General features: G+C 40.5%; 4 protein-coding genes across 8 annotated transcripts; 3 read left to right on the top strand and 1 right to left on the bottom strand.

Annotated features, from left to right (window-relative positions):
* Window positions 1-3,474: 3,474 nt before the first annotated feature.
* C1AH12orf40 (chromosome 1A C12orf40 homolog) lies at window positions 3,475-18,791 on the bottom strand. Its single transcript, XM_030960997.1, has 14 exons — window positions 18,769-18,791; window positions 16,914-16,953; window positions 14,878-15,013; window positions 13,439-13,571; window positions 12,875-12,941; window positions 12,182-12,385; window positions 10,147-10,253; window positions 7,124-7,647; window positions 6,812-6,884; window positions 6,092-6,152; window positions 5,472-5,532; window positions 5,101-5,106; window positions 4,664-4,746; window positions 3,475-4,089 (listed from the first exon to the last, which is right to left on the bottom strand). The coding sequence occupies exons 1-14, from the start codon at window positions 18,789-18,791 to the stop codon at window positions 3,475-3,477; spliced, it is 2,133 nt and encodes a 710-aa protein (XP_030816857.1).
* Window positions 18,792-28,643: 9,852 nt separating this feature from the next.
* On the top strand, window positions 28,644-71,038 carry ABCD2 (ATP binding cassette subfamily D member 2). Its single transcript, XM_030960513.1, has 10 exons — window positions 28,644-29,567; window positions 30,938-31,118; window positions 35,582-35,703; window positions 38,450-38,618; window positions 41,674-41,768; window positions 43,184-43,329; window positions 57,060-57,205; window positions 64,475-64,559; window positions 65,280-65,405; window positions 66,797-71,038. Exons 1-10 carry the CDS (start codon window positions 28,644-28,646, stop codon window positions 67,005-67,007), a joined length of 2,205 nt encoding a protein of 734 aa, XP_030816373.1. The 3' UTR covers window positions 67,008-71,038.
* A 24,606-nt stretch (window positions 71,039-95,644) lies between these two features.
* KIF21A (kinesin family member 21A) lies at window positions 95,645-181,876 on the top strand. 5 transcript variants are annotated; one of them, XM_030961128.1, is made up of 37 exons: window positions 95,645-95,862; window positions 125,188-125,410; window positions 126,691-126,873; window positions 129,598-129,747; window positions 130,386-130,520; window positions 133,658-133,825; window positions 135,233-135,348; window positions 139,314-139,509; window positions 140,289-140,478; window positions 141,087-141,150; window positions 141,848-142,051; window positions 145,285-145,323; window positions 147,574-147,658; window positions 147,829-147,946; window positions 148,284-148,472; window positions 149,391-149,590; window positions 149,986-150,093; window positions 150,606-150,674; window positions 150,784-150,995; window positions 151,659-151,812; window positions 152,186-152,386; window positions 152,717-152,818; window positions 154,561-154,726; window positions 155,217-155,237; window positions 159,029-159,089; window positions 159,302-159,356; window positions 160,743-160,960; window positions 165,109-165,219; window positions 165,753-165,881; window positions 167,445-167,483; window positions 169,442-169,578; window positions 171,376-171,556; window positions 171,908-172,072; window positions 172,760-172,877; window positions 175,708-175,878; window positions 178,671-178,870; window positions 180,624-181,876. In XM_030961128.1, exons 1-37 carry the CDS (start codon window positions 95,819-95,821, stop codon window positions 180,715-180,717), a joined length of 5,016 nt encoding a protein of 1,671 aa, XP_030816988.1. In that variant the 5' UTR covers window positions 95,645-95,818; the 3' UTR covers window positions 180,718-181,876. The 5 variants fall into 5 exon arrangements, with proteins under 5 accessions (XP_030816988.1, XP_030816986.1, XP_030816983.1 ...); XM_030961126.1 differs by lacking the exons at window positions 145,285-145,323; window positions 165,753-165,881; XM_030961123.1 differs by lacking the exons at window positions 145,285-145,323; window positions 167,445-167,483.
* A 1,566-nt stretch (window positions 181,877-183,442) lies between these two features.
* On the top strand, window positions 183,443-243,266 carry LOC115910587 (maltase-glucoamylase, intestinal-like). Its single transcript, XM_030960837.1, has 23 exons — window positions 183,443-183,488; window positions 186,252-186,486; window positions 186,940-187,042; window positions 187,130-187,275; window positions 196,908-197,076; window positions 197,678-197,774; window positions 198,796-198,908; window positions 207,373-207,498; window positions 208,525-208,656; window positions 214,280-214,393; window positions 214,504-214,620; window positions 214,702-214,786; window positions 219,065-219,182; window positions 222,057-222,225; window positions 222,771-222,887; window positions 225,469-225,617; window positions 229,611-229,695; window positions 232,196-232,252; window positions 233,909-234,039; window positions 234,847-234,935; window positions 235,962-236,011; window positions 240,291-240,449; window positions 243,207-243,266. The coding sequence occupies exons 1-23, from the start codon at window positions 183,443-183,445 to the stop codon at window positions 243,264-243,266; spliced, it is 2,667 nt and encodes an 888-aa protein (XP_030816697.1).
* Window positions 243,267-266,003: the final 22,737 nt, after the last annotated feature.

Genomic DNA, 266,003 nt, shown 5'->3' with positions numbered 1-266,003 from the left:
CACTGAATGCAGAGTTAAATATTTTTTCCAGGAAACCTCATCCTCCCTCAGTCTGCTATCTGTTAAAACCCTCAAAAAGCCAATTCACAGTTTCTACCAGAGAAATAATTACTTGTATGAAGACTTAAGCCTCTCATTTCCTATAATGATAATCCTTCATGAAAATGAAATAAGAATTACTATGTTTGTGGAGGCTCTTGGCAGAACATCCAGCAACAAACTGGTCCATTAATGACCAAACTTCTCTTGGTGCTTGCCCAGAAAATCTTACCTTACAGGTTACGGTAATTAGAGCTGACTTTGGAGGGAAATTAAATTATGAGCTGTATATTAAAACTGATTCTGACAGAGGCTTACGGTAGTATTTTCAGTGAGAGTCCTTCAATCTGTGTTTAGAAGTATTTTCCACCAATAAGCTCCTCTTTTTCTGCTTAATTACAGAATTCTGTCCTTTTCCCCAACAAAATTCTACTTACAGTTGATGCTTACCAAACAGTTAAAAACATGTGTATTTCCAGGCCTCCCTGGAGGCTCAGCATGCTGCCAGGAAGAACGGCATGGATGAAAAAGGGGTGCCTCTGCCTAAGCTATTGCCTCAGAGAAAGCTGGTGGTGCCTGAATGCATTTAGAGAGATGACAATCATTATATTTAGTGACATGACAATCATTACTGCTGCTGAATTATCAGCTGAAGAAAGTACAGTTTGAGGTTACTACTTGCTATTAAACCAAACTCAGCTCTTCCCTGAAGTCACAAAAAAATCAAGGGAAAGAAAGTACCCTAACAGAGGGGCAGACTGGTGCTGAGGTAAGGAGAAAGCACAAGTCTCTTTAATTGCCATAATAGTAATGCAACTGCTTTAAAATACTTCTCTAGTGGCTATAAAGAGCATGCACACATTGTTATCATTGCCTGCACACAAACCACTACAAAGATAGTTTTCTTTCTTCTGATTGCTTTGCAATTACAGGTAAAAATGGGAATGTAATTTGAATTTATATACTCTCATCCAAAGGCTTTGAAACATGATTACCTACAGTGATTGATATCCCAAGTGGTGAATTATTGCATTAGAGACATACATGCAGCTCTTATGTACAGTCAGTCAGAGGCTGAGTTTCTGGCACTGAGCAGTGGAATTTCAGTGCAGTCCAGGCTGAAACCTGAGATTGGACAGATTGTGAGATCTTCTATATCAGTGGCTGGAGTGAAAATAAATGATACCCACTGAGAGGCTTTTAACGATGATAAATATGAGCAATAACTTAATAAAGAGCATTTAAAACGCCCCCCACATACATCCATATGGTGCAACTGTCCCTCTTTTCCCACCTAAGTTCCAACATGCATTCTTTGTCCCTTAGGTTCACAGGCACAGGCTGGGAATATGTTGGCTAAGGGGCCAGCTCTGCAGATCTGGAGTATCTGCCTGAACGTGGGTAGCTCACTTCAGTGTAAAACTAACCATGCTTTAAGAGTCCCAGCAACAATGCCAGCATCAGAGAAACCAGGAGCAGAACTTCCACTGCAAGTTAATGGCAGTTCATCTCTGTCTGGGTCACCAGCACCTCTCTAACCCAGACACCAAGGAACTCTTTGGCCAATTTTACATCTGCTGCGGTAATAAAACCCCTCTAAATCATACAGTGTTGGAGCTTTTAGCTATTATGTGCCACAGTGTATTACAGGCTGGCAGGCCAAGTGCCTTGGGGACACAAGTGCCTTGTGGGGGAGGCTGGGAAGCTGGACAAACACCACTGGAAGGACTGGCAGGTATGTACCAGGTGTGAGGGACTTTGGGAAAGCAACATTCAGGCCAGCATGGGCCGCTGCTGGTGTGGCACGATCTGAATTGACTTTGTCATACTGAGTGAAAATCTATGCTTTAGAAACCATGGCTAACAGCTGAGCCTTCAGAAAATCATAGTGTTATTCAAATAAATTATATCTCCTGTGAAGAAGATGAATATTGCAGCTTAAAAAAAATTACTAGGGAGTTTGCTTTGACAACAAATTGAGGCAACCTAAAAAAGAAAATCTGCTTGTGTCAAGCCTTAGGAAGCAGGCAGTGAATTGGCTAAGTGACAGTTACATGGTTTAGAACTCTGGCTGTGCAAACCACTTCCTATGTATGCAATTCATACATATAAAAGATAGTGCTATTTTCTTCCAAGTACAGAACAGTCCACTGAAATTTCTGAGCTGCTATTTTAAAAAACAGCACAGCCATAAACCTGCAAACTGTTGAGCAATGTAGACCTTCTTTTAAAAATGAGACTTAGCTTCAAAAAAACAAAAAAGCAGCAGCAAAACCAGCCACTTGTTTGATGATGAGAACAAAGAATGGTGACAAGTCTCATCCAGGCTGGGTAACACTCACCCCTTCTACAAAGCATAGAAAAACCCCTGACCTGGTGGGAATAAGGGCAGGGAATCTTTTCACAGCAGACTCTAAGGGGAAAACACAGCATAATAACCTTATAGAGGCAAATCTCTTGTTGTTTAAGGAAGTCTCCAGCATAAATTTTGCCCAAGCCCGGTTTGTGAAGAAGAGGAACCCTGCATGCAGCCAGCTGGCCAATGCCAGCACAGGCATTTCTATATATACATAGGTGTATGTATATATATGGACACACACATACACACACAGAGTTAAGATAGAGAGATATCTACATAGAAGTGAAGGTGTATGGATCTGTAGGATGTGTAAGGAGATGTTAGTAACAGACACCTGTACCAGGAACTTTTTAGAAGCCAAGAATAGAATCTAGAAACAATATTATCAGAAACTTTTATTTGCTGTGATTTGTAGCTTCACACAAATACTGAAATGAAGATGCAAGTAGTTCAGATTTTCAGTTTGCAGACAGAAGACAGAAACACATGACAGATTTTTTTAGATTAACAGCCAGAAAATGAATGACTGGATCTTCTGTGGAAAAAGAAAGAGCATTTAAAAGAATTTAATAAATTAGATATTTTTAAATTACATTCTATTCTATGTGTACAGATGTAAATTTTCTGTTGTTTCCTATTTTTGTGTTTAGTATGAACATATGACAAAGGCAAGTTTTTCTGTTAAAATGGGTGAGAATCAGAAAATGGCTCTGAACTCAGAGCCACACTAAATATTTTTTGAAGTAGAACAATATCTTCCTTAAAAGAAACATAGTCAATCAATTCTAAACTACAGAATCCTACAGATATATGGTGGGGAAAACAATATAATTCCCGATGTTGTTATTTACTGGGCTATTGTAAAATCCTTTGTTAATAGTTGGATATCTATAGAAACCCATACTTTGAGATAGCAGTAGGTAGACAGAAACACATAATTACTGATAGTTAAAGCAAACAAACAGTAAAAGTATCTTTTGCCTAACCATGCTAGAAAAATCAGAGTATGCCAACTGAATGAAATACACTGAGAGCAGGACAAAACTACTGTGATCCTAACGTGCTATTATAGTTGATCACTGCTTCTCTCTCTCCTTCATTTTATCAATGTAGTTCAGCACCTCTAGAGTCCTGCCAGCCAAACTCAGGTACTCGGCCTCGGCAAAGAAGGCGTCTGTCCCGGCCGCGCTGCCGCTGCCCGCGGGCAGCTGTCCCTCCCGCGCTGGCCATTCCTGCTCTCCTGCCGTGCCGGCAGTGCCGGGAGGGGGGACCCCGCCTGGGCTGCGGGCAGCGGGGAGCGATCCCCCACAGCTGCACACCCTCAGGGTGCCGCACTGGGTGCCCACATCCACCTTCTCTACGGCCACAGGGCCCTCGGTCTGCGACCAAACATCGCACCTGGTGCTGCTACCGACATGCTCCCTCTTAAAGGCATGGTGTGATGGGCCCTGAGACAGAGCTGTGTGGGTTTTATTTTCCTCATCTGTGGCACAAAAATTAGAGTCTTTCTCCTGAAGATTGTTTGCTTCTTTTCTAGCCAAAGTACTGCTGGGCTTCATACCCACACTTCGGGTGTGAGAGCTCTTGGGGGCCTCTCTGCTCACTGAGGCTGAGAATAGGTTGGCACCATGTGCCTTCAAGGACTGTTCATTCAGATATTCCTTCTTTTTGGCTGTGTCTTCATCTTCAGACTGTTTGAACAGAATTGTACAATTGTAACTGTTCAAATAGTTCAGTAACTAAGGACTAAAGTAATGACTTCCTAATAGCTAAGTGAAATAAACAGAAAGGCCAGAACTGTCTGCTTTTGGTTGTTTACAGGCTTTTTTTTTGTTCCTTCTCCAAGGATGGCTCTTGGTGAAGAGAATGTGGCCAATGCAGACCTTCACTCTCATATGCAATTTATACTCTCACACATGGCATTTTTGTGTTCAAGAATGACTGAAAACACGGTGTGTCAAATCATTCTGCTTTACAGGCATGTAATGTAAGGCAGCTATACATACAGGAAGAGCATAGAACATTGCTTAGCATCTTCCCACAGTCATGCTATGTAATTCCACAAGGCCAGTCATTATCAAGAGAACAGACCACATATCTGTCAAACTAAGGAAAATTTACAGCTGATAACTTCTTGTCCTCATCACACATGAAGTTATCTCATACAAAACAAAACAAGATTCCAGCTACATCCACCCTTAGGTGCACTCGGGCATAGATATATGATTCAAATAAAGCCCTGTCAGCCCACAAGGATTTACTTACTGTGTCAGGACTAGAGCTCAAATAGCTCTCAGACTGCCTAGGAGAGTAACTGTAAGACTGGCTGCTGAGAGGTGAGTCCACATCTTGAAAAATTAGATGAAAAGAAAGAAAAGGTTACTCATGGAACAATCCCCAAAGATCCAGCTCTCAAGTACAGCATGTAGAATTAAACATTACTATTTCTGATGCAGGTTTAAGATACTGTTTAAAGAACAAAATGCTAGCAAGGTCAATCTAGCTCTTAGCAATAGCCAGTTCTTCTCTTCTCAGGTCAACACATCTTTACAGAGGTTGTGAGATGGGGCCCCCAAAGCCTCAGCTGTGCTGTTAATCAGCAACAGAACTGGGCTACCCAAAAGGAGGAGGGACTCTGGAGAGCACAGTCTGCAAGAGAGCACAGCAGACTCCATGTGCACACTGGCTGCCATACAAGTTACACATTTCTTTCTTGGACATCCCTGAGAGACCTTCTTCTCTGAAATGCAGCCAGCACACTGACCCTACAGCTACGAGGGAGCACCAAGGATGTAGGATTGCCTCACTTACTTCCCTCCCTCTGTCCACATGTGGAGTGACAGCATATAGTCTAGTGGAAGAGAATAACTCTTCAAGGAAAAGCAAGCACAGCTAATTCTTAGTTACCTGGTAATGCTAGTTGTCTTTTTACAGTGCTGTATGAATCAGAAATACAAGCCCTTATCAAAGTTAACATTCTAAAAAGATCATTCTCCCTGGCTTTAAAAGTAACTGTTTCAGTTCCACATGTAGAGAAAACATTTTTAAGTGATAGTGTATAAATAGTACTAACCCATCTCATGAAGATATGAACTCAGTCCAAACTTATACCCTTTCTCTTGTGCTGTTGTAAACTGTTAAAAATAATAAGGTGTTAAAAATAATAGTGAGTGTTCAGCTGGATCAGTGTCTCCGGTTAAGAGAGGAACATTCAGTTTCTGTATTACCTAAAGGAATCACTGCACTGTACCACAAATTATTTTAAGAGGTATTTTTACCCCTGAGTAGTACTATATGTGGCTTTTACAGGCAAGACATCTGAAACACTTTTTATATGTATACTGGCACAAAGCTCCTTTATAATACTGAAGCATCCTGTATACAATGTCTGGGCATTGCCTGCAGAACCTGACCTTAAGTGTTGATGGGTAACTTACCCAATGTCTTTCAGGCATCAGCCAAAGTGTGGATGAAACCATGTGAACTGTGGACCTGTCTATCTGAACCATGTCACCAGCAGCAGCTCTTTCTGAATTCCTCACATAAACCATGATGGAAAAGAAGCTTCCATGGCAGTTAATTCAGTGAAGCCACATTAGTTTCTAACTGTTGTGGACAATCCTTCTCCACCTCAAATGAATCATGCAAACAGAGGGCTTCACAAAAAAAAAAAGACATATTTTTAAAAGTTACCTCTTCAAACACAAAGACATGGTTCTGATTCCAGGCTGTTTCTTTCACAGACTTGTCGTCACTGTGGAATGCAAACACAAGTTCTCTGGTAAGTGATTTTTCCCCAGCATTTTTATTTCCTTTCTGAGTTAAATTCCTCACTGGTGACTTTTCAATTTTTACTTTGTCTTCAGTAACCATTAAATGCTTCCCACTACTGAGATCACTGGACTTATCTCTGAACCTGAGATTTAACACCAAGAATATGTTTTCATAAACTTAATTTCTGTTGGAATGCAAAATGGAATTGAAGCAATAACAGAAGATAGTGCTGTTTTGTAAAATGAAAGGTACTATGTATCAGTCTCTGAAAAACAAGTCTTTAGTAAAACACAGAGCACTCACATAGTTCAGAGGAGACACTTGCTCTCTAGCCAGTGGAAGGAGACAGAGTATTTTAGAGGACAAGCCAGATCAACAGCTTAATTCAGGATCTCCAAACTGCCCCATGAAGCAGTATTTCTGTGTGCTTATTATGGGCAGATACACAGAGGCATAATGGGCTTTCCTGTGTATAGATTTATTCACAATGTACAGTACTATTTTCACTAAGAAAACCTAAGTCCTCAGCAATACTGTTTAAAATTTGGCCTTCTTGTGCACTTAGCAGGATTTCTCCAATTCAGCAAAGTCTCTGCAGTTATCACTGGTTAATAGATTGGTAATTTCCATGACACTCACCTTTTTTTTCTTGAATAATTCTGCACATTATCCTTTAAGATATTCTGCTGATCATGGTAATAAGCAAATGTCTCTAAAATAAAAGAAAAAGTAAACCTTGATTTTGAAATGCAATAGAATAAATACAATTTATATAAAAGTTTCTGTCAAATTTTTAAAATAATTTAAATAGTGGGTTTTAAAATTATGTGACTGCATTCTGAAGGTCCATGATGTTTTCAGTTGGGGCAGATACATCTCTGGTTACAAGAACATATATCTTTAAAAGGAGAATAAAACCCAAAATACATGTCCTTAAAATATGACACGCACCAATTTTTTCAAGGTTTGCTCTTTTTTCTTTCTGTTCACAGGGCATGAAGTAATGCTGTCCCTCATGACAGTTCTGTCGGTGTGTTTTATGAAGTGCACTTGTTTCCTTGTAGCTTGTATTTGACACATTATTACTTTTAAGGAAAACCTGTTCTGGAGCTGTGAAAATGCCTTCAAGGTGTCTGTCTACAGAATCTTCTTTTGCATTGATTGCAGGATAAACTCTTCTAGTGTCACAAGAATAATTTGTGTTGGTAATTTGATTTCGAACATCAGGAACAGTGAAAAAAATGTCATTATTGCTTTGGTTAGGAAAAGGATTAAAATGCTTTGTGGAAGGATTATTATGGATTGGTTGACTCTCTTCTTCAAATAGTGCCAGAAAGGAACAACCACTTCCATCTTTCAATCCTGTAGTTTCTTTCACAACATCAAATATTGGCTCTTTTATTCCTTCACAGTTTTCTGATTCATTACTGGCTATTATCACTGGATTTTTCCTGGCAGAATTCATGTAGTCTGGCCTGGGGGTAGGCAATGAGGTATAACAGGGGTAGAAGAGAAAAAAAACATTTTGCTGAGTACACAGACAAGCAAAATACTGTTAACACAACATTTTATGATAATTTGATGATAAAAATATTAAAAACTTCACTGCTCATTACACTTGATTTTGTCCTAAATACACAGTATTTCAACTGAAAAGTGTGTATTTTATTATGTATTATATCTACTTTATGGTAATGTTGATTTAAAAGGGGTCCTATTTCTTAATGTCTCCAAATATACAAAGCCATGGAGTACATCCTCCTGGACAGAGAATTGTGATTTATAAAATCAGCCACAGTATGTCACTGCTGCTCCACCAGCTGACCAAAGGCGGCCACGTCGGGGAGAAAAAGAAAGAGGAAAAGAGTTTCTTCCATTCATAAAAGCAGGTTGCTTAAGACTGTATTTCTCTTCCATACTGAAAGCACATAACAAGTGACTTTCATTTGTACTTGAAATCAGTAATTCTGATTCAGCACAGAATTTTTCTGTTCCACTGTCAGGAGGCCAGTCAGACATTTTGTTATGCCTCTACTTCCCTACCCCACTTCTGAAAGTAGTGGTTTTGAAGATTTTATCATGTGAGCATCATGGATATGAAAGCCATCATGCTTTCACTTACTTGGCTCTTAATCTAACATTTTCGCTGTGTTTTTTTCCAGGCTGGATCTGCTGACTGACCTTTCAGAAACTCTGAGCAAAAAGTTGAGATTCTTCTGAAGGACAGAGATCTGGCAAAAAAGACCATTCAAAAAAAAAACCCCTTTCTTTAAAACATTCTAAGCAAGGCTATCAATAGAACTTGAAACTGAAATGTAGTACAGAAAACTCTTACTGGAGAAAATACCTGTGGTGTTTTGATCAGCAAATACTTGGAGCTGAATAAAGATTCTATGGAATTTAAATGAGAAACTAGTTTTCTCTAGTTACAGAAACCTCACCAGGACAGTTTTAGAAGGCTAAACACACTAGAGTTTATTTCAGAGGATACTTGGATAGATCTACATGAATAAGGTAAAACCATTTTGTGAAGCAATTCAGAGCCTTTCTCAACTCCAGCTGAATATTTTGTTATGCAAAATAAAATTTAAGAGTAGATGAGGAAATATGACCCTAAAACTTTTAATTAATATTTAATAACCTTGAGGTGCCACAAGTCTCAGAATTACGCACATTGATTACATCATCAGTATGTTACATTAAACAACTGTATAAACTGACACCCTACTTTTCACATACAGTGAAAGAAACTCCCTTCGCAGAAGAATTTTCGTGATCTCTTGAGGTATAAGAATTTATGGCTATAATGGATGAAAACAAAATGAGGACAATACAAAGAAATGGATCTGAAGAGCAGTTGGAAAGGAAATGGTGTTAGTGACCCATGAATGGGTAGAAGATGAGAGGATAAGCAGATGAGTGCAGGCCTGATAGCTGGTGGAGAAAGAAGAGATGTAGGTGAGATAAGGTTATACAGGGCTCAGTGTAAATGTATGAATTAGGAATTCACTCAGATGTGCAGCAAGGTGAATACTGTGCTAATTTTAGGTTTTGCTGGAGAAAGCCAGGAGAAGCCACAAGAAGAGTGGAAGTTAAAGGGGCTGATGTGTTTACTTATTATTTGGCCAGTGATTTTATGGGTCACTTGACTCCCCAAGCAAACAGCCTGCAGGCCCTTCAGGAACAGCAAAATGCTGTATGGCCTTTTTATGTCTCTATCCAGCCTACGCTAGAGATGGACAGGAACTTTCAACCAAATGACAGACTGATGGAATAGAAGGAATAAAGTAAGATTAGCTATGTAAGACCTCTAGGTCCAAGGGAGAGCTGCTGGAAAGAAAATTAAATGAAATCTTCAGTACAAATGAGTCTGGCCCTAAATCATCTGTGATTTGAAAGATTTTTAATCAGCACATACAAAAAGAAATATATTCTCAATTTCTATCCATTCTTTTAAAACCAAAGTGTATATTCTCATAGAAGTATTATTGAATCAATTATAGGGAAAAAGAAAGCTATAGTAGGATCACATATGAAAGAGAAGGAAAGAAAATGCTTTTTTCCTGGAACCCCTAGCATAAATAATGCAGGTGCAGATGCTCAATTGCTACTGCATCAAGATTGTCAGAAAAGCACTTGCAACACTGCCCAGAACTAATAACACCTGGGGCAGCTTGCCCCTCCTCATGACCTCTTAGTAAATCTGTGCTATCATTCAAGGTGAATTCAGCAACACTATCATGTCTGTGACATTGCAAAAAATAGATAATGGTTCCAAGTGCCTCCCAAAATTCAGATTTTGTTGCCTTTCAGCAAATTTAAATAGCTTTGTTTAGTATTTCTGTTTGATTTCAATTTTTATTTGAAAAACAGTCAGTGAAAAAAACAAGTAGCAATAATGTTCTGATTATTTTAGTATTATTCTTATTAAAATTGACTGTTATTTTCCTCATTAATGTAAAATCACTGCCTACCTATCAAATGGCTTGAACAGCTCCTGAGACACTGTATCAGACTTCCTGAAAATAGACTGCCTTGGAGGGTTTGTATTCCAAGGGTCTTCATCAAAGCTGTTACCTGGCTGAGAAAACAGTAGAAGCTGTCAAATTGTGAATATACATAATTGTCTTTAAAACTTTCACATTGGGTTTGCAAACAATATACATCTTTTCCCACTATTTTTATTTCTTTATATCTTTACAGCAGAAGCCCAAACCTCCTTGCAGCCCAACTGTTGCCAAACAAACTTTAGCCAACAGATAACTACTTTGAGCACGACAGTAACAGACAGTTTTTTCTCATCCTATTTTTCATTCATCTGGTTCATAGCCGCCCATTTTGGCTACTAGAATCCCGTGGGAAACTTTGTCAAAAGCCTTCCTCAAGTCAAGGTAAATAATGCCTGCTCTTCTCTCTAATTCCCAGAGCTACTAATTCCATCACAGAAAGCAATTGGGTCCACCAGGCAGAGTAAGACCTTGCAAAATCTGATGGCTGTTTGCAGACACCTTCTTGTTCCTCATGTACCTTGGAATTGCCTCTGGGAGCTTAGCTCCTTAATCCTTAATCCAGAGACAGAGGTGAGATGATGCTTCCCCAGATCATGCATACATTTTTGCAGGTGGACATAACATTTGTGTACTTCTTCTCACTGGAAAGCTTCTCTGCTCACCACAGCCCTACAAGGGTGATAAATATCTGCCTTGCAGTGATGTCATCCAACACCCTGAATATACTAGGTTGGACTCTGTCCAGTCTCATATGTTTCTTTATGTCCAAGTTACAATGGATTCTCCAACCTGTTCCTTCCAGACTGGTTCATTCAACTCCCCCAACTCCTGACTGCATTTTAAGATGAGCCAGAGAGCAGATTTTGTCTGAAAATTTTGAAGCAAAGTAGTCTTTGAGTACCTCAGGCTTTTCCATAGGTAATTTTTCACTAGGTCTCAACTCTATTTAGCAGTGGACAGCATTTTCCTTGGTTTCCTTTCTTTGATGACACACCCACAGAAGTCCTCCTTGCTGTTCTTCTCACCCATTGTGATTCTCAGCTCTGGCCATCCTAATGCCACTCCTCCCAGCTGAGGGGATCCTTCAGTCTTCTTCCTGCCTTGCCCATCCCTCCTTGCACTCTTCCTTTTTGCATTCGACCTCAGTCAGGGGTTCCCTGATTCTGCCAAACTGGTCTCCAGAATCGAATCATTCTCTTGCACATAGGAGTGGACAAAACATAGTAGTGTTTTGAAAACATATTTCTCAGGCTTCTTTGTTTTTCAGGTCAGCTTTCTGTGAATTTTGGCCTGCTCATTCGCTGAACAACCCATCATCTCCCCTTCTGAAACTCCTTGAGCATTTCTTCCTCACTTACCTCAAAACTTCAGAATACCGTTGGTGAAACATAATTTTTTTATTATTTTCAATGACTAATATATTTGCTAAAAATAAAGCATATTATATTTGCTATCACTTTTCTAAGGATGATTCTTTTAAGAATCACAAAGTTAACAAAAAGAAAAAATAGTAGTATGCATCAGAACAAATAACTTTCAACTGTTTCTTAAAAGTAAAAAGTTTCAGAGCACTGAAAATACTGTAAGAACTATGTTAATCACTGAGACATTAAAAGATAAAAAATTAGGTCATTAGATCACCTGGGATCATGCGACACCCAGTTACATTAACTGTATGTTTAAGAAAGCTGTATTTCTAACTATAATATATTTCAGGTTTCTTTAACCAAATTTAGAAGCCAGAAGCAAAAGAAAAAAGTATGTGACTAATTCTCTCTCTGCAGATATCTGCAACACTGAGAGTGCAGTGAGCAAAAGCTCAAGTTGAGCTTATTTCAGAATAAAATAAATATATTTGTATATACAGAATATTCATTGCCACCCGCCTACAAAAAATGTTGATCAATCATAATTACCATCACCATTACACTAGTTTTACACACCAAATAAATGCAAGTTAGTTTAAAGTAATTCCATAGAAGTAAAATATTAACCAAACCTGATTTTGCAGCTTTTTTTTATAGATCTGTTCCCAAAAGTTGCCCGTTAGTTTTGTGTTGAAATTTTCTTCTGAAAGCTGTGTACAGTTAGAGAACTGAAAGCCAGAGGAGGGCAATGGACAAGCACTAAAAACTCTTGCCGTGTTGTCTTCATTTTCCATACTAGAATCAACATAGCCTAATTCTATTACTTGTGGAATGAGCTAGACAAAACATAACAAAGACATATTTTATTTAACTAAAACTGTTTTGATTTAAGCATACAATTTAAAGTAATCAAGCCATTCTGCATCTTTTACATCTCTGCACATAAACCACAAAGAGGAGAAAATTTTCTATATTCTGATACAGAATTAGGATTCTGATATAGAATATAGAATTTCTATATTCTGACTTTTCACTAATAACTTAAGGCAATAAGGGCTTGTTTCAGGGAAACATGTTAATAACTACTTAATCTGAAGCATGCACACAAATGCTATCCTGAAGAGAGATGGATATAAATACATTTTTAGTTTTTTTCAAGAAATATATAAGCAGCATGAAAATAATTTATCCATATAGTCTTAAAGAGAAAGAAGACTTCATGTGTTTCAGTATCCATGAGATTTGTCCACTCTTTGAAAAATTTCTTAAAAATACACTAATTACTGCAAATTTTTAGAATTATATCATTAGAACAATAAACTTACCTTATGCTGGTATTTTACCTTTTCTGAGAGATGTTGTCTTCTGCTTTCCAAAACTTGCTTTTGTAACCTTGTAAAATGAATAAAAACAGCCTATGAAATACAAGATCAAAATTATTAAAATATTCTGAGTATTAATTTCAGAATAACTTGACATATTTTTCCACACATCTTAAAGCAGCCTGATTGTTAGGCAGTTGTGAGCAGCCTGTCTGTGAATTGGTCACTTCAGGGTGTCCAAAGCTGGATGGGAAAACAGTGTAAGTGCATAATGCTGTTTGAATAACCTGCTCCTTGAGATAAACTTAGTATAAGTACCTGACATGAGTACAGACACTTAAGCATTTTTTTAAAATCTCCCAGCTTCATGTGCAGTTTTTTATTCAGAATTTATTAATTATCCTCTCACAGTAAGAGTATCACTGGAATGACAGGAGTGGTTGTGAAACTTCCCTCTTTACAATGATATGTTTGTGTTTTCTTAATACCCCAAATGTTAAGACTTTAATGAAATACCTCTCCCAGAACCTCACAATTGCATAACTATTGCCTATTTTATACAAGTACCTGCTCTGGAGATCATCTAAGTTTGACTTATGTTGTGTACGTAGGGGTGATGTGGGAAGCTCTAAGTTATGTCTCCTGATGGGTTTTTTTTCTTCTTCAGTGATATCAATGTGGACTGGTCTCCTCACGTTCTCTGCAATGAATGTATTTGTTATGTCAGTGCTGGGCTTGGAGAAAGTTTTTAAATTCCTGAATTTTCATTAGAGTACAAAAGCTGTTGTTTTATATTTCTTAATCCATTTAAAGCCATATTTGTTTCTTTCTTTGCTACTAATAATACAAAAACACTATTCTAAATGGCACAATAGTATGAAATTATTGAGTCAGCCACTGCATGTGTACAGGCTCTGTTGCTTTCCTCAGTCACCTTCTACTCCTCTGAGCACAGGACAAAAAATGTTCCATAATCTGGTCTATGAATATGTCACAGATGACAAGAATCATAGAATTACAGAATCATTTAGGTTGAAGAAGACCTTTAAGATCATCTAATTCAGCCATTAAACCAGCACTGCCAAGTCCACCATTAAACCATATCCTTAAGTCCCACATCTACATTTAAAGAGCTAGGACTCAAGTTTTAGTGAAGTTTCTCAAGAAGTTTCATAACGGATTTTAAGAAAGAGAATCTGGGTAGAACTGACAAGACTATTCCAAATGCCTCCAAAGTTATGAAAAAGGAAATGGATGGGAAATGGGCCCACTCAACAGTAAAGAGGAAAAGTAATGAATCTGGGGTAAAATTAATTAATAGAATGGGGAAGGTAATAAGTGCATGTAGCAGTTTAGGAACAGTATTCTCCAATTTAGCGTTCCCACAGAAACACTTCAAACCGTGTGTTACCCTCTCCCGTCTCCATCCTTTCCATCTCCCTCTCCCTTTCCTTCTCCCTCTCCCCATCACTCTGCAGAGGATGGAGAGGAGAATTGGAGGCGCAAAAGGTAAAGATCATGGGTTGAGATAAGAACAATTTACTGGAAGCAGCAATGAAACAAGAAATTATATTCATAACAGAGTGATGATTCACAGGCAGGTGCTCACTACAGGGAGCACAACATTCCCTGGCCACTCACTTCCCACTGCCCACTGAAGGATGGGACTCCTTCCCCTGTGCATGATGTGAGGGAGTGGAGTCACCTCAGGGTCCTGGCCAGGCCTGTCCTGGCTACTGCAAATATTTACCCTGGCCTGGCCTGGAACAAGGACACTGCACAAGGCTATAAAGGTGAAGTAGGCAGGAGCCAAGGCTGTTTGATTCCTCTTATGCCCAGACATTTTATTCAGTCATAATTTTTGTATTAACATAAAATTTTTTACTTTAAAAATAAAACAACATTTACTTGAGTGTTAAGTTGTAAATGGAAGAACAAGACCTAAAATAACAGCAGTAATAGTTAAGAATAACTAATTCTGATGTGTCAGAATACACAAAACTCACCAGTGTTTTCTTTTTTGGTTGATATCTGGTTAACCACATATAGATTAAGAAGATCCAAACTGACTGCTGAACTTTTAGGAGACGATACTTCCAGGAGCTTCATTTTTGACTTCAGTTTCTTTCTTTCAAAGTATTCCTTAATTTTTTAAAGGACAGAGTAACTTTTTGACAGAAGCTTCAACCATGCATTACCAGTATAGGTAATTCTTTTGAAACTAGCAAGCAAGAGCAAACTATTCCTAATATAAAAGCACATGGTTAAGTATCTCTGAATTCTCATGCCCTGTTTGCTCTTACTTTATTTTTATTGCCTTGAAAAAGAATACAAATATAATTTGGTCATATTCAAAATAAATCATTGTTATCTTGATGCCAAAAATTTAGTCCTTAAATGCTCATTTCTCAAACTTTGTGTACAACCACTAAAAATATTTCTTAAAATAAAAGATACCAAATGTGGCAAGGACTAAGTCCTAAAAAAATTTAAACGGTCTTTTCAGGAAGCATGTAAGATAAGCAAATAAATCAGCAAGATTAAGTACACCAGATGTGCCATGTATAATGACACAAAGAGTTTATTGTTCTATTGTTCTCCAAATTTCTCTCTCGACAAAGAAAATAGTTTTCTGACAAAAAAAAAAAGTAAGATTAGGAATTCAGAAAGAATTTTTATTACAAGGAACAAAAAGAGATATGACGGACACTTTGAATTTATCAGGACAATAATAAACCCAGTAAGATTTTTTTCTAAACAAAATACAGATATTGAAAACTGAAGGCTATGCCAAAACAAAAAATAGCATTGGCTTTTCTTCTGAAATGTAATCCCTGTCATGACTGCAGGTTACATGTAACTAATATACCTAACATGCTTGTTGGTAACTAATTTTTAGTATCATTTATTATTATCTTTAGCTTACCACGATAATATTATCTATGGAAAATATCTGTTCTTCAGTTAAGACAAATATCTTCAGTAAGGTAAAATCATCCTGTGTACAAATCAACACTTCAAAATTCATTTTACTTCAGGGCCCACACCCCAAAATGTAACCACTTCCCTTCATTGTCCCAGATGTATTTTCCCCATCACCTCTAAATTACTAAATTATTAATAATTACATAACAGCAATTAGAAAATTACCACTGTGTCTAGTAATTTAGTACTACATTAGTAAAAACAATCCTGTCTTTTCCTGTTTTCCCTCTCCACTGAAACAAATTACATGGTCGTAATATAAATTATGTGGCTTAGACCAGTAATCCCTGAGAAAACAGAGAGCTCACAGGGCTCCAGGAAACTGGGAAAGTGATGGGGACAAGCTGCTGATTGGTCCCAGATTCCCATATGTAAATGTTTTGAATTTGAGTAATTGTCTCTATACAATCAGCCTGTTTTTACTCAACCTATATATTCCTGTGCCCATGCTCTGGGTATTAGGGGTATCTGTTTCAGTGGTGGAGCTTCCCTATACTGCCTCTTTCTTCCTGCTGCTGAGGAGGAAACTGACTCCACTTATTATGGTTATAGCCAATTTCTCTTGTTGTTTTCTTTCCTGTTTGAAATGTCTCCTGCTATGCCAGGGATAAGTTTGATTCCCTTATTTCACTTTCAGATTCAAAATACAAATAAACCATCCTCCTTTTGCAAATGCCAGAAGAAGGATTTTAATTTACAGGGCCCAGAAGGATGGCTGTGTAGGTGTGTGTTGGGCCAGCTGACCACATGGTTATCACCTGAGGCTTCAAGCAATCCCTTGTGCTCCCATATACCAACACAAAATGGTAACAGAAGTAATCCAGGAAAGCCAAAACTGGGCACAGGCCAATTCATTCATTCACACCTTCTCTTCTTGTTGTAATTCAGTTTAGTAAATCTAGAACAAGACTTTTACCCTAAAAGTCAGGGAAACGCATTGTAACTGTTTAGCTATTGTTTTGAATCTCACTCCAAAGGCTTTGAAAGTTTTACCTAAGTGAACCCACTAAAGCTTTTATATAACAATATAAAATCCAATAGGGCTGAAACTGTTTACCTTTTGTTTTCTCCTTTCTTGCTTTAATATGATTCTGCTTCTGTAAAATGCAAATAATTATTATTTTAATTGCAAAAGTATAATCTTGAGTCATGGCTTGAATTTCTCATCAGCGGTTCTCAGTTTTAGGACACAAATATGTTAATATGTTATGTGTTTGTTATGTTGTGTTATGCTATGTTATAATGGATCAAACCTTCAGGTAGTAAAGTCAACATATCTCTGTTGAGGTAATTTTGAGTGTTCCCAGTTTACTCCTGTAAGGATAGGACCACATTTGATATTAGGCTACCAAACACATTTAACATGAAAAAACAAAACAGAAAAAGCTTTTAATCATTTGACTTGTACGCACATTTCACTAATTTGTAATTTCTTAAAACTTAAGAAATCTTTGTCAATTATTATTTCCTCCTAATTTTCTTTGTCATGCTGCAATATAGCTACAAAACTATATTAGCAAAACAAAAGCAGCACTATATGAGTTTTTGCCTTTTGGGACTTTCCAGAATACTGGGGACCTTTTGTAAAACAGGAAAGCAAAATAGATTGACACTACAAGTTGCTGTTGTTTGCTCAATATAGGAGACAGGTATACCTCCAACTACTTGTCTCACCTGTCAAACACAGCCTTATGTGAAATGCTTGTAGGACTTGGTGCATAAAATTGGAAGTCAGGGTCACTGTTCCATGGGCAGAGTCAGTGTGGCTGCAGTCCTTAGGTCAGTAAGATTAGGACTTTTTGTGAGGGTTAGAAATTTAGAGTATTCCCTTGGAATTACCTTTTGCTTAAAAGTAGAGCAAACTTTCCAAACATATGCATATAACATTCACCCTTGCAGTGGGGAGAACCCAGTGATGTGTAGTTTTCTAACACCTAAAATGTAAACCCCAGATTTACCCAAGGAGCCCTGACAGATCTACCACCAGCAGCAAGCAGCAGGTTGATTTGTATTTGCTGAATATGTGCAGTACACCTACACACCAGGTTTTCTTACAGAGGGTCTGGGAGGCAGGTAATTAGAACAAAGCTTGGGTTGGTATTTTGGGGTTTTTTCCACGTGAAACTCTCCCTTCCTCCTGTTTCACAGAGGCAACATTCAGAAAACTCAAAGGGAAGACTGGGAAGACTTTTAGATGGGTAGGGTGTTGTTTCAGTTTGATTCTGCATTGAGCCCAGACAATTACAAAGCTGTGTTCAGCAATGCTGCTTCCCAATGGCTGACAAAATCTGTGGGGTTTACATTTCTAGTAGAATGGCAGAGGGCACAGCACCCAAAGAAACAGAATATTATCTTTCTTCTTTCTTTATCATTACAACTCAGTTTGTGATGCTTTACTATTTCAGTGAATCTCAGTACCTGTACATCCTTTTCCCCAAATGGTAAGCACTGCTTTTTGTGAGGGCATGAGAAATGCCTCACCCAGCCCCTGTCTGTGGAGAGACACAGAGCCCAAACGTGACTCCCTGCCTGGGGTGGAGGGCACCTGCACCTTCCACAGTCTGGCTCTGGAGGGGACTCCGGGGCTGTCACACACCACGGCCTGCTGGTCTGTGAGGGGACACCAGGCCTGAACCATACACACTGTGGCACTACTGTTCTGTGGAGAGACACTCGTTTGGTCACAAACACCATGGCTATGCCCACTTTGTGGGGGGAAATGAGGCCTGAAGCACACATCATGGCTGTGCTCTGTTTGTGAGGGGACCCCATGGCTGCCACACACAACACGGCAGTGCCTGGTTTGTGAGGGGGCATCAGGGTTGTTAAACACACCATGGCGGTGCCCAGTCTGTGAGGGACACTGACACAGCATGGAGCTGTTTCTGTTGGCTTTGAAGAGTTTCACTTACCGACTGCCACCCACCCAGTTCATTTTCTGCTGCTGAGGAGGCTGGGAGGGAGGGAGGGCTGCCCTGGGTGCTGCTGGCTCTGTGGGCAGAGGCAATGGCTACCCCGGGATGGTTTGCAGCCTCCCTGCAGGGCCACAGGACCCTTCTGAGGGGCCTTCTCCGCCCTGCGAGCACCAGGGCAGCTGCTCCCCATGCCCCCAGGCTGGCAGAGGAGGAGGAATGGTAGTACAGGGATTGACAGACAAAGGGGAAGGATGCAGACAGCCAAGCGAGGCACTGATGGGGAAAAGGCGATGCTCTGGTTGCTGCTGCCCTTCTTCTACCCCTGGTGTTTCCATACAGGCTGCTGCCAAAGCCATCGCCCTTTCCCAAGGGAGTCATGAGCATCTTGTCCCAAGTGAATTGATTTATCTTTCAAGTCCAGCTTGTCTCTGCTACAACCACTGTGATTTTTAGGACAAGAGAGCATTTTCCATCCTGCTCTTCCTCAGGTATTTCAGGGGCAACAGGGGAAGCAATGAGCAACAGGTAGATGTTGCTGCCCTTGGTCCTGCCTGATGAGCTGTTGTGTGTAAATGTGACTAACCCTCGAGGAGAGCCCCCTCAGGGATTCTTGGCAGCAGCACAGCTCCACTTGCTCCCTTCCCCATAACTCACTTCCATCGCCTCAGCAAGTGAAGGCACCCATTTACAAAACAATCATCAAAATTCTACATGAATCTTTTCCTGTGCTGTTTCTTTCCTGAGTTATCTTTAGCCTAACATTTTTCAGAGTACTAAAGTTTGATTAGCATTAGTACAACAATGTGAAGAGTGTTCAGAGTAGATATTAGAAGTCTAAAATTAAAAATCAGGCAAGATGTTTTTCTTTCTAATACTTCTAATTTGGCTAGGCTGTTTATAGAATCTGATAAGTATACGTAATTGTTTCTTGTAACAACACTAGATTAAAATCTTAATGATAAATTATATCCATATTTTAAGTCTATGCGTCTCTACAGCTAATATGACAGATGACAGACTGAACATTTATTTAATTTCTTCACTTCAAATAATAATTTTTATTTTCAATTCTAATCTAGTGTAAATGTTGAACTTGCTTATACTATGTCTAAGATGTAGTTTCATGTATAACATAATCAAATACCTTTTACATTTGTTTTTAATATACGATATTTTCTATATCACCCTTACTCTTACTTTTTCACAGTACAGTCTAGATTTAAATTAAAAAAGTGTGATTTTCTTTATTTTTGACTTATTTTATCTGGTAGTTATCCAGGAGAAGTTACATGGCAGATTCAATTCTTTATTTTTCAACATAATAAATCTCCTCCTCCTCAAATTATTTCTTGCAAATAAAGCTAATGACTTTTCAAACAGTCATAAAATAAAACATCAGTTCTTTTTTGAGGAGGGCAAAGTAAAAAATGATATAATACCTGAGATGAATATGATTATATTTCCAATGTTTGCATATTTTGCCTTGACTGTCAACATTTTAAAATTTTGAAATAATTCATTTGAATTTCTGAATTATGGCATAATTTCAAAGAGTTGTATGATATCATTAATTTTTAAAAGCTCATGAGAGTGAGTTTCATAGAGCTTAGCTGATTCTCTGGGAAGTGAAATAAGAACAGAACAAAGAGGCTTCCTCTATTTGTCAAAGACTTAAGTTTAAAGATTTCCCTTTTTTCTAACATTTATAGCTACTCTTCAGAATAACTATATCTCATGTTCCTTCGTTAAGAAAGTATTATACAGGATCTTTTTCAGAACAGCTTTCCAAACTTCAGCACCTGAATTTTCCTTTCTGACATGCTTCTTCATTATCAGATCAGTTCTAGATAGAAGAGACATATCAAAGCATCCTAAAGCAGTCTAAGAAAGCATTTCTCCAGGGAGGCTCGTGTTGAAATGTTGTGCAACTTTTGGCACCCAGCTTTGAGTAGGTCCTTACAGAACTCCTGAATAATAAAATAAGAGAGAGGGAGGTCTTCTGATGGGTGACTCAAGCATTTAAGTTAGGGCCCTACTCTATGTCCCAACACACTCAGAGAGGAAGCAGCCAATTTAGACAATGAAACTGTGAATTCAAAGTGTGTGCCAACTCTGTCTGCAGCATTATTGTACTCTGAGGGTTTGAAGATGTTTCTCTCCCTAAACACGTTCCCTTGAGTGAACAGACACTGCTTATGTAAAATCATACCCCCCAGAGGCATCGAGAGAGAAACAGAGACAAGATATGTTTCCAAGAAATTTCTCAGAACTGCAAATAGTTCTCATGTTTCTTAACGAACCTTCCCCTTTCCAGAAAGTGTCCTACTCTAATGCTCATTATAAAGGAAGGAATTTTTAAAGAGATGAATGTTAAGTAAAAAATCCAAAACAAACCCAAACTGGTGACTTTTACAGTTACATTTAAATATTTTACATCATTACTGATTTTTTTTAATGTTAATTTAACGTACTTTGATTTTTTGTTTGATCTTGATATCCAGCATTAGGTAACTAAATCCATCTGTAGAAAACTGCATAAAAGATGTAGGGAAACTAAAATGCTTTCCTATCTCTATCCAGGGTGAGAATTTCTGGCACTTTTAAATACCAGGATACACTTATTCAGATCCCAAAGTACTGACCTAATTATCTACTGCTAGGAATGCATGACTTAAAAAAGCCTGACTCTGTTCCAAGTGGAAGATTTTCTTTGGCAAATGCAGTGCTTAAACTTTGTTTACAGAGTTGCATGGCCTTCTTCCAGGCCTTCCATGGCCTTCTTCCATACTCGATGCCATTCCCTTCTTTGAGAGATCAGCTTATGGAGAAACAAAGCAACACTGACCTTGTGGTGTTTTATAGTAACCCGGTTGATGGTTTTGCCCTAAAGAGTACTTTTTAAAAGATGGCTGTGATATTGCAAAATCATGACAGAGTCTGAGGAAGTTCAAAACAGAAGACAAAGCTTTTTTTTAAAAACAAAGTTTCCCCTTTTAAAAGTTCCTCTTGAAAGATAGATCTCTCTTTCAATTAATTTAATGAAAAGTAATTTCCCTATTCACCTTTAAAGGGTGGAGAGATAGAAGATTGTAGAGAGGCTAAATAGTTTCCAAACACAGCAAACTGGCCAGCTCAGAGAGAAGCACCTAATCTACCTAGGTCAAAATTCAATGCCCAGCTTGGAAGAACATGGGATTGGATCCACGTGGCAAACCACCAGCCAGGACAGTACTACTGACAACAGTAGGTTGACAAATTGTTATATGAAGCAGGTGCCATTCTTAGGTGGTATTATTTGGATGGAGTAGTAATTTTTTACAGAATGAACTCTCAAGACAAAGTGCCATCCTTGGCTTGATGGAGAACGGGGCATGAGGTCTATTACAGAGTCTCGTGCTGATAAACCTCACTTTACAAAAACAGTATTTCTATAGATATTAACCAAAGAATCCTCTCTAGATGTGCCAAACTCCAGTTAGGGAACAGTGTCAAAAGCAAATTAGGAGAGGGAGCTGAGAGAATTAAATCCTTACAAGGGGTTAGGAAAAAGCTGAAGGATACCAGACTTGACTTAGAGAGACAGTCTGAACCACAGCAAAAAGAAGATAACAGAGGGGAACACAAACTCAGAGAACGATACAAATACAATTACAACAGGCCAGAAAAATGGGAAACAACTAGGCAAAGTAACCAAACTACTAAATATTTTTTCTTCACATAAACTAGGAGCAAAATCTTTCTAGAAAGCCTAAAGGGACAATTAATTGCCAAGAAATAGCACGAGTGCTCAGAAGAGACTTGGATGTTACGGAAAAGAAATGTCAGGCTTTTTTCATCAGTATTCATTGATGAGGAAATGGGGGACAATTTTATGCAGGAATCTTTCCTGGGGAAACAGGAACAGTGAGGATCTGTCCAAAGTGAAAATAACAGCAGACAAGGTCATGATCTTATCAAGGCAGAATGAAGACCAGCAAAGTACCAGGACTAAATGGTATTCAATGAAGAATTCTGTAATGCAGCATTGTGGAATGGACCACTTGAATCTGGAGTCATCTTGGAGACCAGAGGCTAGCAAATGTGACACAATTTAAAAAATAAGAATTTTGTGGCAATCTGGAAAGCTCACTTCTGCACAAAAAAATAGCAGGAATTATCTCCAATACTACAGCATGTAGAAAGCCAGTGGAGCTTCTATTGATGGAAGTTTCTGTAGAACACATGTAGAAAAGAGTGATTGCTGCTGTCTTGATAGATTTAATTAAGGCTGTTGACAACATCTGTTACTGAAGGTTTTAAGAAAATAAAGAAGTTGTGAAATAATAGGGAAGGTCCTGCTATTGAATAAAATGCAAAGGGGAGGGAAGAGACTATTTAGTTCTTGTTTTCATGCACTCAAGCACTGAGGACTGATATGGAATAGAGGCTGACAAACTCCTGAGTGGTATGGGAAAGGTGAGGGGGGAGAGGAGAAGGGTAGAGAGTGAGCAAGAGTAAGCTGTGTTGTTGAATGCCTCTTCCAGAACAGGCATAGGTGGACATAAAGTGGAATTTGTGGGAGCCAGGGTCAAATTAAACAGAAAGAAGTGTTTCTTCACATATGAAATGTCAAATCTGAGGAATGGCTTGTCAGATGTTCATATTTATCTAAGAGTTTAGAAGACTTTAAGAGAGACTGAACAAGTAATTTTAAGAGTCATTGTAAGGAATGTTTAATAGCAAAACCTCCCAGTCTCACAAAATTCTCACAGCTTAAAATGGCCAGAGGTTGGGTGAAGCTGCAGCATCACATTAAATTGCAATTTTTTTCTCTCTTGGTATCTGCTTAGAGCGATTGCTAGAGACAGAATACTGTGCTGGGTGAAGCACTGGTCTATTTGCTTATTTTTAATATTTAGAAGTCTCCCAAATAAGAGTTAATAAGCAAACTGCAGTAGATGATCTTTTTGTTGACATACCAGCTGCAAACCCTCAAATAAATTCTTGAGGCATGACAGAAGGATGGCAGCAGATCCCGTGTTTGGGGTGCAGAAGTAAAAGAATGGTTTTTCTTTTATTCCTGCCTTCACTTTTACAGAGTAGAACACTGACCTGCTGTGGGCAGTGCCAGTATCACCATTGTTAACTGACACCAGCTACATGATTTTACCATTTATGCCTGTATTCTTGCACCTGGCATGCAGCTTGTTTAAAGAGTTTACAATGCACTTGAGAAAAGGTTTAATAAGGCAGCATTAGAATTTTCTTCAGATGATCTGAGAACAAAAACATTTAAGATTTAAAGTAAAATCTGAAAAACATATGTAATGTATTTGAGACTTCTGAAGGCATATAAGAGATACATCCTGGTTCAGCTGAATTATCTGTATGGAATAAGTTTAACAAGAAAGAAAAATCTAGATATTAAAGGCTTAGGTATTAAAGCCTAAATATTAAAAGTGAAATTCCTTTTCTGAGAATATCACTCGACAGTTTACCATGCCTGGAGCAGCTGACATTGACCTCTACCCTTGCTTATTTCCCTCTCCCTCTCACTCTGTAAAGGGAAAACAGCTTGTTTATATTTCTTTCTAGAGCTGTATTCTCTCTAGAATACCACTGTTCTCAGAAGTCAGAACTGTTGGTGATCAGTCTGCTATTGACTGTCCTGTCAGAGAGATCACCTGAATCCCTTATGGGTAAATTATTAGAACCCACAAGTCATGCAGGCTTCAAATTGACAGCAGCAAACGTGTATCTCCCAAAAGACAGAGTAAGGGAAAAAGGACTTCTGGTGCAGGAATGCTCCGCATTTACACCATCCCTGTGATGCTTACACTCGGGAGCTAAGCAACAGAATAGCATCTTCCTGTTTCCTCTCTCTTCTCTTGTGATAACACAGCTCTGCCTAGTCTGGGTACCCCTACAGCCTCATTAGAACCAAAAGAGTTGGAATCAACTGCTTGGTAGGATCAGGCCACAAGGGTCACCACACTGACACTTCAACAAGCTTCCACATCCGTGCCATTAAAACTGTAGCTCTTGCTTGTCTTAGATCTAAGGATTTACACTTAAAGGATTTACAGTGTCTGGATATTCTACTGAGGTATATGAATATAGCCAATAGCTTCTCTAAATCAGACTAAATAAACAGATAATTTCTGGTGACACAAATTTGAAATCAAAGGTCGGGGTATCTTATCACCCTTTTCTGATAAAAACATCAAATTTGCCATTGGTATGCCCTGACGTTGCAAACTAATTCTGTGGGTGTATTTCTGTACTTAAATAAGTGATGACATTAAAGCAAATAGAAAGTTTGGAAGTACTTCAGAGAAAGGTATTTACTTGAATAACGGCTTCTTGTTCATACTCTGTTGAATCTGACTCAAATGAAATCCTACTATTCCCACACCACTATGCAAACCTACAGCTCAAAATTAAAGAAAAAACCAGATGTTCCTAGCTTACCATATAGCAGTACATCATATTTTGGACATTATTTACAGTTCATTACTAGTAATTGAAAACAAGCACTGTGTGGATTCATATTACAAGTTTCACATACACTGGTCCACACAGAAATTGCTATGTACTGAATGCATGACTACATGCATCTAAGTCTTAAAGATCCTAAATGGCAATGATTCAAAACACAGAATTTATATCTATTTTTCACAGAATTTATATTTTTTACATAAAATTTATATCTATTATTATATTCTATTTTTCTCTCTATTTTTCTATTTCTACTTTTTTTTTTTTTTGTATGTCCTTATGGCACAGTGGATAACTCCATAAGCAGCAAGGAAATGTCAGTTTACTGCAGATGATGTTACAGCTATTGGACCCTCTGTTAGGATCATACAAGACATCAGATAAATGGTCTTTTGCTTAAAAAATTGCATATCATTTTTTCAAACACTAAATCAAATGGTAGAAAAAATGATCATTGAGTAATGATTGATTATGATTATCTCTTGCATAATAGCCTGCATGTTCCAATTCCACTACCTTCATCACAACCACAAAGTTGTGCAAGGATGAAGTGCTGGTGTGGGCACAAAACAGAAGATAGAAAAGAGGCATCAGCTATCATGATTACACTCTAGTTCCTGAATATACAAGCATTCATGGACTTTACTCACCCTGATACTTATTGCTGCCATATATTCTTCCTCCTCAGTTATTGGTTCCTCTACTTAAAAAATGCACACAACTTATTTTAATGCATTTGATGAAAACTAACCTTATGTTTAAAAACCAATCACTTGACACTAAGAAATGAGTTTCCCCTTAAGAAAGGATAAGCCCCAAATAGTCTGGATCTAATATCAACATCCCTTCAATTCCACAGCTTCAGTTACTCAAACTTACTTGATTACACATATCTCCAGAAGTTTATAAAAAAGTCAGTAGAAAATGTGGAGACTACAGAGCATGGAACACTGCACCAATATTACTGCAGTTTTGGCAGTTATTTTTCCAGTACTATTGGGGAGTGTTATTATGACTAAATGCAGTAAAATTCCTGCTTTCAGCAGTAAAAAGAAAAAACATCTAACACCTAAGGCCATGCTCCACAAAGAGGAGTTTGTGCATGGATTACTGAGCAGGATTGTGGCAGAGCAAAACTCTTGAGACAGCAAGAACAGAAGAAAGGGGGTATTTAAAACAACAGTTCAGTCTTTTCTTCATCCTTTCAAAAGAAGGAAATACATTCCTTTTATTGACTGAAACACAGTGTGGTTAGACTTGCTTCACTTAAATGTTCCCACAGATCTGAATGTGGGGTGTACGTCTGCACTAACCACCAAATCACCAGAAGTTTCAGTCATCCAGGATCCTGTGAAGTGAAAGGTCAGCAGATACACAGAACTGAAAGAGATCTGTGAACTTTCCCCTTGGTAAGAAAATGCTAGAGTAATGGAATATTGCAAATAGCTGTGGTTTGGCAAAATCTAAGAGTATGCTGTGCTACACACAAGCCAGTAAGGGAAGTATCCAGTGGAGAGCATGATTAAAAAAATAAGAAGCCATAAGCAAAGCAAGTTCTTAGCCAGTGTATCTTGTATCTCTGTGCAGTGAAAAATCTATTTTACTGACAAAATAATCTGCAGTTAAATCAGGCTTACCTACTAACTGAATGTCTCCTGTACCAGACTAGGTCAGATTTTGACATTTTTCTAGCTTTATCTTGAGTTGTGTGTTTAGGAAAAAAAAAAAAAAAAAAGGCTAGAAGGGCCTGTATCCAGATCTCTGGCCCGAGCTCACTGGCAAAAATAGAATACACTTGAAGATTACCCCATATCCTCTCTACCTAACTGTCCAGACTACTATGGGCTGAATTTTTGCAACCTCCTAGGAAGAAATGAGAAATAGATCTTCCTTGCTTCCTTCTTGTCCTGGTGGTCCTGGCTTACTGGACTTCTTAGAAGGCACCTGGTTGTTTTGATAAGTGGTGTCTCATTTTTAAAAGCAAACCTCACTTGCTCTCAAATCAATTTTATCATTCGTTCATCCTGAAGCTTGTGTTGCTATCTAAACATCATCACTGCACTCTGTTCAACGGGGGGTTGTTTCTAACAGTAATGTGAATTATTTAACACAGTATTTGCTGAGTTACTGTGAGGCAGGTAGCCTCACTCTTCATTTTTAGGGGAAAAGCGGGCTCTTCACTACTGCCATAAACACCTAGTATCACATTTTAAAAACACACTTTGATATACACACTCTAAACTAATGTTTTATCATATACTATCTTACACAGTTACCTTAGTACTATAGTTTCAAAGTGTAAAAGTACCAGAGTGAGTACTCTGATCCTCGCCCTGCAATTTCAGTATCTTTTCCAAACAAGTGAAGCAGTAGAAATAAGTAATTAAGAAAACAGAAAAATAAAGCAGCAAGACAACTGCCTTTACTGTGGCTTTCTTTGTGTGAAATTGGCCGGGTTTCACCGCAGGGGCCGTGCGACTCGGTCGGGGTTATTTTGGGCTAATAACGCCGCCAGTGCACAATGCCGGTTTCCTCTCGGCGAGAGGACAGGAAATCAATTACGCGCACCGTGCAGGCGCTGCCCCGGAGACGCCGCGCTGCCCGGCTCCCTCCCGCGGCCGCCCGGCCGATTTCCGACCCGGGGCTGCCCGAGGCCACCGGCCCGGCTGCGCCGCCCTCTGCCGCGGCGCTCCGGCACCGGCCGCCCCCAGCCCCGGGCCGGCGGTACAGCCCCCCGTCCCGGGCAGGCTCGGGAGTGCCGGGGCTGACGCGCTGCCCATCCTGCCGCGGCTGCCGCGGGACCCGGGCTCTCCGGCGCTACCGCCCCGCGTTCCGCTCCCCCCGCGCCGCTGGCGAGGCCGTGGCCGGAGGCGGAGCCTGCTCGGCGGGGCAGGCGGAAGGAAAGGGCCGGCCGCAGCCTGGGGCGAGCCGGCGCGCTGCAGGGCCGAGCTCCGCGGACCCGCCGAGCGCCGGGGAATCAGCGGTGCGGCCGGAGCCCAGCGCCGGGGGACCCGCGGTGAACCCGGAGCCGAGCGCCGAGGGACCGGTGCCGCTGCTGCCGCCGCTGCGGCCGCGCCCCGAGCGATAGCGGTTGTGGCCGGGGCGGCGGCGCTGAGCGGCCGGGCCGCTGCCGGTGCCGGTGCCGCCCCGCGCGGCGCAGCCAATGGTGGTCGGCGGGGCGGGCTGCGCCGCGCGGGGCTGCGTTGTGCAACGCGCCGCGCTTTGAAGGCACCATCACCCCTGGGAGGCAGCGCTCACTCGGCATCTGTCACGGCTCGGCGGCCGGCGGCGGGCCGGGCCCAGCGCCCCGATGAAGACCCGGCGGGACCGGCCTTCCCGGCGAGCATGAGCCAGCCGCGCTAGGAGCGGCACGTAGCGGTGCCGAGGCGGGCAGGATGGCCCACATGCTGCATGCGGCAGCCCGGCGGGTGCAGTGGAGCAGGGCGGGCGCCGCGAAGAAGGCTGCGTGCCTGCTGGCCGCGGCGTACGGGCTCAGAATCCTCTACCCCATCATCCGCGGGCGTGTGAAGCGGGCGAGCGGCAGAGGCGGCGCGCACGATGAGACGGGCCGGGCGGTCTCGCACCGCGCCGGCAGCCGGGGCAGAGCCGCTCCGGCCGTGGACGCGGAATTCTTCAAGCAGCTGCTGGAACTCCGCAGACTGTTCTTCCCGAAGCTGGTGAGTGCCGAGCTGGGCTTGCTCTGTCTCCACTCGTTTGCTCTGGTATCCAGGACTTTCCTCTCCATCTATGTGGCCGCCCTCGATGGAAAAATTGTGAAGAGCATTGTGGAGAAAAAGCCCAGGAGCTTTATCTTCAAGTTAATCAAGTGGCTGATGATCGCAATCCCAGCAACTTTCGTGAACAGCACCATCCGGTACCTGGAGTGCAAGCTGGCCCTCGCCTTCCGCACGCGCCTGGTGGATCACGCCTACGAGACCTACTTTGCCAACCAAACCTACTACAAAGTGATCAGCATGGACGGGCGGCTGGCTAACCCCGACCAGTCCCTCACCGAGGACATTATGATGTTCTCACAGTCCGTGGCGCATCTCTACTCCAACCTCACCAAGCCCATCCTGGATGTTGTGCTCACCTCCTACACCCTCATCCGCACAGCACGGTCCCGGGGGGCCAACCCCATCGGGCCCACAGTCCTGGCCGGTCTCGTCGTCTATGCCACGGCCCGAGTGCTCAAAGCCTGCTCGCCCAAGTTCGGCAAACTGGTGGCTGAGGAGGCTCACAAGAAGGGCTATCTGCGCTTCATACATTCGCGCATCATCGCCAACGTGGAAGAGATTGCCTTTTACCGAGGGCACAAGGTAAGGAGGAGAGGAATTGGGAGCACTGGGGTAGATCCTGCAGTGCTGGAGTGGACCCATGCTTCCCCTGATGCCCTTCTTGAGTACGCAAGAAGTACTCAAGTACTTCTTGAGCATTTTGGGTCCCTCTGACATTTAAACTTGTTTACAGCTTGGCACTTCCCATTTCTTAGGAAGTGCCGTCTCAGGAGCAGTGTCTGGGGGGAGCAGATCACAGTTCCCTTGAACTCTGACAGCGTTCTGGTTTTGCAGATGGATCTTATGCTTATCTCGAAAACTAATCTACCTTGCTGTGTTTTCCCCACCTAGTCCGTTCTGATTAACTTTTCCAGACTTCTTTTTTCCAACCATGGGTATGAACCACCATATTTAATTGAGCAGAAATAGCAACCATGGCACACCAGAAGGTCTAGGGGGAACTCTGTGATGGCTCAGAGCATGCTACAACCTTTGACACTCTTTCACATAGCCAAGCAAAGATGTAGTCACCAGTCTTAAAATAGCATAAGTACAGTACTTCTGCAATCACAGTTACATAAACTAGTAGCTTGTTTTAAAGCCACCTTATAAAGGGACTCCTCATATTTTTTTAGAAGTAAAGTTTGGCTGTAATACCTTTCAAACACAACTGGGGGAAAAAGTTGTTTCATGCAAGTGAAAATGAAAGCTGGAAACCAGCCTGAAGTATTACTCTTTCAGTTCAGGCAATGATTATATAACACTAATGGTTTATTTTTGTAGACACAATCGTTCTCAAAAGCTGCCTGTAATAGTGTTTTAAGTGCAGCTAAATTATAAATTTTCTCAATCCCCACATATATGGGCTTGAACTGAATACATATTGACTTGCAACTGTCTTTGACTTGTTAAACCTCCTGGGATAATTCTCTCTTTCCCCAGACTGCTTGCAAAAACAAGCAGCATTTCAGGAATCAACCCTGCAACTTTAAGTCACTGAAGATAATTGATTCCCAAATGCTTTCCAACATAATTTTCAGTTGCTGTGAAACTCTACAGCTGCAACTTTATTAAAAGGACATTAAATCAATCTTATTTTGGTTGTTAGAATGAACTGTTGTGACTGCTGTGGTGTTCCTGTATGAATTAGAGATCTTAAAAGAGTTGAAAACCTGCCAGTGTTCTGTCGAGGGACAGTGGTGTAAATAAGAACCAGGTCCACTGACTTCCATAAAGCTGTGCACTTTCGTTGTGATACTGCAGCACAGTGAGTGTGAAGTACCACATGGCAGTTGTGATTCAGAAGTGACAACTCTGAGTACTGATTATTTCTTCTACACATGAGAGCGTATCTTGTACTACAAGTCCATCTTTGTTTCATGGTATAAATTATTTTATTATTTTAACCGTAGGTAGAATTGAAACAACTGCAAAAAAGCTACAAGGATTTGACAGATCAAATGAATCTCATTTTGTCCAAACGTTTATGGTACATCATGATAGAGCAGTTCCTGATGAAGTATGTCTGGAGTAGCTGTGGTATGATCATGGTCGCTGTGCCCATCATCACCGCAACGGGATTTGCAGATGGTGGTAATAACATCTTTTTTAACATCGAATTTCTAAATGTTTCTTTAAAGTTATGTCCTCAAAAGACTGTAGTTCCCTTGAGTGCTGTTCACATTGGTTTATTTTTCACAGACTTTCTTACAACATCTGTGTCTTATGTATAACTTGCAAGCATAGCAAGTCAGCTGAGCAAATGATCCAACTTGGAATGTGTGATAAATAGTATGAAGTCAGGACTTAGAGGATCCTGGTATCACACAAGATTGTAATGATTATTGCAGTCTCCCTTTCCATTAGTCACTGTTGGAATGGCAAGCTGATTTTTACAGTATCTCCTTTTGCAAAATGATACTATGAACTTTTAATAGAGTGCTTGTCTTCTCCTTCCATAAACCACGGTGTAATTAGAGATAATTATAGGTAATTTTTCTCTTACTGTTGACCTCTTGGAAACCGTTGATTTTCCCTGACTCCCTGGGAGAAGAGAAGGTAATATTCAGATTCCAGGCTAGGATGGTATCATTTTTGACATCCTATCACAATTTTCCTGGAAGTGAAATGAGATCAAGTAGTGTTGTTGCTGCAGACGCTATTTAAAAAAAAAAAAAGAGAGAGCAAAAAGAAATGTATTAAGGAGGGCTGTTGGTTAATTTAGTTTAACAGGCTTCCTCATGCACAGTTAGAACTTAATATATTACAAATTTCATAGGATTCCTATAACATGAATCCTACAAAGTCTTCAGAAGGATCAGTTCTAAATTGTGTACTTTGAATTAGGAATGAGTGAATTCTTTTCTGTGCAGTAGTTCTCTTTCTTTCATGGAAGTTGTATTCCAAGTCAGGACTGTCCAAGTGGACAAGCTTGGTGTGAGCTGTGGGATGGCTTTGTGCAGTGCCCACGTGGTTTAGCTGTCTCACTAAAAAGTTGTGCCAGAGCAGGGCTGGGTGTTCAGCTCCCTGAGCTGCTGCCCATCACGTGCCTTAGGAGGGCACTACATCAGCACCCTGGCTGGCATCCTGGGAACAGCTTCAAAAATATCAGGATGTCTTGTTCCAAACTGAAGAGGCCATACAAAGGCATTTCACCTCACAGGGAAGGTTATCAGCACAACAGAAAAAGTGATAAGGGTCTTTCTGCTAAGATGGGAGTGAGTGCAATCAAGAAAAGGAGCATTTAACCACATGTTGTAAATATCTCCTTGGTATTAGAGCATGAATAAAAAAGGACTTGTACTCATGCTAAACTAAATAACATTCCTGTTACTCATGTTTGTTCTTTTGTTAAATACATTTCAAATGTAGGAGAGAGCAAAGATGCAGCAGTGGCTCACATTTTCACATTTTAAAGCAGACTTATATTTGCTACCAGCATCCTAAACTATTAAAACATCAGGTTTATTATTGAGTTCTGGGGCTTACCATAATGGTGGTTCACAAACATAATACTGGCAGCACTGTCAAGACCAGTGTGAGGTATTACAGCTATTCAGAGAATCAAGCACACCTGATTATGCTGAAATTACCATTGACCTGCTTGGGAAAACAGTGCTTTTTGCAGATCACACAAAAGTTTGTTCACATCTGAAGCAAGCTGATTTTTTGTGTTAGGATAAATCAGAAGAGTCAGGGAAATGTATAAAACTGGTACCATGGTGAGACTTGAGACTACTGGTGTAAAGCCATAAATTTTGTACACTTCTTCAGGGAAGAGAAAGAAAAAGTAAAACAATAATTCTTCAGTAATAAGAAAAAAGAACAGTGACAGTATCTTTGAACAGTAAGAAGAAAAGTATCTTTGACAGTGATATTTCTGACTGAAATTTTAAAATTGTGTTATATTTTTCAGTGAAGAATTTAGGTGACAAAGACAAGATTTCTCTTTGATAACATTTCTTATTCTTTTTGTATTAAACAATTCACATTCCCAATGTGTCTCAGTTTATGGAGAGTAACTATTTTTTGAAGCAAGACTTTGATTTCTCTAGACACAGTGAACATTTATTTTTGTTTATAAAATAAGTGTGACTATCAACTAAATAAAGGAAAAGAAAAATGGAAATGTTAGATTCTGTATGAAACATAGACAGTCTGTGTGTTAAAATGTGACACTTTCAAACACAGGAGGCCAGCCATATGAAAAATGTTTTGGACAAAAAGTTCAAGAAAAATTATATTGCTGGGTTATATAATAGAAGAGTTTGTCTTTTGGGCCTGTCAAGTGCTCATAAATTCTGTATAATTTCAATTTTTTAAATATCCCTACTCTGACTGATGCAGTGGCTTGTAGAGATCCTTAAACTCTTGCTAGATGAGCTGGCCTGGGTGCTGGAAGCAGCCCTCAGTAAATACTGCATTTACATGAAGGAGGAATGATGTTAATCAGTGCAGTTAAACCATACCTGATTCCTAGATAATTTAATTGTGGTGGTTCCAGATAGCATGGGCTGCATGTGCTATAATTCCAACAAGATCAACAAAAATTGGTTGTGTCAGAAGTAAACAAATTTTAAATCCTCTTTTACTAATGAATTTCCTGAATTCTCCCTATTCACTAAATGTATTCTTCTTGGAGTGGAAATAACTTTTTGAAGTGAAAGCCACATCAGTAAGAATTTTGTAATCTCTTCTTTGCAAGAGCTTTTCTATATTTTTTTAAAAACCTTTCTCTCATTGTGTCTCAGCAAGATTGCATACAACTAGTTGACAGTGTGCTGATGTAGAACTGAAGTGAGAAAACATCATAATTAAACCCAGGAAAAATAACATAGATGTTCTCTGTGTGTGTGTATATATATATACACACACACACATATATATGAAAAGTTATGATGTAGCAATTTTTTAAAGTTTTTCATTAATTATTTCAGTGAAATACAGTGAAATAATTAATTCTGTTTATTATTTTTATATTAAATAATTATTCCAGTGTATATAACAGTAATAATAATTAAATTATAAATAATTGCTATATAATTAATAATGTATTATTATATAATTAATTATATATTGAATAATTATTCCATTGTATTTCACTGTAATACAGTGTATTTCAGTGATCTAGTTGTGTAGGAATCCTTTATGGATGTGTAAATGAAAACAGAATAACATTTAGATTTAACTAATAAAGACAGAGAGATGCATCTGGCTTTGGTACTCCCTGTAGATTCTCAGACACCAGATTTCTAGAATCTGATTTGTCAGGGAAGTGAGAGTAAGAAAATGCTGTTTACTCTACTCTTGCATTGCTTCACTTAGCCCATGAAATTTATGGTCGCATTACACCTGCAAGGAATTCCTCCTAGATTTTCTTGATCGTGAGCACTGTGGAAACATGGGTGTTGGTAACAGTTGCTAGAACAGGAGCCACAGTGCATCCACCTGTTTCCCTGCCTAGCACGATTCCTAGCATCAGCTTAGTTTAAAAAAGAAACTTAAAAAGAACTTTACAAACTTTTGAAAAAAATAATATCCTGATCCCATTCTGCAAAAGATTTAAGCAGTTTATGGAGATGCATCTATAGTTATGTGATGCAGAAAACCTTTTAGATCTTTCATTGTAAATCTCTTATGTGGAAAATTTTTAAAAGTGGTTTGCTATACCACTGGTTTACTACATCAGTGATTGGTAGTTGCAATTATAAGCACTGAAACAACATTTAGCCTCAAAATAGTCAGGCACTTCTTTTTAAATCTTGTTTCCTTCAGGAAACGAACCTTGCAACTTGAATCTGTGGGACCCATTGTAGCAATATGGTGTACGTAGATATGTTAAATATACTTACTTTTCACATATCTTGTATATACAAGTTCTGCTGCTGTTTTCTCCTTGCCTAATGCTGCTGACATTCTTATGAGACAAGTCCTTTCTTTGGAGCAAGAATATTCTTGTTAACAGGGTGCATTGTCATAAATAAAGCCTCACACCTGTGTTCTGAGGTCAGATGAAAAGAGAAACTTCATTGTGAGGGAGAGTTATCCTATTGAAACCATGCCTTTGATACCAAGAGAGTTTATTGCTTTCTTACAGAAATATAATAGTGTTGCCAGATTTACACAAATGTGAATGGCTCCTTCTACATGAAGTCGGTAATAAGTAAGGTTGAAAATTAATAATCACAAAAATGTTAAAAATTATGTTCAAAATCTGTTTCAGATCATTGCTTAGGTTTCACTTTTTTTGAATATTTTGAAAAATTTATGTTGTAGGATGACATATTAAAAGGACAATGATCCATGTAGATAAATAGATAAAATAACAGGATGTTTTGCCTAACAAGATGAATTCCATATGCTCCCAAACTCTTTTTGACCAAGATATGGTAGTTACATTCCCTAGTTCTTTTTGAAAGGTTGTCTTCATAGAGTAAACTTTTTCTTAAAAAAAGAAAAAGCCTGCTCTATAATAGCTCACATTGCAATAATAATTTAGTTTGTAGAGATAATTATCAGCAGAATATTTTAACAAAACTTTTTTTTTTTACATTCAGAATTGGAAGATGGGCAGAAGCAGGCAATGGTTAGTGAAAGAACAGAAGCTTTTACTACATCACGAAACTTGCTGATCTCTGGAGCAGATGCTATTGAAAGGATTATGTCTTCATACAAAGAGGTATGTACATCCTGAATGCATGAAACAGAAGAGGAAAAAAAGAAAAACAATTTACATTTAATATAAAATATTTTTTAAATGTAGTGCAGTTTTTAAAGGCAAATTGTATTGCAACTAAATCCATGGAGATATTTGAACTGGTAGTTAATCTTTAGGGTTAAGTTGACATAGAGTCTAAAGTGCACAGTTGCGTGTATGGTGCAATGTGTAGATGTCATTTTTAATACTTGTGATCAGGTGTCATCAGAGAGTAATAGAAGTTCTTGGAATGTCAGTGATAAAGGTTCAAATTCCTCTTCTGTTTGGAGCACAGACCTGAATTTGGGCTGCCTTCAGTGTACTGGGATTCTTCTGTTGGAACTGTCACAAAAGCATATAATAGTTTAATTATAAGAGTCTTTAAAGGTCTTCTAGTCCAACCCTCTCCCCATACCATGAACAGGAACATCTTCAGCTATTTTTGGGTTACTCAGAGTCCCATCCAGCCTGACCTTGAATGTTTCCAGAGATGGGGTATCTCTACCTCACTGGGCAACCAACGTGTTTCTGTATGAAAAACAAGGAGAATTGAATGCTTATTTATGGGCCGCTTGAACTGTAAGGCTGTTTTCAGTATCTTGTGAACGTGTTAAATTGTAAGTAATTTTTCAAAATAGAGAAATTTTAGTAGGAAAAAGTTCACTTTGGGAGTACAAGTATTCTAGAAGTACAGAATGTTAATCCAGAAGATCAGAGATGTTGTTTCAGGTCCTTACCCAAATTCCAGTAGAGCTATGCTTTAATCTATTGTCTCTCCTGTGGATTTCTTTAAATGCCGGCTGTTAAGCCAAAGAAAAGTGAGTCAGTGCTATTAATCTCAACATTTCCTTCTGAATGTTTGTTCTTCATATTTGAATTGGTGTTTGCTCATCCCTTTGGTGGGAACCCCTTTTCCCAGTGCAGTGTGAGGAGGAATGCATTAGCTGGGCAGCTAATCAAAGACTATGGATTCTGTTATTTGGAATCCAGCCATAACAGCTACAGCTTTGTAAATTGTCAGAGGAGGGGTGGTTTGGCACCTTCAGATACAGACTTTGACAAAGCCAGTGTCTGTGCTGTTTTCAGAAGTCTGAATGGGCTGTGATTTTTAACCTATTCTCTTCTAGCTGTTCCCCTCCTTGATCTCTGTTGTCAAGATACTGACAACCCATTATACACTGATGTAATATGTGTTTTGTTTTCAGCATTTAAGTCATTTATATAATGTACATGAGTTTATTTTTTTGTCAAAAAAAGTAGCCAAAAATAGTAGAGGAAGCACTGAACAAACTGATTTTGTCTATAACATGGTAAGATACTAATTGAGACAGCATGAGACCAAAGAGCCATTCCATGAATTTCCATCTTAATTTTACATTTATGTTTCTCTTCAAAAGACCCTGCAGTACTTCAACCACATTGTCATTCCCTTTTTGTGATTCAGGCAGTTTCTGAAGCACAGTGTACTTGTACTTCAACCCATGTCAAGTGGTAGTGCAGTTCCAGGTCTTGCCCACCTCCTCCACCAAGGCAGCCTCCTTCAAGTCAGTGTAATTCACTGTGCAAATGAGGTGGGCTCAACTTTTCTTTGCAGTCAGTAGTTTAGGTGGTGGTATTTAGTGTTTGGACGAAGTGAGTTTCTACAGTCATGGTATAGAAGCTTACTACATGTTATGGTTCTCCTGGGGCACAGCTGGTAGGAGTTTCATTTATCACATGCAGGATTCTCTCCATCATCCTGGTGGAGTGATGGTCATGTGGCCAGAGCTGGCACTCATTTCTGAGTCTAGCACAAACAGTGAAACCTACAGGAGAATTATGGAACTGTTTCCAGTTATTTCAAATAATCTTGCAATTATATACACCATAGTGAGTGAACTCAGTCATGGGGTGTATGTATTTAATCACAGCAAGCCAAGGATTTTATAATCTTGATCTGATTTTCTTGTCCTCTCTGCATTTTGTATAAAAATATATCCTTTTAATAATACATTTAAAATAAAAGGCCTTGGCATAATTCTTTACTACCAGCAGATGGAGGTAGTTCTTTGGGACCTCTTAAATAGCCCATGAATATGGAGTTACAGGGTCCAGAGATCTGTTGTTTCTGTCTTCACCAGGTGAAAATTGTGGCAAATGGACCAAAAAAAAACCCAAAAAAGGAGAAAGCCTTTTAAGAGACCTCACCATCTTAAAAATGCCCAGTTCTAGTCTAAGGTGTCAGAAGACTCATTTCTGGTTTGTACTGTATTTTAGGTTAGGGTGCCCTGATGCTGCCTCTTTTACACAGAAAAGCACGCTTCTCCCACAGGAGGTTTCAGGAATACAAGCAAGTAAACATTAGTAATTATAGATGCCTTTTTTCCTGACTTCTGTGGACTTCTATTTTTGCTGGAAAATGCAGAGATTTTGGTTTTTTCTTGTGTACCAGCCTCTTTGTTTTCAGATATGTTAGTGGCTGTTCTCTGTTCATTGAAGACTACAGAAATGAACAGTCTCTGCAACCTCTTCATTTATTGGAGTTATCACAGCTTACATGGGCTTAGCTCAGCTGTCCTGTCTGCTGCTTGGTAGAAGCTACAGGTGGCACATGGGTTAGCACAGCATTTCAAGGAATGGAAGTCGATGGGTGATGATCAGCATTGTTATTCATGTTGATCTTTGGCCAAACATTTAATTTGTAGAATTTGTGAAGCATAACTGAAATGAGGTGTTTGTTGTTTCTCAGGTCACTGAGCTTGCAGGCTACACCGCCCGTGTCCACAACATGTTTGCAGTCTTTGACGAGGTGAAGAGAGGCATCTACAAAAGAACTGCTGTTATTCAAGGGTCTGTAAACAACAGCAGGAGTGAAGATAAGGCAGAGTTACACATTGATGGGCCCTTAGAAATCAAAGGTAATTAATTCATATTTGTATGAATTTCCCAGGGGTGGTGGAGGAGGCATGGAACAGTGGGACAGGAGGTGAACAGAGGTTTTTTTCTGTAGCTAATCAGCCTCTCAGCCTTAATGCCCCAGAGATCATGTTGCCTTTCATTTTAACCCCCTGCTTCCTTCTAACTCTATCCTTGTGGTGTGCTTTTCTAATACACAAAATGGCTCAAATGTTTTCTGTAAAAACTTTCAATGAAAAGGCATTTCAACTATACTATTATATATGATGGTGATATTAGTATTCTTACATTGACGGTGCCTGTTTTCCTCAGACCATTCATTTTTTTCAGAAAGCTGAGACTGTAACATTTTCATCTTCAGCCATCACATTATTTTGTTTGAGGTTGGAGGAAAAAAGACAGATTGGTTCTGTAGTTTTTCCCAAAAATACTGCATTTTCCATGATTAAAGATCAACCTGTGCTCATTTTTTCGTAATTTAGTGGGAATCTTCAACTGAAAATGATAACTTCACCCTTCTCCTCACCTCCCAAATGATCTGATCAATATATACTTTTTCCCTCCTGACCCCATCCTCTGTCTTTCTGGTGCCTCTGTCTTTCTGCTCCACCCTCCCTGGAGCATTTTCTGTGTACATCCATTCCTTGTTGTGCCACCTCTCTCTGCCTCTTGCATCCAGCTTCTCTCTGAGGTACTCAAAGGCAGCTATTGCAATGGGTTTTTCCTCATATTCCCAACATAGCATTTCTGCTGCTGCCCTCTGTGGTGTTGAAAAGCCTTGTTCTCTTCCTTTAGCTTTTGAAAAGTTAAGCCTCAGTAGAGTTATAGGCCCCAAAGGGCTCTTTGTGAAATAACTTCTTGCAGCAATTTCAACAGTGCTGCCCTTCAGCTCATATTTCTCAAAGGTCCTCTGACAAGGTTCATTATAACAAAGTATGATGCAGCATGGTGGATAGGTATGGAAATAGCTGATGTCTTAATCTTATAGATCTTAGTAGTGCTTGGCTGATGTTTAAAGAAATGGATTTTTATAACTGTTACATGTTGTTATGTGCATGAGAAAAGGTTTGTAGTTCATGGAGCAATGAAGTAATCTGGGTCTCTTTTTAGATAACTGTGTTTAAAACCAAAACCAAATACACTTCATGTATGCAAGTGTGCTCTTCATGTTCCCTTTAGGTCTATTATATCTAAACCCCACTCCTCTTTTCTCTGCAACCTTTTCCCAGGATTTCATTCCCCTACAGACACTTTTCATCCAGTCTGAATTCCTCCTAAGCCATGGTGACAAGCATTTGCTCTTGTGTAGTTGTAGCTCTCAGAGGCAGCTAGCCAAGACCAAGCATTGTGCACAAGGATTTAGGAAGAATTTAGGCCAGATGAATCTAGGCCACAGGCTCCACATTTTTTATGACAAGTGCTATTGTAATACTGGTTTTCCTCCTTTCTTTTGGTTGCAATGCTTCAGAAATCCCTGAAGAATGGATTGTGTGTGGATAAAAGTGCACATGCTCACATGCTTGTGTGTGCCTGCATTGTTAGAGAAGAAAAATCTTAATATTCTGCTTCCCTAATGGCTCTTTGAACACATAATACTGATTTTCTTTTCAATCATCCTGTATAAGTCTTTGTAATTAAGCAGTGTCTGTTTTGTGCCTTGCATTTACTGTTGTCAGCAAATGTGAAAATAATAATATTGCCTTCTAGCATATTTAATAATTCAGAATTTTAAAAATTAAACAGAATTTTGTACATCTTGTACAAATACTGTCAAATTTTGTTTCTGATTACACATAAATATACTTTAAAAGTGTGCTAAAGTTGCAATCAAATGCTGTGAAATTAGGATTAGGAAATGAGAATTAAGTTCACTTAATTCTTACTAGCTGACTATATTTTATCATAGATTTATTTTAACTACAGTGTCTCCACTATATCAAAGTAATTTATTTTTAACAGAAAAACACTTTTCCCCCATAATCTCATGCTGTTTTAAGTAAAATTTATTTTACGAAAAAAGAACGCTTGGACTGATACATGGCATAAAAATTTCTGCCCAGGTTGTTATGGTTTGGCAAAGTTAAAATCAATTGAACAAAGAGCCTCTAAAGGAAGAATGTAAGACTAAGCTTAAGTGAAGAAAATGCTATCGGAATGTTCTATAATTAACTAACTAACTTGGTCTTTGTTGCATTTTTCTTTGTTCAGATTAGTTTAAGTAAACAGCTTTCTAATAGAAAGAGAAATATCTTCCCTTTGCATCTTGTCTATAAAGGTAATTTCTAATATTTTTCTAGGAATCCAGCTGTTTGGGTTCTGTTGGATAAGACCATTAACAGATGTCTGAGAAGTTAGTTTCATTCTTTTACTCTTTCCAGGGCAGTTAATATCAAGGTCCTTGTATTACGGAGTATCCGGATGTCCAGTAGAGATTGTATATTTAATTTGCCAGAAATCCAAATGCCAAGTGTATCTACCTGACTGAAATATTTTATGAGTTTCTGCAAATACTTACAAGACACGTTTACAGTGTCTGTGGCATCAAAAAGAGATGGAAGCAAGCCATTAAATGTTTTCTCCTTTGCTCTCGTTGCTGGAGGAGACTGAAAGGTGCTTCAGCTTTCATAGCTGGTAGTGATTCCTAATTAAATCCTCAAAGAAAGTTAACTGGTTTGCCTGTGGCTAAGGCTGTCCTTGAACTTTTTTACTGCTTGATATTAAACAGCTATTTAAAGCAGAATACAGAAACTACAAGTAGAATTTGAATGAACACATCTTTATAGTGCATCACATATTTATGATGCCTACTGTGCATTGTGTTTAGGATCAAATTTGGGTTTCATTGCACATTCTTGGCTACTGTTGACAGTGTCTTTTGGACTAGCTAAGATTTATTATCCAGGTTTTCCAATAGGGGAACCTGGAGCACATAAAAGAGCTGTCTCAAACACCAGTCCTTACTTGAAAATATACTCAGTTGTGCACAGAGGCTGTCACAAGTCGTTGCTTAATGGAGGGTTTCACAAACTCTAATTTTTGGCTTTTTTTTCTTTCTAGGGAAAGTAATTGATGTTGATCAAGGAATTATTTGTGAAAATGTTCCTATAATTACTCCAAATGGCGATGTGGTGGTTTCCAGACTAAACTTCAAAGTAAGATGATATGCAAGAATCTTCTGATTGTTGCCATCACATTAACATAAACAGCACAGAATTCATATATCTTATATTAAGTACTTGGAGGAGCATATGGATAAAAGGGGAAGTCCAGAAAGGTAGGCATAGTAGCTCAATAGAGGCAGACATGTGGAGTTTTTCCTGCTCAGAGAAAGAAAAGGGAGGATTTCTGTTGCTGTTTCCAGGTGAAAAACTAACCTGAGATTTTCAAAGGTGTACATGAGAGTGTGCATCCACCTTTAGTTAAATTCAGTCAAATTGGGGTGCTTTACTCACACAGGCTCCTTTAAAAGTCTGAGGCCACAGCAACAGTGAAAAAATCAAACCTGTAGTTTTTCCTGATCACCACAAAGAGCAGTACTGACTGATAGCTGACAGCATAGTTCACCAGTCCAGTTGGGGAGCATTAACTCAGCAGAAGCTTGTATTGTTTTTAAAAACCTATTCCAGACACCTCTTGGTACCTGCTCACAATTTTAACCAGTGACCTTTACTGAATTATTCCCAGATGTATCCTGATCTGATGTTCCAGTGTAGGTGTTGTTCTTTTTAAAAAGAGTTGAAGTTACCAGAAATAAATTTAACAATTCCAGCGCATCTTTTAATTTAGCTAAAGCAGGATTTTCCTTTTCCTCTGAATTAGAAACTAGGAGGAAATGGTCCTAGCTATGGCAAAACTTGCAACAACTTCAGTGCAGGAATTTCAGAATTGTAAAATTACAACCTTATGATCAAGCAGGCATTTCGATTTATTCATCTCAAGAGACAGAAACAAAGAAAATACAGAAGTCAGTATATTTCTGTAAAACATAGATAATGACATTGTGATTAGGCATAAATATACACTCATATGTACACAGGGTAATAGTCAAATGAGTAAAAAAAATCACTTGTCATCACAGCCAAGTTAACATAGGTAATTAAGTGAGAAATGGCAATGTGAAATAAATTTTCCAAATCACTTGATTGACCTCCCATACCTGTAGTTAATATCACAGATAGGCACAATACTGTTTGAAACACTGTTAACACCTTTGGACCTAATCTGCATTAGAACAATTGATTCTGACTGTGATGTATTGATGCTGTAGTGTAATTATATCACATATTACATTAACGTGTATATAATAATATATTACTATAAATATTACTACCATATACTACTGTAAACATTATTTATAGAAATAGTCAGATATAAAGGAGATTATTTGCATTATCTCAGCCCACATATTTTATCTAATGCCACTGCTTCCAGAATACATGCAGCTAATCAATGAAATTGGTTGATAATTTTGTATAAATGCTTATGTAACCCCCTCTTAGGGGTCTTGGAATCTCTTGTGCCACATACACTGTGTAGTAATATCTTTGCATTTTCATCCCCTTTGCAGGTCGAGGAGGGGATGAATCTTTTAATCACTGGACCCAATGGCTGTGGAAAGAGTTCTCTCTTCAGAATTTTAAGTGGTTTATGGCCTGTGTATGAAGGAGTTCTCTACAAGCCCCCTCCACAACACATGTTTTATATACCACAAAGGTATGTGTCTTGCTGAAGGTGGTGCCTCTTACCTGTTTACATGAATTTTGGCCCTTCTTCTCATATTTCTAATCTGTGATGTATACATCCAAGTGTAAAGGTGGTAAGCACAGCCTCAGGTGTGTGAAGTGTATTTATAAGAGCTCTTTTCTCATTGGTGATGCAGCATCATTAGTCATTGGAAAGGGCTCACAGACACTTATGTTGGAGCCTGTGTTCCTCAGATGGCTGAAGTCCTGGATAGTTGGGATTGTGGGAACAAACTGGTGTCTGAAAGAAATTTGAAATAGACCTCGTGTATCTCAAATCTGATTTCTTTTAAAACCAAGATTCGAAACAAGTGAGAGTGGCTTGATTCTTAAGTGTCAAAGTAACCAAAACTTAACTTTCACCCTGCAAGACCACAATCGAATCCAACAGTAACTGCAGATTGCCTTCTTAATAATATGCGCTCATTTCACTAATGGAAACTTGGCTTTGTTGTCCTTTCTTTGTACTCTGACATGCTGTTGGACTCTCAGTATATACTCTTATGCAATTGGTTCTAGAATATCTCCTTAGAGACCTCTAACTATGTTGTTTTGCAAAAGCAAAGTCAAACACTGAATCTTTACTTCCTGTAGTTCATTTCTTCCCATGGGCAAAAGAAGTATTTGTGATAACAGTTTGTAGACTTGTTTAAAAAGTACAAGATATTGAGATGAATGGAATATACTGAACTGATCAGTAGATTTTCCTTGCTGCAGGTGAAGCTAGCAAAGAACACTGGTCTATGATTTTTTCAAATATCTACATAATTTATTGCTAGGCATTGTCATTTTTCTGGTTCACTCAAGACTTTTATTCAGGAGTTTGGAGCAAAATACTTTATTAAACGTTTTTCAAAACATTATTTCAGAACACCCATTGTGCGGGGCAGTCTTAAAAATGGTTTACTCAGAAAAAAAGCTAATCTAGGTTTTTTTCTTGAAGAAAATGTTGAGTTTCAGACACCTCCTTCCTCTGTGTGATCCCAGCCCCTATTCAGATCAACATCTGGCTGGCTTGCTTACAGCCCTTTCCCTTTACTTACATTCCCTTTATCCTGTGAAAGCAAACAGACTCCTGTTGCATTCAGGCAAATTTGCCAAGGTGCTGGTTTGAGGTGATTGCATCACATCTGCTGGGATTTCATTCCATAATCATGGTTCTTTGTTAGCTGCTTCCCCTAACTTTGCAGTACTGGAAGAGTTTGTCCAGCAGACGTCTTTTGTGAAACATTTCAAAAAGTTTTAGTCAGAATTCACCTAACGTCTTTGTATCCCTCGGTGACCAAAGCTGTAGGACTGGGGATGTGCAGTGTAGGGACTGGCATACACAGTCCATCCTAGTAGGATCCCCAACAGGAGGGCTCTCCTTGCAGCATCCAAGGGACACTGCCTTAGCTCAGCCCTGTGGCTCTTCATGAGCTCTGTGCTTCCCTTCCCAAGGGACAGAGCCGTGTCTGGGTAAATGGGCCAACAAGGAGTGACAGAGCTCTTCTGCAAAAGTGCTACACCTTGACTGTGGCTGAGGATTCTGAAGTGTACTCTGGAGGACAATTCAGCTGTGTCAGAGCGTGTTTTGTACAATCAGAAATGTGGCTTGTCACTCATAAGTGTCTTGTATTTGGACAGGGACTGAGACTGAATCTTGTAGGGATTTCTCTTGTAGGGTGAATGTGGCTGAAGGGGTTGCTAAAGGACAGCAGTTTGGCTGTCCTTGAGGATCTCAAGTTGGTTTTTTGCCCAATGTATTTGTTCTTTGGGCATACAGAGTCTTCGATGAATATCTGAGATACTAAGAACTTTTTATATTGAAGTTTGTACATTTTGGGACAAGATTTGCAGCAGATCTGCTGGAGTTTTAGGGCTTTTGTGTGGATTGCCTTACATGGTCCAGGTTTTTCTCTTTTTTTGCCCTAATCTATCTGTGAGTTCTTTTATTTGTGGCCTAAATACGTCATACATTCCCTTGGGGTTTTTTGTCTGTCCCTGGCTCTAGTATACATTTAGAATTTGTGTAATGGTTTTTAAACTGTCCCCAAATTAAAGAGGTTTGTTTTGTAAGGTCCTGCTGGTGCAACCATTTTACTTATTAATCCTGTGCAAATTGCTGCTTTATCAGGATTACCTTTTGTTTATCTTTGTTAGGCACAATTCTATGAATTCTAGGTTGAAGAATAGAGTGCCCTGCCTACATTTCATCATGTTTGTATTTCATCATAACCTTAGGGAAGATTGTTCCTGTCAATCTGGAAAGTGTTCCGGAAAATGTTTCCGGCTGACAGGATCTGGGAGATGGTAGGATAGGATCAGCCTGCCATCAGCCTACCTCACTGTTTGGTTTGCTGGGTAGGTGAAACTGTGGTACAGCAGAAAGCTCTTGAGTTGGTGGATGTCCATCAGAGCAGCAAGTTAGGATGACATCCCCGTGTTTGTGTTTATACATTACATCTCTGATCTAAGAGCTTTCCATTAGTGGACACAGTTACCATTGAAGCATTGGCGTTCCTGTGGCTGAGTTTAGTTCTGCATCAGCCCATTCTAAGTCAGGTGTGTGAATCCTCATCTGTACACATGAATGGTGGAGAATACAGTGACTGCTGAGTAATAGAATACTCCACAGTAAATAGGAGCTCACTGAAAAGATTATTTTTTCCATTTCTGTTTTTTAATGTTTCAGCATAGTATTCCAGAAATGTGTGGGAAATCATGTATCTTTTTCGAGTACAAAAGCTACATACAAAGCTATGATTTATTAAAATATGAGTTAGCTCATTGTATACTCTAAATTTCATCCACACTGCAGACACTTTGTAGTTAGCATTACTTAGTGGTTTGTAAGCTTTAAAACAGAGCCTTAAGAATTCCTGTCTTTTTGGGTTTTTAGATTACTTAATATAATTATACTGCTGTTTTATCTTTTGCTGTAAAACATTGTGAGGGTTTTTTTCCTCCCCTTATATAAGACTAGGCCTTGCAGAATTGATCTGTAATCAGTCACAGTTCTGGTGGATGCTGATGGGACAAACTGGGGGCAGAGTGAGAAAAGCCCAGAAACTTCAAGGCTCTGCCACTGTCCCTGACAGGCCTGTCCAAGAAGAGAGTGGGCAGAAGGGAGGGCAGGCAGAAGAGGTGGAGGCTTGAAGAGCCTTCAAGCATCATTTGGTGCCTGAAACAGCTTGTTGTTTCAGTGCTAGGAGCTGGTCACACCTCAACAAGTTGTCAGATCACATAGGAGACTCACTAACTGGCAGTGTGGATGTTCTTACCCCTTCTTCTGCTTCACTCTGTCCCTCTTTTGCAAGTAAAATTTGTTTGTGTTAACCACCTCTTTGCATTCTTCTTTGAATCCTGGCCAAGAATGTAGCATGAATGAAAAAATAAACACGTGTCACTCTAGCTGGTAAGGAACCATGGTTCAAATCAGAATCCAGAAACATCATTTAAAATAATAAATAATGAACAAAGTATGTAGTGGGTAACATGAGTACTGATGCTGAAGATATGCCACACACAGAATCACACAGAATCACTAGGTTGAAGAGACTTTTAAGATTGAGTCCAACCCATGCCATAACCTCAGCTAAACCATGGCACCAAGTGCCACATCCAGTCTTCTTTTAAACACATTTAGGGATGGTGGCTCCACCGCCTCGCCATGCAGACAATTCCAGTACTTTATCACTCTTCCCATAAAAAACCTTTTCCTAATATCCAGCCTATATTTATTTCCCTTGGCGCAGCTTAAGACTGTGTCATCTTGTTCTCTCAAGTGCTGCCTGGAGAATCCCCATCTGACTGCAACCACCTTTCAGGAAGTTGTAGAGAGTGACGCAAGATGTACCTGAAGCACTTGGGAATTAGCCTTTCACAACCTGTCTGAAAGTAGCCTATTTCTTCAGAATGTGCCCTGCTTCTACTCTGTTGGTCTTATTCTTGGGAGGAGACTCTTCATGGTCTTATACTTGGGAACAGACTCTTCACTCCATCTTCATGGAATTAGAGAGCTCTAGCAGGCAATTCCTCCTAGCATTTACTCCAGCCTTTCTTGCTCTCCAACTAAAAGTCTCAGCTTTTTCAGTTGTAAAGAAACAGATTCTGCGCATGTTGGCTCCCATTTTCTTAGTTAGATTTAAATGCCAGCAGAATTACACAGCTACATACTTGCAGGTTACATTGACAACAGCACAGGAATATTCCTCAATATCTCTGCACCATAAGTTGCAGTAAAGTTCTAATCACCACTGAGTTATTGATATAAATTGTTAATAATTTTCTGCCTGCTGTGTCATATTGTCTTATTTGTGTGGAAGAATGTCTCATGCAGTCCCTGTTAGTTCCATAACCTTTGATCATGACTCTCGAGTCTTCCTAGCACAGCACGTATCTAAAATGTCCATCAGCATTTTCTCTTTCTTGAGGACTGATTCCCATAGAGCCTGGAGTAATACATTGTACTTCTTTCTCCTCATCCATGGCCATTGTTCTTTCTCTCCAGCTTGTTTTTACTCTAATTTGGTTATTTTTGTGTGTTTGTCCAGTAGCATGCATGGTTTCTTTGTTATTCTGTGTGCCGTTCTAGTAGAAGACCTACCCACTTTCTCAGCAGTCACAGCAATGGTCCAATTCTGTATTCTCTCTCTCTTGCTATTGCTCATTCAAGTAGATCTCTAACATTTCTTTCTTTCGACGCCAGGGTCATCAAATGCTAAAAGGGTGGCAACTGAAGATAAACTAGTGTCAAATGTTGTTTGTTCTTTGTCATTTAAAATTTATATACCCTATGTCTTGCTGCCTTCTTAAAAATGCTAGGACAGTCTGGAATGGAACAGTTTAAAGGTTTATCTGGCCCTCCTAAGCTGTTTGGTTTTACATACATTGGCTCTATTTCTGGTATTTTATTTGGGGTTTGTTTACAAGTCTTTTCCTGTCTGGCATTTTTCCTTCTATATTCTAAAAATATCTTCGGATACAAAACAAAATTACATCAGCCACAGAGATATTTTTCCTCTCCTTACCTCTATTAAGTAATCCAAATGTCTAATGTGATTTGCCTCAGGTAGTCCAAGGATATTTATCATATGGATGCATGAAGCAAGAATGTTTCAGTTCTAAGTGATGTAAATAATAATAAAGTGATAAAATAAATTTTACATTATAAGCACATGAAAATTCAAAGATTATAGTGTAACTCAAATGTTGTTTTAAGCACAAAGTAGTTAGTAGTGGCCACTCATCCTGAAACAGTTCTTGATTGTGTGAACAATTTAATCTTGCAAAATTGCTGTGTTTCACTTTCAGATACCCTATGTGACATACAGAAGTTTGTGCAAATGGAGTATGTATCTATATGGTTCTTCTGTATCAGACTGCTTTCTTGTTAGTGTGTGGTCTGATGGAGAAGCAGCCTGAATGAAGTGCTGTGCAAATACACCTCTATGAGTTCTGTGGCCTCATCTCATTTAGATTGGCTCAGATGTCTCTGTCCTGTGTTGTATTCTGCACATCCTAATTTGTTTTCAGCTGATACTGCTCTGTCTTTAACTATGATCTTTTTAGTTGAGTCAGGTGGAGTTAAGCTGTACTCTGCACATGCCAACACTGCACCAGTGATTGTCATTGCCCTTCAGCATTTTGCTGATAGTGCATCACCACATCGACTTGTTCCTTTGGTCCTTTGCCATCAGTTCATGGCATGCTGTACAGATACCTGCTCCCTGGTACACTGCATCTGTCTGTCTGTGGACTTGCTGTTGTCAAGTTCATGATGGTCCTTTTCAATGTGTTTATTTCCAAAGTTCACCATTTATCTGACAGAGGAGAAAAAGGTCTTTGATACATAAGCATTAACAAAAAACATAACACACTTCACACTATGTGCAATAGTTCGTATACTATATTGATATAGATATGGTTTAAAGATTGCCTGCTATTTTGTATCTTATATTTCCTCTATTGGGATTAATCAGTTCCAGACAGTTCTGCCATTTGTTAGAAACTGTTGGCTGGCATCTGAGAGGGCTGTCAGGCTCTCTCCTTGGCCAGGGTACAGCTTCTTCTGTTTCATCTTTTTGTCATTCCTATAGAAATGGTTGCACTTATTCTTTCTGATTTATGAAAGTTCCATCTTGCCTCATCTAGAACAGAAAAGTTCTTGCCTGGCTGCCCTGTAGGTTGGTGGAAGCTTTGCCTGCCAGGATCTCTGTGAAACCTCTCAATTTCCACTGAAAGCTCACTCAGAGCTGGAAAGTTTGAATGTTTATTATTAGGTCTATGTGCTGATTGCTCACAAGTAATGGCACTACCTCTTGGTAGGACACTGCATACAAAATTCACCAACACTGATAGGCAGAGGTGGGAAATGGTTTTGTGGATTAGCTGCAACTCCTCCTCAAGCCATGCCAGGTGTCTTCTCTACTGCCCAGACACAAGACTCAGCTGATTAAAGCACAGTTTTCAGGTATTTTCTGTTATTAAGGAAAGTCTTGCATAAATTCCAGACTGAAGTATATAGTCAACTTGCTGCTTTGGGACTTACCTTAGGTTTAAAATGTATTTACATAAATCCAACATTTAAGGGCTGCTGCTAAACTGATCTTTGTGAAGGACTTCAGCCTTCTCCAGGGTTTTGATCCCTCAGTGCCTTCAGACTGGAGCGTGTCTGGAGCAAGCTGTGACTATGGGAGATACCAAGAGGACCAAATGTAGGTGAGGAATTGAGATGCGTTGATACATACTCAACTTCTACTCCAGTCATCCATCTATGTGCCAGACTGTTTATGAAACTGCATTTAAAAGCTAGGAAAAATAAGCATTGGACTTTTTTTAAGTACATAGGTTAAGCTTGACAAACATTTTATAATTACAAAGCCATTAATAGATTGTAAGGACTGAATACATGGCTGGTTTTTATAGGATCTATCCTGCCAGTTTGTTGAATCTGTGTTAGTTTCATTTTGCTGATATGAGCAGCTCATAGAATCATAGCATGCCTTGGGTTAAAAAGGGCCTTTTAAGACCATCCAGTTCCAACCCCCTGCCATGGGCAGGGACACCTTTCACTAGACCAGGTGCAAAGGCCTGTCCAGCCTGGCCTTGAGCATTTAGAGGAATGGGGTATCCACAACTTCTTTTGCCTTCAAAATTTAGTTTTGACAGCAGTGCCAAGGGAAGAAATTCACCTAGAGGTTAACTGAGAACTCTGTGTAGCTTAGCTGTGGTACAGACAAAGTTGCATGTTAGGGAGTAATATGGTGGTTGCGTTTACATGACCTAGTTTCTGCCCTGAGCTCCCATTACTCAGTCCAGCTTGAGCAGTTTCCTCCAGCTTAATGCACCTGCCCTGAAACTGTGCAACCAAGGATCTGTGACAGATGAACAGAATGGCAACTGTTTACTGTTTCAGTAATATTTTACCTAGGAGCATCATAAAGCACGCTTCAGATGCCTTATGCATATCAAGTAATGAGAATCAATTTGGTTACATAACAACGGGAAGCACTGGGAAGCATAAACTATGAAATCTGCCTGACATAAAAAGCTGGATATGAAAAGACTAAAAGGATGCTGGCTTTTTGTAAGGGAAGGACACCTGAAAGCTCTAATAACAACTGGTATCGACTTCCCTGGGAATAAGTCCTTTCTTCTCCTTCCTACTGTAGTTTTCAATCAGAAACTCCATTACAGTGCCCTATGCTTTTAAAAATCCAGGTAGGAGACATAGCCAACACCTCCTTCTTGAAGTGAAAGTAGTAATTCTTCCCATGCCCCTTAGGCTTTGCCATTTGCCTGCCCCTGTGTCTTGGGCTCCAAAACTTCAGAACTGCAACCCAGCTCCAAGATCATTCGGCCTTCTCCCAGTTTCTCCATGGTCTGCTCACTCAGACACATTTTTTAGGTTCTAGTTCTGTGTTTGATTGCCTGCAGGCTAAACCTGTTTGCCCAAGATCATGTCCAGATGGCTTTTGAATATCTCCAAGGGTGAAGATCCCCAGCCTGTCTGGGAAACTTGCTTCAGTGCTTGATCACCCTCACAGTGAAAAAATTGTTTCTAGATGCTCATTTGGCATCTCCTGTTTCAGTTTGTGCCCATTAGCTCTGATCCTGTCACTTGACACCAGCGAGAAGAGCCCAGCTCTGTCCTCTTTGCACCTTCCCTTCAGGTATTCATATGAGTTGATAAGATCTCCTTGAGACTTCTCCCAGGTCTCTTTCCTCGCAGGAGAGATGCTCCTGTCCCATCACCAGTTCTGTGAGCTTGAATCCCATCAGATGCCAGGAGCCCAGCACTGTGCAGCATCAGGCAGACCTCTGGTCACAGCACAGCATGTGCTGCCCTTGGGCCCATCTGTGCTAAGGTTCTTTGGCACTATGGTCTTGAGCACTCTGGCAGGATTTTCTTAGGAGTGAACAATGCCATTTGTCACTTCCATTGTCAGACCAAAGGATGTTACCATGAGAACATTCTGCTTCACTTCAAGATAAAGACAAGGACAAGCCCGAGGTGTTACTGCTGGTGCCAGGGGGGAGCTGCTTGCAGGCTCCTCTGTGAAGATTAGCTGACAAAGCTTATCCTGCAGCCAGGAGTGCAGTGCAGCAGAAGCATGAAGGCCAAGCTGTATGTGCAGCACAACCCAGCACAGGGCAGCAAAGTGTAGCACAGGCCCATGGCCACTCAAGGCAGCTGTTCCATGGATCACCAGCTCCATAGTGCACAACAGTCTTCCATCTGGCCTCACTGCAGCTGCTTGGTCTGTGTCCTAGGACCAGTTCACTAGAGGACACCAATGACTGCAAAGAGGGCCAGGGGTAACTAACTCAGACTTGCATCAGTAACTTCTAGGTGAGATGAGTCTTTTCTGCTGACAATGCAGAGTAGTCCTCACAACACCGGGTTTTCACTTCATTGTTCTTTAGTCATTAATTATGTCATGGTCTCATGGGATAATGTAGCAGGTGGGATTTCTTTTCTTCAGTTCATCATGTGTGCATCTGCATAGCTTAGTTGGGAGTGTGGCTTTCCCAAGAGGGAAGACTTTTCCAGGCTTGGTTATTTGCATAATATCTTGTATTAATTATACCCTATCAATCTCAGTTTCTGCTTATTACTACAGCTGCCTTGAAGAGCCACGTCACATATCAATAATGCTTATAAAATGTCTATAATAATGTTCCATGTATCCATATACATGGTGTGACTCTATTCTGTCTTGTTCTATCCTGTGTAATGCAGTGTTTCCCAGCAGATAAGAGAAGGAAATCAGTGCAGTGTGTGGCTTCTCACTTGTTGGCAGGTGTTTCGCTTGCGTATTGATATCACAGTGCATGGAAGAAGTTATGCCATGGGCAACTAAACACAGTAGAGACCCAGAGCAAAACCAGCCTTTGCTCTAGAGGCTTTGCTGTCTGCACTTCCTCTTCACTGTGAAATAAGGTGTCACTTCTTATCTACAAAATTGTGAATAGTTTGGGATCATTCTAGAAGAGGGAAACTGCCTTGCTCATTGTGTTACACTGCTGTGATAAAACTCAGAAACACCTCTTAGTCTGGAGTATGCCTGGTGGGACTGGCAGGCTAGAACCTTGTCCAGAGTAGCTCATTGTTCTTCAGTTCATTGATCTTCATGATCGTCCATCCATATAATCCTTTTATCATCAGTACTGCCAGAGGTAGTTTAAGAAAAGGAGAGTATTTCCTCTTCACTTGATTGATTCCTTGCAGGTGGTATAATTATTTCAGAAAGCATTATCTGCTAAAATTTTGTAGAAATTGTTTATGGTTTGATTTTAATTATATGTGTGTTTTTGTGTGTTCTCTGCCTATCACAAGATACAAACAGACTGAACTGAATAATTATGTGAGTTGCTCACCTTAAACATTTTTTGCCATCTGACCAGTTCTAGTAATATTCTGTCTATGTTCTAGGTAATAGTAAAAAATCATGAGATGAGATGAGATGATACCTGAGTATGAATAGCACTTTGCTCCTAGATTGTTTTCTTGTAGAAATGTGCACAGCCTTGTTGCAAAAAAAAAAAAAGCCACAGAGTGATTAATGTGATTTTTTTCAGCCTTTGATATCAGATTCCAATTATATGCATTGAGAATTCTGCCTTTCATACTGTGCATTTCATTTCCTGTTATATTCCTTGGCATTATGGTCTTTAGCACTCTGGTAGAATTTTCCAATAGGTAACTGATCTATCTGAAATATTTAGAGGATGTTTGTGGCCAGTTCTGTATGAGGGGAGAGCAAAGTTCAGGGTAGGGTCGTTTAAAGACAGATAAATTATTTATATATGTAGAACAGTTACTGAAACTTTAGCTGGCCCTAAAATTCCTTGAACTCGACACAGTGTGATAAGCAAACAGACTGTTGTGGTTTTTAAATTTTGATAAGTATTATTTATTATTTTTTAACTCTTTGATGATAGCACCTTCTGTTCAAGAGAGTGGCTACAGCACTACTTAAAAAGAACTTAATTCATGTTCATTCAAGACCTTTTACTTTCTCAAATTTGTAGTGGTGGTGTCATCTTTTTTTTTCTGTTTATTTTATTAATGCCATTGAAGAGTTAAGAATTCAGTTACTTTAATTAGTGGAGGCTTTTGTTTCTTGTTGACTGCTCTTGATCAAGATTTGCTGTTGGTGAAAACTGGAATTTTTACTATTAATCTAAACCAGGAGCATTGCAATAACTGGAGTTTTGCTGAGGTGATTCCAGACAAAGTATAACAGCTTGTAAAATTATGATCTTAACAAGCAAGATGATAGAAAATTCAAATATGGGGGGAACCCCCAGATATTTGAGCTTTTGGAAAATGGTCCATAATATCTATGTAGCAGGTGAAGGGAGCCACCTAGAGTTAACCTATAGGAATATCTGTGTATAAATGTATGTCTGATCTTCTGCCACTTCCTGCAGCTTAGGTGGCAAATGGAGAGCTAGATGTTAAACCCATGTGTCTCTCCTGAGAGCAGGCACCTCAATAAGATTAGAACCTCCTTTAAATGTTTTTACAATGCTACTGAAGGGTTAGGGTAGTTACTGGATTTTATCTTAGAGAGCATTGGGGAAAAAAAGACCGGTACTAAAGTCTCCCTCCTTCCAGTTGAGGACTCTGACTGCTATAGTATATAATTAGGCTTTTTCCAGTAGCTCTCTCTTTGGACACATAATTCCCGTCTCGTAACAGTAGTTTCCTTGTAAGCTATTCTTATTTTCTGCTAGTTAGTAATTGATGGGGTTTGTTACTCCACTGCAAGCTGGGCTTTTCTGTAATTTTTACAAACTAGGTGGGGAGAGGCATGCTTGGTAGTACCAGTGTGTTTAGCTGTGAGGCCAGAAGGAAAAGGAAGGCCGGGAAGCAGTGCTGGTGACCCAATGAACAGCATGGCACCCAGTGTCCTGGCACAGTGCATGTCACCCAGGGTCCTGGCGCTGTATGTTTGGGCATCACTTTCCCTGTTTTGCCGTAGGTTAAATCTCAGAGCTGCTGGTCATTACAGGATCATACTTCACAAGAGTGAGGCATTAAACCCCAGGCAAATTATATGATAGATACTCTGTCCTCCTTGTCCTTACTTGCAGCTTCACCTAAATTACACAGTTTACCAGCTGATTTAAACCTTTCTGAGCCCAGGTGGAGTTGCTCTTCTGTCCCAGAGGTGGCAGCAGTCTGGAGCAAGTGAAGTGATTTCTACACATACAAGAAGTCGAGCCCTTTGGGATTTTAGATGGAGACCATTTTGGATATGTAATAGCTCATTACTTCATGAAGTTACTTAATGTTTAGAGTTGAGATTTTGCAATATCACAATTAATGTAAGTGGTTCACTGCACTTGGTGCTGGTGTTCGTGCAGCGGCCCAGAGCAGTGCTATTGCCACAATAAGCAGAGAGTAGAACAATGAGCAAAGAGGAGCAAGCAGTGCTTAGATTTGACTTGTGGTTCTGGTTTTGCTCCATCTGGGTGCTTGCCACAACATAGAGCTGACCAAATATTTGCAGAGTTCAGATCCCCTGCCCTTCCCATCCTCACCCAGTTGGTGGTGAAAGTAGTTTAACCACAGGCGGGTACAGACAGTTCACCCTGGATGTTTGCAGCACTAAAACCAATGCAGCTGATGCCAGCTTGCATGTGAATTTTAGTTTATATGGCAGCTTTAGTTCTCTAATCCTTCATTTGTTGCACTGTGAGTTCCTTCACATTACTCTATAGTGCATTTTAGAGACTCAGATTAATGATGGATAGATCCACCCTTCTGCAGACACCTCCAAGAGAAGGGAAGAAATCTGCTGAGGTGTTACACATCTCTGCCAGGCAAAGCCTCTGCATGGCTGAGACCTTCCCACCATGTGGGGCCAGAGCTTTTTAGGGAAGAAAACTGACTGCTTTTCAACACACTGTGAAGTCGTTGGAAGCAGTTCTTGGTGACAAGAGCAAGCTGCCTGGAAGCCTCCTCGTTGCTGGCCCAGTTTTGACTGCTCCTCTCTATCATCATCCCCTGGCACTACAGCTTTAATAAGACTAGTATTGTTTTAGCAGATGAACCCAGAGGGAGTTGTGGAACACTTGGCACAGAAAGCAGGACAGAGTCTGGAGCCTGACTGTTCTTTGGCTCTGACTTTCCCTTTCAAACTCAAAATCCCACAGACTGTTCCTGTGGTGTTTCCAGTTTCCAAGAGCTATCAGCAGTGTCTGTGAGACAGGATGAATATTTGTCCTTCACAAGAAATCCTTAGACCAGCAAAGGAAATGGTCAAGTAGATGTGTCTTAGGTTGCCTTTGCTGTCTTAACCTGAATGGTCTGATATCTTTTAGAGAGCTGTGATACTGTTCTTTCAGTTTTCTTGTTTTGAGACTAGGAGGATTTTGGGGTCCTGGGCTGTACCAGAGGCTGGGCACAGCTCATGACATTGTGGCAATTGGCCATAGCCATTCCCCAACCATGATTGGGGACTCTGGCTTCGAATTAGAGACAGCTTGTTTGAGTAAGACAGATGGTATTACCTGGTCTGGAAATATGGTGATTAAGAAGCTGCTTCACATACAGCACAGCCTTGTACTTGGCAAAGGGAGGCTGGTGCTGGGAGGTTTAAGGTGACCAGCGCCTTTAATGTGTGCTACTTTGCAATTCAGAGGTGGTACACTGGCTTTTAGAGCCAGCTAAGTTATGCCCAGTTCAAATTCTGCACTCCAGAATAATAGAGAAAGAAGGGTTTCAGTGCAAAGAATGTTTTCAGTGCTCTCTTGTCTGATTTGTGTGTCTCCTGCTGCACCATGGAATTCTTTACCAGTTTGAGCTGCAATGTTTTTGTTACAACTTGATTTTAACATGTGTGTGTTTAAATCAATTTCTAAATCGCTTTAAGAGTACCAAATCTTGAATACAGGATAGTTCTGCTGATTCCAAGTGAAAGCATTCAAAGTGGGTTCTGAAGTGGATATTTATTCTGCCTAATCTATCATTGTGTTTCCATGCTAACACTACCCTTGTTGTTACTCTGTAATCAACTGTTATGGAAACAATACATTGTCCCTAAGGTAAGTTTAGAAAAATGTTCACCCACAATGCACCCACTGGATAAATCCAGTTTCAGCTACATTGTGTTTAAAGCCTTATACCCTGGTCATAGAGCATCAGCAAGATGTGCTCACCTGAAGCCATCCTCAGATTACCAGTTTCCCTGTATTGTTCCTCAGGCCCTACATGTCCATTGGAACACTACGGGATCAAGTCATCTATCCAGACTCAGTGGAAGACATGCATGAGAAAGGCTACCAAGATCAAGATCTGGAGTCTATTCTGCATATGGTTCATCTGTACCACATAGTTCAAAGAGAAGGAGGTAAATTGCATATTTTTGCTAAAAACTTGACAAAATCCATTCCTTGTGTGTGTGTCTTAGTGTGACTGACCTTTACTAACTGAACTGGCAAAACTGGATTCAGACCTTTGTGGTTGTGGGAGCTACACAGACACAGGGTTGTTGTTCCTGATGCTAACAGAGGGGGAGGAGCTGAGTGCTCCTCCCCATCCCAGTAAATCCATGTCCAGGCTGAAGATCCTCACTGTCTTGTGATGGCCAGTCTTTTCCTGGTATTGTGGGATGACTTACTTTCCTTGATTTTCATAAAAACTGCCTTAAAACATTGTAATGTCGCTGACTACATCAACTTGAAAGCATGTGAATGAGAGAGTCAGGTCTGCTTTCACCTCCCTAGTTTGTGGGATCAGCAGAACTATCTGCATTGAAAAGGGGTGTCTGAGACCATCCCACCAGACTGAGCAAGTTAAAAATAACCAAGCAACATTGGCTGGCAGTAGAACGTTGCCATCTACTGCTTGCTGTTTCATTTGCCATGTGTTCTCAGCATTGTTTGTTCTCAGAGTTGAGGACAGCGTGTATAGATATATTGGCACTATAAATGTCAAGATGCTAAAGACTTCTTTTATATCTAAGGAACTGGAGAATTTCATGGCTTTTTTTCCCCCAAGCACAGCAATAATTTTTATCCTTTTGTTCCTGTCAGACACTAATCTTTAATTTCAATTTCCCCCCCATCATTATGCTTTTCAAACAGACATAGGACCAAGCTGGTAACATTTAGAGAGAAGAAAAAGGATCTTCAGACCCCTTTAAGGGGGTGAGCTAAATGGACTCTGCCTTTCTCTGCCAGCTGTCAGTGCTGGTTTTAATCAGGTACTTTGCCTTCTGTGTGCTTGGCAAGTCTCAGGATCGTTCTGACAACACAGAGTAGTTCATCAACCACTGGGAATCCCAAGACAATGTCTAAATTCCCATTCCTGGATGGCAGCCTGTTGTTCTGTAAAGAGGCAGAAGCTGTCTTTTTTTTCTAAAGTATATGTAGAGACTTCAGAGTCTTTTCTGCACATTTTAGAGTGGGAAGCAGTAATAATTTACAACAGCAATTGTATACCTAAAGGTACTTCTCCACCGTGGGTTAATGCTTCTTTGTTAAGAACGTAATAATGACTGTTGCAATAGAAAATAAGAATCTGCTATTATTCTGATTCATGTTATTCAAATCTGATCCTATAACACAAGAAAAAGTAGGCAGAGCTAAGCTCAGTGACCAGAACAATTTCAGAGAAGGCCTCTCCTTCCTACACTGACACTACAACTATTCCTGTTTGTATTCCTGAGTCACTTACTTCACTGAGGTGCTCAGATTGCAGAAGAACAAGGAGGAATGTTGGAATGGGCAGCTGGAAAAGGAGGGGCAGTTAAATTGTCAGTGGTAAGAAGTCACTGTGGAACGTGTGCATTCACTGTGTGCTGGTACTTGTGGTTGGACTGCACAACATGTGACCCTTGGCCAAAGCCACCCCCCAGCAGTCTCAGAGTGCACGTGGTTGTGGTTTCTGACCCTGAGCTGGAGTGTGTAACTGCTGATGGGGCAGTCACTGTGCCCCATGTCCAAGATGGCTACAGTCACTGGAACCCCAGGTTTGGATCAGCCTCCTGCTGCTTTCCGTGTTAATGAAAGTATTTATTGCTGACCCTGTTCTTGCTCTTTTGTCTGTCTGACTGCCCACGCACAACACACACAATCTATTAACAAGGGCTAGAGGACACTGGTAATGTTCACTGGTTCTATACTGAAGCTCAGGATAAGGGCACACTGTGCAAAAGTTTGCACAAACAAATGTTGGGAAAAAACGTGTCTTAGGTGCTTTGTGATCTAAAGCGATAGAAGTGGGCAAAGCCGGAAAACAGGGAGAGAGATTAGCACATACCAGGAAGTTTTTAGGACCATAATATACTTGTTCCCTTTTCTTCTTGGGCATTTACAGGACTCAAGTGCCAAGGTAGGAGCAGTGAGGAAATCTGTGACATGTGATTTGACATGTTACATGGATTTGATATGCTTAGATATTCTTTAAAGCTGCCCTGGTCTGGGATAAACACTTGTGTTCTGGGGTTTTTTGAACCAGCAAGACAGAAATACTTGCTGAAAGTGAGCAGTTGAAAGGTTTTGTTTATACATAGACTAATATTTTTAACTCAAATTTTTATTTTATCCTTTTGCTTAAAATCATATTTTTAAACTAAAAATTGAACATTTTTCCTTATGAAATAATGAAAAATCTCATATAAACCTCTTGTGCTTTGCTTTCACTGATCACAAATGTCATATGTGTATAATCTGATACTTGGCAGTTTTGTGTTCTGCTCCTTATGGACAGTTATAAAAAAGCCAGATGAAGCCAGAGGTGCACAATTTTGACTCAAATTATTTGTTCAGGCATAATGTTACTGTTTTTAGCTGAATTACTTCCACATTGCAACAGTACAAGGATCACTGCATTCCAAGTATTGTGTCTGATGTTTCTGTTGCTGCCAATGACAGAAATTCCTCTCTTTTTCTAGCATTAAGGTTTGACCCAGTGTCTTGGTTTCGAAAGACAGGTGTCTGCTAAGGAAGGCAGGAGCCTCCTCTGAAATGGAAAATGTAAACCCCCTCCCTCCTAATTGCTATAAATTTTAAATTAAGTGGCTCTCAGGCAAAAAATATGGGAGCAGGAATAACAGTTCTTTATTAGGGAAGAAAATAAAAAGATAAAATAAACCATGCAGTAAACCAAAACAACACTGACAAAGTCAGAATACAGCCTGACACCCTACTGGTCAGGGTGTTGGTAGCAGTCCAATTGGAATTGTGGCTGCAGCCCTCCTGGAGTGTCAGGTGTGGTTCTGTTGGACCAGGGATCCTGTAGAAAGGGTGTAGTATTCCTCTGAAGATCCAGTGGAAGAGGCAGCTGTTCCTCTGGGAACAGTGGAAAAGCTGTGCTGGTGTTTCAGAACCTCAAGATTATATCCAGGTAGGAATGCTTGACTCCTCCCTCTGGGTGGAGCATCACACAATGGGATGCTGTTGTTCTTATCAGTCATGCAGTGACATTCAATAGCCTGTTATCAGCAGATGTCTCCCCAGAGGGAGGAGTGGTTGTGAAAGAGATAAGGAAAACTGCCCACTTAACAGAAGACAACTGCCATACAAATAGAATACATCTTGCCTTGCAATCTGGGATACCCAGTTAGAAGGAAGTAAAATAAATAGCCCAATTTGGCATTTAGCTTCTGTGTTACCCTCATGAAACATTTTTCAGTTGGCATCAACAGAATACATCAAATCCACCAAAACAACAGTCCCCCTCCTCAGCACCACTGTTCTGGATGCTCCTGAGCCCAAGCCCTCAAAGAACCCAGTGCAGTGGCTGTTGGCAGTAGCCCCCTTGCTGCTGGAGGCAGAGCTCCCTTTCCACACTGATGTTTTTCTCACCACTGGGATATTAGACGAATGCTGTTTTGTTGGTTACCTTTTTATTACCTGTAAGGTGCCCCCATCAACACCTATGAAGTTGTTAGCTCTACCAGAGCCATAATTTCATACAAATGAAAGTTGTAGTCAGCATGTATGAAAAAGCATGTCCAGAAATGGGGGCTAAAAGCATGCAGAAATGGAGTACATACACATAAAGTAGTTCCTTCTGACCTGCTTTGAAAATCTGTGAATATTTAACAAGTGTCAGTGGGGAGGCAGCCCTGGGCTGCTGACAGCCTGTCACACCAGAGGAGCCATGAGGCCGTGAGCTGCGCCGTGCGCGCGTGACTGGGCCTGTCCGGCTGGGGCTGATGGCATTACTGAGCAAGTTCAACCTGTTTATGGTTTCTCAGCACCCCAGATTATAATTATTCCTCATTATTTTGCACATTTGTCATATCTTTGGGTGTTGTCCAGGGAGCTTTTGTGCTAGGCTGTGTATAAACAGACGGACAAGCCCATTTCCTCTCTCTGAGATTATTTTACCTGATCTCTTTAGCCCTGGATTTGCTTTTGTTGCTGGTACCAGCAGGAACTCTGGAGAGTTCTGCCAGCTTTTCCAGTGGCTCTGAAATCCAGAGACACAAATCCCTGCAGTGTCCTACTGAGCTGGGGCTCATGGAATCCATGGTCTCTTTGTTCCTTGCTCAGCTCTGGGTTGTCCTTGCATATTCATCCTGCACAGCACTGGGCTCTCTTTACATACACAGTGAAAAAGGCTTCCAGCCCAAAAGCTCAGCAGGGGTGGGCTCTCTGGCTGTGATCTGCTGTGCTAGCCTTTCTTCTGTCCTTCAGTCCATGTCTGATAAGGTGCTTTGGAATGTAGATCTGAAAAAGGAACTTTTAAGCTTATCTTTTCATGGCAGCTGAATGATCGTTCTTGCATGAAAATGCAAGGATTCATAAGGATGAAGGATGCTGAGAACTGTGGATCCCAGAAGTAACCCATTTGGGTTTTGCCAAATACAGCTTGCATTTTCCTTCAGAAAATTGAGATTAAAGGAATTAAGGATGAAGGATGCAGAGGGCTGAGGATCCCAGGAGTAACCCATTTCGGTTTTACCAAATACAGCTTGCATTTTCCTTCAGAAAACTGAGATTAAAAATAAAAGAAGCCATGCAAGAAAATGAAATGCTGCTATCCTGAGGCTATTACTAGTTTTTGCAGGCAGCTGTATGTATTTCTGCTGCTGTTACTGTGCTCCAGCACATTAAACATGCTCTTTGTCTTACTGGCTGCAAAAGCCATAACCAGAAGGTGGGCTAGGAATTTGGACTCTGAAAGCCAGGATTGTGCTTGCACTTACTGAGAGGTTTGTGCTGCATTCATGGGCGAGCCATTTCATATCTTCATTTCTGAAGTAGATGTAGTTATGGGTGACCTAAGCCACTGACTTGGCTGTTATTTCCAGAATACTTAAGTACCTTCACTGACCTGTGCCATGTCAGCAGGAAGAAACAGGAGACAAGTAGGTGCACTATTGTTCACAGACAGGAGGGAGTCAGTTTAGCGTGAGTTACAATGCTTAAGTGTTCAGATGAAATTGTTTAGACTTTAGAAAAGAGTTTTTTAAACGGATAATATAAAATTGCACACTTCCTTATCCATTGTTTGAGGCATTCCAAGTGGAAAATAGGAGAGTTCGGGGAGGGTGCTGGGCAGGAAGAGACAAGATGCACGTCATACTCAGTTATGATGTAAGTTGAAGTAACCACAGAGATGACCATTGTATCCTGGTAAATTAAAAGGTTAAATCCTACACCTTTAGAGTAAATAATAGAATTATTTTGCTGACAAGAGGATGCTTCTTTTTGAACTTCATTCCCTTTTTTGTCTTTTAATAAGTCTTTATAAACCAGCTGATCAGGAAGAAACTGTATGAACACAGGCACTGCTCCCCCAGGCACATGTGCACACATGTACCCACACCCCAGCTCACATCCAGGTCCTGAAGCTCATCTGTATTCTCAGCTTAAAAATAACAGAACATAAGCAGCACCTTGAATGTTGTCTTTAGAAGCACAGTTGTTTCTATGGCTTTTGTGAAGAACCATTCCCATCCCTTGACAGAACCCTTTGCCAAAAGGGAGTGCTCCAGGTGTTTTAGAGTGCTTTTTGGAAGCTCAGGGTGTTGGTGGAAGAGCACTCCAGCTCTCTGTGAGGTCCCAGCACTGGGACTGCTCAGCAATAGCAGCCTGTATCTGTTCCCTTTACCAGAGGACATCCAAATGGTGATTCAGTTAATCACTACACAGCTCCATCTTTGTTGGGAGCCTGCTGAGAGAAAGCACTTTATGTGCTCCTGGGAGGGTACCCACTGGCATCCTCAAACAGGAATGGAAGGAAACCAGGGAAAAACTATAGGATCACTAAAGGTGATGTCTTTCTTGCATATGCCTGGTTTCTGAATCTAACTTTATAAATATTTCTTTAAAAATCATTACATTATATTTTCTGATTTTATGTAGAGCAAAATCTTGAAATTTAGTGTCTCTCATTATCAGTTACTGGTTTTGGTCACACAGCCCCCCATCAGATGTTTCACTGATGTTTTGTTCAGTCCTGCCAAGGCCTGGTACAGCACCAAGCACAGGCAGAGCAGTACCAAGCCTCCTGCACCTTCACAAGCCCCATTGTCTCATATTTGTTCAGGTATCAGAAATAACAGAGCCCACTCTCCTTGCTTTACCCTATTTTGTCTTTTCTGGCAAATATTTATTTTAAGTTTGGCAGTGGCAGAAAAGGGGTTTTGACTGTGTTATTAACTTTTTAGTTACAGTATTTCTGGGGCTGATCTGAAAAAATGTTGTCTTTCTCTCAGCCCTGCTTCAGCTGCTTGCCTCATGAATAGATGATCTATTAAGAAAAATGTCTTATAAGATCTTTTGCTACATCCACGCTGTTCTTTTTTAAAACTTATATCTTTTGCTACTCTATCCATCTGGATTGTTTGACTGAAAACTTATTTTCAGTAAGGCAATTTGTTACTTCATTTTTTTTCTGTAGGAGGAATTAATCATGCCCAAGTACAGAACACAGGTCTGCTGTAAGATCACAGATAAAATGCTTCATGCTTCTGTTGCATGTACCTGAAAGTGATAAAGAAATAAGTCAGTTAAAGGCCATGGAGAATATTAAATAAGGATACCCCATGTTATAGCAGTTGTGGCTTATTTTTAAATACAAGATACTAGGAAACTTTTACAGAAGATTCTCCTGCCTGACTGCAGTTTTCCTGTCTGTCTGTGCTCACAGATACATCCCTTTGTCTGCAGCTGTGTTTCTGTTGGGTTTTCTGACAGTTTTCTTTGCCTACAGTAGTCAGTGCAGTCTGACATTGCTCTTTATTTTTTACACTTAATTTATTTTACTTTGCTTTTAAATTTCCACTCATACCTTTCAAGAAAAAACAGAGTGTTGTTCCATGAAACAAATATGGCAGAATAAAATTACTAGTTACATACAAGTCAAAGAGTTTTTCAAAGAGGTGGTAAGTAAAGTTTTTTGAAAATATCTATATGACCAAAAAGTCTAAATTTCACTTTCAAATTTGTCATGATATAAGGGATATTTTTCCAGTTGATTGCCAGTGGATAGGCATTGAGGTATTTCAGAAGATGTGATTCAGTAGCTTGAGCTGTCTCTTCTGCACTTGAAATGCTCTTTATGATTCTGGTTACAGATTGCAGAGGTGCTGCAAGTGAAGCTGCATTTCCTACATAAGCTTATGTTGTCCTGACTCATTTTGTTTGCATTTTTTTAAAAGGCTGGGATGCTATCATGGATTGGAAAGATGTCTTATCAGGAGGAGAAAAACAAAGGATGGGCATGGCCCGGATGTTTTACCACAAGTAAGTGTTATGGTTCATTCCTTAAGAAGCATTTGAAAATGAGAAGGAGCTTTGCAGATCCTGTTACAGTTTGAGCAGTAGTAGACTATAATCTGCATGCAGTATGTAACACTGTCTAGCATAGGACCTGCATAAATCTTGCTGTTTATTCATTCAAGCTCTGTCTTTGGTTTGGATAATGCTTCTTAAGCTTTGCTTTTGGCAACATAGCATTTCCTTTTTCAGATATTTCTTTCTGTAACATCTCAGGCACAAGCATCTTCCCTCCTACAAGTGTTCCCAAAGTGTGATGGACTGTTGCAAGAAGCTCTTGGAGTTTGAAAGCCAAGCTCCTGAAACTTTTTTGATTTTGGAGACTGAAAGTACATAAAGGCAGCCCAGTCCTTACATAGCAATGGATAGGAAGCTTCAAGTTGGCTTTAGCTACTGCATGACTTGATGAGTACAAAATAATACTAGGTCAGACTAGGACATAGCAGTTAGGTCACTGTGTACTCAAATGGGACAGGAAATAAACCCCATTTTTCCTGGAAGTTGTCTTTTCACCTGAATAATGCATGGAAACTTCATGTTGTTTCTAGCCAGCTTCCAGCTGCAAATAAGAGACAGCTGTCTGGCAAAAATAGCTCTCTACTTCCTGTTGTTCTTTCAATTAAACCTTGTACATGGGAGTACTGTCCAAAACCTAGAAGATTAATGTTCTTTATCTGCTTCTAAAAGGCCAAAATATGCATTGCTGGATGAATGTACGAGTGCTGTAAGCATTGATGTCGAAGGAAAGATATTCCAAGCTGCAAAAGCTGCTGGGATATCCCTGCTTTCCATAACACACAGGCCTTCTCTTTGGTAAGTATATTCAGGGCTTTATCATGGTCCGTGCTTTTAGCTCTCTGACAAGCAGTGGATTGGCCTTTATTCTTTGTACTGGGGCAGTTTTTTCAGTTATTAATATGCAGATGTCTAAGAGGTAATTAATTAGTCTATGCCACAGCCACAACAGGTATCACCAGATTATTCTGTAAAGGTGACTAGATACATGAGGTGTCCAGGGGGAGTTTACCAGGGCAGGGAGAAGATGGGAAATGTGGCAAGTGGTTAAACTATTCTTCATTCTTCCATTGGGAGTTTGGTGGTAGAAAAATAGAAGGATGGGTTAAGTATTTTATATCACAAAGGATAATATGCAAAAACTGGTGAATATTAGTCTGGAGATGAGTCTCTTTTCAGTCCCATGTCATAAGCCATTGAGTTCACTAAAGTTCTCACATTCCCTGGATGAGATTTACAGTCAGTGTTTTATGATGCATTTTACCTCCTATAATTTATAGTGATAAATTACACAGTCATACTGGCAGCTCTGAGGGAACTCTGTGCCCTTCCTCTGGCACTTCCTGAAAAATGTTTTGTCAGGTCCTGACAAACTCCACATGTACACCTTTGAATATTTTCAGTGCACACATCCTGATACTCACTGAAAGATCTGTTACTCCTATACAGACTTTTTTATTTTGGCCCCTTGCAAATTGAACCATGTTTTAGGATTAAAGTTACCTTTAGCCAGCCTTATAAGACACAGAGGAACAAACTGAGGTGTAATTTGAGCAAACTTGAGTTTTATCAGTTGGATCATGTGCATTATGCCTGCTACACTGTATTTGCTGCTAAGGAGGTAAGATATCTATCAGAAAGGGAGGTAAATAAAAAAAAACTGGGACTAGAATTCCTGAGGGAGAAATGAACCTTGTCTGATGCTGCTGTTGTAGCTCCTGGGGAAAAGGCATCGGATAAAGTTGTAGTGAAGGCAGCTGTAGACACAATGTTTCTAAGAAGGAGGCAGTAAGAGGGACAGCAGGTGACGAGTGGACCTTCCATGGCCCTGCTGCCCACTCCTGCCAGCATCCCTGCAGGGGAGGGGCTCAGAGCCTGGGCTGCAGGGGCAATGATTGCCCCTGCTGGGAGCTCACACCAGTGTTGCTGCTTCCAGCTGGCACCCGCTGAATTTCACTATTGGCCTGGGGCAGTCCTGGTGACAGGCTTTGAAATACCCAAATCCCTTGTGAAAGAGTGTCCTGGGATGACAAGTCATTGAATAAAAAAGTCTTACCCAGTGATCCAGAACTGGACAGCTCAAATTCCTTAGAGGCACCTTTGAAAAGAGACACATACATCCAAATTTGCATGCAAGAAGGAAGCATCTGTTCCCTGAGCCATTACTAATGTTTCAATTTCTGCTGCAGGAAGTACCACACTCACTTGCTGCAGTTTGATGGACAAGGTGGCTGGCGTTTCGAGCAGCTGGACACCGCTATCCGTTTGACACTGAGTGAGGAAAAACAGAGACTGGAATCCCAGCTTGCAGGAATTCCTAAAATGCAGCAGAGACTCAATGAACTGTGTAAAATCCTGGGAGAAGATTCAGTGCTTAAAACAATGGACAAAGAAGAATAAATAATTTATGGTTTATGTTTTTAAAAGTATTTTTTTAGTTAAAAGCATTACAAATTCAGCCATTATCCTTTGCATGCATTGTGACAGAGGCTTAGAGCATAGCAAAACACAGCCAGCAGAAAATAATGCTCTGAATGCTATGTAAGACTTCAGTGTTTTAGTATTAGGGAGGAAAGTGGTTGAACTGTGAAAAGAAAATAAGCAAGTGCACAGAGTATAAGATTAGTCATTAAAGCTTATGTTAATTCCTAGTGAAAGCCCAATTCACTGCAAGAAACGACCAACACTCTTAGGTTTTATAGATGAATTTTTGCCTGAGACTTGGCCTGCAGAATGTGCTCTTGTACCGGTCACTGTGTGCGTATGACGTGCCTGCTACGCAGAGCAGCCGGGCATGACACTCAGGCATGGAGCACAGCAGGGGCACTGTCTGGGTGAGTGTGCAGATGCATGCAAAAATCTCATTTGGGTATAAGAAACATTCTCTCAGCCCATGTAAAACAAGATTTCTGTTCTACTACTGAATAGTATACATGCCTTTACCTGCATTTCCATAGGAAATAATGTAATAGGCTGACCAGAAGACAACTGTCTGAGCAAGCCACTGCCCTCATGACAGAGAAGCAGGGACAGAGCTAAACATGTAATATACTTGTGCTTTATGCCATTACATAGCTTCAGAGGCTCTCTGCCCTTCATGATACATCAGTTCCTCCAGGGGATTATTTATGTCCCTTACTCAGTAACCTCTGGTGGTGTGGATGGAGCACTGGGCCTGGCATCAAGTGACTTAGTTTTGGCTTGACTAAATCATTCATCTTCTCTATGGGTCCAATCCAGCTGGCATCCATGTCTGACCCAGTTCCTCCATTGGCATAGTCACAGTATAGACACTTGTTTGTTCCATGAGACACTTTGTGGTGGGAAGGGCTGTAGGAGAAGGAAATGGCAGTTTCTAACAATATGCTGAATTCTCAAGCATGGCTGTCCTGCCAAATGAAATGCTCAGCACTTACAAAGGTCTGTGATAAGTTAGAGTATTTGGTAACCACTAATGAATATACCTGCCATATTTTGGTGGAATTGCTGAACATTGCCCTCCCTGTGAGCAAATGCACTGGGTAACAGCCTGCTTTCAGATGCACTCACTGATTGTCCCATCAGCTTTTCAGTTCAGGTCCCCAGTCAGTCAGAAGCTGCTTTAACAGAGCTGCCTGAGACAGTGCTGGCCTGAGTGCCTTGCTGAATGCAAAAGCTGGAGAATTAGGAATAAAGATATGAATGTATTTAGGAGGTCCTGTTCTCTCTGAGTCCAAGTGCACAGCAAAGGGGCAGCTCAGGAGTGAAGATCAGAGGGGGAAGAACCTTTGCAGATGGGCAAATGAGCCTTAGCCAAGATGTAGCAATCCTGAAGTTTGTTGGGTTTTTTTTTTTCCCTAGAAATGTGTGATTCCTTAGAAGATTTCTGTCTGTTGTTCTTAATCTGAGAGAGGCAGTTCATAAACTGCTAAGAGCTGTTTGGAGAGGGGAAATATTTTAGCAGATTTGCTGAGTATTCCTTCTCAGTGTGCTCAGCTCACTGCTTGGTATGGCATTTGCACCAGAAAATGGAGCAGGTCTGCTCCCTTCAGTGTCTGTAGCTTGAATGTAACCCTGTAATTTACCCTGGTGACAAAAGTTGGTTCCTTTCATTAGTTTTTTTCTGTAGAGCCCCCTGAGACATCTCACTGATATAGAAAGGAATGCTCCTAGGAACTTTTGAAAAGGCTGAAAAATTAAGGTTCAAGATAATAAGAAGTTGTATCGTAAAGCACAGATGGAGGTCACTGCAGGGGTGGCTGATACATGTATGCATTTTAACTTGCAAATGTCTGTGCTTGTCCCTCTCCCTCAAGGTGAGCTTTCCCCTTTCTCATCTTCAAAGCAAAATTCATAACTGCTAAGGAAAAAAAGAAGTCAGCCAAGAATCTGTTCTCAGTGAGCATAACCGAGATGAGTGATGAGTGTAAAAGCTTGCAGGTTTCTGATTGATGTTTCTCTAAGATGAGATGAATCAGGGCACACCATGCACACCATTCCCCTTGTCCCACCTGCAGTGCATCCTGCTAGCACAAGGCAGCCCCAAAGCCACCTTTCCACAAGCCTTTCCCAAGCCAGGACCTGAGGTGGAGGAAGGGGCATTGCTGTTCCCCACCTCTCCATTAAGCACTTTAACATGTGGCTGGGAGCTAAACCAGGGTTATCCACTCCCTGAATGAGTGGGATACTGAAAGTTGCTGAAGAATTGGCCCAGTTTGGCACAGCTCCAGATATCCCACCAAAGCTCTGCCCCTGTGTTTGACTTGCTGGGAGCCATTAAAGGCAGTACCTGAAATCTGCTGTATGCCTTAGAGATCGAAGCTGGATATCCCTCATAGCACAAAACAAATCTCTTCTGAGGAAACCATGTTTAGTAGAAGAAAGTTTGTTTGCTGTTTTTTTTAAATGAGATCATACATAAAACATATGAAATTTATATATGTTACTGAAATTCTGATGTTATGAACTTTAATGTTACGAAATTTTGATGAAAACTGAAATCAGACCTGGATCAGTCTAATAATATTTTCTTTGAAGTTCAACATTTATTTCTTGGATCCAGTAATAGACAACCATTCTCATTCAGCTGTATGGTGTAAAATACTCCAGCATCTCACTCAGCTATTTGTGCTCCAGTAGGCATGGCAAGAACATTAGAGGCCACTATGAGAAGAAACACTTCTCTAAACAGGAACTTCCTGAGTGATACCTAGCTGGTTTTAGAAGGAATTTCTCTACTAGGGCCTCGTTATATTTCAAGTTAGTTTTGTGGCAGGAAGAGAAGCTGCCCTGGAGGTATTTTCTGCAAACTTTCTGTGTTGTTCCAAGGGCTAGTTGAGACTGGAGTCTCCGTTTCTGTTTCTGGAGAGTTTTACATGGCATAGTCCAGCTCATTTTGTGCTGCTTTGGGCCCAGCCTAGCAGAGGTGCATGTTCCCTGCTCAGGAATGGCTCATGGAGAACTGTTCTGGAGCCAGGGCATGGGGGACACATGGCCCTGGCCATGCAAGAGGGTCAGAGTGGGACAGGATACCTTGGTGGAAGCTTTCTTGTGGTGCAATGAGAGCTGCTTATGAATGTTCATTCCCTTTTTGGTGTTGAGGAGCTGTGGCTCTCCAGGAGGCTGAGGCCATGACTTTTTAGCCTCCTTTCTGCCTGTCATACCTATCTGAAGCTAGCCAGACCCTGTCATGGTGTCTGTGCATTCAGGGCTGGGTGCTGCCCAGTGCTGAGCGCACCCAGCCCTGTGAGCACCCTCTCACTCCCCTGGGCTCAGGGCACACTGGATTGCCTGGGGCTGTTTGCACCTAGAAGTCTGTTTGCACAGGTGATGGGCAAAATTATTACCTGCTTCAGGCAGGTAGTATCTGTACTACAAAAATATGAGTTCTTCAGTGGAGTGTGTGTAGATAATGCAGAGTGTTTTTGCAAGAATGTTCAGAATGAAAGGACACAACTTCTGTGCATGGAATTTCACTATTTTAACCTGGGAGGACTTTGTTTTTACTTAGTTTTGGGGTCAGACTCATTCCTGGTTTGGACTTGGAAGTCCTCCTTCTGCAGGGACAGAAAACCTCCCATGTATGTTTAAAGGAATTTTTCAAAAGCAGTGGCATTTGTGTTTGAGTAGGGAATGAAGGACTGGGTATTAAATGGGATATTTTAGAGAAAATTATATCTTAAAGCAAATGAACACATCTACAGTCCACTCAAACTTATGAATGGTGATAATGCATGTCAAAGTCAAATTTCTGAGCCAATCATATAAAGAAATCCCCCTACTGAGCTGTTCATGAAGCTTAGGAGAACTGAACTGTTAATCAAATGTGTCTTTGTTTTGTTTATGTTTGATATTAATGCCTTTTAAGAGCAGACAATTTATAAAGCAATAAAATATGCTTTACAGTTGTAATTTATTCCAATCTGAAATAAAACATGTTGCATTTACTTTCAGTTTACAGTGTTCCTTATGAGTCATTCACAAAGCAGTCAGGACCTGCCTGCATGTGCTCTGGGAGTCCTTTCCCAACCCTTGTTTCTGTGATGGAGCAGGAAAGCTGGGGTGGATGCTGTGCATTTTCAAGTTAAAACAAGTATTTCATTCCTAGGTCAGGCTGGCATCAAAGGCTGCTGTGAGGTTTCTCATTTTTTGTGCCATCCACTTCGGTGTGTACCTGATTGATGACAGGAAGGTGACAAGAGCTGCCACCCCTTGCTGGGGCTTTTACACCAAGCAGTGAGCCAGAGGACCCTGTCAGCAGTGCAGCATCAGCAGCAGCATCACTCCCAAAGGTTGTTAGGGTTTTTGTAAGACACAGTTCTGCACAGAGCATCAGCCACAAATAATCAACAAGCAAGAGCTCACAATGGCCTAGCAGAAGAGGCAGTTTTTCCTTAGGGAGTGTGAGGGCAATGGTTGGCTCCTTAGCAGCCTTGACCCAGAGCTGGTTTGTGTCCAGCCCCTTTCCAGCTGTGAGGTACTCTGTGGTACAGGACCTGGATTGTGCAGTGGAAGAGCCAGTGGAGATGGTGGTCACTTGAGAATTAGATTCTTAAGGATGACTGGAGTCAGTCCCCTGTGCCTCCCTTGCAGCCACTGCACCCATTCAGAGGGAGAGCGCTGGCACAGTGAAGTCCAGGACATGAGCAATGAGAAATTCATTTCTGGGGGTCTCTGGGCAGGCTGTAGGGCCAGGCTGGGGCTGATGCATCAAACTGTGGTAGTGGAAAAGGTGAGCTGAAAGCTGAGGTTGCACTTCAGTTTCACCTTTTTTGACAAGAAATGCTTTGGTGCCCGCTCCTTGGAGAGCAGTCCTGCTTTCTGATCAGAAGCACTGGTGCCATGGGTTTGATGTGAAGTGTCAAAGTCCTGAGCCTCTGCCCAAGGGTTAGGTATCCCCAGAAGAGAGGGAACAGCAAGGCTTGCATCATGGGAGCTAAAAGGACTCAGGAAATATTCAGGGCAAAGGTGTTCAAAGACTTCCCACAGGTGAAATTTTCTATTAGGTGGGGAATATCTGGAAGAACTTCTTAACACTGTCTCTGTATTATTTCTGATTATAGCACATTCTGCTGCACCTGCTTTGTATTTTTTAAATTAGTGTCTTTAACCTAATGTGATACCATCTCTGAGAGCATAACAGTGACTTTTAAAAAATACTGCACTGACTCAGTGCAAGTCTGATGTGTCTGAACAATCTGGTTTTAACCAGGTAATTAAAAAAGGGAGAAAGAGATTGTGATGGTGGCTGATGCAGGGCTGAGGAGCCAGCTGGGTCCTGGGGCTGGGCTCCCAGTAAACACCAGGCTGGGATGAGCTCTGGGAAAAAAAACAGTCCAGAAGAGTCAATGGGAGGAGCCAGATGTTAGAAAAAGAGAATAATGAAACCTGTCTTGGAAATAAAGCAATTGTGAAATAGTACATTAATTTTCTTTTGTTGTCATCAAACATACAAAGGTGTCTCTGACAGAGCATTTCTAGGATAACACAAAAATCCAAACCCACTCATTTATTGATCAACTCTAGCCTGAAAAAAAATTGTTATAAAAGTAATTTAGATTGAAATGTCTTTGAAAGAGAGTTCATATTTGTTGGATTTTAGAGTTTCATTTCAAATAGATCAGATTCATAATGGTTTTTATAAAAACTTGAGTCTTTGGGAATTAGGATTCTTACCTAAATAATATGATATTGAAGCAAACTCAATCTATTTAATATTTACAGCAACAAAAAAAAATGCATTCAGTAATTCCAATATTCTTGTTCTCAGTTAAAATGTTCTCTTCAATTGTAGCCACAGTGTGCTATGAATACATCAAGTTTATGAGATACTTCTTTATCAGTTGGTGTTTGCTGTGCTGGTGTGTTTGGGGATCTCTATCTTTATTACATGTGTTGTACTGAGTCTTCCTTCCCACCCTTTTGTCCCATTTTCTGTCCCTGCTGGGATGGATGCAGCACTGAGACATCCGGGGCGGTGCCTCTGATGGCAAGTGCTGGAAGAGAGGCAGTGAGGGGGGTCCTGTCTAATACATCTGCTTTTTTTATAGATCCAAACATTTGAGGAAAAGTCTCAAGGAGTAGTGTCTGCACAACTAAAATGCAGCAGCTGGCAAGGTCCTAAAGCAAGGTACTGAGGTGCAGCAGCTGGTAGTGGTAAAGCTGGGTTCTGCTGGATGTACACTCGCAGGAACAGGGCACTCCTGCACTGAGCAAACTCTTCCCAGCATCCCTTTATGCCTGAAAAGCCAGGTTGATTTAAAACTTACACAGCTCATTCTTGTGAAAAACAAATAATACTCTTTTAATCCTAGCCCTCAGTTTTCATCAGAAACACACAATTGCCTTTTTATAGTGTCCTTTGGAGTATTTCTAGGAAACCCGTACATATAATCTGTTCTTAAATAACAGCATGCCTTGTCTGAGCTCTGCTATTCAACCAAAATCCCTTTATAAGCAGTATAAAATGGCAGCCACAGAAGGAAAATTCTGAAAATTGCCATATCCTTTCTGGTGCAAAATGAGCATACAAGGAGGTGCTGTTGCAGTCTCTTGCTGGCCTATTTTTGTGCTGTAATCATGTTACAGAGAATTCAACTCCTGTCTAATTGCCAATGTTCCCTTATGTATGTGCCATGTGGCTCATTGCTGAGCATCAGAGGATGAGGACTCTGTTTATTAGAGTCTGGCTTAAATTATTATGGGTGAAAAAAAGAGTGAATAATGTATTTCACACCAAGATGAAAGTGGAGGCAAGGTAATCCAGCCTGGGAGAATGACTGCACTTCCTTTGAAAGGACTTCTTTCCAGGGATTTCTGAAAGTAGGTTCAATTCCTCTTTCAAGTCATGGGCTGAAAACTGCTTCTGTCTGGCAGAGGATTTAATTAACAACCAGGAAAAAAAACAAACCAAAAAACCAACCAGTGCCAACATCAGTTTTAAAGGTATTAAAAAGTATTTGTTTCTAAAAAATGAGCCTGGTAGATCTTCCTGTAATTGATCTGATGTGGTACTGTCAATTTCCTGAGACCCTCTCCCCTGCTCTGACACTGGGCAAGGATGGAGCTGTTCTGGTGAGAGCTGGGACACCACCAAGGTGCTCCTCTGCTTCTCTGAGTACCTCTGGGAAAACAGAGCTTACTGCACTGGCATGGGCCCCAAACTTTCCAACCTCTTCCCCTCCAAAAAAGGATTATTCCCAAAAAAATCTTCGCACTCTCTAGACTTTCACTCCTATTTTGCCTGTCCAAATTTCCAGGGCAGTTTGGAGTTCTCAAGGGCATCTTAGAGACAAACCAGATGGGCCCAAATAATGTTCTTACCTAGGACATAGCTTAAGGCTGTATCACTAAATACCTGCCTAGTCTGCTGTGAGTGTAAGGCCATGTTCAAAGCGTTTTGGTTCAGTTTGTTTAAAGCTGTGCTTCAAGATGTGTGTTTACTTTGCTAATTCAGAGCCTTATGCTGCTGCAAGAGACATAAATGAGATGCAGAAGCTGGAAGAATTCAGACTCTAATGAAGCCAGGACAGGTTTTACTCCAATGGGTGCTGGGGTGCTCCAGCAGAAGGTCCCTGTTTGGCACAGGGTGCTGTTTGATGGCATCTATGGCTTGTGTTGAGTGGTGCCAAATCCATCCCTCCTGGCCAGCAGGAAAGTGGGAACTCCTGTGCTGCTGGAGTCAGGAGACTGCAGCACCCTAGGCTGTCATGGACAACACAGCCACCCTGCTGAGCTCTGCTGCTCAGAGAGCTTGGGAGGAAAGCACTGAAGACCTGGAGCCATGAAGGACGAGTCTCTCCTGCTCTTTTCCTGCACTTGTTGGGAGCAAGTACAGACAGACCTGAGCTGCCCCTCCCCAGCACCCATGAAAGCACATTTCAGTCAGCATTGCCCACCCTGAAAGGCACTCACTCCTTCCCTCAGGAAAGGAGCTGCCCTGCCTCACCCAGTGCCAGGCAGAACACCATGCTGGGCTGCCTGCAGCCCAGAGCACGGCCAGCAGACCTCTGCTGTCTGCACCCACCTGCCCAAACAGGTCTCAGACTGGCTACAATCTATTTGGGCTTGTGCCTTAATCCTATCTGACTGTCACAATCTTTTCAAGGCTTTTTTGATTCCTTGTGGGTAGAGGGAGAAGAGGCACAGCTACACGCTCTCCTGAAGAATGAGGCGTGTGTGAGCAGAAACTATTTGCTTTGTTGCCCTTGAAGATGAGTCCTCACCCACAGTGGCTCAGGTGAGAACTCTGCTGCGTGCCATGGAGAGTTTCAGGCTGAGAGTTTCGCCAGAAATGCACTCTGTGAGCATTCAAGAATACTCCAGACCTGGGAGAGTTCTTCATCTTCTGTCTTACTTCTTTAGCTCAACCAGATGGTGTTGCAGCTGACTGAGCACCAGATTCAGACACAAATAACCAAGCTCTTGTGTATTGTCTCTTTTTCATGTTTCCTGTTCCACATGTAATGCTAAGGCCCAGGAAAGCTGTTTGGAAAGTGCTGCTAGAGCTCCAGTCTTGTGGGCTTCTGGCAGGAATGAAATGTGATGCTGAGTTGAACACCACGTTGAGCAGTGGAGCCAAATTTGTTGCTGGTGAACACAGAGCATGTCAGGGAAACTAAACAAAGCAAATGTTTGAACCTTGAAGCTCAGAGTCACCAGTCAGCAGGCACTCAGCTGTTCTAAAAAGGTTTCCTTAATGACCCTGATTAGATTATTAGAGAGGAACTTGAAAGAGGCCACGTTGCTGCTGAGTTTGCAGACTCCTATCAGCACAGCATTGCCAATCCAGGCTTGCTTCCTTTGCAGTAATTTCCTGTAAAGAAATTACTATCACTATTGATAGTGAGTTCCAGTGATGACATGTGCAACCCCCTTTGCCATTAGTGGGCTAAGAAATTGTCATTACTTTCAGGCAGAATACATAAAATAGGGACTGGATTCATGGCCCTTAACATTGTGAAGGCACTTAACAGTTTTGATTGTGAATATAATTTTCAGATGCTTAGTTGCTCTTAGAAGTGACTGACTATGCAATACACTGCATATTTGATTGGTGAGATTTTAAGTCAAAATTATTCACAAATCCTAAATTCCTTCCCAAATTCTTTTCCCCACAGTTTGCACACTACATTACTTCATTGCAGCAGCACTGCTGTGGGCAAGGCTCAGTAACCACGACATTTCCCAAGAGTTTCATGACTTTATCTCTTCCAGGCTGACATTTTCCTAGCTGAATACTCATCTGCCACACTTAGGAAGCCTGCAGTGAGGATGATGTAAGATTTGCAGGTGCAAATCAAAGATGAATTGAATTTGGACTTTAGTTACTCCTTGTTGAGTAGGACTGACATGACTGATAAGCTGAGGGGGGAAAAAAAATGGTAAAAGAATGAAACACATCGAAGTTTCCTTCCAGTCAATTCCAGCACTCAAACTGGTGCCGTCTGCCTGTACAGAAACCAGCTGTAGTAGGCTGGGAAGAATTCTCATGTTGCCTAGGGCAGAGCTTTGATCAAACAACCTCAGCTTGTCTCTCACAAAGCTTTCCTAATGCACCTGATATGGGATCCTGCCTGAGATAATGAATCATGGTGCATTTAAAAGAAAGTAAAGGATTAATGTTGTCTCTGCCTCTAATCCACACCAGCACCTTGCTCATTCCTCCAGTCTGCAGAGTGGTGGGACAGCAACCAGTCCTGGGCTGAGCACCCATGAATGTAGGTCACTGCCATCTGAGAGGCAGAATCAATACTTCGGGGTACATTGCTCCCTCCAACTTATGAGTCTAATGGAAGAGGCAGGAGAACTAAAATTAAATTTTTAAACAGCCTGACTGGAGGGCAAAATCATCTTAATTAAATCTCATGCACTCTTCCTCTGATCCAGCAGGCAGATGGTGTGTCCCTCCTGCACTTTGAAGAGGTTAGCCCAGAAGAGCTTCCAGGGAGAGCAGATCTGAGGCTGTCAGAGCTCCCTTTCAGACAGGTTTCTGCTGCAGAGATCGCTGACACTGGCTGTCTGTTGACAGACCACAGAGTTTGAAGACAAGAGACAGAGGGACATGCTCCCAACTCTGGGCTTCCAAGGTGAAATAAGGGGAGGTCATGTGTTTTGGAAATTGGAAATTTTGGAATTTTAGTTTTTTCCTCTTGTGCTTCTGTTTATTCATGGAGTTTTGAGTACAACTGTTTACACCCTGGTACATCTTTCTCAAGAGGAGGTGCTGATGAAGGTCCCAGAACAGGGAGCTGCCACACAGCACAGGCAGTACCTACCCAGCACACATCCACAGCATTGCTTTGCATTTGGCCTTACCTGTGGTTCATATTTCTGGGCTTTATTCTCTGGCTGTGAAACCAAAAATAAGTTCCTTTTTTTAAAAAAAAAGATGTATATGTGTCCTTTATTTACCTCCACAGAACTGGAATTCCCAGGGCAGGGTGAAGCCCAGCTCTTAGGAGATCTGTGATAAAAAGGGTGAGAATTTGCTTTGCTGAGAAAACAGGTGAGTTCCTCTGATCTGTTCTTAAGCATTTGTGCTGTTCTGGAAGCAGAGCTGCCAGCCTGGCTTCCCCAAACACCATGTCCTTCTGGCCCCAGTGAAGGTGTGGGGCTGAGGCCAGCAGCATCCCGGGGTGTCCTGCAGGGCTCCTGGATTGAGGGCACTTCCAGTGCACCCTGCTGCTCTGCCCAGGCCCTGCATGGGGGAAGTGACTGGGGAAGGAGGAAACACCACTCCTATCTCACACTGATGGGCTGAGGTTAAAGGCTCAGCAAGGGCAGCTGCTCTTCAGTGGAGCAAAAAGCCAGCAGTGGGATGGAGGAAAGGGAAAGCTGGGCAAGAGGGAAGCCAGGGAATGCTTCCCCTCTGGGGCAGTAGAACTTTCTTTTGAAGACTAGAAGCAACTCATCTTTGAAGTCTGTTTCAAACTGAGTACATAAGAGCTCTGAGGGTGTTCACATAACAGAGATGCCTGGCAGTAGTTCCAGGGATTGTGCAAGGGCTGCCATGAAGTCAACCAAGAAAGAGATGAAGGAGCCACTCCCCAGCCAGAGCAGTGGGGTGGAACTGCCAGCCAGGGACCCATCCCTCACCAGCTGACAGGGTTAGGTGGAGCAGCTGGAAAACCACTCTTTCCACAGCAGAGAGCCCTCATTCCCACTCCAGAAGAGCCTGCCCACAGCCAGGGGAGCTGCTGCCCACCTTCAGTGAATTATTAGAGCCAGGCACCCTTCAACCCCTTCAGCCAGTATTGTATAGGCCAAAGAAAATTTTAATGCTTCTTTTTTAACCCATTTGTATAACTTTGAACCCCTGGTCCTTACGGGACCCCCAGATGCCTTTGGGAACCTCTGGCCACATCCAGCCATGACCACAGCAATGCCTTTCTGGCATGCTATGGTTTCTCTGACTGAACACCAGCACGTCCAGCATCCTCCTGCTGTGCTGGAAGACACTTGTCCCAGGCCACCCACTGGGGCCAGTGATAAACATGATGAGTGTGTGGGGCACAGGGACAGACTGTAAGGGCCACCTAGTGCTTTGTGTGTGGCATGAGCTGGCACGAGTACCCACAGCAGGGGACTCCAGAGGAGGAGAGCAGCTGAACTGGTGACTGTTGTGTGGGTGGGACAGAAAACAGCGCATGAAGGCTGTTGGTGGATTGCCAGCCAGCCCACATGGATGTGAAATTACTCTTTATTTCCACTGTAATCAAGATTTATGAGAGCTTTATGTTGATGTGCCTTGTGGAGATGCACACATTGAGCACCACTCCATGTTGCCAGCACAGACTTACACCCATGCATACCTTTAGGTGTGTTTCCTGATGATTATCAATTGTGTCCTGAACACGGTGGCAAGATTGGAATGTTTCTAATCTGCTGCAGCCTGGGAAACATGTGGGCAAAGTTCTATGGTGCTTTTGTCTTTTCTGCATAGTTCTTCCTCTGCATCCAGTAGATGCTGCCTGGATATGACTCTCCTGGCCTGCCACATGTATTGTGTAAATGAAAGTTGGAAATAGGTTTCCTTATGAGCGCTGCTGCACGTGCCACAAACAGCTGGACCCACGAGTTACAGAACATGATGAAATGTTTCCCTGCCTGTTCCTACCTAGAGATATTTCAGTACCATTTCCCTGCTGATTCCAAACCTGTTTCTTCATGCTTCAAAACTAGGTTCTACGTGCTGGGGATGGCTTGCACAATCTGTTTCCAATGCAGAGTTCAAACACTTCTGATACTTTCATGAAGAAAACATGGAGCAAGGTTTCATGTTTGCTAATGCCACACCTCAAGCAGTTTTTCTTAAAAATAGTGATATTTTTAGAAAACAACAAATCTTGGTTTGTTGTTATCTTAATATTTCTAACTTGCAAGCCTTCAATATGTGGCTAATCTGAGTTTTCATATTTTCTTTGTGAATATGAGTGCTGGATACTTTCCTATTAATCTGGAAAGATTTTACTCTTGCATAACTATGGGTGTGCAGGAGTTTGGCCTTTACAAAAAACATTACATCTTTGAAACTCTTAATGACAAGATAACATGGCAAGATATAGTCCAACTAAAAGTTTAAAAGATAGCATTGTCTTTATGCCATATAACAAAACAAGATTATTTTATTTTTTATTTTATGTGTATACCTTTAAACTGAGTCAAGCTGGGAAAATTTCAGTCTTTCCAGAAAAGATTTCATAAGATTTTATGTGTAACTAAATAGAGGGTTGTATTGTAGTACATAAATCACAGTATTTTCAACACAAAAACTTGTTGGGTAATAGAAGATAGCTTAGCAGGTGGCTGACGACGGTAAGAGGTTAAAGTTCAGATTCATTTCAAAGAACATGACCCACAGGTTAAAAAGAAATACTGTAAGTAACAGTTGAATTAGAAAATATACAGGAAAGCCTGTATAATTAAGGATGTTTTATTGAGCATTCTGGAGAAATACATGCAGTTACGCTGAAGACTGAATGGCAAATTAGAAGCGACGAATATTGAGTTGTATTATTATGTAGAAGGATTCTGGGCTTACAGGCCTTAACACAACTCATTGATTATTCTTGCTGCCTCCTAACTTAGGATTTAGAGGAAAAAGGCAGCACAAGGCTTTAATGACAAATTCTATCTTTCTAATGATATGGCTGCACACATCGCTGCCTAGACAAGGGGAGGCAGGAATTGTCTCTTAAAAGTAGCATTACATTAGTTCCTTTGGTTTTAACTCAAATTCTGACCAAGCTTTCTGTGGGTCTTGAGAGGCTTTGCCAAGTGAATGAGCTGCCACATGTCTGAGTGGTTTAGCTTAATTTGAAAGACAGTTTGGAAGCTGTGTGAACATGTACTCATAGTGGACAATTATATAAAAATTTGCCCATAGGGGTAGCTTACTGTAACCCCAGTTATTCACAATGTGGCTTGGACTTTGCTATGTGAAGGGGTTATTTATTGGTTATTATCATTGGTAATCACATGGCAAAGTACAGGCCACCACCACCACTCATCTGCTGTATGACCAAGGAGCACCTCACCAAGGACACAGGAGCACTTTGGTCTCTTCTGAGAGTCACTGGGAGTCTTGGACTGAGGTTATGTTGTGACAGGGATGTCATGAACACGTGTCACAGGCCTGCATTTACATAATGCACTTTATGCTTGAGCAAAAAGAAGTGAGGTAGAACTCTGTCCCACAGTTTGTCAAGCAGCAAAATGTGGTCACTGTTTTACCAGGTAAATAGAGAAATTCAGAGCACAAAGACTGTCTTTGGGTCTTCAGTCTAAGAACCTTAACTCTGTGAAAGTAGTGTTGAAATACTCTGTAACACTCTGGGGGTTTCTTTGTGTCCTGTCCCCATCTAGCACCTGAGCTGACCATCACTCAGATACCAGGTTGGGTTTATTGCATTTTACCTTGTCAATGAGGAGCATGGAAGGTACCCGTAACAAGTTCCCAGAAAAAAATCTGAATTGCTGCTGTATCAACACAACTGAGGAATTAGACTGAGCAGATCTACACAGAAAAAAGTGAACAGGAAGAATGAATGTCAACAAATATTTCCTGTGTATTTGTCCTGTGCCTATAAATGATAATCATTTACCTCTTCTTTTGACTGGAGCAGCAGCACTGATTTTCAGGCAGGGGAGCTCCTTCTATCTGTGTGCTTGTCTGACAATGATTTGCTCTTCTCTTTAGTTTTTGATAGTTTTTAAAATCACCTTGCATGTTGAAGCCTTCAGGATGCCTTCATGAAAGGCTTCTGTAACAGACTGAGTACAGGGGCATCAAGTTAATGCTGTAACAAGAGGTATCAAGAAGGACTTCAGAGCAGGGAGACCGAGGGGCTCTGGGGAGCAGTTATTTTTTCATCAGTTCTCCTGGTCAAAGGGAAGGGGTTTGAAAGGGCCAGCTGAACCTGGTGACTCAACAAATACTCACAGAACTGGGGCCACAGCCAGGGGCTGGCTGCTTGTACCATGGGTCCCGCTTTGAGAACCTGGACTACTGATGGGGTCCATCTGGCAGAGAAAGGGAAGAACATCTTTGGTCAGGGGCTTGCCCAGCTGGTGAAGAAAGCTTTTAAGTAAGGGTGCCAGGGGAGGAAAATCTCAGTCCTTTCCAGTCCTACCAGTTCGATTCCAGGGACAGCAAGAGATGCCCAGACACTGAAGTGGAATCACAGGTCAGCAGGAGAGCACCTGAAGGGCAGCACAAAGGAATTCCAGACACTCCAGCCAGAGTTGGTTTCATTGGGCCCCAGCTTCACTGCCCTGTGCAGGCACACACAGCACAGGGGATCAGCAGGAGGAGGCAGAGATGTGCACATCCCTGCAGGGCTGTGATCTTGTGTCCTGGGATGGCTGCTGTGCCTGGAGTGCTGGAATGGAAGGACAGGGCTCTTTAGGAAGGACAGACAGGAGACATGAGGGGAGGGTGCTGCCCTCATGGCAGTGACCAGCTGGAGGGCATGGAGCAAAGTCTGGGGGAAAGAGGAGAGAGCCTGTGGGTCAGGATTAAAGGGAGGGCAGGGACAGGGGACATTGCACTGGGGTCTGCTACAGCTGCCAGGCCAGGAAGCACAGGAGGTCCTCTATGGGTGTTCTCACATTCAGAACATGGGGAACTTCATCCCCCCCAGCATCTGCTGGAAGGACAGCACAGTAGAGCATAAGCGATTCCAGGAGATGCCGGGAATGCCTTGGTGGTAACTCCTCCAAGGGACAGGGGAGCCAGCAAGGAGAGGTTCTGTGCTGGACTTTGTTCTCACCAGCAGTAGGATCTGGAGGGGAATGTGACTCTCCAGTGCAGCCTGGGCTGCAGTGACCATGAAGTGGTGGAGTTTGAGATCCTCAGGGTGGTGATCAGGGTGCACAGCAAGCTCAATACCCTGGACTTCAGCAGAGCAGATTTGGGCCTGTTTGGGGATTTGCTTGATAGAGTGCCATGGGAGAAAGTCCTGGAGGGAAGAGAAGCCTGAGACAGGTGGTTAATATTCAAAGGTCACTTCCTCCAAAGTCAGGAATGATGCAAAGAGGAAGTCAGCAGGACTGGGAGAATGAAGAGCTGCCCACTGTTGGAGAAGATCAGGTTTCAGACCCTCCAAGGAACCTGAAGGTGTACAAGTCCATGGAACCTGATGGGAACCATCTGTGGATCCTGAGGTGGAGGGAGTGGGTAAGCCAATACACATCATATTTGATAAGTTGTGGTGGTCCAGTGAAGTTACCACTGACTAAAAAGGGGGAAACATAACCCTCATTTTTAGAAAAGGAAAAAAGAAAGATATCAGGAACTACAGATTAGTCAGTCTCATCTTGGTGCCCTGGAAGTGTTCAAGGCCAGGTTGGATGGGACTCTGAGAAACCTGATCTAGTGAAAGGTGTCCCTGGCCATAGCAGGAGGGTTGGAATGAGATGATCTATAAGCTCCATTCAAAACCAAACCATTCTATGAATGATCTTAGGACTAAACTGAAATATGGTGATGAAATCTGCAAGATGGTTACTTTATCCTGCCCAAACATAAAAAGAAGGATTTATTAGACGTCTGCTAAAAATGATTGACAGTCAGTATCTGTATCTGCTTTAATATAATTTTAGTCTGTGATCTTTATTGTTTCTATGTTTGCTATAAGGAGAGGCTATGGTTGGTTAATCCAGCAGCTACAGCTTGCCCTGTCATAGCAGGAGATATGATATGTCGCTTTTCAAAGTTTTAAAACAAAACAGTTTTCAGCAGAAGCCTCCCAGACCGTGGGTTTGCAAGCTGTGCTTGGGAAACAACACCTCTCAAGCCATTGCTCAAGCCAATGAGAACCTGCTTGTTCAAGGTGTGCCTTATACACACCCTGTTCTGCTATATAATTCATGGTAATTATATGCTCGCTGAAAACACAGAACAAAACCAGAACTGGGAACAAATAGGCAGTCTGGGAAAAAAAAAAATCTTTGGTCTGTAACAATTTTTAAATAGATGCCATCAGATTGCTCCTGCAAAAGTTATCATCACAGCAGAGCAGGACTCTGGCTTCTTGCTTGTAACTAGCCTCACCCTTGCCAAACTTTCCTGACAGTGGGCATGCTGTGTGAGAAAATAAAGAAGTCACTAGGGAATAACTAACTCTCCCAAACTGGCATTAACACAGGTATACTTTTTTCCTTCCCTAGACCCTGTGGAACAAACACGGGAAGGAGGCTTGAACAGCTTCCAGGTAGAGTGGAGCAGGGCTTGCCCTCTCCTTGTACTGGTGTAAAGGGAGTCCAGCCCCACTCAGTTTCAAGGGTAGGATTGGTGACCTCTGCCTCCTCTAAAAGAAAAAGCCAAGGTGCCAGACTGGGGAGGGCAGAGCAGCAGGCCCTTGGTGACAGCAGGGACCTTAACTGCTGCTGCCCATCATTAATGTAGGGCTGCACACTCTCCATGCATGGGGCCATAAACCTGAACTTTATGCAGTTGCCAGTCTCTTACTGCTCTTGGTTTACTCACAGCAAAGTATAATTTTGCTTTGGTTTCATTTCTCAGGAGTTTGTTAGTTTCCTGAGGAGAAAAAGTATGAACTCATAACTCTCCTAGTTAGAAGTGCACAGGTTATTTAATTCACTGTAGCTGTATTTTATCAATTAGTACCTGCTAATTAGTTAATTACTATGCCAGTAGTGTAACTATGAATAGATGTTCTGTTGCTGAGTGTGGTGACAGAATTAAACCCACATGCAATGAGATACTCCCCACAGACTCTCCCATGCTCCCCACAGTTGTTACTATAGAAAAGATGCAAAATCCCAGCCCTTTCTAAACTATTTTTATATATATGCATACACACATACACACACACACATATACTCACACAGACAAATTCTACTGTTTTCTCTTGGTAAAGGACAAAAATATGTAAGAATAAACCAAGATCCTATAAACTACAAAAAAACTCACAAAACAAGAAAACATTCCTATAAAGAAAAACATCCAAACCAATCACCTGATATTTTAGAAATTAAACTAAGAAATGATCATTAGTGGGTGGCAGTATTTGCAACAGTGAGACTATAGACACAATATGGCAGAAAGAGCTCTGGGTGTCACAGAGCATTTCTTTTCAGATGAAGACTGCACTTGGAGAAGTTTTTCAGATAGGATAAAAATGTAGGACTACAAAGGACAGAAATAAAAAGCTCTATAGGCTAAACTATGCTTTGCAAATCAGAGGATGTGGAAGGAATTTGAATAGCTGAGTTTCATTGTCTTCCTGTTAATATGATGGTGAATGCTGAATAATTTCAAGGGAAGAAGAAATACTGCATTCTCAGAGAAATTTAATCTGGCCATAGGTGTCAGCGAAGATAATGAATTTTAATGGAATAAGACGTTTAAATTACATTTTTCTATAGATACTTATATGTAAATTAACTCATATAACCAATGCTACATGTGTCTTCAAGTCTGGAGCTATTTAAATAATACATAACGATAGCTGATGCAGAATCATTCTAAGTTGATTTACCTGCTTTTGGTCTTCTTTTGAAATTTTAATTACATTACGACAGAAAACTCAGTGCTGTGATACAAAGTGGAAGGCTTTGAAGACCAAAAATAAGAACACTAACATAATGTGGATTGATAATCAGAAGAAAACAAACAATAACATAACTATAAATGCTTAAAAAATAATTAAGGTTGCATATGATCTATCATCATGATAATGAAGGCAACTCTCACGTAAAACAATGGTTTTTCTGAAGATCTCCTGGATATTTTAAAAACAAACAAATAACCCCCAATCAAACAGGAAAACCTCAACAGGCAAACAAACAAACAAAAGTACAACTTTCACACATCCAAGAAAAGCTAGAAAAATTTGATGTGAGTGTAAGATCAGACTGTAAATGCAATGAATCCTTGTCTTTATAAGTGCAAGCATTAGAAGATTGGTCTTCTGGTATCTTAAGCCTGTCCCATAAGTGTTGATTAATTTTCACTAGAGTGAAAGCAGAGAGACTTATCTGTGGAGCACAAAACTCCATTGGGTGAGCAAGGGCAGTAGAATCCAGCCTGAATGAATCAGACAAATAACCACAATTATGTTAACTAGGTGCCTAGGGCATTACCTTAGTGTGCACAAAACTGTGAGATGTTGAGCTCTTGATGAACCAGCTGCTCTTATCAGGAGCCTGGATACTCATTGATGCCAAGGATTACATCCTCTCAGGATGGGTAAACTGCAGGAAAACACTAAAATCAAGACATCCAGAAGATGAGAGTGTATGGAGACACCCCAGCATCAAGAAACAGCACTTAGCACTAGGTGGTGCTCTTTTCTCTACTATATTACTATTCAATGGTTGTGAGGGACTTTTTTTCCTTACACTGTCACATTTGTTACAGTAGGACTTCACTCAAAGAACAGAAAACGCAGAAGAAAAAGTATAAAGAAACCAGAATTCTTTCTTGTGTTGATTAGCCATTGTCCATGGGCCTAGAGATACAAATAAGGTCACAGTAATTTCTGAGTGGACACTGCTGCTGCTCCTGGTTCTTTTCTGCCAGTGGTATTTACAGCGTCCCAGCAGTGAGGGATTTCTTACTTTCCCAGAGATTTTCTGGGATATGAACATAGACCACTGTCATGAACTTCATTCCTGAGATCCTCCTTCTGTATTCTCAATCACAGTTTGTTCCTCTGTAAGTCTTCTTCGTTCATTCCCTCCAGGTATTTCTGTTCTTTAGTTATGTGCTCTGTGGCTATTATGTAACCAGGGATACACACACACACACACACACACACACACACACACACACACACACAGAGCTAGTTTAAGTATTTTCCCTTGTACCAGCCTATCATACATTACAGGTCCTCCTTATTCCTCGTATTTTTCTAAAACAGCCCTAATTTCTTCAATGCTTTAATTACCTCAGCCTCAGAAGAATATTTGCTAAGATCTACATTTTCCATGGAAAGCCAGAGAATGAGATAATAACTTCAGTAGTTATGACAATGTCTAGTAGAATCTCCTAATACAGAATGACTCAGTGATGAAAAGTGGTAAATGAAATTCAGAGCATAAAGACAGAGGAGAAAATGGTCTTTCATTTTACAGGGAAAACAAAGTAGAAAAAGATTTCACTATTACCATACAGGAAGAAGATATTAGATGGTGAATAACAAATGCCAGCTCAGTGCTGGTCAATCAGACAAACATAGCCTCAGGACCTGCAAACAAAATGGGAAAAACAGAGAACATCCTTGTGCTAGGGTAAGAATCCATGGTGCAGCCTAACATGGAGTTAGTTTCAGTACAGCCTCCTGATTTCAGGCAGGAGGTAACAGAATTGGAAGAATCCAGAAATGGGCAGTAGAAGTACTCAGTAATGGTATGAGCAGAATCAAGTGGATTCAGAGCATTCAGCTGGAAAAAAGAGACAGCTGAAAAGTCATGTCTAGTTTGATGTTCACTCTTCTTTCTAGTGGGTCCCCTGAAATAAAGGAATACTTGTTTTTATTCACTTTTTGGAGAGCGAGTTCCTTTAGTGCTATCCCAAACATCTATCAGACTTGTACTGTATTAACAGAATTTTCTGTCTCCCTCCATCTATATTTTCCTGATCCTCAGTGAATGGTTTGTTAAAGCCAGTTCCTTTTTGTTCTTTATAACTCCTTTTCAACTCCACCACGCTGGTTTCTGGCCCTCTTTGAGAGCAGCAGCACTTAGGGCTTAACCCATCAGAGCATTAAGAAATGTTCTGCAGGTGCTGTTGCTGCCCAGTGATGGCCCTGGGGTATCTGCAGGGGTGCTGGCCATCTGCCCTGGCTGAGCCACAGGTTTTGAAGGCCCCAGCAGAGCCTGGGAAGTGCCCCACACTCCCAACACAACATTAACAGAGATGGCCAAGGCAGATCCAGATAGCATAGCCTGAGAACATAGGAGATGCTTTTCAAGGAGAGCATGTGTACCTGGCCTCTTCCTCTGGTCCAGTCTCCTAAGCCCACAGACATTGGGGCTGCCTGTTCCTTTTATTATCTGTTAATAGAGGCATTGTTCACAAATCTTGTCTAATCCCTTTTTATGCCTGCTAATAGCCTGCTTTCCCAAACTCCTGTGGCAATGAATTCCAGAAGTTCATTACCCACTGTGCAAAGAAGTGCTCTTTCATTTCAAGAGCAACTATATCTATACTCCCAGTCCACAAATATAAATTTAAATAAAATTCAGTCTGTCACTGTTGTATCATCTTTTGGCCTAAGTGTTTCCAAGTGATAGACACACAGTAAGTGGTATAAAAATAAATTAAAATAAATATTAAGGCAAACAAGACTCAGTTTCTTGCATTTTTCCAGGGGAAGGTGAGGAGTTGTTTGACCATTGCTACTACCTGGATAAGTGCATGCCTCTCCTCCACCCAAGTGTAAGCCCAGCCCTGAGATGGAAGCACATCCTTCCTCACAGAGAGGGGAGGTGAGGTTTGGTGCTGCAGCTGCCATGGTACAGCACGTGGTGCTTCTGCAAACCTGGCTTGGGAACTTCTGCTTCTCGCATCTCCCAGCTTGTTATATCACCATTTCAACCAGCTTTTTTCTGTGTGACAGTGCCAAGCCAGGCTGCACACACAGAGAGAGTAAAGCAACCTGTGCCATGCTTAATCTACAGCTGTCATCCCTTAATTTATAAATTCCATGATGCTATCAAAATAAAAACTCTCCGCTTTGTCTTGCAATATCTGCTCTTTACCTGCCCAACCCTCTGTTGTTCAGGTAACTCTCCACCCACTTGCTCTTCCCCAAGCTCCTATGTTTTCTGTGGCTTGTGGTCCAAGTATTGTTTAGGTAATTAGTCATGTCTTCACCCACCTTCCATCCTTCTTTTTTTGTTATTACTATTTATTGGTTTTATTGTGGTAATGCCTAAGGATGACAATTAGGAAATGGGATTTTGTAGAAAATTGTACAAGTTCTAAACTGAAGAAATCACCATCTGCATCTTAGGCACTCCATAAGCAGTGAATAGAGAACTGGGAGGGAGTCTGGGAACACAGAAGGATAAGATGTTTGCACAGTGTAATAATAGAATTGGCCAGCGAGGAACCTCTGCTAGTAGTCATCTGCAGGTTCTGCAGGGAAACAGAAAATTTCCCAGTCTCATTGGAACTACTTTCATCTGGATATTTTATCAGAGATGGGTAACTTAACACTGATTCCATTTGGAATGTGCTAGGGTTTGATGCTTTTCATTTAAATGCATAAAGTAATTTTTTTCCTGTCTTATCCAGGGCAGATTGGCAAGGCTGCACAAGGGATGCTGCCCAGAGGAGTCCGCCCTGGGACTGCTAATGCTGTGCTCACCATACAAATACAGGACTCCCATAATTCAGTACCTTTCAGAAGGCTGAACCAAAAATTGATACCACGATGATGAAGAGGGAAATGGGAAGGGCAGAGGAAGGATGAGGATACTATTAGGAAGGACATAATGAAAAATCCATCATGTTGGGTAACTGTATCCTTAAGCCAAAATGTATGTTGTGCAACTGTGACACATTCAAGTCTGAACAGCTGGTTTTGGTGAGAGGCAGCAGAAATTAATTTCCCGTGCAGCTTTTGTATTAATAATTAATCTCGTTAAGGTGTGGTCTAATAGTGTTTGCACAGGCACAGGAATCAGCTCTAATATTGTTTTTGACAAGCATCTCTTCTACAGGCATCTGCAATACATGTGTCCTTCTTGCCTCAGTTCCTCTCTACAAGAAGGAAAGAGTTGTACAGACTTCGGTTAAGATCTGTAAAGCAGCTGGCTACTTTATTTACTACTTTACACAGTTACTACTCTGTATTCTTTTGCAGTGACACGAAGGCAGCATAACATTCAGCTATCCTGACCATGTTGGGTTTATTTCAAAGCACTGGTGAGTCAGGCCCAAGGACCAGGTTTAGAAGCACAAGATTCTGACCCACAGGATTAAGTCCCTTGCAAAAAACACAGGACCTGGCTAACCTTGGGAGATATTTAACAATCCAAAGACCCAGTAAGGTCTTGTCCTGCTAAGACTTACTTTATTCTTCATACTGTGCTACATTTTAATAGTGTTATCATAAATGATTGAACTAAATTACATTACTATAAAGACTACTTTTTTGGTATTTTTCCCACTCAGCTCCATTATTTAGATTCGTCCTTTACTACCTGAAGGGACTTCCAGTTGCCAGGGTGAACTTGGAAGATTTTACTGCAAAACAGGTGATCCCAACTTTCAGTTAACCAACAAATCCTCAAAACACAGTGACATAAAAGGCATATTCATTCTTAGTGATATCCACTGATTTGAATCATGAATCTGTTTAAGATCACAGAGTGGAGGTTTGCTCCAGAGATATGTTTTAGCTCTGTTTTTTTTTTCATGTATTTTCTTCTAGTATGGCAGTACTGGTTCAATGGGGATCTAATGTGTATTTGTGCTACATGGGATATAATACAATATGCGTGTTTATATCAAAATATATATGAACCTTATATGACCATCTTAATATAGACAGTAGTTATAGTAGTACAAATTACAGCATTCCCTAGGCCCAGATGAAAGATAAGTGTATGGGCAAAAGCCCATTTTTTTATATAACAGAACCACTCTGGCTAGCCAGGGGCCAAGGAAATGATACTGCTCTGTTAACAATAATGTAGTTAACACAATAAATTTTTTATGAGTAAAAAGCATTAGTAAACAATTAAATACTTTCTTTCTTCATCAAGTGTAGTGGTTCTATTCCTACTGAATCCTCTGCTCAGCTCCAGATATGATCCTTTAATCATATGTTTCTTTTCATTGTATTTTCTCCTGTACAGTTCATTCATTTTCTGGAAGGTAGATGGAAAACACCAACCTCCTTTCTTCTCACTTCAGAGGTGCCTCATGCTGCTTTTCCTCTTATGCTGATCAGCTCCAGAAATAACCCTGCAGAGCCATTGCTTGGCTTTGATTCCAGAAATCCCTCTTCCTTCTCCACCCTGTCCTTTCTGGTTTCTCTACCTTCTTCTCTCCACAGACATCTGTACTAAACCAGTTTGTTTCCTTTCCTTATCTGCTGTTATTCTGATTACATAAACATCACATTGCACTCCTTTTTTCCTTCTCAACTTTGAGATTACTTCCCCCCATCCTGTCATGAGCCAAGTTTGCAGCCTGCTTTGTTCTCCACAGTTATTAGAAGCAAATGCTCCCCTGTTGCATATTTTAGCCTGCCAGTTAAGAGTGGCTTAACACTTTTCTTTACTCATTGTTATTTAACCAAAAGTCTTAGTGAGTGATGGGAAGAAAATGGTAGATATTTAAAATGTCTTTTATAGGCTTGACTGCTTTCCAAGACCTGCAGTTTAAAATGAGAAGCCAGTCAGAGAAGAAAAACCTACTTTCAGAAAGTTCTTAAAAATCAAATTGTAACAGTTTTTAGAAGTTTAGTTTTGTTCATAGTGGAGATCTTCCAAAAGCTGATTATGGAAAAGCCTAAGGCTCATGTAAGCCCAAGGCATCAAGCAGAAAATAAAAAGAGAAGTTTCACTTTGCCAAGTAGAAAGCTGGAAGCACTGTATACATTAATGTTGAAGAGTTTAGTGTTTATGAGAGAAAATGGAGTGATTATTGCTGATGCGTGAATGTTGCTCACATAATTTCCATCAGCAACAGCTCATGAAACCCAGTTGCATAGGAGTTCAGTTACCTTTCCTGCATCAAAAGATACTGGAATACAAGGAATTGTTGGGTCACAGTTCATGGACAGACATGGACAAGCAAAAAGGAGAGAGAAAATCTGTGGACACTTATATGAGCCCAAATATTCCCATTTTTCAAATTATTGTATGAATGAATATGATATAAATTTTGCTCATTTTAATTTATAGATTATATTCTATTTGCCTAATGTTTAGGCTTCATGGTGTGTTAAAAATCATGGAATAAATTGTGGCTTCTTTGTGGCAAAGGAGTTTTTTTAGTATATACATTCAAGAAAACAATAGTCACTAATGAGATTATATACTAGCTGATTATTTTGTGTGTGTGAATTTGATAAAACAGCATGAACTACGCAGATGATGAGATGCAATGTCCTTCAATATTGCTAATTTATAGCACTTGGATATTTAGTGTTTCACTGTCTGCATCTGAAAGAATCTCTGCCTTCCATAGTAGTGGGGAGATGCCCAGGTCAGGTGCTTAACTTGACAAAACCTAATATTTGACTTGACAAAACCTAAGGATTTTTCTTGAAGCCTTCTACCAGTCATGGTGAAATTAATCTATTTGACACAGATTAATCAGAAATCAATGATTTATATATTATTGCCTGTCTCAAAGAAACCAAGTCACCTCTGTTGCTTAACAGAATTTCCTCTTCAAAGTAATGTTCAACAGGTCAAAGAAATAAACAACTAACAAGCCAAATCTTTGATTAAATTGACTTATTTAGCACTGCTAAGTTATCAGTTAAAAAAATTGAAGTGGTCTATTTCAATTAGATAATTTCAAACCCAGCTGGCACAGCATAGACACAGCTGATACAACTTGTCTGCAAACATCCACAGGTCAAAGCACAGGGCTCTGACCCCTAAGTGGGGTCTGCTTGGCTCATTCAGGTTGTGTGCAGCTCAGTGATTTTAGGCAGCTTCTGAGGCTTACAGGAATTCTGTGGGCAGCCTGACCATCTGTGCAGGGTGTGCTGTGTGTGTGTCAGGCAGAGCATTCACCCTTCCAAGCACAGGTTTTTGTTTGGTTGCCCAGTGAATGAAGCTCATGGTGCTGAGTCATGTGGCAGGAGAATGGAGGCAGTGAAAGTGCGGCAGGAGAATGGAGGCAGGCAGTGAAAGGGTGGCAGGAGAATGGAGGCAGTGAAAGTGTGGCACTGTCACCGGGATGGCTGCCAGGGAGGGATGAGGGGTGTTCCCAGCAGTCCTTCTCTAAGCACCGAGCAGGGACCAGAACTGTAAACTCCCCCCACTCCCTAGCCCCGAAGTTTGTCCCCCCTCTGTCTGCAGCTGCTCAGGGAGCGACCAGAGGTGTTTGGTACGTGTGTGTGGTGCTGTAGCCATGAGGACAGGGGACCTTTAGGCAAGCTTCATTCATTAGCTGTGAGATTGGACAAATCTGTAAATGTTACCATCTAGCCTATACAGCTTTCTATAAAGATAAACTAGACACTGGCAATTTAGCTACATACTTAGACAATAGAAAAAGGGAGATTTTGTGCCCTTAATATTATTCAAGTTACTCCTTCAAGGAGATGAATAGGATGCGGGAGGGCGCAGGTCATTCACATTATAAGAAATGAAAAGCAGATTTGATTCAAGTTTCCTGGTGCAGCCAAGTTAACAGTATAGCATGCTGCTTGTTTACATTGGACAAGTTGGGAAAAAAATAAAATAAAAGCTCATTTTGACAGAAGGGTTGTATGTTTTCTGGAATGGGGAACACAGAGAAAAATCCTGCATAGAAACAGGGCCTATGTCTTCCTGCTTTATTACTGAATGGACACATACCAGGCAATTTGCATGAAACATGGTAAGAAGCTAAATGTCACTTGCTAGATCAATTTCAGAACAGTCTGGAATTGGAGTGAAATATACAAGACAGAAAATATGTGGGCAATACTGTAGGATTGAAATAAACACAACTTCAAATAGAAAAATTTTACTATAGCACCAACATTTTTTAATACCAATGGGGATAAAAAAACCTTTGTCATTAAGGTCTGAAATTTGTGCATACTAACCCATTTATATATGTGACATTAAGCTCAGGAGAACTTCTGCCAGACTTTGATCTGCTAACTTCTTTTTCAGTATGGAAGAGAGAGGGCTGGATGAAGTCAAGCTGTAGCAAATGTCTAATAGTCACACAACAGCCAGAAAAGAAATGGCCCTGGAAAGGTCTAGAGTATGATTTTGAGTCTGAGCATCCTGCAGCTGCTACTCCCTGCTCGGTTTTCAGCACAGCTCACATAGCACACCAGAGACACTGACTCAGCAGGATTTTACAGGCATGGGCAATATGATGTGGATGAGCTTTGCTGGACAGCAAAAGATGCTATGTGAAATAAATGCTGGGCCCAGGTATACATTTGGCTTGAGTATGCTTATTACATTAACCTTGTAACTGTGCCAGCTGAAAAAAATGCATTGGATACTTCTGGATAAGATTTGGATTTGTAAATCTAGTGCACATAAATTGTGAGAACCTAATTAGGCCATAGGATTCCACTGACTGTGGGTGAGCTGCAGGTATTTTCAAAGAGCTCAGTACAATATCCACAGATGCATGACACAGCCAGAGTCTTCAGTCCCCTCTAGATGGAAACACCCTGAACTATGAAACTCCTATCACTCTCATTTTCAGCCTGTTTGATATGAATGCAAACACAATTCACCTGTAGGAACTTTATCGGCTATCTTGCCCATCCCATAAAATATCGTGGCAAAAGGAGAAACAAGGCATCTGACCTATGGCATCAAATACAGAATAATGAGCTGAGAAGCCTAGGAAGATCTAGTCTTTGTTCTGCCTGTACCAGACTCCCTCAATGATTTCATACTGAACTGTCTGCCTTTTGCATTTTTCTGCCTTTTGGATAAATATTATCTCAGTTTACCTCAGCAATATGGTATGTTGCTTAAGTTTCCCCTATTTTCAAATGCTGTCAGGGATTTGAATGCTGGTGCTGTGCAATTCAGAAGAAAGGAGACCATAATTTTGTATAGCAACTTCCAGGCTGGCCATTTTCTAGAAACAATCTAATTTCTAGGTAAGTAAAGAAAAATAGAAAAGTTAGAGAAAATAACTATGAGAAACGTGCAGAGCAACCATAACACAGTGGGTTCCTGCTGAGAAGGAGAGACTTTTGAAAGATTCAGGGCTGTGGCTAGAGGCCCCATCCAGATGGGAGAACTCACCTGCACATCTTTGACAGAGGCTGGGGCCTGGGCGTGATCAACCTTCACTATCAAAAGCAAAACAACTAGAACTGCAAGGTTTTTAGCATATCATTAAGAATTCAAACCCGGGCCTATTCTGATGGAAAATCTTCCTTAGGAATGTGAATTGTTTTGGGCAAAATAATCAGCCTTCTTTCCTGGCAGGGATACGATTTGCATCAAAAATTAGTGTCATCCGCCCACTCAGTTTCCAGCTCAAAGCCAGGCATTTCATTAGCGAAGTGAGAACAGAGATGCCTGGCTGGAGCAGCTTCGGCAAACAAACCTGCCAGTACCCCAGAAAGGTGGGAGAACTGCGTGCTCCCGCCGGCACGAGGGTCGCGAGCACAACACAGGGCCAGAAGAGGAATGAGGACATCTCATTCCTGCCCGGGAAAAGGGAAAAACGTGCAAGGGCAAACGACAGCGGGATGAGCCCCTCTTTCCCGGGAGGGAGGCTTTGGAAGCTGATGCAGAGCCCTTGTGCGTTGTGTGTGCAAGAGCCGAGCGTGTTGTTGGCCTGAGAGCAGAGGTGTGTGGGGAGGAGCTGTGCGTGTGCAGCGCTGCAGCAGGCGGGCAGCGCCACGCGTGTGCCCCTGCGAGCCCGGGGAAAAGGCACGAGTGGCAGGGCGCATGGTGCGCGCTGAGTGTGCCGAGCCTTCATGGGCGAGCAGGCGTGAGGGGAGCCGGGTGTGTGCCGTGGGAAAGCAAACGCGAGCAGCGTGTGCCCACATAACGAACAGGTGTGCGTGGAGACACGGCGCCTCAGGAGGGGCGTGTGTGTGTGTGAAGGGGGCATGAGGAGGCGATGTCTGTGTCTCTGGGTGTCTGAGTCTGTGCCGGGAGCTCCGCGCCCTCACACCCGCGGTCTCCCGGCGCTGGCGGCTGCCCGGGGCGGGGCCGTTGACGCACTGCGGCTGCAGCGGGCGGGCCCGGCCGGGCGGGGGGCCGGTGACCGGGGCCGTGGCTCGGCCCGCCGGTGGCTGACTGACAGCGCTCCCTGCCCAGGCGCTGGCGGGGCCGGGCCGGCGGGGGGAGGGGGAGGGGGAGGAGGAGGAGGAGGAGGAGGAGGAGGAGGAGGAGGAGGGGAGGAGGGGCAGTGCGAACCGCCCTGTACTGCCGCGGCTCCTACCTATTCATTCAGTCACCTAAAATGGCTGGAGAGAGGAGGTGGCGGAGCAGGAGGAGGAGGTGAGGGGGAGCCGTAGCAGTGCCCCCACCTCCTCCGCGGCCCGGCGGAGCTCCCGGCGCGGCTGCGGCCGCCTCTCGCCCTTGGCACGATGTCGGGCGGCCCGGACGAGAGCTCGGTGCGGGTGGCGGTCAGGTAAGCGGCGCTGCTGCGGGCCGGGGGCGGACGGCGGGGCCGTTCCCGGCGCCCACCCGGCCGGGGGAGGCAGCCCGGCACATCTTCCCTGCGGAGAGGGGGTCGCCTCCCCTCGGCCCCCGCGGAGCCTCTTTTTCTGCACAGCAGTAGGAACTAGCCACAGGAGAGGGGAACCCCCCACCATTCTGGGGTCTTTCTCAGTCATTTCTCTCTAATTTTGAGCAGTGACCCTAAAAATACTCTAACTAATTATAGCCCGGTGCTGGTAGTGCTTACTCATGCAAGCAGAGCAGCCCCTGGACTGTGGCGATGCTGTTTGCATCACGGAGCTTTAGGAGACACGCTAGTATTTTTAGAAGGATAAAGGCTTTTATCCCGCGGAGGCTGTGCCTAACCTCACATACCAGACGGATGGACTCCCATAGGGCTGCTCGCGCTACATAGGAATTAGGTGTATGTAGAAGTCATGATGGGAGGGGAGCTTAAATAATTTTATAACATCAGTTAATTCAAATTGCTCTTTAATCAGAGATAAAAATCTGCTATTCATCAGTGAGCTCTTGGCTCTTCTCGGTTTTCTACGTGAAAATACTATTTTATTGTTTGAAGAGGTTCCAGTTTAGCCCGTGGATGCTTCAGTTTTCAAGATGTCTTTACATGATTGAAGCATGAGAAGAAATACATGTATATGTGCATATATCTATGTCTGTTTATGTATAGATACGTCAATATTTGGGGTTTAATTGTGATACTGTCGATTTATTTCTTTACTTTTAAGAAGTTTCTTTATGCTGGCACACTTGGAGTATTACAACACAAGAAATCAGACCTTGGGGGAAGGTCTGTTTGTCTCAGTGGGTCCTTGGACAGTCTTGCATTAGAGAATCCAAGGGCTGTTCAGGAAGATGAAGAGGGTGATTTCTTAGGTTTATTTTGTTTTCTCTGAAGGATGCAGAAATAAGCGATGTTACTGTGTGCAATTGTTGATACATGGAGTTGGGAGAGCGGTGCAATAACATTTTCAGTAAACAGAGAAGCACCACCCCTGCCTGGTAACGTGGTGTGTATGCTGCAGTTGTTCATTAAAGTCTGATTGCAGCAGCATTTTCTGTTGGGAGAGATGCTTTTGTGAGTGCTATCTGTTGAAGCATTTTTCACATAATGTTCAGGGAGGTACTGTTCTAAAGCATAATTAGGCTGTATTTTTAAAAAGGAAAATATGAGATAGGTGTGATCCTAAAAACAGGGTGTGTTACAGGTTTACAGACTGCTCTCTCATTTGAAGAAAGTATTAAATACTTTCTGAGCCAAAAGAAATAGTGATGTAGAAGTTCATTTACAAATGCAGAGGTTTGTTGCAGCTTGGAATTAAATAAAAAACCTACTGGTGAAGATACATTTATAATTGTAGGTGTGTGGTGAATAGATTAGAAGAATATATGGTAAAGAATTTGTTGAAGTAAATTAAAGTCACCCAACTGTAGTTTTTGACAGCAAATCTCCGATGTTATAGGGTATGTTTCTGCAGTATAACTGTCTAACTAACATTTTGTGCCTGAGTGCAGTTCACTAATAATGAAGGATTGCATTTTTCATCCAGTCTGCTTTCTTCCTTTTGGCAAATTAACCATTCATGTACAAGATTTTCCCCTCTCTGTTTAGCATTCATGAACAAAAGCATGCACAATAATTGTTTTTGCACCAGTAGCTCTTTGTAGATGGTTTTCTTTTATTTCTGATTGTGTATTTTGTGCAGTCCTATAATTCAACTGATTTTGCATCTCAGTGTGTATTGGTGCCATGCTGTACCATGCATTATGAGTATTATATTCTGTTTCCTTGCTGGTTTTGCTTTTCAGTTCTTTTTGGCAACTTGAGCTCAGTTCAGTAATGCTCTCCACAGTTGTGATTAATTAGTTGTTGTGTTTTGTGTGTATGTTTCTGAGCAAGGCTCTCTCTACAGTTGGACCAGCTTTTAGTGCGCAACCCCCATGGTTGCAAGATACACTCCAAAGGCATGAATTTGCTTAGACTTTAAACATAGGTTACAGAGTAGACATCACTGAAATTGTTTGGCAAATTGTTTTTCCAGAACGTGGTTGTCTCACCTAATTGTATCCAACAGGAATGAAAAATACTTCATTCTTTCCAATTAGCACCAGCTTTAAGCTATCATCTGGTATGCTAATTGCTCTCCATTTTCTTCAGTGTAATCATGGCTTTGTGACTGATGAGCTCCGGTTTAGTGAAGCATGAAAGCTGGAAATAGTTTGGTAGATAATCCAGTAACTAATGTTAAATTCCCCAATTGAGAAAAGATTTTTCTCTAGTCACCCACCACTGAAAGACTTGTGGACTTTGTGGATGATGGTGTGCAACTTTGGCAAAGAGCTTTGCTCTCTGTGTGACTAGTGTCTGTTTTCACATAAAGTCAGAGAGCCCCCATGAGAGAACAGTCATCTGATTAGAGAACTTTCTTTTAAATGTGAAAAACTATAATTTTTGTAAGTCTAAAATTTGTCTTCCTTTTTAAGTGTCTTTTCAGCATATGAAGACTAACTTTTGACAAGAAGGCTATGAAATGTTATCAACATCATAGGCAACTGTTTCAAGTTCACAAAAGGATGTAGATTATAGTTTCTAACTCTTGTCTCTTGCAACTTTAGTGGTGTCCACCAGCAAAATACACTGTGTAGGCTTGTGGTGTGTTGGGTAGATGAAGTTCTCACCTAAGATTTAGATCCTCAACAGCCAGTGGTCTAGGTCTGTTACTGCACTTCAGAGCAGTTGTATGACCCATGCAAGGGGCTGGATGGGTCACCCAAGAAGTGTGCAGTTACTTTTACCCTTTTACCAACCAGACTTGAGCTGGGTTGCAGGAATTGAAATGGCTCCAACAGTTCGTGCCTGTCCTTGCTCCACGTGGCTTGGGGCCATTTTAGGATGTTCTAGCAGTGGTGATCTAAGAAATCAAGGTTGCATTTCAGTCCTTTGCATTTTTGGATACACGTTAAACAGAAGAACTTCTGGAGAACAATAATGTTTGGATAGGTCTAACAAGAAGTCTTGTATGGAGGACTGTACCTGATAAAGCATGGAGGGTGTCTGTTATGTCTTCTCCATAGCAGGATCCAAATAGCAGTGCAGAGCACTGAAGGAAATATCTGTCTCCTAGCCCTTCAAAGGTGAAAGATGGCCTTGATCCACTGGGAGTCAGTGAAGGCCCTGGATGTACAGATGATAAGCTTCAGTGTTGATTTGTTAGAGATGCTGTATTAAAACAGAAGAAGACAATAAGTCCAGTGTGAAAAGATGAATTGCTGTACAAGCTGACCAGTAGTCAAGAGAAGATGGTCACTCTGAAAGATGGTCACTCGGACGTGTTTGGGTGACACCTCAGGGGGAGTGGGCAATAAAAAACCGTGCATTACCAGTTGGTGAAGCTGAAGAGCTTTGGCATTGGGCATGTTCTCGTGAAAGATGGAGCCCAGTTGAAACTGTGTTAATGGGCAGAACACAAAGAAGCTTCAGGGGATGGTGTTTTATGATCAGGCATGTTTAATATCTGTAAAGAACAGAGTAGTTAAAGTTTCTACTTCTCATCATCCTAGGTATGCCTGTGTGTATCTCCCCTCTTCCCTGCTTTGGTAAAAGTGCCTCACTGGTGCTGCTTCATCTGCTGTGATTGACATCCGCTTTGTTTCATCCCTTAAGTGAAGAACAGGAGTGTTGTTGCATTCCTCCTCATGTGTATAGAGAGACTCTGGGATCTGGGTACCCAGTTCTACCTTGAGATGTCTAAAAATTTTCTTTTTCATACCCACCCTGGGTGTCTGCAACATGTTGTGACACTGCTTCACAAAAGTGAAATGTTGATGTTTGCCAAGTATAGAAACTGTGTGCAAAATGTAATGGGTCTACAGGTTAATGGGTCTACAGGTAAATGTTTTTAGTAACAGTAGAAGTAATAAGTGCAGCTGATGAATTAAAACCACACTCCAAAAGGGAGATGAAGTAAGCTGGAAAAACACATTGATTACTAATTCAGTTTAGTGGAGATTAGAGGTTTTTACAACTAAAGTTTACTGTGGCATGGCATTAGGATACAGTGTTGACTTTTGATTACACAAGTAGAATATGCTCATCCATTGCAAATTTAGCTTCCTATTGCAAAGCTTTGGTAGGGAATTCTTTTCATACCCCCTGTTGTTGAACTGTGTGATCAGTTGCTTGTCCTGTGTAGGGTTTTTTCCTACTTCACTAGTTTCTGTGTGGGTTTTTTTCCTCCCCATATAGAATCTGCTGTTTGTTGCCATGCCTCCCTCTACATTTTCAAGTTTTTGCATTCTTCTTTTAAAGCATTTTCTTTTTATGCCTTTATAGTGAGGCTGTTTTCCTCTGTGCTAGATCCAGCTATTGTTAGATACACTAGGACAGAAGGAACAGAGTGAAAGGAACCTGTCCTTCTTAGACAAGTGTCTTTAGAATCACTTTGATGGCAGCTGAGATTGATTTTCTTTCTTGGGCTGCTGTTGTGCAAGCAGTTACAGATGTGTTTAAGCTTCCCATCCTGAACAGAACCTCAGATGCTAGATGAATGGACATGTATGCTGTGGTATATATTTTAAGCTCTGGAAATACTAATTTCATGCTTCCCATAATAGTGCTAAGCATTCTCATAAATCATTCTGTAACTAGATAAGCAACAGCAATAGACTACAGTACTATCCATTGGTTCCTTAGAATGGACCAGACTTTTTATTTTAATAGACAGTAATTATTTCCCATCTGTAATCAGCTGTTAAAGTTTTTTTTGGGAAAATATGTAACTGTGTTAATGAAGTTCAGCAGTCTGTAAGTACACAAGAATGCCCCACAGAATAAAAGCGAAATTATCAGCAGCATTAAATAGCAAGCTGTTGGGAAATAACTCTTCTGCATGGAATCTGTTAATGGAAAGCTCCTGTTTCATATCTTTTTGTTAGTTTTGATGTTTTTCTTTGCTGTCTGACTTACACAAACATCCCCTTGTCTTTCTCTGAAACTTTACCCCGTTGGTATGTTTTGCATTTTAGCTGAAGAAAAGACACGGCACCATCTGCTGCTGAATTAATTCTGGTTTCATAATATCTGACTCGATCATCCGTTACTGATATTGCTTGGGGCAGGCTGAAATCTGTGATCTTGCTTTCTAGGAAATAAACTTCCCTTTTCACCACTTGTGTTGTAAACACAAACTCATTCTTGGATGGAAGGGAACGAAATCCTTCTTGGACCTTTCCCTTAATGCCATGTATTCCTTGCCAAAAGATGGGTATCTTGAATTTAGGAAGAAGAAATGGCGGTGGTTGGTGTACCTCAGCAGTCTCCTCATGCTTTTGGATGAATTATGTTTTTAGCTTGTCACTTCCCAAAGTTTGTAGAAGACTTGGGAGTTTACTTTGGTTTGAAAAACCATCAAGTTAGTCACTAATTTCCATTTCATGGTGTTTTCTTTGCTACTTATGATCTGTTGGCCTAGACGTTCCTTTATTACTGAACTCCGGGCTTCACATTTTCAGGTTTACTGTGTGACATCTGTAAATTCTTCTGTAGCAGTTGAATGACCCTTGTGCATGGGATCAAGAGAGTCCTTCTCCCACCCTCTGCCTTCTCTGCTTTCCCTTGATTTGCTTTAAGCCTTTTATACATTGCCCTTGCTGCCCACTCAGAGATGGCTGTTGGAATTCCTGCTTTCATGTTAGGTTACCTGGCTACTGCTGGTGAAATCAAGGAACTTTAGGTGCTTTTTTTTTTTTTTTAAAAGAAAATACAGCAGAATACTAAATATCTGTGGTGGCTAGAAAATTTTTTGTTGTGCTAATATTATTCCCATGTAAAACACTTTCAAGAAGTGTCATTTGAACTGTGAACAAGAAAGTTTAATTAGAAATCAAACCAAATCTGAACAAGTCTAACAAGAGGAACTACATGAGCTGTGTCTTTTATTGTGCTCTCTTTCTCTTCTCTTTAATAGTTTAAATTTTTTAAAAAATTTTCTTCCTATTCTTCCTTGGGTTTTTTGTTGTTTGTTTGTTTTTGTTTTTTGTTTGTTTGTTTGGTTTTTGTTCTGTTTTAATTTCCACTTTTCCCTTGTGAAATATATCTGATCCAGTGTAAGGGGAGAAATGCTGCCTTATTTTTCAAAAATGGTCTTGTTTGATGTGTTTATTACAGCAATAAGATACAAATGGAGAATATTGAAAAAATAAGGTTAACATCACAGTGAGTTTGATGCACAGAGAAACAAAACATTCAAAATGTATTCTAAAATGTGAAAACCTGCTGATTCAGATCTTATGGTTGATTAGCATAAAATATTTCCTGAATAGAATCCGAATGGAAATAAAGAGTGAGGAGCGAGTGCCATCTGTTCCTTTATTGCAGTAGTATCCTCAGCAGATTTGGTAGAGTTGGCCACTGCTGGAATAATAATTTTTCTGTGTAAAGAATTTTTTTTCTTTAAATCAGCTGTCAAATGCTGTTTGGGACAGTGCACCCTTTAAGCATCTTTAAGTCTGCCTAACAAAGATGCATGACTTATCCCTTGAGCCTGTTTGCTCTGGAGCTCCAACACAGAAAGCCGAGAGCAACAAGACCTTAGTAAAAGGTTATGATTGTTCGACTATACACAGCAATTTATAGGCATTCAAATTGAACAGTGCACTTCCATTGTTGAATTTAAAAATGGACTAAAGCATTTGTTGTCTAGGTAATTTAATGTCTCACTGTTGGCTCCAGCATTTATGCTGCTGTAGGAACTCTGCATGGTTCAGTTGGTTAGCAAATAACCGTGTCTTTGCCGGACATTTTAGATTTAATGTAATCTTTCCATAGTAGCTCTCGAGTACTCCAGGTTTCTGAAATGCTTCCTCTTGGATATTGTAGCTTTGAAGGATACTTATTTTCCTTTCCCTTTACGTTCAGCATAACTGATCCTGTAAAAGCACGAGTAAAGCAGTGTTTTCAATGTGAGTGAGAGTTAAAGGACTGCAGCATGCTGTATGTAGCATTACCTACCATTCAACTACCAGAGCTGAACACATGGAATGTTATTGATAATAGGACTAGACAGAAAATGTTTCCCTTTTGTGAGACATCTCAGTCTGACACTTTATCTTTTCTGCTGTGTTCTCTTTTGATAATGGAAGAGTTTGATCAAACAAGTTTCTCTGTTTGCTGGGTCTAATCTCATCTGGGGCCTTGAAAAAAGGTATTCCACATCTTGAGTCAATTCTCCAACCTCTTGGTTATTATCTTTAAGCTGTGTATTTTTTCAATGAGCTGGTTTTTTCTTTCCATTTCTAATTATGTTAGTTATCCTTTGCTTAATACTGCTAAAACAAATTTAAGGTGATATATTAAGCTGGGAAGCTGCATAGCTGTGAAGTACTAATGTCAGTCAAGAAACTATATTAAATACAGGATTTGTTAGCAATGTTGTTTAAGAAATTATGCAAATCATCAATAATAGGTGAAAGTACAAAAGAAGAGTTTATCCTCTAGAAATACATTGCAAATGGTGAAATACAGCCTTGTATTACTATGCATGAGAAATTTCCTAGCAAACCTGCAAATGACCTCAAAATTATACATCTCATATTGCATAAAATGTAGAAAGTGGTGTATCTGGGTTCCTTTAAGTATTTGGTACCATGTTGTCTGTGAGACTTCTTGGAATAAAGTGATACAAAGGTAGACTTAAGATGTGTGTGTATCTATTTTATTCAAAATATTTACCTAATTAATTTTGTATTTCAAAGTCAGTAATCCTTAGCATTCATTTTGTTGGGCATTTTTTCCTTAAGCATGGGACTAACTGGGAGATGAGTCTAGAGACCTTTTGTGTCATTCTGAGTAGCTCATTATCCCAAGGTCCTAGAGTTGCTAATCACTCTCTGTGGTATTGATTTACCAACTGCAGCACTGCCTCTATTTTGTGTTTGATTCTGTCATAGGACACCATCCCTGTGTGCCCATCTCCACCTGTATGAGAATACAGAAGGGGTATGAGTGTAGGTTGTAATATCTGTCTTTTTTTTAATATTCTTTTCCTGCTTTTCCTTCCCCATGCTCCCCTGGCACTTTGTTTATTGTCATCTTAGAATTATGTCATAAGATCCTCAGGCCAAAGACGTAGCTTCAAAGTAAACAGATATAAATAATACATGATGTAATATCATGAGAAAACCAACTCTGCTAAAACACCTGAGTTAGTCATTACCTTCTGTGAAAAGTCTTACTGTTAAAAATTCTATATATGGCTTTGTTTCTCCCTCTCCTCTCCACTCATTTCTGTGAAGAGTAAAAAAAAAATATGCCTGTACCAGACACTTTGATCTGGAGGAAGTAGCTGACTACTCTTTTTTTTTTACCTGCTAAGCAAACAATATATTACTTTAGTTGTCACTCTGCATAAGTTGCCCAGGTAAGGTTTATTTCACTCCCTAGTCTCAAATGCATTCTTTTTGAAGTCTGATCTTTAAGTACATGTTAAATATTTTTTAGACTCTAAATGTGAAGCCTTTGAATTTTTCCTTAAAATTATCTTTACATATTACTTTGCAGACGATAGATGTTGATACCTTCTAAATACCTGTATTTCTTCTTTTAGTTACAATTATATCATGCATGTGGATTAGTGGTATATTTGGGAAAGGCTGATGTGTTTAGGAGCAAGCTATTTGGAATGCGTTAAAGATCAGAAAAATATTTTTATGTTGGGCTAAGGGTGGCTAAGTATCTGAGTGCATATTTTCTGGAGGTGATTGAAACAAGAAGGATTCTACTTGTGTTTGAAGAGGCTGCAGATCAGAGAGAAGGCCACCTGTTCAATCTACATCACTTAGAGTCCAGCTTATGCTTCTGTCTAACCTGATCAGTCAGCCCATCACTCAGGAACAATAAAATTGCCATTCTGATCTTTACAAGCAGAACTCTGAGTTCAGCAAAAGTGGATTGGTGTTCAGTAAGCTCTAAAAATGAGATGAGAGATAGGACTGAATTGGTATTTGCAAGCAAACTATTTGACAGTTAAACATTAGTATAATTAATGTTCTTTTTTCTTTTTTGTACTCCCAAAAGGGTTTTGTTTGAAGTGTGGCTGAATTGAGTTTGCTCTTGGGGGATGTGTCTCTGGGGTTTTTTAATATTTGTTTGTTTGATTCATTGTTTCAGCTTTTTGTTTTGTGCATGTCTTTTTTTGGTTGCTCTCTTTCTTTCTTTGTCTTCCTCACACAGTCTTCAAAGTGATCTGCATTGGCCGGTCAACCCACTGTCTTGGCTCTGCATTCCAAAATGTTGCTGTAGATCTATTACATTGTTGTTTGCAAAGCTTGCAGGAACAGATGGACTTCTCATTGTTCTCTAAATGTCAACAAGTGTAGCCCTGGTAGGCCCTGAAGAGGAATCATAGGCTTGTCAAGGTTGGAAGGGACCTCCAAGAAACATGGTACAGCTGAGATTTTCAAATGAAAGTGCTTTGTTCTGTGCTTGCAGCCCCAGAACAGGGCTGGCCCGTGCCATCTGGCCCCTGCTCCTGTTGATTTCCAGCTCTCAGGATGCTGAATGTGGAAATGCCTCCTCGGGAAGAGGGAACTTGCATAGAATGTTGTTGACCTACATCTTGGGAGATACTTGATTAAAAACAAAGGGCTGATGCACTCTCTGCTGCTGCTGTAGGCAAATGTTTGAGGAATGTACACATTATTCATGAGTGTGGAACAGCAGTGTTGCAGTGGAGCAAAAGAAGAAACTCAGTGTATGTAGAACCTGGAGTCTTTACAAAGGAGCAAAGAAATCAGTTTTTTGTTCAGTGCTGCTGATGTCTAGTGGTAGGTTCTGGGTCCTGCTGCTCACAAAAAATGTGGGCCGACTAAGAGGAATTGAAAAGAGGCAGGAAAGGGCTCTTTGTCTAGAAAACATGTCTGGTTCCATATGAGATATGAGGAGTGAAGATTTATAAGAGACACATCCTAAAATACCAAGAGTCATGTATGGAGTGGAAGGGAATAAAATGTTCTTTATGCTCAAGGTGAAGGTGATAAAATGTAGTAGATTTAAATTTCAGTAAGAAAAGTAAAGGAGAGGAGAAAATATTTATTGTAAGGATGGATATTGTAGAATGAACAGACTAGGGAGGGAAATAAATCTGTGCTTTGTCTATGGAGATGTGAAATTCTCCCTATAGGAAACTCTTCAAAACAGTTCAGACTGGTAACTGCCAGGAAGATTTTGGATTAACTGGTTAGTATTTAAATTAAATATTTAATTGAATGTTGAATTAATTAATTGGTTAATTAATTAATACTTTGGTCCAGAAGGGTAGAGTGGGTGAATAAACCCTGACATTCAGAGTTTTTTTTCCACCCCAGTTGTCTGTAATTCTGTGAAGCTGCATGTGGGGTGCCAGGACGTGAATTCAGTACAATTGAATGATCCCATTCAAATGTCAGAATGTGTTCACAGATGTGTTCACTGTCCACATGAACAGTAAAGCCTTACTGATTTGGGAGGGTAAGCCTAGATTAATCCAAGTTTGAAGGGACCTCAGGAGGCCATCTGATCCAGCCTCCCCCTCAAAGCAGTGTCAAAACCAAATTCAGGTGAGGTTTCGCAAGGCTTTGTCTAAAGAGGTTTAGGAAAAACCTCTGAGATAGATATTCATCAGTGTCTCTGGGCAACCAGTACTTGACTGTTCCAATTTTTGATGATCAGATTTCTTCCTTATCCTGAACTGGGAAATCTCTTGATTTGTTTTGTGACCAGGCCCTCTTGTCTTCCCAGTGTGAACCTCAGAAAGGAGCTTGGGCCTTTTGTCTTTGTAATCCTCTCTTCTGCACTGACAGAGAGGAGGCAAGGCCTGGAAGCCAAGAAGACACTGAAGAGCTCTGTGCCTGTGATCTGTTGGAAAGGAGAGATGCGGGGGACACCTTCAGCAAAGGAGGTGCAGCCTCTTCTCCAGTTGAGCTCTGAATATGGTAGATCAGATTCTTGGGGGACTGACAGTCATCCAGTAGTGCTGGTGATAGGGCTGCTGTTAGGAGATAATGTGTTGTAAGCATGCACAGGGTGAAGTACCGGAGGCTTTTGTTGTTTGTTTGCATGGTTGCTGTACTCCTTCTGTGTAAAGTCTCTTCTTTCTCCTCATATGACCCACCACTACCTTTTTGAAGACTGTTTCATGGTAAATGTGATATTGCAGCTGTGAAAGCATTTGGAGTGTGATTCAGGTTGGGCTAACAGTCTTTTTTCCCCAGCAGGAATATGTGGTGCTCACCTGTGTGCATTTTCTCTGCCACAGTTTAAGCTTACTCATTATTTTGACTGAGCTGACTGATGGGAATAGTTACCCTCCATCATTGTTTAATGTTTCTTTACTTTTCAGATGTGCTCTTCTCAGCCATCTTATAGACTAATCTCTTTCCCGTCTTGTACTGTGGCAGTTCATATTTCGTTCTTTCAGTTCTTCTAGCTTGTTCAGACAGTTTCTTCTGTATGGCAGAAAGAAATGTGTACAATAGTCAGTGATTTATCCCATGAAGCATGTGATGTGTGAATACAACCCAAAGCACTGACTATCTTTCCAAATAATTTCTTTGGAAATTATTTTTAATTTGTGCATTATCAGTTTTTGTCTTGTATATGAAGAACAGATTTTTTTCACTTGATTTATTTACTTAGATTTGTGTATTCACAAAATGCGTGTGGAGCGCTGGGCAAAGTTCACATTCAGTTTGGTTTGTATTGCTGGATATCTGCCTAGTATGTGTAAGAGCTGTCTGGTTGAAGTTCAATCTGTTTAAAACAGAGGAATCTATTGGTAGACTGAATAAAATGCTTCAAAGCTCACATCTGTGTCTCTTGAATTTATATGCTTTTGATTTCTCAGATTGTAGCTAGGAAATTGTGCTACTGACTTCCAAGTTTTACCAGTATGCCAAGGAAATATGACTAATTGTAGTCTAGCTGGGCAACTAATTGCTCCTTTTATATGTGTATTCTTTAATTTATACATGCAGTTTTCACCTTAAGAAGACTTCCTTTGTTCAAGGCTGTATGTCTGTCCAGGAAATATCCAGTGGGACAGAATGCTTGTCATGTACTGCACTGCTGTAATAGTTGCTCTCCTGTTTTGCCACCTCCTTGGTGTAGAGGGGGATGGTCACTCCAGCACAGCAAATGTGTATGAGGTCCTTTCCTTTGCTCACAGGTAACTTGAATTGGCATCATGTTATTTTTCTGTTCTGATAATAAAGAAATAAAATGTAGGAGATAACTTTTGTGTTCAAGGAGTCTGTCTCTGCTGCAACTGTTATCAGTGCTGGGAATCCTCTGGATACACTCCTGTGTGTCAGGGTGGGTGCTGCCATAGACCTTTTATGGGTCCTTGCTTCTGTGTGCCAGGCTGAGCTAATCTGTGGTTAGGGAACACTGGCCCCTTCACTTCCAAGACTGGAAATAATTAAATCATCCATGTGACTTGTTTTAGGTATTTTTCTTCAGTAGAGGGTTAAGATACACAGATTTGGAGGTCCACTGCTGTTTATAGGGCCAGCTGTGGTGTTGGAGTAACAATGAACCTGTCTTCTGAGTGTTCCTTCAGTGCTGAGGAGACTCCTATTGCTTGTTGATCTAGGTACAATTGGAGCACAAGGGTATGGTATGTCTTCAGTTACTTTGGAAATAGCTGAGAAGTTTTGTTTCCAAAAGAAACAGACATTCAAAGCTCTCCATTTAGTCCTCCACAGCTAGATAGGGATGCCAAGATAGTGTAGAGCCATGGACTTCCAGTTTCATTGTGAAGTCTGAAAGGTTCAAAGACAGCCAGAAATTGTTTAATCTAATGCATGTCTTTCTGGATATCCTTGTTATTTGCTATTGCATACTTGACTTGCTCAGTTCAGTGTGCTTGAGACTGATGCAAAAATTAGAGGAGAACTACAGATTACACAAGGGATTCTCTTGTGGGGTGTAGGGCCTTTTCTTTTAAAAAAGAAAAGCTATTTTTTGGCCTATTGTTTTTCACATTTCAGTCTTGCTCTAGTTAGTTTAAATTGTTAGCTAAGGTAGGTAACAAAGGACTACACATACCAGATTTCGTTGGGGTGTGGATTTTTGTTTTTTTTTAAAGCCCCAGCAATAATTGCTAGAGGTACTGATTTCTGCTTTGTCAGCAAGTTTTATGTAGAGTGTCACTGTTGGACTATTTTTCAGCTGCTGAGTCTTTGTGTTGCTCCATTTTTGCTGCTGTTGCAAGACCCCTCTGCCAAAACTCCTCTGCCAACTCCACTGCTACAGATTGGAGATAAACAACTTAATGCATTGCAATGCCTGCCAGGGAGCAGAGGGCTGCAGTCTTGTTTCTCTGAACTGAAAACTCTGTGATTCCTTGAGATGAGGATGGCAGTATAGGAAAGACAGAAAAGATTGTATAAATTTTTTCTCCATTCTGACACTTAATGACGTATTGTGTAACCCCAGTCAACTGGATTTGATTGAGAATCTAATTTTGTGTTCTATTAAAAACATTATTGTATTTGAAATAAAACCAGTCCTGACCTCAAATGCCAAGTCAAAGAAATCCTCTCCTTTCATTTGTGCTAGGTAATCCTGCTTCCTGTCCTGAATCTTTCTCACAGTTCCAATTTATCTTGTTCCCATTCCTTAGCCACTGATCCTTGGTTCAGTGGTCTAGAAATGGTTAACTCTAATGGTGAGTTGGGAAATAAGCTATTTGTAGTTTTCTATGCCTTGCTAATTATTCATGTGATTGAGCTTACGTAAGGGCTGCATTACAGTTGCACTTCATTTGATGACAGAGTTCTGTATTTCTGTGTAAACAAAAGTCAAGTGATAAGGCATGGGCAGTCAAAGTCTATAGTTGAAACCAGGGAGAAAACAAACTTTCCTGGGAGGATCTTAAGGTCATGCTATCTGCTTAGCTGTCATGTCTTAAAAAAACCCCCACAAACAATAACAAAAAACTTCCATAAAAACCTACTCCTCTTTTTATTTAAAGAGCTTTTTAAAAGCTGAAAGAGCCTTCTTTGTTATCTTTCTTGCCTTAGCCTTTCTTCAGATTCTGTGGTGAAATCCCTTAAAACATACAATTAACAGTTTGGATAGCATGATGTAGCAAAATATTAAAATTTTAAACAACACAGTTTTCTCTCTTTGACACAAATTGTAAAAACAGACTGTCTTAGAAAAAGTTTAAAGTTCTATTCTGGAGAAACCTGTAAATTCCAGGGAAAAAAGTATTGAGCTATTGATCCCCTCTTAAGACTTTTTAAATACTTGCTGACAATTTCTGTAGAACACCAGTTACCTTAAAAAGTTTTGTCTAAATATTCCATTTTTCTTTCTAAATATCTGGTACCATAGCATATGCTGGAGTAAATGGCCTTTTACCTCTTTTCCCCATCCTTTAAATGTTGTCTGTAGTACTAAGAAAAATTCTTTTAAGTGGAAACAAGGTTGCCCAAAACACTAGAGCTTTGTTACTGTGGAATGATCTTTTCCCTCTTTCCCTTTTTGCTGTAAAAGCAGGGGTGGTAAGTGGCTCTGAGTGCAGCCATGGAGTGGAAGTCAGAGGTGTGGGAGGCTGCTGCCTGATTCATAGCAGTTGGCAATGCAGAGTTTGTAGCTTGTGCTAATATCCAGTCTTCTGGTGCTGGTGAGGAAAACTACCTGAAACAGCTGTAAAGTTATGGATTATTATAGAGATGTATCTGTCTGTAGCTTTTAATAAATGTGTGACCCATTATGAAAGCTTTACATAAACCTCAGTGTAATACTCTCCCTGGCCTTGAGGCACTACCAGTATGCCATTCACACACCATTTTGTATGAACTCAGAGTTTTCCATTTTCTGGTGAGGTTCCTTCTTAGCTCCTGGAAAACCTTGTGAACACTCCCTTCGTGCACTGTCCTCTTAGGTCTCATTCAAGCCAAAGAAGCTCCTCTCTTGTCTGATGTTAAGGGCTTGGAGGAATGAGGTGCTTGGTCACAAATTTTGTGGCAGGTCTGTAACCATCTCAGTTGGTTTACAGATCAGGACTACAGTGAGACAATTACCATAAACTTAAATTTCTAAGGCAATTTGAAACAGTTAATACATGAATACTTAATTTGAAAGCGTCTGTGCTACCTCCAGTGTATGAGGGACTATGAACTCTGATGCAGACAAACCACAAGTGATTTGCATTGATGATTTCTGAGAGCAGCTGGGAAATACCCGATTTAGAAGTATTAGTTGCCAAGAAGAGCTGATTTAATTGAGTCAAGGCAAAAGAAATGGGTTTTGACCTTGAAGCAGCTTGTCAGGACAGACTTCACCTTATGTCCCCAAGGAGCTGTGGCCAAGCATTCAGCAGACAGAAATGATCCCAGGATCAGGTGTTTCTGCTTTGTGTGCACTGGAGCTGAGGGAGACTGGCAGGGCAGTGCCCAGGCCAGCAGCTGCACACAGCAGAGAACTGTTCCAGAAATGGAGTCAGAGCCTCCTGGGCCTGTGATGTAAGATGGAGATAGTTGCTTTCAATCTGTGTGAGCTACCCTGCTGTGGTTTTTTTGTTTGGTTGTTTTTTTTTTTTTTTTTGATGGTTGGTTGTTTTGTTTGTTTTTGTGAAGTGACTTTGCATTAATAGTTTTGGATTTCTGGTTGGATTTGTAATCTTATCAGGGAACCTGAGCTGTAATGAAAAATTAAGCCTAGAGCTAGGACATGAAGCAGAAAGTGCTTAGCCTTGCTGTTAGGCCAGCATAGATAATGGTTGTCTAAAGCAGATATAAGTAGGAAGGAAGGAATTGTTTCTTTATAAACTTTATTCAGAGGATATGCCCTGAGTCTCGTGCAGTTTACATTGTGCTGCATGACCGAGGTGCACTTGTTTCATGGATGTGCTCTGTCCTGGAGCTATTATTTTGGTGAAATGTACCAGTATTAATACTAGTGCTAATTCCAAACTGTAAGCTTGCTAATGCAGCAAGGTTTGCATGCCAGTAGCAATTAAACCAGGAGAATGACTGGATTTCCACAGTGATTTCCACACTGAATTTGTTTAGCCTAGGCAACAAGGAGCTCCTACCTGTCCTAGTGTGGAAGCTAAACAGTTACAAAATCACACAGGGTTTTCTATTTTATTTATTATCAAAAGTGAAGGATATGAAACCAGCCCATGTTTTTCTGATGAGGTAGCAAAGCATTCTCTTTCTCTTCTTAGGTTAAAATCTCCAGTGATATATTGGATATTGTAGTCACTATTTATATAGTGTCATATAAGCCCTTCTGAACTCAACGAAAGGCTGAGCATGTGAAATGGCGCAGCTCAGCCCTAAGCACAAGTGTTATTGCAGAGGAGACCTCTCGTTCTTCTAGCTTTGGGATGTGGATTTTTGTGTGAAACTGGCTTTCCTGTGAGGTTCCAGATTCCAGTGGATTTCTGGATTCAGTGACCTGTTTATTTCAGTATATGTCTACATGTTCCACACAGGGGATGTTGAATTAGGCCCTGATAGACCAGTACCAACTCCAAACTTACTTAACCAGTCAACTGTGATAAATCCCATTCTTTTGACTTCTTGTGTTACTTAAGCTCCAATTATTTCAGCCTTCTACTGGTATTCCATATAAATGTTAAATACTTTCTTGCTAAAATTTTTCCCCTCTCCACCACATCTGAAAGTCAGCCTGCATTTAGCTGAACAAAGGACTATGACCTGTAGATAACCCAAGTTTTGCACCTGGTTGCAGCTTAATGGAGAGTGTTGTTAAGAATGAGTACCAAGAGACTTGCAGACTTCTCAGCTTTGGTGGGGATTGAGGAAGGGTGGGGGAGAGTTTGGGGATTGACAGTTTATATTTATTAAATGCTTCATAATGCTTCAGTTTATTTATGCCTGAAACACTCTCAGAAAAAGAGCATCCAGCATTGTAGTAATCAATCTGTTTGAAGCATGGCTCAGTGTGGGGAAAATGCTATCTACTGAACTTTTAGTGTAGTTTCCTGTATTGTCCTGATTTTAACTGAATGTTTCAAGCCAAGAAAGAGCAGCAAGGTAGTCAGATTTAGGGTGCAGCTTAATACAGTGTCACTGCATAGGAAGAGAAGGATGGAAAATGGTCTCTGTTTCATTCTGTTGCTGCTGGTGTGAATGATTTTGCAGCCTTGCAAATAGAATGAATAGACAAGAAGAAAATAATTACATTTGAGGATTGACATTCAGACAAAACAATATGTAGCTGAAGCAGTGTGACTGGAGAAGGTGGATAACATTGTTTCTTTCTGTTTTGCGAGTTTGAAAACAGACAGTACCAAATAAAGCAAGTGAGTTTTTTTTCCTTACTCCAGAGTTAGGATTTACCAGCTCAGAGCTTTCCGTCGCTGCTTGAACAGTCTACCTTCTGTTTTTGAACAGAGCAACTTCTGTTCATTAGAAACAGTCAACAACAAATATGAAGAAATTTTCTGCAGTTTGCTTTGGGACTTGGCGTATCGGGTGTTATGGATACAACGTGGGGTTTTGTGTTGATTTTTTTTTCCTTTGGAAGGCGTGGCAGAAAACTCATACAGTGGTTTTTGTTCCAGGAATGTTGCTTTGAAAGTTAACAGAGTGAAGGCACTATTCAGCACAGATTATTGAAACACTGTTTTTAGCTGTCTTGTCCCATTGTAAAGTCTCTGGTTATTTTAGTAGTGTTAGCTAAGCAATCATTTCAGTAATGATTAATGACAACTGGTAATTTTTTTTAAACTGACCTGACCCTCCTGTTCTTTTGTTTTATTATTTAGCTCTAATTACTTATGAAGTGGGTTGTAGCTTTACCTATGGGTATGTTGGTAACTCTGTGTTTGTTTTGAGTTGGTGAAATGTAATTATTGGACTTGTGGCTCAGAGGTGTCAAGCAACCGACTGCCCTAAACTTGAGAATATACAACTGGGAAGGCAGTGTTTCTGTATGGAGGGGAAAAATGAAAACAATTTTCAGAGTTACATTAATCTTGCCCTGAACATGTAGTGATTTGTGTGCTGTAGCTAGAAGAGCTGGGAGTGAATATGTGTGCTTGTTTAGAAAGGAAAGGGAAATCTGGGTAAGGGAGGCAATTAAGAGTTTTTGCTGCAGACATAGCAAACCTTATAACTTTGTTTAAAAATAACAGTACCTATTTTTAAAAACTAGGCTGCTTGGAAGAAGTAGTGAACTTCTGGAACAAACATCTTATTGAAGAGCAAGAAATTGAATGAAGCCTAGTTTTGGCATGACTGACAATTTTTTGGTCATCTGGATAGCCTTGCATTACATCAGTTCTTTGCTCTATTCAAAAAAATTATTTTCCTATTGTGAATAAACACTTTTTTTTTCTTGCTTATTTCTGAATATATTTATGGTACTTATCAATGCTTTTAAGAAATCAAGTATAAGTTGTAATGTGTGGAAGTTCCTGAATGCATGTTCTTATTCTTAAAATATTTCACTTAATTGCATTAAATAATTGTATTTTGAAATTATTTATTTGACTTTGCAGATAAATATTTTTGTATGTGAGGGTGTGCAAAAATAATGTTACTGCTCTGCAAGATGGAATTTTCAAATTTTGAACCAGAAATCCACTGTCATTTCTGTGCCTTTATGTGGGTCACTTTTTGGGTCGCTTGCTGATGTCATGATGCTGCTGGCAATGTTTTTGAAACCAGCTGTCTCACAAAATAGTGCTTTTAGTAAAGTTTGACTCTGGTAATTAAACATTAGTTACAAGTGTGCTTTCTAAAAAGAGTTGACACCAACCACATTTTTGTTGACTGATGTTCTTTTTACAGGTTTAGTGTATTTGTATATGTTGGGCTGATTGGTTGCTGGCATACAAGAGGTATCCAAATTATCTCAAAATCCCTGTAGCTGTATCTCAAATCCCTGAACTGTAAATGTGACTGAATTTAGGTTTGGATGTACTCAAGGCAGTGGTTTAGTGGTTTTTGTGGTTTAGTGTTGTTTGATGGTGTTGTGGATGTTTGTTGTTGGATTTGTTTGGCTTTGTTTAGGTTTTTGTTTGTTTTGTTTTTAATTCTTCCCCCTTTTTGCTGTTGGACCTAAATAAATGTTATTCTGTAGCTTGGTAAGGCAGCAGTGACTACAGTGGTTTGGGTGGTTGGATACCCCATATTCACCACGTTACTTTTGACAGTACGTTACTTTGTCAGTTGAATACTGACACTAATATTTCTGGAAGCAAAGTGTCTCTAAGATCCTGGCAGCACTTGTTATCCTGGTTCAGGGATACTAGCCTGCTGGGCTATGCACTCTTCATTAAAGGCTTCCTTAAACTTTTATTTTTTTAAACTTTTTTTCATCTGAATTTACTTATAATGGTATTTGTTTAGCACATGTAAGCTCTGTTAAGCATTCAGTCATGCTGCAGAAAGTTGCTACAGGAAGTGTATTCCTTTTCCTGCTGCTGCCCTTGTTACATAATTAGTACCAGGCTCTGGTGAGCTTTACCAGGCAGTGACTCAGCCACTCCTCACAGCTGTGAGCCCCAGAGCAGGAATGATGAGGCTGCTGAGTTTCATGCTGAAGCTATATTTTGGAGGGAAAAAACCTCCATAATTTGCAAAAGAAATACAGGGTGTCATTCTCTTTCTTTGGTATGTAGAGTTGCTTTCTTCATGAATCCTTACCCTCAGAAGGATATGCTTGCTGGCTTAATTGGCCTCCTGGATCCATGAGGGCTGTAGTTGTAGACACTGGTCTGGGGACACACAAAAAGACCTTTATTTTCCCTTTTCTCTTGAATTTGTGACCTCTATGTTCTTTAAATGTTGTAATCAGGTACTATTGCCATAAATCTTTCATCATAATAATCTATACTAGCCTTCATTATTGTAAGTGCTAGTGATTGATGTGAAACACCACCAGTGAAATGAAGATGTGTTCCATACTTCTACGCATGAAATCTGTAGTCTTAAAAGCTAAAATATATTTTTCAATCGAAACCTTTAATTTACAAGAATCAAGTGCAGTCATTGTCAGAGGGACAGATCTAAGATGCAATTCAAAGGCAGTACTGTCCTTAATTTGTTTTGTGGATATTGAACTTGGTATATAAACATATGCACAGCCATCAAATTGCAGACTGGTTGAACCCTCTGGTAAACTATAGTTTTAGTGATAAGGAGCAGCCATCCAAATCCATAGCCACAGATGGTTCTGCTTCCCTGAGTAAATGTTTTAGTTACAATTTCCCTTGATTGTGTATTTGTTTTGTTGGTTCAGAAGACATTTCTTTGATTCCTGATTGGCCTTTTGGAAATGTTAGGTTCCCAGACCACCTGGGGAAACCTGTTGTTTATGTCTGAACCAAGTATTTGAGATGTCTCTGCTGTTCTGCCAACTGTGGGTGATGTCCACAAGTGCAGTGTAAGCAGACAAAAAGATGAAAGTGTACACAGGGCTTTCTTAGACTGAAAGCTACCTCTCAAATAAAAACTGAAATGACTTAGCACCTTCTGGAGTTCCTTATTTTTCTCTTATTTAAAGGTGATAAGGATTCTCAGGGATTTTATTTTCAGAGTTAATCCTTAGAGGAGAGGTAGCTAGTGAGTGACCTGTTTATTTCAGTGCATGTCCGCATGTTCCATGCAGCATGGTGACCAGAGCTTGAGCTAATGCCAATCACACTGTAGTGCAGCTGAGTGCTGTGTTTCCTTGTGCACCAGAAATACTTAATCTTGCTTCTTACTCTCGAGAATGACTTGTTCATGCTCCCTGATGGGGAAGGGCAGTTGCTTGGGGCTAATCAGCTATGTGGAGATCAGGTAATTGTAGTCCCTTTCAGCACCAGGGTGCATTTGACCCTTTCAGCACCAAAGCATGTTTGACCTCTGATTGCTGTGACCAAGGTCTCTATTCTGCCACTTCATTGCATGATACAGGCATGTCTGCATTCCTGTATGGTATGAAATTAACTTGGAATTTTACTTTTAGGAAGGTCTAACTCCTTCTTTCATTTCTTGCTCATAAACCACACATACTTCAAGTTTTAGCTCATAAGTTATACTTTGCTGCATTTGCTTAGCTCTCATTTTATCTTAGATAATGTGTTATTTTTTCTTCTACCTTTTTGAGACAGGTGACACATATAACAATAGATTGGTTAAGAAAACCAAGGCAAGTAGCACAATAGAACAATTTAAAAAAACGTTTGCCTTTGGAAAAGGCACTTCTGTTTGGCTTTACTCAAGCTGCACTTGGATCTGGAGGTGTGCCAGTCCTGTGCTTGGCAGGCATGTGGAAGCTTATAGTAGTGCAGCTTTTCCATCAGAGATGACCTTGTCTTGAACTAGAAATAACCCAGGCCAGTACAAACCCTGCAATACAGGTCTCCCTTCTCTCTCTCTTAAAAGCCAAATTTTTCTCAAACGTTGTGAATTTCTTTGCTCACTAGAGAGTAAATTAGTTCACAATAAAACCGCACAAAGATTTGTGTGAATGTGTGCATTCATGTTATCAAGAAAGATGCTGGAGGTCTTCTGGAGGATCTGCTAGCCCTCTTGTGGGTGTGGTGTGAGGAAGGAAGCATGCAGAGCAGTAGGAATTATGTGAAAGCAAGCCTTGGTGTTTCCCCTCTGCATTTTCTTTTCCTAGCAAAAGTGTGGGGCTGTGCCTGCCAGTCTGGGGATACCATCTGTGTTGCACAGCCTGCTAGGCTGTTACAGAATTTCACAAGAATTAATCTGAAATCACAGTGCTAAGCTGTGTCCTGGCCATGGTGGCTGCCTGGAGATACAGCTATTGTATGGCTCTTGAAGCAAGGCAAGCAGCAGCCTGTGGAACTGCCTCAGCCTGGCACTGCCAATGTCATCTCCTACATGAGCAGCTAATGGCTGTGGGACCTGACCAGACCCAACTTACTGAAAAGGGTAATTGTTTCATGAAATTAAATTTGTGTGTAAAAATAAAAAAAAAATATTGAGGAGGTAGAGTTTGAGCGTATGAGAGAACTGGACAAATCTAATTATGGCAGTGGTATATTTCCTCGATTTAATTTTGTTCTGGTTTTCCGTGTGTTGCTTTCTCATTAAATGCAAACTGGAAGAGACAGTTTGCAGCACTGGAACAAAATATTTTCTGCAGATGTTTTTGAATATAATTTTTTTTTGGTGTGTATTACAGTAAGTTAGCTATTGAAAATGTTATACCTCAGAGCCCATTTGGTAATTTAGTGGATGGATGTTTTAAGTTAAGGCTTAACGGTCGTATTTAATGGCTACACATTTTGAAGGGATGCTAATACCTTTTTGTCAGTATCTTAATAGGACTTTGGAGTAAAGTTGGGACCCGTGTAGATCCTGCATAAGCTTTTGTCACCGTCCTTACTGCATTTTTTAAAAATATCCTAGACTGTTTCAGGAGGTTTTATTTCTGGTATTGTCAATTGTATAGTTGCCATTGTATTGAAATGCCTTTAGACACCAAGAAGTTTTCAGGTACATCAGGTAGGTTAGTGTTAGTACATGTGCAAAAGATCTGCTTCCCTTGTGCTTGCCAGGAGGTGTAAGTTTAGGCTGAGAACACCTGGGCTCTGGGCACGCACCTGCTGGCAGCCCTGGGCTCAGTCTGGACCATGGCAGCTTCGGAGGAACAGCGATGGGAGCAGTGCCCAATGTTGGGTAAGAGCGATGCAGCTGCAGTCCCAGTGAGGCAGTGCTGCTTGCCCTGGCTGGTGGCTGCTGTGTGCCTGGGCCTCTGGCACAGGGTGAAGCAGCTTCCTGGGGTGGGAGCTCACCCGTGGCAGGGGGAAGGACTTGGCCATGTGCTGGGTGGCTGAGCTGCTGAGCCGTGTCTCATGTGGTCACTGTAGTCTGTAATTGCATGTCCATTTTTCCATCTTGACACCAGTGCATGTAATACCAGTGATTGATACTGTTACTAGGGGGTTATACCGTTAGTGATGCCACTATTCAGAAACTCTCAGTAGGTGACAGTTGCTGGTACAAGGCTAAAGATTTGTTCCTGCACCCTTTTTGCTGTTTTAACAGGAGATAAACCTGGAGTTTCTCACATGCCAGATCTTTTTGTATCCTTAAAGCTTGCTGAGAAGTGCAGTTGAGATGAGTGCATTCAGACATTATAGTTATGGTCTCATTTGAAAGTGATGCTAATCACAGAACAAGATTCCAGTGTGGGCAAGCAAAAATACTGAAAAGTTTATGCAAGCCTAAATATCAGGTATCTTTGAGATGAAACCTGCTTAGCTTTCTTTACTCCCTGTTTGCTCTGAAGGGAATTTAATGGGAGTGAAATGATGAGTGTAAATTTAAGGGAGTAGTAAGGTGAGGGAATTCTGATGCTCAAGTAAGAGTTGGAAGCTGTTTTCTTCTGGTTTGGGGCAGTTTTTGTCTGTTTCCCAGTTCATATTGCCTGCTATGCTTCACTAAGTATTTCATTAGCTGTTTCTGGATTTAATGTTTCATATACCTACATGTGAAAATTAATTGTGTAAAATTTAATAGGCTTAGTGTAGTAGAGAAGTATTGGAGAGTCTTGGGTTTACAGGTTAACTTGTTTCCTGCTCAGCCTAGCACGTGGTTTGAATTTATGCTTTTCTGAGCAAGATGAAAACAGCCCTTGCCCCACAGAGCCTTTTTAATGAAAAAGAGCTTTACATGGGGCTTCAGAATAATCTTTTTTTTCCAACACACAGCTTCTGGATAGTCATTGCAGTCTGAAAGATTAACCTATGATTTTTTTTTCTGCTTTGCTTTCTGTAAAACAAGAATAATTTGATTCTTTGCCCTTTTTAGATCAGTCATAGAAGTTCTTGTGTGCTTACTGCTATTAGATGTGCTGAGAAGGCATATGGTAAACACTTTGATTATTACCCTTTGTTAGAGCTTACAGTTCATCTCATGAAGATGCAAATTAAAAAAATCTCTGGTCTTGTTTAGTGTATGAAATAAGATTAAGGGGTGACGTGATCATAGATGGTTAGAGATTGCTTGGGTAAAATTAAATAATTGAGAGGTTTTTAAATAAACAGGCACAGAGGTAAAATTGTTTAGTAGTGAAAAGGGATGTGTGTGTATGTGTATATATATATATATAATCCTTATATATGCATGTAGTTATTTATGTAAATAACATATATATATTTAGATCACTGGGACAATTTTTCATCCCTAGAAGTAAATTTAGGATGCTTTTCAAAGAGATATTATGATATTATCTAGTTTAAACAGGAATCAATTCTGTAAAGTCTGATGTCTTGCATAACACAGGGTATTGGTCTGATGATGACTGTAGTCCCTGAACTGTATTATCTGAGCCTGTTCTAGCTGACAATACTTTTAGCAGAGACATTGTGCCCCTGCTCTGCTGAGGGATTAGTTCCAGTACAATACAGTGCATTACTGTGCAACCGCTGGCTGGTTTAGCACTCCCTAATTTGACAACTTGTCCCAGTGTGCTGAGGCAGGAGAGATTTAGGGGATTAAGTTTCATGTGTGTGGCCTGGAGGTGCTGCAAAGTACATGTAAACAAGAATTGGGTGTGTTCATGCTTTGGAGAGGAGCAGAGGGAAGGATGGAAAGCAAAATGTTGTTTGGGAAGTTGCCACATCTGAGGAGATGTGATTGGAAATAGGTAGAAAACGCCTGATTGTCTGCAATTAAGAGAGTAGCCTGAAAAACAGGTGGGGTAGGGCCATGTAGAAGACAAAATGGGTGAAGTCAAATTGGTCCTGGAGAAAAATCTCAGTGGCAGACTGCCAGACCACAGGCTGGGTGAGAAGAGATGACCAGAATGAATTCTTTCACATTTTTAAAGTGTGGGTGCTGCCTGCTCTGCTGGCAGAAGTGACCACATTAAGACGCGAGAGTGGAAAATGTTTGACTGTAAGCAGAAAGGAAAAAATCACTTTCCCAGTTCATGTATGGGATGGAGAAGGAGGAGATGTTCCTATAGGCAGTGCTGGAACTGAATCTGACTTCTATGAGGACTTCTATGTGCTGGACCACACACTCAGTGTGTCCATTTAACAGGTTTGGGTGATGCACTCACGTTGTTTGTAAGTGGCCAGAAATCAGGTTGAAGGGGAGGAATCTCTGCTTACTCATTGAGGACATCACATTAGCTTAATGGCAAACTGTTCTGGTTTGAAAGCAAAACCAGTGAGAGACTCCAAGTCAGAAATACAGTTTATTAGGAAAAGGGAAAAAATCCAAATACATGCAATAATACAAAAGAAAAACCACTGACAGAGTCAGAATGCAGCCTGACACCCTGCTAGTTAGGGTAGTGGCAGCAGTCCAGATTAAATGGTCTTGTTGAAGTGGTGATCCTGTGGAAACCATCTGGTAGCTCTTGTCCTCTGGAAACCAGTGGGTAAGGACAGCATTCCTCTGGGAATCCAGTGGAAAGACTGCTTGTTGTGTCCCAAATCCCAGACTATATCCAGGTGGGGATGCTTAGCTCCTCCCTCCTGGGTGGAGCATCTCGCAATGGGCTGATATCATTCTATGAGTCATGCAGTGGGTCCATTTAACAGAAATGGCTCCCAGAGGGAGTTAGGATCCCTGAGTCATGTGGAAAAGGCATTGATGGGCCCATTAACAGGAGATAAGGAAAAAACAATGCTCCTCCTGGTTTCAACAGCTCTTGAGGATGGGAATAGAACATATCTTTGTATTGTAACCTAGGACACAAACTTAGCAAGAGAGCTGTATAGATTTCAGAGCATGAAGTATCCCTTGAGGAGGCCTCAGGCTGGTGATGAAGGTTTGTTGTTTGCACATCTCTTTTGGGGGGAGATGTCATTCAAACCTGATGCAGTCATGATCTGTTTCTGCTACCTCTCAGCTCCACAGCAGGGTGGGACATTGTGTAAGAGCAGTGACAGAATGAGAAGGGAGTCTGTCTTTGGTGTGAAGCTTCCCTGTTGTGGTGAGACGTGCTTTGTTTTTCCTTTGTGTTTCCTAAATGCTGGTAGAATGCTGCTTTTTCTCCTAGCACTGCCTTCAGATTTAGTGGTAAGTTAGGGAGGAAGGACCCCATCATCACTGCTGGATCTCTGTGTTACAACCAGGGGAAGTGGCTGAGCTGGTGAGAAGCTGCTAGCAGTGCCACAGATGCCCCTCAGCTCAGCTGTGGGCTGGTTGTGCTGGGCTGATGTGTGCAGCTTGCTGTTGAGCAGCAGAGCTCTGGGAGGAGCTGCCTGGCTGCGGGCAGGACCTGGCCCTGGCTGGGAGGAATCTCGTGGGAAGTCTCTGCTGGGCGACATTGAAACTGCTCGCCTTACAGTCCTGTCATCACTGGAATAACTATCATGCAAATCATTGATATTTTAGGCATGCTGTTCCTTTTCATCGTCAGTCAGCCTTTACTTAGTAGTAGAAGGGAGAAATTTATTTGGCACCTGTCATAATTGCATCAGTTCATCAGTGTAGAAAATTAATTTTCTTTCAAGCGTAGAATAAAAACATATGAAGAAGAAGCTTCTTAAAAAAACTCCTTGACTTCATTCTGCAATTTGTTGCTAAAAGCCTTTTTGGAACTGGGGACAAGTTGTGTTTTTGGGATGCACTAAAGCTTGCTTGATGTTGAAAATGTGTTTCCCATCTAGATTTCTAGAAGAGACCTTCCCAAGCTGTTTTACTCTGGAAGGCAATGAGACATGCCTCTGGACCTTTATGAGCCTTCAGAGTTCATTCCTGTAAGGACAATTAATGGCCTCTGTGCTGGTGCACTGGATTAGTGAAAGAACAAGAGTGCTTAGTCTGAAAAAGGAGCTTGCCCTCTGACTGACTTCACAGCAGTAGAAGAAGGCAGCAGAATAACCTACTGAGTAGGCATTTTCAAACTATTGTTTTAGACATCAAGCTGCAGTGTTTTATTTGCTTGACCTTCCAGTTGTGTAGAATGCTTTTAGAAAAGGCGTATGATTAATTTTTCTTTGAAGACTTTCTCTACTTAGAAATAAAAGCTATTTTATTACCAAAATTTCCTTAATTTAGAAGGAAGTAAATGTATTACAAGCTTCTGTACATATTTATCAGATTCTGTGTTCAGTCAACACAGGTACAAGTGGATCAAGTTGGTTGTTACTGAAGGAGCTATGTAAATCCTGTATTACTTTTAGCATTCTTATTTCATTTAAAGAAAAAAAAAACTCCTTATGATGTTGTTAGAGAGAAAATTTGACCTATATTATATACTTTGCGTCCTTAAATGCAAATGCTAGTTGTAGACTATTTATGCCTGTTTTGCACATCATATAATCTTTAATGATGTTTTTCAAAGGTTTAGCTAATTTTCACTTTACACGAGAGGGTAAGCTGACAAGGGTGGTACCTCCTGATCATTAAAGAAGTTTCTATACTGGAATTAATGTGTACAAACCATACAGATAAATTAAGGTTACTCTCCAGTGTCATATGTGGGATGTAATGAAACCTTCAGAATAAAAAAATCTGAAAAATACTCTTGACAGCAGTGCACATCCCTCAGTGAAAAATTCAGAATCTGCAGTAAAGAGTAGATTGATCATGCTCTGTGAGTTTTGGTGGTTTTTTTGGTATCTTTTTTTCAAGCAGGGTATTTCTAACTTTATCTAACATGTACATAATTAGTCTGCAGCAATCCACTCATTTGTTGGAGACAAGCTCTCTCTGTATCAGCAGGTGTTGGCACAGTCCCAGTAGATCAGCAGGTAGCTTTGGGCCCTTATGCTCCCATTAGAATTTGGAACAAGTTTTATGTGTTTGGAGTTGAGCATTTTGGCTTAGTTTCCTCTGAAGGGGGTGTAAATTGTGCACATCGAAACTGGTCTGTCATCCAAACCAACATGTAATATCTGAAAATGTTGGGGAATTTGCCTCAAGGCAGCACAGCTACTCTAAAGAGAGCACTAATGTCCCTTAAAACATGGAATATGAGATGAATATGTGCCTTTAAGTATACTCTGTGCCTGTAGCCACACAGAAGCTTTATCTAATTGGAAGGTCAGTATAAAATATTCCATGTTTCTGTTTGTATGTAGCTGTACTGCATCTTTTTATCGTTCTTATTAGCCCTCTTTGTCGCATCTTTTAAGCTTCACACTGCGCATGTTTTGGTGTGGGTTTTGTGTGTTTGGGTTTGGTTTGGGTTGTTTTTTTGGGGCTGCTTTTGGAACTTGGAAATATCTTTTTAAAAAGGTAGCTTTGTAAGCAAATTATTAGTTACTTACAGCTAAGAGCAGTGTGTTAAGTGAGCCAGAGTTTTTCTTCTTGATAGTTAATCATTAAACCCATGGAATCACAAGCTTCTGCAGTCATTATTAGTTGTGAGGCCAGTACATGAATTCAATTTGATGAGGCTGCAAGAGTGTTAAGAATGCGGAGGAATTAGTAAAATTATAGAATATAAGAAGTTCAAGCTATATTCTACAAGTTACTTTGTAAAATAAGAAGCTGAACAAACTGAAATAAAAGCTGAAATTTGCCTTAGAGGGGAATAATGAGGAATGAGACACTCTTACCTTTAGAACTTGTTAAATATTGTTCTTTTTCTGTTGTCTGAAGGTGTATTTCACTGAAACCAAGCATTTCACAGAAGTGTTCTGGTTGTACAAGTTCCTTTTCTGACAAAAGGAAAGAAGCAATGTAGCCTTTTCTTTGCTGTCATTGCTCTCACAGCAAGGAGGCTTTCATTTGAGATGATACCAGAGAATATTCTGAATTGGTAGGGACCCATAAGGATCTTCAAGTCCAGCTCTTGAGTGGATGGCCCATATAGAAACTGAAGCCACAATCTTGGCATCACTAGCACCAGGCTCTAACCAGCTGAGCTAGGTGTTGGTGGGTCCTTGCTCCCAAATTGCTATTTAAACTCTCCTGTATTTTTTTTTCACATTTAACTTGCTTGTAAAAAAAGTAAAATTACTGTTTTTACAATGAAAGCATGCAGAAGTTTGATAAAACTGGAAATCTTGATTTCCAAGTCTGAAACAACATAGAAAAGTGACTCTTCAGTAATGCATAATAAACATACAGAAACATTCAGAGTTCTGGGCAGGTCATCAGCTTGAAGTAGGTGAATCTTCAGAAAAGATGGTGTCATTTGCATGGGCAGTTTTATGGCTGATGCAGTCTGTACTGTGGCTCAGACAACCAAAATCCTTCTGGCTTGGTGAAGAGAAATTCTCACTTCTCAGTCATTAAGGAATTCTCAGATCCCTTCTTTTTATTCTATACTCCTCTTTTTGATTACGAGAATTTCTAATAGTTCTTTTTATCTCTTCCAAAACAGAATTAGACCTCAGTTAGCCAAAGAGAAGATTGAAGGATGCCATATCTGTACATCTGTCACACCTGGTGAACCTCAAGTGTTCTTGGGAAAAGATAAGGCCTTCACTTTTGATTATGTCTTTAACATTGACTCACAGCAAGAAGAGATCTATGTACAGTGCATAGAAAAGCTGATTGAAGGTTGCTTTGAAGGCTATAATGCCACTGTCTTTGCTTATGGCCAGGTAAGCTTCACAATGTCGTTTTAAAGCATTTATTTTGGAATAAACAGTGTTTTGAAACTGATTTTTCTCTTAAATTTCTGAATGCATTAATCTGGTTTTAGCATCGTGGGTTTATTTTCAATGAGTTACCCTCTAGGAGAGTGTTAAGTTTATATAAATTCTGTTCAGACTGGCAGTTGAAACACAATATATATATAGGCCACAGATCTGAATTTAATAGTAATGCTGAAAATAGTATCAGTCCGTATAATTCCTGAATTCACCTCAATGCAGCAATACAAATTATTGACCTACTCACTTGCACTATAGAGATAGGTTCTACTGAGATTCTTTTCTGAGCAACTTTTCAACCCACTGCATTTTTAGAGACTTTTGGGAATAGGAGCTTTTTAAAAATAGATCCTGGAGAACTTCAGGCCACATTGTTTGCTTGTGGGCAAAATGTAGAGATCAGATTCCAAAGTCAGAGAACCTTTCATCGAGAACACACCCTCTTAGTACACTGGGCACACTCAAAGCTGAGCACAATGTAGACAGTGTTACTGTCTTCCAAATATTTCTTTACAAGTTGATTGTATAAAATGTGGTCTTGGATGCTGAATTTCACCTGTTAGGTGTTGCATCTCAAGTTAGCCAGGTGAAGTCTATTTCTAGTCAAACAAAGCAGTTTGCAGATCCAGTTTAGCAGATTATGTTCAGCTGTGTGATCCTATCTTTGTCTTAGACTTGGCCCACTAATTAAGTGAAAACACTACACTACCTTGACTTCTATTGGACTTAACATTTAATTAAATTATCTTCCTAGTGAAGATAGAGCTTGTATTCTTTAGTATAAAGTGAGAACAATGGGAATATAATACCTGGGATATTCAGACATCTTAATTAAGGGAGTCATTTGATCTACTTCAGTAAAGAATTGCAAATGCTGCTTTTACCTTCAAAATACACGTTTCAATTAACAGCCTTGGTTGGAAACATTAACTCATCTTTTGACCTAGAGGAGACAGCTCAAGGCTGATGTGGACTGGGTAGGGAGAGTTTCTAGGGGAAGGGTTATGAAAGATTGAACTGCTCTCTGCCTGCTTGTATGTGATCTCTGGATAAACAGTAGAGTTTGTCCAAATTCTGCTGTTTATCCATTTTCCAAAGTGACCTGTTGTTGTGTGTGTTAATATTGTAAAGATGGCAGGTTGATGTGAACGTTAGTGTGCACAAACTGTATTTCTGTGATGATTTGGTGCTATTAACATGTTCTAGTGACTACTCCTTTTTCAAATTAGACAGGTGCTGGCAAAACATACACCATGGGCACTGGATTTGATGTCAACATAACAGAAGAGGAGCAAGGCATTATATCACGTGCTGTTAAGCACCTTTTCAGATGTATTGAAGAAAAAAAACAAGGTGCTATTAAGCAAGGACTTCCACCTCCAGATTTTAAAGTGAATGCACAATTCTTAGAGGTAAATATAATCCACATTTGTGGATGTAACTTTATGAGGATTTTTTGGTAGGTTTTTTTTTTTTAGAAAACCAATTAAATGTTTTTTCTGGTTGCTTCTTTTAAATTTTCTTTTCTCCCAAGATGTTTTGAATTAACATATAAGATTTCACAAGGAAAATGTATGGGATTTGCTTCAGCTCTTCAATTTATGAAAAAGTCCTTTTATCTTACTCAAATTATTTTACTACTTCCCTTTATAGTGTTATTTTGAAGTATAGGAATATTTGTTTGTCATCATTTATCCCTTTCTGTTTGTAGGGCTGTTGCTCTTGCCTATTGGTAATTCTTGACACAACTTTAAAACAAAAAATTATAAAAGCCCCCTAACTCTACTTTGTGGCTTCAAGTAGTGACCATGCTTTGCCTGCTTTTGTCACTTTGTCATAGATATCTTTAGCTTTCAAAATCTGTGTGGCAAAACTGCTCCCCTTGTACTTTCTTGTAGACACAGTTACTGGTAAGGGGCCATAACATGTGTAATCTTTCTGACCTGCAGCAGCTGTTGCTTTATGCCTTGTAGGGTTTATACTGTGTCTCCTGGCTGTGGAACTGCTCTTTAAATTGATTGATTTGGGTGTAACGTATTTACATTTACTACCAGCCTGCAAAATCTGATACTTCAGGCACACAGAGAGGCAGAATCAATTTTAGGAAGAGCAGGTGTAAATCTGTTTTGCTACTTCAGTATGTACAACTTTATCTGCTTGGGGGTAGAAACCCCCACTTCAATATTACCCTGAGAAACGCTGTTAGTTTACTTCAGCAGCAATAAAACCAAGTCCTTTAGTCATTAACAAGCTGGCATTAGTTTTGCATCAGTCTAGGTTTGGTGTTGCTACCCTTATGCAGAACCTTTTGTTGCTCTGGCTAATATTTGCCCAGGGAGAGTTGGCTTGAGCATGTGCTGTGGGAATGCTCCACTCTGTGCACCAGGGAGCTGCAGCTTTGCTTAGGCAGCTGCAACATGAGTAGCCTAAGGAGCAGTAACCAGTGTGGTTTCTGAATTTATTGTGTTTTTTGACATAACATTACAAATATGATTGAGTCCCAAAATACAGGGCAGTGATTAAATGTTACAGTGAGAATGGTATGAACAATTGCAGCCATTGCAATGTGTTTCAGCTGAACTGTACATACTGAAACCTGTCTTGTTTATCTATTTAAAGAAAGGTTAAATGATGTATATAATAATTTCTACCTTAAAAAAGAAGTCATTTTAGTTGGTAGATTTTTTTCTTTTACTAAAACTTTCCCAGCAGGAACTTTTTCAGATTAGTTTGATATTATACACTATTCTTGTGTCAAAAAGTATCTTCTTCCTCCCGTCCTGTCTACCATTAGAGCTGGGTTGCATAAACAATAATTTAGTCGTTGAGCAAGTTGAAGCAAGATTGTATTTTTGGAATAACTTTGAAGTCTTACAGCTGGATAACTGTTGGGAACAGTGACTTCTGTTTGCTGCTTTCTTGCCTTTCTTTAGTTGGCTGCAGTCTGGCTCCCTTAACTCCTTGCTTTCCTGCTTTTTCAAAAGACAGGCATATGCAGTCCCATCCAATTGCAGGTGTGTTATCAGGATCTGCTCCAAACTGTGGCATCAGTTTGTTTGAATTTGTGAAGGTAAAACATTAGTAAGAAGATTCCTACATAGGCTATCTATGCCTAATAATTAAATATAATTCCTTTTTTACTGTGTAAAGGATTAAAAGCATCACATTCACAAATGCTGTTTTTTTTCTTCTCAGGGATGACTTTTTGCTTTTGAGAGGAGAAAGCCACTTCCTTTCATTGCTATGAGAAAGTACCTTGTGTGAACAGAACCACTACAGATCTGTTGTAGTGGTTCTTTGACTGTTGCCTAGGGATTTTGATCAGGAATTGAATCAGTCCTGGCTGAGCTTTGCTGGCATGAATTAGTGTAACTAAATTAGAGACACTTGATATGTTCCAGGGTACACAGGCAGAGACTTCAGCCATGAAATTCAGTGGGATAGTGGTTTTTTTCTGGGTGGGTTGTCTGGATTTTTTCCCCCGATGTCTTCAATCTAAACACTGCATAAAGTTGAGGATATTCTCATGGACCACAAAAGCCCAGCTCAAGAAGCCATGCCATAGTATTTTTGGACTGATGCTTGGTGTCTTTAAGAAGCAGCTTGCACGAAAACTATTATTATATGTCAAATTCCTTCCTGCCCAGGAAGATTTCCCTAAATGAGAGCCATAGAAATGCGGAGGTGTGAGAGAGGAGATCAGGAAAGGTGCAATGGCAGGGAGAGCAAGTGGAGTGAGTTGGAAGTGTTTGGAGCAGGGTGCAGACAACTGAATCCACAAAAGAAAAGCCCAAGGTTAAATCTGAAGACAGCAGGTGCCTGCCACAGAAACCACTCTTATTCTGCTGGCACCACATTCCTCCTCTTCCCTGGTCCCACCGAAGAATTTTACCTCAAATCTGGCAATGTGAAGGAATTTACTGCATCTTGGGGTGGCATAATAGGAAGTTGTGCAGGTCACTTAATTTGCAGCTGCTCTGTCACCTGTTGTCCTTGTAAGTTTGGATGTCTCACATCTTTCGGGAGCTGAGACATTTGGATTTTTACAACTTTTGGTATGTGCCACGCACAGATTTGATAGTCATTGGAGGAATTCCTCCAAAAATTATATGTTTTTTGTCTTTTTTTCTCCTCAGCTTTACAATGAAGAAATTCTTGATCTGTTTGATACCACACGTGATATTGATGCGAAGAATAAAAAATCAAATATTAAAATACATGAAGATTCAGCAGGAGGAATTTATACAGTGGGCGTTACAACTCGAACTGTGAATGGAGAATCTGAGGTGATAACTGGAAATAAATTACACTGTAACGTGCCAAGTAGATTCTAAAAATGTCTGTATGCTTTGATGTCTGTTTAAAAATCGAGGTCATGCTAGCTTATATCTGTCTCCTGGGCAATTAAATGTAAAAGCTAGCTAAAGTTTTTATTTTCTTAATTCTTTTTAGCCTTAAATCTGATATATTTGATACTAAGTACATATCACTTTCATTTAAAGCTGGGAAGAGACTTTTGTTCATAATATAGTTCTGTTGGGGGAATATGTAAATCTGATCTCCCAAATCTTACGTATATTATTTTTTCTTTGAGAGGAAAACTTTGCCTTTGGCTGATGTGAAATAAACTGCTATTCACGTACACTGTAAATCTGAATACAAATGTTATTTTACTTTTTTTTGTACAGGTGAATGAAGATAGGTATGTTACTACCAGGGTACGCTAAAGAGGGGAATACGAAGATTTAAGTATTTTACAGAAATCACAAAAAATACTTTTAGTTTGCTTATTTAAGGATCTTTGTCCTTTTTTTTTTTTTTTGCATATAGGAACTGAATGCATAGCAAAGAGAGAAATTTTAGCTATAGAACATTTTACCTTTAACCAGCAAGGGACGCAATGTCCTTGTTGCCTGTTTTCTAGATGATGCAGTGCTTGAAGCTGGGAGCTTTGTCTCGAACCACTGCCAGCACTCAGATGAACGTTCAGAGCTCACGGTCACACGCTATCTTCACCATACACTTGTGTCAGACCAGAGTCTGCCCCGCGTTTAATGCCGTACGTACTTATGCTGTTGGTAAACTTCTCTTTAGTAGCCATTTTTCAAAATGGGTATAGTTTTGGCAGCCACTGCTATTTGAATTGGACTTAGTAAGGATGCTGTAGTCATCATAATGCTTGATGAATTTGCTAAGCATTATAATAATTTGATTTAATCTGTGTGTATGTAACCATCCTCTAGCCAGAGGCAACTATAAATTGCAGACTCTTACAGGAACCTACCTATTCTCTCCTAGTGCTTTCTTCAGTATTTTGTTGCGACATACACAAGTGAGAAAGTTAAAATATAATTTGTCTTTAATTGGGAAAGCACATTTAAGTGTCTTAGCAGTTAGTGGGTTTAAACTTGCAGTCAGCTAACTGAAACTGCTTGGATATTTCAGATTAATTGTTGATATCCAATAAGGTGCAAGTAGAAAAGCATTAAATTCTGAGGCTCAGTGTGTGTATTTTAAATAGCTGTATATTCAGGGTGCAGGTATTTTGTTAAATCTATACACCTGAAATTCAAACTATGAATGAACATGAAGCTGTTCTGTAGAATATTCTGCATTCAGCTGTTAGTTGCTGTTCGGTGTATGTTGTAAAGGGGAGAGCTCTGAAGAAATCCACATTACTGAAAACTACATTACCTTCAGGTTGACTTAACTTGAGTATTCTAAAGGTCTTTTGCATATAATTTTTAAATATTACATACTATCTGGCTAGCATCCGACCCATAGTTATCACATTTTTAAGCATGTGGAACAGTGAATTGGATTTGCAGTGCTTTTTGGGGGGTTGCTTTTATTTTTTAATACGGCAAATAATCATTTACAGGCAAAATGAGTGTTCCCTCCTGGTCCTTTGTGGTATGTAGACCTGCTTTATACACCTGCTAAAAACACTTCTTTCTGCTTTCCATGCTGAAACTGTGGATTTGATGGTGTGGTCAGCTGTCTTCACTTGGGAGGGATTGGCATCACACTCCAAGCCCACAGAGGGCACTTCAGTCGCTGCGTGGTGATGCTGTCTGCTTGGAAATTTTTGTTGCACACTGTCTACTGGAGAGTGAGAAGTCCTCTGGGGGCCTGTTTCTGCAGGCTGTTGGCACAGCAGTCCCCCTGTGCCGATGCACTTGCAGCCTTCCTCGCCAGCTGAACTGCTCCAGCTCTGCCTGTGTTTTTGCAGAGGCTTGTGTTAGAGGAAGAGGTGGCCACCTTCTGCCTTATGTCAAACTCTTTTGTTTCAGCTTTTCTTGGGAGATACGCACAAGATAATCTGACTGTGGAGCTGGGCATTTCTAAACCCTTAATTTTTTAAGACAGCATCCTCTTCTTTCCCCATATTGTTTAGGAGAGTAGAGGATAGACCTGACACTGTCCTCTGAACGCTCCTGGACTCTAAATTAATACAAGCTATTATTGGGTGGCCAGGAGAGATGTAGCTCAAGTTTCTGCAGACAACAGTTTTGGGAGACCTTTGTTACTAGGGCAACGCGGTTTCTCCTTCTCGGGTGACAGCCGTGGCCGTGCCCCCTCTGTGCGGTGGCCCGTGCCCAGGGCTGGCAGGCAGCCAGGGCTGCAGTGCTCAGACATGCTCCTGGGGCTCTTTGCACACCAGCCAGGCTTCTGGGAAGTTTCTGGATGTGCATTTCACTTGCTAAATGAGGGACAGTGAAGGGATGCATTAATCATGGCTCTGAGGGCTGGGAATAAGAGTGTGGCCCCCAGAGTGTAAACATCAAATAACAGAAATAATGATTGCTGGTCTTGTGGAAGTGGCACAGTTCCCATTCTCTTCTGTTACTGCTACAAAAGGATGCATGAAATATTTAACTACCATCAGAAGAGTTTGGTCTGCAGAGACCTGCATTACCCTTTGCAGTAGCAAAGGGAACTGTAGGCTGGCTGGCCAAGGACGTAAACGTCACCACAGAATACCTGAGGGTCTGTGTTTGGCTTTTTCATTAGGCTTGAGTTTGTTTGGTTGGTGTTTTTTTTTGTTTGTTTGTTTGTTTTTTGGGGTTTTTTTTTGTTTGTTTGGTTTTGTTTGGTTTTTTTTTTTGTTTGGATTTTTTTGGTTTTGTTTTTTAAGGTTTTTCTGGGTTTTCTATGCTTAATGTGATTAGAAATTCCTAATAAAGCTTGTAATTTGGGCTGTGAGAGTTTGTTATGAATCCAGTATACACTCCATATGTGCTTATTATCCGACACCGTGCCAAGTTAGTAGAAATTGCCCTGCAATGGGTGTCTTACCAGCAAGGTCAAGAAGTGAGTGATTTAAAGATTTTTCTCATTGTGTTACTTTCCTGACAATAAATCTAACTACACTTGAAGTAAAATAGAAGTCTACAGTGAATGGTAGAACCAAACTAATCGACCATAAAAAAGTTTGGGATTGTGTAATGGAAAAGGATAATTTTCCTGCAGTGCTTTGGAATGCTGGGCAGGCTCCCTCCACTGACAGAGGCTTTGCAGCAAGTGCTGGTCATTACCTGGGGGAGGAAGGTGGAAGGGAGAAAGGAACCTCTTCATTTGCCCTTGTTCCCTCTACTGTTCTTATTTCCTGGGGACGTCAGAAGTGCTAGTGGAATACTGACTGCTAGGAGAAATGGTTTCCAACAAAAATTCCGAATGTAAGTTGAAGAATCATCCCACAGGGAGGCTGGTGGTGGGGTTTAGAGAGGTATAAAATCAAAATATCTTTCAGCTATTCAGTAGGTTTATAAACTAGCTGGTTCTGGTGACTTTGTGGGATAATAATGTAATTAGAGTTGTTTGGTTTTTTTAAATCTGTTTCCTTTGACAATTGATTCAAGAGTGCATTTTAGGAGAGATACAAATTTGTTGCTGACCTTGCTGGAGACGTGTATATTTTAATAGATGTTTCCCATTATTTCTTCATCAAGAAGCAATAGTAGCTTGTACTTAAAGTAGTTTTTAATCACATGCATCTAGAACTAGGTCTTCAAGAATAATATGTTAGTACCTATGATTAAAATGGAGATAGTATGTTTCAAAATACTGTTATAAAAGAAAGAATAAGGAGATGGTCCTAGTAAAGAGGTAGTTTTGTAAATAATTGTTGATTGAACTTTGCAAATGTTAATGTGAAAGATCTCACCAAGCCTTGTGGGTTCTTCTTTGCTTCAGGATAATGCCACTGACAACAGGATAATATCTGAGTCTTCTGAGATGAATGAATATGAAACTCTTACTGCCAAGTTTCATTTTGTTGATCTGGCGGGATCTGAAAGGTTAAAGCGAACAGGAGCTACAGGAGAAAGGGCAAAGGAAGGCATTTCCATCAACTGTGGACTAGTAAGACTATACAACTATACAATATGATGTAAAACAACTCCAGGCCAAACACTTAGAAATGAAATTTATATCTTATAGCTTAATTTTTTTTTGTCTGTGTACTGGCTGTTTTTTAATTAACTGTATAAAATGAAGTAATTTTTAAATTAACTGTATTTAATGTTTTTTGTTAATGCTGAACTGCACTGAAAAATAGAGCTGGTGATTATCAGTGGCGATTGTAGTTTCACATCTTTGTTTTGTGCACCATGGCTATGTGGAGGCTCTGTGCAACTCTTTTAAATGAGACACAAAAGTACATGTCTGTTCTATATGTGAAAACATACCTCGTTTTTTCCTGGGCTATTGTGCAGTACCAGTTTTCTGGGGTATTTTACAATTAGAATTTTCTCAATGAGTCTCTTGCCATCATGACATTGGTTATTTTCTGTAGTTCTTCTGGTTATATTACATGGAAGAGAGAATATTCAGTTCAATTTCATCATTGACATAAGCACAAAGCCAGCAGGATTTGGGGGATCTAGATGACATGGTTGTGTCCAAACAAAGAACACATAAAGTGCATGAAGGTGAAAATCAGTGTGATGTAACTAATATAAGATCACAAACCTATTATTTACAGTGAAGTCCAGCCCTCAGTTTTGTGGAACAGATTGAAAGTGCTTTAAATCCTTCAAAGCAAGCAGGGTGTGTGCAGTTCTTCATCTGCTGGTATCACTGCAGCATTTCCAAAGCAAGAACTTGCAGTACAGGGCGCCACCTAAAGCAAAGTCCTTCAGTTTGACTAAGTGTGTGCATTTCCACATAAATAATTTCACAGCCAAATGTTTGATTGTTTGTAAAAAAGCATTAGATCCTTTTAGTAATGGAACAGGATAGCCATGGACTACAAGCCTTTAATTTCAAGTCTTAAATGCTCAAATCATTATCAGATCTTTTTTGCTTTATAACTGTAGAGGTACTAAATTCTGGGGGTTTTTTCTTCATAAAATGCCCCATATTTTATTCTAAATGTAGCATAAAGCAGATTGATCAAATTAATTTTAAAGAAATTATAGCTACTGTTAGAAGTAAGATCAATTTAATTATCATCCAAAGCAAATATTTGTTAGATTAAGTAGTACCAACTTTAGTTTGTGACTGACATGAGATATTAGTAGTGCATATGAATTGTGCTATGCGCTTTGGCACTTCCACGTGCCAGACTGTAAGCCATCTGATGCACTGTTGATAACACAAGAATTTCTAAATGTAAAATACAGAAGTCTTCAGAAATGTTTTTATGCTAACTGTCATGAATATATTAATTTTCTCACAATATGCTGACTCCAGTTTATAGGGGTTTTAATATAAAACTACACAGGAGGTGATTCTGACTTGTGTGTTTTGTGATTTGGTGTTTTATAGCTGGCACTTGGCAATGTAATTAGTGCACTGGGAGATAAAAGCAAGAAGGCAACTCATGTACCATACAGAGATTCAAAGCTTACAAGGCTACTTCAGGACTCTCTTGGGGGAAACAGGTATGAAAATTGGAACATTTTATGTATTTCTTTGTGAATGAGCACGAATGAGAACATAATCAGCAGAAAGTAAAATGAACATTAAATGACAAAGTCTTGTTGGGGGAAGATTCTGGAGATAAATTGCATGCAAATAATGCTGTCAAAGGAAGGGAAAGATTTTAAGGAGGATCTTTGCATTGTTCTTTTCAGTGCTATTGTTATTTTACTAGACATGAAGCTTCAGGTTACTTAAGTTACCATTTTCAGGCAAGTTCTTCCCATGAAAATATCTGTAGATTGTAGATAGTACAAATGGTAGATTTTGTTTACAGCATATTTTAAAGCTGTGATGAGTTTCTCATTTAGAGATTGTTTTTTTTGTTGTTGTAGTTGCTTTGTTTTTTAAATGTTGGTGAATTGTTTGCTCGGACTGCCATGCACAGGAGCTTGGAGTCAGTTTACCACCCACAGGTCACTTCCATCTTTTTAGAGATTATGTATCTCAGTTTATGATGCATCTGTTCAGTTACCCGATGCTGGATTGCAGCCTAATAAAAACAAAGCAGTCTTTCACCAGGGTTTGTATGAATCCATTTGTATACATTCTGAACATCCAGTGAAGGGGAGCTTGGACCTCTGAAGGCTTTATATAAGGAAACATTAACAAATTTATTAAAATAATACAGATTTTGTATTTGTAATGCTAACATGTACAAATATGAGGGACCAAAGCTGAGTATATTTTAATAAGGTAGTACTCTTGTTCTTTTATGTGATCCAATACGCCTGGCTCCTATGTCTGGGAGAGTAGGAAGTTTTTACCCAAAGGAGTAGGGAGAAGTGGAAGAAAATTCTCAAACTGTTGTGATGCTCTTCAGAGGGATAGCTTTAGTAACAAGCTGAAGCACTGCAATGTGAGGGGGAGCCAGAAAAAACAAGTAAAATAAGGGCTAGAAACTTTCAAAAGTGCAAAAGGGAGAATGAAATTCAAGAATTACAAACAAATCAGAAGAAATCAAACAGCATAGCTCTGTTAAGCTCTTTCTGTAAATAAATGCAAAAAGCACTTCATTAAATTTTTATCAAGTACACCATCTACTGAGCATGGTTTTTGCAAACTCTTTTAAAATCGGCCTTTTGTAGAAATACTATTTTGACTCTGAAATATCTTCGCCTCTGACAGCTCTGCGGCTCCCCCCCGTGTTCTTCAGGAGCAGTCCCGGAGTTTATTTAGTGTGCGATAGGGGCGGCGGCCGAGCCCCGCACGGACACTCCCTCCCTGCCCCCGGAGAGAATCACAAGGGAGAAAAGTCAGGGTTTGACATAAGGACACTTTGTTAGCTAAAGCAAAAGTCACATATGCATGCAAAGCAAAGGAAATCATTCGCTTCCCATGGGCTGGCAGGTGTTCAGCCATTCCCAGGGAAGCAGAGCTCCATCATGCCTTACAGTGACTTGGGAAGACAAATGCTGTCACTCTGGATATCCCCCCTTTCGTCTCATTACCCCAGCTTCATATGCTGAGCACGATTCCATATGGGATGGAATATCCCTTGGGTCAGGTGGGCTCAGCTGTCCCAGCTGTGTCCCTTCCCAACCCCTTGTGCACCCACTGGTGGGGCAGCCTGAGGAGCAGAAATGGCCCTGACTCTGTGAAAGCCCTGCTCAGCAGCAGCTCAAACATATCTGCATCATGGACCTATGGTAGGTGTTTCCAGCACAAATCCAAACAAGCTGCTGTGAATCAAGTTAACTCTATCCCAGCCAAAACTAGCACAAATGTACAGATAGGAAATGCTGCCCCAGAATGTTTTAATGATACTTGTATGTATTCTTTCTGTCTTTTTTTCTGATGAGAATTGTGTGGAAGCCTTCCTTCCCCACTGGCTTTTTTGGTATGTGACATACATGCTGAGACATCTCAAATCAGCATGTTGCTGTTAAGGAAGATTTTTTTCATATATATTTTAATATAAAACCCTCACATTTTTAATGATTTCTTGTCTGGGCTTTGGCAATCAAAATGCGTGGGAAAGCTAAATTTTAACATCTATTGCAGTTTTTTCTCCTGGACAATCAGATTTAGATTTCTTTATGCCTTTTCTGTAGCCTTCCAACTTCTACCCTAGGTATAACTGTCCACATTATTGTTTCTCTCTTAAAAAATACTTACAGAAATCTACTAGTAATGATTTGGATTAATCCTAAATTAACAGTGATGAAAACATTGTATCACTGTACTACTTTCACAATAATCCTTATTTTAAGTATAATGCTGTAACAGTTCTGAAGCAGCACTTAAATATTAATGTTTCTTGAATTATTCAAATAAAAATATGGAGTATTGGTGTTTTAAAAGGGATGTTATAATGTATAATATGAAAAATTCAAACCTTCCTAACTTCGGGAGCAGGGCGAGAAATTTAAAGACGTGGTGACATAAAGGAAGTAGAACAGTGTCAAAAAACCCTGGTCCATTTTACAGTTTAGATAGGAAACTGGAGTTCAAGTTGAACACAAGGCAGAACCAGTCCCCTGAGGTTTAGAAAAGTAAGCGCATTCTCAATGTCAGGATTAAAAAAATTGTTCCCAATCTTGCATGGCCTTATCTAGAGGACTAAAAGAGTTTGGAGAACTGGCACAAAGATACAGGTGAGAACTGAGGAAGAGTTGCTGAAAGTGAATTTTTTTGTAGCCCCAGGCTAGTTACTCTTTCTAGCTTGATTTCCCAGTGTATATGGTGAATATGATTGTTTGCCTTACAGAGTTGTTGCAGGGATTCATTTGTTTGTTTTAGTCTGAAATTATAGAAGGTGAAGATCAGAATCCAGCCTGCCTGATGCAGATAAAGCTCCTTTGCCCCAGAGACAGTTCACTCTTCCTAACTTAACTATCCAAGTTGTGACATGCAATGGAGAAGCAAGTTCCTTTAAAACCTGGAAGAGTGTTCTCAGTCCATCAAATGCAGATGTTTTTCCCTTTCTGTTGAAAATTTAGGCAATGTATGCACCTTCAGAGTGACCTGCAGCTGGAATTCTGGTTCTGACCTTCTAGGCTGCTCTTACCTGACAAGAAATGAGTATGCTCCAGGGAGAGAGGGAAGGAACCTGTTGAATGATGGAAGCACTTGGCTGGAGTGAAAATTGTTTTGGGTTTTTTTCTGCTTTTGTCCTACTGTTTCCTACTGGTCAATCTGCTTGATATTTCATTTGGAGCATGGATTGTGTTCTCATCCTGCAATAATATCCCATGATGGGATGGCTAGAGGATGTTGTAGGAAGCTGAAAGAAGCGTCGCTGTTCATAGGCCTCTTGGGCCAAGAGCTCAGATCCTGCTGCTTTTTGTTGCAGAAAGTTGCCCTAAGCAGTGGTGTTATGAAATGTGGTGCAAATACGGTTACAGACATAGAGTGCTAAGGGTAAGTCCTAGTTTTGGGCTTTTGTTGGAGAACAGAAGATAACTTGCAGTGGAGAACTCAGCCAGTTCAGAACCTGAGGTAGAGAACAGGCACATTAGACATGTATGGACAGGTAAGATGAGGATTTGGGCATCTTTCAGATGAAGTAGGTAAGCAACTCAGGAATTACAGTAGGCAGTCCTGACAGCTGCATGATCCAAATCACTGTTGAGGAATTTAGGTTGACTATAAATTCCTTAATCTGAGTTTATGTATGATTAGGCAAACTGAATGTAATTTGAGAAATGTTTCTGGAAATGCTCATTAATTGCTTTTACAATTTCATGTGTGGAACAAGTAATGATCTAGCATCTCCTACCCTATGCTAGGGAGATACAAGACATAGCACCTGTAGCACCTGCTGACCTTTGTGGTTCATGGTTTGGAGTGAGCTAGATGCAGAAATATTTTCACAAATACCATAAAGTTGGTACTCTTGTTTCACCTTGTGCCTGAGGACCTGGTATTTTCTCTCTGCTCTTTTTCTCCTTGGTGTGTGATGCTGACCTATGTTTCTGGCTTCCAGTCAAACGCTCATGATAGCGTGTGTGAGCCCTTCAGATCGAGACTTCATGGAAACTTTGAACACGTTGAAGTATGCCAACCGGGCACGGAACATCAAGAACAAGGTGATGGTTAATCAGGACAGGGCCAGTCAACAAATTAATGCTTTGCGCAGTGAGATTGCACGGTTACAGATGGAACTCATGGAATACAAAACTGTAAGTTTGTCCTCTTAGGATTTCTTCTGCTTTAAAATGCTTATAATTCACCGGGTTTTTTTCCCCATTGACTATTTCCACTTCATACATTAAAAACACTGGAAAAGCAGCCCTGACGTAAACAACACTTAATTCCAGAGATAACCAGATGTTTTTAGAAAATGTAGATTGTATCCCCAAACAAAGAGATGTCAGCAAATGTCAGTGATATTTACTGATGATGCATGCTGTTTGCTTTTTGAAAGGCAATGAGAAAGTCACTTCGAAATCAAAAATGACCAAACCACAACTTAGATTGATGCATAAGTGAATGTGTACAGTTACTATGTATGTTTTGAAAACTTCCTGGATGGCTAAAACAGTTTGTTTAAAAATCGAGTCTCAAGTATATAAGACAAATACTCATGCCTGTTTCTTTCTGAATTTAATTCAGCGTTTTGAGCAATAAAGGTTGTCACCAAACAGGATCACCTTTTGCTCTTCTTGAGCTAGTATTCTGATTTGATAAAGAGTTATCTTGTTTTTAACCTCTTCAAGAAGTATTGTATTTCAGACTAATGTGGAATTACACAAAACCCAGATGCTAAGGTGTTGGCCCAGACATCAGTCTTTTGAAAACTATCCCTTTATCATTGTTTTAAACTCTTTGAGAGATTATCCTGTGTTATGAGTGTCTGCTTGGCATTCTAAGTCATCTGTGGATTGCATTTACTAACTTAGAATTTTTTTAAGTGTAGGTCAGCCTTGACTAGTAATAAAATATTTTTACTTTCTTGAAGGGTAAAAGGATTATAGATGAAGAAGGCGTTGAAAGCATCAATGACATGTTCCATGAGAATGCAATGCTGCAAACAGAAAACAACAACCTGCGTGTTAGAATTAAAGCAATGCAAGAGACTATTGATGCTCTTAGAGCCAGAATAACGCAGCTGATGAGTGATCAGGCCAACCAAGTGCTAGCCAGGACAGGTATGCTGTGAATGTGCAAAAACTGCTTCATAAACTCATGAACTTAAATTAATTGTATGTCCTTGCTTCATTGATCCCTTGAAATGAAATTATGCCTTTTTATTAGCAATGTAGGACCTGCTTTGGCAGGGATAGGCCCCCATATGATTATTTCTTCTGTTTCTGGAGTCTTTTTTTAATAATATAAATAGTTTGGTACCCTGATTTGACCATTCATTTAGAAATGTGAACAAGAGGAAACATTAAATACTATTTTTATATATAAATTATTTGTATGCTTAGCCCCTGTGGTGGTTTAACAACCACACCAAGTTAATTTGACTCCAAATTAAACTCCAGATAAGTAATTTTGATTTAAGCATTGTTAAAATGTGCTAATATGGGAAACAAGTTACGTATGGTGATCATATGAGAGAGGAACAAAAAATGTAACTCAGTTTAAGAAGGAAAGCTATTTTACAAATAAGTTAAGATTTATATGTGTAGCCCATGTGACTGTTTCCCTTTGCTGGTACCTTGTGCCTATTTATTTGTATATGTTTATACTGTTACCACCATTTCTCTATGTTTCCCTTCCCTCATTCCCCTTTTCCCTCTGTCTTTCAAAGGGGAAGGAAATGAAGAAATTAGCAACATGATTCATAACTATATCAAGGAAATAGAAGATCTCAGGTATTTGCATTATACGTATTTGGACGATTTTTGTTTAAAAATATATTAGAAGTGTTAGCAATACTTCGGCTGTTTTCCTCTGTAGGGATTACTTTAGGAGAGTGGTCCTTCAGCTTCTAAGACCATCTGGTGTTGCTCTTGGACACAAAAATGTAAAATGTTAGAGATCAAACTGACAATAGAAATGAGAGTAAGATGTTGCCTAAATTATGGTGATAACTTAATATTTTTGTACCAAGGACAGTAAAACTTAGAACAGTCCTTCAGAACTTTATAACCTCATATAAAAATGACGGCACTGAGAAATTACTTGTTTAAAAAAATTTAAAAAAACAACTTTCTTTTAAAATTCAAAAACTTTCAAATATTTTAGATATTTTTATTTATCTATGTCTTGGACATATACCATGCAAAAAATAATCTGGCCTATCCTTAGTTTATATTAGAGCTTCTGTGTAGCTTTCATATACTATCTATGTTCATAAAGCATGTACAGGTATGTATCTGTGTATATATACATCTGTGTGTATGTTCATACAGACATATTTTTATGTATTCTGTCAAGGTTATATGATATGTGTACAACATATATAACCATTGTGTAAAATGGTATTTTAAAGGAATTTACTACATTGATGTACTGGCAATAGTTGTAATTAATGGTCTACAATTCTTCCTTGTTTTGTTTTTTATTAAGAGCAAAATTATTAGAAAGTGAAGCAGTGAATGAAAATCTTCGACGCAACTTGTCAAGAGCATCATCAAGAGCCACGTACTTTGGCGGACCATCAGCATTTTCTGCTTCTATGCTTTCCTCAGAGAAAGAGACCATGGAAATTCTAGATATAGCCAAGAAAGATCTAGAAAAGCTGAAAAAAAAAGAAAGGAAAAAGAAAAAGAGGTGGTGTATGAATTATGATGCTAATTGTTTTCTCTTTCTTAGTAAAAAGGCCTATTTTTTTAATTACTGAGACTTAAAAAGGCTTTTTGTGTGGGTTTGGACCCTTAACTGCTGTTACCTCAAACCCTTTTACATGCTGAAGTTACAGGTTTTTCTTTTGCATCTTTTCTTCCAGTGAAGTCTTATTTGTCTCCTTTGTAATGAACTTTTCTATGAAATTATGCACAATGATAAAAGCACAGGTGCTCTCTCTAAATTTTCATTTAAAAAAATTTCTTCTAAAATGCACCTGAAATTTAACAGAAGTTTGAAAAAAATTGTAAAATGATTTTCAACTCTATGTCAAAACTGAAACAGCTTTCTGAAGAAAAGATATTCTGAATAGCTGGGGATTCTTTGGTAGCTGTTGAAATGGCTTCTTTTGCTTTATCTTTTGCTTCTGTGAATGTTTTTTTAATTTAAGGTTTCCTAATTCTCTGCAACATTATGCTTTGCTGTTTTTTTGCAGTCCAACTTCTCATCTACTAAAATCCTCATAGAAATTGACAGAAATGCCTGTTTAGATAGCAGTTAGCACAGCAAGGCTTTGTGTACTTGGAGACTTTGCATCTATTAGAAATCTCTCAGTTTTACTTGAAATTTTCCATGCTTCTTTTCTGTTACTCTTTTTAATAATGGTCCTTCAGACTTCTACAAGTTCAGAGTAAAGCTATAACAGTTTAAGCTTGAAAAAGTCAAAGTATAAAGTAGATGAGGATCAGTCATATTTTTAATTTTAGGTCTTGTATCTATAAATCAATCCATTCACTACACAAATGTCTGATGCTTTTAGAGAACAGTCATTTTAAGTACAACTAGATTCTTTGCATATCATTTTTTAGGAAGCTCTAAGACTTTTAGAGGGATTGTGATAGATTTTGTCTCATTTTTGTATGAACTTGAGGGTAAGATGGAAGTACTAAATAAAATCAGCAGAATGTTCTGTCCTCTCTTCAGCCAAGCACTTCAGTATGCCCTTTAACTGTAAATGCAGGAACAAAGAGATTTGATTTTGTGTTTTTTAACACATTTTAAAATCAAGCATACATTTAACTACATGCTTAGATAGAGCTGCAGTTGTTAGGTTGTGTTTTTGTGGTTTGTTTTTGTTTTATTTTGTTTTTTTGAAAGCCAGTCATACTTTCTGACACCAAGAAAATAATATTGTGATGGGATGGCCAAGTAGTCTGATCCAAAAGTAGGGACTACTTACCATAAATTATTTTTGAGATCAGTTTTGAATCCTAGCATTATAGAATTAGAGAGCTATAGAAAAATTAAAGTTGGAAAAGGCCTCTTGATTGCTCCATCTTAAAGTGAGCTTTGTGTTCTATAAGATGGGGTCATACTCTTCAAAGTGCTGCTAAGGTTTGAATCTATCTACTGGCCTATCTGCAGACCGCTTTGTAATAAATACTTAGAAATTTCTGAGGTGCACGTATTGGGAGGAAAATTCCTTAGATGCTGAGAAATGTTAGAATTTAAAGGGATTATACGTTGTCATTCTTGCCATCTGCAGGGTGCTTCTATGCAATTAGTGAAAAGTCTGTGTTAAGGCTATATCACTGTGATTTTTTATTCTATTGAAATTTCAGGAATTGGCAGTGTGTACATTAATGTAATGCACAGACACTTTGCCATGCAGCTTGATGGGGGATTCTTTGTTATAATTCTGTCTTCTGTAGGCATTTAGGTACATTTAGTCTGCTATTTCTTTTTAATGTTGCTGTTCTTTTAAAGTTGTCTAACTAGCACTTTTCTATTAAAATGGGATTGGTAAGCCTGGCTACTATTTCTGCCCCTCTGCTGCCTTTCTCAGTCTTTTGTTTCCTGGGTATGGGCCAGTATGACAAAAGGTGCATAATTTTAAATACATAGAACTTATTTAAATTGTTGTGAGGTGGCCTGAAGGTCTAAGAGCAAGGTTCTGAATGAGCAGCCAATATGTAGTGTGAAATATCTGTAGCCTTAATAAGCACCTGCCATGAAGTTTATTGGAAACAATTTACACAGCAGTAATATTTTGCCTACTGATTGGAGTATCCCACAGTCTGACTTAATGTGACTTACCCACTAGAAGCCCCTGAGCAAATCTTCCACATTCCTTTCAGTTGTTAGTCAACCTTACATACCTGGTAACCATTTCTGACTGTTTTCTTTTGACTCCTCTAACCTTAATTAACCTAAATTAGTGATGAAAGTTACATGGTGTTCAGCTTGCTACCTCCTAGCTGATACCAAAGGGAGGTGGTTGGCAGTATAAGGTGAAAAGGCAGCAAAAGCTCTTGCTCGAAACTTTGTCAAAATGGGAAATGAGGAATTTCAGTAGTTGATGAATTTTAAGCCATCTCTATGCTTATATATGTCATACAGACTTTTTTTTACTGATAAATCCACGTTTATTCAAGAGGAAAAAGTGCAGGCAGAAATACTAACATTTTGTCCATCTCATTGCTTCTGGTGCATGTTTTTTGTTAATTTATTAAAAAATAACAAGAAATTATTCACATGTACTTGCTGAATCCCAGAAAAATAAGCTGCAGTTTTCTACTTTTTATTTAAAAACATACAACAAAACCCAAACGAAAACATGAATGCAATTTGAAGATTTTTTGTATTAATTATATTCAGAATATATTATTTAGAATATTAGTAAAGTAATGATTAAAAAGTTTTCTTTTTCCTACTTTATATGACAATATGTTATCAGCATATATAAAACTAGTGCATTGGTTTTTTTTTCCTGATATATTCCTGAGACTATATAACTTTGGGTCGGTGGGAGTATTTGCAATTTTCAGTATTTTACCAGCCAGTTTTAAGTGGAGAAAGAGGAGAAAGCTTTTTCTAGAATTTGAGATATTTTCTTAATCCATTATTAGAAGTAATTCACAAGGTTAAATATATAGTCTAAAATTTCTTTCTTAGTGTAACTTGAATTTACTTGTTATCAGTGGCAAATTAGTTAACCTACACATGCTTCTTTTTTGTTTTCTGTGTTTACTTTCCAACTGTCCAGGATGTATTGCCTTTTTACTACTTGTTGTCTCTTGATGGTATCTTTTAAAATTTCATTTTAAACTCCGCAAGCTCATATATATCATTTTTTTACCTTCTTATCACTTTTGCTTTTCACTGTCTGGTTTGTCCTTCATTGGCTTGGCCTTCCAATACTGTACCTCGTGCTTTTGAAGGCTACAGAAACTTGAGGAAAGCAGTCAAGAAGAAAGAAGGTTGGAATATTTCCCAGGTTTTTAATTACCTGTCATTTCAATTAACTGGTTGTCATACATGAAAAGAAGTTGGGCAGCTTCATAGGTACTTCAGGAGCAGTTAATTTTCAGAGTTCTTTCCGGGTTTTCACTTCCAGCTAGTGTTTTAACTGGAAGAAAGCTCTGTTGTGGAATTAAGGTTGACTCTGGAATTACACAGGGTCAAGCAAGCTTTTGTGGGGAGGTGACATTCCTGTTGAATTAATTGTTTTCTTTCTTGCATGGCCTAAGAGAAATGAAAGGCAGGAGGAAGGTGCAGTAGCACATATAGTATGAAATGTCTAGCAGGCAGTATATGACAATAATGACTTTGGCATGTGAGATCAAGAGTGTCTTGGACCATCACACCTCAGTCAAGTCTGCTGCTTTGGTTTCTGAAAACATAAGACAAGCCTTGGTCATTCCTCCCGTTCTATTTCAGCCAAACCAGTAGATGAATAGTCATTCACAGAGAGCAGTTAAGCTGAGACCTCTAAAAAGAGAACTGTAGTATGATTAAAAGTGAAACTAAAGGAGTTTTTATTTTTCTGCTGTCTACTTTGATCCAAAAAACCTGCCTACTGAATTGATGCAGATGATGTGAATCCACAAACCAGTAGCACACACACTAAGCAGTACAGTTCTACCTGGGAGAGCTGCTGGCTCTCCTTCTTCCTGTCTGTCCCCTTTCTTTGGCAGAACACAAATTTTCTGTAGTGGTTGGTTCTGTACTGAGTGGAAGGGAAACTGGAGGTTGGCCTCAATTTGCATGAGGATTGCAGCTAATATCCATTATCTTTTAGGCTTAATAAACAACATAGAACATGTTCTGGTTTGAGGGAGATGAGAATCTGTGGAAATGAGATCATGTGACACAGTGTTCCCTGTTAGGCATTTTTTTGTTTACAAATCTGGTTAGATTTTTAAATTCCAGCATCCCTAGCTGCTGCATGGATTCAGATGATCCAAGCAAAAGCTTTCTGCTTTGTGCATGGTCAGCTCATAACTGGAAATGAGTGGGGCAGAAGGGAATCAGTTAGCATTGAACAGATTAAAAAGATATAATTATACAACAGAAAATACAGTAATACAACAGAAAATCATGTGTACACAGCGCTGTGTTATTCAACAGGCACATTTTAGATTCATGCTGTGTTTTAAAGGTGTCACCAAATCCTAGTGTCTCAAATCTACTGTATATTTCTTGTTCCTGCACTGAGTATTGGATTTGCCCAAGAGTTTGATCATGAATCTGAGCTCCTCTTGATATCACTGGGGGAAGATGTGCATTTCTAGTTTCTGTGCCTGATCACTGACTGCACAACTTGCCAAACTTTTATGCAGCTGATGTTAGTTGAGGTGGATTCCACACTAAGCAGTCCTACCCACATTTTTTTTAGTACCCCCTATGGTGTCTAGCTCTATTCTGTCACAACTTCCCATCCATTGGAGCTTTAGATATTGTACATGTAGCACTAGAGGGATTGATACCTGGTCTGGGACAATTTGTAGAGTGCCACATATTTTTTTGTTTTGTATTTGCATGTGATGCCTTAAATGTGCACTTAAAAATGTTAAAATTTGCCCTAATGGGTAATACACCAAACATTTAGAACTAAACAAAAAAAAACAAACAAACAACCCCCCCACCCAAAAAAAAACAAACCCCTGCTGTAAACCCTATTTATTGTTGTGTCAGTGTTTTGAGCATTCCCTTTATGTCAAAGTAGATAACTAATCAAAAGAGTGGTTACAGTACAATAAATTAGGATATTGTTTAAGGTTTATACATAAATGTTAAGACTATTCTAAGTAGAGCAGGCTCTGTTATAGCTTGAAAGTGCAGGAATGCCTGTAATGTATATTGTACTTGCACACAATGTTATTTTATCGTTTTGTAAAAGCTACTCTGGGTACACTGCAACTTCCATGCAAAATGAGTACTGCTGTAGTACATGGAGATGTATATTCTGATTGTCCCAGTGTGCATTATGCTGGAATAATGTGCTAATTATTACTATTACCTTGCAAACCAAGATTAAGAGTAATTAGGCATTATTTTATTATCTGCAGAAGTTTGGAAGTTGTGTTTTACCCACACCCAACACCTGTACATTTTTCTAACTACACTTTGTTTTCGTCATTATTTGGAATTGCAACTTACTGGTTTGGGGGTTGGGAAACAACTGCCATTTCAGTTTGTGAATAATTTGTGTCTGCCTCTTCTACTAGTGTTAAGGAGGATAACACAGACAACGAGCAGGAGAAAAGAGATGAAAAAGGCACTTCAGAGAGAGAGAATAATGAATTGGAGGGAGTAAGTATTTATAAGTGTTTCGTTTATTTGTTCATTGTTTAAAGATTTACAATGTTATAGAAAGAAAATTAATAATGTGCTAGGTGAATATTGCGCCTTCACAGTGATAGTCAAAAATGATTGAGGCATGGAAAAGTGTGGGGCTGCTTTAATGTCTGTATGTTTTGTAGGAGGAAATTCAGGAAGTCAGTGATCATGATGATGAAGAAGAGGAAGATGATGAGGATGAAGACGATATGGAAGTTGTTGAAAGCTCAGATGAATCAGATTCTGACTCTGATGAAAAAGGTGATGTCAGTGCAATATTCTGTAGAGTTTTGCAAATAATATCTGTCAAACCTCAGGTCTTGGTAGGCAAGAAAGTGTGTTGTAAACAGTCTGTGTGTTATTCTCTGTGAATAACATGTTCTGTGAGTTATTTTTTGGTTATGGTGCTAAAACATGTAATAGACAGCTGATCAAGAGTCCCTGTATGGGTTTTGAAATTGACCAGAGGCCAGGTTCATTGTAATTTGTGTGGAATCCTCCCGTGCACAATATGTATTTACAGTGACCCTAAGATTGCAAGGATTATCTATGTTCATGTGGTCCTTGCTTTACTTTAACAGAAATCTTTCTATTTTAGAAAATTATCAAGCTGACTTGGCAAATATCACCTGTGAAATAGCCATTAAGCAGAAACTGATAGATGAGCTGGAAAACAGCCAGCGAAGGTTGCAAACACTGAAAAAACAGTATGAAGAGAAACTAATGATGCTACAACATAAAATTCGAGACACTCAGCTCGAAAGAGATCAGGTTCTTCAAAACTTGGGTAAGAAGTAGAAAATTATTGATCTTGTATAATCTGTTGAACCATTTTCTACTTCTCTCGTTTTCTTTTTCAAATTTGATGATAAATTGCAGAAGACAGAAGTATGTTTTGTACCCATAATGCCAGTGAATGATTCTTTAATCATTCTAGTTTCTATCAGAATTGAGAGAAGAATTTTTTTGAATGCATTGCTACTGACAGGTATTTGATTTGGGTGAATAAGCATTTTCAGTTTTCTAAGAACTCTCATAATCCTGGAGATAGTTCCTGATTAAAAGTCTTTTTGTGTTCTTTCCTCCCCACTTTCTTTGTATTTGCTTGAGAATAAGAACAAGGATCAGTGAAACACACGTTTCAGAGGTGTTTACTGACCAAACCTTTTTAGATATGTATTTAGTATTGAGATGACACACTACCTATGACTCAAGAGTCCCAAGCCACAAATAACTGCACTTTGGGAGTGCTGTGGAAAGTATTTTGTTTGTTTTTCTTTTTTAAACATATATATGCTTTATGGTTATACACTGTCTAAGCTTTTGCTGTTCCCCTGTCATTCCTTAGCACTTCCCTTGTTGATCAGCGTCAGAAGAGGAATACTAGGCTTGATGGCTTTTAGGAGTGGTTTTATACTCCTGTGCACATATGTGTGAATGTGTGTATTTGTGCTTTCAGGTGCTCATATTTGTTACAAAGAAGTCAGAGGAAAGTGTTAATAGTTGGTCTCTTATCCCAGAATGCATACACGGTGGGAAGTTCAAAGCAGTGCAGGTGGCAGGAACTAGAGAGAAATTAAGTTGTTTAAGGTATTGCAGAGCAAGACTATAGCAGTGCTAGAGCAGAGGAAGTAGTTATCTGCTGTGGCTGGCAAAGTAAAAGTACCCTGAACAAAAGCAGATCAAGAATTCCCTTTTACTCTAGGTTCTGTAGAGACCTATTCAGAAGAAAAGGCAAAAAAAATCAAGTCAGAATATGAAAAGAAACTCCAAGCCATGAATAAAGAACTGCAGAGACTTCAAACAGCGCAAAAGGAACATGCACGTTTGCTTAAAAATCAGTCTCAATATGAAAAGCAGCTGAAGAAACTGCAGCAGGAGGTGACAGAGATGAAGAAAACCAAGGTATATTTGAGTAAATGGAAGTGTTGCGCAATGAATGTTTACTGAAAATTAGGTTGAAATCTTCTGTGCATCCATCTATCTGATAAATCTGTTCTTGCTTTTGTCTGCTTGAAAGTCTGAAAATAGAAGAGATGCAAGCGTCAGGCTGTTCCTGGGGGAGAGGGGCAGCTTTTAGGTTTAATGAACAGAAATTAAGGTATCAAACATGCATAAGCTTGCACAGCTTATTAGCTGTTATTCAGCATTGAGTGAAGATGACATTAGATGGAAGACATAAATGGCTAAAAGCATGTAATATAGTGGAAAATAGCAATTTAAAGAGAAAACTATATGGTTGGGGGCAGGGAGCAGCACTTGAGTGCGAACAGCTTTTCTAAGTGATAACCTCTTTACAGGTTCGCTTGATGAAACAAATGAAAGAAGAGCAGGAGAAAGCTAGAATGACTGAATCTAGAAGAAATAGAGAGATTGCACAGCTTAAAAAGGAGCAACGCAAACGAGAGGTGATTTGACAGATAAAGAACTTTCATTTGGAATAAGCACATGTCATTATGATGTGCCTCTGCTTGCACATCACAGGCACACAGTGTGTATATGCATTCACTGAGGCAGGCATATACCTGTATATATTCACCATGAAAATGCACAAAATTTGGTTTGACTTCCATGCAAACACAGTTCCTAGCTTCAGGTGCTAAGTCTTCTATGTCTTGTTGTGCTTCTTGAGTATGTATATCAAGGTTATCAGTGAATTCGTGATTAGTGAATTTTCACAAAGTTGTTGTACCACCTTGGTTGCATGGAATTATTGGTTTTGATAGAATTGATACAGTGAAACATTTGGTTTTGTTCTTCACTAGGAAGATCAAGAAATAATCATGACTTGAGTCTTAATGTCACAGCAATTTTGCAGATTTGTATTAATCTGTAGAAGTCTCTTTTTTTGTTTATACAATGCAGTCCTTGTGAGAGGGAATGGAAAAAATATCACATGCTGTTTCTGTTTTTTTCACAGCATCAGCTCAAGCTTCTGGAAGCTCAGAAAAGAAACCAAGAAGTTATTTTACGTCGCAAAACTGAAGAGGTACTGTGGTAAAACAGCAATGCATCTTTGAAAACAGAATGATGTTGTATTGCTGAAACTTAGAACTCAGTTTTGGGAGAGTTACTTGTGTCTTTGCACTGTGTTTCAGGTCACAGCCCTTCGCCGGCAAGTCAGGCCTCTGTCTGATAAAGTAGCAGGAAAAGTGAGTCGGAAGCTGAGCCTGCCTGAGCATTCCATGCAGGAAGCAAGTTCTAGTTTGTCAGGAGAGCATGATGGCTCCAGAACAGCTGCACAGCAGAAGATGAGAATTCCTGTTGCAAGGGTTCAAGCATTACCTGTAACTGCAACAAATGGAACAGGGTAAGGGTTAAAACTTTTTAGGGGTCTCTTACAAGAACTGAAATTTGTGTGGACTTTCTAGCAGGCGCTGTTGCAGGAGCTGTTGGTTGTCAAACTGTTACCATGTAATGCTCATAAAATGGGCATTTTACCATTATCAAATGCAATTTCAGTTTTCTGGGTTTAAGACAATAACATAATAATATAAAATGGCATTAAATGGCAAGTCACATAAACTGGATTTTGAAATCTTGAGGGTTTTTAAATCTGCTCTTCAAGAGAAATTACCTTGGTGGTCCAATGCCATCAGTGTTAAGTTCATGGAAAAACTTGATGGAAAATAGAGCTCAGTGTATCAGATTTATTTGTGCTTTTCCACTGTGATTTGAAGCAGATCTTCTTGTTAAATAGGGAACAACACCTACATGGCATTTGAACTTAGTAGTGTGTCATGAAAGATGCTGCAGTGTTTGAAACCTGTTTTTCAAGCGCAGCATGTTAGAGTGCAGTAGAGTTTGGGGCTGGGTAGAGGCAGCTGTCTGGTGCTGTGAAAACCTACAACAACTTCTGCATGACATTTTTAAGTTGTTTGTGAAAACTATTCCAGCCTGATCATTTCCACATTCAAATTTGTCACTGGACTACTTCAGACTTAGCTGTGTGTTTCTCTTGAACGTGCCACAGGAGGAAGTACCAGCGGAAAGCAGTGACAAGCAGGGTTTACTCCTCGAGGGCAGCCAGGATGAAGTGGCAGCTGCTGGAACGCAGAGTGACTGACATTATTATGCAGAGGATGACTATTTCCAACATGGAGGCAGATATGAACAGGCTGCTTACGGTGGGTGATCTGCTGTGCACTGTTGGCTGTATCATTGTATTAAATAGGGAGCTCTGCAAGGATGTTTGCTGTCAATTAACTGCTGTTGTGGCAGCATTGGTAAAGTGGGTGGAATCTCTCATAGTCAGTGAAGACACTTTTGGCTCCAGTAAACATTTGAACAACGGGGTTGCTGTGCTTAGTAAGAACTAAGAAGCACATTAATGGCATCGTGTGCAAATAGATTACTGTATTCCCCTGTGTAACTTCTTCCCATGAAAATGATGATATGTTAGTTAAACTGTAGCAAATGAAGGAAAACAAAAAGGCACTGCAGTGTTCTAAGGGCTTACTAATTCATTTTTCTGTAATATTATGTCTTTGTGGAAAATAGCAACGTGAAGAACTCACCAAAAGAAGAGATAAGCTTTCAAAGAAAAGGGAGAAGCTCATAAAGGGTGGGGGTGGCAGTGAAGCAGATAGAAATGTCCAAAACATAAATGAGGAGATGGAATCAGTAACTGCAAATATAGACTACATCAACGACAGCATTTCTGACTGCCAAGCAAACATCATGCAAATGGAAGAAGCAAAGGTAGGTCAAATATTATTGCAAAAATGGTGAAATGGGGACAAGAAAACACAACTGTGTTAGCTCTGAAAGTGTTCTCATTAAGAAATTAGTTTTTGTTTGTCTGTGTAATTATTGAGCCAGGAAGTGAAAATTGGTGAAAACTTTTATGTTAAGTTTGAGATGAAGACCTCTACAATAGATGCCTGAGTTTTAGTGTCAATAGTGTAATGCAAATTAAGATTGCAAAGCATTTAAATGTCAAAGCTGATGCTTTCTATTATACTGGCAATATCTTAATATAATTCTTGGGACTTTTTCACAATCTGATTGGGCTTATTCTTGCACACATAGGAAGAAGGAGAGACCTTGGATGTAACAGCAGTGATTAATGCTTGCACTTTGACAGAAGCTCGATATTTGCTTGATCACTTCCTTATGATGGGCATCAATAAGGTAATGTGTTAAATGAAGTATGTGTGTGCCAGGACTATGGCATGGGCCAGGAGCAGATATGTTGTACTGACATAAAGACATGACTAATGTGTGTTAAACAAAGCAAAGCTGGTCGACGTTACTGAGTCATGCTGATTCTCAGTGTGAAGGCCCTTGAGATCTGTTGTCCTCTTCAACTTATTGCCTGCTTCTCAACCCCCAATAGAGCCTTCTTTACTGTATTAATTATCTCATGTTGTTCTTACAAGAGCACTAGATTTTTGTAATCAAATAAATCTCTGTTTTTCAACAAACTCCTAAAGAGAGTTAGAGATCTCTTTTTAAAAGACTGGCTGAGCCACCTTTGTACAAATATGAACCTCAAAAAATGTAAGTTATATGTTGATACATGACATACTTCAGCCTGAGTAGAGCCACAGGGATTCTTCTGAAGGTGTTGGGGAAATAAGTTTTCTCTCATATTTTCAAAATAAATATTTGGCAGCTTATAACCCTGTGTACACATGTGTCTGTGCTCTTGTTGCTGCTTTTCTTTCTGTCTCATTGAGTCAAATGGAAAATTTCAATGATACTGAAACTGTCTTTGAGTCAGCCCCCCTGACCAATTCTCTGGAGCTTCTTCTGCATTTTTGATTCGTCACAATGCGGGTAATCCAAAAAGTTTGTGGGAAAAAAAAGGGTAAAAAACATTCCCACAATCACATTGGCTTATGGAAATTTCAATCTTCTAATATTTTTCAGCCCTTGGATGTGTTTGAATGGATCTTGTAACAGAGTTAATGTGAGAAAAGTGCCTCTGACTCACTCTGTTAACAATTTCTCTTTATTATGATTAAAAGCTCCATTATGTAAAGGATTCTATCATCTTTTTGTTTAGTAATTATCACATAGAAAAGCTGAAGGATTTTTTTTTTGCAAAATTGCTTGTGCCTACTGTCTATTCTCTTGTTTGTTTTCAGAATTTGAAATTTTAGAATGTGTCTATTGATATGCAGCTTTAGTTCAATCAAAATGTAGGGTGTAAATTCATAGGGCTACACTTGTTACTCTAGCACTAGCACTCAAAGTCTGCTGTTGCCCTACAAGCCTTTGAGAAGATGTGTTGCACCTTCATTTTTCCATGCTGCTTCTTTTGGAATTTGGAAATCTATTTGGAAACCGTTCTGTAAATTTCTTTGGCTATATTTTCTACAACTAAAAAATTCCCACAAATCCATGGATCTAGGGAAGTTCTCTTAGAATGAATTCTGTCGTAAGTTGGGCCATAAGATCTTTCATTAGAAGCTGAAAGTTCACTCAGTGTTTGGGTAGCAAAGATTACAGTTCTGTGTCCCACCCTGTCCCACTTCCACCTCCCCCTTTTCCTTGTCATAGAGTACCATAGGTAATAATTTTTTAAAAAGTAGTTCTTTGGGAAAAGTGGAGGTGTTGGTCTTTCAGATACTTGCTACTCTTAAAAAATGCAGACTCTGAATTGCACTTGGGAGTCATGTCCCACTTAGCCACTAGATGCGTATTTGCAAGGCAGTCTGAGGAATGCAAGTTAAAGGAATGCTTAATGAGTCTCTTTAAAAGGTGAAGGAAAGAAAAAGATCCTTTGTTGACACCTGATCTTCAGGATGTGAGAAGGCAGCCGCAATGTCCACATTTTTTTGTGTTTATAGTTTTTAAAAAATTTTGACAATTTTAATTTTGTAAAACAAGGGTTGTAATAAAACATTTGTCATCTTTCTTTCTCTTAGGGTCTCCAAGCAGCTCAGAAAGAAGCTCAGATCAAAGTTCTTGAGGGACGCCTTAAGCAGACAGAAATTACTAGTGCTACTCAAAACCAACTGCTGTTTCATATGCTAAAAGAAAAAGCTGAATTAAATCCTGAACTTGATGCTTTTCTGGGTCATGCTTTGCAAGGTAGTTTTTTCGTCTTGTTTTCTGAATAGTCACCTGCATGTCATGTTTGCCTTTTATGCATGCTGTACTGGGTATTCTAGACTATTTCTTTTCTGAATAGATGCTGTATTGTAACATCTTATATTTCACAATTGACATGCATGTATGGCATTTTTAAGTAGACCCTCTCAGCAGTAAAATGTAGGAAACAAAGTTTTCTTACTACTGAGATTTTTTTTTTAAATTCAAATAATCTGCTTGTTATTTTTACAATCTGGAATTGTTTTAACTTCCGAATGGGATGTTCAAAAATTCAATCCCGTTCAGTCATCATATGCTGGGGATTTTGGATTGGCATTTTATGTCGTTACGGCATCTATTCTACTTCTCATGAGATGATACTAAGAAAGATTTAGAATACATTTGGGTACTTTTGTTTTATTTCTTTTTATAAATGGATATGTTTTGATTGGAATGTTGCTTTTTTTTCCTTGTTGCTGTATTTACACAGACCTAGATAGCATACCACTGGGTAAGTATGTTTAGCTTTCTGTGTACTGTACAGCTGCATGAGTTACTAATTCATTCATGTTCACTAACTGATGCATCTTAGAATTTGTGAGTGTGTGAAATTTGCATGAACTATTCTGTAAATGTACTCATTATCATGAGCTTAAAGAGCATTTCTCCCTTTCTGAAACCACCCCTAGCTCTCGTGGTAATAGACCTTGTGGTAGTTAAAAATGAAGACAGTAAGCAGAGCTGTATTTCAAATTTATAACTTGGTGCTTGCGAGCCCAAAGTATGTTCAGACTACATAAAATTATTTTGTGATATACTGCTGTTGTGACAAATTGTACTGATCTTTTTAGGTTTGAAAAAAGGCAATTCTTAATTTGCAGGTCACTTAACCTTTTGCAAATAGCTCATTTTGTAATGTAAATATTGTACAGAATGCAGGATTATATCCCACTTTTTCAATTGGGTTTAAGTTACTGACTTCACTGATTTTTGAGATAAGTCTCTTGTTGCTGTTGCTTTAGAGTTATTCCCAAATGAATTAAGCTTATTTTCTTCCCTCCAAAGAATTTGCTATATTTGGAACTTGAGAAAAACAATCCTGTTACCAGTGATAATTCCTTTTGTGTTGTCTTGTGCTACTTTTAATCACATTTTGCTGTCCTGTGCTAGTTTGCACAGCATTTCAAAGCACAAAACTACATGGAAATCTATAGATCATAATGTGGAGATGGTGAGAACTTGGCCAGTCTCCTGTCAAGTGATACCTGAAGATCTGTGTCAGGGGATCTTGCTGCATGCAGCCAGTTACTTATTCAGGAACCTCAATGGTTTGTAGCGTCATAGTGTGTCTAGAACAGACCTTTAATGTGTGTGCACGTTCACTCCTGTTGGAGCATTGTTTCTCCTGATAGCACTGCATTTTCTTTAGCTCTGGACAGACTTTTACTTATTAATAACATCTCAAACAATGAAAAGCAACTTGCTAAATATATTGAAACATTAGCTCTGTAATCAAATCCTTCATAGAGTGTTATCTCATTAAAGGAGCTTTTTAACACTTTGCAAGGATGACCTGAGGTTTTTAGAGTATCTAAGCCACTCATGACTCTGCTAACACTTTATAGGAAGGAAATGCAGCTGAATATGCTGCATTAACCTAGGTCCAAGACTGTTGTAGTCTGTGTTTTGTGGATCACTAGTGACGAAGCCTTTTAGCTGCAGGGAGTTCAGACACCACTGTAGTGAGGCTTTGCTGCTGGGATTGCTGGCTGGTTCACAGGGACGCTGTTGGTGCAGAGCCTGACACAGCTCCCGCAGGTAGAAGTGTGGGTGGCAGCAGATTCTGAACTCAGTCTCACCAGGATGCCTGACATCTCAGTGGTAGAGCACAGAGAGCCCTATCCCAAGCAAAGGGATTGCACTTCCATGGTATTTGTCTTGATGCCTGCTTTCAGATCCACTGTCTTCAAAAGTTTTTATCCATTTGAATACACTTGGCGCCCAGAAAAGCTTGAACATTCCCCAGTGTAGTTAGGCACTTGAATTCAGCTGTAGACAAGAAGTTTCAGTCTGCAGAAGAGTACATCACAGGCTCAGGTTTTGACTTGAATGGACTTTCAGTGCACATCCACTTTGGTGGATGAACCAGATGCCCTTCACTATCCCATCTGCTCTTGTGAAGAGTTAAAATGACCATGAAATTGAGTTTTCAATGTTGCTTCTCTTTGAGGAGTTGTATGGACATTAATGGATGTGACTCACAATCATCTATGTGCAGATGGTCAAATGTCATTTCTCTGGGTGAACTGTGCTGGTGTGTGGCATTGTTCTGGTACCATCCAGTTGCACTGCATGAGGATGAAGATGAATAATGAGAAATTTCTCCACCTGTTCTGCAAGCAGTGTTTTGCTAGCAGCTATCCCTGCAAACTTTACTGTCTTTACTAACCTCATTTCTCCTTTCATCTCTTCTTACTCTCACAGAATCTTGCTCTTTATCTTTGTGTTGATTCTGTGCACTGCTTTCTATCTTGGGGCTTTGGGCAGTCTCCTATGTTGAATTGCAGGCAAACTGAAGATGCTCATCAGGTCACATGAGAGTGAGCCTACAAATAAAATCTCACCTTTTGTGGTCATTCCACACTTTCTACTTAGTTACCTGTAAAAAGAGATCACAAGTTTTTTATGAGTAGGGGATGAAGTAACATAATTCTAATAGGAATCCTATATTTTTTTTAAATGCATTTATTTTAGGGATGCTGCTTTTGCCTTACTGAAAGGAGCAGTACTCTAAATCCCCACTTTTGCAGAAAGCATATAATAATAATAGCAATAATAACAACTCTAATGACAATAATAAGTATTGAAAGATTTTAATCTGGCCTCAAATCCATGATGGAGCAAAAAGAAACATGAAAATTCAGAGTGCTATTCCTGTGACCCTACTTTCTTTAGAATATTGTTGTATTTCTCATAATTAAGATTACATTGTTAAAATTAATTAAGCAGTTGGGTAACTCTGAAGTGCATTATTGGTGTTGGTTCTAGGTTGATGGTTTTAACTTTTTCAGGGAACATGTTTAGATGCAGCATACACAAATGGCAGAATTTTCCTTCTCTTTTTTCCATTCTTTCTCAAAATTCACCTGAAAGATGCATATCCTTCCTCCCTTTCTCCAAAGCATGAACATAAAGACATATACATGGACAAACCTGTTTCAATATGGGTTACAAATATATTTGTTCTATGCATTGCAAATGGTATCTGCTTTTTGACAGGAATTAAGTAAAGAAAGTCAGTGTCTCTCCTAGTAAAGAGGAGGTGTGATGGAATGTCATTACAAGGTTATTTAATCCTTAATATTTCGTATGTTCAAAAATAAGGGACTTGGCTTGCAAAAATGTGTTACCTATGTCCTTGATCTATGCCTAAAATGTATTATTAGAATAACACACAATTCAGGGGATTTGCTTTCCCAGCAATTTAGAACTGATTGTACATGTGCCCTTGACTCATTGTGTCAGCTTAATGTTTTGCACCATTTGCATGCAGACATGTTACTTGGATGTTTGACTGTGTTAGTGTGCAGCATGCATGCTGGTTTTGTCTTCTGTGGACAGGTTTGTGCACCCATTTTTGCTTCAGGAACATTTCTACTGAGCAGCTTTCTTTAGAAATTAATCTCTTTTTAGGAAGCCGTTCTACAGTATTAAGTGGTAGCATCATCCTCTTTTGAAATGAATCCTTATATACTAATAAAGTGCTTGCTTCTTGTCAGCTCAAATGCTTGGTAGCATTCTGTATCAGAGAAGGCTGAGCCTCAGCTCACCAGCTAGTTAAAAATATAATTTTCTTTTTCATTATAGCCAGGCTGTTTCTGTCTTGGAGCAAGATGAAAAAAAGAGGAGAAAGAGACATTCTTACTGTCCATTGATTTGCATCCCATATCTTCCATGTCTTGCAGATAATTTTCTTTGCTTTATCTGCTCTCTTACAGATTTACTTCTAGAATTTTTGTTTTTCGATCATCTCTTCCTCTGCTACAGTAGACAGAGGACCACGTTTGGCACAGTATGCCTAGATGTATGATGTATTCAGATTGAATGAAAATAATTATTTTAGGTGTCAGGAAAATTCAGTGGGGGCTGGATAGAAAATAGTCAAGAAATTTTGAAAATACCTATCTTTAGTACTCTGTTCATCTACATTCAACATTGTCTGAGTTGCTTTGTATACACTTAAAACCTTCACATCCTGTTGTAGAGGGACAGACTAATGTTATTCTTCTGGAAATTTTCTAGAAAATTTGGAAGATAGTACTGATGAGGATGTCCCATTGCATAGTCCTGGAACAGAAGGAAGGTGAGGAAATCTTTGTTACTACCGATTCTAGAAAAATTACTGCAATTTCTTCCTTTTGTAATGCAGAATCATGTATCCTTTAGAAAGTATCTCTAACATTGTTTTATTATACTTTGCCCACAATTTCAGTAGAAAGAAGATAAAATAAAAATATGCACCTGCAAATCTGCAAAAAGTATGACTTTCTAACTGTGATGCAATTTTTCTTTTAGTTCATTATCTTCAGATCTCTTGAAGCTCTGTGGTGAAGTCAAGCCCAAAAGCAAGGTAGGATGTACAATGATGATGATGATAATTCTTCTACATGTCTTTTAAGTAATTCTGTGATTCTGTAATAATTCATAATTGAATGATACCTTCTGGAGAATGCCCTTGCTTTGCCCAAGAGACTTTAATGAATGAAGACATGCAAAAGGAAAACTGACGTACTTTAGATATGGTTTGCTTGCAATATGATTTTGTGTGACACTCGTCTCTAAGAAGCAATGATAAAAATAACTTCTTCAGTATTTTGGGGTTAAGTTATTAGAATTCCAGAAAGAGATGTTTTCTTCCAGTTACTTGCAGTCCAAACTGGTGTAGTTTTGCAGATTAGTATTACTTAGGCTACAGTTCAATGCTATTGCCAGTGGAAACTGTGAACATACTTACTGTTTGCAATTTGTCACAGAAATCTTGAAGTTTATGAACAGAAGTTTGACCTCCAGTATCTTAATTACAGTCGACAATGGAGGACTATATCTAGGCTGACTACAGTTTAATATTAATGACAGTGGGAACTGGAAATGTGCACTGATGGCAATTTTGCTTCTGTGCTCACAGGACCATAAACCAAATTTGCAAAATAAATAGAAGCTTAGCCTCCACTTTTCCAACTGCAGTTGGCTTTGGAAGAACCATCTGTGTTGGCTGTTGAATTATTTGGTAACATTCCTTGGTGTGCAGCTTTTGGGGCTGTTTAACTGAGTGTGGTCTAAAAATGCAAAGAAATAAACATATCATTTTTGTAATGGCTCTTTTCAGACTGGATCTTTGTCTTCCCTATTGGTCTTCATTTCCCTGAGGAATAGATCTTAACTTCACTGTAAACTGATACCTAACATGTATGATCCATTTTTTACAAATTACCATGTTGCATAAAGCTTAGCTCCTTGGTGAGTTTTTCTGTTGTGTTCAAATCATTGAAATGCTGAATGAATTTTAATTCATGTGGACTTTTGAGTTGACTTAAACTAAGGAAGAAGCAGAGTTTGTATACGAGAAGGAGCATTGATGTTAGAAGTCACACCAGTATAATTGTAGCTATTTAAATTGACACTTTACTTTATTCCTCTCTGCTTTATAGCATTTCATTTGGATAAACCGTAGGTGATTAATATTGAACTCATGTAGTGTTGGCAGGCAGCTGGTTGAAAGGATATCCTTGGAAGCCAGTTGTCAAATCAGTGTTTCATGCCATTGAATTTGAATTGCCTCCTCTGAAATCATTGCCCAAAAGCAGAGACGAGCTTCTTGATTTAGTTTCCAAAGGCAGTTGCCAAGTGTTGGAGGGGGATGCTAATTGCCAGCTAATGCTGAGTTGAATGTGGGACTCCTGGCACACACCTTTGCAGGCTGAAGTGGCAGTTTGTTTTTGGTTTTGTGTGTCTGCAGGCCCGCCGCAGGACCACCACGCAGATGGAGCTGCTGTACGCGGCCAGCAGCGACCTGGGCTCCGACAGCAGCGCCGCAGACGCTGCCCCAGCTGGCTCTGCTGCAGCAGCCGCAGAAACCCAGCAAAGTGGGGTGGCTGCTGACACACATGACACTTCTGCTAGGGACAGAGAGTTTATACCCCCACCATCTGGCTTACCTTCTAAGATAGGCAGCATGTAAGTTTGGCCATGCTGTACTAATTATCCTTTGCTTTTAAAAAATGCATGTTGCCAATTTCTTGTAATCTATTATATTAACTTTACAGACGAGGTTGATATACTTGATGCTTACTAAATAATACTGACAAAGCTCCTTCCTTTCTGCCATCACCACTCTAGAAAGTATAAATGCAATCTTGTAGGTACTGTGGTTCTTATTGAAGATGTAAGTTCTGTTAAGCTGCTTTGTTATTGAAACTGTGTTCTATGTAGAGGGGAAAACCCCTCTAATACCTTGAATAGTTTGCTGTATTAGTGCTACGGGAAATGCACATTCTAGGGAGGTAGTGAGAATCTGATTAGAACAGAAGAGAGATTTAAACAAAAAAAACCACAACAAAACGCAACCCAAAACCTTTATAATGATAATTGTATATGGTCCAAATTATTAGGAAAAGTCTTTCTCTGAGTTGTTGTGTATGGACCACGCATAAAATTAAGAAGTCTATGCAACAATAGAGTATTCAAGTAAAAAGTTGAAAGGAAAATGTTAGATATTATGAATTCTCAAAAATCCTTTCTGTTTGCGGGTTGCACTTACCTGCAGAACAGTTTTACTAATTGAAAGTATCTCTTAATTCTAAACAGAACTAAAAATAATTTTGTCATTTTACTTTGGGACCAGCAGATGTCTCTCACACACACTCTTTTTTTATTTTCACTTGATCTTGCTGTTCATTTTATTTCTACCAATATCACTGCTGGTGATTGGCCATTCACTGCTAGAGACTCTTTTCTTGGCTTTTTTAGGTACTAGCTCCTGGGTTGCACAAGCTCATGTGTAAATTCAATGCACTTCCCACATTCAGTGATGTGTCCACATTCAGTGTCCCGTAGCTATCTTCACATTACAGGTTCTGGAGTTAGGCATCTTTTAATATTCACCTGTCCTATTTGCATAATATTTTTACGGCAGTCTCTACCTAATGCACATTTGCAATTTGTATTTTTTACTATGTATTTCTGGCATGTGCTTGAGGTGGCAATTGTGAACAGTAAAACACTGCTGACAGCAATTATTAACCCATGCTGATGGCTTCAGTGCAAATAGAATCTGCTTGGAAAGAATGCTGTTGAGTGTGAGCATAGGTGGAGAAACCCCACTTGTTTCAGCAGTTAGCGTAAGATGAGTAGAGACTTTTGAAGCTTCAAGATCTAAAACATCAAGTGTTATGACCTGACATCCAAGACTCAGGTAATACCAACTTTTGCCTCACTCCATCTTCTAGAATGTATCCATTTTTGAAAGTGAGCCAGCAAAAAAGCAAACCAGGATTTTCCCAAAACTATGTTCTGCAAGAATTTGAGAGTTACATGCTGTCCAAAAGTCAATTTAGTCAGCAGTAGGCCTCACCATATTGAATTGGTATTGATCATGTTTCAGTAGATAAGTGATCAAAAATACCCACAATCAATCTGCAGTGACTGGTTTATCTGGTCATACTTGAAGAAAGCTTGTCTTTATGACCCATCTGGCCTTCCCTTATGGGCCTGTAGTGCCAGCATATCTCTTGTAATAAAATATATTATTCAGGAGGAGATTTGGACCTTACCTGCAATAAATGTTTTCTCCCTTCTGCCACTTACTTAAGCGACATTTGGGAATGTAGAGACTGTAACAGTAATTCAAAATATGGATTCTCAAAGAGACAGAAAATTAATTGTATGTTTAGGTGCAAATTTAGGTGTCTGCGTGTGCACAAACTGCTCCACTCTGGAACCTCCTCAGTTTTCTAAGGTCTGTGGTGATTCCGTGGTCCTTGGAGAGGGATTTGTTACAAGGGTGTGTATTGATATGATAATGAGTAATGGCTTCAAACTGAAAGATTGTAGGCGTACATGAGATATTGGAAGAAATTCTTTACTGTGAGAGTCAAACAGGTTATCTAGAGGAGCTGTGGATGCTCCATTCCTGGAAGTGTTCAAGGCCAGGTTGGATGGAGCTTAGAGCAGCCTGGTCTAATGGAACGTGTTCCTGCCTAAGAGAAGGGGGTTGGAACTAGGTGATCTATTAAGTCCCTTGCAATCCAGACCATTGTTATTCTGTTATTTAGGGAGGCACTTAAATACATATGGCCAACAGTTAATTTAACTGGAATTCTGCTTACAAAGTTGGTTAGTGCTGTTCTTTGATATGCTCAAGTCATCTCCAGCAGCTTTTTCAGAGGATAGTTGTCTTCTGTAGGACTTGTGTCAGCTCTTTTCAGATGTCTGATGTCCTGGCAAATGTAAAAGGGCTCTGGAAACCTGGAAGTAGGTATGTGTCCTGTTCCTTTTCTGTTAGGTCATTGCCATCATGCACCTGGTTTTTACACCTGTGCTTAGGAAGTTCATTCCAGCAAGATAGCTGTATTTTTATAATACCTGCATTCCCAGGCTTTCAGAAAGAATTCAGAGAATGATGATGCTATTTACACCCTCTTCTGAGGATGTTCCACTGTGGAGTCAAAGATGGAAGACTCAAGGGCAGGTAGAGAGTGAGCAAGTGAAAGTTGCCTCCATGTCTGAGTATGCAGGATGCCAGTGTGAGGCAGAGGAGCTTGGGTTCCAGTGTCTGCTTTGATTTATTTAATCGAGCAGCTGCTCAGTAGACATGTAAGCAACCCTGGCAGTAGACACTGTAGCCTGTTTGTCGTCCTTGCTGGAAGACCTGTCAGCATGATTCATAGAATTTACCTTGTGACCTCAGGATTTTTGCATCCCTAAATGCATGCTGGTCAGCATAAAGAGAGGGAAGGGAGTGTGTCCACCTTTTTTGGTGTCCTTTGCACAGTATGCCTAGAGATAAGGGAGCCCTACATAGAAGTGGATGCTCTGGCCTTGAGGGAATTGGACCCACCTTCTCCCTTTTTATGACTTAGCTGCTAGGCTTCTGTGCAAAACCAGGCAGGTTATCACTTGTCCTCCTTTGCCTGTCTCTTGAAGACCCCAGGGAGCTCTGGGGTTGACATGCAGTTCTTCGCACCTGGTCCTACAGGTCCCTCACATTCCAGTTAGGGTTTGTGATCACCTGAGACTGTCTCATCTGCTTGAGTCAAGTAGCTGTTTGTGGTTGTGCTGTCCATGTTAAATCATGTTATTCTGCATTCCAGTCTCCAGGTGGATTTTATGTAGTAGCACAGATTTCCTCTTAAGGGAAACATGTAAAGAAGTTGAAGCTATGCATATTCAGAACCTGTAGGGCTCTGAGATTGATGGTCATAACCATGTCAGGCAGGTGGCCTGCCAAATGAGCTTTATCTGATTAATGGAGTTGCATGGAACAAAACACTTTCAGAATCTGCTTTCTTGCTTTTAATGAGTGTTTCATATTCATAGAAAAAAATCTTTCTAAATACAAATAAATAGGAAAAAGAAAACAAATATTGCTTTTGTGATTGCTCAGCTAGTGAGAAATGGGAGTTCAGAAGAATAGAGACCACTCAGATTCCTTTTTTTTCTTTTGTCTGCCTGTGGTAAAATGAAAACATTTGGATGTCAGCTTTAATACTGTCCTCTTGATTTTCTTGCTAATTTTAATGGGGAATAAAAGGTTGGGAGAAAGACCACAGTAACTGTGAATTGGAATTGTTTCGGAGCAAGAGCTGGAGAGATAAGGGATGGAAAGCAAGGGACAAGGCAAGTGGGGGACAAAGAGAAACCATGTTATAATAGCTTGTCAATGGAAAGTACCTCTTCTCACTTCCTAATTAACATTAATATGTTACTGCAAAGTTTCATTTGTGTATAAGAATCATTGTTATTTCTTTGTTCTTCCTGTCTCTAAATGGTCGATTGTAGATACAAATGTGGAATCTGAAATTTAAGAACTTCCATGATGTTAATTTGGGATGCGTACTCCATTGTATTTCTTTTAGTGAGTCTCTTTTATTATTTAATTAGTATATGTCCTTTAACTCTTCAGTATCTGACTCTATATTTTGATCAATTTTGAACATTAATAACAGTATATTTTTATATTCAAGTGTGAGAACAAGTTTATAATCCTTAAATTCAAGAGAGACAATAGATTAAATATGTTCTAAAATTTGAAATCACACAGAGAAAATGACAGGTAATGTTCTGTGAAGGGCCTTAGAGTGAGATAATGATTGCTCTTGTTTTAGTTCGAGACAACCATCTCTTCCAGAGAAGAAAATACCTGAGCCTTCACCTTTAGCAAAGAGAAAAACCTATGAGAAAACAGTGGAAAAGACAAAGACAAAAGAACAAAAACTGTAAGATTATTTTAAATTTATTTCCTCTGATGTAATTTGAACTTTGAATTTTCTTGAAAAATAAATCTGAATTTTTCTATTTCTTTTCTACCAGGACAGTTTGTTTTGTTGATATTATTGCTCAGCTTATGCGTGGCTGTTTGGGGCTTTTTTCCAGGTTGTTTTTTTGTACAAAATAACTTAGGGGCAGAGCCCTGAGAAAATGTCCTTTGGAGCATTTGGAAATTACTTTTTTTTTTTTAATCAAAGTCAACAATATCTCTAAGAGTCTTCAATTTTATAAGAATGTCTTAATTTTACATGTGTGTTTTCTGCCTGTAGCTTTCACTTTTACCACTTAATCTTTGAACATTTTGCCATCTTGCACCCTGCAGCCCTGCAGCCTTAAGCTTTTTGCCTTCCCTGAGAAATATCTGTATTACAATCTTAATTATTTGCTTAAGAGAAGAGCATCTAACGTTTGAGGCATGTTGCATTTAACTTTTCTAACCATTCATAACCTGTTAAAGAAGATGTTCTTTTTTTTTTTGTAGCTCAGATTCTGGAGCCCCAGAGGCTAGTCTGTCACCTCCTACTTCCCCACCAAGCCGGCCCCGTAATGAAATGAATGTTTTTAGTCGTCTTACTGTTTCTCAGGGAAACACATCAGTTCAGCAGGATAAGTAAGTCACAAAGGGAAGCCTCAGCCCCCAACCAGGGAAATACAAAGTGTGCTCAAGTTTTCAGTGTAGTGTCTGGTAGAAATTTTGCCCTTCTGCAAGACAGGAGGAGATATTTCTCATGTTTTTGTGTAGTTTTCAAAGGAAATATTTTAAACTACCATGGAACCACTGTAAAAATTTGAGAAGAGAAATTTCCTGCTGAACCTTGTTTCCTGTTTTCTAGGCTATGTCTGGTATTTGTAGTTTCAAACCCAAAATAGAAAATGGTAGATTTCTTAGATGTTTGTGTATTTGTGTGTGTGTTTACACTCAAAAATAGATTTTAGGTGATAATTTAGGAAATAGTGCTTTTGACAGTTACTCAGTTGCTCCAGTGTTGCTCAGAGTGCTCTTACAACAGCATCTCAGAGGATGGGACATTGAAATGGCTAGAACACAGTTGTTTAGAGATTATCCAAATTATTGAACAGACTGACTTTAGGAGGTGATCTGCAGGAGAAGTTGATATTCATATCTTGTTTAGAAGAAGTAGAACAGATTTTTCTCACATTAGGCATCTGTTTAGGAACCTTTCTCCAAATGGCAGTGGGCTTTACTTGACTAGAATCTCTATTACAGGTTTCAATACTGACACAAATACCACACAGTGCTTATGCACTGCAACTCAGATTTAAAATAAACCTTTATTTGTAACTATAGCAAGATAAGAAATTGCTTTTGTCTGTTTGCCCTATTTTTTGAATAAAATGGGTTTTTTTCTAGAGGTCTACAGCTACCACATACCAGGCAGTGGCTTGCAAGGCTTTCAGTAACTGTGCTTGTGACTTCCTTATCTTAGCTTACCTTTCTTTTTGCTAACTCCCACCAAACCCTTTTCATTTTCTCTGAACTGACTGTGAAGTCAAACAGAAACTGCTGAATCTGTCTGAGTTGAAAATGAAGGACATCTTAAGATGTACTGAAAATCATCGTGTCTTGGGGAAATATTGTCTTGTATGTTTTCTTGGTTTTTTAAAACATTTTTCAAAATGAGAGTTGAGGGATTTTAAACTCAGCATGGCTAGCAAATCACTGTATTTATTTGAGTGTGTTATCATATTTAACATTTATATCTCTATGACTAATATTTTGCATGTCTCTTCTACACTTAGCAGGCATTGATGTTCAAAGTATTTTTTTTTCTTTTGATATTCTCAACAAGCACTATCTTATGGAGGTTAACTTGTGCATCTATCTTCTCCTTTTAATTTTTTGCCTTTACTTCTCTAAGAAAATGCTGGGGAAATAAGAAATGGCTCAGCTGCTGTTACTCATCTTCTGGAGCTGAAACAGTCTACTGTAACTTACTGCTGAGAGTGATATTTTAAGATAATTATTCTTTCCCCTCTACCCCCCATATCATCATTGGTTTGAGATCTACCTTGAGCAATGCTGCATAATGTTTGTGGATTTGCATTGCTTTTCTGAGTTGGCCATGCTGTTGTGTGTTCTTCTCATGTGGAGGCGTTCCTTTGCTGATACCTATATTCTTTCTCCTCACAATTCCACCACTGTTGATTGTAGGTCTGATGAAAGTGATTCCTCTCTGTCGGAGGTACAAAGGTACTCTCTCTTTCTCTTTTCTGTTTTCTTGGCATCTCTCATCAAAGTTATTCCAGTTCTTAAAACATTTCATTCTGTTGCATGATTTTTCCTGATACCTGTGCATTGTTTCTCTCGCTTTTGCCAGAACATGAAATATCTGAGATTTGGGTCAAGCATGTCTCCCCCTCTCCTTTTTTAGGGTATTCTTTTATCATTGTTGAGCATGTCAGGTGTTTTAATTATAACTGAAGTATGGGGTAAACATTTCCTGAGACACATTGTTTCTCTCTTTGTTTTTTTAAAAAAAAATAGGAGCAGACATTTTCTTATGTTTTATTTACTTCTCTCCTTATTTTGGTTTTCTTTTTCCATTGTATGCTTTGATCACTAAAAACGAAATCCTAGTGTAAATAAAAATGAGTAGTTTTTATTACTTCTTTCTGAGACAATGCACAATGGCTTAAGAGATCAAAGAAATGTTGCCACTTGTGTCCCTGTGGGTTAGGATTTTGGTACCCAATGAAAAATTAGTTTATCTAGAGAAGGGCAGTCAAATAACTGCTAATAATGTCATGGTGGCTTTGGCTGGTCATTGTAGCAGTTGTAGTGGTTTTTTGTCTGTAGATTTTAGAACATTGCATATAGGTAGATAAATAGCTCCAGGACATGTATTTTACATGAATTGTCATGGAAGTGAGTGGGTGAGAACAGCAGGAGGAATAATTCAGTTCAGAGGCAGCATGATCCTATAGGGAATACTACAGAGAAATCATGTTAGTTTGGTATGATGCTAGAAAACAAAAGCATAGAGACCTAAATTAATTAAAAAGCAAATTGTTCCTGTTTTCTTGAAAACATAAAATGGTGCAGATGAAAGGTGAAAACCTTTCCACAATGAGGAAGATAATGTTACACAATTTAAGATGCTATTAATACTAGTAAAATCTAAAGAAGGATTGCTGAGGAGTAATCAATTATATGAGTGAAGATGTCCTGAACTGTAAAAATGTTTAAAATCATAATTTCAATGTACTAGATAGACTAACCAGCTGTCACAAAGTTAGCTTGTATCATAAAGGACATTTTCCTTTCCATAGCAAACTTCTGGACAATATTACTAATTTTTTAGATTTTCCTGAAGGATCTGATACTTTTTGTTTTGTTTTGATGAGACAGGGCTATGGTTTAGTTCCTTTTCATCACAGTTATGTGTGTGATTCCCAAAAGAGCATGACAGTGAGTCTTAACTGCAAGCTGGCCAGGTCACAGCTGTGTTGCATGTTTTGGGCATTACCTTGAGGCTTTTCTACACTTCACAGAAATAAAGATGTCTGTGTGCATGCAATTGTATGCATGGGATTTTAGACTGCTAGTAATTTTTGTTTGGTAAAAAATTGTGAGGTGTTTATTTCAGGCCAGTTAGTCTTTTGGCATCACCACAGAATTAGCTGAAAGTGCCCAGGAAGATTCCTCTGGGGTGTCAGCATTCCAGGCATCCTCCCTTTTGGCCATTTGAACATGAGTGTGTTGTTGGGTACAGGGTGCAATGGGAGCCTTCTTCAGGCACAGAAGTTAACAGCAGTTCTCTGTGTCTGCCAATAGAATGCAGGTGATGTGAAATGGATGCTGAGTTTGGAATTGGCACTGCGCATTACATTTGCTCCATTTTTCAGATTGTGCTGTTTAGATGGTTGATCTTGGGCATACAGAAGCTTTAAGTGTCCTGGTATGTTCAGTATTATGCAGACTTTGCCATGTACCCAGCATTTAGCATCTTGTTGTCTTTTCATTTGTTCGTTTTTTATGTGATTTCCTTTAACTGATAGGCCATAGTTGATGTGTGTTGAGGCTAAATAGCAAAAGTCCTTACGTAGTTTATGAAAGGCATTCAGCTGTTTTGCCCTCACATCTAAGAACACTAGGTTTTATCTGTGTCTATTACTATGCCCAACTCACATTCCTTTTTTTTTCTCTAGGGGGATAATTAACCCATTTCCTGCTTCAAAAGGCATCCGATCGTCCCTGCTTCAGTGTATCTACACAGCTGAGGGACATACCAAGGCTGTGCTTTGTGTTGATGCAACTGATGATCTTCTCTTCACTGGATCTAAAGGTTGGGCAAGCTCTTTGCACCTCTGCTGTCTACAGAGGCTGCTTTGACAACTTGGGGTGTTGTGAAATTCTTAATTTGTGCTTAGTGCTGTAAACACAGTGGAAAATTCTAAGGGTCTGTTTCTCAACATAAGCTGAAGGCAGATTTACAGTAATTATCTACAGGTTTCTAACTCCAAAGTGTAGTATTTGGCTGCCTATTTGTAGTGGAAAACCACAAAAAGCAGTAACATTAACATTTGTTGAGTGATATGATGGAAGCAGTCATGGTAGCATGTACACACATGATATGCAATGCAAATAGCTTCAGGTAGGGGGTGGAGCTGGGAACTGGCACATGTTTGGCTCTACTGCACGGGATTTGCATACCCTTCATGCCACAGTTGGTTCTTTGAGCTATCTTCTTCATCTGAGGGTGTCTTCTGCTTCCTCCATGCATCTCATTGCCTGTCCTTTGTTGTTATAAGAGCTGCATGGAAGCTGTGGGAGGGCCTGGAATTTTAGTTGCCTCTAAGTTCCTTACTGGATGGTGCAGTCACTCTATAAACTTCTCAAACTGACAGAAGCAGTGTTTTGAAGAGAACCATTTTCCTCCTGTCTGTAATGAATTTCCAGTATCATTGCTCAGTTTGGCTTAAAGATACCACCAGATAAAATTTTGACACTATGATTTGTATTCTAAAGGTTTGGTAGTTTGTTTTTTTTAATGGAAGTTTGCAGATATTGCAAATATTTACCTTTTTGAAGTCATATCCTAGCTTCTTAAACTTCTGGGAGAATTTTTCCTGTATATATTTTTTGTGGGGAGTTTACCAAATATGCTTTTACTCAAGAGTGTAGACAGTTGTTTAATTAAATAAAGTTAAATCTTTTGGAAATGGTTGCTGAAGCAGAAAGTCTCGGCTCACTGACATCAGATAATACTTGCAGACAAATTTAGAAATACCAGTAAGCTCTTGTGTGCATTGCAGACCTTTGATCTTGGTAGTTGGTGTTTTAAAGTGGCAGACAGGTCTTGCTATACTTACCTTCATGCTATCATAACTGGAGACTATACATGAAGCTTTCTCTTCATCCTTCCAGTACTTATTTCAGTATAAACGTATATCTGAAATACATGGAGGGATACAGACATGGTGCAGCAAGGAGAGTTTCCTGTGCTTGCCAAGAGTGTTGCAGATTTCTTGAAAACTTCTGTGCATTTGGGATTTTTAGACATAAAAGGTTGCAGTATTTAAATTCCTTTGCTATGGAATCAAAACAGTGACTAAAGCACTCTCTGCTGGGATTTTCGGAGGCCCCCAAAACACTGAAGAGTTTGGGTCCCTTCTCACATTTGTAGTTGTGTTGTGGCAGACAGAACTCAGCCATGCTAAGTCTCAAAACTCATCCTGAACTATGTTTTTAATAATGAATTATTGAATTAAAAATTGGATTCTTCTCTTCATCTGTCATCATCCACACTTTACAGCCTCTAAATTGTCTGTATTTTCACTTCCCTTTAGATTTTAATCCCTTTTAAAATGCTTTGGGAGCTAATATGCAGGTCTTGAAAGCACATTTAATGATCAACCTTGCTTAGTTTTGATAATGATAGATGGATGCCTATGTGTATTTCTAAAGAACTACTTAATTTAGCTGTGTTTCTGCAGTGTCTACAGAAATGGAGGAAAATGTATGAGTGCAAATGAATGAATGTACTTTTTTAAAAATTAACTGAGTTTAGGAAAAGCATGAGATTTTTCAGGGGTTTTTTTAGTTGTTAATATTTTTCCCCTTTTTGTTTGTTTTTATTTAGATCGTACCTGTAAAGTCTGGAATCTGGTAACTGGACAGGAGATTATGTCTTTAGGGGGTCACCCAAATAATGTGGTTTCTATTAAATATTGCAACTACACAAGCCTGGTCTTCACAGTTTCAACCTCCTATATCAAGGTGTGGGACATCAGAGATTCTGCCAAGTGCATTCGGACATTGACGTGAGTATGCTGAACCTCAGATGCCAAGGCATTCAAATGAGTCTTAATTTTAGATACATTTTATTATATTTAATTCAGTGTTGCAGTACAGTGTAATATAAGTACACTGTTTGGAATGTTTCTTTACATGTTCAGGCTAAGTCAGTATGGGACACCAGTAATATATGGGAACACAAAACAATTTGCATATAGAGTTTTATAAGATGTTCAGTATTCATAATTGGCTTATAGCCTTTTTTGCTCAGTGAAATAGGTTTGTTTCTAGAGAGTATACAAAGTATGGCAAACTAACTGTAGAATTTGGGTTTTTTCTTTTTCTTTTTTTTCCTTTTTCTCCTTCTCTGTACACAGGTCTTCAGGCCAAGCTATGCCTGCTGATGTGTGTTCAGGAAGTACTAACAGAACAGTTGCTATCCCAGCTGGAGAGAACCAGATCAATCAAATTGCACTAAATCCAACTGGCACATTCCTCTATGCAGCTGCTGGAAACTCAGTGAGGATGTGGGACCTGAAAAGGTACAGAACACCAGCCAAAGAGAATGTTTTTAGGTGGTTACATGTGCATAGGCAGCAAAGTTGGGCATATGAAACAGGCTGTGAAGTGTTTCTTCTATATGGTAGTGTCCACACCTGGGCAAAATATGGTATCAGTTACAGATCAACTAACCCATCTGTGGTGGTTACTGAGATAATGATTTTCTCATGTGTTAAGGTTGTGGTGAATCATTTCAGTAAAAATGACTGGAAAAACACAAGGTTTTGTTTGACAGGCACTACAAAACACACTTTTGTAAGGTGAGGATGGGAATCCTGACTAGTAATTGTTGATGAGATGATGGAAGCCAATGGAAGTAATGAAATATAATATGGGGTTATGATAGCTGCACTATAATTACACTTTTCCAAACAGCACCTGCTCCCAAAGAGTGCATTCAAAATACAGAAAATACTTATGAGGGGACTGATTCATCTTTACTTTAAAATGTTTTAATTCCTATTTTGCATAAGTAGAGTGGTTTTGTTGTGTTTAATGTAGATTTAATATTTATCCATGGATATGAACAATAGAGTATAGGTAAACAAGAGGATGAGTACTGAAGACATAGGGAAAATAAAATGATCCATTTGCCACAAGCTGTGCTATGGACTGTATTGGATATGTGAAAAATTAACAAATCCTCATTTCTTCTCTTATCCTTAAAGATTTCAGTCTACAGGGAAGCTAACTGGTCACCAGGGTCCTGTTATGTGCCTTACTGTCGATCAAATCTCCAATGGACAAGATCTTATTATAACTGGTTCAAAGGATCATTATATAAAGGTAACTTGGCACATCAGCATGGGATGCAGGCTTCAGCAGAAGTAGCTTACATCTACGCATTCAAAATGTGATAGCCAAAATGAAAATTATTTCACCAGTCATGGATCATGAATAATATTCAGTCATAATACTTACCACTTCAATGCCTTTTTTGTTTTACTAAGGAAGATGGATGCATGGTTGTCTCCAGTTTAGTTTTTTCTTAATCCCCATTAAATTGGATGTCAGGTGTACAAAGTCTTGGAGAAATATTCATAACACCTACTTTTATATAACATTTAGCTCTTTATCTTAAGTCAGTGCCTCTGTTTTGGAGTGCAGACCTAATTGTTTCAGCAGAGACACCCTGTGTGTTCCTCACATAAGAGAGTCCAGGGTTTAGCCCAGGCTCTGAAGTGGGGAAGACAGCGAGGTCAGCACTTCTCAGCCAGGTCAGCACTTTTCAGGCAAGGTGGCCAATATACTTTTCTGTTTCTTGGAGTTGTGATTAATTCACTCAAGGATGTGGAATCTGGTTTTTTGGGAGGAGGGGGTTATTTTTTTGTCTTTTTTTTTTCTTTTTGGCTGACCTTGGCCAGTGGCTATTTAAACCCACAAGCTCCTGTTCCTCAGGGCTACACCCAAGTAACCAGACCTAATGAATTGTAGATCATCATATAAAGGCGACCCTCACACTGCAAAGAATGTGTGATGCATGAGGCCAAAGAGAATGGGCAAGAAACCCTAGCTTGTTATGAGGGGGTACCCTTTATTCTGTTCTTCTCACACACTGGAGAGAATGTATGATCACAGCTGGGGGTGGAGCAGGATCCAGAATCTGTGTGAGCTTTCTCACTGAGCTAGGCTTTCATTTTTTCAAATTATTCTGCAATTCTTGGATGCTTGGCTGGGCACTGTGCCAGATGCAAAAAACTGCCAGGGAGGTTGGTGCACAGTTGGACAGTTTGGGCTGTGGATTTGAATCCTGTCAGCAGTGTCCCTATGGTTAGAGGCCAGGGGATTCTTAGGCAATGGGGAGACAGAGGCAGACACTCTGAGAATTACTTCTTTGCACAGTTGAGAATATTGGTTTAGTTATGAGCTGCCATCCTGGCACAGTAATGAGGGAAGGACCTCAGTGGGAACCACAGGGTGGGATCATGTAATGCAAGTTTGTCATGCTGTGAGCTCCTGTGACAAGCAAGGAGGTGGGAGGGCATTTGGAAAACAAAGCTGTCAACAGGCAGAGAAGTTTCTGTCCTTCCTTTCTGTGGCCAGGCTATATAAATCCTCCTAAGTCTGCCTGCCTCTTGACTTACACCACTACAATGTCCAGGGATATTTCAGCCGTTTCTGTGTGCTTCAGAGTAGTGTGTATTCTCCAAAGTGAATGCCTCCAGAATTCTCAAGCCACTTTGGATAGTATAAATGATCTGTATGTGCAGCTGTCTACGAATTCTCAATGCTTCCATTCAGCATGGAAAAGAGGAGGTTATGTGGAGACCTCGTAACTTTCCATTATCAGAAGGGGGCTTACAGGGAAGCCAGAGAGGGACTCTTCATCAGGAACTGTACTGACAGAACAAGGAGTAATGGGCACAGATGGAAAAGGGGGAAATTTAGGTTATGATATTAACATGAAATTCTTTGCTGTGTAGAGACAGTGAAACAGGTTACCCAATGAGGTTGTGGATGCCCCAATGCTCGCACTATTCAAAGCCAGGCTGGATAAGGCCTTGAGCAGCCTGGTATAGTGGCAGGTGTCCCTACTACCAAAGAAGGTTTGGGACTACATGATCTTTAAGGTCCATTTTAACCCCTTAACAATGTGTGGTTCTCTGCATGGGTAGGTCTGTTGGGCTACCAGGCCTGGTAACAGATACTGTAATGTCACAGGAAACTACTGTCTTGTCTACTGAGTCAGTAATATTAGTCATCTGCAGGTATTTGATTTTTGTGGTTTATCACTGAATTTTTTTTGTTGCAATTGGAACTGATGCATGTTAATTGAATGCGGTAATTTATTTTAAAATACCTTTAGCTCACAAGGTATTATTTTACACTACCAAGCTCTCGCTTTTCTACTGTCAAGCTTATGCAGTCTAAAAGGCCAATAAAGAGCAAATAATAGAGGATAAAGTTTGACATTTGCTTGTGAAACAGAGCTGGTGGTTTAAAAAGTTACAGCTCATCTGTTCTTTCAGCTCAGTCTCACTGGGTGAGTTCTGGTTCCTCGCAATGCAAAATGAATCAGAATTGCTTACACTGCAGCTCTAGCAACAAAGACCTGATGGGATTGATTATGGCTTAAATTGTTAAAGCAACCTTTCTTAAAGAGTTTGTTTTAACACCCCATTCTTGGAGCACAGACAAGGAGAGAAGTGTGTCTAGTACATGAAAAGCATCAGTGTGTAACAGTATGTAACCTTTACCAAAACAACTTGTTCAGAAAAACATATTAATGCCTCTTTCTGAAGCTACTTAGCTGTGCAATTCTCCCAGAGTGAGTTATGTTTCCCAAACTCACTCATGAGCTTTGTTTCTGTAGCCCACCACACAGGGTATACATGGGCCCTTCCTCTGAAGCTGCAGTGTATAGGATATTTGAGTAGTTGTACTTCTTCCCAGAGCAGTCTTCTCTGAAGTCAGGGGAGTATTCCCACATCAGGAAAGGGGTGGAAGAGGAGAAAGGAGTGGTTCTGGTAGATAAATTCTGTCAAATATACATCATGATACTGTGGCCTGTAATAAGACTGTAATAAGTTTTTTCCCTGAAGTTATTTGCTGCATGACTTTCAAGCAGGTTAGATGGCAGAAAATTTCATATAACATATTTTATTATTTATTTTAGATGTTTGATGTGACTGAAGGGGCTCTTGGAAGCGTGAGTCCTACACACAATTTTGAACCTCCTCATTATGATGGCATTGAAGCACTTGCTATTATGGGAGATAACCTTTTTAGTGGCTCGAGAGATAATGGAATTAAGAAATGGGATTTGTCTCAAAAAGACCTTCTTCAGGTAATGAAAAAAATCATGCAGCTGCTGTGACAGTCACACTGTAGAACTGTTTTCAGGCTCTATAAATGTTCAGGGTCGTACAATGACTATTCACATAGATACTGGTGCTTTTAATAGGGAAGGCATAGAGCACTGACTAAGCAAGAAATCAATAATGTACTTGATCTTTACATGCAGTTACTTTTCTGTGCATGTAGCGTTAGGAAATTCTAGTAAAGTGGTTATCCTGTTTTAGCTCTGAGTACATGGGGGTTGTTTTTCTGCTTCAGAATAAAAGCATTTGCCTCATCTGTGACTTGTCTTTGACAAGTTAGTAAATTTTGGATTGGGAACTTATTAATGAGAAACAATACTTCAGATCAGGCTACAGAATATTTTCTTGTGAAGAGAAGCCTATCTCACTCCACCCAGTCTTGGACCTTAGATCATCTCCTTGTACAGTGCAGGTGTTACATTATGTATACAACACACTCACAATAACACTTGCTGTCAGAACACATTTGCTCTATGTTTTTCCTTATGTAAAAATGAAAAAAAGGGAGTGAGTGTAAAAAGGACCTCAAATCCAGGGAAATTGCAATTTTTTTTGGCATGAAGAACTTTACTTTTTGTCTATCTGCTATAAGCTGATCTGTTCTTCTAGGTCTTATGAGAGGTTCTTGAGGTATAGTTGTGATTATTTAACTTGAGACTGAGCAAGAACTGAAAGGCAGAAAAACAAATACCAGAAGAGAGTGCTATTTTTGCAGTAATTTTTAGAGAAAGGAGGAGCATGCATTTAATATGCAAACTGATAGCAAGGAAAAAAATTAAATTTTAAAGTATTGGAACATGAGAAAATAATGGACTAGCTACTTTAAAAAGAAAATTTCTATATGGGCATAATTAGTATTACATAAATATATAAACTTTCTTGACCTTCATTCAAAATTATCCAGTTCAGTGCCAGTTCCTTTTCAGAATACTACAAAGACTTCACAGTTAAAATAAGGATTCATAAATTTAGCATCCTACAGAGAACCTTCACTTGCCCATATTGGGACATCTGCCCTGGCATCTGTCTGTCCAGAAAATTGTGCTAAGCAGCTTGTACCAAAATCATAGGCACTGGAAAGATTTTGTATTCTCAGAGTGACTTCATTAAAGTTTTAAGGAGTGTCTTCACTCTTGCATTTTAGGCTCATTAAAATATTATGCAATATGCATTTTTGCTATTGCAATTAATTTAACATCAGAAAGAATAGAGGATCAGGGGTGAATAAGTATGTAAATTGGACTAGTTATATCACTTTCCTTGCTTTCCTTTTGGTATATGGACATGATTTCTCTACTTTGCCTTCCCCTGTTTGTTGGTTTGAAAATTAGAACTTGATAAGAATAATCTCACACTTCATTCTTTCTTTTCATTTCTATAAAATGCTGTATGTTTCTCAAGAAGGTGAGACTGAAGCATTTGACAGAATAGAAATAATTTTTATTCATTGTCTTTTGTAGGGAATAAGAAATGCTGTTGCTTTGCTAATCATGTGATAAATCGGAGTGGAAGGGCCTGCTGGAGGTCACACAATGTAAAGTTGTCCCTCTGGTCCAAGCCAGGCCAACTTTGTAGTTGTCTGGTTTCTCAAGGCCTTGCCCAGCTGAGTTTTCAAAACCTCCAAGGTTGCAGATTGAACAGCTGCTCTCCTTAATCTACCCAGCAACCAAAACCTGAAACAGAGCCAAGCTGCTTTACAGCAGAAATGGTAATGGTTCTGGTTTGGCATACACATGTTGATCCTCTGTAATTAATGAAAATCCCTTAACAAGCATGCTATTCAAAAGAATTTGGAGATCATCTGCTTCACTTGGTGTTGCACATCCCAAGTCACAAAACCCTGCTGTGACAAAATTGGGATTTATAAGAACCATGACCACCACCACCCCCCCCCCGCCATTCCCAGTTTCATGGAGTGCTGCAGAATCAGACTACCAGTGCTGTTGTGTATGTTATAAATGAAACACCAAGGTGATCCTAGAAAGTTGAATGTACTCCATTATGAGCAATGCAGCAAAGCAAAGCAATTCTTACCAAACTGAACTAGAGAAAAGCCACATTTGGTATCCCCAAAAGACAGCAAATTTTGGCTATTATTTCCCCATATTTTTATTTTTCCCTGTGTATTTATTTGTGAGAACAGTAATGTGTTCAAATAAATTTGAGAACAAAAAAAGGATGTGATTCTCAGCTGGTCTGTGCAGCATTTTGCTTTCTGAATGAGAACTAAAATGCTAGTGCCCTTCCTCAATAAAGAATTAATGTGTTTCTGTGAAGTGCAACATCACAAAATCAATGTATAATGTGTAGTGGGAAAAGAGGAAAGAAAGAAGGCAAACACAGCTTCTGTCTTCCTGGTGTATTTTTGTGCAGTATTTTGGATTTTCTTTTTCTGTGTTTTATAACAGTTACAGAGACTTGAAACACATACAGAGACGATATGTTCAAAAATGCATTCAAATATGCATTAGAAAACATGCAGACTTTGCATTATCCTAAACTGATTTCTGTTCCACATTAGGTCAATTGTGCATATTAGATTTTCTTCTTGTTTTGCAGTATTATTTCACAAAAAGAAACACTCCTGGAAAGTTAGCACTCTCCTTGCTCTAAAGGTGCAGAAGCCACCCAGAGCCATGTAGCTAAACTGCTGCAGGACAAGGAATCAGGCTTACAACTTGGGATTTTTCCACTTCTGCGCTTTTTCCTCTGGAATTTTCTGCAGCCCTGTGAGACTTGTGTGCCTTCTCTCTTTCAGCAAGTCCCCAATGCTCATAAGGACTGGGTTTGTGCTCTTGGCCTGGTGCCCGGGGTGCCGGTTCTGCTCAGTGGCTGCAGGGGAGGCACCCTCAAGCTCTGGAACGTGGACACCTTTGCACCCATTGGGGAGATGAAGGGACATGACAGCCCTATAAATGCCATCTGCACCAACTCCAGCCAGATTTTTACAGCAGCAGAGTGAGTTCTTTTCCATGCATCTTTCTTTTCTGTGTCCCCTGCTAGAATTCTGTCCATGCACATGTGTTTAGGACATGTGTAACTCACTTCATAGAAAGCATCAGGAGACCTTGTCCAGTCCATGCCCCTCAGTGCTAATATCTATCACAGCCATCCCCAAAGTGGGATGCTTGCACCCCAGAGGATGCACAACATGACCCACTGGGGTGCTGGAATAAATTATTAGAACTCAGTGGTATGTGTATATAATTAATAAATATTCACAGCAATTTGGGCTTAAAAAAATTGAGTGGTAGGGGTGCATGATCAAAACAAGTTTGGAGACCACTGATCTACAGGATGGCAGGGAGAATTTGGCAGTACTTGAGAACTTTATAAGCTTGTCTCTGCAGTTGGACTATTTCCTGGTAGGACTCATTCCTTACCTGTGCAAATTCTCCTAAAAGCCATGGCACATGGCTGTTGATTTGTGCTTGGTTTGCTTTTAAGTGCTGGTATACAGCAGAAGCTTTGCAAGCCATCCTACTGTCCTGTAAACACTTCAATTTGAATACTTGTTTGCTCAGTAAAAGTGAGCAAATTGAGGACCTGAAACCTCAGGGGAATTGACCAAGAAAAGTACCTTGTTATGGAGAATATGCAGGAGACAGCAACAGAGCCCCTTTGTGGTGTAGTCTGAGCACAGGAGCTGTGAAAGCTGACGTGTTACATTCTTGTGCCAATTGTGGAAGCTTCTGGCCTTCTGAATTACAAGCAGGTCTTTCTGAATCATAGTAGGATTTCAAAGTTGCCAAGTTTTCATATTTGGTGGTCAGGTTTTTTGTTTAAGCACTAATAGGTAGGGGTAGAGAAGTCAAAGCTTATGTCTCTGTTTGCCTAAAAATTATTAATCCATTTAGAAAATACATGCATCTGAAATTCATTTTTTTTGTCATTAAAAAATTTCAGTCTTTTGGTATTTCTAGCAGTGAGCTTAAGGTCTAAAAAATTTAGATGGTTCCTAACAATTTACAGTGAAATGAAGGCACAAGTCAGAAAATACTTCTAACTGTCACAAAGTCTTCTCTGCCTGCTGGTTTCTTTTGAGGGAGTTGTGAGGAATATATGACTCAGTGTTAGCTAGTCACTCAAGTTAATGTTTATGAGAAATTAATAACTTCCCTTTCATGGAATAAATTGATATTTAACAAGACTAACTCTTTATTTTACTTCTAAATTATAACAGCGTTTTGTAATTCCTTTTTTGTGATATTTTATTTACACATAATTGAAAATTGTGTAAATAGTGATTTTTTTCCAAAAGTACATAACTACAGTCTGGGCTTCTAAACATCAGCTCACTGGTATGTGCTGTCTAGCAACTTGCAAATGGGTTTGGGTTTGTTGAGTATTTTTGTTGGAGAGTTAGGACTTCATATTTTCTTATGGTTTTGTGCTTTTTTTACTTATGATAGACTGACACCTCTTTACTTTCCTTAGGCATAAAGTCTTTATACATTCTTAGATGGCTAAAGGTCATAGCCAGTGCTGTGATAAGGTTAGGGAATCTTCAGTGTTGTACATGTTAAATTACGAAGTCTCCTGGAGATAGAATAACCCTTGCATGTCCATTAAAGAGCTGGTATTTTGCCAACAATACCTTTCTGAATAAGGCACTCAAGCTTTTAAGGAAGTGTCCCTGGCCCCCCCTTGGCCCTCTCTCCCTCCCCAGTGTAATCAGAGTGCTCTAATACTGCTTTGTTTTGGTTTTCAGTGATCGCACTGTGAGGATCTGGAAAGCTCGAAATATAATAGATGGACAGATCTCAGATACAGGAGATGCAAATGAAGATCTTGCCAGTAATTGAAATTACAGGGGATAAAGGAATACATTGATCAATTTGAGGTGCACTCTATGCAGTTTGCTGCATGTCTAGTAGTTAAACACTGATGACTGGAATGGACTGAAAATGTGTGAACTCTTCCACTAGACCTGCTGTCCTTAAAATATGTACTGTATTTAATAACCTCTTGGTAACATGCTTGAGTCTCAACAGTCACGTGTATCTCTATATATTATGGCTGAATTTGTGTGCATATGTAATACTTGCAGTTTAAGTTAACTGGAATTCAGTCTTCTCTAATGACCATCTCAAAATTATAACCTGAAATATATAACAAAAGTGCTCTGCTGTATTTCACTCACAAGTATGATCAGCTGTTTTGCATTTTAGGGTAACAGGAGAAGGAACATGCCCCAGGAATAAGCCTTTGATCATGAGAGGCAGTTTGAAGATTTTAAAGGTCACTTACACTGTTGTTAGGAAAGTGGAGTGAGTAATAGATGGGAAGAAGCTGTTAACGGTATGTCTACCTGCCACAGCTGTATCCTGCTAACAGCAAATGCCATATCACTTGTGTGTTGATAGCATATAATCTGTGTTGACCAAAGTTGTGCAGCTGTGTATACTTTGTGCTCAGGACTAGACCTCAAATGCCCACAAATGGCTATGTTTTATTTGTGTTTTGCCTATGTTCTGCAATGACTAGATGTTCATAATGTTCTGATAAATATATCTTAATCTATTTTTCTTACTGATTTGTTTCTATCATCTCACATTTTCTTTTTTTAAGCAAATTGTCTTTCCTTTTTATCTAATTTTATATGCTGCTAAATGTATTTTAAATACACTCTTTTGCAAACCTTGGCAGTTACTTTGAGAACTGAACCACGTTTATTGGGAAAAGCTATGTAAATAGATGGTTGTATAAAGAAAATATCTTATCTTGTGCCTGTATGACTTTTAAAGCTCTTGGAACCTGGATATTGAGGGAGGATGTATAATTTACCCAACTGCTCTGAATATTAATTTGTAAATTCTGCAAATTTTAAAATTTTATGTAGATTCAGAAACAGTGTTTGGATATTGAGGTTTTTTTGGTTGTTTTGTTTTTATTTTTCAGAAAATATCAGTCTGTAAATTATAGCTTGTGTAGGTAACAAATAAAGATGTGAATGTGAACTGCTTTTTTGCCTTGTCCATCATATTTCCTTATAAAAAAATCACTTCCTTTGCAAAGGTGTTGAATTTAAAACTCACTGTTTTACACAGTGCAGTAGAGTAGCTTGGTGAGCACCATAGCCCATATATCCCATCATATCCCATGTCTGTGTTCCCCTTGGCCATTATTTGCGTCTTTATAGTACTTAGGAACCCTAGGGGGATTCCCTCACACTTAATACAGTACAGACATAAAATGAAGCAGGTGACTCCTTTTCCTATGAGATGATACCTCTCTTGCCTTATTGCATATGGTCTGTCAAACAAGGAAAAGTGCTGATGCCTCTTACTGATCTTGGAGGAATTACTTCCTTCTCTGCTCAGCTTGAAAGGAGATGAACATACTGCTTGCAATTTGAGGTTACCAATGTATTCCAAGTGTTGATAGAAACGGGTGATGGATGATATATATTGATTTAAAACAATGTATAAATTAGTTAAAATAAGCAGCAGCACTACCACTTAGTGTTTGTCTATCATGCTTTTTAGCTACTCAAAGGATATACACACAAACTATTTGGGACTATGTGACAACCTTGAGCAAATTCCGGTGGAGAGTGGATTTACATACAAGACTCACATGAGAGGTTTTTGTGCCTGGTGGAGGGTCCCCGTTCCCCTTGGCCCAGCAGGTGTTGTGCCAAGCTACACAAATGATACCAATCACTTGGTGACCCCTGCTTTTGGGGCTGGACACTCATGGCTGTGTGTGCAAGATTCATGTGAATAGTGTGTTTTGCAAGTGCAGGACAGAAGCCCTTGCAGCCCTGGGAAAAGCCTGCCTCTGTCCAGCTGCTGGACTCTGAGCACATGGGCTGTGTGGCCCTGGCCTGAGCTGCAGATGTTCCTCTCCAGTGATGCCTGGCAGGGCATATATTTTATTTGGCCTATCTCCTGATAGGCACTAATGTTACTTAATGGATTCATAAAAAATATTTAGGTTTTTGGTTGTTTTATTTTTTTCTTCCAGAAAGATATTCCACCTAAACCAAGTCTTACTGTAGAACAAAGCTTTCACACATTTGCTCTGAAATTTCTTGGCATCAAGTAATTGGAAGAAAAATGTCATTTTGTAAAGGTCACAGTATCACTGTCTTGTTTTAATGGAGAATTCTTTGACTGTTTGTTTTTCTCCAAACTTCATCTGTGCTGTAAACCCATATATGTGACAAAAGATAATATGAAATCAGAAAAAGGTAATCACTGGATTCCCACTGTCTGAACATATTTGTGTCAAAAAAACCAAAGGTGGTCTCTGAAAAATTAATTTTCTAAGAAGTCATGGAAAAATCACATTTTCCTCTCAAAGTTGGAATTCAAAAGTTGAACAAAGTGTGTGGAAAAATTAGACTGTATCTCATCATATCTGCTTAGATACAGGCAAGGTCATATGTTACAAATAATCTCATTAAAGATATGAATGCTGAGAACATATTTGCAATGCTTCTGATTGTGTATCAGAACAAGTGCTTAACGTGCCCCTGCCTTGTATAAAAGGCTTCAGACTGCCTGCACAAGTCCTCCTTCAACCATGGCAAGGATGAGGAGTCTGTGTTTCTTGGCTGTTGTGCTTGCAGGTAAGTATACCACATTTTTATTTTGTCCTAGGCTTCATAAGCAAAATATAAAAGTGCTAATGATAGAAGAGCTATTAAAAGAAATTACTGTTTTCCATGGAAAAGGAGAGAACAGGCATGGCACTGACTCCACCTGAGGTGACTGTGGGAGGACAGCAGAGCTGACTTCTTTAGAAATATGCCCCAGTCCTACGGTGCATTCAGCACTTGGGCACCCACATAGTCAAAAGGGAATCAGTGGGATCATTCAGCTCTGAAGTTACCTATTGCTTTGTTAGTTTTGGGTTTTTTTCTGTAATTTTTACTCCAGCATACCAGAGGTTGATTTGGTCCAGAGCATAGTAAAGGGAGAATACATATTATTTTGTTGCTGGAGAATAGAAACTCTGCAGAAAATGCCTTTGAAATGTACAGATGAACCTAAAATGTAAATACTAATACTATTAAATGAAAAACTGTGTGGTAATACTTCAATTCGTTCCTTATGCCTTAATTTTAATCCAATTTTTCAAAATTAAAGTGAAGGTTTTAAAAAATCAATGAGAATTATTTTTCACCTAAATCTTTCCAACTGCCTTTCTTTAGCTTCTGTTCCCATGGAAATTATCATGGAAAAGCAGCAAGTAGCCATAGCTGTTGCTATATATTCAACTACTTGTTTGGATTTAGTCTTTGTATGTTTACAGACATGGGCTGTAAATACAGTGAAAATTATGGTTTTTAAATTATCTTTAAAAGTAGGGAAGGAAAATTGTATCTTCCCACTTGCTGCTATCAGGTTTGTACTACAATAGAAGTAAATCCGGGAACAAGGGATGAACAAGGCTGCAGCCCTATTCAGCTGCTCACACCTGCAAGTCTTTGTTTTTAAAATTTGCTGGAAAATGTAAGCTTTGCATTAATGGGAAAAGAAATGGAAGAAATTTCTTGGCTCCTGCTGGGGGAATGTTTTTTCCCTTTGAACTAGGTTAGTCATCCACAATCTCGTTCATAAGAAGTATTTTGAAAGTATTTTACAATACAAATTAATTCATAAAAGTCTCTCCCAAACCTATCCTGTGTAAAATGACACCACATCAACAATCTGCTGTAGTATGTTCAGTCATACTTTTCTTGATTTCAGCAATGAAAACACTAATGCTGCATTTGACTTTCACTAGAAAACACACTCCAGACCAAAATTAAATGTGATAGGTTTTGTTTATTTTGTGCTCCAAGAAGAAATAATTGCAGGATTGCAGAAGGATGCTCATATTCCTATTATGCTTTGGATGAAAAAGAGGATAAGAATTTATAGCTTTTCTATATGATGTATCATGAGGGGTGAATGCTGGACAGAGAGCAGTCAGCCTGTGGGACCTGACTCTCTGCTCCAGCAAACAGAGGTGGAAACCAATGCTGCCTGCCCAGCAGCTGGTGCAGATTAACAGCCAGATAATTCCTGTTAATTCCAGCCTCAGGAAGATGATAATGAGGCACTGTGGCAGCGAGCAGTGAGCTCTACTGAGCAGCCTGGGAGCATCAGACCTGAGTGTCAGATGTTCCTGTCTAAAAGGGGCATGAGAGTTTTCTCAAAAAAAATGTAGGTGGCACTCCTGCTTTTCTGTGTTCGTATTCCCCACTTGGAAACCAACTCTGGCATTGCAGCATGATGGCATTCTCTAGCAAAAATCTACTATTTCATTCTGTAAATTTTCCTAGTATACATAATTACTGCTTGTGCACATCTGCTTGTATAATTCTTTCTGTGGAGAAGCCCAGACTGCATCAGCAATCATATTTTAGGCTTTCAAGCACACAACAGTCCACATGAAAAAAAAAAAAAAAAGAAAGCAGAGGTATTAGTCATTTTGTAGAAAGGGCAATTATTGTTCAAGTAGATTTAATCTTGGAATACTGCTGTAATGACTAAAATGACATAAATTAACTTCAGAATAAGTATGCTGCCTGTGATATGCCTGCTCTCTCTGAGAATATTTACCAACAGCAGTTTGTCAGCACAGCAGGGAGCTGGTCTTGTGGTCCCCCTGCTCTTTGGAGGCTCTCAACCAGAGGGCTTGACTTGCAGCTGTAAAAAAGGAAAATTTAGCACCTTACTAACAGGTTTTTTTTCATGATGATTCTGTGAATGACTAATATATGCCTTTTCTTTTACTGCTGGCATCTTCCCTTTACTCATAATCATACCTATATTAAAACAAACTACTAATACTATGTAGATACAGCTGTCATATGATACAGAAAAGAAACCTGATATGAACATATACTCTATTTTTCTATTTATATCATATAAGTGCATGCTGCTTGTCACATATTTGTATCTCTATAGATAGAAAACATCTCTGTATAACATAATTATACAGAAAATGTAACATTTTAATATTGATAGCAGTCTTTACTGAAGACTCCCTCCTGTTCTGCCAGCCTGCAGTGTTGCTCTCACGCCTCACCAGCAGCTTCATTACGCTGCTATTTAACTTTGTATGAGTATTTCAAGCAAGTCGTGCTTCAGCTAAGCACAGGCAGCTCTGAGTGCAGAATAATGCAGACCCAGTGCCTCGGCTTGTAAAAGAAAGTGGTTGCTGCTCTTGCTCCGGTATGAGCAGGCAGCTGCTCCTCGGCCATCATCTTAGTCCAAGGGATAATGGGTACCAGCCCTAAGATGGGGAGAAAGCACATCCAGAACAAAGAATAACTGAGGTTTGCCGTGCTGTGGGGTTTTTAACGCGGTTCCCTGCTGCTCTGACGGCTTTTCCCCCACAGCCCTAGGCGGGTGCCTGGGCGAGGAGCAGGACGCGCAGTGCCCCAGCAGCATCGCGGTGCGGAAGCGCATTGACTGCCACCCGCAGCCCGGCGCTTCCCAGGAGTCCTGCGAGGCCCGGGGCTGCACCTGGTGCTCCAGCGATGTGCCCAATGCTCCCTGGTGCTTCTTCCCGGAGGACAGTCCCTACGGCTACGCCCGCAGCGGGAACCCCGAGCAGACCGACAAGGGCTGGAGGTGAGTGCGGGAGGCTCCCTGGGCGCTGCAGGCCGGCACTGCCCCACGGCCACCGCTGCCGCCCTGGCCGCTCTCCCGAACACATCCCCCTGAAAACTTTCCTTCCCCAAGGAGGGAAAGGGACACCTTTCCCTGTGCATTGCCATAGAACTGGGGCTTGCGCTCTCACCACACCTCAGGTGAGGAAACCAGGTGCAGGCACGGAGTGTTCCCTCCCGCCCTGGCAGCTATGTCCCAGGAAGTTATGAGGTCTTCTTTCTTTAGTGGCCTCTGTTTTGTCCATTAACATCAAGGAAGGCCTAAACTGGCCTCAGGGATTATTTCTGTCAGTAAGTCAATGATTTGTTTTTTAAGAGCTGCCACAGAGCAGCTGGGTGGTTCCCCTTGCCTGCCCAAGGGTGGTCTCAGCCAGTGATCCTTCGTGGTGGTCACCAGCATGTGTTTGCCCTGCAGAGTCACGCTGAACAAGCGCCAGGCCATGTCCCTTTTCGGAAATGACATTTCTCCGATCGTCTTCGAAGTGGAGTTCCAGACCAAGGACAGACTCCGGTTCAGGGTGAGTATTTGGGGGGTTGGAATCATTGAACCAAAGTGACTCATGCTAAGGAGTGAGCTGACCTGCCCCCTGCTCACCTCGCTCTAGCTCTACGACCCCAGTGCGCAGCGGTTTGAAGTCCCACTCAAGATCGATGGCCCCGGGGTCACCGCTGAAGAAGCCAACTATGAGGTGGAGTTCTCCGATGATTCCACGCACTTCACGATCAAGAGGAAGAGTACTGGCACCGTGCTGTGAGTACTACGCATGATTCATATTGCTTTTTGTAAAAGTTAGGTGTGATGGGGTGAACACTCTTTCCTTACACCCTGTTGCTTGGGCCTGTGGGACAAGGGCTCAAAGGATGTGGTATAAATGCAGATTTGTGCCTTGTCCCTGAATGGCTTTCATTATTAATGGGGGTATGTGCCCGTGTACCAGACAATTATCTATGTGCATGTATAAAAGTTTATGCAGTAAGTCAAAAACTTCTGAGGCTACAATTTCATGGCTTGGGATGCTGGTAAACTCAACTCATCGAAGCACTGAGCTAAGATTTCTGAAATTTGAGGTATCAGGAACTAAGCGCCAGGTCTCCTGACACTTTCCAGCAGGAAAGTCTAGGGAGCTCAAAGCAGTGGAGGCTGTAAGCCTCGAATTTCCACTGATGTCACTGAATGGCACTGGCTCTAGTTGTCCCTCTGCAAAAATACCATTTGTTTTCTCAAGCTAATACTGTAAGTTTAACTTCAGCAAAAGCTCCTCTCACTAACAAATGTCACCGGGTGTCATAATTTCCCTTTTCCTTGGCTTCCATCAACACATCTCTAGTGCATAATGCTGCTTAGAAAGAGTCCCAATCAAGGTGCATTCCTGCCAGCTGCTTTTGGGAATGCGGCAGTGAGCAATTTAAGGATGGCTTAACATGAGTGATGCAAATGAGACAATACAGCCTCTAGAATGGTCTGCAGATGGAACCATCATGCTGGGTTTTTAATGACCTGACCATCCTTTTGAACTACAGTCTCATGGCATCTCTTTATACATGTCACAGTCAATTCTGTAAAGTCTTATTTATGCAGGCTATTTTAAATGCATGCATTATGCATTACTATAATAACAAAAATAATTTAATTTCTCATTAGACTTAACAGCTCTGTGTAAACAGTGGGCTTTTGTTAAAGGCCCAATTTTCTTCTTCTTCCTGTAAAGGCTTATTAATTGGAATGCTGGTGTAAAGGGTGAATGCATAACAAGGGCCTAGCTCATGACCCATTCTCGTTCAGCCCTCCTCACCTTTACCCAGACCCCAAGGCTTTAGCCTGGGTTGATCAAACTTGAGATGTCCCAGCTAAGGGGAGGGACTGCCATGGAGCAGATGCAGGGTCTGCCAAAGGCACAGCTCCAGTGACAGGCAGAGGAACACAAGTCAGTCCCCACTGAGCAGGTTTCCAGGAGGGCACATTCAGTGCCCTGCTGTGGGCCTGGGGAAGCCTCCTGGCTTCCCCTCCATCTCTTTGTGCACCAAGCAGCAGCAGAGGTGTGGGTGCAGCCGTACTGTGCTGCGGAGCCCAGGGAGGCAGAGGGCAGCCTTGGTTTGCAGGACTGGCACAGCAGCAGCAGGGATGCTCTGCTCTCCAGCGTCCCCGTGGGAAATTGTACACTGCCTCCAGGCAGGTAAAGGAGTGCTCCTGAAACCCAGCCAAGCCAAAAAAGAGGAAATTGTGGGTGAATATAATGCACAAATAATGGACTTCTATCCTGCAAGCAGTTGCAGGGCTGCTCCCAAAATATTGTCACCAGCAGAGACACAGGATTTTGTGTACAGAAAGGGAAATAGTATGTTCCTTGGAATTCTGGTTTCATGTGGAATGGCACAGCCAGTACTGTAGTCTAAAGGATCCTGTCAGGGAGCCATTCCTCTCACAGCTGAATGATGTTTAGTTTAGTTGTATTCCCTGTGTGAGGAGCAAAAATGCTTCCCCTTCATTTGTTTGCCTGTCCATCCTGTCAGAGTGAGGAAATGCAGGTGCTCAGAGATAGCTCCACAGCCTGTCTTAGAGGGATTTGCAATCTCCTTAGCTACCAAAAGAGCTATGCAGATGGAATCTTTCAAAACAGGGAAGCAGGTTATATATCCTGGCCTAAAATCTATGGTTGGCTGCATTTACTTTACTGGGAGGGATGAGCCCTCAGCAATCAGCATTATAGGAACATTCCCATCAGTGGCTGCACTTGACTGGCTGGGTCCAGGGGTGCACTGGTGGCATCTGTCAGGTTAAGTAGATTTTCATGTTAGTTCAACCTGCCCAAAGGCAGGTTTGAATGCTAAAAACCAAATCTTTTCCTTCGGGTTCCCTCCAGAAGTGGGAGCAGCTGCTCCAGGGCGCCCAGGCACCAAGCGGCACAGGTGGTGGTGTCTGTGCCCAGGCCAGGTTAGGGCAGGCTGTGTGTCTCTGAGAAACAGACAAGTGCCTGACACCTGGAGGGACTTTAGCCTCCTGTTTTAAGACGTGAACAGCCATGGCCTTACTGTCTCAATGAACAGCTGAATCAGTTGTTGATTTCTATATGCACACAAACACTGCTCAGAACAGTCCATGTGGGCAAATAAAACCTCTTCAACAGGTGCTGCAGTTGCACTCCCCAGGTGTGGGTGGATAATAACTTGTGTCTGCAACAAACCAGGTCAGGGTTCTCTCCTGGACCTTTTAAATATCTCTGAGGAAAACTTCTCCATAGTAAAGCAATTCCAGATCCTCAGAAATCTTCTTTTCCTTATGCTTCTTATCCCTTGCTAGCAGAGCCATGCTGCTGGATGACCTACCGCCACAAGAAAGCCTAAATACCCTCATGATGCCCAGCATGCTCTGGCACAGCTGACAGTCCACCTGGGAAGGAAGCAGCCTGTCCCAGGCAGCAACACAGTGTAGGTTTGGGTGGCTGTATCAAAGCCCACGCCTGTGTTTCCCTGCCCTCCTTTCCGAGCTGCAGTCTGTCCTGCCATCCATGGCTTTGTGCTGGGAAGCAATGGGGTGTCAGGCTCCTGTCTGTTCTGCTTGATAGAAAACCCCATCCCCACTCTGGCACTCCTGTGCACAAAGCCTCCTCCTTGTGAGGAGTGATTTCATTCCACATTAGAAATGCTGCAGGGGAGAGGCAGAGGAGGCTTTGAGTGTGCTTTAAGGGCATTTCTCACACTCACTGCATGCAGGGAGACGTAGCTGAGCTACCCAAGGAGGGCAGGACAAACTCAGGGCTCCATGTAATCACAATAACAGGGGAAAGGAATAAACTGTGTGGGGGGAGAGACATTAACAGCTGATTGCAAACCTCAAGCAGAGCCAGGAGCAAGAATAAAAGGCCATGTCCTGCTACATTTTCAGCTTGCTTCAAGCTAATCAGTTGACAGCTGCTGCTTTGCCTGCATGGGGCGAAAATTAGACAGAGTCATGCAGGGAGATGATCCAGGCACTGCTGGGGGCTGCTGGGACCAGGAGCTCTTGGGCTGCCTCCCTTTGAACTCCCAGCAATACCTCTCTGCTTACTCCCTCTTACTTTTCTCCTTCTCATCCACTGCTGTCTTGTTCTCTGTCCCATCACATCCTGTCTCCTTCTGCTCTGCTTTTCTCCCTCTCCAATGCTCCTGCTGTTTTGCCACTAGCCAGGGAAGGTCCTTTTCTGTGCCAGTAGTTATCCAAAGCCATGGGGGTAAAGAGGTGCCATGTCCACACATTCACTAGGGAGATGCCAAGGGGATCAGATGAGACACAGCAAAGCTTCTGCTCCCATCCAGAAGTCAGGTGCTTTCTGTTTTCCACAAGAAAACTAGAAACCTGCATCTGATTTAAGGCTGCAAGTCACAGTTCTGAACCACGAGGGACAGGGACTAGGGCATGAATCTCCTGTCCCAGAGAAGAAGCTCCCAAACTACCATCGTTTTCGGGCAGTGGAGGCTGCAGGGAGCCTCTTTTTACTCCCATCATGATTGGAAAATAATTGTTTTGGCAAAATTGGTGTGGTCAGTGGAAAAATGTTATGTCAAGAGATTGGCTTTAGTTTAGTCAATCTTTGCTTAGGATATCCTGGTTGATCTTGCAGCTCTTATGGGAAACTGTCCTATTGTTGGCCAGGACCCTACATTAGTAAAAACAGGGGAGAAAATGCTGTGTTGTAATAAGGCAGGTGAGCAAGCTAAAGAGCCTGTGGGTTGTTTTGTGGCACATACAGTCAGGCAAGCACTGTTCTCCTTGCTGCTCCTGCCACACTAATGACAGCAACCACTGGAGGAGGTACTATCAACTGAGAGCATCAAGGCTCCAAGAAAGCACAGATTTTCTCAAGAACAGAGAGTAAAAGGCTGGGAAGTGTGTGCTTTAAGGCAGTGATAAATAACAAACACATGCTTGTTTTGCAGTGTGTGATTACTCTGTGGGACTCATTGCCCCAGGGCAGCACTGGCACAGGAGGCCTAGCAGGATACACATTCAGGCATAATAAAAAAATCATCTGCAGGAAAATAAAACCCCCAAATACTTCTGTCTCCATGCTTCACAACATCAGTTAATTCTATGAAAACAGCCAGAAACTTCCTCCATAAGCAGATTATTGCAAGGCTGGCTCTGACTGACATCTTATGCCTCTTCCTTTATGATATCTGGCCTCGGCCATTGCTGGAGACAGGCTGCAGAGGGATGGACTACTGATTTGATTCTCCACTTTAATATCCTGGCTTTTCCTTCATGATGTCACACAAATAATGGAAGGCAGAACATTTTTTTTGCAAGCCAGATAGGGACTACTTTCTATTAAGCATTTGGATTACCTCGTTTGCTATTGCACTTGGGCATATACTGCACAAATAACCAAAACCTAATCAAGATTTTCCTTAATTTCCAAAAAGGCTGCTGTAGAGTTCAGCTGCCTTTTTTTATTTTTAGCACAGACACCACTTACCACGAAGGTGTTTTACATAGGCAGGGCTATTAGAATGATTTATAATGCTATTGTCATAACTGCAGTTTTGCTGGACGCAAGGGGAGGAAATCGTATGCATCATAGGTAGAATGGGCTTGTTCCTAATTTGTAGGAGCCATTATTTTAGTTTTCTAATCATTAAGATTTATGTTACCTAGGCAAGAAATATTGTAGGTATATCACTTACCAAGTGTTTTTCAGAGCAAAATTAAGCATTGTATATCCAGTGAGTTATAGGACATTTCCTGATATCACACAATGAATACAGTAGAAGTAGAGCAGAAATGTGTCAATAACTGTAAATATACTCTGCACTTCTTATTTTTTTATAAATGTCATGTTTGTGGAAAATCTGTTGATTACTTCTGCTGATTTTCTCCACCTACTTGACAAATCACCTTTAAAGGAAGATAAACATATCAAAATTCAGTCTTTTTGTGGACCTTCTGCACTGCAGTGGTGTCCCAAGTGTTACAGCTAATAAGGAATACAGCTGTTGTGAAACACTGTTATGGTTTAACCCCAGCCAGCTGCCAAGCACCACACAGCTGCTTGCTCACTCCTGACTGAAAGATGGAGAGAATCAGAAGGGTAAAAGTGAGAAAACTCATGGGTTGAGACAAGAACAATTTAATACAAGGAAAAAAAAGTAAAAGTAGTAGTAGCAATAATAATAATAACAACAATATTAATAATAATAGTAATATTAATAATTATAATAATAATAATGTAATTAAAAGGAAAATAACAGAGATAAAACCCAAGAAAGAAAAGTGATGCAAATGACAACAATTACTCACCACCATCTGACTGATGCCTTCCAGTCCCTGAGCAGCAGTCTCCCAGCCAATCTTCCTGCTAGGTTTAATGCTCAGCATGAAGCCATATAATATGGGATGTACCTTGAGGCCAGCTATCCCAGCTGTGTCCCCTCCCTGCTACTTGTGCACTCCCAGACTCCTTGCTGGTGGGGCAGTGTAATGAGCACCAAAGCCCTGTTGTGCTCTGTTAAGTATTGCTCAGCAGTAATTAAAACATCCCTGAATTATCAATAGTTTCCAGCACAAATCCAAAACATCACCCCATACCAGCTACTATGAAGAAGGTTAACTCCAGCCAAAACCAGCAGTCAGTGGAAGTATTTTTAGCAATCTGAGATCTGGGCTCCTTAGGTGATGCTCCTCAGCAGCTCCAGTGTGTTGTCAATCAATTTATTTGAGGTTCATTTGAAAATAGAGTGTGTACTCCTCACTCCCTAGGGTGCTTTAGCACTTTATGGGCAGCCTGTGCATACTATGGTAGCCCAGGCCCTCTGGAATAGTGTGCCCAAGCTTTGCCAGGAGGCTTAGACTCCCTTTTTGGATAGCTGTAGGAAGTTACAACTAAATTTGCACGCAGATAATATATGGGGTGGTCTGGAGGCCAAGAAAAGCAGATGTTATAGAGGACGTTTTCTCCAAGTGACTGGACCAGTTGTTTACAACTTCAAATAATGAGCTCAGTTCTCCAGGATTCATTGCAACAGGAAGGAAAAAAAAAGACCAAACCTCTCCCAACTCAAAATTATTTTTGAATGTCCAGATAATGCACGATGCCTGTCCTAATGATGTATCATATCTGTGTCCCAAGTCTGCTCATTCTGGAGGTTTTGTCAGACCACCCTTAGAAGTGCCACCAGCTGGTTGCTCACGGCAGGTGAATCAGTGCTTTGGGCCACTGCACACACTGCAGCCATTGACCTCCAATAAACCCCAACAGAGTATTGTTCAGAGAGGTAAATCATCGTGTCCAGTTCATATTACAAAGGACTGATGATTGCACTCCTGAAAACTATCTTGTTCAGCCTTTTAGTCATCCCCCTCAACATTGTGACAATGATAGTCATGAACTTCAACATGAGCAGGATGTTTTATCTATCTGCTTACTCACCTTCCTTTTAATAGTCCTTCCTTGGTCCACTCCAGTTATGTTTCATCCTGATAGCCAGTGGCTTCACTGCTGGTGTGAGACCAGTTCCCTTGCTGGCCAAAAATGTTAATTTTTACAGAGACCTTTTCAATCTGAGTCATTCTTTTTTTCCTGATAAGAGGTTAAAAATTAGAGAGGTTTACTCTTTAGTATAGTGTACCATGTATGAAAGAAAAGAGCAGCTTTTATCAGTCAGACTCCTTGGACAGGCAGCAGTTCACTGTTCAAAGACAATGGGCCAGGCAGATGTGTGGGGAGGCTGGTTTGCATTTCCATAGGCAGGAGTGCTCCTACCACAGACACCCTAACAGCTTAAGACTTTCAGCAGTAAATGTGACTGCAGCTATTACCTCTTGTGCAAAAAAGAAGGGTTCTTGTCATCACAGACTTTGCCTTGTCTAACTTCTAGCAGGTGTTGCAGTTTTGAGAGTGAGCAACTGTTCAGCTCTGGTTTTACATTTTTAAGACCCCTTCTGTTGTCCATCACAGTGGTTTTATGGTTCATAGGACACTTGAAGGAAAACCATGCAAATTCCTGCAAACATGATGTAATTTTATGCTCCCTCCTGTTTTGTTCCTTCTATCTGCTTCAAACTAGCAGGAGGGAAGGTGGGAGAAATATAACATTTTCTTTTATTGTATCCAAGGTTTTAAGGAATGCCATATTTTTTTCATCTAAGTGATTGCTCCTTGCCAACACTACATGTGCAAACACATAAAGTAGCACAACAGCTACCATGGTGTGCTAGGGAGCACAAGGACTCAGGAAGCTGCTTGGAGTGAAGGCAGAGAATAGTGCCAGGGGAAAACCTGTTCATGCTTTCCTTCAGATGGAGATGACATAATGATGCCCAGAAAAAAAAAAAGAGAGTCATTACCAGCCTTTTTATGTCATGGCTAATGCTATATTTAGTGCATAGCTATGCTGGCATGAAGAGGTCTAGGGAAGGACAAGGCTGATGGGGAGCTGTGCTGGTGGGGGTGGCAGCCCCAGGGAGCTGAGCCATGGAGGGATGCAGAGCAGGGCGCTGTTATGGCAATGTCATGCAGATGTAGAGTTGCCTGAAGGAATGCATGAGTCATAAACCAGTTTCTCCACAACATGTAGAGATACGGTGGGGCAGAAGGCTTGTTCCTAGGGCTGTCATTTGCACCACCCCAGTGACCCTCCTGGTCAGGAAGGGGACTTGCTGAGCTGCAGTAATACTTTAATGAAGTAATACTTTTATGCCATGGTAACACTAAGAGTTCTCATGATAGGAAATGTCCATGCTATAATGTGGGTACCACAAATATACAAAGCCTCATGTCCTCTGAACAGACATCATGGGGAGAGCTCAATGACTTAGGACAGATATTTAAACTTTTCAAAAGTATTTCCCCTCTGGCATAGTTTGAGGTTTTCTTATCCCTCTGGTCTGCTCAGAGCAGTGACCCTTCCTGTCTTGGCACAGAGCAGAGCTGTGTGACAGTTTTCCTTTGGGCAGGACTATAGCTCCAGAGCCATCCCTATTCTTGCACGACAACTGCTTCTTGCAGAAAGGCCTTTATTTGTCAAGGACTAGATCTAATTCTCAGGGATGTTTTGCATGCATAGCTCTTCTAAAAGAAAATAATTTTATTCAGTACTGCATGTAGGTGGAGATGATGGAAAGGAGGGAGGGAGGGGTTCCTGCTGGCAAAAATCCAAATCAAGAGTTACATACAAATTCTTCTTCTGCTTGTAGGAAAGGACAAATAGACTTTTAAAAAACACACAGACCCTTTAGTATCCGTGTGTGACTTTGGATTTTTCTAGGAAAATTTTGGGATATCTTGTGCCTGAGTTTTGCATGGAGAGGCAAGGTAGTGCCTCAAGCATCCCCATGAGCGCCCGTCCTTGCAGCCTCGTGGGGAGAGCCCGCCAGTGTGGTGGGACCAGTGGTGCCCTCCCAGTCCTCCCAGCAGCAGGGACTTGTCCCCAGGAAGGGCTGCTGGTGGCACGGAGGGCAGGCCACTCACCAGAGTGCTCTCCTTGTGAGGGTTAGAGCTGCTCCCCACCAACACCACCCATCTCCCATTTCTCTGATTTACCAGTCAATTTGATCTACCATTTAATTTTGTCAAAATCATTGACAGAAGAACATTAAAAGGAGAGTTATGCCACTTCTGTGCTCTATGGCTTGGGCTCATTTATTTTAATTAGCTGTAACAAATTCATGGTTAAACAAGGCTCGAGAGGGTGCTATCTAAATGAGCTACTCATGGCATACACATGACCATTAACAAAACACTTCTCCACAGCTTGACTATGTTATCCCCCATCTAACTTGCAGCTCATTATAGCTCTAGAGATAAGAAACAGAATGTAGCACCTAATTAAAATGTGATCCTGTGTCCACAGATGATTCAATAGAAATAAATGCATTAAGCTGGTGAGAGAAGCAGGAGAGTCATCACAATAAAAACATCTTGTTCAAGCAGAGTCTGGAGAAAACTATACCTCTATTTTAGGCACCTGCATGAAGTTGGGGGTATTTGGGTCCTGATACAGCAAAACATTAAAGAAGGCTGATATAATGTCTTTTGTTCTCATTAAGTATTCTGAACTCCACTGTGTAATAACAATTTTTAGCCTTTCACATTGGTTGTCATAGAAATAGCATAAGCAACCACTTATTTTGATAATAGATTTATAGTCTGTCTTCTGTTGTTTTAGTTGCTCTTTTCAAAAATTATATTGATGCATTCTTTTTACATAAGTAGATGAGATATCTTCAACCGTTGCAAGATGAATTTAATGTGTTAGGTTAAGCACTTTAGACGCATGCATAGAATTTAATGAACTTTTAATACTGTTATTCTCCAAAATACATAAAAAGTACAAATAGCCAGACATGAACTTAAAATGGTACCTTCCAAAGAGAAACAAACTAATCCTGTCTCGCTCTGTTTGTCACAGGTGGGACAGTCCCCTGGTTGATCTGTTTTTCTCCAACCAGTTCCTTCAGATCACCACCACTGTGCCATCCACTTCTGTGTATGGGTTTGGTGAACACGAGCACCCGACTTTCAAGCACAACATGAACTTTGTTACCTATGGCATGTACGCCAGGGACCAGGCACCAACGGTAATTCACTCTGCAACACTTTGTCCTAGCCTGTCACCAAAAGGAGGTGGCAAACATGGAATGTCACAAGCTTCGCGGGTATCATCAGTTTTCATTAAAGACGAAGCCATGAATGTTTTGAGGGAACTTTGAAAACACTTATCAGAACCTTTCTCACGGTGCAGTTTTCAGGAAAAAGTATATTGTGTGCCAAGATCCTGGTTCAGGAGAGCTTTGCATTTCATGCTTGGATCAATCCCTGTTCATCCAAACAAGCTGGACTCCAGCAGGACTCATTAGATATTTGGCTGGAGTCCAGGGCTGAATCTGTTTTAACTAGGAAAGCAATTCTTACTCATGCCATTTTGAAGGATTTAGCAGAATATCAAAGCTTTAACTGGGGAAGACTAAAAAATTCCATTGTGGTAAGGCAGAAAAAAAAAACCAACTCTTCTGTCAATTTGACTTTGCACCAATTTAGATGGAAGAATTCCCAACCTTTCAAAATAAGTCTCTGAATATGAATGAATTTATTTCCTTGTCTGTGCATAGGTAGCTACCTGACAAAAGCTATGAAAAATAGCAAAGTCAAGTGATACTTCATATGTTCTTTATGTTTCAGTCATTTGCCAACCTCTATGGAGTTCACCCTTTCTACATGTGCGTAGAACCAGACGCCAATGCCCACGGTGTTCTCCTTCTGAACTCCAATGCACAAGGTAAAAAGATATATGGATTCCCTAGATGGACTGCGTATAGAAATATGATAGATTAGTAAGTATAAAGTACTGTTTTACTGACTGCTTTTTAATGTGGTACAAATATGAGTGACTGTGTGGCTAACTAAGCTTCCAGGACTAATAGATTTTTCAAAGATTTTTCAAAGAGATTTCAGTAGAATGAATTTTTAACAAGGAATTTGAGCATTTTTAGGCATTTTCAGGGAAAATACATTCTTAACTTTTTAATGAAAATAGATGCAAATAGAGGGAAAGAAGAAGGTGGAAGAAATTTCCTCTGAGATTGGCATAACAAAATCAAATCAGTTTAGGTTAGTCCTATCTTCTCTCTTTGGAGAATAGTTTTGTATGTTGCCATGGTCACCTTACTGCATAAATCTAGTGGTATAATTTCAGAAAAGGGGAATCTTCACTTAGTCTATAAAATCAGTTTCCCCTGGCAGACAATGGCTTTCAATAAGATTAAAATAGCATAGAGGAACCCTAAACACAAACTTGTTGATCCTTTGTATAAATATGAATCTGAGATAAATGGATCTGTGCAATCTACGCTGTGTGGGTTTCTGTGATTTATTGCTGCACCATGCCAATCTGAAAGCAGAGATTACAGAAACACTGGGCCTCCCTACCTTCAGGCCCTGTTTGTTCATCCAGTCGTACCCACAAGGTGCACAGAAGAGCCCAGGGTGCACACATCTGGATAGGATAGGATAGAATATTTCAGTTGGAATGGACATGAAACATGTAGTACAACTGCCGGAACACTACAAGGCTGACGGAAAGCTTAACATGTTCTTAAGGCATTGTCCAAATGATCTTATACACTGACAGGCTCAGGGCATCAACAACATCTCTAGGAAGCCAGTTCCAGCATTTGCCCACCCTCAGTAAAGAAATGTCTCCTAATATTGGGTCTCAACCTCCTCTGATGCATTCTTGACCTATTCCCATGTATAGTGCAGAGTTGGTTTGTGCTGAGGGCCTTTTTTTTCCCTTTTAGATGTTACTCTGTCTCCAAACCCATCTTTGACTTTCCGCACTATTGGAGGGATCCTCGACTTCTATCTCTTCATGGGACCAACTCCTGAGAATGTGGTTCAGCAGTACACTGAGGTCAGTAGAAAAGTGCTCATGGCTCATGGAACAGTGCCTTGTAACACAGTCCTGTCAGTATCTGGTAGTATCAGTGGGTAGTGCAGGCAGAGCTTTGTCCTGATCCATTTGTACAAAGCTGCAGCTTCAGATCCATGGGAAAGCTGGCGTGTGCTCGAGCATCTGTGAGCAGTCTGAGTGTCACAGGCAGGCTGGCTGTTCAGTGCACATTCCAGCCTCTCCTGCAATATGTCAGGATGGGATGCCCTAAAGGGATGCAATGATTAGAGAAATACCTGTCTAAGCTTACTCCTCTCTGGGCTCTCACAGTTTTATAGTCTGCATTTTGATACTGCAGGCCAAGAAAACAAACTAGGCAGAGCACAGATGGGAATGTTTGGGAACTTTACATATGTTGGATTTCAGAGATATTGAATGGACTTTGAAGTCTTCAAGCCTTTATTTGCCAGTGGAATTGCTTGCTGATTTTGCAGCCATCAGGCTGGTTTTTACTAATGAAAACCCATATAATTGCATTGGAGAGCATGGATGTATAACACTGCATTTACTGCTGTCTCACAGAGTGTAACTACTTGCTATCCAATTGCCCAATGTTTTCCAGAGAACTGAGAGTGCACATGCCAATGGCTGATTTGGAAGTGTACGTGCAATTCTTATTTAGTGAGGACTGTGCGGAAAAAAGTAGCAGATAATATGTTTTTGCTGGTCACCAAATGAGGCTTCAACTGGGCTTTTCCACAGAAAATTGCCACCTCAGATGCAAGCTGTGTATGTAAAGAAGTCAGTGCCAAACCTAAAGAGTGTGGAGCAAAACTGGAGTAAGCATGTTACTGTGAGAAGGGGGGGTCACAGTGCAGACCCTGAGGATTAGACTGCAATTAGCTTTCCCTGAGGAAGGCTGAACAGGGTAGGGCATCCCAGAGCCAGGCACTCAGAGCTCAGAGCAAGATGTGCGTCTGCTCTGCCTTTCCCCATGCCACCCCTCAAAGGGGCCTGAGCTCTGACCTTTGGCAAACATTTTGTCCTTCTTGGATTTTTAAAGCCTCCATATCCTATGCTTGCCTTCTTTTAAAGTGCCTGTCCCTCTGCACATCATCCCCTCCCTTTGTCTGTCATGGTTTAACCCCAGCTGGCAGCTCAGCCCCACACAGTCACTCACTCACGCCCCCCCAGTGGGGTGGGGAAGAGAATCCAAAGGGTAAAAGTGAGAAAATTCGTGGGTTGAGATAAAGGCAGTTTAATGGGTGAAGCAAAACTGTGCACACAAGCCAAGCAAAACAAGGAATTCATTCACCAGTTCCCAGCAGGAGGGTGTTTAGACACCCCCAGGAATCGGGGGAATGGCTGAACGTGTGACTGTTACTGGGAAAGACAAATGCCATCACTCTGAATATCCAGCTCCCCCTTCCTCTTCCCCCAGATTTATGTGCTGAGTATGAAGCCATTTGATATGGAATATCCCTTGGGTCAGCTGGGCTCAGCTGTCCTGGCTGTGTCCCCTCCCAACTCCTTGTGTACCCCCAGCCTCCTCACTGGTGGTATGGAGTAAGGGGCAGACAAGGCCTTGACTCTGTGTAAGCACTGCTCAGCAAAATCAAATATATCCCTGAATTATCATCACTATTTTCAGCACAAATCCAGAACACAGCCCATTCCAGTTACTATAAAGAAAATTAACGATATCCCAGCCCAAACCAGCACACACTATCTCTGATGCCACTGCCACAGACCAGCAAGCAAGCTGGGATTTTACACGTGGGTAATAAAACCGGGAGGGGAAAGGGGGGAAAAGTAAAGCAACTCTCCCCCAGGCTGGAGCTTTGATCCCCATTTCAAGGGAGTTAGTGCAGCAGTTCGATGGAAATTAGAGCCACGCCTGTTCCTTTTCAAAGTCTTTTACTGGTGTTTGAAGGCAGCATTTCTGTGGCTTAGCAGGTGGTCAGCATCTGAAAATAAAATGAGAGAGTTCTCACTCTCCAGCTGATGGGTAGTGGCAGCTCACTTTCCACCCCTGTCTCTGGAAATGGAGCTGGAGCAAAGAAAACAAAGTAAAGGAGAGCAGTGGGTGTCTCCTAATGAGACATGTCACATGCCAGGACAAAAAAATCCTGTTCTGTATTCTCTGAGCTTGTGCTCAACTCTCTAGGGAATCTTAAAGAATGCATGTTAGTAATTTCAATGTGAAATAATAACTTCTTCAGTAAACATCCTGAAATTCCAAGGTCAAAAATGTTACAATTACCATATTATTAGTCTCTAGGGTAATAATTTGGCTTTTATGTACAAGATATGTGGGAAGGTGAAGGAGACAGAAAAGACTTTATTTTTCAATTGTCTATTCTGTCACACTGAGAGGATTTTCCCTGTGCAGTCATTGCCATGCTGTAGGGAAAGAAAAGGGGTAGAAAGGAGAAGTGTGACTGATGTCTGCAGGGCACTGCTCAGCAGCATGCCTCGGCTCTCTGAGCTGTTTGCATGGGTCTCCTCTGTGAATTGGTGTTTTGGGAGCTCCTGGCTGCAGGGGCCCCTGGTGGGACCAGGTTGCACTGCTGCAGAGCTTCTCAGTGGAATAGCACCTGCCTCCCTCCTGAGCAAGTCTGCCCCTGCCACTGCTTTTTGCAGGGACCCCTCAGTTTATCTCTCTGGGATGGCCCCACTGGTGTGGCAGGGTGGCCAGGTGCCAGTGGCTGTGCAGCTGGTGAGAACAAGGGAGATGTTTCCAGAGAAAAGTGCTTTACACCTTTCTCAGATATTTTGTGGCATTGCCTTCAGTGCCAGTTCAGGATCTGAGCCTCCTCTCTGCCCCTGCTATGCTTGTTTCTGTGAGAGGTTTAGGAGCTTAGCTCTGCTCTGGGCTTTCATGTGGCTCCCTCCAAACCAGTGAGTTAGGACAGCTTTGTAACAAAGCTCTATATTTGGCCTCTGGAGCATGCAAGATTTCCGCACACACCTCTCCAGGTTGTCACCAGCACCCAGGGTGGACCACAGACCCTTGCCAGAGCTGCTGGGTCCAGGCTATGCCAAGAGCAGGGCTCTTGGCTCTTGGGATGATCAGGGTTGATTGGAGCTGCTCTGCCAGAGTCACCAGCCTCTCTGCATCCTTGGAGTGAGGACAGGTAACAGCAAAGGCTGTGATGGCCCTGGATGCCAGCCTGGCCAAGGATAATCTGCTTTAAATGGACTCCAAGAGTGAGGCAAGGTGTGAGAAGGGAGCAGAGGGTGAATGCTGGTACCTCTGTCCCTCTGCTGTGTGCTGCAGGGAGCAGAGGTGAGCTGTAGGATGCATCCTGCCACTGGCACCTGGGTGCTGCAGCAGTGGCAGCAGCTATGGGGTCTGTGCTGGGCATGGTCCCATGGGAAGGAGCAGCCTCCAGCCCAATTCCTCTGCTCCCTCCTGTCCCTGAGCCCGCTGTGTGGGGTGTTACTCCTACCATGTCTAAGACATCTGAGATTGTCCTGTACAGCTCTCTCTGTATGACAGTGATCACATTTTTCTCCTGCTGCAGAAGATGTCTGGTGTGCAGAACAGTTATGTAACACAAACCTCACTTTTAACAGCAAACACCTCCGTTTGCAGGGGGGTGAGAAAAAGCAGTAACTAGCTAAAGAGTTCAGGCACTGACCTGAGCCTGGCTGAGGATCTGCAGTCACACCTAATACCCGGCCAACATTGCCAAGGCCACTGGTGGCCTTTTAGAACAGACCAGCAGTGCACAGCAGTAGTGTGTGAACTCCATAACAAGATGCTCAGGAATGTCGGGGTTCAAAAAACAGATATTTAATAGCTCTTGAATAAAGGCCTTGAATTTGTTATTTTATCACAAATTATCCAATAACAAGCTGTAAGTGAGCATACTGTAGGTCTCCTGATTCTGTTTGGAGAGAAAATTGCTGGTTTGCTTCCTTCTTAACAGAGCTGTGGGCTAGTTACAGGTGTAAGGGACCTCAGAGGTCTCTAGTCCACTCTCCTATTGGAGAGGTAACATGGGGAACCTGCTTGTACATAGATCTTGTCACAGATGATTCAGTGAGAGTCTTGCAGCTGAATTCCTCAAGAAGGAATAAACAACTGATAATTGTTGTGTGCAGGAAAAACCAATATTTGAAGACCTTGGCATTGAAAATCCTTAATTTTTTTATATTCCTGAGGTTGTGAGCATCTTCTTTATGGTTCAGCAGCTGCAGAGCCTTTCTTTTTGCTCTCCTAAATCAAAGCTTAGCTTCTGTTAACAGACTTTGAGTGAAGGTTGCCCTCTAACTGACTGGGTGCCCACAGCACTCAGCTGCTTGCCTTAGTCATAGCAGCTGAGCTGGATACAGATATGTGGGCCATGGGAGCACCTGTGGAATTTAGCCATTGTGTGTTTAGCCATACAGAAGATGAGCTAGATACAGATATGTGGGCCATGGGAGCACCTGTGGTTATCCATTGTGTGTTTAGCCATACAGAAACACTAAACCCAGTGCATTAGCCCACTTGGGTTTTACAGTTTTCTCCTATAACTCCTCTTTGAAGAAAGGGAGTTGAAGCAAATATCAAGCTTCAGAAATCATTTTATGTGGCTAATTAGGGTGTAAGATTAGCAATCTGCATTGCAGGACATCTCAGCTCCTTTGTGAGCACAGGAAAGAGAACCTCTCTCCAGCCTCTGTGATATGTAGGCATAACTCTGCATCTGTCTCTCTCTCATCAACGTCTTTGGTCATAGTGTTAACAGAATAGGATCCTGATTTACTCTATAGAATTTATAACTTAGTACATATCATTGATGCTTATATTAGTAACATTATTTGCCCAATAATCCAACACAGGGAAAATGAATATAGATCACCTGCCCCCTAGTCACAGATTTTATCTGTTAGATATACTTGTTTCCCCTGAACCTCATTCTTACCACAAAATGCTTCCAGGGTACCTCCTCAAGCTCTCAGGTGGCTCTGAAAAAAGTGAAAAAAAATACACATAATGCTAAGTTATGTAAACATGCAAACACTAACAGTGAATTTATTAAACACCACGAGTTATTTAAGAAGCAAGTGCAGGAAGAATTCTGGAACAGAAAATAGGATCTTTTGTTTTTACTGGTTCTGCACTACCATATCTTTGTGCTTTTTTCCCCCTTCATTTTGGATACTCCATATGTTTGCTGTTTGTATGTTTTCCTCTCTCAGTTCCCCTGCCATACCCCATCTACCTTTTCTGATTCTATGGGAGTCAGTTTGCCAAGCAGGCTTTCTCTGGCTGCTGCACTTTCTGATCATTTGTATGCAGAATGCAATCTGTATGAATTAAGTAGATCCTAAATATATATCAAATCCAACTTGAGTCTTCAGGTTTGCAAAATTACATTCCTGCCTCTGCTGATCCATCTGTGAGTGGGTACCATATGTCAGTTACTTTATCAGGAAGCTTCAGGGGGATCCATTAGAGAGAGTCCACAGCACAATTAGAAAAAAGAACATTTGTTTTCCCAGCTGCCCTGTTTTCATCCTTCCTCTTCAAATGTTCTGCTGGTTTCAATTAAGCTCACCATAGATGCACCAGCCTGGTGAACCTAGAGAACTAATTGCTTTAAAAGCTTAATATCTTCCTTGCAAGGTAGATATTTTTCTGTTGGTTCAGCTGTAATGCCAAACTCCTCAAGGGATGCTGTCACAAAATACTGTCTCACTCTGTGGTCCAGAATGACACAGCACCATCCCATAGGGGTGAGCAGGTGAACCCCAGCAAACCCCAGTGCTGGGGACATGGTCTTTTGGAAGGGCTCTGACTGACACACCAGTGGCCACAGCTCCACCTCCAGCCCCAGTGCTCTCCACCTGCATGCTTGATAGGACGTGGAGAAGAAGCCAATCCCCATCCAATCTTGAAATGCACTGGCAATGTCCCAGGCTGTTCTCCCCAGGCAGGAGTGACCTGGGGTGTCACAGGATCCAGAGCAGAGCTGCTCAGCAGCTCCCACTGCCTCTGCCCAGGCTGGTTCCCCCTTTCCCATTTCCCAGCCTGCTTGGGAAGAGGCAGCAGATGCCATGCAGACATCCTGCCAGGGCACAGGGCTCTGCATTGAGCTGCAGGATTAATATTTATCAGCCAGTTTTCCCTATTTCTCTTGTCCAAGATGAGAAGCCTGTGCACAAAGCATTTTATTTCATTAGGGAGTTCTTTTGTTTTGGTCTGTTTTTTTAACCTTGTTTGTAGAGGTCATTCTCTGTTTCCAGTAGAGAAAGCAAGGGCAAAATATGCATCTGCTTTAGGAGCACAAAATGGTGGGTTCACAAAGCTCATCCTGCAGCCTTTGCTGGTCTAAAACAAGCTCTGCTGCCTCCTCAGATGAATTTGTCCTTAACACGGTGAGTGTGGGTGTGCCAGAGAAGAAGACTTCTTGCCCTGAGGTTTGCCATGCTGTGTTGGACACCTTGGTGCTGGCTCACAAGGTGTCTGGGAGATTGTCCTGAGCCATCACATCCCATTCAGCTCTCCATGGAAAACTCCAGCGTAGCTTGAAAGATGGTCTGGGTGATCAGATATGTCCAGAAAAAAAACTGGTGATATGTGCCAGGAGATGGGATAGCTCCAGGGTAGTTATAGCATGTCTGCCCATTGGCCTCCCCCTACATGATGGGCACCACCTTTGTCTGTTCAGGGCCTGCCCTGGCAAGGGCACAGCAGTGTGCAGCGGAAGCTGAGTGCCAATGTGGCAGGAACACACTGCTGAGAGCTGCTCTCACTTCTTCTGAATACCCCAGCCTCCAGGTGAATTGGAGGAGAAGTGTTGAGGAGGATCAGGAAAGTTAAGTCTGGTGGGACAGGACAAGCAGCAGGTGTATGGGGCAACTCTGCAGATCAGCTGGAGTGTCCCTCCTGGAGACACCCAAAGCATTAGCCTCACCACTGGTTATGGCCTCCTTATGTTTCTGCTTATGTGAAACAGCAGCACCCCAACAAGTAAAAGCACACTGTAGCCAAATTGAAATGTTTGGCTGTGTATTCCCAAGCATTTCTTGTTTGGAAGCAATTTACCCTGTTTTTTTCCCAGCTCAGGGGCATTAAAAGCATCCTCAGCTTTGCCTCACTCCCAAGTGTGGTTTTCTGTCTGATGCACTTTGTACATCTGTGTACTGATGCTCTAGCTTGTGATGTATTTTAGAGCAATTTCAAGCTCAGCCTTGCTTTCCCAGGTCATACTTCCTAGAGAAAATCCCATAGGAAGGTGTGCCTTCATGCAATGCATCTCCAGAGAGCTTAGCAATGCAATAGATACAGACTGCCAGAAATGCCTTGTTTTATTTATTTGAAGTAGATGGGGTTTAGCTGCCAATATGCAAGTTTTGTTGTTTTTCACTTTTCAGCATCATTACTTAACTATGGAGATCCACAAGGAAATAAGGGAGGGACCATTATTTAGCCAAAGGGGGACAATACCTGCAGCTGATTAATAAGTCATGGGTGCTTACTAGCTACTAGATTTTCATGTATTGCGTGCAAAGACGTTGGAAATATAAATCAAAGGTTAGTTTCATTGGATTTAACTGAAGTAAGGATTTCAGGAGATGTGCCCCAGAAAACACTGGTGTGTACTAATGAGACAAAACCAGACTTCAGCTTGTTTGTACAACAGACACATTGTAATTGCCCACTGCTCATCCCAGGTTACCACAGCAGCGCTCACCGGGGGAAGCAGAGCAGGATGCCTTGCTTCCCTGTGCTCTCAATTGAGTTTCCTCATGCCATTTACAGATGGATTACATTCAGACAGTGGAAATCAAATATTTATAAATCATATTTAACTCATTACCTTGTGTTTCAGCTGAGAATTTCAGGACCAAACAGTAAGCCTGGCCTTGAAGAGGGTTGTCAGTGCCTGGCAACACAAGGCTGTGGCCAGCAATAACAGTAGTCAGCCACAAGTAACTGAGTTTCATCAGATTGGTGTGTAAATATGATTAAAACTTCAGAGAGCTCAAATAAAGATCAGATTCTTGATAAGTTAGTTCAGCTGGATGTGGCAAGAGAAGTTTGCAAAGCTTGTGTTGCTGTGTGTGGTTGGAGATTCTGTTGACCAAGGAGTTTGTGGACTTGTTGTGGATCAGGTGGCATGAGGCTCCACAATGGATTTCTGCTGGCATGTGCCCTGTGAGTGAGGGCACATGCTGCTGTGCAGAGGCTGAGACCACATTTAACATCAGCCTGGCTTTTATACACCATGTCCTCCACCGGGGTGTCCTTAGAAGTGATGCTCAGTGCTGGTGTGGATGGAGTCTTTCTGAAGGGCAAGGATCCACCAGAAGTGCCAAGCATGCTGTGCCAAGAGCCGCTCGGAGAAAGGAATGGGCATTTAATGGGAGGGTGATTCCTGTGCCCTGGCCTTTGTGCTTTAAGTGATCTGGAAGCCTCTCCTGGTGTTTCAGAGTAACTTCTTTTCCTCTCACCCTTGTGTTTCTGTGTTCCTCACTGCTGCTGCAGGCCATTGGACGCCCACACATGCCAGCCTACTGGGCTCTGGGATTCCAGCTCTCCCGCTGGGGCTACAACAGCCTTGATGTTCTGAATGAAACCGTCAATCGCATGAAGCGCTATGACATCCCGTATGTGAGTATGGATCTTTCACTGTGTGTGCTAACCTTACACTCTGAAGTGAATACAATTATAATGGAGGGAAAGTAATTATCTTACAAAAAGAATTGTAGAGTAAAAGGATATTCATAATCTTTTGTAGTGGGTTTGCATGTAATATCTTCATAATGCTGAAAAGAACATTTAAAGTGGGCTGTGAACATGATGTTTAAGTGCTGCTCTTGGCTGCATAACAGGTGATTTTGGTGTGGATTTGCTGTTATGCAGTATGAGGTGCTATCATTTTAGAAACAAATAATGGAAAACAAACTTCTGATGCAGATCACTGCAAAATAGTTGCTAAACTAGGGCTTCTACATTTTCTTGTAGTTCACTGCTAGGATTACAATTACAGTCTCTTAGGTTTCATTACATACATTAGTTGCCTTTTAGAAATACCATTGCATGCATTCTGATTTCTGTATCAAATACTGCAGTTATAGAATCATAGAATACTTGGAGCTTGAAGAGACCATTAAAGGCCATCTAATCCACCCCCCCTGCAATCAGCAGGAGCATCTTCAACTAAATCAGGTTGCTTAGAGTCCCGTCCCACTTAGTATTGAATGTTTCTAGGGATGGGGGATTCACCATCTACCTGGGGTGCAACCACCTCATTGTAAAAAATTCCTTCCTTATATCTAGTCTGAATCTACCCTCCTTTAGTTTGCAACCACCACCCCTTGTCCTATTGCTACAGCCCCTACAAAAAAGTCTGACTCCAACTTTCTTACAAGCCCCTCTAGGTATTTAAAGGCTTCAGTAAGTTCTCCCTGGAGCCTTCCCTTTTCCAAGCTGTCTCAGCCTGTCCTCATAGCAGAGGTGCTCCAGGCCCTCTGATCTTTTTTGTGGCCCTCCTCTAGACTTGCTCCAACAGATCCATGTCTTCCCTGTCTGAGAACTCCAGAGCTGGATGAAGCTCTGGAGTATATGTAATTTTTTACTTGAAATAATGTAATTTTTTACTGGAATAATGTAATTTTTTACTTGAAAAATGTTTAGGATGTCCAACATTATGATATTGACTACATGGAACGTCGCCTGGACTTTACCTATGATAAAGTGAATTTTGCTGGTCTGCCAGAGTTCTTTAAGGAGATGAAGAAGAGTGGAAGGCACAACGTTGTGATTCTGGTAAATTAACAATGTTGCTAATTATTTCTCCATTTATAAGAATTATTCCCAGCATAGTCTTCATAGCAGTACCAAGGTGCTAACACAGGTATACTAGTGTAGCAGATTTTCCATTTCCTCATATGTTGAGAAGAGCTGAAGAAAAAGTTCTCACAGATTTAATTTTTAGAAGTGTTGTCTTTATTCGATATCTCTCTACCAGTATCATCTCTATATCAAAACATTAATTCTCTGTCACTTTTCCCCCACTCAGTTATGAGAAATTTTGCCTCTGAGTTGACATTGCTTTCATATAATTCTTTCCCTGAAATGAACAAATTATTTTAAGACATATACAAAAATAGTTGAATAGTGGAAAAAATTCTATTCCTAATCACTCTGGAATATACTAACTACAATTCATGTTTCTTTGTACTTACTTTTTATCTATGTTAATGTGAGAGATGATTACTTGTCTGCAAATTTGTGGAAAATGTATGTTGAACCTCTGACCAAAATTGGCACATGGACAAATGAATTAATTTGGATACTAGTGAAAATTGGAGTTTTCCATCTTCCCCAGTAAATTTTTCCAACAAAATTTGCTGTTTCTCTCCAGCACTTCCCTGTACATGTCCTTGTGCCAAAATGACTCCGTCACAGTAGCTAAGTGAGCGCCAATGGTGGCAAGGAAACTGGAGACCAATTAAATCGAAATTTAAGTAAAGGTGAAAATAAATTAGGAAATTAAATAAAATCCATTGATAAATTCACAAGATCTTGCTCTCCAGTGTCCCCCAGCAGCTTAGCAGTAGGAGGGCTGCACTCCCCAGAGCAGGCTGCTATTCGTTCTCCATAACCACTGGGGGCAGGATAAGAGGAAAAGCAATTTAAACTGCAGCAGGACAGATTCAAGGCAAACGTTAGGGTAAAGCTGCCTGTCAGCAAGGTGAGCTGAGCAACAGACAGCTGCTGGGGCCAGGGTCCCTCCCCAGGTGGGTGCTATGAACAGACCCAGCAGATGGATTGGGCATGGCTCAGGCATGGCTGAGCTGACCTGCAGCCACAGGGTGAGGAGGAGGAGACAATCCCACAGGGTTTCTCTCAGCACTTTTTACTGTAACTGTAGATTTGTAATATGTTTTCTACCTAAATGGTGAGTTTATATCTTTCATTTGGATACTACGTTCATTTGGGGACTACTTACTTGTCTTTACTTCCAACTGCCAGTCTCTCACCCTTTTATTTTCTTTCTTCATACAGTGATTCAAATAAGTGTATTCTCCCTCAGCCTTTCTCTGCTAGTCTAAACAAACACATTTACCTGCAATTATATTGATGGCTCATGCTTTTAAGGAGACCAGGATTCAGTTAATCCGACTGAATCATGATGGACAGGTCCACTTGTTTGGACCCTAAGTCAAACCAATCCTTTTAAAATAAGGGCCATGTTGCTCTTCTTGCCCTGGGGGTCCTGTCAAAGGCTTGTGGAGAGAGAGACGGAACAGCAGAGTCCTGAATTGTGGTACAGTTGCTCTTTCACTTGCACTGGTGTATCTGGAGTCACGATAAGCAAGAGCTACTGCAGTTTTCTCATCTAAAAATCACATTATCTTGTTAAATAGATAAAGGCAGAAGCGCCTCCCTCCTGTCCTTATTTTTTTCTCGCAGTTTGTTTTGAAGTTTAAAACATGACTGAGGATGATGGATTAGTCAGCACCACAGATAGCTATATCAGTGTTTTCTTTTTAGTTGTGATTTTTCTGATAGTTTCTTTAAACATACCTTTTATTATTTGCCTACTCTTTGCTTTGGTATACTATAATTTCATTTACTACTAGGACTCTCAAAACCACGCAGCCCAAGTGATCAATTTCATATTGATAATGGAAACAGCAGTATGCATACAGTGAATGCTGCTTGCTAGCCATTTGTCCCTAAAGATGCCTTCCCCTGAAGGTTCCATTCTGAGAAGCTCGGGGGTGCAGCAGTGAAATCAGTTTTCATCAGTGAAGGTTCAAGGCACAGCGTTTAAATAGTAACAGATTACTAAGTCACTTTGATGGAAAGAAACTTTAAGACAAAAATAGACCCAAATTAAATGGATACATCATTGTAAATAACTGAGCAGTAGTGAGCACATGTGCTGTCAGGAGTGATTGCTCTTTCTAACTGTTAGGCAGTTTAGGCTCTCTGTAACCTCAGTACTGCTCTAAAAAGGATCTAATCTCTTAGAGCTGTAACATTAAATACCATATGCCTATTTATTGGTTTATCTCAAAACAGTTTGCAAAACATTAATATAGGAGCAAAATACCAGGAGTTTGGGGTAGCTCTTCCTATGCACTCTTGCCTTTCAGTAAATGCATGGTAGTCATCTCTTTTTCATCACTGTTGGGATGTCTCCAGTTGTTTTGCACTTGCTGCTGGTTATGAAGCTACAGGCAAGCAGTCATGGTTTAGTTATCCATTATCTTCTTCCTTATGAGTTTAACTTCAACAACATTTTTAAGCCCCTTCAGTTTATCAGATGGCACATTTTGCAGCAGTGCAGGGAGGTGTTGCTGTATAAATGCAGCTGTTAGACAGATACAAGGAACATAGCAACTCTTAATTCATGCAATGAGCTAATGGGAATCCAGATAGGAAACCTTTCTTTCATCCTTCCACTAACCTGTAACCGAGGCCTGTCTTCTGCTCTTGTTCTTTAGCCAAGCTTGTGAAAAAAGAACAAAAGCTGAGCCAGTCTGTCCTTCATTGTTTAAAAGCTAATGAGAAGTATAGGTTGCACTGGTACTGAAGTTTTCTATTTTCACTTTATTACAGTTGCTGATATCTCTGTCAAAATCTGTCTTTTAGCATTCTTTAGCGATGTAAAGTATTCCCCTAAGTTGAGTTGGGAGCTGGAGCAGTGTGAAGGGTTTCGTTCCCAAGTCACAGTGGGTGCAATCAAGGCAAGTGTAATCCAGTTGGATACTGAAAAAACAATTTTCTGTTTAGATTTCCTTTGGGTAGTGACAGGAATTGGTGAGTTCTCCAAATATAGCAGATTGTTGCCTCCCTCATGATGATTTCAGTAAATGGGTTCTGACAGCCAGTTAGTGTCATGGAAAACCTGTAGTAAATGGATTTAGGGAATGGGTTCCATCTATCATCTCAAGACCACTTTGGTCACAAGGAAAGCACAGATCAGCAGTACTGACACTGGCAACCTGCCTGAGGATGGTACCCTGATCTCAGCTGTGCCACCATCACTGTGCCTGCTGGTGCCACACCAGCAGGAGGTCTGCTCCCCATGCTTGCACCCAGTGCTGAGAGCCCTCTGTGACTATGGTCACCTTGAGAGTAGCATGGCTCCATTACTGGAGCCTCTAAGTGCAGCCCTTCAGCTCTCCTCTCTCCTAATCTCTTTCAGAGGCCACCTCTATTTAGGGGAAATTGTGACTTTGCATGTCAGCACCTGGTCATCATCATTGCACTAAATAACTGCATGTTTCAGCTGTACCAGAACAAATATATTCTTTAGAAACAAAGACGTTCTAAAGTAACAATGAGTACATTGAAAAATTATAAACATTTTTACTAAAGAGGATCTTTAATGAAACACCTTGTATACTGTCTATTAAGTCATGCTAAAAATAGAAACAGCTAGGAATGGCATAAGTGATGAAATACTTGAAACGCAAGAGCAACATGCTCATGAGCCAAAATAATGCTCAATGTCTTTAACATTTTAAAGTCCAATTGTGTGAGCTATAGAGCCAAAAATTTCCAGAGATGAGTTTTTATGGATATGCATCAAAATATATGATTGGGGTGGGGCCGCAGGTGGAAGTGCATCAGTCTGGGTACGTGCTGGGGGCTCACAGGTCTTCAGGCAGTCAGCTGGAGTTAAGGATGCTCAGCACTTCTTCTCCTAAATGCTAAAATGATGAGTGAAGATTTAACAGGCATGAAGCTCCTTCCCCACAAACAACCCCTGCAGGCACAGGGAGCTTTTGTTTTCTTCAGGGCAATACTAAACCTGCATAATGTATTAGATTTATGCTCTAGAACAACCTTTCAGCTGAAGGAAACCATAAGTTTGCATTAGGAGTAGCTAATTAAGCTGACTTTTTCTAGCCTTCATGTCCCTTGAGAGACATCTTTACCACGATTATAAGATAATTATTGCAGATGGACAGTTTTCTCTTTTGCAAAGTTGGACTATTGAACAAGTTAAAAATGTAATAGACACTTACAGTCCTTATGAAGGTGACACTAGAGCTAGATAAAGTTAAACAAAATTTCGGACTTAAAGCAGGGATTTAGCTGTAGCTTTTGTTGTTGAGGCATGGACAATATACTTCCCTCAGCAGGGCTATGCTTATCAGAGGGCTCACAAGTAAATCAGCCAATTAATTCACATATTTAAATGAGATTTAAAACAAGCCTTTAAAGCAACTTACCGTTTGGGTTCTGATACTTTTTTCTTTTTAAGACATTTATTAGTTAGACTTCTATCACATTTTGATTCATGTTCACTTAAATTATTGCAGAAGCTACAAATGAGTGGAACAATTGTTTCAATGGTGTTTTTCTCCACTGTGTTTCATAACTGAAAGGTTTTGCCTAGAGCAGAACCTGAGAAAGTAAGATTTTCTAAGGAGAAAGTAAAGAATTCCCTTCTAAAATGGCTGCAGTCTTTATGTGTTCTAAAAAACACAAAGCAGATAGTTGCTTCCAATTAGGGATGTCTTGCAAAGTGCACTTACCTCCTTTTGGTTGCAGCTGAATGCTGGGCAGAGCACCAAAGTACCTCTTCAGTCACTGACATCTCAAAGTATTCTTAACTTTATTACTTCCAACATGGTGGGTGGGCTTCTGTCTTTCCCCAGGAGCTGATCAGACTCTCTTTGTACCAGCTTGGTGGCTACTGAAGGTCATCCTGAGGGAGAGGAGTTGTTGGTGTCAATATCAGGGGCAGCAGTGGGAGGTGGTGACCCCCCAAGCAGTGGGAAGGGGCAAGAACAAGCTGTGGGATGTAAAATGCTGTGCTCTGGGTGCCTGAGGAGAGCAGAGGTGTAAGGCCCCACAGGCAGGTGTGAATTGTGTTCTCTGCATCAGACTGGCATAACATATCCTTGTCCAACATTGGTTTGGAATGGAGGGCTAACAGGGCCCTTTTGAGGTTGGATGTGTCCAGCTTCAAGCTCCTTGAAAAGTTTCAGTTATTCCAATATTGAGCTGTTGGTGCTGAGGCAGCTGGAATACGGATTGCCTTGGAGGAAACCCAGAGGGGCTCAAGTGTGGGAATCTCCAGCACAGCACCCAGCCACAGCAGAGATCTTGGTGGAGGGGGAGTAAAAATCTAGTGCCTGTCTTAAAATAATTTGAACATAGAAAGTCTCATAAAAAATAAACGTGAGGATATTTAGTAATTTCACATTGCTTTTGCCTTACACAAGAAATACTCATGACATATCCTTAATGACTTTTTCTAAATTATGTGCTCTTGACTCCTATTAAATTTTAATGCTGTTTTCTTCCAATATTTTGCAGTCAGCATTAAGAAAACATAACACAAATTTTTATAAAATATAAAATAGAAGATTAATTGTTACCTCTGGGATTTCAATAAAGGAAGTGTGATTGCTCTTTTTAGGACCCTTTCATAGCCAAGGATGAGGAGCCAGGCACTTACAGACCTTATGAACTCGGCCAGGAAATGGGAGTGTGGGTGAACAACTCTGATGGTGTGACTCCTGCTGTTGGGCAGGTGGGTTTTTTAATTTTGTGATTCATTTTGTCTAGTGCTGCTTCAAAACAATAAAGCAGCAGTGTAATAGAAATGGGAAAATAACCAGGATTTACATTTGTAACCCCTAGGCCTGGCCTCCTGGAGATTGTGTGTTTCCTGACTACAGCAACCCCAGGACAGTGGAATGGTGGACCCAGTTGTGTCTGGAGTTCAAGGATGTCCTTGACTATGATGGCATCTGGATTGTATGTCCCATTATATCTTCTCTTCCTTCTTTAGAAAAAAGAAAATGAAGATTTTCATGTGTCTTACTCTCTTTATTAAAGGATATGAACGAACCATCCAATTTCATGAGAGGCCAGATTCCTGGATGTGCTGATACTGAAATCAATAACCCTCCTTTCATTCCTAGTAAGTATAATTTCATTGCAATGAATTATTTATTAATATTATATTTTTATTCCTATTTTATATGATATTATATTTTAGAATAACATTAATATTATAATTTCATTGGTGTTTTTTTGTTTCTTTGGTTTTCTTGTTTGTTTTGTTTTAAACCTGGATTGGCTATATTTTAGGGGAAAAAATAATTCCATTCTCTGATTTTCCATCTTTCGCTGCCTATTCTGTAAGTTCAATTACATATTTGTTCAAGACTCCAGTGGCTCAGCTTTCATGGAGTATCAAAAACAATCACTTTCCTCTGTCCAAGGTTCTGCCTCATTACAGGACTAGAAAAATTACCTTTCTTGCTGTTCTCTGAGCAACTGGTCCACATCAGAAAAAGAGCAAGATACCTACATACGGTAACTCAGCTACAGACTTATGAAGTAACCCTTGCCACCGCTAGTCTCAGCGATGGCCTTCTCACAAACTATGACAAAGCAGATGGTGCCATAGTTCAATATATTTCCTTTCTCTTTGGAAAGAAATTTTCACTGTGTTACTAGAAACAGGCTAAAAATAAGTTTTAAAATGTCTAAGACTATGGGAAACTTACAGGAATGGAAAAATCTCTTCCAGTAGCTGAGTTAATGATATGCTCATTCGTCCTCAGGAGGCCATGAGTACCTATGATTATTGCCAGTGGTGTGGTAGTTAATCCAGCCAACATATCCCCAGGAAAGCCCAGCTGCCTGAGCAATGTTAATGTGCAGTAGGAAGCTGATGCATGAGGGTTGGAGTATTGGCAGTGGAGTATTGGAAATGTCCCCTTTTCCCCTTCAGGTTTTTGTACTCTCATGAGAATTCTAAATTTTCTTTATTAAATGGCAATTTTTTTTTTTTTACTTTGAATATAAGAGAAACATAAGCATAACAAAAACATGACAAAATATTAGAAAGAGATTGTGAATTTTTGAAAGCAGAAGGAGAGCTTTTAATGATGATTTTGGTGTTTGCTCTCTTTGTGGGGTAACCACTGCATACTTACCCTGTGGGTCTTGACCAAAGCCCAGGAACTGATGAGAATTTCCCCCTTTGCCTTAAATTACTTTCATTTTTTGTCAGTCTTCAGAGCTGCATAAAAGATGTGAGAGACTGGGTAAACTGGCCAAAAGAGCAGAGCTCCCTTTACATCACAAATAGAGGACTGAGAGTGAGCCTATGCAGTGGCTTGTGAGCCATGCAGCTGCAGCTGAGCTCTGTGAAGATTAGCATTGATGTCTGAGCTACCAGGAGGGACTCAGGCCTAGAGGCCTGCATGACATGTAAGGACACTGAGAGATACTGAAGACAGGAGTGTTTTGAGCCCAGTTTCTCTGACTTGACTCATGCACATATGCCCCTGCTTCTGCTTGTGACTAGCAGTGTTAGAGTGATATAATGGAATCATAGATGGGTTTGTGATGGAAGGGGCCTTCAAACCCATCTTGTTCCAGCCCCCCTAGCGTGGGCAGGGACACCAGACCAGCTTTCTTGAAACCCTATCCATCCTGGCCTTGAACACTTCCAGGCATGGGGCATGCACAGCTTCTCTGGGCAGCCTGTTTCAGTGTTTCACCACCCTCACCAGAAAGAATTTCTTCCTTGTGTCTAATATAAACCTACTCTCTTGAAACCATTACCCTCTCATGGAGTCCTATCACTCCATGCCCATTTAAAAAGTCCCTTTCCAGGTTTCTTGTAGATCGTGTTTGGGTACCAGAAGGCTGTTCTAAGGTCTTCCCAGAGACTTCTCTGGTACTGGTATTCCTTCTGCAGCCAGGAGCCCTAGGCATTATATCCCAACATGTAGGGAATCCATTATAAACCAGTATTTAAGGGCTTTCTTTTCTGTTTCACTTTATAGAATAGGTGCCTGTTCATAGCTGTCCAAGCCCTTGACTTATGTAGGTATGAGAGGTGCCCTAAGCTTAGTCCAGTAAGATATTAGGACCTTCCTGGGGTTAGCAGAGTTTTGGGAGCTCACTATTGTCTTAGGTGATTTCATCTGTGCAAGTCCCAGTCTCAGAGCCTCAGGCTTTTTGTCAGTGTAGCCTTCAACCTCCTTATCTAAATTTTATAACCATGATTACACATAACCATGGTTTGAACTTCTTGTTTAAGCCAGATGTCCTTCAAATACATTTTCTATAAAACACTTTATACTGAAGATTAATATGCAATTGTAAAATAATCAGTATTACTGAGGCAGAATACAAAATACTCAGAATAAGAATGAAGCATGAGCCTATGATTCATGTGGTAGCATTTTCTCTCCTATCCCACCTTAAATTTATAGGGCTAATAATCAAGAACCACTGGGACATTAAGTGTGACTTTCCCCAGAAACTAAGTGTCTTCTTCAAAGACATATCAGTCAAAGTTACTTGGAAATTGCCTATAAATTAAGTTATTTCTGATGTAGATCACCGACACTGGAGTCTTTGTGTCTAAAGATTCAAACACAAGGATTGTAGCTGTAGTGGCACAGCAGGGCTGAGAGGCTAATGGGGTTTCAAGTACAGAGAAATTGTGATAATGAACTGCAACCATACAGGAAGTGCGATTAGGCAGGGAGATTGCTTGTTCATGGAGAAATATTTACAATAGTGCATGCACCTAATTAAGCATGAGAAAAAAGAATATTTTAGAATTCACTTTCTTTTTTATTTTGTGAGAATTTTATAATATTTGCAACTCCATCTCTAAAAATAAATATAATGTTGTCTGTTTGAAAGACAGGTGTCTGCTAAGCAAGGCAGGAGCCTCCCTTGGAATGGAAAATGTAAACGCCTTCCCTCCAAATTATTATAATTTTGAAATTAAGGGGCTCTTAGGCAAAGATATGGGAATAGAAATAACAATTCTTTACTAGTATGTGTAACAAAGCAAACAAAACAACAGCAGCTGCAGCATTAATAATAAACAGAACCCGGAACCCCGTCCCGACCTTTTGGCTGCCGCACTTTCCCCCTCGGTGCAGTTCCGGGCACGGCCAGCAGAGGCGCTGTTGCTCCCAGTGGGCGGGGCAGGTGCAGTGCATCCCCCGCGGCTGCAGGGGGCGCTGCGGCGCGGGCTCGGGCAGCCCGTGTGGTGGTGAGGGAAGGGATGGAGAACTGGCTTTGCTTCACGAACCTGGGGCAGCCGGTCCCGGTGCCCCAGCAGGACTCTCGCAAGCAGCAAGATGGGGTGGCAGGATGTCTCAGCAGGCAGGGAGTGAGGGGTTACAGTGCAGCAAAAAACTCAGAGCAGTGCTGGAAGAAGCAGCAGGGGCGGGGCAGCGGTGGCCCAGCTCTCAGCAGGGCCGGGAGAGGCGAGCTCAGGATCCTGGACAGATGGGGATAGGTCCCTCTCTTAGTGAGGTGGATGTTAATGAGGTCCCTGTTCAGTGGCTGCTCTCAAAAGCAGAGGTTCACCCCACAGCAGAATAAGCAGCTCTGGGCTGGGCTCCGGCAGCAGCAGCGAATTCCCTTCCCCAAGCAGCAGCTCCGATCGTCCTCCTCCAAAGCCGAGAGGAAGAGAGCCAGCCGCTGCCCCAGCCCTGTCCTTTACCTGCCCAATTCCCGCGGTCTCTCTCCCCTCGGAGAGAAACTCCAGCTAAGAGAAGTGCAACCAGATGTCCTCCTCCCCTGAGCTTGGCCACTCCTTCTGTTTTTCTTAGGTACTCAGTCATTAGTGTTTCCTAGCGGCTTATGGGAAAAAATTCCCTAAAAGGAACAAAAGGAAGGGAAACTAACCCCCAACAAATGTATAAACATCTGACCTGCCCAATTCCTGCTGAACTTCATGAGGCATTTTCACAGTGGTTACCTGAAGAGGATGGAAATTTTTTTTGCACCAAATGGGCTTTGCCAGCATCTCCATGATATGGGATCAAGGACCAGGCAGCATCTGAGCAATATTTCTGCTGTTAACTAAAATTTGTCATTGTGTAAAATAATATATTCTTAATTCATCAAAGCAGATATTTTCTTTCTATTACTTACTGAATACATGACACCTGTACAGATATTTTGAATTATTGGACAAAGAACTTGAAATTAATTATCAGTGTGTACTCAGGCATCTCCCCTCTCCAAGGACATGTGCCTGTGTGCAAACAAGTATTTGTGGCTATGTGCTAACCTCAAATCAGTGCAGGTCCAGCACTTCAGCTTTTCCTCTTCCCAAATATTTTGGTGTTTTCACCCCTAAATGTGTAGAAACGTGAAGAGACTTGAATTGTGATGTATATGATTTTACAGTGATTTGTATCATTCTCAGGTATCACTGATCGTTCCCTGGCGGAAAAGACACTGTGTCCTGACTCCAAGACTTACCTCGGGGAGCACTACAACACACACTCTCTCTTTGGCTGGTCCCAGACAGAGCCAACATTCAAGTAAGTTTTCTAAATATTTGTAATCAGATTCCAGGTGATTAAAATGCATTTTAAAAGGCACTGGTGTTACTTGGAAAATCTGTAATAGTATTTAATAAGAAACAGACCCATGTCTTGTTTCATTGTTTGCCATTTAGTAAGAAGTTTCAAGAAAAATGAACCTTGGAACAAGGAACAGAATCCTTTCTGATTTTACTTTTCTCATCTAAATCAGGATGTATGTATAAGGCCTAACTTTACAGCTGCTGCTTTTGTATATCTAGAGCAAGATGCTCCTGTGCTCTGTAAGAGCGTCTCATGAGCATTGGCAGCAGAAGCAGCCTTGTGTGGTGTCAGGAGTATTTGTCTGTCTCTTCACTATTGTGGTAGAGGAGGTTCTGTCACTGTCAGTGGAGAATCCAAACTGTTCAGGTCCCCTGGCTGCTTCTGGAGCTGCCTCTGGTTCCTGGCAGGCAGTGCTTTGCAGATTGGCTTGGGCCTCAGTTGGTTCAGGAGGTTAGAGCTGCATTGCAGCACAGTTGCTGTCAGCTACTGTAAAACTCATTTTGCAGCTGGGAAGCACTGAAAGCCAGCTTACGCAGGCAGGCTGTTGCTGTGGAAAGCTGGCTGTTGGATTAAATGAAATGGGCAGATCATGGCTTTTCCAGCAGGGATTGAGCTAAAACACTGGGAAATTTCATAACACAATGGAAGAGCCAAAGCAGGGGTCCATGTGTGGCCTGTTTCAGCATTTAGCACTCATTTTCAGAAGCTGGATTCTGATAGCATCCAGAGGGCATGGTTAAGTGAGCCTAATTCTGGTGCTGATGCGTTTGTATTTTATATGCCAAGTCCAGGGCAAGGGAAGCCCTGGGAAAAAACAGAAGTAGTTTGCCAACACTTATGGGCCTGGCTGAAGCACAGTTCTGCTTTTGAGAGAAAGAACAGGAAGACCTTGAGCCCTGGACTTCTTACCATGGTTTTTGGGCCCCTATTCCCCAGTCTTTGAAGAGATCCTCTCAACAAACTTATTTTACTCGGCCAAATGTGGTGAAGACCACCAAAAGTATATGCAGGGGTTGATTCTGGTGCAAAGCTGGGAGACTTTGCTGAAGTATTTTTTGTACATATTCATTTGGGTTTCTCAAATAGATTTCCTTTCAATGCTGGTTGTATATCCTTTCTGCATTCACTCTTCACAAAGAATATATTAAATGAAATTACTGACAGGAATATTTAGCACCAGCATCAATTGCAAGATATTGGATGAAAATGAATGACAATTTCATATAAAAAAGCAATTCTAAGAATTATTCTAAGGCAGACAGAGAATAGGAAATGTGTCATCTGGCCTATGTCAAATGGTTTGAATTTGAATACATAAACTAGCAGCAATCAGTTTGTGCATAGCTTAATGCCAAGAGTTATTTGCACATGATATTCTGTAAATAATTTAAATCAACAAAGGCATTTGACAACATTAGGACCTGCTCTGCAATGGTTTGTGAAAGACTGAAATTATTCAATAAATTACTTGTTACAAATTGTTTTTGCAGCTCTGGATCATAGTTGAGTTGATCTGATATTGCGCTCATTAGCACCTGTATTTGCACATGGAGCCAAAGGCAGCCAGAGGAGAGCACTCCTGCTCAAGACATCCATGAAAAGCTCCAAAATAACATTTATGTGAAGCACATGGAGTCTTGTACAGTTATTAGCCCAACAGTGCACCTGCAAACCAGAACCAGCAGGTCCCTCACAGTTAAAGAACTGCACCTCTTGCTGCATATGGCCCCTAAAGTTAATACATTCAGCTTTCTTCCATGAAAGCTGCTGGGCTTTTTTGCAAGTGTTGAAGCACTTTATAATCTCTGTGCCATTACAGACCCAAGAGCAAACACTGGGCCATGATGAATACAGGTGAAAGAACTCTTGATGAAATCTCATTAAGAAAAGGGAGAAAGAAGTAGATGGTGAACAATATGATTAATATTTCATGCTAGAATTTCCAAGAGAACCTAAATTGTGTTGCCCAAATCATATTAAAGAAGAGTTGAATTTGAGTTCCTGCAATATAAAATACTGCAATTTACAATTATGTACAAAGAGTATCCTATTCTGAGGAATTTTGTAATAGATTTGTTTGTAAGGCACATTCTCTTGATTTTCTGGTGACACAGCAAAATTATTTTCAAAAAGCAAAGATAAATTCATTGTACCACTAAATCTGTAATGAAACCTCATATATCAAAAAAGACAGGAAACGAGAGAAAATACTACAAGGATGGGGTGGCATTTTGAATTATTACAGGTTTTTTTCTATATTGATTGCTTATTTTTTATAAGATGTTTAGATATACTTTTGATATTTTTGTGTGGTTTTGGTTTTTTGGTTTTGTGTTTCATTGGGGTTTTTCATGTTTTTAGTTCCTGGATATTGGAACTTTATTTACCAATACAGATCTCTAAATAAATCCTGTGTTGAAAAAAATACATATTATATTCTTTTTTAGGAACTCGTTGGACACTTAAGTAAATATACTAGTATAGAAAGGAAATTATTGTTTGAATTTTCATTTTGAGACACTGCTGAGAATAAATTAAACACAAATTATTATTTAGGAAGATTGAAATACCTGAGGCAAATTGTTTAGTGAATCAGATAGATTTTTTGTTTGTTGGTTTTGTTTTGGCCACTGTGTAAATCTTCCTTTTATATACAGTTTGGCAGCCACATTTGCATGTGAGTAGGGATCACAAGAGTAGGGATCACCATAATAATTGTTTCATGAATAATACCCTTTCAGATAAAATTGTGCCTGAACGCTCAGGTTGATTTGAAGATGTTTTGGTTACCATTCCTGTTTTAGATGATCTTGTTGCATTTCTCTACAGTGTTGTCCAGCAGGCTACTGGAAAGCGGCCGTTCGTCTTGAGCCGGTCCACATTCGTTGGCAGCGGCAAGCACACTGCTCACTGGCTCGGTGACAACTTCTCTCTGTGGAAGGACCTGCGCCGCTCCATCATTGGAATCATGGAATTCAACCTCTTTGGCATTCCCTATGTAAGTCTGGCATCCTCCAGGCAGGTGCTGGCTTATACACAATATCACTTCAAATTAGCTTAAATGTTTTCTGAAACAGGCCACTTAAGATGGCCAGCAGTAACAGCCCCCACAGCCTAAGGAACTGCATATTAAAAGGCCAAATGCCAGTCTTGGCTGCTGAAGGGAAACAAAAACAGCACTGCAAGATTCAGACTGACCTAATGCATGCCATCCAAAACCGATCTCTTTGTATTATGTACTCTAGGATTTCAAATTATGTACTCTGTGATTAGGGCTCATTTATATATTTCTGGGTTTGCAAGTTGGGATGGAGAATTTGTAGAATTATTGAAATACAGTCAGATCTTCCACAGTAAACTTGGTGCTCTAGGAGACAGTACAACCTCAGTCACAGAAAAATTTATATCATTATAGAGCATTCTTATAAAGTAATTCGAAACTGGGATTTCTTTCCAAAAATTTTTTTATTAGCAAATTTCTGTAGTCTCTCATTTGGGAGAGATTTCAGTCACAATCACAAACACAATTTAATTTTTTCGTAGATTGGTGCTGATATCTGTGGGTTTAACTACAACACTACCTATGAACTCTGCCTGCGCTGGATGCAGCTTGGCTCTTTCTATCCATTTTCCAGAAACCACAATTCAGAGGGAAACATAGTAAGTAAACAAAGTTACATAAAGCTGTAGCCTATGATTATGGTTATGTGGACAGTGATTTGTGTTGCTTTCTCCAAAATTAACCTGCCATTCTTGGGTAAACTGGAGCAGTAGGTGAAAAGGAGTGCTGCACTGAGAGCAGGAATTACACAGTGAAATGTAAATTTTTCCCACCCGTAATGTAAAGATAACATAGAAACAACGGTCTTCTCACACTGTTGATAAAATGAATCTGTTTCATTTTTACCTACTGAAGCTCAGGTTTTATTTAAGAGCCAGTGAGTGTTGGGATATCTTCCTACTCCCTTGATTGCTACAACTTTGGTTTCAATACTTCAGTAATTATAATAAGTATTGCGGAGGGGGAGAGAGATCATTATACACCATGTTTGCTGTTTAAAAGCAAGTTACAAACATGTGAGAATTCCAAGGAGAGGCACCCATAGTGACATCATTATCAGCCAAGCAGCAACCAAGACCAGAAAAGGCTAATGAGCCATGAGATGAATGAAAAAGTGCAGCCTTAGTCCAGATCCATGCCCTGGTTTCAACACCATAAAAGTCCTTTAAACACTTGTTGCAAACAGGAAGAAGTATCAGGTCATTTCTAGCTATGAAGTTTGAATTGCTATCCTTTGTAATTATTCTGTGTTTATCTGCAACCATGATGAAATGGTTCTGTTTGTTCAAGAAATGTTTGGGGTTTTTTCCTTCTGTAAACTGATCTGTGCAATGCTGGAGCTCAGGTTATTTGCTAATCTTCAGTTTCTTTAAAGTTGCATCATCAAAATGCTGCAATATTTACACTCCCAGGTAGACCTTTGTCTCTACATGAAAGTATTATGGATGTTCAGCAACTGGGCAAATGCAGGAATAATAAACCATAGTACTATCATTACAAGGGTCAGGAATTAGCCTGTAGATCCCTGAGGTATTTCTTTGTAGGAGAAGAAATGTCTGTGAGGCATTAGCTGTTGATGTTGAGAAATATTTTCCATTTGCCTCTCCACTAAAGTTAGAGGTGTACATATATATATTTATATGGTTGCTTGGCCCTTTGAGCATGCAAACAGAGTCTGACCTGGGTGAGTGGATATCAATCTCATATGCACAATTTAATAAACAAGAAGAAAGCAATGGGTCTATATGATGGGTGCTGCAACTGAGAGATATATTTGGTTTTATTGGATTACTTAAATGCATTTAAAATATTGTGTTCACAGAAGGAAATGAACAGGCATTTTGGGTGACTCAGCATAACCTAAGAAGTCTGACTGTTTTTTTGTGAAATTAAGCAGTGTTTGTATAGTGTCAGAACACTGGTAAAAATATAGTGCAATTTTTGAAATAATAGATGGATGTTCTGGAGCTCAGAGCCAGCAGGGAGTATTCTTAGTGAGTAATTCTGATATAAACATAATAATGGTGAAATTTTACTTAAATATTGAATTTAATTAACATTAGGTTAGTGTTAAAATAAAATCTTAAATACCCACTTTGCCTAATTCATTGGATATTTCAAACAGTTTAATTAATATTTTTCTTGTCTGAAAAGCACTAGATAATATAAAAAGCTTTGTTACTTCTGTTTCTTTTGCATTTCATTATCCTTGGAATTCATCATATAGTCTTCAGCTTTAATGAGAAAATTGAGTACTCTGGAAAGATGTCATGAAGGAGAAAGGGAGCCATGTGATTTGTAAGCTGGCTGTTTAGCACTGGAGAGGTTGACAGGAGGAATTAAAGATGGAGCTCTTCCCAAATCAGCACTGCCCCTGGCTGCGTGCTCTGCCTGCCATCCCAGGGGAGAGGCAAGGTTGTGTTGGAGTAGGACCAAACCCAGCCAGTGAATACAGACAGGCTGCTGCAACCTGCCCCTTGATGGTGGCACCCAGTGCATGCCCTGTCCCACAGGAGAGCATTGCTGGCAGTAGAAGCTGAGGGGCACTGCTGATGTATGGGTACACTGTCAGTCAGGGCATCCTAAAATGTGGCTCACAGGAGGAGAAATCAAGTTTCTTGAATGGATGAAATGTTTTCTGTACCACACACAGTGACTTTGGCCACCTGATGGCTTCAGTAGGATTATGAGTTTACTCTTTTACCTAGACTTGCCTTTACATTTGTGGCCAATGTAATTATGCGTTTGACTTTGATCTGCAGATTATCAGTCTTCCCTTTTTTGTGTGTTGCATCTCCTTTCTCTGAGAGGGCTTGCATCTCCAGGATAAATTAATTTCTAGATGCCGGGTATCTGTTCCTGAGCACAGGCATGGAGCCCCAGCTTCCATCTCCTCACAAGCTTAGGGGTGGTTGCAGAGGGCTCACATACCTTGTGGTGGGGCCTGATCTTTTAGAACTCACTGGAATTTTTCAAGTTAAGAATTTTATACAAATGTTAGTTCGGGAATAATGGATGTTGTTCTTAATATATCTTGCAGTTTGCAAATGAGTGCTTTTTCTTATTTAAACACTCTACTTCTGTAGCATCATGCCAGCCACAGCTCTCCTTATGCTGCACACAGCTTCTCTGCTGAGTTTGTTTCAATGCTCAGTACAAATCTAAGCTTTTCCTGGACAGGAACAAGACCCAGCTGTGTTTGGAGATGAATTTGCCGAGATATCTCGTGCTACTCTTCGGATCAGATACTCCCTGCTGCCGTACTTGTACACCCTGTTCTACGAGTCTCACGTTCACGGGGGCACCGTGGTGCGCTCACTGATGCACGAGTGAGTTTGGAGTCTCTTTTTCATTCTGATTTGCTCACAAAGTAGGTGAGCTCTTATGTAGGTAATGGTTGATATCCTTAGGAGGATAGTCACAGTATTATTATTGCATCCTCTCTTTTAAAATAACAGTTGAACAGTTAAATCAATCAAGTTATATGCACAAAGATAACTCTTAATATATGCAATTAATTTCCATTAGTATATAGCCTGTTTTTGTTTCCAGTGGAGTGAAAAAGACAAACTTAAGAAAGAAGAATTCTGAAAATTTTTAGTCTTAGGCAAATATATAGTTCTTTTTTATTTCAAAAATGAGAGTCACATACCTGTATTTACTGTATTTGAATGAAATCGATGAAATCTGTATTCTGATCCAGAATGCTAAAAGGCCTCATACAGAGAGTCCAATAACCCATAGTGTTTGGGGTTTTTTTCCAATTTAGCACTTGGATCTGCATGCTATCTATGAAACCCACATCTGTGTCCACAAATTGCACAGAGAAAACAGAGATAGAGATGTTGGAGTGTAGAAGCAGGTGCAAAACCGAGATTAATAAATGCAGACTGAAAAGCCACTTTGAAAATTAAGCTCAGATTTTTGGAACAACTAATTTTTTCTTTTTTGGAAGAAGCAGGAATCCAGCTGAGGTTTAGTTTCCCTGTCCTAATCTTCTAATCAGTTTTATACCTGCTTTTGATTAATTTTCTACTTCAGAATGCTTTATGCAAAGACTTGAGCAAAAGGAGTGCAAACAATACATATGAAAGCCTGAAGCTCTGCCACAATTTTATTTCATTGGTGCAGGCTATGTCCTAGACTGTGTAATGTTCTTTTTTTTTGCCTTTAGCTTAAAAACATTCTGGTTAAAGGGTAAGGCATTTTTTTCAAATTAAACTGAGGTTACACCAAAGTGCAGACCATTCAGGCATGGAAAGGATGCTTGAAAACATCTGGTTTGCTTACTCAGCATAATGGTTAACTGATACATTTTAAAAGAAGTATCCTTACTCTTTCTACTTGGCAATGTCATTTTACTGGATAAAATTAGGGAGCATTTTACAGGTACTCATAATTTACAATTGGTAATATGCTATTTAAAGTATTTATTTTAGGTATTTTTTAATATATGGCTTAATATAATGTAGTTTATGTTAATATTGGAAATGCCCAAGTTAATTTTGCATTCATATTAGCTAATCTCTGCTAATACAGAATTCCTCTAGTGTCAATAAAGCTGCCTTTCTGACCATTGCCAGCATACCTGTACTCTATGTGGGCCATGCCCACATTGGCAAATTTCCAAATTTGCTTTGATTAGAGTTGTAGAGCAGTTTCAGATGCACCAGCAGAGGCTTTTGTCAGATGAAACTGAGCTGAGAGGTTCACTACAGACACTGATGGGAGCTTAGTCAGCAGGACCAGAGTTTACTGGATTACTAGGAAATAAAACCTCTCAAAAGCATGTAAGTAGGGTAGGCATCAGGAGATGTTTCCCTCCCCAGTGCCACTGCTGGCACCCTAGCCCCATCACTTGTTAATGTTGCCATAGCTAGATCGTAAAATAGGTTAAAAGTGATTCTTACTACTAGTAGTTAATTCTGGCTACTATTATTCACTGCTATTACTTAATGTGTATTTCTTACTAATTCTAAGTAATATTAAGTGGTTTAGTAGTAGGTCTGCCCAAGCAGAGAAAGTGACCCAGATGCTAACAGGAGGAGAAATGTGGGGTTTTGAGAAAGAGAACTGAAACAGAAATTTCAGTGTATGGATGATGGAAGTTTACATCAACCTTGCCTCTTACTTGTAAAAAATACAAAGGAAAACTAAAAAATCCCTGCATTAGTGAAGTTCTTATGAGTTCAGAGTCCTCACCATGAAAACAACTATACCTAGGCAGGGAGTCTCCAAGCAATAGCTGTTTCATGTGGACATTTCATTCCATTTGGAACATTTAGGGGCTTGTTTCAAGTAACAAACACGAACAACATCCCAGAAGATTCTTTTAAATGTATTTGTTACCTCAGAGGCTTTCACTCCATAAAGCAGAGGTATTGATACCAAAAAAGACTGTGAGGTGGTAATCCATTAGTGAAAGGGAAAGATGTGTTTAATGGCTAACCAGGAGGGAAATATGACAGAAAAGAGGCCAGCATCTAACCAGAGGAAGCAGTAGATGGAATTAAAGACCTTTCATAGATGACAGCATGCTTTAATGGCTTATAGTTTCAAAATAGGAAAGTTCATTTGTTTGCTGAATTTGTGCTAGTGGTTGCTATAATTGCAAGAGGAAATTGTGCTGAGTAAAAGGGTGAGAATCTTGTTTCCATGTACAAAAACAATTGATTCTTCTTTATTCATAATTTCTTGATCAGCTTTTTGTCCTGCAATCTCCCACAACAAAATGTATTTTATTACTGTTACAATTTTATCACAGTTGAATTGAAAATACAGAGAACTTACTGAGATGACAAGAAAAACTCATGTTTTATATTTCAAAAACTTTAGGACAAGGTAATTCATCAAAAGCCATAATCTGCTTTAAACATTTAAAAGTATTATGTCACAATGCAATAATGACCAAGATTAAGGTGTCCAAAAGAGCTACTGTTCTGGACAGGAAAAAAAAAAAACCTCTGAACAAACTGAGGTTTCTTTCAAGGAGAGCCCAAGACATGCCTTCAAGAACATTTTTTCTTAAGTTCCATGTACTCCCCTAAGTTTACAATATTTTAGAAACTGAGGACTCAGTGGGTGTCTTTTTATTGCCAAATTATCTTTACTTATTTGGGGAGATTTCTGTAAGCCTGGGCTGGGTGCAGTGTGTGCCTTTGCCCTGAGCAGGCAGGGTGTGGAGCAGGGCACTGACACTGAACCACTCTGCTCCAGCTGGTGTTCAACAGAGACCTGGCTTTAGACAGGGGCAGCTGCAAAGCCTGTGAAAGAGACACAGTAAAGGAATTTTTAAACAGGGAGTTTATACATCCTTAGAGAATAATGTGTAAATATGCAATAGGCAGTGTGAATTTGTCAAAAATGCATGAAAAACAGACCAGTTACCATCTCTGACAAGGCAGCAGGGCTGTTGGAGGGACAGAGAGGCAGAGGAGTAGTAGAGGTCAGGAAATAGAAGGTACTTTGATTTTAGGAGGATTTGAGATGTGAATTTTTTGTGTATGTGATGTTCTTATAAGAACTGGGATCCATTAATTACTTCTTCAGGAAGAGACTTACAGCTGATTGAAAACCTATTTAAATTCTCAAGGATTTTATGCTGGAGGAAAGGAGGTTCCTGAGTTGGGAAGGATCTCTCTTCTTTGCCAGGTGCCATTCAGTATTTTCATTAGCTAATGCACAGTGGAATAGAGATCTCTTCCCAAGAGAAGGCAAGTGATGCCAGGCAAATGGTACTGTGACCATTCTGGAGAACAGGATCAGAATCCAAAACAAGTTTAGTGCATTGAATAAAATGGACTGAATTCCACAGGTTTTCCATCCATTCAGGAGAGGCGGCTAAAACGTACAATATGTATGAGTGTTGCTCTGTGTTTGTCTTGCAAACAATTTCAAATGTAAATCTGTGAAAGCTGTGGGAGGCCAAATCCAAGGATTTTCACAAATGCTTTAGATCCTAGAGCACAGTGGTTTTCCTCTGTATTCCCTCTCCTGGGCCTGGCCCTTGTCCTGCTCATCGGCTCCCACAATGAAGTCTCAGCCCACTGAACAGAAGTAAGTTGTTTTCCCACTGTTGCTGTTCTGAAAAGAAATCAGCTTCATCATTTTGCGAGAGTTCTGGTCTGCTCTGGGATGGTAGGTGCTACTGAAATATCTGAATCTCTGTCCAGTTTTTGACATTCCTTCAATCAGAAAAAATACTTGGCTGTGTTGAAGGATACTTTGAGGAAGCAGATTTCTTGTCGCAGTGAATAATATCAAAATATTTGGCAAATTCTATCAACTATGAATTAACATTGTGTATTTAACTTTCAAAACAGATTTACCTCTGATCCAGAGACTCATGAAATAGATACTGCCTTCCTTTGGGGATCTGCCTTTATGATTGCTCCTGTTCTTGAAGAGGCAAGTACTGTAATTAAAAATGCCATCGCACTGGAATAAAAGAAATGAGTGGTGCTTAGGGCATTGGATGTCATTCACAGCATGTTTGCTCATATCCATCCCTTTCTACTCTCCACTGTCAAAGCTTCAGAACACGTTTCTGAGCAGCACAGGCAGTACAGAGCTTCTCAGTACTTGAAGTGGGAGGATGAAAGTGAGGGCACAGCCTTTCCCTTTTACTCCAAGTGAGGAAAGCATGTAAAGAGGCTGGATGCTGCCCCTCACGTGCTCCTGTTATTGTGCTGGCAGCAGTCTCCAAGGACACACACAGAGCAGTAATTGTCGAGCTAGGAAGAAACACACAGATATGAAAGCAAACTGGTTTCCATATTACTGCTCACCCACAGTGTTTTGGAACTGCAGCTCTCAGGGGCTGTGGTAGGAGTCTCCCAGCATCACAGGCAAAAGCAGTCATTATGGAAACGATAATGATATTGTAAGCTGCTAACAGGACAGGTTTTAAAAAGCAGCAGTTCCCTCTGCTGTGCTGGGCACATGGCTCTCCCTGCTTGGCTGGAGCAAGGGTGTGTATCTCTCCTTGCCCACCACTGACTGCTGGCAGCACAAGAGAGGTATGTCTGAGCAGATCTAAGTATTTGCATGGGATGTATCCCAGTGCTGTTTGCAATCAGCATGCTGCCAGAATAGCTGATGTATTTCTAGATGTTGCTGATGATCAAACATTTAAACAGGACACTGTTACCTTGTTTTTTAACCAACCCTTTTGTCTCTGTGAGTTTAGTATAAATTAAATTCTAAAACCATTCTGACCCCACTGAGGCACTTCATTCATCAGTCCTTTATCTTCAGACTCCCACAGGTTTCTAATAGCTGAAGAATAGAAAGAAGATTTCACAGGGTCTCAGACCAGCAGGATGATAAAGGATGGGGAAAAAACCCTTCCCATGAAGAGGAAGGGACAAACCAGGGAAGGCTTCCTGCAAAGAATTGAATAAAAGGGGACATTATAAGGATAAATGAAATGATAGGGGGTCTAGATAAGGAGTTCCTGATGTTTTTTGAAGAACTGCAGTACAAAATGAAGGCTGCCTGTGGTGTGATGAGGGAAGCAGAACTTGGAATGCAGCACATTGCAGGGTCTTACAGTGTGATAGCTGACAGCCAGGGCTGGGCCAGTTGGCAGGGCAGGGGCAGAGGTGTGCTGTAAGCCCCTCACTGTGGCAGTGCAGGCCAGCAGTGACTGTGTCAAACTGCAGCTTGACATCTGCTTGTGTAGAGAACATGAGTCAGGGATGACTTGACTTTCACTCCTTGAGTCCTGGGATGAGAGCAAGTGAGATATCAAAAAAAGAGTTAGAATGGAGAACTGCCTTGCACACTGCTTTGTTATTTAGGGAGTCATAAAGGTGAGGCTCGTGGAATCATGGAGTCATAGAATAGTTTGGGTGGAAAGGGACCTTAAAGATCATCTAAAATTCCAAGTCCCCCTGCCATGGGCAGGGACGCCTTCCACTAGGCCAAGCTGCTTAAAGCCCAATCGAACCTGGCCCTGAAATCATCATGACTCAGATGATGGTTACACACTTTTCTGTAGACCAGAATATCCAGGGTTGTCATAATACTGAGAAGAGATGGAGAGGGGAGCATCTTGCCTTTATAGGGTTTTTCACACATCTAAAACCCCTAAAATGTCAAATGGTAACTTTTCCTTAACTCTTCCACCTTTACTTTTCTTGCTCCACATTCCTGGGGTAGTCCTTGGGGCTAATCCATAATTCTGCAAAGGGACAGACATCTACACTGATAGTAAAAATTAATCTGTTTGTGAGAATAAGCAACTTGTAACAAAAATGGAAGTATGTTTTGATCCCAGCTGTTCCTGGAGTTATTAATACAGAGTGCCTTTAGCATGATTACATCCCTGCAGTGATCTGACACAACACATGCTGCAAATGAAGTACAGTAATTGTGCAATTAGCAAAACATTTATTATTTATTATTACTTATCTGCAACTTTAAATTGTTTACAAGAAGAGAAGGATCTGCATCCTCTGTGTGCTAGAGCTCATTCTCTGCCTGTTTCTGGGACAGGAATGGTGCAAGGGGCACTGAGCAGTGGTGTCCTCCCACTTCAGAGGTGAAGCCCTGTCTTGGAAAAGCTGCCATAGCCATCACTAGGGCTGCTCAGATGTTGGAGGAGTGCATCTAGGCCAGTTACATTTGCAAGACATAGAGCTATGTACTAGAATAAAATAATCATGTAACATTGACTCATCCCAGGCTATGGCAATAAAACCCCCAAATAGGATGGGCTTGTCTGTTTAGTATTATAGATTAGCCAGCACTAGTCCACAGCTGTGACAATAACTCAGCCATAATATCCAAAATTTGATGTTATTAGAATATTCAGCATACATCTCTCCATGCACAAATATAATAAAGCTAATGTAATATCAGAAATACAAAAAGAAAAAGACTAATCTCTTTATAACAATTACAGGAAGCAAGAACTGTGGAGGTATACTTCCCTGATGCACAGTGGTTCGACTACTATACCGTATGTATTTTTAAGATTAATTTTCTTACTTTTTTTCCTAATAATTTAAAATGGTACAATTCCAGCAAAATAACTTTTAGCAACATTCAGCAGTATTTTTACCTCAGCATCTGTAGATAAAGAAAACTGGAGAAGAAAAAGTCTGCATCAGGCTAGCTGGGAGAATAAATGACACAGCTTTCAGTAACATTTTGTTTTCTATTTTTGCCATGTAAAGCTCTAAGACACAGCAGACAGAATTTTCAAGAGCAGCCTAGATGTGCATGAAAATGCCAGGATTTCTTTCTTTGCCCTTCACTTTTAATTCTCGTTCTGATACACTTCCATGCACGCAGACAGAGGCAGAAACCTAAGCCACACTCCTGAGAACATGCCACAAACCCTCCTGTGCATGTACTTTTGCACATGCATCACTTTTGACAGAAGGCATATTTGGAAGAGCTGCAGAACAATCTGCTCTGTGGGACATACCAGTACCTTCTCTTCAGGGCCGTGACCTTTCCAACACCATCCCCAGGACAGCATTTCTAGAGGTGCTCTGCTGCAATCTGCAGGCTAAGCCCAGCTTGGCATCAATGGGAGCAGTTGAGCTGATGCCAAGAGCTTTCAGAAATGTGAGCCCAGGATCATCAGGCTGTTGTTAAGTCTCCTGAGCGTCCCTGGCAGAGGAGCAGGCAGGGCAGAACTGCTCTCAGAGGAAATGCAGACTTTTTTAAAAATAAGTTTGGTCATTTTCAGCATTTGGCTGGTGTCCTCGGATATTCATCCAATCCTTTCCTTTTTCTCTTTTCATGAGACTGTGATGCTGCAAAGTCCAGCATTTAATTCAGCTCTCCTCATGGTTCCCTCTGAACACCTTTGCTGGGCCGGGCACAGGGACAGTGGCCTTTGTCCCTTGCCCTGCCTATGTGCCTGCCCCTGGCATTGCCCACCTGCCAGTATTTGGCACTTACTTGTCATGCACATGGTGCTTATCCAAACTGAAGTTGGCTAAAAATAATAAATCGTAAATATATGATTTATAAATCATATAATTATCATAAATCATCATCATAATTTACAGAGGGCAAGAGCAAAGCCTTCCTGTTATTTTCTCTGTACATAAGTCTTTTCTTGAGGTTTTGAGACATTAAACCAGAAAAGGATGATGCAGAGAACTTAATGCTGGTTGTCTACACACACACAAATTTCACTCTCTGAGTGCTGTAATTACTTCTTGAAAGGGGAAGAATTGTTCTTAGAAGAGAAGAAAATCTACAGTTTACATCCCCAAATGACTATGAATCACTTACCTTAAACTGAATTGTGACAGGCTCCGTATGTATAAAAAGAGGAAGCAAAAGTTTTTTTTTTCTTTTTGCTCAGTGTCTTGATGACTGGGGTTTTTTTTAACAGCATATGGAATAATGATACCAGTTTTAAAGACCATTTGCTATCTTGCAGTCATGATGCTTCTATCTCAGGCATATGGATAACTGCAGAGGCTAGATCCTCTTTCATGTTAAAAAGGAAACTAGAATAACAGTCCTGAAATCTATATTTTAGTTTGCTTTTTTCACTGATGTAACTGAAATGAAAATTTACCCTTTGCTCTCTTTTTCAGTATGTATACTGTCTGGATTGGCATTTTTTTAACTGCATTAATTTTTGTGGTAGGGTCGTAAAGTGCCAAGTTCCTGGAAGAAGGGCTATTATACTGTGTATGCCCCACTGGACAAGATCCCTCTGTACATCCGTGGAGGGTACATTCTGCCGGAGCAGGCACCAGCCACCACCACTACTGAGAGGTAACGTCACCTGTGTTTGTCACCAACAGCCACGGTGTGGGTCAGACCCACAGACAGTCAAAAGAGCAATCAAAAGAAAGTACAGAAGAGAGACTATCTGCAGCTCCCAGCTGCCATCCCAAGCGATAAGTACAGTATTTTTATACCAGTATTCGCTCCATTTCATTAGGAGAAATCACCTCAGAGATGACCCACGTCCCTGTTAGCACAGCTGACGCCTACTCCCGGCTCTGTGAATATGCTCAGAAAAGCTTTTGCACCTCTTACTGCCACACTGACCTGCTGTCAATCATTCAGAGTAAATGTATGCAAGGGGAAAAACAAAATTCTTCTTGGGTGAATTTATCAAATGCTGTAAACAAGGTGGGAAAGCTCAAATCTTTCTTCAGGAAAAATAGTTCCCCATGCCAATGGATAATATACTGGCCTCAAATCTGAACCATCCTCAGAAGCTAATCTGAGTAGGAAGGAGAGGGCCAGCACTGTGCAGCAGCCATAGTAAGGCAGTACTGGTTGCCAGTTGACTCCCAGACCATCGAGTTATTGTACATTGAGGCCACAAAAGGGGGGGAGCTTTCCACATGAGCATTCAAAACATGAGGAATCTAGACGTCAGTAGGACAAGGCAAGGCAAAGATTTTGCCATCACTTCTAGAGTCCTTTTGGTGAACGCTGTTGTCATTCTTCTGTCATGACCTTTTTTGTAACCTTGAAAAGGGAGTTGTGTTCAGAAGTTTTTGTTAAGTTGCTTGGAAGGGACGGTGCCCACAGGTTTGTAGTGACAATTCTCAACATGTTTGTCAACAGCCGCCTGAACCCATTTGGACTCATTATTGCCCTGGATGAACGAGGAAAAGCTTCTGGATCTCTCTTCTGGGATGATGGTGATTCCATTGGTAAGCCTGGTCCCCTGCTGTGAAGCACTGCCTGCATACAGGGCTCTCCTCAGGCCACCTTTCAGCAGCATAATGGCACTGCCTCCTGCTAGAAATAGCTGGAGAACTGACCCCAGAATGAGCAGTAGAAAATTGAGCCTTAGCCAGCAGTGCTCTGGTAGTCAGGAGGGCCACCTGTGTGCTGGGGGCATCAGGCTCAGCATCACCAGCTGGGCAAGAGAGAGGATTGTCCGGCTCTGCTCTGCAATGGGGCAGCCTCATCTTGAGTGCTGGGGGCAGCTTTGGGCACCTCAATAGAGAAAAGGACTATTAGAGAGCATCTAAAGGCGGGTAACAAAGATGGTGAAGGACTTTGAGGAGAAGCCCTATGAGGAGTGGCTGAGGTCACTTGATCTGTTCAGTCTGGAGGAGACTGAGGGGAGACCTCACTGCAGTTACAACTCCCTCATGAGGGGAAGAGGAGGGACAGATCCTGATCTTTTCTCTGTGGTGACCAGTGACAGGACTTAAGAGAGTGGCCTGAAGTTGTGTCAGGGGAGGTTGATGTTGGATATCAGAAAAAGTTTCTTCACCCAGAGGGTGGTTGGGCACTGGAACAGGCTTCCCAGGGGAGCAGTCACAGCACCAGCCTGACAGAGTTCTAGAGGTGTATTTGGGCTATGCTTTCAGGCAAATGGTGTGACTCTTGGGAATGGTGCTGTGCAGGGCTGGGAGTTGGACTTGATCATCCTTGAGGATCCTTTCTAAGTCATCTTACTCTATGATTCTGTGAAGGTGAAGAGCTGATTACTGTTGAAGTCAGTGCTTTGATATGAGAAATGTGTGACACTGGGAGCAGTTGATCTGTTAGAGAGGGCAGTCTCTCACATTGTGTTCTCCTGAGATCAACCTAAGACTAGAGGAAGAGATTAAATAGCCCACAAATCATCTTAGCTTGACCTTAGCTGCTTGCTACCGTAATGTGAACTGCTTATGGATTTTGCTGCCTGTTTTGATATGAATCCTCCTTGCTTTGTGTTTTGACAGATACTATTGAAAATGAGAACTACTTCTTGGCTAAATACAAATTCAGCAAAGTAAGTGGCAACGTACAAGATACCTACTTACATATAGGTAGCTGTATTTTAGTGTAGCCATTGTAAGGTGCTGATCTTTATCTTCTAACTCAGTCTATAAACCAGGTAAGCTACCTAATGCTTTCATTTACAGCTAGCTACAAAATAATTCAACTATGATCCTGCAGTTTTATGTCTACTTCATTGAGTATCATAGTGACACATGTCATTAATGTCCCTGCTGCAATATGAATGTGAAAAAAATTTTCAACTTTTCACATTTTCAATGTTTTTTCCCCCTTAATGCAGCTTCTGGGGTCAAGGGACCTTTCTCTTGTGTTCCACCTAGTGACTTTCAGTCTGACAGGTGGGAGAAAGCTGGATTCCTCTCTTCAGGATATTCCAGCAACCTTTTAACTTCGATCACTTAATGTTTTTGTTTTGTGGTGCAGAGAATTATGTAGTCTCAGTTCTTTAGCTTACATTTCCTTGTCTGACAGCACAGACACTGCTCCCATGGTGGGTGTCCTGTGGAGAGATCCAGCATGCTTCTGGCAACCCACTGTGGTGATCAGATGCTCTGTGCAGCACAGGAACAGATTAGCTCAGGATCAGTGCACTGATGCCTTTCACACAGCGCTCAGTTCTGTGCAGACATGTCCTGAGAAAGACCTGTAGAAAAGCCCAACAGTCAAGGCTTCAATCGAGTAAAATACTGTGAAATATATCTACCATAATCTCATTAAGTATATGATAGTAAGTTGTGGGAGTTACTGTAAAAAAAACTACTTCAGTAACCTGTCTCTACAGATGCTATTTCATCTGCCAGTCTAGCATTCGGTAACGAATAGGATATTGTATATGGACTATGGCATGCTTTGGTCTCCAGCCTTCTGAACATGAGCCAGCATGTGCCCAAGTGGCCAAGAAGGCCAAGGGCATCCTGGCTTGTATCAGAAATATACAGGACTGGGACAATGACTGTACCTCTGTACTTGTCACTGGTGAGGCCACACCTCAGATCTTGTGTTCAGAGAAGGGCAATGAAGCTGGTGGAGGGTCTGGAGCACAAGTCATTTGGGGAGCAGCTGAGGAAGCTGGGGGTGTTTGGCCTGGAGTAAAGGAGGCTCAGGGGAGACCTTGTTGCTATCCACAACTGTGTGAAAGGAGGGTGAGACAGATGGGGGTCAGTCTCTTCTTCCAAGGAATAAGTGATAGGACCAGAGGCCTCAGGTTGCACCAGGAGAGGATTAGATTCTATATTAGGAAAAGTTTCTTCACTGAAAGGATTATCAGGCCCTGGATCAGGCTGCTTGGAGAAGTGGTGAAGTCACCATCCCTGGAGTTATTTAAAAGATGTGTAGATGTGGCCCTTAGGACATGGTTTACTGGTGGACTTGGCAGTGCTGGGTTAATAGTTGAACTTGATAACTTTAAAGCTATTTTCCAACCTAAATGATTACATGATTTTCATGCCACGTATTCCTATAAGTCCCAAAGTAATCTATAGAAAATAGTCAAAAGAATAAAATCATGTTAACCCCTGTTGTGATATTGCTCCTAGAAGATCGGTCTTCCAGTAGCAAGAGCATTCCAGGGTAGGCCAATGGGCTTTATTATGTAGCCTGGTATGTTCATGAGCTATTTTCCTGGAACTAACACCACATGGGTAGACTTCAAATTTAATTTTAACTTATTTTGTTCTTGATTTACCAAGAAAAAAATATTCCTTCTTTTTCAGAAGAAAAGGGTATTTCAACAGCAAAAAGGAAGAAAAATCACTTTTTATAGTATAGTAATTTATTGCAGTAAGGCTACAGAAAAACAATATCCAGTTTTATATTAAATTTTGAACTGTGCAAATTAGATTGTTGCTTCTCTGGCACTTCCATTTCTCATTGCTCATATTTGACTTCTGCCTGTAAATCCATGACTAAATTCCCTATCTGCATTCCAGTAATCTTTAATGTCGAATCTTTATTATGTGTTTATAAAGAAAACAGTCAATCTCAAGTAGCAATTTCAAGTATGAGAAATGTATGAAGGTCTTAGTATTTGTTGCACATTTCTATATTCTTGAAAAATGTGGAAGAATAATTTAATCACACCTAGTTTTAGGAGAACTCTCAAGTTTCGTTCCCTGAGAGATTTGCTGGTAAGGTCTGACATCACAGCATTTACTCTGAGCCCAGGATGGGGTGCTGCAAAAGTAACGGCTACAGGATTAGATCATTTAATTTATATTTTCATTTAAATAACTTAAAAGTGTAAAGAAGAATTCAAGATAAGGGCAGGCACTTAATTCTCAGAGAATGTTTCAAGCTCCTGCTCTGTGGTGCTGTCTCACTGCAGTTGGCATTTTAATTCCCTTGACATATCCCCTCCAATATGCATAGTGACTAAGTGACCTAAGTCAAAGTGTTCCCTTACATGAAGCCCACCAGGCTAGAAGAATACTTGATCCACCTGTATAAGATCCACTATGCTTCAGGGATGAGCAGGGAGGTCCTGATCCCCAGGGGTGGCAGACAAGGCAGGTATGCTCAGCCTGTACCAGGTGGGTCCACAGTGTACTAAAGGGATGGTGATGGAAGGGTTGTCCAATAAAATGAGAGCTTTTGAAAGGCTGCATTAGGCACTAAGTGACTGGATAGCCTGAAGGGAAGTTTCTCCTAAAACTGGTCCAATATTCAGGGTGAAAATGTAGGGGAGAAAAAAGGTGAAGTTGATAGGATCAGAGCTACATGGTAAGCAGAAAACTCATGACCCTTTTTGCTCAGAGTACAGAAACCCTGGCTCCTGGCATCAGATCAAGGGCTTCATGTTGCTTTGCATTTATGGAGTTTTGAGTGATATCCAGAAGTGCCTCAGACAAGAAGTCAGGACCTTCCTGGCCAACTGTCAGATGCCTGGGGAGGAGCAGGTCACATCCATCCAGACCATCCTGTTGCCCTGTGCAGGGCAGGGAGTTGGACTCCATGATCCTTATGAGTCCTTTCCAAGTCAGCATATTCTGTGATTGTTTCCCCAAGACCTCCAGTTCTAAACCTTGGTCAGGGAAAATGGTGTCTGCTGAAGAGTCCTGCCTTGGGCCTTTGAGCTTGAGAGCTGAGTTCAGCACTACATTGTGCTTCCTGGGTCAGTGTGGCCACCTGAGCTTCCTGTCCTGCTTAGCCACACCTGAGACAGTGTAAAACACCATAGGGAGATGCTCTCTCTAAACTGAGCCTCCCTCTGTGCTGGAGCTCTGCCAGAGGGAGTAAGACAGCACATGTAATAGGTACCCTAAAAAATGCTCTCGCAGGTCTCTCCCCATTTGCTAAATAATAGCCAACATTCCTTTTTTAGGCAGTTTAAATCAGTGTGCTGGGGCTTAGCACTTATTTTTAGTGTGGATGCCTGAAATAAGCAGTCTAAGCACAGCCCTAAGTTACGTGTACTGTGATCTAGCTCCTGCTCCCCTCCTACAATGCACCACTGAAATAACATAAGCTAATTTATGCAAAAGGTTGCATCATGGGTTTCTCCTTGGCATATTTTTAAAAAGTCATGATTGCATAGCCATCCATCATTTCCTGAGCAGTGTAATTCATCTTTATTTCCTCAACAACTTTGATCACATAACAAATGCAATGATTCCTCTTCATTGCATGTATGGGAAATTACTGTCACTGGTGATCCAAATGAATTTGCTTAATGACTTTGTATGTCCTCTTGGTACACCCCTAAATATGGGATGTATGGTAAATAAAAAGTACAGCAAAGTTCTGTGGACATACAATGTTCCTTTAGTCTCTTAAAGCTGGGACATACATAACAGGGATTTCTAGCAGGAGATGTGATACATAAAATAGGGGCAAAACATCTAGCAGCTGCTGTTTGTGGAAGATACTAGTGTTTTAAAGCAGCTATTTTGGGATGTTAATTAAATCTGTCTTAAGGTCACTAATTGAATCTCTGTATCTGGATTTTGGCTTTGCATATGCCACTGTACTCTGTAATGGGTACAAGAACAAAATTTACATTTATTAAAAGTAGAAAAATATGTCTTCTTGGACATGTTTTTTTATTTGTAATCCAATTAATGCTGTAAATGTGATTTACTTTCTTAGTTTATAATCATACATGAAACCTTTCTTATGTACAAATTAATGTGACTGTTGTTTTTTCCTTTATGACTTCAATGTCTACATTGGAAGACACTGTGTATGTTCAGTGACAAGGATGAAACCTAAGTGTGCAGAAAGTCACCTCTAAAGAGCTGTAATGGTGCTAAAGTTTTCTCTGTGGATTTTTCCAGGGACACCTGAAGACAGAAATAGTTAAAGATGGCTACCGTGGAGCTGACACTCTGAAGTACAACAAAATTACCATCCTTGGCCTGAAATGGAGACCTCATGCTGTGTCTCTGAATGGAAAATCCATCCGTCGAGATGCTGTGTCTTATGAGATGGGTGGGGTAAGACCTGAACTGAGAGGTTAAGAAAAAACGTAGGGAAAGGAGGGTGAAGAACAGTGGAGAGAGATGAAGTCAGTGAGGGACAGGAACTGTTTCTCATCCACACCCCCTTACATTTTGAAGTAACACCAGATGCCCATTCTTGATACAACAGTCTGACATTTAGGAGAGGAAAAAAAAGCAAAAGCAAGAACTCTTTTAGGAAACTTTAATCTTTGCTTATGTATCTGCACTCTCTTTTACTTAATGTCTGCCACTTACACAAATTTTCAAACTACTGAAATACTGGAAAGAAGATACAGATCCATGACCTGAGAGCACAGTTAGCAGTTTTATGGGCATTCTTATCATTCTGATAAAATGAGAAATCTTGTCAAAGTTTTTTATCTGCTGCTGAAAAGAAGTGGTTTGGATTTTTTTTCTCATGATTACTTGGTGTCCAAAAATTACTCCAGTGTCGTTGGCTCTAAGGAACACCTCCCTATCTTCCAAAGACGTAAAATTTCAGCATCTTTAAGTCCCAAGCCTCAGTGTTCCAGAACAAAATGCATGCCTTGCTTGTGCAGTGCTCCTCTGGCACCAGTGTGGGGACATTCCAGAGAGGATGGACTGAACACCCCTAATAAATCCTAAGCAGCAGCAGCCTCTGTGGTCCCAATTTTCTTTTGCACAGCAGTATAGACAAAAGCAGCAAACCCTTTTGCTTCCTTTTCTCTGGCCACTTGTCCCATATCTGTCACCAGCCACCAAGCTGAAGTGGTCATTCACAGTCTGTATGCACTGGTTGCATCTAGGGAACTCCTGATGTTAACACTGCAAAATGTCACTAAATCATCATGCAGTGAAAGATAACTGAGGCAACAAGTAGTGGATGTCACACCTTATGTTACCCTACCCACCTGGCTTAGGGATTAAGCTTCATTTGTAACCAAAGAGTGATCCCCATTTTACATACCTGGTACTACCATTTATTTTATTGAAGGAATCTGTAAAGGAAGAAAATTGCTGAGAATAAACTTCTGCCTTGGAGAATTGTAAAAATCTCACTTTCAGAGACAATGTCATAAATAAACATAATCAGTATTGCCTCAAGGGAAGAAATTGTTTAACAGCCTCTAAGGCAAGCTGAAAGCAACATAAATGTGCAGGGTAAAGAAAACATTCCATTGAGACGTGCTTGAAGGTACCAATTACAGATATCCAGAAGATAACTGCAGACTAATAGCCTCACATACAAAAATGATTCTAAAAGACTAATAAGCTTGTCTCAAAAATATAATTTAAAATCTTAGAGCAAAATATCATCTTGGTGACTTGAGATCTACTTCAAAGGCTGTAGGAAAAAACCCACCAAGCTGATGTTGTAGGGATCCAAAACTACGAGAAAGTTAAATTTTAAATTTTCTACACCAGCTAAATATATTCCTCTCTGAGAGGAATTCTGAGAGATTTAGTCAAACCTCTCCCACCATCCCTGTACAGATGTTACAGTGTCACTACCTATATTCCTCTCACGTTTGACCCTCTAATAATAAAAAAAATTAAAAAGAGCACTAGCAGCAGCTTGGGTTTAGATCTTGAATACTTATTTATGTAATTAAAAAAATAAAATGCAAAGGGCAAATTCGCCACTTTCTTACAGGCTTAGTGAGATTACATTTTGTATAATAGTTTTACAAGCAGAGACCCCACTGTTTAAAGGGCTGCAGTAGAAAGTAACTTCGACCATATTGGTTTTGGTTTACAGAAAGCAAATTTACCTAATAGCAGTGCTGAAGTGCTTATTGAGCCATATTTATTTGTATATAAATAGAAACAGGTTGCTTAGTAATAAGCCACTTCTTTCTGATTCATGCAGCACTACCCTAATCTGACATTTGCAATATCACAGAATCTTCCTATTATTAGGAGTCTGTTATCTGTTTTTTCCTCTGGAGTCTTATGCTTTAAGGCATTGTACAGTGACTGCAGCAGGGATGTTCGAAGGGTACATCTGTTGGCCAGGCTTGTGCTGACAGTGGGCATAGGGAAGGTTCTTTTTATCACACTTGCATCCTCTGCTGGGAAGTGCAGAGGCTCCCAACATCCATAGCTCCCAGTGTCCATGCAGTTTTGCAGTCTGGAGTAGCCTCTCTGGCTGCCTGGCAATTTTCAGATTGGTGTTTGGATGGGTTTGCAGTACTTTTGTCTGGATTTTTCCCTGTATTTGAAGAAAAGGCATATTATTCAAGAAGTGGAATTCCAACTCACCAAGCAGTGGTAGAGAGCTGTTTCTGATGAAAGATGAAAATATTAGATCTTTGAAGGAGTGATTTAAGTAAGCACAGACTGTTGATATTAACACGAATTTGTGGGCTGGCAAAGAGGTGTGAATGGATATTGTGCATTTTAAGAGATTATTAATTCAGAAACCTAAAGATAAAACTGGTGAAGTACTAAAAGTGGAAATTATGTGAGTGGCCCAAAATACATTAAATTTAACACTGAACAGGGAGAGAGCAGGACAGATACTGTATTTACAATTTAATATTTAAATCATGTAATTGATTAATTTTAAATCATTCCTGAATTTCTAAAAGGGATGTTGAATTGGATACAACAGTAGAAAGATGCATACTGCCATCAAGGTAGTCTCAGATACCTTAAAGAAATCATGGAGGTTTAAACTCAAATGTCACTTCTTAATCTCTGTTTTGAACTGTTTTGGGTTTTTTTTACACTAACATAATTCATTATTTTGTCTCTTTTTTTCCACAGAAACTGGTTTTGCGGATTTCTGCTCCACTTACTAAGGAACTCAACATTAAGTTACACTAGAATGGTCAGAACACACTGACTTAATTTAGCATCCTTAGCCCTCAGATATTCATCTCACTTTGATTTTAATGTAAAAAAAAAAAATTAGTAAAACATAGCATATGAACCTGGTGACTGATGACTGATCTTTTTTTATGTAGTATTTGTAACTCAGTATTACTCAAATAAAATTTTCAATAGTAGTTAGTGAGTATTAACATAAACTGATGTGTGTTCAAAATAGCATAGAAGAAATCATCCTGAAAATTCTGTCTCACCAAAATGGAGATAATATTTGGAAATGTTCTCAGTGGGGCTGTATTCTACACAGCATACACTGTTTGGGTTTTTTTCAAAGCTATGGTAGGGAAAAAAAAGGAACAACCAATTAATTTCCATAGCCCAATACATAACCTGCCATTAATATAATATGCAATACATATAATATATAATCTAATCAATATTAGTATAATATTATATTAATTATTATATAATCATATCTAAAAAATCAGCCCATTGTCTCAGACTACAAGATATGCAACTACAGGGATCACTCACTTTTTCTCTCCATCCTGAAATGTGATTGCAGCCTGGGCATGTCTTTCTCAAAGTCAGCTGGGTCTTGTGGAGGAACCTTAAGACTTGGGTCTCTCCAGAGTCTTTGCTGGTTGCAGTATTGGAACAGGATCCCAATATTACAGGGTGGAACGTGCCTGGGCTCATCTGACCCTTGCTGCTTGACCAAAGGCGGCAGCTGTGGTGTTTCACCTCAGAGACACCTTTGGCTGGCTGTATGTTGCAGCTGGCACTTGGAACAAGTCCAGGCAAGCAGGAACTCAGGTTTTACCTCTGATGGAAAGGGTTTAGGCGAGGTGAAGGGGAAAAGGAGATGGATTCTGCCAGAGGGTTTAATCCAGAGTTTTATTCCAGGGTCACAGATCTCTGAATCTTGGTAACGGCTCCAACAGAATGTTGACCGCATGGTCTCAGTGTCCTTTTAAGCTCAGGGGGAGGGGAAGGAAAGGGGCAGGTATGGCACCAATCAGGTGGGAGGGGGGGAGTCTCAGGGGACAAGTGACACTTGGCTAGGCCAATGACCCCAGGCCTGAGGGGCATCTTTTGAACTTTAGCCAACCACACGACGCCCTTGCTGGAATGTCAAGCTTGACGGACAGCACTTAGCAGGAGGCAAGGGGAGGGGAAGGGAGAAGGTATTGCCACACCTGGGAAAGGACTGGGATAGCTAAAACAGGATATTGCATCACGCTGCAACAGCAGTAAGGTCTGATGTGAGATATGTTTGCTCTGCACAGTGCAGAGAAAGCAACTTGCACTTCAGGGTTTTTGTGGGAAGAAGCTGGAGAAAATAAGATACTAAAAAAAGGTGTAGCTGAAGATGGTGTGAAAGGGCTGAGGAAGAGCAGAATATGGGCAGTGGGATGAAGGAGGATTCAAGGTGACAGATAAACAGACCATCTTCATTGCTGTAGAATACAGCACGTGACTACAGTCCTTGACGAAATAAACACTTGAAAAGTGTGCCACTGAGTCTGTGGACTCTGCAAATGAAGGTCCTTGTGCAGAGGAATGATGTTAGCAGGGTTTGTGAGAGTTGTGTGTTTGGGACAGGGGAAAGGAGGAGAAGCTCTGTTGGAGCAAACACCATCAGCAGGCAGCCAGACAGAGCAGTGCTTGCTGCACAAACCTGAGGAACAGCAGAGGCCCAGAGGATGTGTCTGCACTGTGTGTCATGGCTCTGCACTAGAGATCCCAGAGCAAGGCCAGCAGGGGCTCCAGCAGCACAGGAGGTGCTGGTCCAGAGGCTGCGGGCCACAGACACTGTCAGTCATGACACTGCAGTCATCCTCTGGTGCTGCCTGGGAGAGCCCCGTGCCTGCTCACCCTGAGCACGTTGCAGACACAAACAGAAAACTGCTGCATGGCTTGACAGTGTGGGATGGATGGGGACCCATAAAGCAGACCAGCCTGTGCAGAACCCAATCTCCTCCATGTGTCTTTGCAGCAATGGCACCTAAGAGGTACCTGCTCTCAGTTTTCCTCCAAATACGAGGATGTTACTTCCTCACCACGGCAAAACAGCAAAGAGAGTAAGACACCAATCTATTAGAGAAAGCAAATTTGTAAACACTCTGGCCTGGACTGGGGAACAGAATTTGGTTGGTTTGTGAGCAGGGCTCTTTCTGTTCAGTGGGTTTCTCTCTAATCTGGCTTACAGTGTGGGGTAAAAGCAGGACTGGGAGAGGGGAGGTGGTGAGTTTGCTGACAAATGGTGAAAAAGGAGACTGGTGTGGAAACGAGATGTGGCTGGAGAGCAATGGAGATGTTGGAGATGTCACTTTTGTAAAGAGCTCTTTGCTGGTTAAACGTGGAGTCAGTCAGTGTTCACAAGTTTTCTGTGAAATCAGTGACTAAACTGGCACTTGCAGATATATCTTAATAAAATAAGTGCAGAAAAATACACTCCTACCAGCATCAATGTGCTGTTCATGCTTGTATTACAACCTGGATTTTATTCCTTTCTTGTTATTTTGTGCCTTGTAGCTTCAGTGAACACAACAGGAAATCACTAGTCAGTAATACATCTGCCTTGGGCTCTGATTTCACATATTTACTTCATAAATGCAAGCAAGACAGCCCTTGGTCAGCATTTGTAATAGGGACATCAAAGAAAACTGGAGTTTGTGTGGCCATGTGTGTATATCTGGCTATTTATCCTCTCTGAGCATTGAGGTGAGGTGTAATTTTGGATCATCTACACTTCTTTGAAGTTCTGGTTACACTGCTTGTTCCTTCCCATTCCAAAAATTTCCTTTTTCTTCTTGTAAAAAGGATAACAACTTCAACAAAAAATACTGATCACCTGTTAAAAGTGGTATGAGGTGAACCCAGGAATCTACAGAAAAATATTTTACTGTCTTTTAAGGTTATATTGGATGAAAGAATGAACTTCCCCAAGTGTTGGTGTGGATTATATTTATTACAGCTTTTCAGTGGAGTGAGAACTTCTCAGGCTGGGATTTAAAAGCATTGGTAGTCAGCTGCTTTCTCCATCCTGCCTTTGTTACCCATAAAACCCACCAGCTGAGTTCCTCAGAATCTGAAGGAGTTGAAATGTAAAGGGAAAAAAAATCTTACTTTGCATTTCAAAACCCTGGTGATTCTATGCTTCTGCCTTACAAAGCCATAGAGAGAACACAGAAGTTCACCAGCCAAGGTACACTGACCCCTAAGAATATGTCATTAGGCTTTTCTTCTGCAGAGAAAGGAAAAATAAACATTCTCCATACTACTCCCTGTACACTTCATTTTTTTCATCTAAAATGGATGATTTTAGGTTTAATCTCAAAGGATCCCCACTGTCCATTCTTGCAAAAGGTTTATGTTGATTTAAGGTTTATTTTGTGTAACATGAAAAGATGGTGGTAGCCTGAATCAGCTACACTGGCTGAAGTAGAACAAATTAAATGAAGGGGATGTGCACAGAGGGCTCTGCTATGCTGTGCTCACTAAGCCAGACATAAAAAATCTGTTCTGATATGGCCTGATGAAATACTGCATGTCTTGGAATGAAGAAGAGACAAAAGAAGATGTGACTCTGCTACAGCAAAGGAGACACAGGAGGAGATGTGGGAGCTTGTTGGACCTGAGCATGAGCTCCCAATAAAAGGTTTAATCAAAAAGGAGGTAGAGCAACCTCAGAAATAGAGACAAGCAAAGGCAGAGATGCTATAACTCATCTGTCATACTGGTACCATCATGTTGGAACACTTTGTCCTATTCTGGTGTCAGAGATATGTGGAATAAACTGACATAAATAAGCTTGCCACAAAGTAAAGCCACAACAATGTCCGAAAGGCTGCCAAAAAAAAAAAGCATTTTCTTGTGAATGCACTGTGGAGCTCAACCTGTCTCTAATGGCCAGGAGAAGGCTCAGTCCCGTGAGAGTCTCAGTGTACCTAGGGGGCAGAAATGCAGTGGCAGAAGCTCTTGAAATTGGCAAAGGTAAGATTTGGTGTCTGTTAAAAAAAATTAGACAAATTCAAACACTTCTATTTTAATTGTTGGAATAGCTTGTCAAGAACTATGGTGAATTCTCCTGCAGAAGAAATTTTTTAAAGAGAAGCAGGTGCTTTTCTAAAAGCAATGCTCCTGCTCAGTAATTCAGGAGATTTTTGGAACTGTATCCCTAGCCTGTGTCATGCCAAGTGATCACAGCAGTCTCTTTTGGGTTCATGATTATGAATAATGAAAGGACATTTTGTAGGTTTTTTCAAAACATATGGAGATTTCTGTGACAAGTGCTTTTGGAGGTCTCCACATAGCTACAAAGATTACAAAATGTCATTGATATTATCAGATTTTTTGGTGAATACTGGTATATAATATATTTTGAATATATTTGAATAACTTCTTGTGAAGGTTTGGTAATTAATTTTTCCTGTCACCAAGTAGAACCTGAATCTGCCTGAAAATTAAAGCAATTCAATGCCATTCTCATGTAGGGACTATTTGCCCCTCATGTTGCTCACAGGTCTGCAACAAAGATGAAAAATATCCCTGGGTCTAGAGTGTGCATGAGGTAAACAACCAATCTCCCACAGCAGAGCTGGTCCTGGCTCTGGGGAGCAGTGACCCCGCTCCTGGCCCTCATCCCTTGCCCAGGGACAAAAACCACACAGCTGCTGGTGTGACACAGCAAGGTGATGTGACATCCATGAATGGCAGCTTCCCCTGCAGTCTGGTGACCAGGGGTGGATACAGGAACAGTCACACATCAGGGCTCAGCACCATCATCCAAGCCTGAATGCAGCCTCTCCTGGGATGCCCCCCTGCGCATGGACCCACCAGGATCCACCACCAGGATCCACAGCCTGGCCTGGGAAGCGGCACTTTGGCTTCCCTGCTCCTGGATCCAGGTGTCTGGAGCCTCAGCAGTGACACACAGAGACCTTGGCCGGAGACTGGCCACTGTGCTCACTGCAAATGCATGAAATGCAAATCCTTGGTGGAGGATTAGGAAATGAAGGTGAGATGAACCTGCTGGGCTCAGAGGAAAGGAGACTGCCAGGGCTTTCTCTTGTGGGGCACATTCCCATCCCAAGAGTGAAATAGAGCTGCCAGAGGATGTGCCAACAAACATGGAATCTCTCTCTAGGGACTAAGAAACAATAGAGATTAAAACTAGCGCAGATGCAGTGTTGCTTATATAAACTCTAGTAAGTCTCCCAGGTCATGCCCCAGATTTGGCAGCCACTGCCCCATGGCTACCAAGAAGTCATCCTACAAGTATCTCAAAGAAAAAAAAGTGCAGTGTCCTCTCCTGTTGGTCACTCAGTGAAATGAGCAAGCCTTGTGAATTTTAGGGAGACAGCACAGCTCCAAATAGCAAGGCTGGAGATCCCCAAACACTCCTGTGCACTGTCCTGGCTGCTCAGGGCACAGCAAAAGCCATGAAGGAGGGAGGGCAGGAAAATGTCCTTTCCTGGGAGCAGTGCAGTCAGCTGGAGAAGCCCTGAGAGTGCAGAGGCAGAGAGAGGTGCATGGGTAGCAGGAGTGGAGCCTTGGAGCTATTCTGAGCAGTTCCAGGCCTGAGACAGATGGTGAGGCTTTTCCTGGTGACCCAGAAGGGATTATATAGACACTCTCAAAAGGTTTTTGCAGAGTTATACTACCAGAAAGACCCAAATGGAAAAAAATCCAAAAGTAATGAGAGTTGTGTGTCCTTTCAGTTCAGTGAACTTTGCTTGGGAGGTTGTTGCAGTTGTAGCTTGTGCTCAAATATAATGGAGCTTCAGGGATGTACCAAAACCATCTTGGGGTGCTATGTGTGAAGTAAAGTTTCCTGCTAAGTTTCCTGCTCTATCCACTCCTTCTTGTTCATGCAATTTTCAAGCACTTGATAGCAGCCCCACCTCCTGTTTTTGGTGAGACCAAAGTCCAGAGCTTGTGGGATACAGAAGAATCTTTCCCGTCTCTTGCCAATAGCTCAGGACTACGCTGCTTCGTCCCACCTTTTCCTTCCCTCTCCCCCACATAAACACACATGGAGGGGAGAGAATGAGGGTGTGCAGAAATTAAATGTGCTGCTCATCTCAAACTCTTGCATATACAGGGATTATTTGGAGAACAAAGAACCGGCCTCTTAGCTGGGAAAGTGCTGTGAAATGCAATCTATTTCTCACTTATCAAACAAGACTGCAAAGCTGAGCAGAACTTGGTGTTTTGCGATAATGCTGGAACTCACATCTGGAAGGTTGCTCGCACCAGGCAAGCTACTCAAAATTTTACCCTTTCTGTGGTTGGGCCCTGATTTTTCTTCATGCTGTCCCCACAGATATCACTCTTAGTTGATATTTCGTGGTCAGGAATGATTAGACTACATTGTGTCTGCCAAGGGAGATGTTTACTTAACAGGACATCTGTGGTTGAATAACCATTACTAAAACTGTTGTGAGAAATACTCTATCAGTTGCCTTCTCCAGATCCTCTCTTTATCAATAGATGATGGTGGATGATGAAGTTCTTCTCAGTTCTGCTATAGCTGCCCACTTTAGGTCTGTCTGAACTTTTCCTTTAAACCTTTGTCCCAATATTTTTTCCAAGCAGTAATAATGCCATTTTGGAGCATTTTCCCTCTATATCAAGAGTTGAGATCATAAATTTGTAGTTCTTCTTTGGTAGACCATGATGCCACAATTGCTTTTCAATCATCCATAAAAGGTCTTTAAACTCCTAGTATTAAAAACTAAAATAAATAAATTAGGCCCAGATAAAATATAGACATTTCAATATGAATTCAGAGGAAGTAAAAAGGAAAGAAACACTCTTCTCTGCTTTTTGAAAGGGTGTTGATCAGTTTTTTTCACCACCTGATTATGCTTTCTGGAGAATAAATCTGAGAAAGCTGAGATAAAAAGCATGGCAATTATGGGATCTATATATATGCATATGTACACACACATATATATATAAAACTTCACACAATAATTTTGAAGATACAAGCAATGTTCCTCTCTTTTTCCTTCCATGGGCAAAGTCTGATGGGAAAGCTGTTCTGAGCCATTGCCAAGCTGGAAAAGACAAAGGAACAGTTTCATAACATTGATGTGTTTTTAGATCAAGCAGCTGGAAGTACTGTACTTAATGGCAGAAAAGAAACAATTCTTTTAGTAACACGTAAAAGAAAATAATATAGTGCAGAAACTATGCAGCATTTCATTATTTCTTAATTTGTTTCATGTGATCATAGAGGTTTAGAGGCTAGAAAAGGAGAATGTGTTTGAGAAACTCTAACTTAAAATGTCTGGAATTTATAGGCAGCTGGAAAGCAATGAGAGTTAAAGCAGTGCTTCCAGTGTGATGCCAAGAGTCTGTTTGCCTCTCTGACACAGACACTCCTGCCTTTCAGCACATAAAGGAAGTTTCAAACCATGAAGCAACAATTTGAAGATGACTGTTATGTCTTCAAGAGTTCTTTTGTACATGGATGAGGTTCTTCTTCTGTGTACATTTACCAGACAACAGTATTTTTGTGTGTGTTATAAGTCTTTCTTTTTCTTTCTTTCTTTCTTTCTTTCTTTCTTTCTTTCTTTCTTTCTTTCTTTCTTTCTTTCTTTCTTTCTTTCTTTCTTTCTTTCTTTCTTTCTTTCTTTCTTTCTTTCTTTCTTTCTTTCTTTCTTTTCTTTCTTTCTTTCTTTCTTTCTTCCTTTCTTCCTTCTTTCCTTTCTTCCTTTCTTCCTTCTTTCCTTCCTTCCTTCCTTCCTTCCTTCCTTCTTCCTTTCTTCCTTCCTTCCTTCCTTCCTTCCTTCCTTCCTTCCTTCCTTCCTTCCTTCCTTCCTTCCTTCCTTCCTTCCTTCCTTCCTTCCTTCCTTCCTTCCTTCCTTCCTTCCTTTCTCTCTTTTTCCTGGATCACTTGCAGATACCCATTTGAGTTCTGTTTTGAAAAAGTAGCTATTGATATATTCATAAAATAGACTTGCACATTAAATGTTCATGTCAAGCTGGCGATAACTATGGAATAACAGGATGTTTTATTAAAGATTTTGTAGGAGATTATGAAACCATTGTTAAATAAAATATTTGTATACATTCTTGGTTTTGATTTGTCTGAGGACTCAATTTCCTATTTTGGGTGGTGCATAGAATTCCTACTGACTTTTCTGCAAATAGTGCATATGACAAAGGTGAACCTGTGACAGGATTTTAGTTCAGACAAGGAGCAAGCTTCTGAAGGGAAGCTCCCAACTGTCTCCACTTTCTGCACTTGGGTCTAGGGGCACATGAAGTGAACTAGAATAGGCTCTCTAAGACAGCATGGAATGCACCCCAGCCATCAGGGAGCATTCAGGCTGTATGGAAGTCAGTGACCATAAAGGGCATGGGGTTGCTGTTGGTGCTTCAGCACCTGTCTTTCTCCAGGGTAGTTTGGTCCTATTGCACAGTATTGCTTTCTAAGTTAGGTTGAATTGAGCCCAGCAGTTTGGCTAAATTGTCTGACAACTGTTTGAAGCATTCACTAAAGATTAATAGAACTTGTGAAAGGACAGAAAGAAATGAAAAAAAAACCAAAACAATTAGATAAATTTGGGGGTTTTATTTTTGTTTGAGTTAATCCTTACACATCAGGGAGGATACATGCTGTATCTTTTTCCCTGCAAAACCTCATTCCTGACAGAAATTTGAAAAAATTTCAGTCTAATATCCGGAAGGACAATGTGAACCCAGCACTACCAGCAGAATGTTAAAATACTCCTAGTGCTCCTCTTTCTGCAGTTTAGCCTGCTACTGCTAATTTTTTTGGGACAGTGAATCAACTCTCATACTCCTAATGTTACATCTGTAATACTGTTGTGATGTTTTGATTTGAGGTGCAGAGGTCAGATCAGCAGGTACTGAAATGTTGCTTTATGAAAAAAGCAGTATGCTTTTAAATGTGACTCCAGTTTTTGTTTAATGATACTCACTGCTAGGCAAATATTCTCTGTAAGCATTATGGTTACTTCAGATATTCTTTAACAGCCTTTTGTTCTGCAATACTCAGTTTCTAAGCAGAGTGGTTTCTCTCTCACTTTTGCCTATTTTGCTGTTATTCTTTTTACTGCTCTAGATCATCACACCCTTTAATTGTTATTCTTTTGAGGCAGGACAACTGTTGATTATTTGGCTTTGTGTTTTTAATAGAGCCATTATTAAGCTTAATAAGCATATCTTCTGCTGAACCTTAAAAAGCAATAATTATCCTATTATAAGTAGATCTCACAATCCATCCCTAAAGTGCAAATGTTTTCTTCATGGTTTCTTCTTTTCCACCTCTAGAAAACAGAAGACACTAATTTAGAGAGAGTATGAAATTTATATTCCCTGTAGTTGCTATTATAACTGACACAATTACAATGAGTTTTATGTGTTAGTTCCTATGCAACTCATCCTTGCATATGCTTAACAAGTCAAGCCTATTACAGTCCTTTCCTTAATGCTATTTGTTTTATAGCATTTATGACTATAAATTGCTACAGGAGATTATTGCTATGTGCTCTGCTTTCTTTGGACTTCCTGAACACAGGAAATAAAAGAGATGGAGTGAGATTCTTCCAGTTTAAATGTAGTATCTGCAGCCCAGACTTGGACATGGTGGGGGTGCCCCGGTGCAGACAATGGCACCCCCAGAGGGCATCACCCCCACTGGAGCAGGCTCCTACATCTGGCTGGGTCTAGCCCAGCCTGGATTCCACTGCTAGCATTTGCTAGCTGTCACTGATCCCAGCAGGAGCCTAGACACCCATCCCCACATGCACATCTACTCTGGAGGCTTTAATACCAGAAAAGAAGATTTCCATCCAAGGAGTTTCAACGGATTCTAAATTGCAGCTATTCAGGTCATCAGGCAGCATATTGGAACTGAATAGCAAATCTCACTTTGAATTTTTTTCCCCTAGATGAGTCTCCAAGAAAGTATAGGAGGGGGGGCTCCTGCTAGAGATGGTCCTTTTGTTCCAAGGAATTGATGCCCAGAAGGCCCCAGGCAAGCCAGTCTGTACAGCAGGTGAGAGGCCCACATTTTCCATAAACTGTCCTTCAGCATGAAACATATCATGCTGCAAAATAATAATGTGAACTGAAACACTGCAAAACCAATCACAAGGACGAAGCAGTTTATGCTATTCACACTACAGCCTGTAAAGGTTTTGTCAACAGATAGGAAGGGACACAGTAATTGTGCATGTGGACTTAGGAGACATGAAAATGAGCTGTGGTTTTTCTATGAGCACTGTTCAGAATAGCACAGCTGGTCACAGAACAGTAGTTTTAGAGCTTTTCCTCCTTCCCATTCAAACTGTGGTTCTTTTAGCCTGGGGGAACCTACCACACAATCCCTTAGACTAGTTTTAGAGTTGTGCCTGTTTTTTAAATTTTGTTTGAAAAGGAGTTTTTAAAATTTATCTGCAGAATAGGCGAAGAGCAAGGCTAATAGTTTAGCATTAAATTTGGGAAATATTTGCATCCTGTATGTATGACAGCAGTGACCATCTAACTGGTGGCTCAGCTAAGTGATCTACAGTAGCACTGCAGGGTGCCATTAAAGGCTAGCTTGTGGGATAACTGGTTCCTTAATCTTGCTCTGACAACCAGCCAAAAATAGGCAAGTGATCAGTCTTACTGATGTTGCCTAACAAGTTTGCTCTTTTCCTGTTGTTTCAGTCCTGCAGCAAATGCTACAGACAGGAAAAGCTGGATGTTCAAACTGCGTAGCTGAAGCTGTAAGAAAAACAAGGAATGAAAACAATTTCTTGCAGAAAAAGAGTCCACCAAAAAAAGAAAACAAACCCAAAAAACCCAAACTTCAAAACCCCACCACAATCTGAAGCATTACAGACATGTTGTTGCTGTTTGTTCTGTTACATGCAAGTACTGGGATGCATTAACTTCTAGGCTTTATTTCTGCTCAGGTAAGCTGCTCAGGGGCCACTGGGCCTTCCTTGGGAGTCACAGGCTGTGGTGTAGGGTGCACCCACTCTGGGCACCTGGGGAACAGTGGGAACTACTGACCTCAACAGACAACATGTCAGGCTTTAACATATTTACATTTCATAGGTATTTTGTAGTATTGACAACATTTTTCTTAAAATCTGCTAAGGTATAGGGATGGGAAAATCCTGGACAATCCTACAAATCTACAGTAAATTGTTGAAGTAGGAAGAGTTAACAAAAATGAACTCAAGGAGTGATTGAATTTATCTTTAAGAGATAGTATTTGGGGACTTTTTTTCCTGTGGTAATGACTTTAGCACACTCCTGTGCATCACTGACCTGCCCTAAGAGCTGAAACACCCCAAGTGAAATAATCCAGCAAAGCACGGAGCAGCCTGCAGCTGAGAGTGCCTGCAGCCTCTGCCCATAGAGGCAGGGCGGAGCAGCCTGCAGGCAGGGAGCACAGCTGGCAGAGGGCACACCTGGCAGGGAGCACAGCTGGCACAGGGCACACCTGGCAGGGAGCACAGCTGGCAGAGGGGACACCTGGCAGGAAGCACAGCTGGCAGAGGGGACACCTGGCAGGGAGCACAGCGGGCAGAGGGCACACCTGGCAGGGAACACAGCGGGCAGAGGGCACACCTGGCAGGGAACACAGCTGGCAGAGGGGACACCTGGCAGGGAACACAGCTGGCAGAGGGCACACCTGGGGGGACAGCTGGCAGGGGGGCACCTGGCAGGGAACACAGCTGGCACAGGGGACACCTGGCAGGGAGCACAGCGGGCAGAGGGCACACCTGGCAGGGAGCACAGTGGGCAGAGGGCACACCTGGCAGGGAACACAGCGGGCAGAGGGCACACCTGGCAGGGAGCACAGCTGGCAGGGGCAGCTGCGAGCCAGCCCAGCGGCCAGCGGGGGCAAGTGCAGCTCCAAACTTCAGCTCAAAGCACAGGGCCTGTCTGGCTTCTCCCAACCAACACAGAGTGGTGACATGGTAAAGCACCAGTGGTGACATGGTAAACTGATGCAGCACCAGCCAAGCTCTGTCTTTTGGGACAGCAGTTCGATTCCTGACTAGGTGGATTATATGATTTAAAGGGAGATGATTAAAAGAGGACCAGACTGCAGCCAGTATGTTCTGAGGAAGGTAGTTTTCCTTGCTGTAAATTGTCTTGCAGCCAATCCTTTAAAAGTTTTTATTATTTAAACTCATGTGTACAAAATATTGTTTTCCAATGGGGAGAATTTTTCCTGGCTTAGGTGCATTGATGTAATTCTCCTGAGACACTCAGACTCCTGTTCTGTATTTCCTAAGGCCTCTTCAAAACAGTAAAACAGTATCTGCTGCTCATGGCCAGTCTGTGCTTGGGGACAGGGCTGCAACTCATCTCCTGTTCTACAGCACTATAAACTGTTCAAAGCTGCTATCCATCTTGTCTCCAATTTTGTGTTCAACATGCTGCTCTCTCAAACAGGGCTTTGTATATTACGTGAATGATCCATATCTTTGCACCTTATAGGAATGTGTTTGCATTGAACTACACTGCACTGTTACTCCAGGGAACCCAGTTTACCATGACATTCCAATCACTTGATCCATCTACTTCTTTTCCTTATAATGGTCTCCATTATATTTTATCTGTGAAGTTTCCCAGTAGAAGATAAATACATTGAATAGAACTGATCCTGATCCATCCATTATAGATGCTCTCTAGAATTACTTTCTGAATCATATTCTTTTTAGCATGTGCAGCATTCATTTTGTATAGTGCTAATTTTTAATCAAAACATCATTTGGTGAGAAATTAAATCAAATCCTTTAGTAAAATCATTGCATTGCATTGTCTCCATTCACAGATTTTATCAATAGAAGTAATTATCCAGCATTATTTGTTTTCTGTATGCTCTCTGTTACCCATCCTCTGAAGTTATCTTTAAAATCCACATGTTGAACCTTAGCCTAATTTACTCTCTTTGAGGCAGGAACAATTCCAGTGTTAAGACAGTGCAGAGCACAAAGAGAATTCAGAGAACTATTAATAATAACTGTGTGCCAGCTATTCTTCAGCTCTCTGCTGTGATTTAGTTGTTTCATATTTATTGCATTACTTTGGTCAGAACAGAATTTGAAGTACCGAGTCCAGAAGTACCAAAGTCCCTACAAGTTACATCTTGAAGTGTCCAAATTATCAGATTCTCCCTTTAAGAAGAATTTTAGAGATGATGTTAGAAGTTCACACTTCTTAAATAGAACATACATACTCACCAACACCTAAAAAAGAGAGATAATTAGAATTTTTCTCCAGACAGTAGTAGCATGTAGCTATTATGTGAAAATGATGTATTTGTGACCCTCACAGAACGATGCAGTGCAGAGGAGCATCATCACAGTGTGATAGCAGAGACATTGCAAATGGGGGCACAGGATGCCAAGTGTGAGAGCAGAGGGTGAAAAGAGAGTGCTTGGGATGTCCTCCTGCTGGGCACATGCCAACAAAGTCACCTGTGGTTGGTAAGGAAGTGCAGTTTGAGAGCTGGACAAAGCCAAAAGGGCTGAAAGACCAAAGTTCACCACATACAGTAAATTTGGATGTAAAATGGAGTTGCAGAGCAATGAGGCAGGAGCTTGCAGGACCAGTCTAGAAAAACTGCCCCAAGTGAAGGTTCTCATAGTAGGGAGGAAGAAACCATCAACATCATACACCTCCTTTCAGCAAAGAAGGAGCTCCATCATGAACACCACAGCTGCCTGGCAAAGGGCATGAGGTGCTGATGCTTGCTGCAGCCCTCTTTTTCTCAAGTAGTGCTGATGCCATCAAATACAGGACCAAATAGGAAAGCCCATGAGCAGAGCCCAAGAGCAGAGCTATATATTAGGAAAGTTTTGTACAACAGTTTTGACTCCATTATTAATGTCATTCTAAATTGATCAGATAATTTGTACTGTAGCAGGAAGTATTATTGTGACTAGACAAATCTAAATAAATGTCATTGTATTGTAATTAGTGTTGAGATTTTCATTGGACTGATAATAAATTCTTGGCTTCCATATAAGGTGTTCTCTTTCCTGCCCATAATGTGATTTTGGATGCAACATTGTTCTCAGAATTCACTTTTAAGTAATAACAGTGGTGTGGAGCAGTGGCAACATAAAAAATCATTACATCATAATTTAACCCTGTCAATTTTTAACTTTATTCTAAGCAAGTAGTTTTGAAAAGATAGTATTTTTTTCTGTAGTCATAGTTCCATATTTTTAAATAACTTCTGCAATTTTAAAGTCTGCAACAATAATGTTGCTTATACAATTGAAGCTGTCCCTTTCATTGTAAGAAAGACCTTTTTTACATATCTGATCTATTCCTCAATATGGCAAACAGATCATGAAAGTATTTCTCTCTATGGGACTGTAAATAAAGTATATGCATTCCACTGACATCAAAAACAAAAGAGGACATGAGTAGTTAAAATCTGAACAATTCTGCAGCTCTAAAATAAGATACTTATGTTTCAAAGGCCTTTCTCTGCAAAGAGGAAGGGACATTTAGAAATGTTTTAACCATCAAAAAATGAGAATTAAATAAAGCTGTATATCATCTATTTTTTGTATATCAACTATTTTTAATTTGCATTGCAGATGCAATTTCTCAGAAAGAATACTGGGAGAAAAAGACTTTGATGGAGGAGTGATATGCAATAGTATTTGCATTTGTCACCCTATTTGTCTTCCTTTACTACAAAAAAAATTAAATTTAATTAATTAGATTTAGATAGCAAATGTCTGTAAGAAGCTTATTTTGGAAAGCAGCTATAAAAGGAACAGCATATTTAAAGAGAGCTTTACAAAGATAAACTAAAATGGTAATACTAGGAATTCAGTTTCAGACAATAGAAAGAACGAGGTAAATGTAAAGTGCAAAGATTCACTGTGCAGTGAAATATATAAGCTTTGAAGAGTAATGCAAAATAGATTCTCATGCTGTATCTGCTTTTTAGGAACACCAAGGGCTGTGGGGAGGGCGTGAGTTGATGGTGCAGAAGATGATTATGGCTTGGCTTCTGCAACCTGAGAGACACTTTTACTGTGTCAAGTTCACAGACTGTTTGGGAAGCTGCGCCAAGGATGATATTAAGACCTACAGTACCTTCTACCTATGATTTGGACTTCTGAAAGAAACAAAAATTAATGGTTCATGTTAAAAAAACCAAATTGAACTAACTTTTGTAACCTGATGTTTATTGCTTTACGACATTACGTATGCTGTGAAAAGCTATAATCAGACACAAAAAACCCCATATCAGGTTTGAGACAATAAGCAATAAGGACTTTTATCACATGGATTTGCTGTGTGGAGAAAGGCCCCTGTGTCAGGCCAACAGGAGCACTGTGGGGTTCAGCGCAGGGTTCACTGTGGGTCCCAAGTGCCCAGGCCTGCACTGGGTGTGGGTTCCCCTAGACAGGGGTAAAGTAGGGGGTCTGAGGGGCTGGGCAGCAGCTCTGCAGCAAGCCCTGGGCAGACAACAAACTGAACATGAATGAGCAGAGATCACCCCAGGCACCACAACACTCAGGACTGTGGCAGCAGAGCCAGCTACCAGGGATTTTTTCCCCCAGGTCACATCTTTGAACTGCATTGTCACCACTGTAGAAAGACATTCAACTGCAGAGGTACATAAGTGCAAGATCATTAGAATGATTAGGGAGCTGATGATTAGATCATAATGAGCAAGAGGAGCAGAGAGAGCTCTGCTTGTGTAGTCTGGAGATGAGATGGATGAGGAGAGTAACTGCTGCTGTCTGTTACCTCACTGGAGCTCTGATGATACCTGGGAGTGATCTCTGCCTTGGAGGTGCACAACAGAAAGGACAAAAGGCAACAGTCACAAGCTGCAGCAAAGAAAAACCTAACTGGATATAAGGGCAAATTTTTATAAGTGTTTAGATGTTGGGAAGGGCCACCTGGAGAAGCTGCAAAACCCCAGCCTTAGGGAGTTTTAAACCTCAGCTGAACAAGACCCTGAGCAACTTGTCATGCCATTGACAAGAGCCATGCTTAGAGCAGGAGGATTAGGTGAAACACGGAGGTCACTTTGAACTCCAATGATCCCACCATTCTTTGATAAAAACCAGCAGGTTTCCATGCTTTGGATAATGTGAAACAGTGCTTTCCCTGCTCAGTTAGCTGCTGTGCCAAGATGGCCTCATGATGTACTGAGGCTCATGTAAGACTGATTGTTTGACAAACATCTATAGCAATAAGTAAAATTAAAGCTAGTCATTTTTAAAAGCTGGATAAAAATGAATCTTTAGATAATAATGAAGAATTAACTAATTTTCATAATTAAGATTTTCTACCTGGAAGGACTGTTAAGTCTAGAGATGTTAGACTCATAGAATACTAGGTAAAACATGTTTTTAATTTGAAAATGGATGATAAGGTAGGTTTTGAAGCATGACTCCTAAGCTTTCCTTGCCATACCAAGCTTCTGCAGTGAGTGCCTTCTCAACCAATGCCAAGCCAAAACAAAGGTTAGTCTTGCAGAAGGTAAACCCAAGATTACTGATGGAGCTGCAAAAAGAAGCTGAGTTCTCACTCTAGCTGAGAGCGACCCTTTCTGACCCCCGGTGCATGATACAGCTCTTGGGATCTAAGTGGCACTTAGGAGAATGCTCAGGAGTCTGCTTCTACCAGGTAGCAGAGGATTTTATTCTGTATTGAATTAGGACTGGTTCTTGGATTTAGGTATGCTGCAAGACTAAAACTGGACTGAGTGCTAGGATTATTGCTATGTGTAGCAATAATGTAGTGTAGGATTATGTAGAATTAGCAAATATGTGTAGGGAGTTTATCCATGTGTTAGGAGCCCAAGTTTGTTCTTTATATAGATTAATGCCAAAAACTGCATAATATTTTCCCAAAAAGCTTTTAAAAAGTAGACACTTTCAACAGTAAAAGATTTTTTAGTGCCTTTCCCTTTCAGAAGTTTATACTGCTTCTTGGGAGACATACAAACTAGACTCAAAATATATCTTGCAATCAAACTTCTTCAAAAATTACTATATATCCCCACATAGCTATGTTACTTATATCACTATGGAAAAGATACACCAAAACTGTACATAATTAAGGACCTGAAGTTAATATTTAAAGTGTAATATTAATTTGTACTGAATTATCTGTTAAATTCAAGAGGGTTAATTAGTTCATTGATCAATTCAGTTCTGTTGAGTTCCATTAAGGATGAATTTGGCCTAGGTTGTTTAAAATACAATATGTTTAAGAATCATTCTAATCCTTCTCTTAATCATGCAAAGTAAACATAATTTACCATTGCTACTGAACTAGTTAATTTACTTTTTGTGTTTCTATAGTTAAATTTTAAATCAAACATATTAATATGAGTCAGGGAATCACTATTCAAATAAAAAATATTTTTCTTATTTCAAGGAGTTTTTTGTTTATCTCTGAAGCACATTCAGAATTAAAGTCCATGTGACAGTTTTAAAATTGGCAATATACTTTTTCTCTAAATTTGTTTTAGAATTCTCTGGTGGTTTGTTTCCTTTTTCTTTCTTCTTACCACCAGAAAAAAAATATTGAAGTGTTTATGAAGTTACATTCTCAGCTGGGACAAATGCTGGTTGTGTTGGCAGCAAGCCAGTATCTTTTTTGCAGAATAACTTGAAGACAACTGTGCTATGGTTACCTAAATAGTGGAATAATTTTCATAGAATTCTTGCTACTGTGGCTCTGGAAAGTATGCTGCTGGTATCTGGCAATTGCCCCAAACTAATTAGTTCTTTATTTTTGAAGATGAATGTTTATTTCACAGTCTAATAAATAATGTGTATGAAGTAATTTTAGGAAAACAAATAGTGTTTTTATCAGGGTGCAAAACCCTTCTGTCCTGGTTTAGTGCAAATTTGGGGAGAAGCCTCTGAATGGGGTCCCTCTAGAAAGCAAATTCATCGACCCCTCCCTCAAATGGTTTGGGAAAAATATTTCCTTGGAGAAAAGTGGAAAAAACCTGTTTATTTAACAAGCAAACTTTGTTATTTAACAAAGCAAAGCATAAAAGTGAACAATATTAAACAATAAAACCTCTCTCTGTTCTGAAGAGATGGCAAACTCAGAAGGTCCTTGTTGTGGCTGCAGCTCAGCTGGCTCAGTCTCTCCCAGCCCCTCCTGAGCTGGAAATGCCCCGGCCCCGGTGAGCCCAGGTGTGAGCTCCAGGGGCTCTGCTGGGTGCTCAGAGCAGGGCAGGGCTGGACAGCTCCAAGGAAAAGGAAAGCCACTGTCCAGGGAACTGCTCTGCCTCAGCCAGCTGAAAACTAACTAAAAGCAAAGGAGAGCTCTGTCCTGCTGTCTGTCTGTCCGTGCTGCAGACAGCACAGTCCAGGAGCAGGAATGTGGAGCAGTGAACGCAGCTCCTGAGCACAAACTGCGCGCTCCTGTTTGCCCACCTTGCTCTCAGAACAGCCTGGAAGGTGCAGAACTTAACATCCAGCATAAACAGAACAGACAATACAAGCATCATAAAATTACCCTAGGGCACCTTCTAAAAAGAAGAGGAAATTAAAGTTTCTCAGATAGAGAATTAGGAGTCCTGGCACTCATCAGCACAGCCCAGTCCATGGTGCCTATACAGTTTAATTTTTCATATTCTGTTAAGTAACAGAATCTAATTTACCTCCCATTTGAGAAATATTGTGCAATCTTTAGTGATATTTTAAAGCTGAAAATAAGTAATGGATCAGGTCTCATTTGAGTAATTTGTGGATATGAGTAAGTACATTGAGAGAGCAGAATGTGACATGTGAGAAAATGGCACTATTGTGCTTTGTACTTCTCACACAGGCAAAGCAATGGTGCAATGAACCCTCCAAGCCCAGCAAATGTTAAGTGTGAGCTTTACACCTCACTTAAGAGACAGACAGCTGCTGCTCAACAACACAGTTATGAATTCAAGCATGTGGTTAAATTCATTCCTGCATTAGTGCCACAGTTGTTCTGGAAGATAGTCAAACTCATTACATTATTTGGGCTGGAAATTTTCAGCCCTCATTAAAACCTTAATTGCTTGAATGTTGCCATGAAATGAGAAAAATCTGATGGACAGTGTTCCCAAAAGACAATCCACATGCTGTTAATTGTTTGTTTAAGGTATTTTAATTGAATGGAAAATAATATAAAATTAAAATTTAGGAGTGAGGGAATACATAAGGATGAAAAAAGAAGCAATATTCTTACAACATTCACTTTTCTATATGTGGTCCTTTTCTGTTTTCCTGACAGGAAAAGAAGAAACTATGAAGTTCTTATTTCTTCTCTAGATATTTTAGTGACTTGCTAAATGTCAGTACTATAAGTCACACTGCCTTTTTGATAGTTCATTAATAACGCAAAATTAACCTATATCATAAATTAGTGTTTGGTAACTAGGATGGAAACTGTCATTATAAAATGCAATCAAAATAAATGCTGTGAAGTTGGAAAATTTAATTCATAGTTATAAATGAGTCATGAGTGATTAAAATCAGCTTCTCTGAGAGTTTGTATAGTCAGTTTGGAGCTTGCTTCTGGTAAATTGGAAGAAAGAGAAGACAATGTCCTGCAGTAATTGCATTTCTTCAAAATATGTTGTGTACAAGGACCTCTCTTTGGCTGCAGAGATCTTCCAGCTGTGTAGGAAATAGCCAGGCTCACTGAGGGGAACCCTGATCACTGCACAGCTCCTCCCCTGGGAGAAACCTGGTGTCTGGTTGCACACTGGGAGACAGCTATGGGCTCTGTAGTGCCCAACCATACTGAGTAACTCATAAAATTGCATTTTATCTAAAATGATAAACTTTGAGTAGCTGAAGAAAAATCCCCTATTTCTGGAGGCCTTGCCTGGAGGTAAAAGCCAAAGTGATTAAATGGATCAAAGTCTGCTTTGTTAGACTGAGCATATGACCTTGAGGCTCCTATCGAGGACCAATGATTGATAATTATGGGAGTGGAGGTGTTTCATGATGTTCATATTATTTCTCAAGCAGTTATTGCTGCTTGCATCCTTATAGGTGGAGGCATAAAATCAATTGCAGGAGCCAAATCAACATTACGGATAGTACTGATAAGATCTGTTACCCACTCAGAAAATCTTTCAGCTGGGAAACAGAATGTTTTATATCCTCACACCGTTTCACAAATCTTTCCAGACACAATTCCTCCTCTTTCCAGAACTCAGACCATAGGAACCCATTGTGTGGGAGAGGCTTAGGCTTTCTGGTTCTGTGTCTAACAGTGAGTTATCAAATATGACAGAAAGTCTTAAGGAGCCATGAAGTTTTTCCTCTCTGAAAACAGAACCATGTTCTCTTTTTGCCCAAAGGGCATTTGTCTGTTTCTTCCACAAAATAAGTACAATCTTGGGGAAAAAAATAATGAAGAATTCAATACAGTAAATCACATGCAGCCTTCAAAATTAATTTGGGACAGAGCTTCACTGTAAGCCTGACTGCATGAAAAATAATACATGGAGGAGCCTGGCAACATCCTGGGATTTCACTGATCTTTGAAGGAATACAGAAACACCCACTACTTTCTTTCAAAATGAGGAAGCCATTGAAATGGTATGGGCACATATGGTAACAAGTTTTTTGAAATTCTACTATCTTGGCTTACACTGAGAAATTTGTGAATAAAACTGTTAAAAAGCAATTGACAGAAAAGTTTGGGTTTGCTTCTTGCTGGCTAATTAGAATATGTAGTGTTACCCTGACTCCACAAGGATCCTTCTGGGAAGATGAAATGATAAGTGAAGCTGATATATCATCCAGAGTATTTATCTATGTGAATTCAAGTGTGTGACTATTGACAAGCAGTGGATCCAACACTTATCCAGATTAGTCCAGGTCATCCCCCTCACTGTGTACACATTTGTCTGAATATTTGCAAGGAGGTAATAGATAAGCAATTGGTGCTTGACATCTGTATTGGAGTCTACTCACAAAGATTAAATCTGTGTCTATTTTGGCAGAGTCACTGATTTCTTCCATGCCTAAAATGGCATGACCCAATATCTCCTTGATGTTATCAGGAAATAAACAAAGTCACGTGCATGAGTACTGAAGCCACCACCTGGGTGACAGAGAAGGAGGTAGCAGTTTGGGCATTGCTGCTGTTTGGTTGGTTCAGAAATGCTGTCATTATTTGTTTCCTAAAATAACTGAGTTTGACTTCAGTTGACATGAAGAAAATAACTGGATAACATACCTTTAAATTGTAGAGGCTAATTTCTTCTGCATTAGCCAAATTCACAGAGCAAGTGTTACATATGAAGAATTGGCCTCCCAAGATGTATTGCTAATGGTGGCATTGATTTTATGAATATTCTGGAAGCATGCTGAGGGAAAAGATATGGGTCGAGATTAGGCAAAGAAAAAAACTGTGAAACATATTATTCCTAAAAGATTTGTAACAAACAAATATTTTCTGTAAATCAGCTGATATTGCTTAGAAATATGGAAGGCCTAGAAGTGATTGGGCATGGAAGGGAAGGAAAAAGTAATTCCAGTCATCAAGAGCAGTCCAAGAATATGGGAAGTAACTGAAGAGCAAGAAGTAGATTCTCCTCTACCTCTTCTGAGACTAAAATACTTCCCTGAATTGTTCAGCTGATCTTGTCACAAACATCTCGAGGTTTCATTTTGGGGCTGTCTAAGATTAGAAAAAATCATTGAAAAATCATTGTTCATTGAAAAAAACATTGTTATTCAGAATTTTTGAAATGAATTGTATGCGGACAATCTTCTTGTTACCATCCTTCCTGCCGTAGTAAACACTTAGTTTAGCAGAACCTGGAATTAACTGCTACCATGAGCCAGTCATAAACTGTCTTTCTAGAAATATTATTTAAAATGCATCCTTACATTTTTACGGCAGCCTGTCCACAAAAGAAATCTGGATGGCCAATGCTAAGTTGAAGGTGCATGAATAATACTTTTTCACCCAAAACCATCTAATCAATTTTCCTTGTCCTTTAAAATGAAACCTGAAGTTCTGAACTTTAATCTGACTTTGTTAACAGTTAGAAGCCTGTACTAAAAATACTCCCAAGTCACATTTTTAGAACTCAAGTTCCACACTACTTGCTTCACTCTGAGAGCCAGAAAAAGTGCTCAGTAGATTTAAAATTCCTCTGTTCATAGATGTAGAGACCTTACTATGTAGTACTAGGTGTGAGATGTGAAATGGATTCCGTTACACCTCCTGGATGACTCTGAGAATGTTTCAGCAGTCTTTGCCATTTTTAAGAGCTCTTGAACTAACTAAAAATTGTGTCAGGAACTGACACTACTTAACCTGATTCTATGGAAGAACACTTAGGATGTGGCAGGAAGGAGCCTTTTGGTTGTGCTGCTGATCTCTCTCTCTTCTGGCTGGATCAATGTGGAAGAAAATTTGAAATAATATAGGAAAATTATGTAGTGCTAAAGGTACTTTGATACATAACATAGTTCTAGTGTAAATGAATATAATATAGAGAGACAAGAGTATTTGTTGGATAGCTGTCCTTTGTGTGTATGAAGAGGGGAAGTGTTATTTATACTTTGTGATTTTATTCTGCATGGAAAGAGTAGAGAGGTATACAAACAAAAGCATCACTAATTGCATCATGGTACAGAAAGGGTGAAATGATTAGCTGTCTCTGCACTGATGACTCACTAACCTTCCTCACGCTTATGCCATGGTGACAAGGTTTTCTGGGTCCTCACAACAGAG

The sequence above is a fragment of the Camarhynchus parvulus genome, chromosome 1A, assembly GCF_901933205.1.
Source record: "Camarhynchus parvulus chromosome 1A, STF_HiC, whole genome shotgun sequence".
Taxonomy (NCBI): Eukaryota; Metazoa; Chordata; class Aves; order Passeriformes; family Thraupidae; genus Camarhynchus; species Camarhynchus parvulus.
This window is presented reverse-complemented; position numbering and strand designations above follow the sequence as displayed.

What these genes read in the sequence shown, in the direction of transcription:
- ABCD2 (XM_030960513.1), top strand. Translation starts at nt 28,644, where the DNA reads ATGGCCCACATGCTGCATGCGGCAGCCCGGCGGGTGCAGTGGAGCAGG. An exon ending in CCTTTTACCGAGGGCACAAG is followed by an intron (nt 29,568 to 30,937) that starts GTAAGGAGGAGA and finishes TTTTAACCGTAG; the next exon opens with GTAGAATTGAAACAACTGCA. An exon ending in ACACACAGGCCTTCTCTTTG is followed by an intron (nt 65,406 to 66,796) that starts GTAAGTATATTC and finishes TTTCTGCTGCAG; the next exon opens with GAAGTACCACACTCACTTGC.
- LOC115910587 (XM_030960837.1), top strand. Translation starts at nt 183,443, where the DNA reads ATGGCAAGGATGAGGAGTCTGTGTTTCTTGGCTGTTGTGCTTGCAG. An exon ending in CAGACCGACAAGGGCTGGAG is followed by an intron (nt 186,487 to 186,939) that starts GTGAGTGCGGGA and finishes TTTGCCCTGCAG; the next exon opens with AGTCACGCTGAACAAGCGCC. An exon ending in CAGACAGAGCCAACATTCAA is followed by an intron (nt 219,183 to 222,056) that starts GTAAGTTTTCTA and finishes ATTTCTCTACAG; the next exon opens with TGTTGTCCAGCAGGCTACTG.
- KIF21A (XM_030961128.1), top strand. Translation starts at nt 95,819, where the DNA reads ATGTCGGGCGGCCCGGACGAGAGCTCGGTGCGGGTGGCGGTCAG. An exon ending in AAGGAAATAGAAGATCTCAG is followed by an intron (nt 141,151 to 141,847) that starts GTATTTGCATTA and finishes TTTTTTATTAAG; the next exon opens with AGCAAAATTATTAGAAAGTG. An exon ending in AAGACAAAAGAACAAAAACT is followed by an intron (nt 165,220 to 165,752) that starts GTAAGATTATTT and finishes TTTTTTTTGTAG; the next exon opens with CTCAGATTCTGGAGCCCCAG.
- C1AH12orf40 (XM_030960997.1), bottom strand. Translation starts at nt 18,791, where the DNA reads ATGAACTGGGTGGGTGGCAGTCG. An exon ending in AACTGGGTGGGTGGCAGTCG is followed by an intron (nt 16,954 to 18,768) that starts GTAAGTGAAACT and finishes TGCATTTTACAG; the next exon opens with AAGCAGAATCATATTAAAGC. An exon ending in AATTATTCAAGAAAAAAAAG is followed by an intron (nt 6,153 to 6,811) that starts GTGAGTGTCATG and finishes TGCATTCCACAG; the next exon opens with TGACGACAAGTCTGTGAAAG.